Below are 246,825 nucleotides of genomic sequence, written 5' to 3' on the forward strand. Positions count from 1 at the left end.
CGGTGCTCTCACTGCAGGTGAATTTTCCCAGAAGCCCTCAGGCCTCAAGCCCTTTGTCCTGGTCTCCATCCTCTGCCCTTGCATAGCCAAAGGGAAACCAGACATTCTCAACATAAAAATTTTCCACATCCTTCAGGGCAATCTTTTGATGCCAGAAATAGTCAGCAGGCTTTGGGAATCAGCCCAGGCCACTAAAAATAGCTCCCATGGCCCCCTGGAAGGCTTGCACCATCTTGGCCCCGGGTGGCCTGCCACCCAGCCAGCTGTCTGACCCAGCCAGCACCTTAAATGACCATGAGCTCTGCTAGTCCTGCCGACCAAGGGCAGCGGACACAGAAAAGCCTGGCTCCGCCTCAGCTTCCTCAGGCCAGCTGTCAGGTCAGGACCACTCTGGCCTGCCACCCAGAGATGATCGTTCCTCTACCCCATGGCATGTCCTTCCCCTCCACCCCGACAAGACGGCACATTGCCCGAGTTGACACCTGGACAGTCACACAAAGGCCTCCGCAGTGCTTACACAAGCAAGGACACAGGCCCCCTCCCTGACCACCTACCCCATGCGCAGTTCAGCACCTGCAAAGCAGTGACACGCTCGCACACACCAAGTATCTCTTTTCTAGTTTCTAGTATCTATTTCCAACTACTCAGTTGTCTCTGCCTTCTTAATTAAAGCACTGTTTCCAAATCTTTAATACCTTTGCCTCGATTCCTCTGCAACCCCTCCACCTTGCAAATGCTAAGAAATTCACTTTTTGCTATTGGTACCCAGGGTTAAAAAAAAGAAGAAGAATTAAAAAAAGGATGAATATGCATTTTCAAGCTAGTCAATATCTATGATTCCCAAGATCTCATATCTGTCCCCTACCTCCCTCCCTTCACATCAGTGAAGTCCAAGACCGACAGAGAGAGGGTGGCTGGGGGCACTTTTGGGGGCTCCAGGTCCCCACCGAGTCTCCCAGCCTGAGGCTCACAGTCCTGGTGTGAGGCGGGAGAGGGGCAGAAAGGCGCTCTGCCTGGAGAGGGGCCGGGCCTGGGGGCGGTACTCCTGGGGCACCGCCGCGTGCTGGAGCAGACACAGCCTGTGCTCCCTGTGTTGTTGTTCAGTCGCTGTGTCGTGTCCGACTCTGTGACCTCATGGACTGCAGCACACCAGGCTTCCCTGTCCTTCATTATCTCCCTGGCTTGCTCAAACTCATGTCCATTGAGTCTGTGATACCATCTAACCATCTCGTCCTCTGCCATCACCTTCTCCTCCTGCCTTCAGTCTTTCCTGGCATCAGGGTCCTTCCCAGTGAGTCAGCTCTTCACATCAGGTGGCCAAAGTATTGGAGCTTCAGCTTCAGCAACAGTCCTTCCAATGAACATTCAGGATTGATTTCCTTTAGGATGGACTGATTTGCTCTCCTTGCTGTCCAAGAGACTCTCAAGAATTTTCTCCAACACCACGATTCAAAAGCATCAATTCTTCAGCACTCAGCCTTCTTTATGGTCCAACTCTCACACCCATACATGACTATTGGAAAAACCGTGACTTTGGCTAGATGAACCTTTGTCGGCAAAGTGACGTCTCCGTGCTCCCTGTTGTTTGTCGTTGTTCAGTCGCCCAGTCGTGTCTGACTCTTCACGACCCCATGGACCGCAGCACGCCAGGCCTCCACAGCACCTCAGCAGACCAGACTGAGTCCATGGAAGACACAGAAATAGTTGGGCTTTCACTCTGGGTGCTGTCTCTGCTGTTGCCCAAACCCCACCCTGGCCTGTCTGCCTTCTTTCTGGGAGGAAAGCAGAAGCAGAAGAAGGAATGTGTTCCGGAAGCAGCCCTCCATAGAGTGGAGGCCACATCCTCGTCCTGTGGAAAAGCAGAGGAAAGAGAGCGGCCTGCCAGGATTGACAAGTCCCAAGTGAATGCCGAGGAAGGAAGCTGAATTCCACTCAGGCATCCCCACCCCGTTCCTGCTCTGGCCAGGCCAGGTCCTTGCCCCTTACTCAGCCTCAGCTGCCACTGACAGGGGTTTCAGACAACCTGTGGTCCTTCCCACTCGTGCATTCATTCACTTCCCCAAGTATTTCTTGAGCACCTACTATATTCCAGACCTGGTCTAGGGCTGGGAATGCAACTGTGAAAGAGCTTGATAAGGGCCCTGTCCAGCGAATGACGAGGGCTTACAGTGCAGACAGAGGAGCAGAAATATACACTGTCAGTCTAGACAAGAAGCTAGGCCTGGGCCTGCCTGGTGCATCTCGCCGCCTGATATGAGTTGCCAGGAGTGGTCTGTAGTCAGGTAGCAAGGTGCGGGGGTGTGGAAGTGGAGGGAGGGGCCTCTGGCGTGAAGGTATTCAGGCAGGACCTCTCTGAGAAAGGGAGAAACCAGCCTTACAAAGGGGAGTGTGCAGTGGTGTGTGTGAATGTGTGAGTGTTCGTGAATGCATGTGAGTGTGAGTATGTGAGTATGTGAGAGCATATGTATTTGAGTGTGGATATGTGTGCGTGTTTGAGTCTGTGTGGGTGTGTGACTGCAGGTGAGTGTGTGTGGGTGTGTGAGTGTGGGTGTGAGTGTGTGTTGGGTGTGCAGGTTTGAGTTCCAGGTAGAGGGAAGGGTACAAATGTTCTGCAGTGGGAAAACACAATCTGTTTATTGAAGTAAATGAAAGAGAATAGAGGAGATTCAGAAAGAAAGTGGAGGTGGTGTGGGGAAGAGGGGCTCTGCCAGTAGCAATACGTATGGGGCACTCGTCATGTGCCAGACACCATGTTACATAGGAACTCGCTGAGCCCCACAACTTGAGGAAGTATTCCTATTATTAATCCGTTATACAGATGAAGAAACTGAGGCACCAAAAAGGTAAATAACTTCCCCAAGATGACAGAGTTTGAACACTGGCTTCAGGGACCTCTCTTTTAACTGTTCTGCCAGGGACCAGGCTAACTGAGTCCATGGAAGCCAGGGAAAGATCTGGGCTTTTATTCTGGGTATGATTGGAAGTCACTGCAAGGTTCTAAGCAGAAGTGTGACTTCAGGCGTTAGTCACAGTCAGGGTCAGGTGCAAGAAAAGTCCCAGGGAAGGCAGTGGCACCTTCCAGTACTCTTGCCTGGAAAATCCCATGGATGGAAGAGCCTGGTAGGCTGCAGTCCATGGGGTCGCTAAGAGTCAGACACGACTGAGTGACTTCCCTTTCACTTTTCACTTTCATGCATTGAGAAGGAAATGGCAACCCACTCCAGTGTTCTTGCCTGGAGAATCCCAGGGACGGGGGAGCCTGGTGGGCTGCCGTCTATGGGGTCACACAGAGTCGGACACGACTGAAGCAACTTAGCAGCAGCAGCAAGAAAAGTCCAGTATAACAGTGGTTTGAACAACAGGAATATAGAATAGAGTTTTCTCACACACAAAAACTCTCACCAGATTCCAGAGAAAGAGAAGACAAGCCACAGGCTGGGAGATAAAAGGCTGTTATCCAAAATACACATACAAACATCTTAAAACTCAATGGTAAGAAAACAACCTGATTTTTTTTTTCTTTTTTTTTATTGTGCTGCCTGACATGTGGGATCTTAGTTCCCTGACCAGGGTTAGAACCTGGGCCCCCTTATAGTGGAGATGCAGAATCCTATCCACTGAACCACCAGGGAACTCCCACAACCCAATTTTTTTTTTTTTAATGAGCAAAAGATATGAACAGACAGCTTACCAAAGAAGATATAAGTATGGCAAATAAGCATATGGAAAGATACCCAACATATGTCACTGCTAAGTCACTTCAGTCGTGTCCGACTCTGTGCGACCCCATAGATGGTAGCCCACCAGGGTCCCCCGTCCCTGGGATTCTCCAGGCAAGAACACTGGAGTGGGTTGCCACTTCCGTCTCCAATGCAGGAAAGTGAGAAGTGAAAGTGAAATCGCTCAGTTGTATCCGACTCTTAGCGACCCCATGGACTTCAGCCCACCAGGCTCCTCCGTCCATGGGATTTTCCAGGCAAGAATACTGGAGTGGGGTGCCATTGCCTTCTCCAACATATGTCACTAGGGAATCACAAGTTAAAACAAGATATCAAAATAAGATACAAGGATATATTGTACAACACAGGGAATATAGTTGATATTTTTAAATAACCAAAAATGGAGTCTAACCTCTAAAAATTGTGATTCACTGTATTGTACACCTGTAACTTATGTAATACTGTACAAGAACCATAGTTAATTAAAAACAAAAACAAAAATACCACTACACACCCATTAAAATGGCCAAAATCCAAAACACGAACAATACCAAATGCTGGCAAGGATGTGAAGCAACAGGAACTCTCATTCATTGCTGGTGGGACGGCAATGGGTGCAGCCACTTTGGAAGACAATTCGTCAGTTTCTTAGAAAACTAAACATGCTCTTTCAACACAATCCAGCAGTCATTCTCCATGTTACGCACCTAAAGAAGCTGAATGCTTATGTCCATGAAACCCAGAGCAGCTTTATTCATGATTATTTATAATAGTTATTTATGAATTATATCTATAATTATGTATTCATAATTGCCAAAACTTGGAAGCAACCAAGATGTCCTTGAGTAGGTGAAAGGATAAATAAATGGTCATACACCAGACAATGGAATATGATTCAGCTATTAAACCATGAAAAGACATGCAGAAAACTTAAATGTGTATTAGTAAGTGAAAGAAGTCAGTTTGAAAGAGCTGCATACTGTATAATCATAAATGACATTGTTGTTGTTATTGTTGTTCAGTCGATGAGTTGTGTCTGACTCTAAGACTCCGTGGACTGTAACACACCAGACTCCGCTGTCCTCCGTCGTCTCCTGGTGCTGTGTGCTAAGTTGCTTCGGTCGTGTTGGACTCTTTGCAGCCCTATGGACCATAGCCTGCGAGGCTCCTCTGTTCAAGGGATTCTCCAGGCGAGAATACTGGAGTGGGTTGCCATTTTCTTCTTCAGTGGACCACGTTTTGTCAGAACCCTTCACTATGATCCGTCCGTCTTGGGTGGCCCTGCAGGGCATGGCTCTTTGAGTTATGCAAGCCCCTTCACCATAGCCAGGTTGTAATCCATGAAGGGGGAGTGACATTCTGGAAGAGATTAAACCTCAGAGACAGTAAAAGGATTGGTGGTTTCCGAGGGTTCCAGGTAGGGGAAGGACTGAATAGGTAAAGCACAGGATTTTTTTTTTTTTTTTTTTTGCTGTTGCATGTAGCATGAGGGGGTCTTAGTTCCCTGACGGGATCAAACGAGTGCCCCCTGCCGTGGAAGCATGGAGCCTTAACCACTGGACCGACAGGGAAGTCCTGATCACAGGATTTTTAAGGGAGTGAAACTACTCTGTAAGATACTGCGATGGTGGATACGTCATTATATATTTATCCAAACCTGTAGAATGTACAAGGCCAAGAGTGATCCCGAATGTGAACTGTGGATATTGGGTAACGATGTATCATCATTGTAACAACATCCTACTCTGGGGCTGTATGTTGACAGGCAGGAAGTCTGGGGCCTGTATGCGAAGAAGGTACATGGGAACTCTCTGTGCTTCCCACTCAATTTTCTGTGAATTTAAAACTGCTCTAAAAAATAAAATCTAATAAAAAATTTTTAATTACTGATACAGACAACAAAATGGACTATGCTAAAAGAAAAAAAAGCATGCTGATTGAAAAAATGCAGACACAACAGAAAGAATACTGTGTGATTCCATTTAGAGGAAACCCTAAGATTACAATTTTAATTTATCGTGACAAAAGATATACCCTTAGATGGCTGGGGTAGGGATTGATTGGGCAGAGGCATGGGGGAGTTTTTGATGATGGATATGCTCTAGATGTTGGATGTGTTAGTGGGTATTCTGTATACATTTGTTAAAATTAAAATATATATAAAATTATATAGATTTGTCAAAAATCACTACACCATAAGATTTATTTTAAGATTAAAATAAAATATGGTGTAGTGATTTTTGACAAATATATATAATTTGTCAAATCTATATAATTTATTGAGGTAAAATTTATCTCAATGAAATTAGAAAAAAGGAAGGAAAAAAAAAAATCCCACTAGGGCTAGTGATTTTGCTCTGCTCAATGAGATTCTTTCTTACTTGCAAACTAACAAGTGAGCCAACCAAAGTTTTACAGATGCTTACAGAAGACACAGGACTCCTGGGTCAGAGACAAGGGAGTTTATTTCTCACAGCACAGTGGGCAGCATGAGGTTCTTGTTTGCGTTGGGTCCTCTTGCCGCCCAAGTTCCATGGGACCAGTGCAGTAATCCCAGATGGATGCTATGGGTTTGTATCAGAGCTGAGACACACTGACTTTAGGAAAATCATTATCTTCTAGGAGGCTGCTAAAAAATCTAGCCAGCATTTGTTCTTTATCCTGTTCAGAACAAATCTGTTCTCTGTTCCAAAAGAAGACACTATCTTCGTTCCCTCAGGCTATTTGCCATTTAAAAATTCTCAAAAAGATGTGACTCTGTATAAACCATGTCACAGAAGGTATAAAAATTCCATGGAGAATTATCTCCTGACAGTCCTCAGAGACCCAGACTCCTATCTTGCTGCTCTGCAAGATATTCATGCTCTGCACGAATCATTCCCATTATGCTTCATGGTTTTAACTGGCTGCCTCAGCTCCAGTCATCACATCAGTATTCCAGACAAGAAGAAAGAAAAGGGGAAGAAAAGCAGTCTTTAAGGACAATCTTTAAGGATACTCTCTGGAAGTTGCACACACATTAGGCCTGACTTATTAAAATAGACGCACCTGGCTACAGGAGAGACGGCAAATGTAAGACGTGTACCTGGGTAAAAATCTATTACTAAAGAAAAAAGCAAGAACAGATACTAGTGGCCATTAGCCATCTCTGCCCTCATCAGTTTAATCATGGTCTGCTAATTTACTGAAAATGCTGAGAATACAAGGATACATCAACCCACTTCCCGGGAGCCCTGGGAGTGTGAAAGCCTCATCAGTACTTCCCACCTTCCCCAGTCTTTGAGTGACGGCACCCAGACTGAGGGCAGGACTCACCCCTGTCTTGCTTGGTGCAGTGGAAAGGCCCTGCCAAAGTTGGGCCTTGGGCCTCACGCTGAATTCAGCCCAACTTGTGACTCTCAGTGAATCCTCTGCCTTTTCAGGCCCCTCTACTTTTTACTACCCTTTGTGAGATGGGGAAACAGTGGAAACAGTGTCAGACTTTATTTTTTGGGGCTCCAAAATCACTACAGATGGTGACTGCAGCCATGAAATTAAAAGACACTTACTCCTTGGAAGGAAAGTTATGACCAACCTAGATAGCATACTGAAAAGCAGAGACATTACTTTGCCAACAAAGGTTCGTCTAGTCAAGGCTATGGTTTTTCCTGTGGTCATGTATGGATGTGAGAGTTGGACTGTGAAGAAGGCTGAGCGCCGAAGAATTGATGCTTTTGAACTGTGGTGTTGGAGAAGACTCTTGAGAGTTCCTTGGACTGCAAGGAGATCCAACCAGTCCATTCTGAAGGAGATCAGCCCTGGGATTTCTTTGGAAGGAATGATGCTAAAGCTGAAACTCCAGTACTTTGGCCACCTCATGTGAAGAGTTGACTCATTGGAAAAGACTCTGATGCTGGGAGGGATTGGGGGCAGGAGGAGAAGGGGACGACAGAGGATGAGATGGCTGGATGGCATCACTGACTCGATGGTTGTGAGTCTGAGTGAACTCTGGGAGTTGGTGATGGACAGGGAGGCCTGGTGTGCTGCGATTCATGGGGTTGCAAAGAGTCGGACATGACTGAGCGACTGATCTGATCTGATCTATGACATGGCACTAATCATAAACCCTGATGAAGAGGCTAGATGGGAGCACTGAATCAATCACATATGGAAAGCAATAGTCACAGGAGGTGCTCAATAAATGAGAGTTCCCTTATCTTTCTTTTCTGACCCTGAGCTATCATGGCTATATTGGACACGAGCTCTGGCCAGCGGAGAAGGCAGTGGCACCCCACTCCAGTACTCTTGCCTGGACAATCCCATGGACGGAGCCTGGTAGACACGACTGAGCAACTTCACTTTCACTTTTCACTTTCATGCTTTGGAGAAGGAAATGGCAACCCCCTCCAGTGTCCTTGCCTGGAGAATCCCAGGGGCGGGGGAGCCTGAGGGGCTGCCGTCTATGCGGTCGCAGAGTCGGACACGACTGAAGTGACTTGGCGGCGGCAGCAGCAGCAGCTGCAGCTCCGGCCAGAGATATCAGAGATAAAGTTGTCCCCAGGATGAGCAATGGCCTGAGTGGAACCCAGGTCTTGACTCTTCAAGGCTGCAGGGCCCTTGACACCAGAGAAGCAGCTCATAGTACAATAACTGGGCTTGAATGCTGTGTCCTGTCACATTCAAATCAATGTGAATGGGAACCCAAAGGGCTGACTCTGGGCCATGGGGGCAAGGCAGTCATAATCATATTGTCTCATCTTCATGAAATACTGTACTTGCCGCAGTTTTTAGGTCCCTGATGAGAAGAGCCTAACGAATTCATTCAATTAAAATATGGAGAGGAAGCACGGGGCCAGGCTCCCAGCTAATGCCTTTCAGTCTTTCTTCCCTGAGGGCCATGCCCTTGGCCTCACTTAGGGCCCCACAGTGCCCACAATTTGAGATGCCCACTGTGTGGGGCACAGGGCTCTGCTCCATTTTGTGTAAGAACAGAACAGGTGCAGGGACTCTCGTGATGCTCCTGGGAATTCACTTCTAGAACAAGCAGTTTCGGCCTGCGACAAGTCCTAGGGCCCTTCTTCCTCCTATAAAATCTATTAAACAACAATAAATTGGCTTCAGACCACTGCTTATACCCCCGAGGACAGGCTTCGTTTCTGTGCCATGTCCCTAGACTTCTAGGGCTCAAGGGTCATCCCCTGCAGAAAGCCTTTTCTTCTTCTTCTGCCCTCCACCCTTTCCTCCCTGCATCTCCCCACTTTCTTGTCCTTTCCACACCTCACCACCAGCTCTCAGACCGTTACACTAAAATCCTGGGTCAGCCCATCAGTCTCTGCCACTTGCTGTTTGAGAACCCAAGGTCAGGGACCGTGTCCTCTCCATTCCTGTGCGTCCAGTGTCCAGTGGAGGCCCTGGTACCAGTCAGAACTCTAGCTTTCATGCCTGGATTGTGGGCTAAGGTACTTATCTCGACCAGGACCATCTGCCCTAGACTCTCCAGTGTCATCACAATAAATACCAAACCCTAGTCTGACTGGCACTGACATCCACCCGCCTGTCACTGCATGCGGCTCTAGCAGGAGGCTGGCAATATCCTAGAATGAGGTCCCTCAAGATCCCCCAATATCCCTTCATTTCCCCAACCACTCCTTTCCCCAACTATAAGCCCAGCCTCATGTTGGGACACAGAAATGAGAAAGGCATGATCCTGCCCTCGGTGGCTCATAATCTGGCGAGAGTCAGATGTCCTCTCCCCCACCTCCCCTCCTCCCCTCCGCTCCCTGCCTTCCCTCCTTCCATACGCACTTAATGAGCAACAGACAGACAGCCGAACAGACTGAGGCGTGCCGGGAAGGTGCTGCTGAGAGCTCTGTGGGGGAGAATCCCCAATAGTCACTTGAGACCTTGACAAGGGACATTTCCAGAAGACTCAGTATGGAGATCTAATCCTCTTATTAGATGAGAAGCTGTGAGTCATAAGCACCCCAAGCAGTGCTACAGACTTCCCCATGAATCACCCACTGCCCCATCTCCGCATTAGAGGCACCCACCGCGGGGAATTCTCCTTTGGATGGGAGGGAGGAAATGTGGGGGAAAGTGTGGGAGGTTGGGGCTCAGAATGGAGACCCTGAGCAGCTCTCCCCATTGCTGTCCTGCCAGAGTCTCAGCCCTGATCCCGAGAACGAAGCCCCAGGGTGAGCCAGGACCCTCACGTTATTTCCTGATTACCAAATGCTTTTATAGGCTTTATATCAGTTGCACACCAATGTTGTGTTACTGGAAATTCTCCAAGGGAAATTGCCTCATGTGGAAGGGAAAGAAGTCGGTTGAGCAGAAAAGAACCACTTCCCCCTAGCTTGAGCCCAAGACCCACCCAGAAAGGAGAGGGATTGTCTGGAGCCGTCCAAGTTCTCTCATTTATTCACCACGTGTATTGACTGAGTGCCCACTACATGCCAGGCTCTGTTGTAAGGGCAGAAGACCCCACAGTGAACGAGACAGACAAGATCCTTGCTCTCAAGGCCTTCCATTCCAGCAGGGAGAGAGACCATACACAAAGAAGTCAGTGTTAGGTGGTAATAAGTGCTACATGGGGAAACAAAACAGAAAAAGGTACATGGGGTGGCCGTGGGGCAGGGTGGTTGCTAAGTTTAAATGGAGTGGAGGTCAGGAAATGGCCCATTAAAGAGGTGAGCTGAAGGAAGTGAGGGAGCCAGCCTTGGAGGGATCTCAAGGGAGGTCTGTTTGGTGGAAGGAAGAGAATGAGTCCCTGAAGCAAGAGTGAACTTTGCGTGTGCGAGGAAGATCAACGAGGCCACCTTGTCTTGAAGAAATAATTGAAAGGGAAGAGGAGCAGAAGATGTGGTCAGAGATGTATCAGCCAGACAAGTCATGTCAAGTCTTGTAGCCTTTGTAAAGACTTGCCCTTTATTATGAAGGAGATGGGTGCTGTGGAGGGGTTTTAAAAGTCTAACTCCTTTCCTGGACAGACCACATCCCTCTATTGCTGAGGACTAGGAAAGCTGAACAAAATATTTTTAAGCATTTCAGATTGAAGACATCCAAGCACTAAAAGGGCAGTGAGGAATTGTGGGATCAAGAGGCAAACCCTGAGGGACGAGAATAGGATTTGGGTGTCTCCTTTCCCCAAAGGGTTATCTGCCAGTTCTGAAGTGGAAGGCTGAAAGACTAACAATGTGAGCAGAGATTTTAAAAGACTCATGAGTATAATGGGACAAATATTAAAGTTGAGGGCATACCAGGAAGGAATCTGGTCCACTCCTAGGCTTTCTTATATATTACCCCAAAAAGTAATATGGGCTCAGGGGGCTTGGAACTTCCCCAAACTTTTAGTTGAAACTACTAAGAAAGTGTTCATCACTCAGTCGTGTCTCACTCTTTGAGACCCCACGAACTGTAGCCCACCAGGCTCCATGGTCCATGGAATTCTCCAGGCAAGAACATTGGAGTGGGTTGTCATGCCCTTCTCCAGGGGATCTTCCTGACCCAGGGATTGAACCTGGGTCTCCTGCATTGCAGGCAGATGCTTTACCATTTGAGCCACCAGGGAAGCCCTGGAACTACTAAAGAATACAGCTTTAGAAGAAGATTTCAGTCCTCACAGGGTCTAAAGTCCAGCTTCAGGTCCTCTCAAGCCGTCTCTGTCTCTGGTTGGGTTAAGGTTTTCTCAGATTCCTAGGCCTCCAAGCCACCTACAACAAAGTAAATCCTCTTGAAAAGAAAGTAACACTGCCTTAAATAATCTCTAAAATTTTTCATACACAGAGCCTGACAATCAAAAATAACCAGGCATATGCGGGAATAAAACGCGATTTTACAAATACAGAAGAAACAGTAGGCAACACAAGAGAACCCATAGAGTTATTAGTCACAGATGTTAAAATAGCTGTTTACATGTGAAAGTACCAAAGTGGAGGGTAACAGAATCTTCCAAGACTAATGAAAGACATCAAGCCACAGATTTGAAAAAAACTATACATCATAAGCAAGGTAAATAGGAAGAAAACTATAGAGACATTGTAACAAGAACTGCTTGTAAACAGAGAGAGAGAGAAAGCTGAAGCAACCAGAGGAAAAAAGACCAGTTACCCTCAGAGGGACAACACTAAGTTAGTAAGCTGACTTCCTAAAAGACAACAAAACTCAGAAGATGATGGAATATGCCTTCAAAATGGTTAAAGAAGTAAGACTGAAAATTAGAGTTCTTTGCCCCATGAAAACATTTTTCAATAATGAAAGTGAATTTTTAAAAATGTGTAGGGAAGCAAAAACTGAATTTGTCGTCAAAGATGTGTCCTATGTATAGGCAAGCCTAGAAGGATAGCTTCAGCCTCTGGTGGCAGGCAGAGAGGGGCAGCGCAGAAAAGGGGAGAACAGCCGTGGGGCCACTGTGACAATGCAGGCAACTTGTGAGGGCACCTGGACCAGAGGGCTGGTTTTTGGAATTGATGAGAAGCGGGTCTATTTTGAAAATTGTTTTGGTTTAAAAATGGACCTGTTTCTTAATTTACTGATGAATCAAACACATGCTATGAGAAAATGAGAGGAGTCAAGGGTGTCTCCAAAGTTTCTGACCTGAGTTAATGGAAGAATGAAGTTGCCAGTAACCAAGATGGGAAGGGCACAGATGGCGCTGGTTTGGGGGTAATTCAAAGGTTTGTTTTTGGAATTGCCAAATTTGGAAGTCTCCTTAACAAAGAAATGGATATGTCAAGGAGGTTGTTGGAGTCTGCAGTTAGGAGAGAGGCCCCGGGCTAAATATTAAAATTTGTTTCCTTTTTAAATTTTTTCCTGACGATGGAGGTGGGGGTGGTAGTGTTGATAATAATTATGGTTAAAATGGCTAGCACTTATTGTTTATTGTGTGTTGAGTACCGTGCAAAATATTTTATATATATTATTTCATTTAATATTAACAACTACCATGTAAAGCAAATACTTCCATGACTCCTTTAGAGAGATGAAAGTGGAGTGGAGAAGTAATCCAAGGTCATACAGCTATTAGTTGTTGTTCAGGCATATGAAACTAAGTCTCAGAATTTGGGGGATACCAAACTACTGAGCACTTTCTAGAGGATGGTCACTCACTCCATCATTCAGAAAACATGTATAAGTACCCGCTTCTCCCTAACCCTTAGAGTAAGTCCTGGGGCCCAGACATGGGGCCAGACAACTCACTTCTCCCTGTTTTCCTTCACCAGGAGACTCTAGGGAAGGGTTGTTGTTGTTCAGTTGCTAAGTCATGTCCGATTCTTTACAACCCCATAGACCGTAGCCCTCCAGGCTCCTCTGTCCATGGGATTCTTCAGAATCCCACTGGAGTGCGCTGCCGTTTCCCTGGGGAAGGGTGCTTCCGGGCAAGTGACAGAATGGGGCCAGAATGGGAACTAGCTGTGTCACCAGAGGACAGTGAGTCTCTCCTAAGCCTCTCTGATGAACCCAGATGTGACCACCTTTCATTTAATCCTTAAAAAGCCTTTGAAGGTCAGAGGTTGTTGGCCCATATTACAGATGGGGAAACTGAGGCTTAAAGAGTTTGGTAACTTACCCACAGTAAGTAAGTCACAAAACTAACAAGTGGCAGAAGCAGGTCTTGAACTCAGGTCTAGCTGACTCCAAGTCAAATGCTTTATCTACCGTCCACAAAAATCCCTCTCAAACCTCAGGTCTTTACTGCCCTCCTGGCTTGGAATCCTCTTCCCAGCTTACCTCTCAAATAGGTTATATCACTCAGGTCTTAGGTTCACCAGTCACCCCATCAGAGAGGCCTCCCTGATCAGCAAAATCTAAAGGACCCCCTCTCTTAATATGTCACCTTCAGAGCCTTCATCCTTCTTATGTCCTAATTATTTATACACCCCAACACCACCATTGTTAGCTACGTGAGAGCAGGAACTTTACCTAGCACTAAAGCATCCCTGGGCTTGTAGAGAGTCGATAAATATTTGTTCAATGAATGAATAAAAAAATGAATGAACGAACAAAGGAACGAATGGACTACTGCTTAACCTAAAAAGCCACAAAAAGAAGGTGATTCTACCCTATTTCCCTTGGCGGGCACAGCTGTGCGCACGGTGGAGCTAGCCACACCCTTTGTTTGGAAGATGAAGACACCTCCTGAGCCCATAAAGGGGAGCAGAGGCTTGGGTGGACCCCGAGGCTCTTCTCCAACAAGTTCGCCCTGCAGAGCCCCAGGAAAGTCCCCAGAAGTGGGCAGCCCTCCCACCTGCTCCTCAGAACGCAACCTGCGGAGAAAAACAGCCCCGGGTGACCTGGATCCACCCGGCGAGGTGTGGGAAACCTGAGCCGGGGCTGGCGCTGGGCGGGGCCACCCCACACGGCTTCGGCTTTGTTTGCCTCTGTGTATGGCAACCAGAAACCACCGAGCCAGCAGTTCTCAGAGGCCACCTCTCGCCCTCCCCGCCCCCCTTTATTTTAATCTCCTAAACTGATTTGTCAGCAGCAGGAAGTGACAAGACAGCTTTCCTCACAAAAGGGAAACTCCTCCGTGTTTCCATGGGGACGGAGGCTACTGTGTGATCACAGATTTATATAATCTTAAAGGTGTACACACTATGATGTCATCTGCCAGGAGCCAGGGGAGGGAGGGAAACCGAGGCCAGAGGCTGCAAGTCTAAAGCAAATTAGCTGCGATTTGCAAAATTCCAAAGAAAGGCGAGGATATGGTGGAAGCATCTGGGGTTGGTAGTCTCCTAATGGAATAATGGATGCCTGGAAACCACAGGAAAGCATAAAGTATGCACTGATGCATATTCTACGTCCTAGAATTAGAGGGCTGGGAGGAAGCTTACCCATTAGATCCAGTGCAAACTGGTCATTTTCTGGGTGGGAAAACTGGGCCCCAAGAACCGCTAGTGGTCATCAGGAGAGGGGAAAGGAATCTGACGTTTTCCCAGGGCCCACAACCTGCCAGGCACTTCTGCATTCAAGAGCCTATCTCTCCCTCCCAGGTGAAGTCCAATAGGTTTTATCTTCATTTTACAGATGAGGAAACTGAGGCCCAAAGGGATAAATGGTTTTTCCACCTCAATATCATGGGGGTAAAACCATGGTGACGCCTGGTTGGCTATAAAACTCATCTTTTCCTCACTCCCATGAGCTGTCTTTTGGACTGAACTGGAGCTTCCTTCCCTAGTCTTTTTACACACCCACGTTTCCATTTCTGCAAGGCCATTTATTTGCTCTATGACCTTGAGCTACAATCAGAGGGCTGTCCCTTCACCTCTCTGAGCCTCTGTTTCCGCCTCTGTAAAATGGATTTTGCTTTAAAGGTTAAATTCAATCCTATGGAAAGCAGTACAGTGGCTAGCACAGGACACCAGTTCTAAAACTGACAGCTGTTATTACATTTATCAGTATTAAATGAGATGTCCCTATGTCAGTCTCCCAGCTGAGCAACATTTTAATAGCTTAAGCATCTTTCTTCTCATCTTAAGTAATTTTTATCTTGACTTCCCTGGTGGCTCAGACGGTAAAACATCTGCCTACAATGCGGGAGACCTGGGTTCAATCCCTGGGTTGGGAAGATCTCCTGGAGAAGGAAATGGCAACATACTCCAGTATTCTTGCCTGGAAAATCCCATGGACAGAGGCCTGGAAGGGTACAGTCCATGGTCACAAAGAGTCGGACATGAACTGAACAACTTCGCTTCACTTCACTTCACTTCATGCTTCCTAAGAAAAGCAGTCTCAGGCCCAAAGTGACATTTTCTGGAGGGCCTGAAGACCAGGAATTGAACACACAAAGAGGAGGGGTTATTATAATGCTGGCTGTCCTGGCTGGAGGGAGGTTAAGTAGCTTGCACTGGGGTAAGTGAGTGAATTGTTTTCACTGGCGGCTCCCTTAGGCAGCCACTGTATTTTTCCACTGTGTGGATCACACTGGAGATTAATTCTGGTTCAGCCGATGCCTGCCAAGCAGAAAGTGATGGCCCAAGCCCACAGTGATGCCAGCCGTGGCATCTGCCGTGGACTTGAAGTCCCTGGTACGTTTCCACAAAGGGAGATATTTGCAACAGTAAATGTCTAGGGTTTGATAAAACAAAACAAAACAAAACAAAACTGGATATGGTTTGTTTTGAAAGGCGTGAACACACTTGTAATCGGAAGCCCAGTCAAGGAAATGAACTTGCCGGCCCAGGGTAAGTTCTCAGAACAGGGAACACAGGAATCTTTCAGCCCCTGGGAGTCAAGTGGTGCACGGTGAACCAGTGGAGAAAGGTCAAGGCCTTGAACAATGGGGCTGGACCAAGACCATTCCCTGGGAACCCCTGGAAAACTAACGTAAGCTGTTTGCTTTCTGGCTTCCTACAGCACTTTATCCAGAAACAAAGGAATGCAGAGGCTAAGGGGCCAGCAATCCAGAAGCTTCCCTGTTGTTTAATTCAACATTAAAGACTGGGCTACCGGTTGGTAGTCAATTACACCTTCTCTGTTTGGGGCTGCTTGGCAAGATAGTGAAAATCCAGAATATTGCCCTAGAGCAAGCCAGATTTAATTGTCTATCTTCTTCAACAAAATCATGAAATCAGGGCAGCAAGTGACCTGAAGGAGGCTGCCACCAAAAATGCTGGGTACAGGTGCGGAGATGCCCAGGGAATGGACTCCAGAAGAATAAGGGTCAGGCTGGGGTGGGAGCTCCAGGTGACTTGTCTGCATTGTATTGGCTTACTGTGCTCAGTATTCCTTTCACAACTAAAGGTCTTTTCAAAAGAAAAAGAGCGCGTGAGAAGCAAGTGATAAAATAAAAAGGCCATAAAATTAGGAAACAGACATAGGGCCCAGTGCCCCCACTTGTGTTACTTAGCTACGCTGGGTCTCTATCCTTTGCACATCTTTTCTGAGGTAAGCACAGCCCACCTTGCACACAGTAGAAACACACTCGTGGCAAATGTACTGGGAAACTATCTTTATCTCTTTAGTAGAGATCAGAGGAGGGAAGGAGGCTTTTTAAGATTAACCTGGGGGAAGGTATTAAATGAAAAAAGCAACCAAGCAAATGGCCACTTATTCCTAGCTTTCGCTCTGGGTACACTTGGGTTCCCTTGTGTGACATGTTGGGAAAAACATAGGCAGACACTTGAATTCATTACCAAGAGCTTAGTTCTAGAGTTGATCACATTGTCTACCACCCTGGCAAATCAGCCATCTCATGGGACTGAGGGGCCACCAAGGAGTATGGGATCAGATGTCAAAACACATTCTGAAGGACCTTGTTTTCCCCTGTTTCAGTTACGGGAAAGGAATCAGAGGGGCTGACCAAGAAAAGCATCGAGATTTCAATAGAAATGCCATAATTTATTCTGTTGTATAAAAAAGTCATCCTTATGTAACAAAATGTCTTCTTAGAAGAAGATATATATTATTTCAGGTCATAAATAATTAGCAAACATACAACTGTTGGCAACTTAAAAACAAAACAAAATCAACACTGGTGCTTTCCAGTGCTGAAAACAAACCTGCTTAGGATATATTTACAGGACATTACAGTACTCAAACACAAAAATTGAGGTATTTGGTTCTTCTAGGAGTAGACACTGACATTTGTGAAGGTGAACCGCCTACACAAAAATAAATAAAACAAAGTATATTCTCATATGTGTACGTGTTGTCGGGAATGGTAATACTGGTAGGTATGTCAAGCATGAAAAGTGTCTTCAGGAAACAGGGACAAGAACAAAGAAATCGGCTCTCACACTTGAGTCCTCTCTCTTCTGCCCCTTTCTGTCCAAGGGACTTGATGTACCCACTGTATGTTGGTCCCGGAATGTGCTGAGTTCAGCAAACATCTTGGCATGAAGTCATCATTACAACTGCTCAGGAACCCAGTGGAACTTGGGTGAAATTAAATAAATAAGGACCAGCCCTCACGAGCCCCCTTCCCTGGAGTTATTGCATGTCCATTTTCCAGGAGCCTGGAATCCCGGTGGGTTGTGAAGATCGCCTCCCGTGGCTTTTCAGCAGCTGGGAGAGGTCGTGATAGGGCTCTGAAGGTAGCTCAATGCACTGTTTGTGGGGTGGACGGGAATGGAGACCGGGAAGTTGAAGACGGTGGTGGTGGAGGTGCTGCAGTCAAGCACAGCCATGGCGGGGCTCCCCGCCTCTGCCGAGCAGTGGGGGGCCAGGACCTGCGACTCAAACTGCAGCAGCTGGCCCATGAAGCTGAAGTTGGGGGAGATGATGCTTCTCCTCTGCTTCACAAACTCAAAGGCCTCATCCAGCTTGACTCGATTAGTCCTCATGAGGTAAGCGAGGCAGATGGTGGCCGATCGGGAAATGCCCGCCTGGCAGTGCACAAACACCCTTCCACCAGCATTCTTGATGGAGTCTGGAGAACAGGGCAGCTGGTTATTTGACAGCCCAGGAGAGTGACTCCAACCAACCCCAGGTGTCTAAGAAATATCACGTGTCCTGTCCAGTACAGTCAATATCACCTCATGTCATCACAGACATACTGTCCGTGAAGGCAATGTGGGCACAGTGGATTTAAACATCCGGGGATTTAAACCCAGGCAAAGCATCGCCACTAAGCAGATTGATATTGGACAGATCAATTCAACCTGAGATTCAGTTTGCTAATTTATAAAGTGGGACATTGAACCCGTACTTTGCAGGGATGCTGCCCATGCCAGACTGATTTTAATGTCTAGAGGAAAGCTTAAAACTATGTCGCTCAAGTTCTTGCCATGGAGTTTAGTCTCAGTCACTAAAACAGAAGGAGTGTGGCAAAGTCCCAAGCATCTGCTCCACTTACCTATGAAGTCAATTGCCTCATTGAACCAGGAGCTGATGTCCGCCTTGTGGTTGTCCTCCACGGGGATGCTCTTGTACTGGTAGTGACCCTCGAAATGGTTGGGACAGTTCGCAGAGACGTTGATCAAGGCAGTGATGCCCAAGGCATCCAGCATGTCCTTGCGGGAAGCATGATAGGCACTGCCCAGGTACAGAAAGGGCAGGATCTCTACTGGGCCACCCTGAAATCCAGAAACATCCAACGCTTGTCAAGCTTTGTTCAACGTCAATGGTGGTGCCCACATCCACAAAATCTCCCTGCTGGACAAGTTAGTTTCAATATTGGGTGAACCTCACAGCACTGTTGTTAAAAGAGTGTAAATAAATAGGGGTCTAAACCCATTTGCCTAGGCAGGGCCAACAAGCTAATTTCTGTATTGCCCACAACTAGAGGCTCCGCTCCATCATACCATTTAACCATGGGATAAATGAAATCTCCCTGTGTCCCCTGTTATAAATAAAGCTGCACGTCACTTTCTATATTTTCACTAGCGCAGCTCTGCCACCTTTGCCAGCTGTTCCTTCTCCCTTCCGGCACAGCCCCCTACTAACCTGATCGTAGAGCGGGGTGCTGCAGGAACTGCACCCCGATTCAGCGCTGTCAGGGACACTAGTACTCAGGGGAAGGCTGAGCCCCATGGGGGTCGACTGTTTGCTGCACAGCTCCGGGTAGGAAGCAGAAAAAGCTTCATATCCTCCTGGGAACACAAAGAGACACATTTTTTTCCATTAGTACCGCCGAGACAGGGTGCCTTCAGACAACTTCCCCATCCACCAGGGCTGGAAGTTTAGCCCGGAGAGCCCCAGGCGAGTCTTTGTTCCTAGAGCTAAACAAAGCCAACAAGTTCCCACAAAGCGACTCAGGCGTCCAAGCGCTCCAGGTGGAGCAGCCCCCCCGGAGCTGAGAACCAGGCGGCGGAGGGCGTGCGGCCCGCCCCTGAACGTCCCCGAAGGCGTACCTTTGAGCAAAAAGATTTGCGCGCTGCGCGCCTCGCGGCAGAGCGCCCCGGCGGCCAGGGCCAGGGTGCCGTCGCGCTTGGCGCAGTCCAGCGCGGCGCTGCGCTCGTCCAGCAGCACCACGGCGTGGTAGGCGCCGGCCAGCAGGCGGCCGCGCAGCTCGGCGTTAGGCACGATGTGCTCCAGACCCATGGCGCCCTTGGCCCGCCGACGCACGATGGTGCTGAAGCGCACGTTGACCGAGCCGGCGATGTGGCCGGCGTTGAAAGCGAAGAAGGAGCGACAGTCCAACAGCAAGCACTGCGCCGCGCGCTCCCTCAGCAGCGTCCGGAGGCCTCCGGCGTCCAGAGAGACCACTTCCATGACCATGGCCGGCCCCAGCGCCCCCAGCGTGCAAGTCGTCCTGTGTTCTTTGTCCCGGGAAGCGAACAGCAGGGCGATGGCTTTCGAGGAAAAGCCCGACCCCGGTTTTCTTTACGCCAAACCCAAACTGCCTTTGGACCGAGCGAGGGGTCGTTGTGTGGGACTCTCGACCGCCTCGGCTTCCTTGTTGCTCTCCCTACGGCTCTTCCACCCGCGGTTCACCCAGAGCCCCGAAGTCTTTCGCAGCGAGCCCGACCCGGCGGAGAGCGTTTATATCGTGGCTCCGCGTAAGCAGGCGGGGCGGCGCGGGGCGGGGCGCGCGCGCGCGGGTGCGCGCTCGCTGTGGGGGAGGGGATTGTTTGTTTGAATGACGGTCACGTGACTGGTATGGTGACGTCACCCGCCTTGCCCGGTTTGGCGCCGGAGCAGCCAAAGGCGAAGACGTCAGCGGCCTCCGAGTGGGGTCCGCTGGCTAAGCTCTGGCTCGGGCTCCGGCCCCCGCCCGGCCGTCCGGCCGTCCGACTTGCGCCTGGCGCGTCCCTAGGGAGCTGGTCCGCGCCACTCTCCGGGCCCAGCGGGGAAGGGAGAGGGTTGGGCTCTGCCAGCCGAGGGCTGACTCCCGTATGCGAGTGCCTGGGAGACCCCGGCCGCGTGCCACGGGCCCCCGCCTCCCCTCCCCTCCTCCCACTCCACCGCGCTGCTTCCCGGCGCCGGCTCCTCCGTCCTCCGCCGACCGGAGCCGAAAGGGGTTTCCTTTGTTACTGGATACACATGCGCCCCTTTCTCTCATTTCCTCGTACCCAGCAGGCGAGGAAACACGGGGTTCCGAGGAGAAGCGATTTATACCTGCCCAGTATCGCATTGCCGGGGGTGAGGGGACCGAGAGGAGACTGAAATGAGGGTCGGAGAAAAATTGAGTTTGTCCACCCAAGAACAACCGGGGTAGGTTGGGATGGAAGTGTTCAGGGAAATACATTCGTGTTCCCCAGGCTTTCCAGTTACTTTAAAATGTACATTTAACAAGTAAAATGCCGTCCAACCAAACCCCAGGCAGGAAAATGTCAATCCTAGTCATGCGGTCCTTACGTGGTTGTGAGCCTAGGAAGGCGGGTCAGGGGTCTGAAATAAGGGTGGGGGTCGCAAGGTGCGGTTGTGGATTGCCGGCGTTCGGCTTTTAGTGAGGCGAGCCCCACTGCGGATCGACAGCGCCGCCCCCCTCCCCAGGGGCCGCCAGACACGTTTCTGGTCACGTTTACCTAAGACTGAGCGGCTTCATCTCTTTGTGGTGGTTTTTTCAGACTCTGCGACCTCATGGACTGGAGCCCACTAGGCTCCTCTCTCCATAGGATTTCCCAGGCAAGAATACTGGAGTGGGTTACCATTCCCTTCTCCTGGGGATTTTCTTTTAGTCCCTAAATATGTACTGTTTGAGCGCCTACTAAGCGCTGGGCTGGGGACTGCAACTGGGAACAGGAGCCTGGTCCAGCCCCGGGGCCCTGGTTCTTGCCATCAACGTGAGCGGGTCTTGAAATACAATCCTACAGCGATTTAAGAGGATTTTCAGGACCTGGACAAAGGTTTGGGGAGACCCCATGCGGTCAGCCTCATCCTGGGCCCTAGTGAAGCGCTCCAACCTCCCCACCCCCTGTAGCACCGAAGTGCTAGGTACACAAACATAAATATTGCGCCATCAGACTGGGGTGCTGAGTCAGGAACGTTCTGTGGTTTCTTCCCCTCTCCTCTAGGAGAGCGGGGGATTTCACTGCCGCCCAGTGCCGTTGATCTGCTGGTTTATCAGCAGAGGCAACTTCTGCATTTGCCTCGCTTAGTTTCTGTGTTCTCACATGCTCAGACTTTCTGCCTAAATTCTAAAAAAGTAAAAGGCTAAGTGCCTTTTAAAAAGAGCATTTTTGGCCTTCAGGTGAACACTGTGAGGACATCAAAGAGGTCCTTAGATAATGGCGACGCCCACCCTGTATCTTTAAAAAAAAAAGAGAGAGAGAGAAAGTATTTGTTTATACTACTTATTCAGCTGAGGAACTCAACATATTTTACGCATTGAATCATGAAATGTTACAGCTGCTGACTTTTCACAGCATACCAACTTGATCTACCCCAAGTTTTGTGTGTGTGTTTTACCAAGAGCAGTTTTTAATACCTACGCATTTTCAAAAAGCAAACTTTTTTAATACAAATATTAGAGCGGTGAGTGGCAGTATGGCCCTACAGTTAGGTGTCTGCTGAGCTCTGCAAGGTTTTCCTCTCTAGCCTGTCTAGAAAGAGCAGAGCTTGGACCCCATGCTGTCATTTTGCTCCTGGGTGATCCTAGTTGAATCTCTTCCCCTAATGAGGCTCTAAGCTGACATCTGAACAATTGTCTTACAACTGCCTACTTTGTGAATGATTTGAGGCCCAAGTTAGAGATGATAGATATAAGGAGCCCAGGCCCTACCCGTGCCTTCTTGCTATGATTCACTAGATCTTTTGGCTTTCCCCTTCCCAGAAGAGCACTTCTTATATAATCATGCCATTTTGTGTTTCAGCATTTGGCACCAGAGCCTGGTGAGAAGGTCACCACAGGATGCCAGTAGGCGTGGCTGGTACAGAGGTCCCTCCTTGAAACCAATCAACACACAATGGCTCAGGTTAGGGAGTCTGGTGGTAAAGATGCAGCCACCTAAGCCCTCAGTCCGGGAAGGATGTAGAGGTGCTACTTCTGGGTGGAGATGGAGCCAAAGAGAGGCCCAATATAATCTGGTCTGTGGTGCCTGCAGAGGCAGAAGGGACTGGAATTGTGGTCCTGGGAGGCAGAGGAACATGAAAGAGCATCAAGGGATTTTGACTCAGGAGAGAGAACCTGGTCTTTCTCACCTGGGCTCTTGCTGATTTTAGATGTGCTCAGGAATAAACCTGGAGGCAGTGTAGAATAAACCTGGAGGCACCGTTAATGTGTAGCTTAACAGTGAAAAGTGACTTTTCCTCTCGTGCCCCGACTCCCTCCTTCCTGTGATAAAGGTAAGGACACAGGGGCTGTGAGGAGACTGTGTAGCCCGATTGATTTTACACTACAATCCCTGTCCAAATCCTGCGCTCAGAGTTGACTTTGGACCTGTTCTGAGGTCACTGGAGGAGAAAAAGTGGTGCTCCCACAGATGCTAGTCAGAAAGTAGCCCCAGCTCACTGTCTGCTCTGTGACCTTGGCAGGCAGGTGGCTTAACGTTTCTGAGCCTCTGTTTCCCCGTTTGTAAACTGGGAGCGCTACCCAGTCCAAGATGGCAGACTAGTGTCTCAAAGTAACCATCTTCTAGCTCAGCTGGTTAAGAATCCGCCTACAATGCAGGAGACCCTGGGTTGATTCCTGGGTTGGGAAGATCCCCTAGAGAAGGGATAGGCTACCCACTCCAGTATTGGGCTTCCCTAGTGGCTCAGACAGTAGAGAATTCACTTGCAATGCAGAAGACATGGGTTCAATCCCTGGGTTGGGAAGATCCCCTAGAGGAGGGAATGGCAACCCACTCCAGTATTTTTGCCTGGAGAATTCCCGAGGACAGAGAGGAGCCTGGTGGGCTACAGTCCATGGAGTCACAGAGTCAACTGAGCAACTAAGCCCAGCAGGGCCCAGCACAGGGGGGTTGGGATGCCCGTTATTTTATAGGACAGAGACGGGGAGGAGTTGAGGAAGTAAAGACTATTATCCTACAAATATCTCCTGGAATGGCCAACCTCAGGGAGGGTGTTAATCTCTTCAAGCAGAGGGGCAGAGTTCCCTGAGGCAGGTCATTATATATGATTATAGTAACAAAAACAATGAAAAACAAAGGTTAAAGTCAAAGAAACAGATCCATCATGGAGTCAGAATTGGCTCTTAGGAGTACTATCCATCTGGGGCCTGCTGTGGGTCCCATCTGGAGGGGGTGCTCTTAAGAGAGGGTGCTGGCTCCCACCATTCATGTTTTCTTCTGGGATCCTTGTACGATCCCCCTTGTGCTGTGTGGCAGACAGCTCTTGGCTTTGCTTAGTACCCTTCATAACTCGCTCTATCCCGGGAAATCTCACCACTGGGCGCCACCCCTTCATCTGGCCCTGCCCCCACACTGCTTTCTAGGCAAACCCCTGGATGCGTTTTTCATCCTTTCCCACCCCCACTCCTTTGCTCACACTGCCCACCTTCCCATGCCAGGATGCTCCCCTTAGGGCTCCAGATTCCAGAGCACCATCCCCAGGAAGCCTTCTTTGGTTTCTCTGACTTATGCTCTAGGGCTTCCCTCGTAGCTCAGTTTGTAAAGAATCTGCCTGCAATGCAGGAGACACGAGTTTGATTCCTGGGCCCTGAGTCTGGAAGATTCCCTGGAGATGGAAATGGGAACCCACTCCAGTTTTCTTGCCTGGAGAATCCCATGAACAGAGGAGCCTGGCAGGCTACACAGTCCATGGGGTCTCAAGACTTAGGGACTAAACCAGTAGCGCCATCACTTCTGCCCTAGGTCCTGGAAGACTCTGTCCACAACTTTCTAATTATGTAAACATCTCTTAGATCCTTATCTTACCCTGAGTTGCTTAAGGGCGGGGAGTGTGTTTTTCTGACCTTTGATCTCCCCACCCTACTATCATAGTTACAGTGCCTGGCACGTAGTAGGTCCACAATTTGTAGCATGGTGGAAGAATTTCCTATGAGATGCTGAAAAGAAGAATTTCCTATGAGATGTTGAAAAGTGTAAGAGAGAAAGGGACAGGAATGGCCATTCATGAAGCCTCACCCCGAGCCACCTGCATTACAGATATCGTCTCATGAAGCAGTCAATGATCCCATGAGGCGATTATTATCCTCATCTTACTGACAAGGAAACAGCTTAGAGAGGAGAATGTGCCCAAGATGACACAGCTGGTAATCATCAGATGCAGATCCTAGTCCTGTCTGATGGTGATATGGAGGAGGACCCAGGCATCCTGTGGTAGAAAACCCGGTCTGTAAGGCCTCCCGGCCTGTTGCAAGTGCATCCCCACAGCTCTGGCTGAAGCCTCTGACTCTCAGCTTGCCTGAAGCTCTGCCTCTGGCACCAGCCCTGGAGGGAGCCTAAGCCTCCTAGAACTCCAGACTCCAGCCCTGGTGTCCCTGTTGCCTCTCTGAAGTCACTCAGTGCTTGGAATTTGGGGCAGCCACAGGCACAGCTGATGGCTCAGATGGTAAAGAATCTGCCTGCAGTGCAGGAGACTGGAGTTCAATCCCTGGGCCAGGAAGATCCCCTGGAGAAGGGAATGGAGAAGGGAATACCCATTGCAGTGTTGTTGACTGGAGAATCCTCCGGATAGAGGAGCCTGGTGGGCTACAATCCGTGCAGTCGGAAAGAGTCGGATACAACTGAACTAGTGAGCACACACGTAGGCACAGACACTCAGCAGCCGGGCTGGCAAGGGTGACTTCACCCTCCACACCCAGGCAGTTAGGACGGAACCAGCTTCTATTGCACAATCCTTAAAAACAGATCACCACGGTCAGGACCAGGAAGGCCCATGGGAGTGCATCATCTCAGTCAGCCCCCTCATTTGGGAGACAAGGACCCAGAGACATTAGGCAACCTATCCAAAGTCACACAGTGTCCAGAACATACCACATCTAGTCAGCACTGTGTGAACTCTGTGTACAAAACCTTAAGTGTTTGTCTCTGGAGGGTGGGGTTACTTTCATTTTCTTCTGTAAAGCTTTGTATGATTTGAATTTTCTAACGCAAATGCGAAACTTTTGTAATTGGGGGGAAAGCTAAAAGTATTAAAAGGCAGCCATATCTAGGATAAGCCCTGTTTACCATATTGCAGGTAACTTGTTAAAAGCAAGGTACAGAGTTCGACTTTCAGGTAACTTGTTAAAAGCAAGGTACAGAGTTCGACTACCTGGGTTTAGAATCCCAGCTTGACCACTCACCAAGTCGTCCTCAGACAAGTTACTTTACGTCTCTGAGACTCAGTTGCCTGACGTATAAAATGAAGACAATAATAGCATCTATCTTGTAGGGCTGATGCAAAGATCATATGAAACAGGGCAGCAAACTGCAGCCCATGAGCCAAATCTAGCCCATTCCCTTTTTGTACACTTCACAAGCTAAGAATGGTTTTTATATTTTAAATGGTTGGGAGGAAAATCAAAAGAAGAGGAATGTTTTGTGACACACGAAAGTTGTATGAAATTCATATTTCATCGTCCACAAATAACGTTTTATTAAAACTCAGCTATCCTCTGTGGCTGCTTTCATTACAGTGGGGGGTGAGTAACCGTGACACTGCCTGGCTCACAAAGCCTAAAATATTTGCTTCTGTCCCTTTACAGGAAAAGTTTGCCAACTCCTGATATGAGATCATGGATGAAAAGCACTTTAGAGCAATGCCTGGCTCAGGATATTTAGTGAATTTTGTTATTATTAATATATGGATATCTACGAAATCTTCTTTCCATAGGATGTGTTCAAAAGCAACAATTGCTTTTATATTTCATTGAGCCTAAAACACACTTTTCATATTTTAACATTCCTCAAAGTGGAATATAGACTCACGGTCAGAGGCAAAGGATAGTTGATTGACATAGTTAATAGCCAGCATTTCCCTCTTTTTGGTTTTTCCATATTTATGTATTTGGCTGCGCCTGGTCTTAGCTGTGGCACTGGGATCTCATCACAGAGAGTGGGCTTCTCTAGTTGCAGCATGCAGGCTTCTCTTTAGTCGTGGCTCGTGGACTCAGCAGTTGCAGTACGTGGGCTTACTTGCCCCTCAGCACGTGGGATCTTAGTTCCCCCACCAGGGATTGAACTCCTGCATTGGAAGGTGAATTCTTAACCACTGGAGCATCAGGGAAATCCCCAGCATTTCTCTTTCTTAATGGTATATGCATTAAAGAGGGGAGGGATCTCAGAATTGCTGACCTCTTAGTTCAGTAGAATACAGTTAAGTTAAAAGGTTTCAGATGGACAGGAATTAAAGCACTACAGTCATTTCATCAATAAACATTCTGTCAGGGGGACAGATTTGTCAATTAGACAAGTGCAGCTCAGGTGCTAAGAGTCAGGATAGAGATAAGAAAGACCAGAAAAGGGGCCCTCCCCAAGCTAGGAGAGGAATGTGAGGGAAAGATGCCCAGGGGAGGGGCTGTCTCCCTGGAAACAAAGACTGTTGCAGAATAGAAATGTCTGGATGAAATACTTCTGCGAGATGGGTCTCAGTGATCTACTGCTCAGACCCTGAGAGTCGAGTCTCAGTTTTCTGCCGTATAAAACGGGGGCAGTAAGAGTCCCAAGAGGCCAACTCTCAGTTTTGATATGGGACCAGATGAAGCCCCGCAGCCTGTGTGAACAGACCCCATGGCCAACCATCTCTGTGTCTACCACTAGCTTGGGAGCAGGGACAAGACTTCTTGTCTTTCTCGGTCCCCAGCACAAACCCCAAAGCAGGTTTGTTGGATAAACACATGCAGATGAACCCAGGAGCCCAGGAGAGGGACTAGGAAGTAGCAGGGCTCCGTGACTCAGACAGGCCCAGCCCTAACCCAGGGCGCCGCTTGCTGACATGGTCCCAAGCCCCGCCCCAGCCACCAGGGGAACTGACGCTGCAGTGAGAAGTGACAGATCTCTGTTGTTAATTTTTTTTAGACAGTATGAATTGAGACGTAATTTTCTTTTTATGATTAGAAAACATTAATTAGTGTTGAAGGGAGCAAATGAGGTCATAGTTTGTCTCTTCCAAACTCTCCCCTGAAGGAAGGAGAAGTTACCAGTGGTGTGTTCAGAATCCTAGTTGAAGACTCAGAAATTGTGCCCACCAATTTTGCCTTCATGTCTAAGTTATTTGGGGGCAATTTTTACTAATAATTGCTAATCTCTACTGAGCACTTGGGCTTCCCTGGTGGCTCAGATGGTAAATAATCCACCTACAACGTGGGAGACCTGGGTTTGATCCCTGGCTCAGGAAAATCCCCCGAAGAAGGGCATGGCAACCCACTCCAGTATTCTTGCCTGGAGAATTCCATGGACAGAGGAGCCTGGAGGGCTACGGTCCATGGAGTTGTAGAGTGGGACATGACGGAGCAATTAAGCCCTGAGTGCTTGCTATGAGCCTAGCCTTTTGCCAAGTGTTTTATATACATTTCCTCTTAGATCATGACACTAGCTCTGTGAGGCAGGTACCATTAACCACCTCCACAATAAGAGAGGAGGGTACTGAGGCTCAGAGAAGTTAACTAACTTGTCCAAAGGCAGCAAGTAAGAGCCACTGCCTGGGGCCTGTCACTCCCTCTCTCTAAGTCCTTTGTCCTTATCTCTCCACAGCACATGGTGCGTGTATCATGAGGGTAGAGTGTTGCATCATTTCGCGGTCATTTCGTGGGATAATGACTTTTAGGGGGCTGCTTCTAGATTCCTAAGGAAGGGGGAAAGGAAATCGACCTCAAACTGGGGCTTTCTGCCTGGCCCTCCCTGACTCACTGAGCCACATTGCACAAATGATTCATTCGCTGGCCTGGATCTCAGTGGGTTTGGCCACGCATTGAGAGTGAAGTCACACCTCCAGCTTTCCAACGCTTTCATTGGTTCACTCACCCAACTTCAGGCAGGCAAGAAACAGACCTGGCTGGCCTCACTTGGGGTCAGGAAAGCACACAAATGCTTCTCAATGTCTTGAGACCATGGCTGGGCATCTCACTTCTAGCCTAAGATTTCCTCTGGGGGGCTTAAAGTTAGTTCCTAGGGCTGTTGAAACAAAGTACCACAAGCTGAGTGGCTTAAAACAACAGAAACTGATTGTCTAACAGCTCTGGAAGCCAGAAGTCCAAGACCAAGGTGTTGGCGAGGCTAGTGCCCTCTGAGAGCTGTAAGGGAGCATCTGTCCCAGGGCTCTCTCTCAGCTTCTGGTGCCTGGCGGGCAGTCTTAGATATTCCCTGGCTTGTAGAGTCATCACTCCAATCTCTGCCTCCATCTTCATCAGTCATGCTGGATTAGGTTCCACCCTAATGATCTCATTTTAACTTGATTACCTTAGTGAAGGCCTTGTTTCCAAATAAGGTCACATTCTGAAGTGGGGGTTGGGACTTAGGCGTATCTTTTGGGCAGAACATAATTCAACCCAAAACAGAGCCCCAGAGATAGCTGCCTAAGAATAACATGTTCAGTATGGCCCAGGTAAATATTAATATATCCATTTAACATGATCTTCATGAAAATACTGAAGATGGGATGGTTTTTTGTTTTCCCTGGAGTTGATACTGAAGTTGATATGAAATAATAATCAAGAATAGACAGAAAAACTGAAAAAGAAAAGCAGTGTTGTGGGGATAAGTCCTACCAGATATTAAAACATATCATAAAGCCCCAGCAATTAAAATGGTGTAGTTAGGAACATGAATAGCCAGGCAGAGCAATGAAACAGAATAGGAAGTCCAGAAATTTGCCCAAGTACATACTGAAATTTGATGTATGATGAAAGTTGCATCTCAAATCATTGGGACATGATGGACTTTTAAATAAGTGATCTTGAGACAATTGGACAGTCATTTTGAAAAAAGATAAAAAGAGCTATACCTCACACCACACATTTGAATACATATCCAATGGACCAGAGACTCAGATTTTTTTAAGTGAACCCATAAAACTTGTAGAAGAAAACATGAGGGGATTCCTATATAACAATGGAGTGAGAAAAGCCTTTCAGTTTAGGACTCAAAATTCGGAAACAGTAAAAGAAAAACTTGATAAATTCAACTACATAAATTTTTAAAAAGCTTTTTATGGCAAAAATAAAACTTCATAAGCAACATTTTAAAAAAAAAAAAAGACAAGTGGTAGACAAAGGCTAATTTCACTGGTATTTAAGGAGTATTTAAAAATAGAGATTAAAAAAAAACAAAAGTATGATTTTATAATGGACAAAAACCACAAGGAGATAGTTCCAGGAAAAGAGCTGCAAAAGGACCCAGAACATGTAAGAAGATGTGTATTCATAATCATAATAAGAGACAAGAAAATTCTAACGAAGGTGAGAGACTCGCATCCTTCAGGTTGGCAAAAATCCAAAAATTTGAAGGTACCCTCTGCTGAGAAGAGAAATTTGAATATGAATTAGGTGTTAAAAGATACTATAGAAATGTTCACTTTGGTGGTTGCTTAGGAAAATGTCTAGACCTTAAAAGATGCATGCTGAAGTGTTTGGCAGTAAAAGGTCATGATGTTAGCAACTTGCTTGAAATGTTCAGAAGAAAATACACACACCAGTAAATGAATTAAATGGCGCAACACAATTATTGAGTCTATGTAGGGTGTAAGGGTGTCCATGACTGCTATTCTTTCACCGTTTCTGTATGCCTGAAATTTTTCATAATAAAACGTGAGTTCCAGTCACATGGCCTCGAGGTGAACTGGTGAAGTGGAAGCTATCAGCAAAAACAGCTAGCTCAGGTGAGACAGTAATAATTGATACTGTGAGCACCGGGCACTATTTCATCAGCCAACTCATTAATCATTACTGTCCCCGTTTACAAACAAGGAAACTGAGGCATCCGCAATCTGCCAAATCCACAGAGATTTGAACTCTGGAAGCTCTGCTGATTGATTTTAATCTGAGCCAGTCCCTGAGAACTGCTAATAGGCTTTGAAAAAACAGCCTTAAATCCAAATGTTATTAAATTGGACTAAGTTCTTTACTCAAGTAAAAGGGTTCATTCAAAGGGTTAGCAGAGATCTTGCTGATGCATCTCAGAAACACTAGCCATTTATAAGGTTTACTGTCCTGTTCTCTAATTTAGACTCAATCATTTCAGACTCACTGAGGAGAGAAAAGAATTGTAATAAGGCAGTTGTGCATTCAGTCTAATGATTCACCTAGCAACCTGTCAATGCAAATTTAGGGTATTCTTTAAATCAAGGTATATTAACAAAAGATAACTTACAATTGAAGTGAAATGTAATCACTTTCAAAGTGCGTTTAATGATGTAGAGTGCTTTCATCAATTAAAAAGTTTCATAATTTAAAGAAAACTAGTGCAACCCCACCCCAGCACCTGGCTTTGAATCCCAGCTCTGCCAGTAGCCTCAGAGGATGATGCTGGGGCAAGTCACACACCCTCCCTTGACCCCAGTTTCCTCATCTCTAAAGTGGAGATGACTAGCACCCTTCTCTAAAGCTCTCCGGAGGGTTAAGTGATCTGGATGTGCTGTCTGGAGGGATATGCGTGGTTTGAGACCCCCTGCATCATGCTCCCGGAGATGGCAATGGCACGCCACTCCAGTACTCTTGCCTGGAAAATCCCATGGATGGAAGAGCCTGGTGGGCTGCAGTCCATGAGTCTACGAGTCGGACGCGACTGAGCGACTTCACTTTCACTTTTCACTTTCATACATTGCAGAAGGAAATGGCAACCCACTCCAGTGTTCTTGCCTGGAGAATCCCAGGGACGGCAGAGCCTGGTGGGCTGCCGTCTCTGGGGTCACACAGAGTCGGACACGACTGAATCGACTTAGCAGCAGCAGCAGCAGCACCGTCATGCTGCTCTGCAGCCACCCTGAGAAACTGCACCAACAGCTTGGTCCGTGATGGCTCCACCTCCCGCAAGGCTAACTCGCTCCTTTTTATGGAGTGTCCAGTCTGTGCCAAGCCTGTGCGGCGCACTGGGGACCAGGAGATGAACGACACATGGTCTCAGCCTGGAGAGAGAGGAACACATGAGTCATCTTGCCACTCAGGTGCACATGGACAGGCAGAGGATGACACCAGCACAGCTGGGGCCCCAGAGGGGAGCCTGGGGCATGGACAGTACTGTTTAAAGGACAGTATCTCCTTGGGCTGCACAGCAATGGGAATGTAGTTAATGCCACTGACCTCTGCACTTAACCAATGGTTGAGATGATAACTTTTATGTGTATTTCACTAAAAAAGTATGTATATTGTATATGAATATGTAATCCATATTTTAATGGTCAATACCTTCTTGGGGAGTCCCCAGGCCCAGAAGAGGTGTTCTTACACTGGTTGTGCAGATGAAGAAATGGAGGCCCAGAGTGGGGGAGCAACCACCCCCCCCCAAGAATAAGGCGGCTTCCTCAGGTCTATCTGATGGAGATGGAAACCCACCCAAGGCTTGACTCTCTAGCCTCAAGTCGACTCTGCTGCAAAGACAGAGCAGAATAGGACCGCTTGACGTCCAGCTGGGGGCTTTTTCTGCCATAGCCCCCACCCACAAACGCCTAGACTGGGCCCTGGAATCACCCCCACCTAGCCCCTGTCCTAGTTCTGGGACAAGCTCCAGACAAGGGAGAGGGTGTAAAGAGATCCTATTCCTTAATCCCGCGTAGAGAGGGAATGTGTTTTCCTGGTCGCCAGGGGCAGAGGATGGTCTCCAAAGGGTCAGCGGCTGGAGGAGTCACTGAGCTCCCATCTCTAGTCTCCCCATCTCCTGAGTGCCCGCATTTTCTGTTCTGGTGAAATCAAGCTTCAGGTAGAACCCTTGTCTAAGTGAGGCCTTGTCTGAGTGTGGCTGGGGTGTTCAGGCAGGCATGGATATATATGAGCCTCCCTGGGTACCCCCACCCACTGCCTCCTTAATATCTGTGTAGAGATCCTTCCCCTCCCAGCCACGAAGGGTGGGGCAGGAATGTGAGAGCCCCAGAGGCACGCTTTCTATACCTTCCTTCATCCCCCAGTGGCTGAGACCAACTCAGGCCCTCCTTCCAGGCACATTATTCCTTCTTGGAACTCTCAGGACCATCTTGAGAGGGGAGAGGGATAAAGTCTGAAACGGTCAGTGCTGTAGAGAAATATTGATACAAAGGAAGAAAAGGGTTAGAAGTAGGAGTGGGTTGGGGGAGGGGCTCAGTGTAAGTAGGGTGTTCCAAGAAGGCCTTGGCAAGAAGTTGACATTTGAGTTAAGACTTAAGGGGGTGAGGGAGTGAGCCATGGAGCATCTAGGGGAAGAACCATTCAGGCAGACACCCCCAAACAGAAACAAGCCTCGCAAGAACAGGAAACAGGCCAGAGGCATCCAGACTGGAAAGGAAGAAGGACACTGGCTTCATTCTCAGATGACGTAATCCCATACGGAGAAAATCCTATGGAATCTGAAAGAAAAGTTTGACACTATGAGAACTAGTAAACAAGTACAAGGTCACAGGATACAGGATCAGTACATAGAAGTCAATTTTATTTCCACGTAGCAAACAATGAGCAAGCCAAAAATGAAATTAAGAGTATAATTCCAGGGAATTCCCTGGCAGTTCAGTGGTTGGGACTCTGCACTTCCACTGCAGGGGGAACAGGTTCAATCCCTAGTCAGGGAACTAGGATCCTGCAGGCTACGTGTGACACACCACCACCACCATCCCCGCCCCATTTCCTAATAGTGTCAACTAGAATAAAATATTTAGGAATTAATTTAACAAAAGAAATACGAGACATACACTATTACAATATTTCACTGAGGGAAATTAAACTGTAAGTAATTGGAGAGACATTCCATGTTCTTAGATTGGAAGACAATGTTGGTCTTCCAAGTTGATATATAGATTCAACATTGCTCTCTCAGTCACTTCAGTTGTGTTCGATCTTTGCGAGCCTATGGACTGTAGCCTGCAAGACTCCTCTGTCCATGGGATTCTCCAGGCAAGAACACTGGAGGGGGTTGCCGTTTCCTCCTCCAGGGGATCTTCCCCAACCAGGGATTGAACACAGGTCTCCTACATCGCAGGTAGATTCTTTACCGCTGAGCCACTGGGGAAGCCCTTAGATTCAACATAATCACTATCAAAATTCCAGCAGGCATTTTTTCCCCAGAAATTTGCAAACTGATCCTAAAATTTATATGGTAATGAAAAATACCTAGAATAGCCAAAACATTCCTGAAAGAGAAGAACAAATTTGTAGGATCTTCACTTCCTGATTTCAAGACTCACTATAAAGTTACTGTCAAGATGTTGTGGTACTGGCATATGGGTCAATGGAACAGAATCGAGAGTTCAGAAATAAATCCTTACATTTGTGGTTGATTGATTTTTGACAACAATGCCAAGGCAGTTCATTGGAAGAAAGGATAGTCTGCTTAACAAATAGTGATGGAATAACCGGCTCTCTGTCCACTTGCAAAAGGAAGAACTTACCCTTACCTCACACCACATACAAAAATTAACTCAAAATGGATCATTAACTTAAATGTAAGAACTAAAACTATACAACTTTTAAAAGGACACGCGGAGGGGAAAATCTTATAAACTTCGTGTCAGGCAAAGCTTTCTTAGCTTGGTTTATAAAATAAAAAAAAAATCAATAAGCTGAAATTCATCAAGGTTCAAAATTTTTGTGCTTAAGAGCCACCACTAAGAAAATGAAAAGGTAAACAGTAAGCTAGGGCAAAATATTTGCAAAACCGAATCTCTTAAAGGACTCATGATCTGGTTTCTACAAAGAACTTCTGTGGCTCAACGATATGTCACACAACCCAATCAAAAGATAAGCAAGATGAACAGATATTTCTCCAAAGAAGACATACCCATAGGTGATAAGCACTTGAACAGATGCTCATTAGTCATTAAGGAAGCACAAATGTCAAATGAGATCTATATCATACCCACTAGAATGACTGTGATCAAAATGACATATAATAACAAATGCTGGCTAAGATGTGGAGAAACGGAACATTCATACCATGCAGGTAGAAACATAAAACGGGGCAACATCTTTGGAAAATAGTTTGATGGCTCCTCAAAAAGGTAAACATAAACCTCCCACGTGACCCAGCAATTCCACTCCTAGGTCTCCACCTTAGAGAAACAAAAACATATGCCCACACAAAGAGGTGTGAGTCAGTGTTCATAGAAGTGTTATTCATAATAGCCCCAAACTGGAAACAACCTAAATGTCCATCAACCGATAAATGAAATGAATAGGCCAAATGTGGCCGATCCACACACCAGAACCGTCAGCAATAAAAAGGGACAGACAGATGACAGACACTGCCACACAGATAAACCTCAGAGATGTTATGATGAACGAACGAAGCCAGACATAAGGGACTAAACAGTGTATGACTCTGCTTTAATAAGATGTCCAGAAAAGGCAAATCGGCAGAGACAGGGAGCAGATTAGCAGTTGTGTAGGGCGGGGTGGGAACAGGGACTACCTGTAAATGGGCATGGAAAAGGCTTCTGACTGGGGACTATCCAAATGTTCTAAAAGTGATTTATGGTGATGGTTGTACCAGTGGGTGAAACTACCCCCAAAAGCACTGAATTGTACTCTTAAGTGTCACGATATTTAAAGTATACCTCAATAAAGCAGTTTTTTTAAAAAGGCTGTGTTCAAGGTTCGGGTTGAGGTTGACTTTACACCTGGCCCAGGCATCCTTCCTGGGCTGCGGTAGGCTGGGACAGCGATCACCCTGTGGCCATGGAGTGCCGTGGGTCATAGCTCCATAGCACAGCCCCAGTGGAGCGTGACTACTGGTTTACACATCGGGCTCTTCACTTCCGTATAAGCTTCTTGAGAACAAATATTTAGTGTTTATTCTCAGAATCCTAGTAATCCTGGGGAGGGAGCTGGGGAAGAAGGAAGCAGAGTGGCCAGACCCTGCAGGGCTTCACAGCAGGACCTTGGAGGCTGTGGGCAGAGCAGTGACCAGGAGGGTGTGTGTCAACAGGGTAATAAGGACTCACTTCAGCTGGGAGTGTGAGGATGAGATGAGCTCACAGTGCAGTCATAGCACAGTGACACAGAGTACACACCAAACTCACTAGTTGGTGTCACGATCACCGTCTCATCCCCAGTACCGCTGGCCCAGGGAGATGAAGCACAGCTCATGGAGGTCACGACCGTCTGTCTCATGACCTGCAGGAAGCCAGGTTCAGCAAACACCCGTCCCTCAGGGGAAGCCCCGGGGCTGGTGGTCAGCTCCCAGAGGGCGCGGTGCCATGCAGTGAAGACAGGCGGAGTACAGAGTAACCGTGACCGTGTCACCCACCACCACCTCGGCTCCTCACCTGGAGATGGGCAAATAGCAGCAACACCTCCTACAGAAGTCATTGAGGGTAAGGCCCAGCCAGTGAAGTTGAAGTCCAGGGCCTGGAGTCAGCATCTCGCAAACAGCGCCACCTATTCAGAGGCCTTTATTTGGCAGATATTTACTGACACACCGCAGACCATGCCAGCCAGGACACAGGGTGAATGAGACATACTTCCCCAGACCACACACACACACACACACACACAGATGTACACAGACACACACAGAAGCACAAACACACACAGACACATGGACATACACATACGTACATGGAGACACACATACATAGAGACACAAATACACAGATATATACACACAGATGCGCATGTGAACACACACAGACCCAGATACACATACCATTCACTTCAGTTCAGTCGCTCAGTCGTGTCTGACTCTTTGCCCGTGGACTGCAGCACACCAGCTTTCCCTGTCCATCACCAACTCCCGGAGCTTGCTCAAACTCATGTCCATTGAGTCGGTGATGCCATCCAACCATCTCATCCTCTGTTGTTCCCTTCTCCTCCTGCCTTCAATCTTTCCCAGCATCAGGGTCTTTTTAAATTAGTCAGTTCTTCGCATCAGGTGGCCAAAGTATTGGAGTTTCAGCTTCAGCATCAGTCCTTCCAATGAATATTCAGGACTGAGTTCCTTTAGGATGGACTGGTTGGATCTCCTTGCAGTCCAAGGGACTCTCAAAAGTCTTCTCCAACACCACAGTTCAAAAGCATCAGTTACTAACATATACCATTCAGTTCAGTTCAGTTCAGTTCAGTCACTCAGTCGTGTCCGACTCTTTGCGACCCCATGAATTGCAGCACGCCAGGCCTCCCTGTCCATCACCAACTCCTGGAGTTCACTCAGACTCACGTCCATCGAGTCAGTGATGCCATCCAGCCATCTCATCCTCTGTCGTCCCCTTCTCCTCCTGCCCCCAATCCCTCCCAGCATCAGGGTCTTTTCCAATGAGTCAACTCTTCTCATGAGGTGGCCAAAGGACTGGAGTTTCAGCTTTAGCATCATTCCTCCCAAAGAAATCCCAGGGCTGATCTCCTTCAGAATGGACTGGTTGGATCTCCTTGCAGTCCAAGGGACTCTCAAGAGTCTTCTCCAACACCACAGTTCAAAAGCATCAATTCTTTGGTGCTCAGCTTTCTTCACAGTCCAACTCTCACATCCATATATGACCACTGGAAAAACCATAGCCTTGATTAGACGGACCTTTGTTGGCAAAGTATGTCTCTGCCTTTGAATATGCTATCTAGGTTGGTCATAACTTTCCTTCCAAGGAGTAAGCGTCTTTTAATTTCATGGCTGCAGTCACCATCTGCAGTGATTTTGGAGCCCAAAAAAATAAAGTCTGACGCTGTTTCCACTGTTTCCCCATCTATTTCTCATGAAATGATGGGATCAGATGCCATGATCTTCGTTTTCTGAATGTTGAGCTTTAAGCCAACTTTTTCACTCTCCACTTTCACTTTCATCAAGAGGCTTTTTAGTTCCTCTTCACTTTCTGCCATAAGGGTGGTACCATTAATAAGTTCCAATTGTCAAAGCATCAAATTCCAGAATAGGGGTAGTGTTTATAAAATGCCTTCTGTGGAAATGAACACAGTAGGTGTCCCATGGGGCTTACTTGGTCAAGGATAAGCTGGGTGGCTCTTCCAGGTCCTAACTGACAGGTTTCTTTGATGAAGAGGCAGGAGAACCTTCAACCCACTTGGTCCTAGCCCTGGCAAAGTAACCATCCCAAAGAGAAAGAGAGACTACGACACTGGGGATATTTCTCTGACTTTATAAAATAAAAAAAATTTTTTTTCATTTTCCCAGACAGAACTCAGCACTGTCAGCTCTAAAAAGCAGAGAGTCCTGGAACTGCCCTGACAGTCCAGGTTAAGAATCCTCACTTCCAGTGCCGGGGGGCAGAGGTTCGATCCCTGGTCAAGGAACTAAGATCCCATAAATTGACTGGCTTGGCCTTAAATAAATAAATAAAATAAAATCAGAGAGTCCTGGTCACATTAGCTCCCACCCCACATACTGCGAGGCAGGTTGGTTCCTGTTCCCGGGTGCTGGCGGGGAGCCCAGAGCAGCGTTCTCAGTCCTGGCCACACACTGGAGTCCCTGGGTTCAAAGTCCTGATACCTGGGTCCTATCCCCAGTGCTTCTAATGTAACTCACTTAGAGTGGGGCCTCAGCACTGAGACTTTCCATATCTGCCCAGGGGCTCTGAAGTCCAGCCAGGGCTGAAAACTACAGCCCTAAAGGATTATCTCTGAGGTCCAGCATCTGTTGCTGAGGGAAAAAGCAGATAGTAGTTTACTGCATGTTCATTCAGTGTGATATATTCATTCAATATACTCAGTGTATATTTATTCAATGTAAGTGTTAGTTAGATGCTCAGTCATGTCCGACTCTGCAATTCCATGGACTGTAGCCGGCCAGGCTCTTCTGCCCATGGAATTCTCCAGGCAAGAATACTGGAATGAGCAGGGGATCTTCCCGATCCAGAGATCGAACCCAGGTCTCCTGCATTGCAGGCAGATTCTCTACCCTGAATCTCCAGGGAAGCCCCATATGTATACAGATTGTATGTAGATGTATATAGAGTGGCTTCCCTGCTTTTATTTTTTCAAAGTTAGTGTGTATGTGTGTGGGGTGGGGGATGGGGGCGCTACAATCAATCCCTCAGGACAGAGCTGGTGGGGCTCCAGCCAAACCGACACAACAAACCGACACCGTCCTTCTGGATGGGGAGGTAGGGCACTTTCAATTTTCAGAGTGTGTGCTTCTCAAGCAGTGACATTTTTCACTCCAAGCACGTGTCATTTTTAAAATTATTAATAAAGACAAAGCCACCATGCCTTGAGCTTCTCTCACTTCCCTTTTCTTTACCTATTCAGGGGACAGGAAACACCCATAAATAGCTGGTGAGAAGGAAAGGTCAAGGTGAGGATTGAGTCAGTGAGCCAAAGCCAGCTGGGCTGAGTTGTCTGGCTCAGCCCTCCAAAACCCCTTCCAAAGTGCCCGGGTCCCTTCCAAGGCCAGCAGGTTGGACACCGCAAAGGGTCAGGGCATCCCAGGAGCAGGGAGTTCCCGGAGCAGACCCCGAGAGCCAGGAAGGGGCCTGGGTTCCAGCTCTCGAGCCAGCTGGCCCTTGGAGACCGGGCTCGGGGCTCCACTGGGTCACGGTCCTGGGGCCAAGTCATCCTGGTGACCTCCCTCTGACACAGTCACCTGGCCCTGCCTCTGGTCATTTCAGAGGAAACTCCAGACAGGGCTGCAGAGAGCCCAGAAGGGCCGTATTATCTAATGAGACCTCCACACAGCCCGGGGCCAGAGCTCCAAGGGCTCCAGCAGGAGCCCCCCAGCTGCTGCTAGGGCACTGAGGCCAGGCTCAGGGTATCCGGGTGCTGGTCCTAAGCCACACAACTCCCTGGTTTCAGGACCCACAGCACCTTGTGGCCCACAAAGCCTGGCTGAGGTCCGTTCCCCACTCACACTGTCCCAGGGACTCTGCCTGGTGGTCTCTCCACTGCTAGACAGAGAATAGGGCCCTGGTAATGCGATCCCCTGGAGACCTAGAGCACTGAGAAACCCCAGGCCCAGCCCCAGGAAAGCCAAGGCCCTATCACCTGTTGCCCGGCCTACAAGAACAGGAAATGACATCACTGAGTCACCTGCTCCAGGCCAGCTGCTTAGAGAAAGGAAAGCGTCACCTGCCTTCCGGGTGACAGTGCTATCATTTCCCCATTTACAGTCAAGAAAACTGGGGCTGTCATTTGGGTACATGACCTGTGTCCCCACAAACGGGGTGAAGCCAGACTGAGCTCAAGACCACTATCCTGAAGGGCAGGCCCTACAGCGCTCTCAGCGCCTGGATGCAGCAGGGGCAGAGGGCTTCCCTCCAGCCCTGGCCGCCTCCCCCCAGTCCTCAGCCTCAGGCATCCACCAGGAAGGCCCGGAGAAGGCGCTGGATGCGGGCAGATTGCAGCTGGCCTCAGCCTTGCAGAGCATGTGTGTGGGCTGAGCCAGACTGGACCGGAGGAAGGGCCCCTGGAGAGCCAGCCTCCGGGCCAGGAGCCAGGCGGACCTCTGGCTCTCAGGCCAGGACAAGGGCGTCCCTTCCCGCCTCCCTCTTTCTTAGAAGTCCTCTCAGTGCTGCGCTTCCTGAAGTTTCTGCTGTGATGCCAGCAGCCTGCCTAAGCCCTCATCCCCTGGGCCTCCTTTCCAGAACCCAGAGGGGAGGGGACACAAGAGGCTGGTACCATGGGTTCAGGGGAAGAGAACATGCATCCAGGACCCTCCAGGGTTCTGTCTCAGCTTCACCTATTGGTTGGTGTAAAGCCACAGACTTGGCCCCTCAGAGCCTTGGTTTCTTCAGCTGTCAGTGGAGTTGGTGACAGCAGCTTTGCAATGCATGCTTGCAGACTGAATGATGACAGGCTTTGACAGGGAATCGAGCACCTTCCTTGAGCCACTTATTGTCGTAACTGCTGGGCATGGATGAGCATTTCCTAATGAATTCTTCCCAACAGCCAGATGGAGTAGAAATTGATATGTTCCCCATTTTATAGCCATGGCACAGAGATGCAGGGAGAGAAGGCAGTGGTCACAAGTGGAGTAGTGTCATTGGCAACAACATGGATGGGCCTAGAGGTTGTCATCCTAAGTGAAGTCAGACAGAGAAAGACAAATATCATGATATCGCTTATATGTAGAATCTAAAAAAACGTCACAAATGAACTTACAAAATAACAGGACTCACAGACTTTGAAGATAAACATGTGGTTAAAAGGGAAAGGTTGGGGGGTGCATAAACTAGGAGTTTGTGATTAACATATACACCCTACTGTATATAAGATAGATAACCAAGGCCCTCCTATACAGCACAGGGAACTCTCCTCAATAGTCTGTAATAACCTATGCGGGAAAGAACTTGAAAAAGAATAGATACATGTACATGTACAACTGAGTCACTTTGCTGTACATCTGAAACTAACACAACATTGTAAATCGACTATATTCCAATATAAAATAAAAATTAAATTAAAAAAATTTTTAAAGGCTTGTGGTAGAGCTGGGAGGAGTTGAGCTGAGGGGACAGAGCTTTTTTTGCCTCCAACGAGTAATAACACTACCTCACAGACTTCTCGTGGACTGTGATCCACGCAGGGACAGACCTGGCCCATCACTGTACACCTGTCCCAGCACCCAGGAGGGCACGTATCACAGAGTAGGCACTCTGGATACAAGAAGGTTCTGGAGGGACAGTGCTGATGTTTGGAGAGGAGGTAACCTGGGCTGTGGAATGAAACACCCCCGTTTGCCAGCCCTGTCACTCCCAGCTCTGTGACTTCACATACCGCTCAGAGCCTCAGTCTCTGCACTGCAAAATGCAGTGATAATCACGATAATACCATGAAAGGGTCACTGTGAAGATTAGAGGCACACAGCAAGGCCCGTTTCATGAGGCTGAAGGGCTGCATGGGAGTTGACCGTGAGATCACAGAGGTGAAAACCCGGTGAAACAGTGTGAAGGGTGACACAGGTGTGAGTCATGGCACATCTGGGCTGCGTGCGGGCCACAGGCTCCGGGCCACAGGGCCTAGGCTTGAGTCCCCTCCACCATGGACCAGCAGGGGGGCCCTTGAACCAGTGTCCTCCCTCTCTGTGCCTCAGCTTGCTGGGTAAAAGAGTACTCGTCCCACGGAAGATCCGTGAGATGTACACACTCGGCCCAGGGCCCAGCCGACAGTCAGCATCACCAAGTCATGGCCATCATTATTGTCTAGAATAGTTGTCTCTGAGCCACACACTTGCACATGCACCCCACTCCTGGATTGCTTCTAGAAGCAGGGCTGTCACCTTGAGTCAACTGGGACAGAACTTTCTGGAAAGTCATCAGCATTTCCCTGCGCTACCGTTGATGCCCTCCAGTTCTTTCTGGCTGACTCCAGCCACCCTAAAGCCCTCCATTCCTTCCCTGGCCATGACACAGCAAATCCTAGGGAGAGACCAAGGCTCGTGAGTGTCTTCATTCCAAATGGCCCCAGCCTGTGGGGTTAAGTGGGATCTTCCAAGAGCTCTGATTGGGGAAAGTGAGCTTGCGGTAACCTCAGGCTGGGTGTTCCTCCTGCATGGGTCTCCTCATCCTCTGTGGTAAAATAAGAGATGATCTAAGATAAGATTGTAATCGCCCTCTGGTGTTGCTTTGACGGCTGATATGCTATTTTTTGTCTTCTCTGTTAATAGCATCACCATTGCCACAATAGCTAGCACTGATTGAACAGCTGGCATATGCCAGGAACTAAACGCAGTGATGGAGATAACAGCAACTATCAGGTATTGAATGCTGACATCCACCAGCTGTGGCCAGTCTACTGATTATCTCATTTAATCCCCACAGCAACCTGACCATCCCTACCAAAAGGATGAGCAAGTAGGTTCCATGCAGTAAGATGGCCTCATTCACCTGGGATCTGAATCCAAGAGCCAGGCTCCTGATCAGTCGGTCATGTCCAAGTCCCTACAGACCTAAGAGGTGAGAATTATTATCTGTCTCACTGATTTAAGAAAACCAAAAACCTGTGGCCCAGAAGGGAAGTGAGTCAGCCCACGTCACACTGTGTGAAATGATGGCCTCTGAGGATATCCTGCTTCTATCTTCTTTTACTCTGATCGACTCAGCTGAGGCTTTAAAGAAACACGCTTGGACTTTGTGACTCTCACTCCCAACTCAGAATTCCTGTCCTGTTACTCTGGGCCTGTAGCTGAGCTTCAGATAACCAAGGGCTCAGCCTCAGGCAGGTCTGACCTCCAGATAAGCGGAGCCCTAGGGTGGAACAAAGACAGGAGTCACAGGAGAAGCTCACATCACACCCACTTCCTGGTTCCTCATTGAAACTGGGGAGTGGGGGAAGGGGGGCATTTATTCTACCAGGGCACACGCACCATGTTTCACGCTCATCATCTTCTTTTCGGTCCATGACAACTTTGTCAGCTCCACGCGGCAATCCTCATTTTGTGGGAAATGGAGCTCATGTGATTTACCGAAGCAGGGACCCAGTGACCAGTGTCCTCGGCAAACTATCATCTAGGATACTTGAAAATTCCAGCAGGTCGTAGCGGGTGGGTTGTTTTTCACTTTGAGGGAGAGAGTCTGGAGGTGGAGGCTGCGGGCCCTGCCTCCAGCCAGGCAGGAACGAGGTTGTGAGGCACAGCAAGGTTGCACCTACAAGCTCCTTCCCGAGATGTGATCCCTTCCAGGGGCTGCCCTGGAACCAATGGCAGCTTAGTTCCTCTTGTCAGTCCTCCCTCTTTATACTCCTCTTATCCCCTCCAAAAGTCAAGAAAAGAGGAATTGGCTGTTTGATTTCTGAAGGCCCAGGCTAAGTGAAAATAGGAGCAGTCCTGAGGGGTGTGTGTGTGACTCACCCCTCGACCGAAGGACCAGGCTGACCAGAGCAGAGGGGCCCTTGTTAGGACCTGGGCTTTTGTTCCCTGTGGGCCCGAATGAATCACAGCTCCCACCAAGCCACACTGGCCAGTCCCAAACTTTCCCACGCAGAATCGCAAATGAGTCCCAAGCATCACAAATGAGTCAGGGGGGCCCCATCAAGCGCAAAAAGGCTATGCTCTTCCTTACTCTTCACCTTCAACTTGGCCCCTGAAAGAAGCCAGACTGGACTTGGCGCTCTTTGGGGGCAAAGTGGAAACTGCAACCAGAAAAAGGTCGGCCACAAGGCCACTATGGAGACCAGCCTCAAGGTGGTGACCCACCTCTCTGAGGTGGCTGTTTGGACACCACGCAAGCTTGCTCACTTGTTCACTGACTCGGGCGGGTCAGGAGCATTGATGGGGTGGCCAGCAGCCTCCAGGCTTTCTGCAGACTCCTGCTCCTGCAGACCCTGCCGAACGTGACGCTCCTGCGAGGATGCGGAAACCAAGACACTGGCCAGGGTCGCCCAGCCAGGAATTGGTTCCAGAGCCGTCTGACTCTGGTGCCTTGCTTCTTCTGATCCTGTGTCTACAGAAACCCAGTCTCCATCAGTGGGCAAAGAATGCCCCCTTTATAGGTCACCAGATGAGTTGGGCCAGGAGAGTCTAGAAAGCCCGAGACTTTTCTCCACCCAGCAGCCTGGGTTATTTCGGAGGAGGAGCCTGCCCCAAAGAGCAGCAAAACCCCAGGCCTGTCCCCCGGGGTCTCAGCATTCCAGAGGCCAGATGTGCGGGCCTGAGGCGATTCACCAGGTCGTGGCCCGCTCCAGGCTGCGCTCCGCTGGCTTGTGACCTGCGTTCCTCCACGTTCCTCTCCTCCCTTTCCTCAGCATGAAGGAGACGGAGCTGCTGGCAGAGTCTCCTCAGCATCTGGCGGAACATTCTGGCCCACTGCTGAGCGCCTCTCACTCCCTAGCCGTCCCCGGGGATGGCTGGTGACTCATGTTTCCATTTTCAACACAGGGCCAGGGACCAGATTTTTCCATGACCACCAGGGTGGGCCATACGGCGTTGGAACCAAGGACAGGAGCTGTGACATCAGACAGGCCTGAGTTCAAATCCTCCTGGTGCTGGTGTGTGATTTCAGGCAACTGACTTACCAACCTTCTGAGCCTGCTTCCCCGTTCATAAACGGTGATTGCAGCAAATGACTCTAATATCTTTATTGAAAAAATCTCTTCCCTTTTGCTTGCAATTCTAAAAAATGAACCCTTCCCTTCTATCAGTTTTCTTTTTTATATACTTGCCATTCATAAGCCAAGGAGAGAGGAAATCGATATTCTTAAAATGGAACAGTAATATTTATCTACCATTTACTATGTGCGAGGAATCTATTATAACGTGCTATCACCAACCCCATTTGATAGATGAGGCAACTAAGGCCCAGGGAGATAAAGTAACTTGCTTAAGCTCACACAGCCAGTAAGTGGCAAAGCTGAGATGCACACCCAGGCTGTCAGGCTGCAGAGTCTTGGCTCTTAATCATTATGCTGAGAAAAGTAAAGATGAAGCACATCAAGCGAGTGGCATGGTGCTGGGCACATAGTGGATTCTGAATGCTTGCTGGCACTATTATTACCACTATTGCTTTTGCTTTGCCATCAACATGTCTGAGTCTCATTTTTTTTTGTTTTTTTGGCCATGCCAAGTGGCATGTGGGATCCTAGTTCCCTGACCAAGGGTAGAACCTGTGCCCCCTTTGTTGGAAGCACAGAGTTTTAACCACTGGACTTCCAGGGAAGTCCTTGAGTCTCATTCTTGACCATGAAAAGAAGTGAGCGAGAGCTCCTTGCCCTTCCAGCTAAATCTAAGAAGCTCAAAGACAGTCATTGGCTCACCCAAATGTGTAGGTCCCTGAGTAGGCCAAGTCAGCATTCCTGCTGGGTGGCCTCGAGCAACTGACTTCATGTCTCTGGGCCCCAGTGTCCTTATCTGTCGAGTGGAGATGCTCTGTTCTAACTCATCTTGGGTTGGGAACAGGTGAGACAGTGCTAGGAGTGCACTGCGTGCCCTGCTGAATATTGGCAGGCCATCGACAGGCCCTCCAGCCCAGCCCCTGCTGAATATTGGCAGGCCGTCAGCAGGCCCTCCAGCCCAGCAGCCCATGGTAGCCACTGGGCTCCGTTGCTTCCCAGGAAGAATGCTCCTGTTAAAAGACGAGGCTTGCAATTTGGCCCCCAAACCTCCAAATCAAATGACCAATGAAATGCTGGTAACAGAAGACTCACCGAGTCCAAGTATCCCTGGGAGGTTATAACTGAAAGACATGATAATCAGGAAAAGATGAACAAAAGAAAGCAGGGCTGACAATGTTGATAACAGAGCATGATTTGAAGAAAAAAGCATTCAGTTGGATAGTAAGGGGAGCCTTAACTCTCTTTGCCGCCACGTGCTATCCTCAACTGGCTTTTTTAATTGATTTTTTTGGTTGCACCAGGTCTTGGTCGTGGCACACAGGATTTTTGATCTTCATTGCCTCATGTGGGATCTAGTTCCCCGACCAGGGATCAAGCCTGGACCCGCTGCATTGGGAATGCAGAGTCTTAGCCACGGGACCACCAGGGAAGCCCCGTGGCTTCTTATTTTTAATGTCCTTCCCAGACCTTTCAACCTCATCCAGGTCTTCATTATTGCTTCCTGGTCCAAAACCTGTCTTCATATTACTTGCAGCATGGAGCCAGTCTCCTCCAGGTCTCCACACTGCTGCTCACATCCACTTCTTGGAGGCTGTTGTCTTGTTGAGATCTTTCCTGCCTGGTTCCTCTTGGACCAGACAGAGCCACTGCCCATCTGTCCCCCTGTTTCCAAGGCCCCACCATTGCCTGATCTCAAGATAGTAGGGAGTTTGCATTGCAGAGGAGTGGAGGGGGAGTGGGCATCCAGAAGACCTCCACCTGGTGAGTTGCTCACAGAGCCAACTTCAGCACTTGTCTATGAGTGAGCATGGGGCCTGGCTGAGTAGACATCCATTAAAGATGGGTGGAGTGAGCTTAAATCGAACCCTTAGTCTGTTAAATGTTAGTTCAACCCGAAAAAGTGATGAGGAGGAGGTCTTGTCTGGCAGCATGGGTCCTGAGCTACAGAGAGAATTTTTTAAACTTCTGATTGAAATTTTTCAACTGGAAAATATGTCCACTGGACTCTTCCAAGCCCATGCCTTTCTCTTACTTCCTTCGGTCAATATGTATTGATTGTTTTGGCTACCAGGCTATTGATGTTGTAAGCATGCAAAGATTGTGTAAAGCTTGGAGCAGCTAACTCTATAGAAGGGACAGGAAGTCTCCTAGCCATTGGTCAACATCTATGGAACATCAGCTATTTATTGCAGATATTTATTGCATACAATGCAATAGGGAACAAGGGCTTCACAGAGCTTACCGTCTGGGGAGCAGGGAGATGGTGGCGACAGGCATCGCAGTAAGAGGCAGGCACCCACACACAAAGAGTTACATTTCAAGACACTCCCTCTACAGTCGTGCTGGGCTTAGCATCTTGGCTTCGTCACTAATTTCATGTGACCTGGAGCAGGAGGCTTAGTAAGCTCCCTGAGGTTCAATTTCACTACATTTAGATGGAAATGATAATTACTTTCTTTCTAGAGTCACCATGAGAATGATAAGAAACAGTTCAAATAGCCGGCATATCATTTTTATTTTTAGGACAAGGATGATAGGGCAATATAATAAAGGCCAGATGAATGGTTCAGAAAGAGAGGGAGGGCAATATCTCTTCCTGGAGAGGGATGGTATAGATGAAGAGGGTTTTCATGAGAAGGGGGTGTTGGTGCTGAGTCTTAAAGGAGGGGTTGGATTTCTATACAAGGAAGTGGCCAGGAATGAATCAGTTCAAAAGAAGAAAAATGAATGATTCAGAAGGTCATTAAAATAAAACAACTAAAGAATCTAAACCAAATGACTAGGTTCCTTAAAAATAGGACATTGCATTGCCAAGTTAAGAGAGTGTTAGTCAGGCAGGGGAGGAGGTTACTGGGAAATTTCACCCAGTTCAGCATTATTGAGAAGTTGCGGGTTCTTGGAGCCCTTACAGAGTGTTGCACAATCTTGTGGGGTCAGGGGTACCCAAACTGTGGGCCAGAGATTGAGAGGGAAGTGTTTAGGACAGGACTGATGTTAGAAAAAAAAAGAAGCTACTTGTGAAGAGGAGCTGTCTCAACTCACAGACACTGAGAGCAGACTTGTGGTTGCCAGGGGACTGCAAGGAGATCCAACCAGTCCACCCTAAAGTAGATCAGTCCTGGGTGTTCACTGGAAGGACTGATGCTGAAGCTGAAACTCCAATACTTTGACCACCTGATACGAAGAACTGACTCCTTGGAAAAGACCCTGATGCTGGGAAAGATTGAAGGCGGGAGGAGAAGGGGATGACAGAGGATGAGACAGTTGGATGGCATCACCGACTCGATGGACATGAGTTTGAGTAAACTCTGGGAGTTGGTGATGGACAGGGAGGCCTGGCGTGCTGCAGTCCATGGGGTCACAAAGAGTCGGACACGACGGAGCGACTGAACTGAACTGAACTGAACTGAAGTGTTAGGGGAGACGGAGGGATGGACTGGGAGTTGGGGATTGGCAGATGCAAACTATCGCATATAGAATGGATGGACAACAAAGTCCTACCGTATAGCACAGAGAATGCTCATTAATGTCCTGGGATAAACCAGAATGGAAAAGAATATGAAAAAGAATGTATATGTGTGTATACCTGAGTCACTTTGCTGCAGCAGAAATTAACACAACATTGTAAATCAACTGTACTTCAATTTTTTTTTAATAAAGAACTGTCTCAAGGGAAAGCGGTTAAATGTATTGGAGGAGTCTGGGTGGGTCCACAGGCCAGCAAATGTCTGTTCTGGGAAATTCAGGCAAGGACGATGCATACTCAGGAGTCTGGGTCTGACCCACAGGACAGACGTATCCCATTCCTTCTCCGCCAGAGTCCTGCAGGCCCTTCTCACTTTCCCCCACCCTCTCATACTTGAGGACCACCCAAACTTCTCCATCCAGCTGGTGGAACTAGGCAGGCAGATGGGCTCAAATCCCAGCTCTGCCACTTGCCAGCTGTGTGACCTTAGGCAGATCACTTCACCCCTCTGTGCCCTCGTTTTTTTGTCTATACAAAGGAGATTGTAATACTCACTTCACTGGATTACAGTGGAGAGTTAATGAAACACATCCCTGGCACCTTTAGGTGCTCAGAAAATGCTAGTTCAGTACTTTCTCCCATTCTCTTCCTTCTTCTGACTTCCTCTTTCCCTATCTATTCTGATGATTTCTTGCTAAAGGTAACCAAGCAGTCTACAGCAAAATAATTCAACACTTCCTATCTGGTACCCTGAAACAAGATCATAGTATCATTTATGTCATTCAACTTACATTTATAAATACCTAGGAAATGGCAACCCACTCCAGTATTCTTGCCTGGAGAATCCCAGGGATGGGGGAGCCTGGAGGGCTGCAGTCCATGGGGTTGCTAAGAGTCGGACACGACTGAAGCAACTTAACAGCAGCAGCAGCATCATGTAATAAGCATTGTACTTGGAATAAAGACAAAGTGATGAGGGGCATACAAAGGACAGAGATGATGAGCCAAGGAATTGAAAAAGGAGGGACCAACATTTCCAGTGCCCCAGTTGGATGCGGAGGTGGACACGGAGGATAAGGAGGCGAACGTGGCAGCCCGTAGCATCTGGGGAGCCACACCTCAGGGGGAGAGAGACACACACACCCAGATGATGACTGTGGCGACCCACGGGAGGCTGGGACTTTATTGTCTCGGGCAAGCTAAGAAAGCTTCCAGCAGGAAGAGACAGAGAGTGCTGGGTGCTGAAGAGTGAGTATTCACCAGGCAGATAAAATGAGGAAGTGCCTTTCAAACCGAGGAACAGCCTGTGCCAAGGCCCAGATGCATCAAAGGACAGAATGTTTGGAGAACAGTTGGGTGTCTCTTTAGAGGAAATGAAATAAAATCTTTTTATTTAGTGTAGGACTTGGCACAGAGTAAGTGCTCCATTAAAGTTGGCCATTAGTATTGACAAATGGTCCACGAACTTGACCTTCAGAGGTTAGCTAAGACTCCAACAGAGAGCCCAATCATCTTCCAGGGTGAAGGCAGGCTCGGGGTCAGAGGAGGGAGGGAAGTAAGCTTCCGAGAGGGGCCGTGGTGAGGGACACTTCCTGCTTCAGGGGGCCTGCGCTCATTGCTTCCCCACACAGAACCTCCAGATCAGCCTGCTGACCGAGAAGGCAGACCACGCTGGGTCCCAGTCATCGGCTTGTCCCGATGAGCCAGGCCCTGGGGATTCCTCGGCCCCTGGGAGCAGTTAGAAAAGTACCCTGCGAGTCATGTGCCCCAGGCAATCACTGCGTTGTCAGAGCTGCGCAGAGCAGCTGGGGAAATGGCAGATTGCAGCACCGAGAGCGGTGGGAACGAGCGCGGGGGCCCAGAGCTGGCCCTGTTGCCGGAAGGCGGTTAGGTAACCCGCCTTTGACATCTGTGTGCTGAGTGCCCACTGTGTGCAAGGTGCTCTGGGAACACTGCAGAGGCAGACGTCCTATCCCCACTTCAGGGGGCTGCCGTTCTGGAGGAAAAATACACTCTAACCATGCCCTCCCGTGTTTGTTGAGGGTTTACTATTCATATATGCCAAGCCCAGTACCCCACATCGCGCCAGCAGGATCTCATCTCAACTCTTTAACTGCTTCACAAGACAAATCTTGCCTCGTGATTGTTATCCCATTTTACAGATGACATTCTCCCGCTTTAGAAACCTACCCACAGGACTTCTCTGGCAGTCCAGTGGTTAAGACTCTGCGCTTCCAATGCAGGCGACACTGGCTTGATCCATGGTCAGGGAAAATAAGATCCCACTTGCCAGTTAGGGGTGGCCAGTACTAATACTAATACTAAAACCTACCCACAGGGACCTTCTGCAGACCTGCCCATCATCGCCTTTCAAAAGAGGGTGAGGTAAGGCGAAGTGCAAACAATGACACGGAGCCTTGCTCTCAGCTCACAGTGACCTAGCGGGGCAGGAATGAGGGGTCTGGCATCTTCTGATAAGAGTCCGGCCCCGCCTGCCCAAACCACTCTCCTGAACTCTCCTGAAGAGCTTTCGAATGCTTTTGGAGCCATGTAATGATGCCTTTTCCCAGCATTCCTTAATCATCATTACTCCGTGCTCAGGCATTTGATTGCTCATCTGTTTCTCAATCCTTTCATGAGTGGAGACTTTCTTTCGTGATTGGATCAGGGCTAGAGCAGCCTTCAACCCAATGGTGCCAGAGGTGAGTCCCCCCCTGCTCACCCTCCCATCCCCTGTAATTGCCACTTCACTCTGCCTTTCACCCTCTCTCCCGGTACCCATGTACGACCCCTTCGGTGTGCCAGGCACTTGGGTCGGGAGCCCCTAGGGAGGCAGAGGAAGATGCAGGCCTCTGGGAGAAGGGTGACAGATAGGAACCAGAGAGGGGAGCTCAGGAGATTGCAGGAGCCCAGGGGTCCTATCACCTGGCCAGGGGAGAAAATACCCCCTGCAGGAGTGAGCATTTACAGCTGTGCCTGGAGGCCAGTAAAAGCTATCCAGGGTAGGGTAGAGATGCAGGACATCCAGCTCTGGGGGGCTGGATGCCAACCAGGGTGTACCATGGCATCTGGAGGATAAGTCCACGTAGCAAAAGGCCAGTGAAGACACGAGTGGTCGGAAGGCAAATTCATGAAGGGTCTTCAGAGCTGGGTTAAAGAAAGTGCTTCTTCCCTCTTCAGCAAGCAAGGATGCAGCACACCCACCGAAATCAACTTCCATATTGGATTCAATTCAACCAATATTTAGTGAGCATCTCTGATTAACCAGGTTTCTCAGGTGGTACTAGTGGTAAAGAACCTGCCTGCCAATGTAGGTTAATGTAAGAGATGTGGGTTTGATCCCTGGGTCAGAAAGGTCCCCATGGAGGAGGATCACACAGAGTCAGACATGACTGCAGCAACTTAGCTCGCACACACGCCACGACTGGCCTTGTTCTGGGAATGCGTGTGCGCCGGGTGGTTTCAGTCGTGTCTGATACTTTGCGACCTACGGACAGTAGCCCGCCAGGCTCTTCTGCCCATGGGATTCTCCAGGCAAGAATACTGGAGTGGGTTGCCATGCCCTCCTCCAGGGGATCTTCCCCACCCAGAGGTTGAACCTGCGTCTCTTATGTCTCCGGCATTGGGAGATAGGTTCTTTACCACTAACGCCACCTGGGAATAATAGAGACTAAAAAGCAGCACGTAATAGTGATTAAAATAATAGAGATTAAAAACGCACTCATGGAGCTGGCATTCTAGTGGGAGGAAGAGGGGGAGACAGCCAGTAAAGAAATAAGCAAAAGGCATGACGTGTCATCTAGGGGTGGAAATAAAGCAGGGAAGGAGAGTGGAGGGCGCCTGGGGCAGACAGTGAGGACTTCAGTGTGAACGCGACGCTGGGGCACAGACCCCAGGAAGGTGAAGAAGGAGCTGCTGATGTTGGGGGCGAGCTGTCCCAAGCTCAGTACAGCACAAGTGCTCAGGCCAAGAGGTGCAGGCCGATCTGAAGAGCAGGGGCCGGTCAGGGAAGCTGAGTGAGACAGGAGGGAGGGTGAGAATGTGAAAGGGCCTTCTTCACCTGTGAGCCCAGAGAGATGGGGGCTCTGGAAGCTTGGCTACGGTGAGAAGCCAATAAAGGCATCTGAGAAAATAGAATGGGTGAATGGCAGGCCCGCCAGCAGCAGAAGCTGGTGGAGGATATGATATCTCTTCCAGACAAGCTCTGGAAGACATGAGACCTCTCTAACCTTAGAGAATGTTGCTCCTAAAACTGACAGCCTTTGTATAAGACGATCATGGGCTGGCATAGCTGTCCACGAGATGGTACTGAATTTTTAAAAAGTAGTTTGCAGCAGAATATAATCCACTTTGTGTGGGAAAAGTAAGTAAATGATAAATAGACGATAAATTGATAGGTAGAGATAGATACAGTGAAAGGAGAGGAGGAAATGGCCAGAGAGAAAGAGGAAGAAAGGGAGGAAATTGCACAGACTTGTTACCCAGTGGGAACCAACCCTGCAGCTGCCCTGCTCTTGAACTGAGGCTAGACTCAGCATAGCCTGACTACCTCCCTCCACAAACCCAATCCTGAACTGTTACCAAGGGTGTACATTTTGCTTTTGATTTTCTTTACTTTCTTTTTTTGGCCACACTGCACAGCATATGGGATCTTAGTTCCCTGGCCAGGGATCGAACCTGCGCCCCTTGCACTGGGAGTGCGGAGTCTTAGCCACTGGACCGCCAGGGAAGTCCCTGTTTTTTCACTTTCTTTATCATGAAATATATGAATAAAGAATATGCACAGTCTGGCCCACTGTATTGCCAGAAATGGAAGTTTCAATAATAGATTTTACTTCTGGTTTCCCATAGAGATAGAGAAGGGGGTTACAGGATGTAGGGCTTGTGGAGGCTTCTGGAAACTCCATATAAGTACCCTGCTCTTTTCCCAAAGCCCCTCTCTCCACCTCACCCCCAACTTTCCACTCAGCCTCCTTCTCCAAGCACCTTGGCTTCCTTTCCCTTCTTCTTGCTCTTCCTGGCATTTCCTGCTTGGCAAGACCAAAGCTCAGCACCCTGAGCGCTTGACACCGCAAACAGTAGGCTGCTGGTCAGGCTGGGACCTGCTGCCCTTTGGCGTCCCGGGGTCCCACTTGAAACTGTTTAGAGTGGTCTCTTCTGTAGAGGCTTGGCATGCCATTTTCCACTCTTCTGAACAATTAAGTTCTTCTCTGAAAGTGAAAGTGTTGGCTGCTCAGTCATGTCCGACTCTTTGTGACCCCAAGGACTGTAGCCTGCCAGGCTCTTCTGTCCGTGGGATTCTCCAGGCAAGAACACTGGAGCGGGTTGCCATTTCCTCCTCCAGGAGATCTTCCTGACTCAGGGATCAAACCCGGGTCTCCTGCTTTGCAGGCGAATTCTTTACTGTCTGGGCCACCAGGGAAGCCCTTCTCTACACTAATTTTATGTTTTTAAAAAAATAATTATACTGCCATCTAGACCTGCCCTTATCATTACAGAGTTCAGATAAAGAGAGCAGAAAGAGGCTTCTGACCATTGCTTGCCCCTGCCCCTTCCCTTCCCATCCCAGATCCAGCCTCTGGGCAGTCGTGGGAGGACAGCCTAGCTCACATTTGCTCGGCTCACTCCCCACACTCGAAAGCAGATCCTTGGTCACTCCTCTGCACTAGGCCTACCCTTGTCAGGTAGGACCAGACACAGGCCTCTGCAGGCTCTGGAAGTGGACCTGGGAACGTTCAGGCTGGAATTGCACAGATCTGGCTGCCCAGACACGCAGGAAGTCTTAATACCGCATCCACCCAATGGCAGGATTACGACCGTCTTCCTCTGACATTCTTTGGTATTGCTGGAACCTTTACATCTAGCAAAACATGTATGATCTCTGTGGCCCCCAGAGTACTTGGCCACATTTTGGGGAATCTATTTGACTGCAGGATGGCACAGTGGAGGGCTGGGGCACCAGGCAGATCTGTAGGGTATTCTGGGTTTTTTCACTTTCTTGCTGAGAGACCTTGAGCAGGTTCTCTCAGCTGTCTGAGCTTCAGTTCCTACTCTGTAAAAAGGTAAGAGGAATGACCGCTTTTCAGAGTCACTGAAAGGATTGAGTGGCCAGGCAAATGAGTGGCACGTGTTAAAAATGTAACTATTACTATTTTTTAAATGCCATTTGATGCCAGGAATATTTTGACGATCTTCCTAGGGTGGTTTCAAAAAGCTTATTTCCTGGTCATAATCACTTCCTCCATCACCCCCTACGTCATTCTCAGTCCTTACTTCACTCACTGTCCCCGCCCTGCCTCTCCCACGAGCCACATCACCGCTCCCTGCCCCAGGCTTAGCCGACTCCCCACCCCACCACCAACTCCAGGGTTCAGCTTGAGAAAAAAAAGTGCCGAGAGGGCACACTTTCTCTTTTTCTTCAGGATGATCTTTTGACCTTTTCCCTCTCCTTGACCCATTTCAGACCCTTTTACTCACTTCTGCAGAAACGCTGTGAGTGAGCAAAAATCAACCCTCCCAGGGTTATTTGCAGGTTATACTGGATAAGCTGAGGCTTTGCCACTCACTCAGGGAAAAAAGCTGTCTGGGAGCCAGAGACTTGGATTCAAATTTTTGTGTCTGTGCTGCCTAATTGCGGGGTCTCTGATGAGGTCATTTTTACCTCTCTGAGCCTCAGTGCTCTCACGTACAAAATGGAAGAAGGATTCCTACCCAGCAGTTTTGTAGCACAGATCACTGACATCTGTCAGGTACGGAGAAATAGGAGTTTGGTCAGCATTAGCAGTTAGGTGGAGGTCAGATCATGTAGGGCCTTGAAAAGTAACTAATGGACTTGGGCTTCATCCTGAGGGCACTGGGGGAGCGATGATGACTCTCAGCATGTGGTGGTCATACTCGGTGCTGGAGCTGTGGCGGGGGACGTCTTGCTCAGTGTGACAAGACGGGGAGAGGCAAGAGGTAGCGGAGCAGCTGTGAGACCCGAACTCAGGCAGTGGCTGGAGAATGAAGAGGAGGAACAGATTCGAGAGCTGGCCTGGAATTGGCATTCCCTTGGGAGGAGGTGTCCTCTTTCTCCACTCCTGTCAACTAGAGGGTCTGAGAGCCTCCTTGCAGCACTGGTCTCCTGGATTTAACCCTGGACGGGGGGACAAGAGGAGCAGAAGGAGGGAGATCCTGAGAGGGGGGCAAGGTGAAGTCAGGGGACACCTGACTTTTTTCTTCCCCAATTTTTCAAACACTGATTTTTAGCTAGAACAGTCAAAACCTGGCAAAAAATGAAGGAAAACAAATATTTTACTGAGAAATAATCATATCTAATTTTCACTGAACTCTTACTGTATGCCAGGTTCTACCACAGTCATTTTACTCCATACGCTCACCTGGCGGCTCAGACCGTGAAGCGTCTCCCTACAATGTGGGAGACCCGAATTCAATCCCAGGGTTGGGAAGATCTCCTGGAAAAGGAAATGGCAACCCACTCCAGTACTCTTGCCTGGAAAATCCCACGGACGGAGGAGCCTGGTAGGCCACAGTCTATGGGATCGCAAAGAGTTGGACATGACTGAGCGACTTCACTTTCTTTCTTTCTCATATAATCATCATGATTAGCCCATGGAGCAGGTATCATCTGTGATCTCACTCTTAGAGATGAGGAACACAGGAACAGAGAGGTTGAGGATGTTGTCTAAGGTGAGAGAGGACAAGGACCGTGATTCAAGGTCGTCAGACCTCACACCTCCCAAGTGTATAGAGGACAGTAAACCATCTATTGAGACCAGAGCAAAAATAAAAGCAGAAGTCTGGCATGTTCGGTAACAGTGGGGTAGTCACTCTTCCCTACGAATAGTCAGCAACCCTTAGAAAAAATTGTGCAATATGATATAAGTGGGAAAAGCACATTATATGCAGTGTGACTACAAGTACATTTTATAAGTCCATGAACACAAAATACTATTCACAAAAGCAATAAAAAATATAAGGTACCTAGGATAAGCTGTGAAAGCCTTTTAAAGAAAGTTATAAAATTTCATCGGAGAAGGCAATGGCACCCCACTCCAGTACTCATGCCTGGAAAATCCCATGGACAGAGGGGCCTGGTGGGCTGCAGTCCATGGGGTCGCTAGGAGTCAGACACAACTGAGCGACTTCACTTTATTTTTTCACTTTCATGCATTGGAGAAGGAAATGGCAACCCACTCCAGTGTTCTTGCCAAGAGAATCCCAGGGATGGGGGAGCCTGGTGGGCTGCCATCTATGGGGTCGCACAGATTCGGACACGACTGAAGCGACGCAGCAGCAGCAGCAGCAGCATAAAATTTCATTAAATGACCTTAAAGAAAACCTAAATGGAGACACATGCTATGTTGGTGGATAGGAAGGCAGTTTTCCTCAAAATATCCTAACACTATTTCAGGCAAAAACCCAGCTCAGTTTTTCGTATAACTTGGCATGCTGTACCTTCAAAATATACAGAAGAGCAAAGGGCCCAGAGAGGCTAAGACAATCCCAAGCAGATTTCTGGGCAGGGACTTAGCCTCCCAGATATCAAATTAGTAAAGCAACCACAAGTTCAACTGCGTGAAGTTGGTACAGTGATTGGCAAAAGATTAATGGGACAAAATGAGGGGCCCCTAAAAGGGATCCACACATATTAGAAAGCCTGATTTTGTTAATTATTGCTTTTTAATTTTATTTATTTACTTTTTAGAAAATTTGGATGGCAGATGCCCTAAAGCCCAGAGAGGAAATAAACATTGATTCCACAGATAAATCTGGGAAATTTGGCTATCCAGATGGGGAAAACAATACCCTTAGCACATAAAAGATCAACTCCAGGTGGCCCAAGGCCTTAAATGTGAAAGAAAAACCTTAAAATTCTTAAAAGAATTATTCAGCCATGAAAAATAAGGAAATCCTGCCATTTGTGACATGGATGACCTTTGGGGGCATTATGCTAAGGGAAGTAAGCCAGACAGAGGAGGACAAATGCTATGTGATATCATGTATGTGTGGTATCTGGCGGCAGAGCTGGGGGGGTGGATGGGGCAATGTTGGTCAAAGGATATGAACTTCCAGTTACAGATGAATAAATGCTGAGGATCTAATGTACAACATGGTAACTGTGTTTACGATACTGTATTTTGTCCTTGAAATGTGCTGAGAGTAGATCCTAAATATTCTCATCACACACACACACAGATAGTAACTATGTGAGATGACGGATACATTAACTAACCTTATTGTGGTGATCATTTCACAATATGTGATACATACAGTAAATCATCATGTTGTAGACCTTAAACTTACACAATGTTACTTGTCAGTTATGTCTCAATATAGCTGGGGGCAAAAGACTTAGAAGAAAATATAGAATATCTTTATGATCTCAGGTAGAGACAGATTCTGAATCAACAAAAGACAGAAAGTACAATCATAAAGAAAAAGATTTGAAAGAAAAACATTTAGCTAAATTAAAATAATTTCCTTTCCATCAAAAGACATCAAAAGAGATGAGATGACAAGCCATAAATTTGGAAAAGACATTTGTACTGTATACTCAATAAATATTTAGTATCTAAAAGAGATAAAGTCTTCCAATTCGTAAAACTAAGGCAAACAATTTAATAGGAAAATGGACAAAAGACTTAGATATTTTACATAAGAGGAAATAAATATGACCAAGAAACCCATGGCAAGATACTTAATATTGTTATTACTCATGAAAATGTAAAATAAAACCACATTGAAATATTATTTCACACCCACCAAACTGGCAAAAATGGTAAGTTTCACAATAGTGTGATGAAACGAGAACAATCATCTGTTCTCGATGATGAATATATTGACCCTGCCACAATGGAAAATAATACACATACATATATCTTCAGTTCAGTTCAGTTCAGTTCAGTCACTCAGTTGTGTCTGACTCTTTGCGACCCCATGAATCACAGCATGCCAGGCCTCCCTGTCCATCACCAACTCCCGGAGTTCATCCAGACTCAGTCCATCGAGTCGGTGATGCCATCCAGCCATCTCATCCTCTGTCGTCCCCTTCTCCTCCTGCCCCCAATCCCTCCCAGCATCAGGGTCTTTTCCAATGAGTCAACTCTTCGCATGAGGTGGCCAAAGGATTGGAGTTTCAGCTTCAGCATCAGTCCTTCCAATGAACACCCAGGACTGATCTCCTTTAGGATGGACTGGTTGGATCTCCTTGTAGTCCAAGGGACTCTCAAGAGTCTTCTCCAATACCACATTTCAAAAGCATCAGTTCTTCGGCACTCAGCTTTCTTCACAGTCCAACTCTCACATCCATACATGACCACAGGAAAAACCATAGCCTTGACTAGACAGACCTTTGTTGGCAAAGTAATGTCTCTGCTTTTGAATATGCTACTGAGATTGGTCATAACTTTCCTTCCAAGGAGTACGCATCTTTTAATTTCATGGCTGCAATCACCATCTGCAGTGGTTTTGGAGACCAAAAAAATAAAGTCTGACACTGTTTCCCCATCTATTTCCCATGAAGTGATGGGACCGGATGCCACGATCTTCATTTTCTGAATGTTGAGCTTTAAGCCAGGTTTTTCACTCTCCTCTTTCGCTTTCCTCAAGAGGCTTTTTAGTTCCTCTTCACTTTCTGCCATAAGGGTGGTGTCATCTGCATATCTGAGATTATTGATATTTCTCCCGCCAATCTTGATTCCAGCTTGTGCTTCTTCCAGCCCAGAGTTTCTCATGATGTACTCTGCATAGAAGTTAAATAAACAGGGTGCCAATATACAGCCTTGACGTACTCCTTTTCCTATTTGGAACCAGTCTGTTGTTCCATGTGCAGTTCTAACTGTTGCTTCCTGCCCTGCATATAGTTTACTATCCAATAATTCAATTATCAACTGTATAACTAGAAAAACTCTTGCAAATATGTACCAGGGTATATGTACTAGCGTGGTCATGGCTGTTTTGTTTGTCAAAAATTCTGAAATCACTTTATATGCACATTAGAATGGCTATTACTAAAAGAAGAAAAGAAAGAAAGAACGAGTGTTGATAAGCATGTGGAGAAACTGTCATCCTTATGAGCTGCTGGTAGGAATGTACCACGGTGCAGCCACTGTGGGGAACAGTGTAGCATTTCCTCAAAAATGAAAAGTAGAATTAACACATGATCCAGCAATTCCACATCTGGATATACACCCAAAAGAACTGAAAGCAGGGCCTCCAACAGATATTTGTACACCTGTGTTCATAAACGCATTGTTCTCAGGATCCAAAGGTCAAAACAACCCAAGTGTCCATCAACAAATGAATGGATAAACAAAATGTGGTATATACACACAATGGAATATTATTCAGCCTTAAAAAAAAAGGAAGTTCCGACACCTGGTCCAATGTGAGTGAATCTTTAGGACATTATTCTAAGTGAAATAAGCCTGACACAAAAAGACAAAGACTTTATGATTGTACTTACATGAGATATTTAGAGCAGTAAAACCTGATAGAGAGGGAAAGTAAAATGGTGGCTGTGAGACGTGGAGAGCAGAGAATGGAGAGTTACCGTTTAACTGTTACAGATTTCACCTTGGGAAGATGAAAAAAGTTCTTCAGATGGATGGTAGTGATGTTTGCATAACCATGTGAATCGCTTAATGCCATTGAACTATACACTTAAAAGTGGTTAAAAATGGTAAATTTTATGTTAATATATATTTTATCACAACAAAATATATCTTTAATCATTCCATTTAATAAAATGTTTAAAAGAAAAAAAATCCTGGAAGCTATCCACATGTCCAGCCGCAGGAGAATGGATAAATAAACGGGACTGCGACATACACGTGCAATGCGCCACCACGAAGGGCTGCGAATGAGTAGTTCACACTTGCCCACATCAGTGCGGCTGAATCTCGCAAAGATCATAAATGAAAGAAGCAAGCTGGAAAACAACGCACTTCAATTATATCAAGGCAAAAAGCTTTACACTGTATGTTTACACAGCACAAATACAGTAAAACTAAAGACGAGCAAAGGACTGACACAAAATTCAAAATGGCGGCTCCCTCTGAGTGGGCTGGGAGACGGGGGCACGTGGGGGCTTGCTTTAAGCTATTGGTGAAGTTCTATTTCTTAAAACGGGTGATGGATACATGAGTCTTCACTCTGTAATTCTTTAAGTTATACATCTGCATTATATATACTTTGGGTGTATCTATATTACATACATTTTTTAAAACCTGACTGAACAACAGCAAATTACATAGAAAAAAAAAGATGGAAAGAACTCTCAATGTGATGGTATCTCAGGACTGGTACTCTTTTACTTTCTCTTTTTCTCTATTTTTAAAATATTCTTTCACCCTTTCATACTGAAAAGAGCACTAGACCATACTAAGGAAAAAAAAAATGAAGAGAGCTTTTACCTCGGATTTTCTCAGAGAAAAGGGAAATGAGAGAAAAATGGGTGAAAGCTTTGGGCTTTCCCTAATTTTAGTAGTAACAGATGACTTTGGGATTTTGAGGCAAAGAGATAATGAATTTTAACTGTTATCTTGAGGAGGGGAACCATTCCTCCCAAAGCGAACTCCCCCGTCCCTCTTCTCAGGAAACCCCTGCCAGTTTCAAGAGTGGGCAGAGGTTTCAAGAGTGGGCAGAGGGCTCTGATGCCCTTTGGAAACAAGGGACATCACTAAGGAGATGAAGCCTTGGTGGGATTGATTTCAGATCCCCTGAAATCAGGGCATGGATCCCTTTTCAAGAGCATGAAAGACCAGATGAAAGAGAAGAATAAGAGTAACATCACAGAGCTAAGAGAAACATTTGAGCTAGGAGATGGCTTGAGAAAATATGGTCCCATACAGTCGCCACACAATTGTATAGTATGATTGCGTTTGGGCAAATTTACTTCAAGAGATTATGGGTTTCTCTTCCCAGCACTATTATCTTGTGTATCTCCTCTCACATCAGTGAAATCTCAACACGAAGATTCTGTTCACTTAGGATGTGTGAAGATTCTGAAGATTGCCTCAAGATTCTGTTCACTCTCTTGAGGCATTCGTGTACTCCACAAACACTGTTTGGGACCTGGAGGTGCAGGTGAGTGAGACAGTGACCCTCACTTCAAGGACCTAACCCCTGTCAATGAAAAAGTTAATATTCAGTCTAAGAAAGGAACTGAATATTTTATTGGAGCCAATTATAATCTGGGAGATAGTCTTTCAGAACGCTCTAAGGACTGCTCTGCCCATTAGAGGTCAAAACACGGTAATATAAATTTTTGAGACAAAGGTTATATGTCAATGACTCATTACTGATGGTTTACACAATCCAAATCTACGCATACAAAGAGTATTGCGTCATGGATCATCTTGGTCCCAAGCTGAGCCTGAAAAGGACTGTTATCTCCAAAGGACGTCTAGTTAACACAGCTGTACAATACTTACTAACAGGGAGGGAATGGGCCCAAACAGGCAAAGAAAAATTTTATGTTTACATTTTTCTTACCTTGCCATAAAATATGAATTTTATGTCATCACCCTTAAGAAGAGGAAGGCAAATATAGTGGCAATTAAATAGGAGGGGAAATGCTTTGATAACAATAAGTACAAGACATTGAGGGCACACAGGAGAAACAGCTAGCTTAGCCTATGGGCGACAGGAGAGGCGCCCAGGAGGGGATGACCCCTGTACCAAGGTGCACAGGACGAGTTACAGTGAACCAGGCACAGAGGGGCTAAGATGGGGAGCTGGTCTGCCACACGCAGAGCAGACTGCATGGGCAGGGATGAGGAGGAGAGAAACAACGGGCCTGAAGAGAACCCTAAGTACCTTGTTTTTTCTGGAATGTGATACTGTGATTTATAATAAGAAATATATATTTGGTCATTGTCCAGTTTCTGGTGCAGGGCTTCTAAAACCCTAGGAATTTCCTCAGTGATTAAAGTTGTCTTTTAATTTTTTTTAATAAGAATTTTAAAAAATTAATTTTAATTAATTTTTGATTTTTTTAAAGTCTTTGTTGAATTTGTTACAATACTGCTTCTGTTTTAGGCTTTGGTTTTTTTGTTGTGAGGCACTAGCTCCTGATCTGGGATCGAAGCCTGCATTGGAAGGGGAGGTCTTAACCGGTGGACAGCCAGTGAAAAGAAACTGCAAGTGAAAATCGCTCAGTCGTGTCTGATTCTTTGGGACCCCATGGAATATACAATGCAATGGAATTCTCCAGGCTAGCATACTGGAGTGGGAAGCCTATCCCTTCTCCAAGGGATCCTCCCAATCCAGGAACCAAAGCGGGGTCTTCTACATTGCAGGTGGATTCTTTACCAACTGAGCTATCAGGAAAGCTGGACAGCCAGGGAAGCCCCTAAAGTTGTCTTTAGATATTCATAGCAAATTCCTTTCAACCATACCTGGGTTTGTGTTAATGAGGTGGCTTAGAAAGCCTCTAAGATGAAAGCTGTTTGATAGGGGACCCAACTATGTAATTAGAGGGGTGTAACTTAGCTGTCTCCCTGAGCTCCAGGAAGGCGAGAGGGGCTGGAGATTGAGTTCAATTACAAATGGCCAATGATTTAATCCATAGTGCTTATGTAATTAATGAAGCCTCTGTAAGAACTCAAAACGATGAGGTTCAGAGAGTTTCCAGGTTGGTGAACATGTGGAGGTGCTGGCAGAGTGGTTCCTTGGAGAAGGCATGGAAGCCCCTTCCACATACCTCGTCCCAAGTACTTCATCTGACTCTCATCTGTATCCTTTATAATATCCTTTATAATAAACTGGTAAACCGAGAGCCACTCTAGTAAGTTAATTGAACCCAAGAGGGGCTCATGGGAACCTCCCCTTGCTGACCACTCAGAAGCACAGGTGACAACCTGGACTTGAGAATGGAATTGAAGTGGGCAGTGGGCACTTAGCCTGTGGGATTAAATGCTATCTCCAGGTAGACAGTGTCAGAATGGAGCGAACTGCTTGGAGGTGTCAGAAAACACACGCTGGATGGAGAACTGATGACAAGGTGGGGCCTGGCCACAGGGAGCTGGAGAAATGACAAGAAGCCCTCTGTCCAAAAGATCTATTCTTACCCAGTCGAGGGACTTAGACCCAATCCTTTGCGAACTGGGGGGCCATGTAGGTATTTTAACAGGGAATGGAGGTAGTTGATTTGTCTTTTGCATTATGATTAATCTGCCATTAAAATAGATGATATCATAAACCAGGAAACTTAGAGCATAAACCACAAGCAGATTGGGTAAAGGGCAGGTACAATCCAAACGCAGACAAATCCACGTCTGAATCCTGCTCCCCTTCTCACTCGCTGGGGTGAGTCACCTGGCTCTCTGAGCCGTGCTTGATCTTCTGGAATGGGGCTGACGTGAAACACCACCCATGGAAGCCCTGAGCATAGATCTGTATCCGCCTGAAAAGAAACTTCCCAGGTATATTATCAATCCAAAAGTGAAGTGGCAGAAGAATATGTATGAAACAAACACAAGCCAAAATGCAGAGAAAAATGTTAGCAAGATTCACACCAAACTGAAAATAGCGATTCCTTCTAGAGAGGTAGAAGAAAACCAAGACTGGAGTTAGAGATCAAAGGAAGATTTAGCCTTATCTGTAGTTTTCTTTTTTTTTTACATGAAAAATGTATTCCTATACTACTTGTGTATTTAAAAATTAATTTTAAAATAACCTAAAAAAAGTCCTTGACAGTGAGAAGATGTTTGGTCAGCGTTCCCTCCTGCTTGCTCTCACAGTGAGATTTGGGGCCTTTCCAGCCCCATTTCCCAATTCCTACCCTAGGTGAAGGCCAGAAGGCCTGTCATAGTCACTCAACAAATATTTGTAGAAGATCTCTCTGATAAGGTGGTGGGTCTCTTGCAAGTGGGTTAAAGGTCTCCCTTGGTGAACCTGAGACCCCACAGTCTCCCCGAGAGACCACCTGAGGGACTCAATTCCATCCTCAGTGTCCCCACCCTGCCCAGGATACTGCCCTCCCTGTGGCCTTCTGATAGACCCTCGGCTCCATGGGACGCTCCACTCTGCCTCCTCTCTCCTGGCCTCAGAGCTCCTGGCTGGCAAAGTAGAGAGATGCTGGCTTCCATTGCCTTCCCAAAAAAGGCTGGGGTCACCCCTGGCCACCAAAAGGCCCAGTCCACTGAAGAAAACCTTCAGAAGTGAGTGCCCTTGCTGGGGGCTGGGAGGACAAGAGAGACTTCATTTTCCACTGTGAACCCCCTTTCCTGTTTGAATATCTTTTTAAATAGTTACTTTTTAAATTAAATTATCACTGTTTCTTTAAATAATTAATTTGAGAAAACAAAAACATCTCACAAAAACCAATCCTGTTTTGAAAACCCTGACTGAGGCCAGATTAGAGTCTTTGATCAATATAGACTTGAATGGAGTCAGGGCAGAAAAAGCAGTGGTCTTTTGATGACTCTAAGTGTGAATGATGAGTGGGGTGACTCTTCTGGAGTGGAAGCTAGAGTTAATGTCTCCTTCATCCAAAATACCTAAACACTGGGCTTCCCTGGTGATCCACTGGTGAAGACTATATGCTTCCATAACAGGGGTCTGGGTTCAATCCCTGGTTGGGGAACTAAGATCCCAGATACCATGGAGCACAGCCGAAAAAAAAAAAAAAAAAAACAACAACAACCCACTGACTAGAGCTCAGTGAGGATTTCTTTCATTTATACTTATGTATTTATTTTATTTTATTTTTTAGGATTTCTTGAATTTAACTCACATAGGAAACCACGTCTCGGGTCTGCTAAAAATGTACTTGCTCTGGAAAGAAGGAGAAAAATGAGAGGATAGAATGAATTCACAGAGCAAGGAGAGGGCTTGGTTGTCCTTCAGATCTCTTCACTTCACCGATACAGCCATGAGACTGGAGGGGCGGATGGGATTTGGTATCCAGCTAAACCCAGATCCAAGGCAGGGGGAGTTCACATATGACCACTGGATAAACACTCACCTCCTCAACTATCCCATGAAGTGAGCATTCTCTCCATTTTGCAGAGCAGGAAACGGAGATCATGGTGGGAAATTAGACAGCCCCAAGGTGACTCCAGGGACAATGGAGCCTGGTGGGCTGCCGTCTATGGGGTCGCACAGAATCAGACATGACTGAAGCGACTTAGCAGCAGCAGCAGCAGCAGCAAGGTGACTCAGACAGGTATCAACTGAACTAGGCTTGGGATTCTGACCTCTGACTTCAAAGCTTTCCCTTCCATCTTTGACCTCACCTCTCATCATGCAGCTCTTGGGGTTCCAGTGAGCCTGATTTTCATCTGATTTTTCTCCATTTGCAGGCACCTTGGAATACATGAACCTTGCCAGAGGCACATTATTATTGGGCTTCCCTATATTTACCACTATTTTGGGGGTGCTATACACTCCTGTGTGAGGGGAATTTCGGCCTTGTGCTCTAGCAAATTATCAGCTTGAGTGATGAGTGAACAACTGGAGATCCACGATTTACAGATGAAGAGGCTGAAGCTCAGAGAACTGAAGGGATTTACTTCAGTTACATGGGAGTTGCACCCAGAGCCTTCCAGGGTTTCCTTTTCTGTTTCCTCCTCAGAGTCAAGGTTGGCTTAACACCCAGCCCGCCACCAGCCCACCATGAGGAAACACAGCTCCGCCCTCAGCCAGGAGAACAGCCCCATCTGCTCCCTGGGTGTCCCACACACCATGACACATACTCATGCCCGGGCCACACAAAGGCCTCCCCAAGGTCCCCAGGTTCAGCCAAGGGGCAGGGATGGAGGGAGGAGCCATGGGGGATGAAGCCGCTGGGAAGCCCCAAACCACACCACCGACTGCGGAGGAAAGGGTCCAGGTGACCTCCAGGCCAGAAAGAGATGAGGAAGATGCCCAGGTGATGCCGAGTCACCAAGCCAGCAGAGCTGACTGCTGCTGGCAGAAAGGAGCACCGAGTTGAGTGGGACCTCAGCCTGGTGAGCTTCTCAGGTCTTGAAAAACATGGGTGAAATGCCACAGCAGAGGCAGCCAGATATGCCCTGTCTAAAACTTGGCAGATGGCTGATGGGGGGCGTGCTTGCGTTCTCCTTTGATTTTCACGAGAAGGGGTTTCCCTCAACAATTGTGGGGTCCCCTCACCTACTGTGTGGGGAGATGGGTGAATTCTGATTGGCAAGTTGTCACCTGAGGTCTGTGACTATACTGTCCAGCTCTTTGGGAAGGAGGCTGCGCACAGGGAACCGCGTTCTGCTCTGCCTTATCCCAGATCACCCCAGGGAGGCCTGACCTTTTCCTGCCCTTCCTGTGCCTGCCTGGGTCTGTATGCCACATTCAGAGATTCACTGTCAGGAAGCCCCCATGCAGATAGCAGTCCCATTTGTTCCAAGCACAGCTGGGAAAGAGAGGACATATACTGGGCTCCCACAAAGCCTTAAATCAAAATATTGTGACGCAACCCCGCTTTATATACTTCAGGGCCCCTAACTGTCTGTAGAAGAAAGTTCACGCTTTGAACACATCTCTCAAAGCCCTTCACAACTCAGTCCCCACCCACTTACTCTCCAGCTTGACGTAACCCACGGCCACAGCCTTGCCGCCTGCTCTCCCAGCACCATGCTTTTGTGTCCTTCCCAGGATGTATCCAGCCCCCAAGATGACCCCCACCTCCTGGTATTACACCCTTGTGAGATTCCCTCCCTTTGAGTGGAGGCTGGACTTACGAATAAAAGAAGGTGGAAATGACAGCATGCACTTTGGAGAGACTTCATAGAAGGTTGACTCTCTCACTTGGCAGGGAGAAGCCATGTCATGACCAGTGTTAAGGACAGGTCCACGTGGGGAGGGCTAAACTCTCCTCCAACAGCCCCGTGGATGAGCCTGGATCCACCCGCTCCAGTCGTCTTGAGACTGCAGCCTTGGCCAACAGCTTGACTGCAGCTTCATCATGGATCCTGAGCTAGAACCACCCGGGTAGCTGCTCCTGGATTCCTGACCATCAGAAACTGCAAGGCAATAAATTGATGTTTAAGTTTGGGATAATTTGTTACACAGAAATAGATAACTCACTCAATCTGCTTTTCTTCCTAAAATCTACTTATTCTTCAAGGTCTCCGCTCAGATTCTTCTTCTTCCTCGAAGCTTCTCCTAACTCCCCGTAGAAGATACCGGACAATTTTTCCTCCCAACATCCTCTCCTTCTTTGGCAATGCCGCCCTGACTTTCTTTCTTTTTAAAGGCCTTGCTCTGGGATCTTAGTTCCCCGACAAAGGATTAAATCTCAGCAGTGAAAGTACTGAGTCCTAACCACTGGACCACCAGGGAATTCCCACCCCTGACCTTTCTTTAGGAAACCACACTTCTTCCATCTGAATCTGTGTGTGTTGAATAAGGCTGATTCCACTCCAGGCTCGAGGGTGGGCATTCAGTCTAGGCTTGGCCTATCCCTGCTCCTGAGCCCACTATTCTGGTCTGCCACCAACGAGAACCCCTGAGGGTCAGCCCAGGAGCCTTTGCCTGAGGCAGCAGGAAAGAGCTTGCCTTCAGCTGCTGGAGTTGCAGAGCTGGAAAAACAGCCTGGAGCTCCAGGCAAGCATTTTGCCAGCACAAAAGGAAAGCCTCTCTGGAGACAAAGTCAGAATTTAAAAGATAAGCCTATGGGACTTCCCTGGTGGTCCAGTGGTTAAGACCCTGCACATCCAAGGCAGATCCCACATGTCTTACGGCACAAAAAAAAAAAAAAAATTTTAAAAGGTGGGCCTAGGGATGGGGAGAGAGATTCCTAATGCAATTATTGAAGTGCCTGAAACCAAATCTACGTCTGGACTTATCTTTCTTCTTTCTTTCTTTTTTTTTCTCTTTGTTTCTCTCTCTCTGGCCCGAGGCAGGATATGTTAATTTGAGATGATCTCAGCCACCTTGAACTGAAAGTGTTGAGACCAATTTATGTCCATGCGTAGAATTAGGAACGCTGTACCAGCCTCCTAGAACCTCTGGTGCTGCCCCTAACACAGCACTTAGCATGAAACTGTACCTGCACAGGAGTTGGGGCCCCTGAGCTCGAGTCTTTATCATAGCAGCACACTTCTGCTTACCTACTCCTTGCTTCCTAAACACAGGGACGTGTCGTGCTTCTTTCTGCAGCCAGAGGACCTGTCGAGAGAGGTGTCCACTGAATAACTTAAAATGGATGAGTGAATGAATGACAGTCTTTTAGCTGGCCAGGAGACTTTCCAGAGCAAGAAAGGAGAATTTGTTCAGAAGCCTGTTATGAGGCCCAAGTTACCCTCAACACCTCTTCAAGCTGACAAAGGACTATTATTTCTTAAGCTCTTCATCCAGGCCACAGTTGAACCAGCCACACCCCTAGAACACAAACCAGGCTCCTATTACAGAAAAACAAATCTGACTTGGGCATTTCCCTGCCTCAAACAACTTTCCGTGATGTGTTTGGCAAGAGGGGGTAGAGACCAGTGAGCATTTGGAGCCAGGGAACTTTCTACATTATAGAATGTTCATGTGTTTATCAATTGATTCATTCAGCAAGCATTTAATTAACACCTGCTATATGCCTGGCCCTGTACATGTTACTTCATTTTTACAGCAAGCTTTTAGGGCCATGTATTTGTTACCTGTTGCTGCCTAACAAATTGTCCCAAACTTAGTCGCTTAGAACAACAAACTTCTCATTTCATGGGATCCAGATGCAGCTCAGCCGAATGCCTCTGGGTCAAGGTCTTCTGGGAGGTTGCAGTCAAGTTGTGGGTCAGGGCTGCGGTCATCTCAAGGCTCAACTGAGGCTGAGGGATCTGCTCCAAGTTCAATCACATGGTTGCTGTCAGGTGCCAGAAGATTCACTAGTGAGCTCTCTCACAGGACCTCTCCACAGGGCTGCTGGCTTGCCCAGAATGGTTGATCTGAGAAACAGTGTTCAAGGCAGAAGCCACAATTTTCTGTATCTTAGTCTTAGGAGCGACATGCCACTGTTTCTGCCATATTCTGTTCATTCAAAGTGAATCACAAGTCCAGCCTACATTGTAAGGACGGAGATTATGAAAGCGTTTGGATACAAGGAGGTGGGTTTATTGGGATGGTGATTTTAGAGGTTACCTGCCACAGGAAAGGTATTTTTATCCTTCACTGCATACTCAGACAACCAGCTAGTTAAACTGTGTGTCCATGTCTCTCAGCTAGAGAGTCATCTGATTGCAGTGCTTTACCATTTCACTAAGCCTGTTGGGGATGAGGCAGAAGAAGGCAGGGAGAAGGTGCTGGTAGAACAAGGATGTGGGGATGGAGTCTTTATTGACTGTCTACACTGTGTAACTGAATACCCACGAGTTAGTGGCTTACACTAAACATTTATTATCTCACAAAGTTTCTAAGACTCAGGAGGAATCCAGGAGCGACTTAGATGAGTGGCTCTGGATGAGGGCTTCTCCCTTGGCTGTAGTTAAGCTGTGGGCTGGAGCTGCAGCTCTTAAGACTTAGAGGCTAAGGATCCACTTCTAGGATGACTCGCTCACATGGCTGTTGGCAGGAGGCCTCAGTTCTTTGCCATCCAATCCCTCTCTAACCGTGCTTGAGTATCTTTATGACCTAGAAGCTGGTTTTCTCCAGAACAAGTGATTCAGGAAAGCCTAAGGAGAAGCCTCAATGCCCTTACTACCCAGCCTACAGAGTCATATGAGGTGATTTCTGCAATGCCCTGTTGGTTACCCAGCTTGGCACGTCACATTGTGGGAGGTGATTACACAAGGGCATGGGAATATCAGCCACTTGAGGCTGGCTACGATAGGGTCCTGAAAGATTAGCAATCCTAAAACTCAGTTTGTAGTAAGTTACTCCCTTGGTCAAGAGATGCAGGGTTTTCTCATTTACTGTAACACAACGTCTGATTTCCTTTGTCCCGTCTTACACTGTCTTCTGAGCACACAGGCCATCTGGAACTGGCTTACAGACCTCAAGAGTCCCCACAGAGATCTTTGTTGATGTGTCCCTTCCCCCTATTCTCTCTGGGAATTCTTACAGAAGGCCTGCCTCTCTGGGAAACTGCCATTCAGCCTTCAATACACAGTTATGGTCCCCTACCACCTGCCGAACCATGTGCAGGCTCTGGTTGGTTGCTAGGATACAGTGATGCGCAAACAGACATCCACCCTCCACGGAGAACTTCCAGTCAACATAGGGAGGTAGACACTAGCCAATTAATAATAATCTCATCACAAACTGTGACAATTTCTCCCCCTAAAAACCTATGGGTGCCATGTGACCATATAATGGGGGTCCTGGCCTATTCTGCATGTGGTAGTTAAACCAAGTCAAGAAATTAACCAGGCTGGGCAGGTGTACTAGTATTAGGTTCAGGTGTTAGTGTCTGAAAATACAAAATAACAGTAACTTAAACCAGACATGTGTGTTTCTCTTTGGCTTAGAAGTTTGGGGAGATGTTCGAGGACAGGTACTGTGTCATTCAACGGCAGGGGCCCAGGCTCCCTCTATCTTGTTGCTCTGCTCTACATGACCTTCACTGAATGGAGCAGGATGGTGGCATCCACACTCTGGGTAGCCAGAGGGAGAGAGGGACACAGTGGGTAACGTCCACCGAGAATCCCTGAAGCAGCTACATCTCTTTACATCTCAGTGGCCAGAACTTAGTCACATGGCCACGCCTAGCTGCAAGGGAAGCTAGGAAATGTAACTTTCATTCTGAGCACCCATATGCCCAGCCAAAAATTGGGAGTTCCATCTTCACGCAAAAATAGCAACCATAGTCAAACCTCTCTTACATTTACTCTGTCCCAGGCACTCTCCTAAATCCTTGACATTCATTGACACATTTTATCCTTACAACACGTCTATGCGGGAGGTAGTATTATTGTCCTAATTTTACAGATGAGGAAACTGAGGTACAGAAGTAAGATAAATTAGTAAGTAGACAGACTAGAATGTGACACCACGCAGTTTGGCTGGAGCATGGACTCTGTTACCACAGCTAAGAGTTATGAAGAAAGGGAGAATCTACTGGGAGGCATGCATAGTCTCTGTTCAATACAGCAGGGTGCAACACAGAGAGATGAACGTGCTCAAGGCAAAAGAAACAGCAAATGCAGAAGTCCCCTAACCCCCCAAAACGTGGTCCTTTATCACAGTGTCTCTAGGAATTAAATGTGCCAATGAATCTTTTGGAGACCGTGTGAAATGCACACTTAATTCAATAGGTCTGGGCTAGGGCTGAGAATGTGCCCCATGGCGCCTTTGCAGTTGGCTGGTGGACCAGCACCAGGCTGTGGACCAGACTTTGAGGGGGAGGACTCATTGTCAAATGTTCACCATTGTGTGACTCCCCTCCTATAGAGGGCCAGGCAAACAGTCTTTTGGGCTCAGTGGCTACTCAAGGCCCCTTTTATGTTTCTACTGCTCCTAGGACTCAAGTTCCAGCTGAGATTTCCTTCTCTCTCCCAAGGGTGCCAGGCCCCTTGCTGGCTGAATGAATGAATGAAAGAAAAGGGAAGAAGAGGCAACACTGTATAGGGTCCAGAGGAAGAGTGTGGTTCACAGCCCACACCCTACACCAGACAGGAACTGGCACCATGCATTCTGAATCCTCCCAAAGGAACAGGTACCACCATTTCCCTCTATTTATAGACAAGACATGGCCTGCTGGCCCTGCTTTTTGAACATGAGCCCCACCACCCCCTTCCTCCCTTGGGATTTTTTAGGCTTCTGTGTTAGCAAAGCCTTGGAGGTGGGGCCAGTCATAGAAGGGGAAGTTCAAAATGAGTTTCCTCCACCTGGGTCTTGTATTACAACTACCAGCTCCTCTCATTCAGCAATCCTGAAAGGAGATGCTGATTACCTGTGAATTTCACAGAAGGAAACTGAGGCTCAGAGAGGTCCACCCTGGGCCAAGTCACACAACAGGTCTTGGTCTGCCATCCACAATAGACTGGGCTCAGAGCCAGGCTCAGTGAATACCACTGAAATGAACCATGTACTGAAGATGCAAGCAGAGAAGTAGAGCTAGCAGGCCAAACACAACAGCTTCAGGTGACAAGCCTTTACTAGGTGCCAGGCATCACACTACGCACTTTCCCAACTTTCTCATTGGATCCCCAGGAAAAACCTCCTCTGGTAAGCATCATCAGCTTCTTCCTGCAGATGTGGAAAGGGGTGTGGGCTCAGAGAAGCCCAGCGTGTTTCCCAGAGAGGCTCAGCAGGGATGTGGTTGGGTCCACTTTACAAATCTAGGCCTGCCTGACCTCCACCTTTCTGTCACGGTATTAGGCCCTTTACTCAGAGTTAGATGCTGTGCATAGCCCAAATCTGTACCATGCCATTTAATTTGCACAACTCAAGAAAGTGAAAGTCGCTCAGTCGTGTCCAACTCTTTGGGACCCCGTGGACTGTACAGTCCATGGAATTCTCCAGGTCAGAATACTGGAGTGGGTAGCCTTTCCCTTCTCCAGGGGATCTTCCCAATCCAGGGAATCAAACCCAGGTCTCCCGCATTGCAGGCGGATTCGTTACTAGCTGAGCCACCAGGAAAGCCCAAGAATACTGGAGTGGGTAGCCTATCCCTTCTCCAGCGGATCTTCCCGACCCAGGAATGGAACCGGGGTCTCCTGCATTACAGGCGGATTCTTTACCAACAGAGCTATCAGGGAGGCCTCAACTCAGGAAAACTGGTTTGCAAATGCAAAATAACGGAGGCAGTGGGATTTGCTCAAGGCCACAGAGAACTGATGGAAAACAGTGGGGGGCGAGAGCTGGGAAGGCATGAATAACTGTATCTTTGGGTGCTCCCTCCCTCTCCAAGCCTCGAGCCCCACCGCGCGCCCCGCTAAGGCCCGCCCCTCCGTCCCGGCACCCAGCCCCCTACCCCAGCCCCCGGGCCCCTTTAACGGTGCGGCGGAAGGGGCGGCCGGGGGCGGGGGCGGTGCCCAATGCGCTGAGCGGAGCGTCACTTCCCGGCGGCTGGAGGCAGCGGCGAGTGTCGGAGGCGGGGGGCGGCCGGCGGGGGCGGGGCGGCCGGAGGCGGCGTTGGCAGCGGGCTGGGACCCACGCGGCGCCGCGGCCCACCTGGCCTGCAGCGCTCCCATCCCTGGCGGCGGCGGCGACGGCACGATGCCCTTTGACTTCAGGAGGTGAGTGTGGCAACACCCGCGCGGGGCGTGCTCGGGCACGCTGCGGATCCCTCCCGCCTGAAACGCAAAAGCAGTCCCCCACCCTGTGCATGCCTCCGCCGGCCCTCGGGGACTCCAGGCGGGCCCCCTGCCGCACACAAAGCCAGCCGGAGGCTCGGAGGGCCTCCTCGTGCAGCGGGAAGCGAGGCCACCCACCTCTCGGGCCGCTCCACCCCTTCCCTCTCGGGGTCCCCCTCCCCAGGCTGCCCTGACACCTCGCAAAGTCGCATCCCTTTCCCCCCATACTGGGAAACAGGTTTCTTCCCTCCCCTAGATGGGCGCGAGAGAGCTAAGAAGCCATCTCCTTCCTCCCCTCTACAGAGCCTCTCCTGAACCCCACCCCAGTGACAGGTGCGGCCAGGGCACCTTGGATGAGCCCCCAGGGGTCCACAGGGCTCTGCAGCCCCCTCCCACCAGGCAGCTGCTGGAGGGTTTCAGGTTTCCGTAGGCTCAGCCTCTCCCCACTGGCTCCAGCTGGAGGCCTGTCCCTCCGCTGGTCCTACTCCTGTGCTCTGGGTCTGGGGGCTCCTTGGGGGAGACGAGGAGACCATATCAGGGACCTGTGGGCAGGGCTTTGCAGAGAGGGCCCAGCCGGGTCTGGCCTCGGCTTTCTGCAATCACCACAGTGAGCCCTTTGTGGGGTCTGGCCACCACCTGGTCCACGTTGTGCTAGGCTAGGCCTTCTGGAAGCCTGACTGACAAGGGTCTCCACCAGACTTTCCCTTGAGGTATGGAGCCCCAGGGGCTGCCCTGGCCTGAGGCAACATTGCTGGATGTGTATACCAGGGAAAAAATAGCAGTGGGTTAGAATTTAGTGCGAGCTGAACTAGAATCCTGTCTCTCTCCCCTCCCCTGAGCAGGTTGGTATATTCTAGAAGTTGGGGCGAAGGCTCTGGGTACAGACCTCCCCTGAGCTGCTCAGCTGGATGACTTGGGCAAGTGTCTGAGCCCTGTCAGTATCTCTGTCACCACCTGCAGATTGGGGCTAAAAATAAAGTCCCACCTGGTAGGGCTGAGAGCCTGAGAGGCGCTTAATTCAGAGCCTGGTGGGGTGTGGAGTTCAGAAGTGGGATATTGGTGGACAAGCCGCCTCTCCATGAGGCCATTTCCTCACCCACAGACTAGGGCTTCTGGTCCCTCCCTGCAGGTGTGAACGAAGCCAGGGTAAAGTGCCAGCCTTCCTGCCAGAAAAGCCTGGCAGTGCCCCCCAGGCGTGTGGGCGTATTGGGGTGTCAGCCTGACGAGCACAGTGGCCTGGGAACTCTTGCACTGGCGGGCGGGCACTGTGGGCACTGTCTGCCCCTTCCACGCAGCCCTGGGGCTGCGAACAGGGTAGTTTTCACACAAGGAAAGGCTCCTCTGGTGGAATTCAGGGGCAGACCTCATACCAACAGTTAACATTCAGGTCACGAGAGAGCTGTAGTTGGCCCTTCGATCCCTGGTTCCATAAAGCCTCCCCTTACCCAGGCTGATAATTCCTGCCCTTGCCTCTGTCTTCTGTGTGGTTCAGTAGGTTCTGGTGATTTTGACCTTATTGAAGAAGTCACTACTTTGGGGCATACAATTCATTCACTCTGCACCTAACCTCACATTTTAAGGGAAGGAAGTTGAGGGCTGAGGGTCTTGCCCTAGATTGAAGGGTGGGCCAGGGTCCCAGGTTGCACAGAATTCCTGACTTGGTGCCCCTTGAGTTGGAGATTGGGCGTGTCCAGGTGCCATGGGAGCCCCAGCTTAATGAGGTGTTTTAATCAATTTCCTTGAAAGCTTGTGCTACTCCAGAACAGTGAGAATGTATTCAACACTTTCCACTCGCACCTTGGAGGATGAGCCTAGTAACCTACATTTCTAAGATGTGCTCCTTTCAGGGCTCAGATTCAAAGGAAGGGTCCTCCGTCCCATGCACTTCAGTGTTCACTGATCAGACATTTACTGAGTGTCTGCTCTGTGCTCAGCCCTCCGCCCGATGCCCCACTGCAGAGCTTGGCGACACGTGACTTGTTTGCCCAGGGCCGGGCGGTAATGGAGCTGGGATTCAAACTGGGGACTGCTGGCTCCAAAGCCTTGGAGCTTGGTCTGTTAGCCGTGGGTGAAAAGGGAAGACTTGGAGGGTCCCCAGCCCTGTCAGATCTCTTAAAAACCATGGGGGAGAGAGAAGGACATGGCAACCCACTCGCCGTATTCTTGCCTCGGAAATCACATGGTCGGGGAGCCTGGTCATCTACAGTCTGTGTGGTCGCAAAAGAATCACTAAACAGTAACTACAGAGGATTCGCTCCACCAGCAATATGGGCTGCCCCAGCAACCCCAGAGACGACCTGAAGTTTTACACGTGTCTTTTTGTAGTCTCTTCTACGTGTACTCGTAGGTGACGTTTGAAAAGTTGTCTTGCCACTTGCCACTTGACTCATCTCTTGTTCTGTAGTTTGTATAAACCTATTGAGAGTATAAAATCCAGCCACTGAATTGTGGTCACAACTGTATGGAAGTTTAAGAACGTATATCAGTTTTGTTATAGGTATATAGTGGTGCAATTTATGCTCAACTTATGTTGAGTGAAATGTACATACTGCAGTTAAATAACCTTTCATACAAAAGAAAAAAAGACCACGGGAGATGGAGAGGGACATAGTCTGGTTGAATTCCCCCTCTCCCAGTTCGAGGCCAGGGAGAAAACCAGGCTTCCTGCTCATTTTGCTCTCCTTAATACAGAATAAAATGAAGAAGGGGGAGAAAGGAATCTCCTGCCCTTTCTTATTAGCACTCCTTGCTTTCTTAGCGCCTGTGGGACCTCACCTCCTGTGTGCTTTCCTGTCTGTGAAATGGGGATGAAAACAGTACCCATTGTTGAGAAGATTAACTGAGCCACTGTGTGCAAAGCATTTAGATGCAGAGTAAGCACCCAGGAAATTTTGATCACTCTTTTCGTTATTGGTATTACTTCATCAAAGCACCTGTTGCCTAACACTATGTAATTCACTTCATTGTTTTGTGCTTATTTTCTTTCTGCCTCCCATGAAAACATGAGCTGCCTCAGGCAAAGACTTTTATCTGTTTCCTTCATTGTTGTAACTCCAGTGCCTAGAAAAAATTGCCAGGGCCACCCTTGCCCTGAGGACGTGTCTCTCAGAGTCTGTCAGGGAAGCCAATTATAATTTGATAATGCCATTTCTTCCTTTACTGGGTACCTTTTCAGATCTGGGTCGTTCATTTCCCCCCTTTCTTCCTTGAACATGTGCTTTTCTAAGTTGTACTCAGGGGTAGGGGAGTAGGCAGACCACAGAGGAGGGCCCCCGGCTTTCAAAGGTGACTTGTGTTTGCCTTGCTCCCAGGGCTTTGTTTCGTTAGTCGCTGGACCTTGAAGTGGTGGAACTGGCCTGGTGACCCAGTTCCGTGGGTGTTGGCCCTGCCGGGACCCAGTTCCGGCTTGCAGGGGCCAGAACACCTGCTGTCTCTGCCTTGGCCCGAGGTGGGGGCAGGGGTGCAGTTCCCGTTGCCCAGGCCCAGAGGAGCCTAAGCAGGACGCTCAGGCATGCAGAGGTGGCCAGCTCCCCCACAGCGGCAGCCCCTGAGTTGAAACCCGAAGACGTGGGGTATGATGCTCCCCTGTCACTGACCATCGAGCCCTGGAAGAGTTAACTTAACCTTCTCTGAGCCTCAGTGTCTTCATTTTCAGGAGATGGCAACCTTTGTTGCCTTCCCCGGTAGGGTCGATGCAGGGGCAAATGTGCTGTCTCTGTAGGGTATGGTCAGCTACATAGTTTGTGGGGCCCAGTGCAAAATGAAAATGCAGAACCCCTTGTTGGAAAAGGTTGTCGGGACAGTGACAGCAGAATGTTAAGCCAGGTCTGAACGCAGCCCTCCGAGCGTGGGGCCCTGTGTGACCACACGGTTCTCAAGCCGGTGATGCCAGCTCTGCTGTTGGCATCTTGGTTCAGCCTCCATCGCCTCTCAGTCTCGCCTTCCGAGTGGTCGGGCATCTCCAAGAGGCCGTAGATCTCCTCAGAGCCCCAGGGGAACTTTCTGAAGTTGACATGATTTTTTTTCACATTCGGGTTTCAGCCCGTTGAGTGGGGCCTGTGGCTCTGATCAAGGACAATTTCCTTAGCTCCCCGTGTAGCCTTGCCCCAGGAGGTCCCTGCAGCCCCCTCACTCCCTACACCAGTGTCAGCACTCTGAGGGCTCTGAGCACACAGTCAGCACTCGGCAGATAGCAGCTTACCTGAGTGCCTGCATTTCTGCCCTGCTTCGTCCCAGAAAGAACTTGGGTAAGCTGATGGAAACACATACTTTACAACAAGTGTAAAAAAATATAAATAGATTTAAAAATGAGGGCAAAAGGGAAATAAAGATCAGACCAGAGGAACATTTTAGGTGAAAATCAAGCCAGTATTTTGTGTTTATTGAGCACTTACTAGTGCCTGACTCTTGTAAGAATCCTTCCTGTGCTCATTTAATCCCTCAGTAACCCTGCAAGGCAGACACTGTTGTTATCCCAGTTTACAGACGAGCCAGTTGAGGTGCAGCGGAGGTAAGGGACATGATGGATCATGTCCTGGGGGTTGGAATGCTGCTCTCTGCCCCAGAGCCCCGCTTGTATCCTGTGGGCTCATCTCTAAAGCTTTCCCCTCCTACTCACCAAGTTCAGAGAGAACCGAATCCCCCTCTGGTTGGACTCATTGGTTTTCTCATCTCTGACCCTTTCCCAGAAGTGCTCATTAAGAAAGTCACCAACCCTTGTTTTTTTAAACTAGCCTCATGTGGTCTGACACCTGATTCTAAAATTGTCTTTAAAGACCCCCCGACCCCCTACTATGATCTCACGGTAATTTAGAGCAGTGGTCCCCACCCTTTTCAGCACTGGAGACTGGTTTCATGGAAGACTGTTTTTCCTCGGACGGGCAGGGAGGTGGGGAAGAATGGTTTCAAGATGATTCAAGCGCATTACGTTTGGGGTTCACGCTCCTATGGGAATCTAATACTGCCTCTGATCTGACGGGAGTTGGAGCTCAGGAGGTAAGGCGAGTGATGGGGAGCTGCTGTAAATACAGATGAAGCTCGCCCGCTGCTCACCTTCTGCTGTGTGGGCCCGTTTCCTAACAGGCCACGGACCAGTGTTGGTCTGTGGCCCAGGGGTTGAGGATCCTTGACTTAGAGCCTCTCACTCTGGAGGGTCTAGGTTTTCCTGCTCCAGCCCCTGGGGCTCTAGAGTGTAGGGCATACGTTTATGTGCTCATCCAGACATGGAAGGAGATGGAAAATCTCTCCTCCCGAGGCAGTTTGGATTCCTGACCTCGATACTGTAGTATCTTTAGCCAGCTGTGGATTCATTAAGTTCTGTTTCCCATCTGGTAATCTGTTCATTTTTTAATTTTGGAACTGCTCCTGGGCGGTAGTGGAGAGGCAAGCAGGATGTGAGAAGGGTGTTTGGGTTGAAACTTACCCATACACACTCCCCTTGTATCAGTAACCCTCAGCTCTGGCGGAATGTTAAGACTCACTGGAGGAGTTTTAAAAATCCCCAAACTCAGGTGGCTCTCCAGACGCAGTACTCAGGACCTAAGGGTGGGAGGCTGAGGCATCAGTATTTTATAAAGGCCCCTGTGTGATCCCAGTGCACAGCTCAGACTGAGGAGATTCCTCTGTATCAGGAGAACCATCTTTAGTAGGCTGAGAGCACAGGGAAGGCCAGATGCTGGAGTGGGTCCCTGCAGGGGAGGTTGGGGGGCGGAGTCTGGTCCCACTGGTCAGCCCTGCTCATTCCCCCTTCTGGGTTGGTTCTTCACTAGTAAAGCCCATTCCCTCCCCTGGGTTGGTTCTTCACTAGTAAAGCTGTCAATATGGTAGGTCAGTGGTGGTGAGGGTTGGGGCGTTACCTTACCATTGATATCCTTACTTTTCACACTGTGGTCCCACACTAACAACTTCAGCATCACCTGGGAGCTTGCTTGCTGGAAAGGCAGCGTCACAGGGCCCACCCTGAATCTGCATCTGTAGTCTACCAGGGTTCCCAGGGGCTTTGGATGTACGTAAGGTTGACTAGCTCAGCATCTCCTGGTCTGTGCTGCTCCATAATGGGTTCCCTCCTGGGAGATCCGTAGCATGCGCATAGCTTACTAAAGACTGAGAAGTCCTGCACAAAAGGAACCCGAGTCACTTGATTCAGTCCAGCTTTTGCCATATGTACTCTGTAAGCCACCATGTGGTTCATAGGGCGGCCACTACCATTTCTCAAAATATTGTTTGGGAAACACAGCTCTAATTGATCCTTTAAGGAAGTGGTAATTAGCCTAATTGTTGTCAACTTTAACATTCAGGTCTGTTAACTTAATTACATTGGTCTGTGCAGGAAAAATAGGGCTTCCCTGGTGGCTCAGTGGGAAAGAAGAATCCACCTGCCAACGCAGGAGACCCAGGTTCTATCCCTGGGTTGGGAGGATCTCCTGGAGAAGGAAATGGCAACCCCCTCCAGTATTCTTGCCTGGGAAATCCCATGGACAGAGGAGCCTGGCAGGCTGCAGTCCATGGGGTCTAAAAAGAGTCAGACACGACTTAGCGATTAAACAACAACAGCGTGCGGGAAAAGTACCAGCCAGGGAGAAAAGCCTGCCAACGCTTCTATGAGTTCATTTTTAAGAGAGGCAGGGGGGACTCAGGGTTCCCTGTGCTACCAAGAGCTAGGGGAATATGGAAGGTGCTTTACAAATCTCTCCACTCTCTGGACATTATTCCTATTTTACATCCAGGGAAACTGACCCCCGGAGATGCTGGGTCACACAGATGGTACTTCAAAGGGGCCCCAGGGGACCAGCTCAGCTCAGACACCTGAAAGCATAATCCTTTCCTTGAACGCTGCCTCTTGGAACCTTCCGGGCAGCACAGCTGGATAGGAAGCAAGATCCGTTCGAAATGGACTGAGTGTTCTGTTTATCCAGAAGGTGGAAACCCTATTTGAGATGAGTGGCCTGGCTGTTACCAAACTTTAGTCGCAGGTCCCTGAACATCGGGTGTTGGCAATACTTTTCTCTTGAATTTTGGTCTGCGGCTTGCATTTCTCAGGGGGAAAGGGGGCAGTCCGCATCTTATCAGAGGTGCCTGACAGTTCCTGACAGTTCCTCAGCTGCCGATGTGTGTGCTCTGTGCTGGGCCTGTTATTGAACTGGAAAATCACACTGGTCACACGAGATAGATACGATTATAGTCACTTATTTTTCTGTGGTTTATCTTTTTAATTAACATGCAGTAAAAGTGGCCTTTTTTGGGTGTACTCTTCTGTGGACTTCATGTCATGTGACCGCCCCACAATCTGGATATAGAACAGTTTCATCCCCCCAAGAAACTCTAATTCTATCACTTTATTAATTAAATTTTTAAAAATTGTGGTCAGAACACTTTAAAATGAGATCTGCCCTATTAACAGCTTTTTAAGTGCCCCATCCAGTATTGTTAATGACGGGCGCAGTGTGGTAGAGCAGATCTCTGGAACTTATTATTTGTCTTGCGTAACTGAAACTTTATACCTGTTGAATAGCAAATTCCCATTTCCTTCTCCTCCTCCAGCCCTTGGCAACCACTGTTCTACTCTCTGCTGTAGGTTTAACTATTTTAGATGCTTCCTATAAGCAGACATAGTAATTTGGTCTTCTGTGACTATGACTAACCACTTCGCTGGTGGCTCAGACAGTAAAGAATCTGCCTGCAATGCGGGAGACCTGGGTTCGATCCTCGGGTTGGGAAGATCTCTTGGAGGAGGGCATGGCAACCCACTCCAGTATTCTTGCCTGGAGAATCCCATGGATAGAACAGCCTGGCAGGCTACAGTCCATGGGGTTGCAAAGAATTGGACACAACTGAGCAACTAACACAGTTTCTGTGACTGGCTTATTTTACCTAACGCAGCGTTCACTACGTTCATCCATGTTGTCACACATGGCAGAGTTTTTCCTTTTAAAGTCTGAGTAACACCGCATTGCGGTATACACCACATTCTCCTTATCCACTCATCTGGCCATGGACACGCGGGTTATTTCCACATTTCGGCTGTTATGAATAATGCTGCGGTGGGCTGTATATACCTCTTTAAGACCCTGATTTCAGTTATTTTGGATAAATACCCTGATTACTGGTTTGGTATTTCTATTTTTAATTTTTTGAGGACCCTTCTTACTGTTTTCCGTAGTGGCTTCTCTGATTGACATTTCCACCAACAATATACAAGAATTCCAGTTTCTCCACATTGTCCCCAACACTGGTTATCTTTTATTTATTTGGGGGATGGCCATCCTGACAAAGTGTGAGGTGGTATCTCACTGTGGTTTTGATTTGCGCTTCCCTAATTGTTAGTGAAGTTAAAAAGCAGAGACATTACTTTGCCAACAAAGGTCGGTCTAGTCAAGGCTATGGTTTTTCCAGTGGTCATGTATGGATGTGAGAGTTGGACTGTGAAGAAAGCTGAGTGCCAAAGAATTGATGCTTTTGAACTGTGGTGTTGGAGAAGACTCCTGAGAGTCCCTTGGACTGCAAGGAGATCCAACTAGTCCATTCTAAAGGAGATCAGTCCTGGGTGTTCTTTGGAAGGAATGATGCTAAAGCTGAAACTCCAGTACTTTAGCCACCTCATGTGAAGAGTTGACTCATTGGAAAAGACTGATGCTGGGAGGGATTTGGGGGCAGGAGGAGAAGGGATTTGGGGGCAGAGGATGAGATGGCTGGATGGCATCACCGACTCGATGGACATGAGTTTGGGTGAACTCTGGGAGTTGGTGATGAACAGGGAGGCCTGGCGTGCTGCAATTCATGGGGTCGCAAAGAGTCGGACACGACTGAGCGAGTGAATTGAACTGAAACTGAATTGTTAGTGATGTTGAGGATCTTTCCGTATACCTGTTGGCCATTTGTGTGTCTTACGTGGAGAAGTGTCTATTCAGGTCCTCTGCCCAGTTTTAATTAGGTTGTTTGGTTGTGGGGTTGTTGTGTGTTTTGTGTGTGTGTAATTTGCTGTGGAGTTGAAGGAATTTCTTATGTATTTTGGATATTAACCACTTTTCAGATACATAGTTCACAAGTATTTTCTCCCAGTGAAAAAGGTGCCCTTTCACTCTGCTGATTGTTTCCTTTATTAATGTAGTTTGGAAACAGGAAGCCTAGGTTCAGAGCTGGGAAGTGACCCGGGTGCACAGCTGAGGAAGTGTGGGACTAGGACTTGAACTTGGGGTCTGAGTCAAGAGCCAGGTGCTTTGCCATGCGCTCCCTGCCTTGCTGGCACCCAGACAGTGTTGATTTTTATGACTCCCCAGCAGGTTTGCACCGTCCTTTTCTCTCTTGCTTTCACACCAGGAGCCACTATGACAGCAGAATTGAACTAAAATACCCCTTCCCCACTTTGGAAGGACCTGGTGACGCTTGCCTTGTTTGGGTGTTTTGCTGGCCCGAGCGCACCTGTATGACGTGGAGCAGGTGTCTTCAGGGGCAAGGGCTAGGTTGTGGGCCCCCTTAGGAGTGGCTTTCTTCCCTGCGAGTCCCTCCAGGGCTGCCTTCGGAGTGCCTCCCTTGGGAACAGACCCTCACGCTCAGCCCATTTGGCAGATTGCCCTGGATACAAAGCCTTTCCCCGTGTGCACTGGGCTCCAGACCCTGAACAAGACGCCTGACTCTGAGCCTCCCTTTTCCTCATGTGCGTGTTGGGGTGCTCACACTTTCCCGGCAGGACTTCTGTGAGGATGGGATAAACCGTGTGGATTGCGGGACAAGTATGCTTAGAAAACAGGGTTTGTTTCTCTCATCCTGGCCTTGTCTGGCCGCTCTGTGCTGTGCCCCACGCTCGGCCCTGGTGGATCTGCTCAGAGGGGCACCTGATGGGCAGACATGGTAAGGCCAGGACTCCTGGGGTGTGCAGGGCAGAAATGTGCCCTGGTGAGGACACCTGGGGTGATTCAGCCGGGAGGTGGGCTCCCTTCTCTAAGTGGCACCCACATGGTGACTCCGGACACCGAGGCAGTAACCTCTAGCGGGAGACAAAGCGGTCACAGGGTCACACACGCAGATGCCCCAGGATCCCAGAAGGTACCTTGGGGTGGGGGGTGCAGTTGGAAGCAGGGGCTGGAGCCCGTCAGAGACACGGGGTGGGAGGGCAGCTGGGTGCAGGGGCTGGAGTCTGTCAGAGAGTGACGCTCTGTTGGGAAGGGGCAGCTCCCTGTGGCTTGTTGCCCTGCAGATCACCCTGTTTTTCAGGAAATGATGAAAATCTCATAAATTGCGTGAAAATGATTAGTAACTGCTTTCAATTTTATTTTTGTTGAACGTTATGCTGGGCCAAACCAAAGCCTTCTGAGGGCTGACGACGGCCTGTGGCTGGTGGCGGGTGGGCTGTGTGCCACACGTACCAGGGAGCCAACACATGCTCGCCCGGTGGACAGGACTTGGGGTGGAGCCCTGGACTCAGGAGGGGGTCTGGTGGGTCTGGACTTGGAGCCGGAAGCAGAGGAGTAAGGGGCCCCCAGATTTGGGCAGAGGCATCTCAGGGCACGATTCCTGGCCTGGGGCTTTCCTCCTGTGGATGGTGCTGGGGGTGCACGGCCAGCTCTGCCACCAGACCTGCCTTTCCTCCTCAGCAGTCTGGGGCTGGCCAAACGTCAGTCGGAGTGGCACTCCCTTCTCCAAATCCCTGAATACCTTCAGCCCCCAGGGTGTCTCTCTCAGGTACCTTCCAGCGCTGTGCTGTGCCCACAGGGCCCACGATGGTCCCTGCTTATCCAGTGCCAGGCTGGAGGCCTTTCTTGGTTCAGGTCACCCTCAGGTCAGGTGGGAACCCAGGGTCATTCCCACTTGCCTGATGAGCATGCTGGGCAGAGGAGATGAGGCTTGGCCAAAGTCGCACAGACCACGGGCAAGTGGAGCACTCGTCTGTGATGCCAGAGCTGGTTTTCTTACCCAACTTGTAAGCCCCAGAGGGGAGTGTTATCACCTTGGTGTGGGGGCTGCTCCGTGGGTGCTCCCGATGCCAGCTGCTGTCTGCTCGGTTGTGTTTGCAGTTTGCTGCCATGGAAGCTGTGTTGGGGGAGTGGAGGCCGGGCCTCAGAGGCCGTTGCCAGTATTCAAATGTGTACACCTAGGCAGGGGACCAGCTGCAACCCGGGTGGGGCTGCCCAGCCCGCCCTGGCTCTGGTGGCCTCTGGAGCCCCAGTCAGCAGGCCAGCCCTGGGCTGCGGTGGTGGAGACATTGTCTGTTGAACATATTTTTTGGGTGCCTGCTGTGTGCCAGACACTGTGCTCAAAGCTGGGGATACAGCGCTGAGCCAGCCAGACAACTCCTGCCCCCCAGCCTCATTGGACATATGTTTTGTCGGGCTTCTCTGGGGGCCCAGACAGTAAAGAATCTGTCTGCAGTGCAGGAGACCTGGGTCCGATCCCTGGGTTGGGAAGGTCCCCTGGAGATCGGAGTGTCGCTTCTCTCTCTTTTTTTAATTAAAGACACTTTTAAATTTTAGAATAGTTTAGAGTGACAGGAGGGTTGTATAGGTGGTACAGAGCCCCGCCAGTGTTCCCCGTGGTTCACACATCTGTCCCAAGTAGGAAACTGACACGGGTGTATTATTATTAAACTCCAGACTTTATTTGGATTTTGCCTCTTTTCCGCTAATATCCTTTTTTTTGGGGGGGGGGTGTGGGTGGAGACAGGCTTTTTATTTCAAAAAGATAATCAATTTTCAGTATCCAAATAGTTATACTATTGGTTTTCCTTTCTCCCAACTGACTCCCCAAGAGACCACACCGAAGGAGAAGGCACACACGTAGCAGACCTTTCTGGAGCCTCACCAGAAAGGGGAGACTGGGCAGGAAAGAAACGTTTTAAAAGATCGTACATTGCCAGCCCACAGACCATAGCTTTCACAGCCAGGTGGGGTAACCAGTGCACCCCAACCTGAAGGAAGCAAAGTTTCAACACAAGATAAAACTTAAAAACACCTGTTTCACTAGTGCCCATTTATTGCTCCAGGACGTAATGCATTCAGTGATCACGTCTCCCCCAGCGCTGCCTGGGGACAGTTCCCTTGGTCTTTCTTGTTCTTCGTGACCTTGGCAGGCTTGAAGAACCCTGTCCAGGTGTCCTGCAGAATGTACGCCACCCTGGGTTTGTCTGACGTTTTCTCAGGGTTAGGCTGGGTGGAGGGTGGAGTGCCTTTCTTAGCACATCCTGTCAGGGTTACCTGATACCTGCGTGGCGTCACATTAGCATTGACCTTCAGCCGGATCCGACGGTGTTTGCCAGGCTGCCCCCGTGACACTCCTTATTGATCAGCAGTCTTTCCCCCCTTCACTCTCAAGTGGCCCTCCTGCGGGGAAGCAGAGCACCAGGTTCTGGGATCCTCGAGGAGTTTCACATGCTGTCAGCAGAGCCTCTTCCCGCTCCGCTGGTGCAGGACGTGCTGAAGCAGACACCTGTGTCACTTCTGAGTGGGTCGGAGGTGTCTCACCATGCCCGCTTCAGTTCTTTCCGTTACACCTCATACCCTTTGAAAGAAGAGCCGGTAGCGAGGCCTGGAGGAGCCGTAAGAGGAACTTTGAAAGGACTAGGCGTGTTTCGTCCAGCTCAGGGAGGCGCTTGAAAGACTCGTCGCTCGTCCTCAGTCTTTCAGGCCCCTCCGTAGACAGAGTGGTGGACCTGGCCCCAGCCAAGCCCTGTGGCTCCAGGAGGTTGGCTTAGATGAGGCACATCTCCCCACTCATCTCTGCGGGCTGAACTCTCACCCACCCTCCTGGGCGGCCTCGAGCACCACGTCCTCCGAGAGACCCCCTGTTCTTTGGGGGGTGACGCGCCATGCTCGCTGCAGCCCTCCCTGACTGCGCCATCCTGTGTCCGTCCATCTCAGGGCCAGCCGCCTCCCTTCTCCTTTCCCGCCTGCTTGCGGGGCTCCAGGCCATGGCAGTGCCACTCATGCCATCTCCTGCAGGACCCTGCCCGGGGACTGACACATAGTCAGGGCGTGGCAGTCCCTGGGGGATGTGCTTAGCAGGGGCTACGAGGCATTGTGACTCTGACAGCCCTGGATTCAGGTCTCAGCTTCATGGCTTCCCAAACGTGTGACTTTGGGCAAGAAGCCCTCTGGGTCTCCATTACCTCATTGAGACATAATAAGCCCGCTACTCGGTAGTGCCTGGCTCCTCGTCCTGACATGAGGACTAACTGAGCTCATCTCAGTGAAACCCTCGGGACTGTGCCTGGCATCTGTTAGCTGCTCAGTGATGTCAGGCTGGTATAGAAGATTCCAGGTTGGCAGGAAACTGGACTAGAGATGCCCCCTTTGTATTAGCCTCAGTCAGGTAATTCTCATAAGCAGACTGAAAACCTCAGTGATTTAATGCACCAGACGTTCATCTCTCTTGAGAAGTCCCGAGGCGGCAGGGCCTCTGCCCCACGCGGCGCCCAGAGCCTCAGGTGTCTACCATCCTGTGGGTCTTTCTCAAGAGTGTGCTGGATGCCCTCTGCAGCCTGGCAGTGGGGAGAGAGGGAGGCAGTGGGGGCCTCACGGCAGGTCTGGGTGTGGCTGTCACTTCTGCCTTGACCTGGGGCCCTGGTCTCACCCAGCTCCAGAAGGGGTCAGGAGATCCGATTGGGCTGTGGGTCCCAAAAGAAGGGAAAAAGGACGGTCCTTGACACATATGTCACTAGCAGAGGTAGGAACTCAGTCAGCATTTTCAATCTCCCACCATCCTGGGACCATTTCCCTACTGTGGGGGTGTGTTCCTAAACAGCATATGTTATATATTCAGTAACTTTTATTGACGGAGAAGGCAATGGCACCCCACTCCGGTACTTTTGCCTGGAAAATCCCATGGACGGAGGAGCCTGGTAGGCTGCAGTCTATGGGGTCGTGAGGAGTCGGACACGACTGAGCAACTTCACTTTCACTTTTCACTTTCATGCATTGAAGAAGGAAATGGCAACCCACTCCAGTGTTCTTGCCTGGAGAATCCCAGGGATGGGGGAGCCTGGTGGGCTGCCGTCTCTGGGGTCACACAGAGTCGGACATGACTGAAGTGACTTAGCAGCAGCAGCAGCAGCAGCAGCAACTTTTATTGAAAGTACTCAGCTTCCCAGGTGGTGCTAATGTAAAGAACCCCCCTGACAAATCAGGAGACATAAAAGATGTGGGTTCAGTCCGTGGGTTGGGAAGATCCCCTGGAGGAGGGTATGGCAACCCACTCCAGTATTCTTGCCTGGAGAATCTCATGGACAGAGAAACTGATGGGCTGTGGTCCTTAGGGTCGCAAAGAATTGGATATGACTGAAGCGACTTAGCATGTCAACACTGGGTTTTTTCCTGTAACACGTTTACTTATTAAAGGTAACTTTATAACATCTTTGAAAATGGACAAAGGTATCTCCTACGGCAAGCAGATACAAATAAATAATTGCAAGTTTATTCCTTTCTATCCAGCTGGTGCCTGCTACAGTGGCTGGGTCTGTTTAAAAGGGGATGTTAGCAAGTGCTAGAGAAACAAGCAGGTGACGGCCAGATAGCTCTGCTTCAAGATGTTCTCTTTGATGTTCTCAGTGCCCTCAAGGGAGTTGGACAGGGCCTGGCCTTCTCACTGTGAAGTCGGATGCCATTTAACCACCAGGGCCCTGCCTGGCCTGAAATCACCATGGGTCACTCGGGCGGCTTAGGTGCCCCACTTTGGGAAATGCTGGCTTGGGGGACAGAAAGCCCACAATTTGTGCACAGGCAGATCCAAAACTTGGTGCAGAGAGAGGTGGATGAAATCACCCTTTCACCTCATAACACTCATCCCCTTATAGTTTTCACTGAGACTCAAGCTATTAACTAATGGTGTCACTTAACCAGTGGGGAAACTGAGGCCCGGAGCAGAGCATGACCCCTGGCTCCCACAGGACTCACGGCCGCCTTCTATCCCTGGTTGCTGACTTTGGTCAGAGAAGGCTTCTTGCCATAGGTGTGACCATGCTGGGCAGGGGTTACGTGTCTTCCTGATGCTCTCCCGCCTCCCTGCCCTGCTTACCATTGCCTGCCTGGGACACGTGACTGTGTGTGCACAGGTATGCCTATCTCCCAGGCCTGCTTCAGGGAGTCGGGAAATCAGGAGATGCCCCTCGGCGTGCTTGGGAACTTGTCACACGCTCACTGGCACAGGAAGTGACACGAGATTTGTGTGGGGACTGCAACAGTGGGTGCTGTCCTTGGGGACTGCCTCCCTGCCTGCTCTTGAGGGGAGGGCTCCCTGTGTGCCCTGCCACGTCTTACTGAAGTTGTTTTACGCTCTTGACTTGGGGATGCTCCCCGAGTGGTTTGTTCTTGGGGTAGAGGAGCTCAGCTTCCTCTCCTGCTCCTAACTCCCCTCTCCTTTGTCCCACCCACTCCCTTGTTAGGCCAGCGCCAAGCCCACCCATTGAAAACAGGCTGGATCTCCCAGCAACGTGGCCAAAAGTATTGTTACTCTCTCTCTCTGAGGAGATCGAAGCCCAGGGAAGCAGGGTTCATTCATTCATCCATTCATGCACTCACTCAAAGGTTGATTGAGGAGGATTCCAGGGACAATAAGACTGACATCGTCTTTACCAGCATGGCATTTCCAAGGTAGTGGGAAGGGTAAGCAGAGTGACGGTGAACAAATAATTGCACAGATTATGGTGAGTACTGAGTACTGTGGTGAGGACTGAGAGGGAAGGATGATGGTGAGTACTGAGTACCGTGGTGGGGACTGAGAGGGAAGGATGATGGTGAGTACTGAGTACCGTGGTGGGGACTGAGAAGGAAGGATTATGGTGAGTACTGAGTACTGTGGCAGGGACTGAGAAAGAAGGATTATGGTGAGTACTGAGTACTGTGGCAGGGACTGAGAAGGAAGGATTATGGTGAGTACTGAGTACTGTGCCAGGGACTGAGAGGGAAGGAAAAGGAGGCAGGGTGAGAACGAGCTTGTGCAGGAGGAGCTCCCTGGATTAGCTTGGCCACCCAGTGCCCTTCCTCCAGAAGATCTCTCTCCAATTTGTGTTGACCCCTGTCCCTTCCCTGGCTGTGTCTTTGATCACACCTGGACGTGTCCATCAGCTCACCTAGCAAAACTGCAGTGATCTGTGTGCCATTTGTCACCTGACATATGTCTGTCTTAGTGGAGTCTAAGTTCCGGAGGGCAGGGACCAAACCTCTCTGTCATCCCTGGATCCTGGTACTGAGTCTGGGGTCTGCACACAGCAGGTGCTCAGGATGGTTGTTATATGAAAGAAGGTCTAGGTAAGCTGGAATCAGATCCTTAATCTGTGGGAGGTGGGGCCCTGCTCTACGAACTTCACATCTCCCACAGCTCAGAACCCAAAACAGATGAAACTCCCCAAGACCTGGCAGAGGGGTCCAGGTCCCCTGGAATTGGGGGCGGTCGTTGCCATATCTCTGTGTTTGGAAAAATGTTTTCAGTTTTCTTATAAGAGTCTGAGCGCATCGGAAAGGATTTATTTCTCTAGCAGTGGTAATGGGAAATGTTCTACTGTTACCATTACCATAGTGGGTAATGGTAACGGGAAATGAAGGTGTCCTGAGGAATTGGGAAACCCCTCATTACTCAGGGCCGCCCATACTGGGAGTGGGTGGCCAGCTGCCCGTCCTAACTGGAGGCTCCCAGGGTCCCCTCATCCCCGCTAGCTCCACTTGCTTGAAATGACCCGTGAGCCTCTGGAAGCTGAGGTGGGGAAGCTGGGAGGGAGCAGACACCTGACATTCCACAGTCACCCTAGCCAGGGGCCTCAGCCTAATTGTTTCCCATTTTGAGAAAACAGAGGCTCAGAGAGGTTGAGGGCCTGGCCCAGAGCCACACAGTTAGCCAAGTAACAGCCAGTCCCTAATGTCAAGACTTTCCAGCCCCCAGAAAACGAGACTTTCTGTTAGATCACCTGATTGTGGGCATCCTAAATGCCCCTTTTCAGTTTCAGGCCAGTAATTCTGTCCTCTCTAGATCTGGCTGTTTCTCTTACTCACCAGGGTGCTGTCCGGGCCCCACTCTCAAGTCCAGCCCATATAGGTCTGGGGGTCTGCATCTTTCAGAGTTTCCTCAGTGATTCTCAAGGTAAGCTGGGGAACCTGAGGAAGGGTCCCTGTTATTATTCAAGTGTACTTCTGAGACTGAGTACCACAAGTCTTAACTAACTTAATAATGATCATCACAGGAGCGTCACGTGGGGCTTCAGAGTTTAGAAAGCCTTTAGAAGATGCGTGGGGCCTGGGGATGATCGTTTTTCTCTGCAGATGTGGAAACAGAGGTTCAGAGGGGCTATGGGAATACAGCTTTTCTGCACTTGGATCCTGTACCTTTTCTACTTTTCGTAGGAGGTGTTTGCGTCCTGGTGAGTGTTAGGTCCTCAGCTCCTGCATAACGACACATGGGTTTTGACCCCTCTTTGTTCCCAGTGCAGAGAACCAGTCCTGACCCGTCCTCTGCAGGCAGATGTTTCTGGAAGGAGGACAGAGAGAGGCTACAGTTGCTGGACGGTTGGAAGGGATGGTGATAGAGGTAAACATTTACTGAGCACTTCCTGGGCATCCGGCACAGTGCTACGTGCTGTGAGTCTATCACTGTATTCAGTTCTCACAACAAACCAAAAGTGGGGGCTTTTATTTCCCCATTTTACAGAGAAGACTTATGGGTGTTCAGGTTCCAGGAGGCTGATTAGACTCTAAACACCGGAGCTGGGGAAGGCCGGGAGATGGGTGGAGCCAAACCCTTCCTTTTGGAGTGGAGGGCCCTGCCCCAAGCCCCGCAAGCCAGGTGGCCAGGCTGGTTCCCCTCTCAGGCCTGCCCACTTTCCCCAACTTGGCTTCGGGTGGCTGAGCTTCGAAACTAGGGCATTCTCAAAGCCAGGTGGTTTGTCAGAGCTGAGTTAACCCTGAGTCAAAGGAGGAATGAGAGGGCTCACTCACCTCCTCCCTGCCCCACCCCACCCGCCCCTTCCTGGGTCAGGCCCCTCACTGTGGGGCTGCACAGACGTCACCCCGCTTGGACTTCCGCCTGCCCCACACGCCCTGGAGCATGGAGAGTCAGCTGCCCAGGACTCAGCTTGTTCTTGAACCACTGTTGAGAGGTGCTAGACAGACGTAGGGCAGCTGGGCTTTGAAGACTGGTGCACCTGGGTCCCGATCCTGATGCTTCTGCCACTCGCTGTGTGTCCTTGGGCAGCTCACTTCACCTCTCTGAGTCTGCTCTCTGGGGATGTGCACCCTGACCTCACAGGATCACCAGTCTGAGTTGAGAGCGCCTCCCACAGCTACTGGCTCATTGTGGGGCCTAATTCACTGACAGGACCCTCTTCTCCCTTTCCCCATTTATGAAACTTCTGTCACACTTGATCCTAAAGCAGAGATTGTAAACTGGCAGCATTGGGCATCAAATTCTGCCCAATCACAGACATGATTATTTGGTTCTCCCATCTAAAACCATCTAAAAAAATTTTTAAGGTAGATGCCAGCATTTCAGATAAGGAGATTTCACATAAACATCTGGATTTCCAGTGCCTGTAGAAGAATGGGGCTCCAGGCTTCACTGGCCAAAAGTGAACTGCCAAAGAATCAGAATCGGGTATATTGTCATCGTTTGGGACGTGGCAGTGTTGTATTTCTCGTGGCTCCACTTTGAGCCCCATGCTTAAAGGTTCTGTTAGGGCCACTCTCCAGGGAGGGAGTAGACTCAGAAATGGTGTAATCGTCCACGACACTGTTGCAGTCTGGCATGGGCCACGTGTCGTGGCTGAGCCGGCAGGGCTTGGCTCCTGTTGGCCAGTGTCTCTAACCCAGCCCACCTCCTCACAGGGTCTTTCTGTAGGCCTCCTGCCCACCGTGGACACAGGGAACCCCGTCAGGGAGGTCTCCCTTTGGAAGGAGCCAGTGGAGACCAGGGCTGGGAGCTTGGTCTCCGAGTCTCCCACCTGGCTGCCAGTGGCTTGCTCTGCCTAGGTCCCCAGGGCCTAGGATAGTGACGGGCACACTGAAAAAGGTGTATTGAACTGCGGTCTCTCTGGCAGTGAGCCACAGCCCCGCTCCTTGCAGAGCTGGTTTGCCAGCACCTTACCCACGTCATCAGCAGGGTTGGTGACGGTACCTTTGTCCTGGGGGGCAGTGGAACTACAGTGAGGTAACTCGGTAAACCGCTCAGCATGGCAGCACCCACTGTGTAAAGTGCCCAGCACATGTGGCTGTGACGATTATTTAGTTGGCACAGATATTTCTGTGCTTGAACCTTGATACAGGCCACCACTTGGCACTCTGCCCCTGCAGGTAGTGGGGTTACAACTTTGGGATCTGCCTAAGCATGCTGGTGGTAATAGCCCGGAGGAGAGGGGGCACACGGGCTCGACCAGGGGTGCAGGTCCCCAGGGAGGACCAGCTGTTTGTCGGCCGGTGTCACTTCCTGGCGTGGAGACGTGGGGCGCAGACGTGGTGTCCGCCCTCCCACAGGCTGAACTGGTTCGCCGCATGCTCTTGTTGCCTGAAGGTGTTGCATGGAAGACACGATGAGTAGGAATGTGCCCTGGGCCCAGCAGGCCCCATGACGTGTGAGCGGCTCCTGGGTCTGCTCCTGCCCCAGCTGGAAGCAGCTACAGCAGTCCAGCTGCAGCCCCCACAGCAGTGTGTGCTGGTCTTTAGAGACCCTTTCTAGCCCCCAGGGCTCCAGAAGTGGAAGGGCTGGTCAGGTGGCCCAGAGCGCCTTCTGCAGGGGGACCTTGTGCTCAGTACCTTGTGGCTGTCTCCAGCTCACATGCCCTGATCATCCGCCGTGGCTCTGTGGGGAAGGGGCCACCCCTTTCACAGATGGGAAAGTTGAGGTCCAGGGAGTTACAGTCTGCACAGTCAGCTGGGGCAGTTGCTGGTTCAAATGCAAATTTCCACCGAGAGAGTGTGGTATGGGGAAGCAGGGCCCCAGCCTCTGTATTTTTAAGAAACCTCTTTGGGACATTGTAATAATCAGGAGAGGAGGGGAAACCCCAGCACACTCAGGGCTTGAGCTCTGGCCCTGCTGTTTGCTCAGTCAGCCAAATCATTGACTTCTGCAGGCTTCCTCAGTGTCCCCCGCTGTGTGAGGTGAGGAGAGTAAGGGGTACTTACCGCACAGGGTGGTTGTGAGAATCCCATAAGCGGTCTGTCTAAGCCTGTTTGGCAGTTAGTCATGTAACATTCTTAGGATTCAGGGAGTATTCATTTGTTGCTATTATTCCAAATGCGATTTCTTGCAAAAGCGATTTAAGAAAGAAAAAAGATAACCTGTGCGTTACTTACAGCCGTGTCTTCTCTTCTCCCTTAAGTAGGAATCTCAGGACGCTGGGGTCAGGGTGGCTCCGCCCCACTTTATTTAGTTCTGTATTTGGTGCCGAAACCCAGGAATGTCTGCCGCACCGTAGAGATGAAGCTGCTGAGGGACAGGCTGGATTTGGGCCTCCCGTGGGGGCGGGGTGGGCGTGGCCGGCGGCCGCCCTGGGTGACCACAGCAGCGGGCTGGGATGGTCCCCCGCACCACACCCCGACCCCCGGCCCGGGTGGTGTTTCTCAGAATCCCGGGAAACACCTCCGGGCAGAGATGGTGATGCTGATTTCCAGGAGGGCCCTGGGCGTGGGAGAGGAAGCACAGCCACACCTGCTCTGGGTCCAGGGAACACGACCTCCTGCGTTCCCCCTCACTTCTCCACTGGTGGCTTGACTGAGCCATAAGTTCCCCCAAAGCATGTCTGCGGAGATGGTCTCCGTCCAGCCAGCACCCTGCCTGCGTATTTGGCCGTTTGTTCATGTAACAGTTACCTGTTGAGCACCTGCTGTGTGCCATGTTCTGTGCCTGGCTCTAGGGTGCAGAGCTGAACACCATAGACATGGTGCCCACTCTCAGGGAGCTTCCATTCCCACAAGGAAGATGGACAATTAAACCATCAAGAGTTATCTGAGCAAAAATGTCCAGGGGTCTTTGGGGACCTTCTCATCTAACTTGGTGCAGGGCTCTGGGCAGCCTCCCCTTCATGCCACCTTGAGGCCTTGTGGAGAGCAGAGCTGGGTAGATGCCCGGGTGAGGGGTCCAGGCCCGTCCAGAGGTAGGGGCAGGAGTGAACCCTCAGCCTGCGGTGAACTGACCGGAGAATGCATCGTGGGCGTGATGAGGAGCGTGCCCTTGACCCTCAGCACAGCCAGGTAGGTTTGAGTGGGCAGCTGGCATCTGTTTGTGCCGTGGGCAGCCTGTAAGTCTCTGCTGCGGACTCGGGCCTGGGTGCAGCCGGCGGGGGCCAGGCCAGCAGCCGCTGGCTCTTGTGGTGTCCAACCTTCCTGCCAAGAGGCCTCTTTGATTCACATTTTCCACAAGGACTGGATGTTTTGGAAATGTTGACCTGCAACTAATCAAATGTCACTTATTAAATTGCAAGTCATATCCTTTTCAATTTACAGAAAGGACAGTGGATTGATGACTTAGTTCATGGCCTGCGGGCAGGAACTGGATAGCACTTGAGACCAGAGAACAAATAGGTGCCTGATCCGTGAACCCCCAGCCCCTGTCCCCAGGTTCCCCAGGCGGTGGCAGTGTCTTCTCTGTGAGAAACTGGGTTGAGAATGAGGCTGGGGTAGCAGCCAGGCTGGAGAAGTTGTGGCAAGGCTGGAATGCCAGGTCCAGGTGGGTGAACTTGAGCATCACTTTCAAGGAGCCGAGAATCCCCTTAGAAAGGTGAGGTCAGTTCATATGGGCTGGAGAGGAGTCAGTGCCACACCGGCAACAGCATGTGACTAGGAGAGAACATGAAAGGCAGGATGTGCACAGGCAGGGAATGGGTGGGTGGGGGCTTCCTGCAGGAGGGACCCTCGAGAGAAGAGTCAGGTCAGCATCAGGCTGGGGGCAACACTCCCCATGCAGAGCCATGGGGCTCCGCGGCTTGATGAGACTGGAAGCAGGGACAGCAGTGTGGGAAAGGGTAAGGGATGCAGCGGGGCGGGAGGTGGGCCTGGAGTGTGGACCACCCAGAGGAACCTGACGTGGGGCTTGTGTCTGCTGCATCGGGCACTGGGGAGCCATGGCAGGTTCTTGAGCAGGGATGGTTCTTAGGAAGGAGAAAGGGACCGAGTGAATGTAAAAGCTGCTTGGGGCATGGGCAGAGGGGAGCTGAGAGCCATCGGCTTGTGTTAGGATGTTTCCCAAAACAGTGCGGGACCGTTCTTCCTGATGGAAGAATGCTCCTTCTTCACACCCTCAAGGAGACTGAAAACAGATTGTGGAGGCTTACCTGAGACCGAAGCCCTACATACAAAAGTGCCTCACATTGAAGACATGTGGGCCACTGTGGGAACTAGAGCCAAGGGTTGGAGCCTCTGAAAACCCCAGAGCAGGAAATTCACAGATGGAGAATCAGAAAGCATTTGGAACACAGCATTGGGGTCCCAAGGCCACTCGTGGGCTTGAGGAACATATTGATGTACGTTGAATTTCACTAGAATAATACACTAAAGAGAATATCTGCAGTGCGCTAAGCATCTCAAATTAGGAATAACGGGAACTTGTAACTTCAGTTTCCTCATCTGTAAAATGGTCCTAAGGATAGTGCCTGCTTCCAAGGGCTGTTCTGAGGATTAAATGGATTGATGCAGATGAGACGCTTGGCATTGAACTTGGCTGGGGTAGGTTCTTCAGTTGATGGCCTGGAGAGTCCAGTTCATCCCCTCTTACCATCCTTTCCTGCTAAAAACCATGCGCATGTCTGTTCCAGCAGTTTCAGGGAGATACTAAGAAATTTGTTTCATTTTCTTGCAGGGATGCTTGGTGTAAGAGACTTCCCCCCTTGAGTCTAGAACTGGACTAGTGTCTGGACTCTTCCTTGTGTGCGGCAATGAATAGTCACAGCCCTGACTCCACCTCCTCCCAGCTGTGGGATCCCGGGCACGTCCTCCATCCCCGTGGGTCTCAGTTTCCTCATCTGTAACAATAGGCTAGTAACCCTCACTACGGCCCAGCGCCAGGCACCGTGTGAGGCAGGATGAAATAATGTGTGAATTGTCAGCAAGCACGCCATCATGGCCACCTGGCCCCCAACCCCCTCCTCTTGGGGTCCCCTCAACCCCAGGACCCCAGGCAGCCCTCATGAGTTCCCACCTCATGTTGCTTTCTTGTCCCTTTATAGCTCCATTTGGGGGTAATAAAATCTGGGGCTCTCCATCTGCTCTTTGCTTTCCTTCCCATTTCATTTTTCTTTTTTTTTTAACTCTACCCAGCCCAGAGAGAGCAGAAAACTCAAGCCTCTCCTCTGTCTGGGCGCCGGAAGTCCAACCTCCCTCCCCATTTCATTTTTCATACCCTGGGCTGTTTGTTCAGTCAGTCATTCGTCCATTCACTCACTCATTATGTACACGTACGGATGCTGGTGGTTGTGCTAGGCACTGGGGGTGGGGAGCAATGGTGAACGGGAGGGATATAGCTGCTCCTGTCATGGAGCCTCCATTTTCAGCAATTACATCAAGCATCCAATTAAATTTGTACTAATCAGCTGCTGTGAGACAGGAGGAACACAGGGGCTCTTCTGAGGTCAGGGGAAACCTCACAGCAGTGATGCTTGAGTGGCTTTCTGAAAGATGCTTCGGGATCACTCGGGGAGGCCCGGGTGGAGGGGTCAGCATGGGCCCGGGCCCTGCAGGGAGGGAACATTGTCCAGGTGCAGGTGGCCGCGGGGCAGAGCCCCGCAGACCCCGGATGGGAGGGCTCAGCCGGGCCAGGCCGCTAGGGCCTCACAGGGCACAGCTGGGGGGGTGACCTTTATCCTAGAGAAGTCTTTGCCCTTTGAAGCTTTCTAAGCAGGTCTTTGTGAACGGCTCACGTCAGAGCCTCCTTCAGTGTCCAGGTGAGGGTGGTGACGCGCTACGGCCTTTCATCACACGCTAGAGGAGCCACTCACGACTTGCCCTTGGTGCGACCAGAGTCCTTGTGTTGATACAGAAGAAAGTCACAGAGGGCAGGACTGTGTATCCCGGAAGCATGGGGTGGGGCCCAGGAGCCTTTGCCGAATCACCGCCTGTCACAGTGGTGATGCTGGTGGTGTCAAGGCAGCTCAGAGGAACCCAGGGAAAACCTAGTGTGTGCCCAGCAGGTCCAAGTTCATACTCTCAGCTGACCTTCTGAGTGCCCTGTGGACCAGGGGAGGAGTGCCCTGTTGTCCAAAGAAAGCAAAGAAGGTTGGGCGCTGGTGAGGGATCTGCCCAGGATCCCGAGGCTCCTACGTGCCAGGTTTGGGGCAAGGTCCGTACTTCCTGCCTGTAGGTAACACCTGGGAGAGCACGTCTGTTTCCGAAGCACTTTGGACGGCAGCACCGGTCAGGAGGTCCTGGCGGCAGGAGAACCTCCCTGAGATTGTGACTTCTTGAGTCTCACATCGCCTGCTCATGCCACCTAGCCCAGGCCCTGTTCATCACTTCCCTCAGGCCCGGGGACAGCGGGTGACCTTATTAGGGACGGCTCTGCTCCCATGCATATCCCCTCTCTGTGTCTCCCCCCGCCCCACCCCACCCCCCCCGACCTCCAGTTTATCTTTCAGGCCTTGGGTTGAGGCAGGGCTGTTCCCTGTAAATACCAGTGCCCTTACATGCGCATTTTTCCTCTATGATTTTTCCTGTTTTGATGAAACACTGCTCTTGGCTGTGCAGGTTCCCAAGAGGGAACTGGGGCCCTGACCCGGCCAGCCAGTCATTCAGGAACTTTGCTCCCAGGCCCAGCCCCACACCCAGCCCGCATTCCGCCGGGGCCAGAACCTTAACCTCCCTGCACTGTGTGAATGGGCCGTCCCTCCCCACTCCCAGTCCCCGGATTCCCATGGCCACCTCCTTATCGCCTTTCCCAGCTGACTGAAAAAGGCTGCATTCCAGCCCCCAATTAGCCTTGCCCTCTCTGCCTTTCTTCCCGACTGAGGGGTGGGCAAGTGTACTAGGGTTCATGGTCGAGCCCCCTGCATCCATCAGGGCCTGACTCACATACAGGCCACCTGTGGGGAAAGGGTCAGGTGGTGCCTTAGCCCGGTCACTCACTCGTGTGTTCAGCAGATGCACTAATTGTTCACTCGTGTGTTCAGCAGACACACTAATTGTCTACCGTGTGCCAGGCGTTGTTCTAGACCCTGGGCACAGAACGCGTGGAAATAAACGAGTGTCGCAGAGGTGACGGTGCCACCTGCCCGCATGGTGAGGCCCAGCAGCTCTCCTTGGCTCCACTTTGCAGGTGCGCACGGAGGTGTGGAGCACTGGGGCAGGTTTCCAGGGGCTCCTGGCCGCCTCTCTGCCACCTCTGGGGGGAGTCATGTTAAAAGCCCCTTGGGTGGGGCCCCTGGAGCCTGATACAGCCCTGACACCTCTTCTGACCAAGTGCGGGCGAGACTCCAGCCCTCATGCCCTGCCTCGGTCAGGTGTCCTTGGGCAGGACAGCCTGCCCAGCTGGACATGGTGGCCTCGCCAAGACCACAGCACAGCCAGTAGGTGGTGGTTCCTGGACGTGGGAGCCTGATTCCTCTTACCCCAAAGCCAGTCCTTTGGGGTTCTTTACTGTTTGTTGGCTGTTCCCGCGGTGTTTCTGCCTTTCAGCAGTGCTGTGCCTCAGGCCTTGTCTTCCTCCCCCAGCTCTGCCAGAGGTGCTGTTCACAGTGTTTGTCCTGAGTAATTACAAGTTTTCAATCTTACCTTTGACGCACATTTACCCACCCCATTCTCCTACATGTTTGTTCATTACTTATTCATTCTTTCAACAAACAGCGTTTATTCAGGACCAGGCCCCTGCATGCCAGGGAGGGGAGAGACAGGTGAAGCGGACGTCCCTGTCCTCAGAGTGAGGACGAGGACAGGGTCCCCCTGCTGTGTGCGGCAGTGGGGCTGGTACTCTGAACGGGGGGCAGGCCGACCTACCTGGCCCTTCATGCTGGTGACGGGCAGAGCTAACCCTGAACAGCGGTCTCAGGGCACCTGCATGGCCTTCTTGCATCTCTTAACTGATTTCATCACGACTGTTGCTGTGAAGTGGTACAGGGTCTGTTATTATGAACGCTGTACGTTTCAGGAGCTAGGCCTTCCCTGGTGGTCTAGTGGTTAAGAGTCCGTGCTCTCAGTGCAGAGGGTATGGGTTCTATCCTTGGTCAGGGTGCTAAGATCCTGCATGCTGCATAGCAAGGTCATAAAACCATAATAATAACAAATAAAATGAAACCCACCTGATTCTTAAAATACATCGGGAGCTAGCTAACTTACCCAGGGACACCTGGCTAGTGGCAGAGGCGGGATTGAACCCAGGCTTCCTGGCTCCCCAGTCTGGGCCCTAACTGTGCCAAGCTGCATGACTGTGAACTTGTTACAGAAAGAAATGGGAACAAGAGTGTGCAAATTGCAGAACTGCAAAAGAAGCAGACTGCCCCGAGGCTCGTGTGGCAGAATCGAGACCAGCTTGGGTGGGAGCTGGTACCTCGTGTGCGTCCAGGGCTCAGGTCCTTCCAGACCGAGAGACCCAGAGTGATCTTGAGTGAGCACGGAGCCAGGGTGTCGGCCGCACCCGTGTGTCTCACTGAGCACAAAAACATACTCCAGAGCCAGACCCTGAGTTCCACAGTGTTTGGAGCCCTGCCTGAGGGCCTGGGCCGGTCCTGTGTGGAGGAGGAAGGGCCTGGCCGGGGCAGACGGAGGCCGGGCCAGCCTCAGCCGGAACCTGGCGCTGTCACTGACCGCTGGGGTCACTCTGGGTAAGATGGGGTCCGCCCTTCTGGGCGCTCAGTGTGCCGCTGCACAGCCACTGCTGAGGACAGTAGAGGCCTTCCCCCGCCTGCCGGGGCCTGCGAGACCCGCCCTCCCCTGTCACCGCCGAGCTCATCCTACACCATCCCTGCTCCCCATGCCCCAGCCGTGCGGGCACTGATGCTGGGTGAGCAGCTCGACCACGCTTCCCCCTTATCCTGCCACTTGGAGGCCCTTCCTGGTCTCGGCATGGCCGACTCGTCCTCTCCCTGCAGGTCTCTCCTCAGAGGTCCCGCCCTGACCACTCAGCCTTGCGGTGTCCCCATGATCCTCCCCACGTCACCGTGTGTGCTCCTGTGTACACTTAGCACACTTCAAAACAGCCATGTCTCTGTTTTGTCCATCCCGTCCACGAGAACACCAGTTCCTCAGTTCATGGGCCTTGCCTGTCTTGTTCACTCTCCTTTCTCAAACACCATCAGTGGTACCTGGCACTTGTGGACACTAAATGTTTGTTAGCTAGACGAATGAGCCTCAGTTTCCTCATCTGTAAAATGGGAAGGTGCTTGCAGCTCTGATAAAGGTGGTGTAAAGATTAGAGTGTGTTTAGGTTAAGGTGCCTCATGCAGACCTCGCGCTTAGAGTAGGCACTCAGGATTGGTAAACGAAGCATGTGCTACGACCCAGAAGTGAATGAATGTCCATCCTAGTTTAGACTCCATGGATGCTGCATAGCTAGGTTTTTTTGACAATACCAGGCCAACCTGGTGCTCACCAGCTCTGAAAATCGAGGTGATGGGTGAGGCAGAAGCAGGTGAAGGAAGGAAAGAGCGACCATGGAAAGGAAGAAGGCCTGGGTTGTGGACTGTTTTCCAGTGGAAACGTAGAAAGAGATGATTTCTCTCAAGGCCAGCTTTACCTCCTGGAAAGTTTGTAAATTTCTGCCAAGATATATATAATATATATATATTTTAAGACCACAAGAAAAGAGGGAAGGCACAGGTAATTTCAATTAGTAAATCTGGAAATGACAGAATTTAAAAGTCACCATTAAAACCCCACAGTAATAATTGTTTCAGTTAAAGTCTGCTAATGGATGCTAAAATTAGTGGGTGAAAGTTTAAGTAGAGACAAAATACTTTTATAGTCTCAGAGTATCTCCCCCCAGATATTTAGTAATTACAAAGTAGGAAGTAGTAATGGCCGGGAGAATCCTGCAGACCTCATCTTAGCCGAGTGATCGAGGCTGACAACGGCCGGGAGAATCTTGCAGACCTCATCTTAGCCAAGTGATCGAGGCTGACAGTGGCCGAGAGAATCCTGCAGACCTCATCTTAGCCGAGTGATCGAGGCTGACAACGGAAGGGAGAATCCTGCAGACCTCATCTTAGCCGAGTGATCGAGGCTGGCAGCAGCCGGGAGAATCCTGCAGACCTCATCTTAGCCGAGTGATCGAGGCTGGCAGCACAAGTGATGAGACATACAGCCTCACGTGCCCAGTGTGGAGCTCTCAGGAGGGGACAGCCCTGTGGGATTCGTCCCCGAGATGCACAGCCTGGCTTGGATCACCGGAAGACGTCAGGCAGTCCTGGTTTGACAGGGATTCTACAGAGTAAGTGGCAAACCCTCTTCAAAAGCGTCACAGTCGTGACAGACAAGGAGGGACTGGAGACTAGGGAGGATCCTGGATTGGGTCCTCGACAGAAAAACAAGGACATTAGGGGAAAAACTGGTAAAATCCCAGGTAAGTATCTTTTCCTTAATGGCATTGTACCAGGGTTCATCTCCTGGTTTCAAGAACTCTTCTGTGGTTTTCTCTGGTTCTGTACGATGTACCACGAGGGGACACTGCTGAGGACCGTGTGGGAACTTTCCCTACTGTCTGTGTGCTTCTGTTAAGACTCAGATCTCAAAAAGTTTAGAAGGGTGACTCTAGTTAAAGGGGGAGAGTAAGAAGTATGGCAGGACAAATCTAATGGAGACTTTGTTACATGCTCAGGTGCTCAGTCGTGGTTTGTCTCTTTGCAACCCCAAGGACTGTAGCCCGCCAGGCTCCTCTGTCCATGGGATTTTTCAGGCTACAGTGCTGGAGTCGGTTGCCATTTCCCACTCCAGGGAATCTTCCCCACCCAGGAATCAAACTTGTGTCTCTCCCATCTCCTGCACTGGCAGGCAGGTTCTTTACCTCTGTGCCACCCGGGAAGCCCAGAGACTTCGTTATTGCCGTGCAAAATGAGTGTGTATTTGCAGAAAGGCCTGGTGATGGTGACCTGAGTTCTAAGGCACAGAGGTAGAAACCATTCTATTGAAAAAATCCTGGGTCCATGAAGAGTTCTCCACAGCTGGTTGGCTGGCTGGCCTTGACTTTGCTCTTCCTTAAGGCTCTCTGATTCTTCTCTCCTGAGCTCTGTCACCCCTTACTCAGCAGAGGGTGTGTCCTTTAGTGACGCCCATTGATGTCAGGCTGTAGAAAGCCACGGTAGGACTCCACAGATTTCAGAAGTTTATAGCAGTTTTATTAAATTTATACCATTCCCGGGCCATTTTGACACCTTTTGCCACATCTACCTCCACCCATACTGTTATAAACTTTCCATTTTATTTATGTGGACTTACTTTAAAGATTTAAACAGATGAGTTAAAAACAAAAGGTAAGACCAACATCATCTGCTGTGAATGCGAAGTATCCATAAAATTCAAAGACGTGAATTTCAAAGAAAATTCGGCTGTTGCTGGTGGAAAGTTCAAAGCCTGAAGCCTGCTCTTGAATTTATTAAAAAGTGAGATTATGCGGTGTTAAAAAGATCCACGGACCCAAAGTGAGACTCTCTCCTAGTCTCATTCAGGAGATTGGTGGAGAAGCGGAGTGCGGGGAGCTCCCTCACCGGGTGATTTAATGCCCTGTCTCGGTTCCACCTAAAACCATCTCACGCGGGACTACAGACACTCCCCTGGAGCCACCTCGCTCTTCCTGAAGGGCAGACACCCGGCCGAGCTGGCCACACCGTCAGGGTGTGCAGCCATGAGACCTCTTTCTTCCAGCCCCAGGGATTCAGGTCTGAGCATGAGTGCTCACGTCTGAAGCCACCTGCTCTGACCAGCTGTCCCTCATCTGCCCTCAGTGTCAGAGCATGTTGGCTTTAAAAAAAAAAGCAAACATCTGACTTTCTTGGAGATACTAGAATTATTCTCATATTACATTATTGTTCCTATTTGATTCCAAGAACCAAGCTTTGTCACGTTGAGGTGGTACCTGCTGTGTCACAGAGCTGTGTGGAGTTCAGTGGAACAGGGCTCTTAATCACTTTTGACATCTACCCTATGTAAGAAATACAGTTTATAAGGACTTCCCTGGCATTCCAGTGGTTAAGACTGACGAGGGGACGAGGGTTCAATCCCTGGTTGGAGAACTGAGATCCCACATGTTGCAAGGCATTGCCAAGAAAAAGAAAGGCATTCTGTATCGCAGCCCAGTGGACAACATGAGTGATTCCTTTATACAGGCAGTGCAGAAAGATGCCTTTTACTTTATTTTGTGTGCATGCTCAGTCACTTCAGTCCTGTCCAATTCTGCGATGGTATGGACTGTAGCCCTCCAGGCTCAAGGCTCCAGCCCTCCAATTTTTAAATATTGTAGCATTTTTTAAAAATTGTATTTGTTTATTTGGCTGCACCAGATCCTTATTAGTTTGGGCATGTGGGGTCTAGTTCCCTGGCCAGGAATCGAACCCAGGCCCCCTGCATTGGGAGTGTGGAGTCTTAGCCACTGGGCCACCAGAGAAGTCCCATGTAATATTTTTTAAAATGCTGGTCATAGCCCACTAAGTTGATTTCTCAGCTCCCTGTAAGAGTTGCTCAGTCGTGTCTGACTTTGCAACCCCATGGATTGCAGGCCAGAATACTGGAGTGGGTAGCTGTTCCCTTCTCCAGGGGATCTTCCCAGCCCAGGGATTGAAGCCAGGTCTCCCACATTGCAGGCAGATTCTTCACCAGCTGAGCCACAAGGGAAGCCTAAGAATACTGGAGTGGGTAGCCTGTCCCTTCTCCAGCGTATCTTCCCAGCCCAGGAGTTGAACTGGGGTCTCCTGCATTGCAGGCGGATTCTTTACCAACTGAACTATCAGGAAAGCCCGAAAAAGTGAAAATGAAAGTTGCTCAGTTGTGTCCGACTCTTTGCGACCCCATGGACTGCAGGCCAGAATACTGGAGTGGGTAGCCTTTCCTTTCTCCCTGGGATCTTCCCAACCCAGGGATCAAACCCAGGTCTCCTACATTGCAGGTGGATTCTTTATCAGCTGAGCCACCAGGGAAGCCCCTCAATTCCCTAGTCAGTCTCAACTTGGAGTTGGTAAAACATTGCTCTGGAGGGCGAAAGCATGACCCATAGTAATAGGCCCCATTTTTTTTGAGTGCCTGGTATGTGCCCAGAACAGTGCTGAGCACTATCTCATTTAATCCTGACCGCGTTTGCTCATCAGATCACTGAGTCTCAGAGAGGTGCGTCACTCAGCCCAGCTCACACAGCGAGTAAGGGCAGAATCAGGATTCCCACCTGGTTGCCCACGTCCTTTGGGCTTGGGAACACTTCCCCTGTGTATCTGCCTTTTGTACCTTTTTCAGATGGTCCGCAGAGGAGGTATGGGTGGATGTGTAAATGACGGAATCAAACATCAAGTTGGTATGGAAAGAAACTCAAAAAGAATCTCTTTAATTTTTACGCTAAGCCCATGTGGGGGTTCAATGGCCAATTATTTGATGTTCTTTCTTCTTAACTTTTAACTTCTTAGCTTTTTGATTACTTTTTAAATTGAAGTATAGCTCACCGTAAAGCATATAGCTCAATGGCTTTTTATGTACATATGCCCACCCCCAGATCCAGACGTAAAACATTGCCCGCTCCTGAGAGGGCTCTGTCACGTCCCATCCTGGTCAAGACCCCAACCAAAAGGGGACCCTTCTCCTGGCTTCCCTCGCCATGGGTTAGTTTTGTCCATCCTTCAAGGTCACAGAAATAGAACCCTGTGGTGTGTGGGTGCCGGCCTTCTTTCTTTCAGTCTGTGGGGTTCATGCGTGTTGTGTGCGTCAGTCATTCACTTTTGTGTTGTAGCATCTGATTTCTTTTTTGGTACCTGTAAGCTTTTTTTAGAACTTTTCATACACTATATTGGGCACATCAAATAGCATAGAGACTCTACCTATCTCCCATTTCCATCTTTGACGCACCCTCTCCACCCCACCGCTATCCCAGGATAACTACTCTCCCAGATGTGGTATTGATCCTTCCTGCATGGCTTGGCAAAGCTTTACTGTTTGTGTATGAAGATTCTTAATGGGTCTTTCATTTACGCGTGTGCGCATGTGCGCACATACTTTTTTTCTTTTTTGCATTGCTGAGCCCAGATAAAAAATATTTTAAAAATGTTCCAAGTCCTTCTGGAATTCAGAACCTCAGCTCTGTGCTATTGAGGTCAAGAGAGCCTGGGCACGGTCCAGAAGGAAAGGCCAGGCAGGGAGAGGTAAGCAGAGGGCAGAGTGGGGATGGGAGCCTGGGGCAGGAGAAGAGGGGGGTGGGCACTCCCCGCCGTGTGAAGCAGCTGCAACCTTGGGGCCTGGGACCCTCCCTTCTGTCTCATTCTGGACCCATAGGGACCTCACTGTGCCCCTCTTTCTTTTTCAAAAAAATGTTTGGCCAGACCCCACGGCACGTGGGACCTAGCTCCCCCACCGTGACTGAACCCATGTCCCCTTCATTGGAAGGTGGAGTTGTCCGCAGGGAAGTCCCACTGTGCTCTTCTTTCTGACCTGATTTCCTGGGTCCAGCGGTCCCATCTCTGCTGAGACCGCCCTCCCAGGGATTTGGTGAGGAGAGAATGAGATTCTCCTTTGGGAAGAAGAAAAGGCTTGTGGTCTTCTCTACCTTGTGCCCTGATGCCTGGTAGTAATAGGTGCAATGGTGAGCACTCACTCATGGGGCTAGGCGCTGTGCTAAATTAGCACTTTCCATGTGTTAACATGTGGACCGCCTCAGAGCCACGCAGGGAGGGGGGCATTGCTTGACAAACTGGGAAACTGAGGCACGAGGGGGTGGGGCAAATTCCCAAGGCCACTCCCAGCAAGTGGAGAATGTGGACTCACAGAGAAAGGCCAGCCCCTCTGGGACTGTGCACCCCGCAGCCTCGGCTCTTCTACGATGGGGAGGCCTTTTCCTGGTACTCATCTCCTCTGTGACTACACATTTGTTACAGACCTCTGCTTGACTCTGGCTTCAGGCAGGCAGGGGCTCCCTTTGTTTGGTTCACGCTGGGTCTTGAGGTCCTAGCTCAGCCTCCAGCACAGAGTAGATGCTGCTGACAGCTGCAGAATGGATGCTGAGTGAATGAATGAATGGGAAGCCGTGCAGGAACAGAGCTGGGGAACTGTGAGGTGGATTCTGCACATGCCAGTCTTGCCTCTGGGCTTTGGGGAATCTGAGAGCCAGGGGTCTGGGTGCAGCTCCACAGTGCCCGAGCAGCACCACCTTGACCTTCCTCATTTGGAACATGGGGCTGGTGACAGTCCCTCCCTCCCAGGGTCACCGACACCGCACGGTTAGGTGTGCGGCATCACAGGCCATTCTGGGTGCATGTCGGGCAGCTGGGTCTCCCAGGCAGGTGGGTCCTGGGTAGACAAAAGATCAGGGTGATTTCGTGGGAGAGGAGTCCTGGCGCAGGCCCTGCAGTCGCATGGAACTTGCATGCACATGTGAGCTGTTTGATGGGTGCTGTCCTGTAACTGACCCTGTGTCCCCCGTCCTGCCCCTCAGAAAGTACAGGAACACTGCCTGGCTTTGGCCACTGCCTCTGAATTTCAGCCCTCTGCTGTCATTCGCTACCAAGAAGACAGCCAGCCAGCGAGGCTGCATAGGACTTACCACCCCCATTCCTGGCTGACGTCTGCTCCGTCCTGGCTGGGCAGGACAGCAGTTGCCTCTCCCCACAGGCACCCTGCTTTGAAGTCGCTCCTTCTGGTCCTAGTACTAACCAGCAGGCTTGCATCTCCATCCTCTAATACACCACTCTTTGCCTTGTCTGCGTCAGGAGCTCAGCCAGGCTGTTAACAGAAAATGCGGGATCTCTCCCTCATAGCATTGAACTCACCTTTTGTGATTGCCTATTGGGTGCTAAGGGCTCTTTCTGCATTCCAGTTAGTGGTCCCATTTGTTTCTCAACATCACACTAGAGTCAGGGTGTAATCCACAGGAGTTCAGAGAGGTCCGGCTAGTTGCTTAAACAGAGTCAGCATTAGAATGCCAGCTGGTGTGAGACAGAAGCCAGGGTTGTCTCTACTCGCCTTCGAGCAACCCGTGCCCCCCCACCCCGCCATGCTGCTCTGCAGAGAGAAGGCAAGAGTAAGCCCACGAGGGGCAGTGACAGCCGCACCATCGTGGTGGTTTCATCAGTGATGAAAATTGCAGCTGACGTCTGTCATCTGCCTTGTGCTTGCTCCCTGCTGTGAACTGTCTTCAGTGCCTTACATGTCCTTCCGCTTACAGTCCTTACTCCCATGAGGTCGTCAGTAATTTTATTCCCATTTTGCAGATGAAAAACACTGAAAGCTCAGGGGAAATTTTGTCCAAAGGCACACAGCTAATGAATGAGGCAGTAGAGCCCCTGGCTTTGCGGACCCACACCTCAGGGGTTGAAAAACCAGGAATGCTGTGGTTTACCCAGACACTGGATTATTATTCAGCACTAGAAAGAAATGATCCACCAAGCCATGAAAGGACATAGATGCTGCTGCTGCTGCTGCTGCTAAGTCGCTTCAGTCGTGTCTGACTCTGTGCGACCCCACAGATGGCAGCCCACCAGGCTCCCCCATCCCTGGGATTCTCCAGGCAAGAACAACGGAGTGGGTTGCCATTTCCTTCTCCAGTGCATGAAAGTGAAAAGTGAAAGTGAAGTCGCTCAGTCGTGTCTGACTCTTAGCAACCTCATGGACTGCAGCCTACCATCCATTCATGGGATTTTCCAGGCAAGAGTACTGGAGTGGGGTGCCATTGCCTTCTCCGGGACATAGATGGGGGAAACTTAAATGCATATTGCTCAGCGAAAGAAGCCAATCTGAAAAGGTTATATACCTATGTAATCCAACTGTATGACATTCCGGAAAAGGCAAGAGTGTAGAAAAAAGAAAAAGGCAACAGTGGTTGCCTGAGGTGGTGGGGAGAGGGAGGGATTCTGTTATTCAGGCAAAGTAAGAGGATTTGTATAGTAAGCAGAACTTCTCTGCATGATACTGTGATGGTGCATGTATGTCATTTTCCATTTGTCAAAATCCATAGAGTGTTCAATGCCAAGAGTGAACCCTAATGCAGACTGTGGACTCTGGGTGATAATGGCGTGTCAATGCAGGTACCTGCATTGTAACCAATGCCCCACTCTGTGGGAGAGGTTGATAATGGGAGAGGCTCTATAGGTGTGGAAGCAGGGGACATGTGGACAAAATCTCTGTGCCTGCTGCTCCATTTTCCTGCGAACCTAAACCTGCTCTAAGCAGTGGTCTAGTTTTTAAAAAAGTAAACAGATACACAATGCACATGATGTTTGAGCCACTGCCAGCCTGACCTCCAGGCCGTGTTCTTCCAACCGCCCTCAGCAGTGATGTGAGTGGGGTGGGTTGTAGAGTGTGGGGGCGTCCCTGGGTTACCTGTGAGATGGCAGGCATGCCAAGGGACTGTGCCTGGGGATGGACTGATCCTCCCGCTTGGGGAGGAGGAAGGAGGAGGTGAGGGAGGTGATAACCACATTCTTTGGTCTTCATTCCCTGGGACAGTGTGTGCTCAGGGAGGCTGGCCTTGCCCCTGCCAGGGCATTGCAAAACTCAAGTTCAGTTGAATCAGTGTCCTTTGGAAAAGTACATTCTGCTCAGGAGCCAAGTAAAACTGAAGGTCTTGCAGCCAGCACACTGGAGTCGAGCGCTGTGACTCACGCTGAGTGGGAGGGAGGCGGGCCGAACTCAAGGCAGGCCTCGGCTCCCAGGTGGGCCCAGGCTCGCTCTGGTGCCAGGCCTCTCTGCCAGCTCAAGGCCCTCAGCTGGGGCAGTGTGCGTGCTCTGGGGAGCATCGTCATGTGGCTTCGTCAGGGCTCAGACCCCCTTGCTGGTTAGAAAGGGTCCCGACAGAGCTATGGAGAAAATGAATCACTGTTAAAATCAGATTTTCTTATTAGCTTGCATTATTGACTTAGAGATGACTCCTCTCTAAGGTAAGCCTTTGGTAGATGTAGGGGCACCCTGGTGTCATGGGAAGAGCCCCAGATAGGATTCGCAGGTAGTTCTCATTTGTGACATTAGGGAATTCAGTGTTGCTTCCTGAACCTGCGTTTTTCTAACGTTAAAATGGTCTGAACTAAATCACTTTGTTGAATACCCAGGAAGCTTGTCACCAGTGCCCCCAGTTCCTCGGCCTTGGCAGACATTGTGAATCCATCCCAGCACACACGCACCACATCCAGTCCCAGCTGTTGCATCTGGGCAGCCACTAGAATCGATGCCTGAGAAGCCCTGGTTTGGCCACGCAGGGACTCGTGGTCTCAGTGTCCTAGCTCTAAGCGTCCAACTCCTGCTGCCCTCTCGCTATCTTTTCAGTCCTGCTGTGTATTCTGTAACAAAAATACTTCAAGATTGAAGGCCAAGTTCACCAACAGTCCCCGGGCTGAATCTGAGCCATAGGAATGTTTTCTTTGATGTGCATATTATTTTATTTAAAAAACAAAAAGCAAATTAAAAAACCCCTGGAAATCCCAGTTGCCATCATTTTTATTGTATTTATTTTTATTTTGGAGTTAGCTAGGTCTTCACTGCTGCACGGCTTTTTCCTGGTTGCAGAGGGCAGGATCTGCCCTGTAGTTGCGGTACAGAGGCTTCCCACTGCCGTGGCTTCTCTGTGGACATGGGCTCTGGAGCGCGTGAGCGTCAGTACTGGGCACATGGGCTTAGTTGTGCCACAGCATATGGAGGCTTCCTGGACCAGGAAGAGAACCTGTGCCTCCTGCACTGGCCGGTGGATTCTCTACCACTGATCCCCACCATCATGTTCAAATTGGTAATTTCATGTAAGACCCCAGATTTCTTTCTGGTTTCCTCTGATCTGGCTGCCCTTCTTCTGGCCACAGGCCGAGCTAGGAGGCTTTCTCCCCTCTTTAGGTGGGCTGTGGATCCTCTGGTTGCCACAGGCTCCACCGGCCCACCTCTCTCATCCAGTACCTGTCCAGCCTTGGTGGGCGTTTTCCACTGGGGAACATATAATGCCTCGTTGCCCCTCCTTGGGCGCTGTGAGCAACTCGGGGATCAGTGTCTGGGCCCATTTGGGATGCTTGCTGTTTCCTGGATCATTTTCAAAGGGAAGAGTGTTCTCTCTCCGTGAATAATCACCCCCTGGTGAAGTGGTTTTAAATTTTTATTTTCCCATGTGGGCTTTTCTGAAAACGAGGGCTCAGCTAAGCTGTGTGCTGGTGAGGGAAGTGCAGGTGGAGGCAGATGGGGGAAATGGGGAGTAGGGAGGAGGCCCCCTGCCCGCCCACTGCCAGTCACGCACCCCACTGCCTCCCGTAGGTCTCCTCTGTGATGTCTCATTGCTGGGGGCTGGTTAGGAAGCCACGAGGTTCTCTGAGGAGAGTCGCCTGCACATTTCAGGTGAGCTCTTGGCCCAGAAAGACCACCAGGCTTATGTGACTCGGTGGATCTCTTATTGCTTAAAAATTATGCTCCCCACTCACGTGCCGGTACTGAGGCCCCCACAGTGTGTAAGACCAGCTCCTGCCCTTGAAGAGTTCGTATCTGTGAAAATAAGACGACACCAGTGTATTTTTTTAATGGATATGATGCTGCACTATAAAGGACAGATAGAGGGAAAACAAGTGATAATAAAGTAACACAGGTTTGGTTTCTTACTGTTTTTGTATTCCCTAGTTGTATTTTTTAGATTCCGCACGTTGAATGACAGTAGGCACTGTCTCCTTCTCTAGCTGACTTATTTCCGTTAGTGTGGTACCTCAGGTCCATCCCTGTTGTCGCAAATGGCAAACCTTCATACTTTGTCATGACTGAGTTGTAGTCCTTTGTATGTATATATCCCGTAAAGAATCCGCCTGGAACGCGGGAGACCTGGGTTCGATCCCTGGGTTGGGAAGATCCCCTGGAGAAGGGAACTGCTACCCACTCCAGTATTCTGGCCTGGAGAATTCCATGGACAAAGGAGCCTGGCAGGCTACGGTCCACGGGGTCACAAAGAGTCGGACATGGCTGAGCTTCTTTCACTTCACTTCACTGTGTGTGTGTGTGTATATCTATATATCCTTGGATAAATGGATATATACATATATAAGTGTGTGTATATATATATCCTTTATCCATTCACCTGTGGGTGGAAGACACCAACAATAGTAATGAGACAGAGTTAGCTGTGTTGTTCATTCATGATTGCACACACATGATGTGCCACACATGTATGACACACACCTGTATATTGTGTGCCAAATGATGAGAGAGCAGCTCAGGGGCTGTGGCCAGCCTGATGCTGATTGGAGATGGCTTCTCAGAGGAAAGGGTGTGTGAGCTCAGTTTTAAAGAACTACCTGGGGCCTCTGACTTCATCTTCCATTCCAGCTGTATCTGCCTCCTTGCCATTTGGGAAACCTGCCAGATATGTTCCCTGCCTCAGGGACTTTGCACTTACCATCCCTTCAGCCTGGAGCTCTCACCCCTGGACAGCCAGATGGCTGCTGTCCCACTTGAATGAGATATCTGTGTGCATGTCACCTTGTCAGATGAGCCTTCTCTTACACCCACCTAAAGCAGCACCCACACGACATTCTGTCTCCCTAGCATGGCTTATTTTTCTGCATGGCACTGGCATATATGAGTTCGTTATTGTTTGTGTCCCCTGGGATGTGAGCTAAGTGAAGGCAGAGAGCTTTATGTCTTGACCGCTGTTGTACTCCTAACACCAAGAACAGTGCTCTGTCCACAGTGGGCACTCGGCAATGGAGCGGAGTTGAGCTGGCAGAGAGAGAGGGGTGCTGCAGATGAGAGCACAGTCTGTAGAAGGGACAGAGCTGGGCAGCAGGAGCCTTTCTGAAACCAAGAGTGGGGTCATGGGGTGAGGGGCCAATAATAGAGAGGCAGGGGTGGCGAGCCCACAACAAGTCTTGTGAAGACCCTGACTGCCATTATCTTCCTGCTTATAACCTGTTTATTATGGAATAACTGACAAGTACCAGGATATGCCCAAGGGACCCTAAGCAAGCTCTCCCCCAGGCAAACGGGAATACTTTGATCTCTTTCCTGCGTCTTTTTGCCTGGGACTGTCTGAACATCCCACCTTTTCACTTGTGAGCCAGACCTCTTTCCCTAAAGCACACAGCCACTCCCAAGCTTGGCGCCGTAACTTCATGTTTGGACAGACGGAGACACAGACCTCGGCCTTGCCACTTGCTGAGTGCGTGACCTCGGGCATCCAGAGCCGTGACCCTTGGCCAGAGCTGTCACTCTGTCTGGGGCTTCTCTCTCCTCGCTGCCCTGGCCTCGTGTCCGCTCGTCTTCTTGCACTCAGGGACCCAGCCCAAAACTCAGCCTCTCGACCCAGTCTTTTCTGAGCCTCAGTTCCTTTTCCTGTGAAAGTGGGGACGAACCTCATTTTGAGACATTGAATGGTTTTGAGGCTGCGTTGGGGAGATGTGAGCTAAGAGACTGGCTCATGGGAAGTGCTCAGTGCATGCTCTTTCCCCTCCCATGACACCAGCTTTTTCTGTGATACTTCCTTGCCTGCGAATCTCTTCAAAGCTTAATCCTGTCCTAGGCTTCTACCCCAGGACCAGCCAGAACTCAGCCTTCACTTCCCCAGTAGCTGAACTGTTGTCCAAAAGGAGGTCTCATGGCTGAGTGATTCTGAATCCCCCGAGCAGGTGGAGGTCAAAGGGCATTTGGGGTCCCTTGAAGGGGGCCCCTTCCACAGGTGTCTTCAATGTTTTCTTCCTTTTAAATCTCTGTAGAAGGCCGTGCCCTGGCGGGGAGCCATGGCCATGAGAATCTAATCCCCGAATAGCTCCTGCTGCTCAGCATTTAAAGGCCGTCTGTATTTTTATCCGATGATGGGTCACTTCTAAAAAACTCCGCTCAGGTCCTGCCCCTCTAAGAATACATTTCCATTTATAGCGTCTGCGCTCAGGATGTTGTCGTGTCCTGGTGTGGAGCCGCCGGCTGCGTCCTGTTTCCAGTGATCTGGAAACACGTTGGGGGCCGTAGCTGTTTCCCCCAGCCCTGGCCCTCGTTCCATGGCCTGGACGCATGGGAAGCTGACTCCCAGCCAAGCCCTGGCTGCCTGACGGCCTCGGGCCCGACATCAGGCCTTTCCTGTTGCTGGGGGAGGTGGGCTCCTCGGGCTGTTGCTGGGCGGGGGAGGTCAGGGGGGTGAGGGACCCCTGTCCTGCTGTGCTCTGCTGGGGCCTCAGTGGCACCTCCCTGCAGTCTGTAGCTCCTCGGCACCCTTCCTCCTTCCCTCACTCACCAAGTGCCCCCAGCCTGCTGTCGGCGCCAGGCTGTGCACAGATGGCCAAGGCCCCCAGCAGCTAGTATGGAGCTATGGGGAGGCCGCAGAGGGTCAGTGTGCAGCCTCCAACCCTGACCCTGCTTCCTGCTGGCTGTGTGAGCTTCAGCCAGTGGCTAAGCCTCTCTGAGTGTCAGTTTCTACATTGGTTGATGGTACCTTGTGGGTGAAGGGGAGGGGTTCAGTGGGATAAAGTAGGTCAAGGGTCTCAAGTAGTGCTTGGCCCACAGGGTAGGACCGGGAAATGCCAGTCCCTTTGCCTGTCCCTCTGTTGACCCGTGGTAATTCAGATGGGTACAAGCAGAATGTCTTAGGAAATACATTTGAAGTTGGAAATAAACATACGACTTAGACGTTAGCAGTCCTTGCACACCAAATGTCTCTTAAACTGCAGTTTTTTTGGCCATGCGACTCCTTGCCCTCCCCACCCCTGTGCTGGTTTAGTCCATTCTGCAGCAGAGCCCTGGAATCTGCACATTTAACCAGCCTCCTAGCAGGTTCTGAGGCAGTTCCATGGACCAGACTGAGAAACACTGCCTCCTTCATCCATTGCAAAGCACTTCTGTAGACCTGCCGTGTGCTGGGTGCTTCTCTGGGCCCTGGGCATATAGTGGCAGGCAGGCTCCTGTTAGTGATGGAGTGGAGCAGTGAGCAGATACGCATAACACAAGGTGGTGATTGCAAGTGTGGTGAAGAAACAGGCAGCAGAGTAAGGAGTGTGCAGAGTGCTGTGTTTTATTTGGTCGCCGGGACAGGTCTTTGAGGAGGTGACATTTGAATATAGACCTAGAAGAAGTGAAGGTGCAAGACAGGAAAAGATCTGAGGGAAAAACATCCCAGATACAAGAACGCAAGGGCAAAGGGTCTGAGATGAAAGCCCACTTGCCTGACTGTTCAAGGAACACAACACCACTGTGTTAGGATTTAGAGCTAATGCTGCTAAACATAAATTATAAGACCGGTGCCCCCTCCTTGCTGTGTGTGAGTGTTATCCTCCCCCGATGAGCCTGGGTCCAGGAGACAGGTAAGGGCATTGCCTAGCACAGTGAGGCCTCCGTCTTTTTGCTGATAGACCATCTAAAATACTCTGAGAATTCCTGGATGGTCGTCTTCCTCGTCAGTTGACTTGACTTTATTGCTCATCGTGGTGGCCCAGAACAGCACAGCTTACCACTTCTCAGACGTTTGGGAACCCGGAATACACAGGCTGTGTTCTTTTCTGATTCTTTGGAAAGAATCAGGGATCCTTATGTATGACACAAGATGTTAGACGTCTTGAAACGCATCCTTCGCGTGTTTCATTGTGAATGTCTGCAGATGTGCGTGTTTGGGCTCCATGACCCCTAAGGGAAGTTCCTCCTACCTGTTTTCAGATCGTAAGAGCAGGTTTTGTGTGAGGAGCTGCTGATTTCTGTTCTGTTTTGTTCCACGTCGAGTGTAAGAGGCAGGTGTGATGCCTCTGGGAACGGGGAAGCTCCTTGGGCGTTACCATGTGAGCGCCACAAGGATGGGGCCACTTCTGTCTTGTTGACTTTCTCCTGTCTCTCTTGAGGTTGGCACAGTAGATTAAGTCATAAGTTGAGGGTGGGAATTAAAAGAGAGGGGGCCTGAACACAGATGCTGGGGGTATACCTGGATATCGGGCAGGAGAAGGAAAAGGAACAGACAGAGAAGATGCTGAAGTGAGGATGCCATGGTGCTTCAGGCTGCCAAGAGAAGGCCGTGATCGGAGAGGGCAAGGGCAGTCAGCTGGATTGGTGCAGAGGCAGCACTGAGCGGAGCCAGTGGCATCTGGCCCGTCGTGACTCTTGGGTGATCTTAGCTACGGCAGGAAGAGAGAGTGGGTGCGGGGGCAGGCTGCTACAGGATAAGGATCAGATGGAAGGTGAAATGTGAGGTTATTCTAGGCGAGCCATTGAGAATGTACGGCATCGCACTGAGAGAGAGGTACAGAATAATGGGTTTTCTTTTTTTTTTTTAAATACTAAGATCGGTCATTGGGTTCAGGTGATGGTAGCTGATCTGTCTGTTATGAAATTTAGGTAATAAATCCCTAAATCCAACATCTCATCAGAGGATGCACAGTGATGGTTTTTCCAATTCTATTAGTTCTTCCACATTATTCTTTGAATTTATTCTATAAAATAGGACTTTGTCCTCATCAGCTATTTGGTTTCCTAGAAATACATTGTGTATACCAAACAAAAAAAAACCCAGAATACATGCTTTGCCATTATTTACCAATTTTCAGAATAATGACTTGTGTCTTCAAAGGTATCTAAAGAGGCTTTTTGTTTGTTTGTTTTTTGAAGTATTTTTATGAACTCATAGATTGCTTACTGTATTTGATGTGTTTCAGTCATGGCTATCATGAAAAAATTTTTTCTATTAATAGTTTTACTGAGGTATAATTGACATACAATAAACTTCACTTACGTAAAGTGTACAGTTTGAGCAAATTGATATATGCATACACCTGTGAGATGGACTCATACCACAATTGGTTTCATTGAGAACCATCCATATTGTTGCTTGTGTCAATGTTATTGCTTTTTGCTGCTGATAATATCCCATTGTGTGGATGTGCCATCTATCCATTTGCCTGTTGATAGATATTTGGGTTGTTTCCAGTTTGTGACTATTACAAATTAAGCTTCTATGAATATTCATATACATGTCTTTGGGAATATACTTCCGTTTCTCTTGGGTAAATGCCTGGAATTTACCCAGGCATTTAGGAGTGGGATGGCTGGATCATATGGTAAGTATATATTTAACATTTTCAGAAACTGCCAAACTCTACTCCCTAATGGTTGTACTGTGCATTTCACCGGCAGTGTCAGAGAGTTCCAGTTGCTCCGTGTCCTCACCAACACTTGGTGTGACCAGTCTTTACAGTTTCAGCCATTCTGATAGGTATAGGCTGGTGTCTCTGTGGTTTTAATTGATATTTCCCCGGTAACTCTGATACTAGCATCGTTTCGTTTGGTTATTCACCATCAGTGAATCTCTGGTGAAATGCCTCTTTAAATGTTCAAATTTTTGCCCATAGTTTTAATGGGTTGTTTGTTTTCTTATTCCTGCGTTTTGAGTTCTTTATTTTGAATATAAATCCTTTCACAGATATGTGATTCACACATATTTTTCCTATGAGCTTATCTTTTCATTCTTTTAACAATGCCTTTTGAAGCGTGGAGGTTTTTCATCTTGATGAGGCCTTATTTACATTTTTTTTCTTTTATAGATCATGCTTTTGGCGTCTTATCTAAAGTCTTCGCCTAACCTAAGAGTGCTAAGATTTTCTCCCATGTTTTCTTTGTAACGTTTATAGTAAGTCTTGAAGTCAGAGTCAACTTTGTTCTTTTTCATCATTGTTTTGCCTCTTGTAAGTCCGGTGATTTCTGTATGAATCTTAGAATCAATTTGCCAAATTCTACAAAAATGCCTGCTGGGATTTTGTTCTTGGAATTGAGTTGATTCCATATCAATTTGGGCAGAAATGCCGTCTTAACAATATTGAGTCTTCTGACCCTTTAACACAGTATATTACGCTATTTATTTACATCTTTAATTTTCTCAACAGTATTTCATTGTGTTCATTCAGTATGTGGGTCTTGCACTTCTTTTGTCATATTTATCCCAAATATTTAATATATTTTATGCATCTCCTAAGAATAATAGAAGCAACCATTTTTTGTTAGCTTTTGGTTACAGCTTCTGTTGTTTCTTTTTAAAGATAATAAGCAAGGATGTCAGTTTATTTTTATCACCAGCCTCCACTTTATGGATGGTTTGTAGTTTATGAACTGGTCCCACTGGACGGACATTTGAACGGTCTCCAGTTGTTTGCTGTGACAGACGGTGTAATGGTGAACCTGTGCCTATGTAATTTTATATTTTCACCTGGAATTTACTGAATGCCATTAATGGGCCGAGCCCTGCATGACCCACAGGAGATTCAAGAACAAATCTGACTGTCCCAGCTCAGCAGGAGCAGAAGACCCTGCAGCCACCTTGGAGCTGTGTCAAGAATGCTTATGCCCTCAGAGCCCAGGAAGATGGGTTGGGGGGATGTTGGCGCCTTGAGAGGTGCCTTCTGGAAGCTCAGCTGTCAGATTTATCCCTCTTTCTCTTTGGCTAGGGCCTGGTGGTCAGAGAGGATATTCTGAGACAGGAGACATCGCAGGTGGAGGCAGTTGGCGCTAGGACGCCACCCTGCAGATAGGTAACCTCCACGTGGGCACTGAGATTGAGGGAGAGAGCCACAGTGGGCGGGCTGTGGATCTGTGTGTGTTTTAGTACTGCATACACAGAGCATCATCACCCAGCCATCCCGCACACACAGGCCTCTACCCCTCCTGTTCCCAGCCTGTTGCAGCCAGGCATGGGTTGCAGTGGACAGAGCAGAGGTCTTGGAGCCAGGCTGCAGCAGTTTGAATCCTGGCCCGGAATCTGGGGCCAGGAGAACGGGGAGAATGCTGGTGTCCACTGACCAGGGCTGTACAAAGGACGTGAGCTAATGCAGGCACAAGCCAAGGCCAGGTGCACAGCGAACGTCACAACGGGGACGGTGGCAGCGTCGGTGTGACGGCTCTTGCTATTGTTATTCCCCGCTAAGCTCCTCCAGTGGGGCTGGAGAGGCAGACTTTTTCCCCTTCATTTTGCCAGAGGGAGGTGTGGTGTGTGAGCTCAGAGTGGTATATAGTTTGAATGTCAAGGACAGGATCTGCGGACTGGCAGTCAGAGTGGTGAGAATGATTCTAGATGTCATTAGAACCAATGCTCGCACAGTTCTCTCCCACCATGCTCAGCTCTGCTGTGTCCACGTACCTCTGTATGCCCTTCAGCACACACATGGGGCACGCACATGCCAGTGGTTCTCAGTAAGGTGGAGGAGATGACTAAGTGAACCAATAAGCAGTTTTCACCCAGCTCCCTGAGCCTCACTGAGGGCTCTGATGAGCTGGTGGGCAAGGGTGAGCAGCCAAAGAACCCACTAAAAGCCTTGCTGCCTATTTTTGGGACTAGTGACCCACCACTTCCAATGACTTGCTCCTAAGTGGCATCTAATTTCATTAGGCCATGGAAACAGTGACATCACGAGCGCCTGCCTGGTGACCGCCCACACATGGCGAACCACAGGGCACTCTGAGATTCGTCTTCAGGAACAGGGGAGAAGTCAGGTCCCAAGCAGCAAAAGTTAAAATAGCAAGAGCTGAGGCATTCTGCTATGAAAAGAAATTACAGAAGAAATCCATTAGTCAGAGATTTCCAGTGGCTGTTTCCTTGCTTGGGAGCAGGAGAAGACTGATGCCTGTTTATTCTGGGTGAGGTTATACAGCCGTCCCTCACTCTGTAGGCTGGAGGTGGCCTGCACAGTGAATTTCCTGTTAAGTAAACCCTGTATCCTCATCGACTTCTAGTTCTGATGTTGATGTGTGTTTTATTCCAAAGAATTTGTTTGATCCTAAAGTGTAATGAAGTTGGAGGCGTGGGTCCAACAACTTTTGTTTTTGTCTTTTTGATTCACTTCATTGTTGTTCAGTTGCTAAGTCGTGTCCAACTCTTTGTAACCCCATGGGCTGTGGCATGCCAGGCTCCTCCGTCCCCCACTGTCTCCTGGAGTTTGCTTAAATTCATGTCCATTGAGTCGGTGATGCTGTCTAACCATCTCATCCTCTGTCGTCCCCTTCTCCTCCTGCCCGCAATCTTTCCCAGCACCAGGGTCCTTTCCAGTGAGTTGGCTCTTTGCCTCAGGTGGCCAAAGGATTGGAGCTTCAGCTTCAGCAACAGTCCTTCCAGTGAATCAGGATTGATTTCCTTTAGGATGGACTGGTTTGATCTTCTTGGCATCCACAGGATTCTTAAGAGTCTTCTCCACTTACTCTTACTGCACGTTTATAAGAAGTCACAAATCTAGGTGGACTTTATTTTTTCCCTGTGGTTTCCTTTGTCCAGTTCTCTCCAAGTGTGCTTTCCCAGACACAGGGTAAAAAAGGACAGGGAAAGACTACTTAGTCCAGATTCCTGGTCTCCATGGAGGTGATCAAGGCCATGGCCATGACACCCAGCCGGAGCAGAGGCAACCGGAGGCGTCTCTGTGGAGAGAACCCAGGCCCAGTGGGAAATGAGCTTCCCACTGCCTGTTGCTCTGCCTACAAAAGGGTTTCTCAGCTTCAGCACCATGGACACTGGGGGACTGTATCCTTTGTTGTGGGCTTCCCAGGTGTGCTAGGGGTAAATAACCCACCTGCCATTGCAGGAGACATAAGAGACATAGGTTTGATCCCTGGGTCGAGAAGATCCCCTGGAGGAGGGCATGGCAACCCACTCCAGTATTCTTGCCTGGAGAATCTCATGCAGAGGAGCCTGGTGGGCTCCAGTCCATGGGGTCGCAAAGAGTCAGACACGACTGAAGCGACTTAGCGCTTAGGCATGCACATCCTTTGCTGTAGGGGGCCCCCTGTGCGTTGTAGGGCTGTAGGATGCATTAGCAATCCTGAGTTCTCCCCGCTGGGTACCACCCACTCCCCAGGGTGACAACCAAAAATATCTCCAGACATTGCTAAATGTCCCCTGGGGGGCCAAAAGTGCACCCAAAATTGACTGGTTGAAAGTCACTAGCATATGACATTTCAAGAGCATGAGATAACAAGGATTTCACAAGCTTTTTATTAGCTTCTTTTTGTTTTAAATACTCTTGAGTTTAATTATACTTTAAATTGGGCAAGTCACTCCTTTTTGGAACTTCTGCTTTCTCTCCTGTAAAATGAATGGGTTGGACACAATGATCTCAGCACACCCTCTAGACCCCACAGCGGAGTGTGATGAAGCCATAGGGTTCCTGTGTTCGGGTCCTGTCCCAGCAGGTGACAGATCTAGTCTACCTGGCTCCAGGCACTGCTCCCATTCTCCTGGCACCTAAGCTTACTCGTTCTTAAGTCCAGTTGATTATTTTCTTGCTTTCATTTAAGCCCATTTTGCCTGATTTGTAAGTGAAATTTTCCAAATACAGTCCAAGGAACCCCTGAGGATGTATCCCCACCATCCATTTCATCTTAATCTTATTTGGAGGGCCAGCCAGTGTACCTTATCTTTGTGTAGACTCATCCATTGACTCATTCATTCAGGTTATTCCCCAAGGGCCTGCATTGGGCAGAGCTGAGCAGCAAGAGGCCCTGGTTTTTTCCTGGAGTTGGGGGAGAGTGGGGAAAGAGCATTTTTTTTTGTTGTTTTTTTTGATAAACATCAAGAATCCATCCTTGGGCTTTCTCCATTTAAGATTAAGCAATTCTAGTTCTTTAATCTTTCTTCCTAAGAAATATTTTCTACCCAAATGGTCCTAGTTATCCCCACATCATTGAGAAAAGCAGCAACAATGTAAATTAGGCCTGGATTCAGATCCGTGGCGTGACACTTTATAGACGTGAGAGCTTGGCCAAATCAGCGGCCTGTGACTCTCATCTGTAAAATGGGCTAACAATCCCCAGCTCACAAGTGGGCTGAGGGAGTTAGATGAGAACATGCCAGTCCAGGGCCCAGCACGAGCCCAGCCCACACGAGGTGGGCACTAAGCATCTCTTCCCCTCTGCCCCTTTTTCTTTACTCTTTACTCTACATTCTCTTAACAGTGGGTGGCCACAGCTAATCACATCACCGCATTGCCCCAGAGGGGGACTGACTAGTGTGAGCCAGAGAGGACAGCTCACTTCCTGATCTGTCACATGCCTGGGTTCTCACCAGCCTCCCAGTGGCCCATTTTCTTAGTGGCATTCACTGCTGACTCACTTGGCTTGTGGTCAGCTCTGAACCCAGGGTCTTTTTCAGCTCTCTCTTTACCCTGCCACCACTCCCCAGCCTGGGATTTGTGGCGTGGGAATGGAATCATTATCAAAGAACATTCTGTTTAGTTGGCCCTTCTCAGGGAGCCAGTAGCATTGCTAGACCGACAGTTTCACCAGGGCAGGGGCCACATCGACTTTGACCACTTTCATTTTCTACCAACTAGAGCGCTGCTGTTCTAGATCTAGTGACATTCACTCAGTTTGTGTCTGACTCTGCAACTCCATGGACTATACAGTCCATGGAATTCTCCAGGCCAGAATACTGGAGTGGGTAGCTGTTCTCTTTTCCAGGGGATCTTCCCAACCCAGGGATTGAACCCAGGTCTCTCGCATTGCAGCTGGATTCTTTACCAGCTGAGGTACCAGCGAAGTCCAAGAATACTGGAGTGGGTAGCCTATCCCTTCTCCAGTGGATCTTCCCGACCCAGGAATCAAATCGGGGTCTCCTGCATTGCAGGCAGATTCTTTACCAGCTGAGCTACCCAGGAAGCCCTAGGTACTTAGTTGAACAAATGAATGTATTTTGAACTGTTCCCTGTCTTCCAGGAGATTGCCACCTGCTGTGGGACAGCATCTTTAGAAAAGCAAATAAATGAAAACTTGAGAGTTTAAGTTGACCAATAAATGAGCTGTAAACTGAGTCCCACAAGCACAGGCAGTGGAAGGACAGTGGCCTATGAACCTAGACTTGGGTTTGAATTCCAGCTCTGCTAATCATTAACTTAACTTGCTGCCTTTAATTAAGCAAGTTGCTTTTGGCTGAGCCTCGGTTTTCTTCCTGAAAAAATGAGATATCAGTATCTTAGAGTTATTGAGGATTAAATACAAGTATACGTGGGAACCCGCCAGCATGAGAAGCCCGTGATCTCGGTTTGTGTCATTCACTGTCTCTGAAGCGCCTCCGCCCTTTGACTGCCACTGCCTCCTGTAGTTTGATCCAAGTCTCACCCCTCCTCTTAGACCTTTGCTCACTCAGCCTTTGTCTCCCCTCCCTCCCCCAACAAAGGTGGACTCTACCTGACACCCGGCACACTTGTCCAACCTTTGTTTAAGCCAGCATGACCAACCATACATGAAGAAAGCAGACTGAGTGGGAGTTTTACATGGAATCTCCCCCTTAAGCTTTAAATGTCTTTTTCATTAAATTTTTTTTAACTTTTCATTTTGAAATAATTGCAGACTTGCAAAAATAATACCAGGACTTCCCATATGCCCTTTACCCAAGCTTCGTTAAATGTTAACATCTTATATAACCAAACCATTTTCGAAACCAGGAAAGCACACTCCACCATCCTGTTAACTAATCTACAGTTCCTATTCAAGTGCCATCAGTTGTCCCGCTGACGTCCTTTTTCTGACCCAGGACATTCCGTGGGATTTAGCTGTCATGTCTCTTTAGTCTCCGCCTCTGACGGCTCCTCAGTCTTCACTTGCCTCCACGTCCTTGATACTTTAGACAGATGCTGCTGACCAGTCGTTTTGCATCGTGACCCTGAGTTTGGATTTGTCTTCTTGTAATTCATCTGAGTTGTGCATTTTGAGCAAGTTCCCCACGGGTGGAATGGGGTGCCCTCCCCAGTACGTCATATCAGGAGGCACATGACGTGTCTCCTTGCTGATGACACTCATTTTGGTCACTTGATTAAGATGATGGTCTGTTGAGTTTCTCCTCTTGTCAGGTTACTCTTTTCCCCTTGATGATTAATAGAGATTTTGTGGGGGAGGTACTTAGAAGGTATGTAAGTATCTTGTTCCTCATCAGACTTTTGATTTACTTATTTCTTTACATCTATGTAGATTTGGGGCTCAGAGCATTTTACTACTAACATTGCCCCTTCTTTGGCCAGTGGGAGCCCCTTTAAGCTGGCTTCTTTTTTTTTTTTTTAATTTATTTATTTTAATTGGAGGCTAATTACTTTACAATATTGTAGTGGTTTTTGCCTAAGCTGGCTTCTTGTCCTTTTATTGCATCTCATCATTCTTTCTTGCTTTCTGACATAAGAAGATACTCCCAAGTTCATCTTGCATTTTCCCTATCCAAATCAGCCATTTCTCCAAGGAGCTGATTCCTTTTGGTAAAGAGTGATATTTAGAAACCAAGATTTGAGAGCTTGATGTGCTCATTGCTATCTGGCTGTCACTTGTCACTGCTCCTGTACCCTCTCTACAGAATGAGCTAGGAAAAAATATATATGTGGTGTGTATTTACACATGAATATCTCTCTGTGTATGCTGAAAACCATGAATTCACAGCAATACCTTCATTTCTACTGTGACACCGCAAGGTTTATTCTACGTTTTTATCCAGATGTTATGTCCCTTCTCCAACAGTGAGGCGCCTGGCCCCCGTTGTCCTTACTGTATGTATAAACTTGATCAGCTCCCCCACATGTAACGATCTCCCATCTCTCTGTCTCACCCCTCTCTGGTTCTGACAGTCTGCTCTAGACAACCTCCACCTCCTCACTCTGAGTGGCCTCCGACTTCCCATAAAACTCCCAGTTTTTTTTTTTTTTTTAGTTCTACCAGTTTATTGCAACCAACCCATCTCCCTCCACCCTCATGCTCAGTCATGTAGCCCCATGGACTGCAGCCCAGCAGGCTCCTCTGTCCGTGGACTTTTCCAGGCAAGAATACTGGAGTGGGTTGCCATTTCCTTCTCCAAAACTTCCAGTTTTGAAATGGTGCCTCATATATTATTTAAACCATGAGGCCTGTTTCTGACTGTGCCCTGGCATTAACTGAACCAGGAAGCTGGCTTCTAGGGCCCTCCTGCCTCTCCAGCACACTAGAGCCTGTCCTCTCCTCAGCCTCTGCTCTCGCTGTGATCACTGCCTGGACCGGCACCTGCCCTTTTCTCCCATCCTCCTGCTGTGTTCACACGTCACTTCTTGCAGGAAGCTTCAAGGTCGCCCTGGGTGCCCTCTGTGGGCTCCTCCACCCTGTGATGAAGCACCACTGTGTTCTCCTTCTGTGTCCTCCTTTGTCTCTGCTGCTTAACTGTAGGTGCGCAGAGCCAAGGGCCCGTTCTATCTCCATGTCCCTAGTAGGTGAAGGAGGGGTAGTGCACAGTAGGTATTCGTACGTGTGTGTCAAAGAAGCATTCATAGTCATAGCAAATACTCATAGAGCACTTTTAGATTCCAGGCATGCTCTAAATGCTTCATATTATGCACCAAGTCATTTGGTCCTAATCCCTATGCTGTGAGATGGTTACTATTGTCCCCATTTTGCAGACAAGGAAACTGAGGCACAGAGAGGTTCTGTGAGGCACCCAAGGTCACACAGTCCTAGGGTCACCTTCGAGCGCAGGCAGGCTCACTCCCCAGTACATGCTGTCTCCCCTCTAACCTGCCTCCCAAAGTAAAAGGGGCAGCATTTTCAGAATGAGGGAGGTGATAGTTGAGTCACGTGAGGCTCCCCTCCCTCCTGACCATAGCAGCCCCACTTTTGTGCCCTCTGGGGCCTAAGCACCAGTGACTGGTGGCTGAGCAGGTAGGAGAGAAAGTGATACATTTCAGCTCTGCAGCCCACAGGAGTTTTTTCTCCCTCTAGGTCTTGGGAAACCAAGCACCTTTCACGTGTAATTAGAGTGAGTGCCCAGGAGTCAAGGATGCGGCCTTAAGCAAGATTTCTAAGTCATTGCAGTGGGATTGGCAGGGCACTAAGCTTGTTTCCCAATCACCCGAGAGAAACCACCCGAGCCCATCAGCCCTGGGGGATGGAGCAGCCAGCCTCTGCGCGCAGAAGCGGGGAAACTAAGTGCCCGAAGTGTGTTCCCTGGGAGTGCTGCATGTCAGCACCTCCGCAGACGTTTCTTTTCCTTATTCCTCTCGGTAGCTGAGCAGGGTCTCATGGTAGCAGCCCCATTTTTACAGAAAAGGAAACTGAGGCTAAGAGAGCTGACATCATTTGCTTGACGTCACACAGCAAGGAAGAAGACCAGGCAAGATTTGAAACCAGGACACCTCTGATTCTAGGGCCTGAACTCTTAAAAACAACTGGCCATGTCTGCCTGACTCTAGAGTCCCCAGTTTCACCACCCCCCAGCTCCTGTCTGCTCTGGTGGGATCCCTATGAAAGAAAGGCATGTGCTTTGCCTCTGGGCAGAAACCCACAGTTGCGGGAGCCAGCGCTGTCACGAGCTGATGTCGGCCCGGACAGGATTTTCTGTTAACCTCCTGCCTTTGAGTTCAGGAGACTCCACCACAAGGACCCCACAGGAGCCCGGAAAGAGGGGAGTGGGAACAGGAGAAGGTGGAGGCAGGAAGGGGAAGAGGGGGCGGGGAGCTGACGCCAGGCGAGAAGGCAGCGTCAGAGAACTCAGGAAAGACTGCATTCCCCTGTTCCCTTGGCGTCAGCACTGGAGCTCAGTTCACTCCCCCGACGCTTGCTGAGGACGTGCTGTGCCCCAGGCCCAGGCGAGAGGCTGGGGGTGCAGCTGGGATGACACCTAAGGAGTCCCAGCCCTGGTGGAGGACACACTCTGATGGGGGCAAGACCAGCCAGGAGCCATAGGCATCTGAGGGGTCCCGGGCGTCTGCCTTGGACTGATAAGTTGTGACTAGGCAGGTGTGGGGCCCCGGGGGGTCCTTCAGGCCTCTTGGAGGAGCTGGCTCTGGGAAGGATGGCCGCTGCTGACCTGGGGGGACCCCCAGCCAGCACTGTTCCCCCCACTGCCTGGCATCTGTGCCCTGCGCCCACCTCACCCCGTCCCCTCTGCTCTCCGCAGGTTTGACATCTACAGGAAGGTGCCCAAGGACCTCACACAGCCAACGTACACTGGCGCCATCAGTGAGTAGCCCCCTGCGTGCCCTCACGCTACCCTCCATACCTGTGCCCATTCACCCCCTGCAGAAACGCTGGGCCAGGGTGGGAGACGGGCAGACAGGCAGAGGGAAGAAAGGACGGGCATCCTGCCGGGCCCTGTGTCTAGTCAGTCCTTCAGCCCAGCCGTGTCCTTGCTGTAACCCCACAGAGCATAGCATCACCTGTTTCTGGAAGGAGACACCAGAAATCATCAAGGGTAGCTGCCCCTGGGAGGGGAAATGGGGCCTGGGGGTTGGAGGACGACTTTTCTCTCCACACCTTTCAGACTGTGTGAGTTTTTGGTGTAAGGATGTTTCTATCCCTTTAAAAAAGTAACCATCTCTCACAGATTTGGGTTTCTGACTGCCAGTCTTCACTAAAAGGATCCAGGCTCCCGGGAGAAATGGCTGAGAGCAGGGCTGGGGCAAGAAGTGTACAAAATAAACCTGGACTCCTTGTGCAGAAAAACAAAAAAAGTGCACAGAGGGAAAAAAAGGGTGGGGGCATGTCACCAGGCCCCAGGAGCCAACCCGAAAGAGGGCAAAGCCCAAGCTGCGGCAGTTTGAGTAACACAGTAAATAATGGTATGGACTTCCCTGCTGATCCAGGGGTTAAGAATCTGCCTGCCAATGCAGGGGATATGGGCTCGATGCCTGGTCTGGGATAATTCCGCACGCTACGGAGCAACCAAGCCCATGCACCTCAACTACGGAGCCCGCGAGCCAAAGCTAAAGAGAAGGCACCGCATTGAGAAGCCTTTGCACTGCAACTAGAGAATAGCCACCACTCCCTGCAACAAGAGCAAGCCTGCGTGCAACAGTGAAGACCCAGCATAGCCATAAATAAGTGAAACAAAAATAATAGCACTATTGGCTTATTGCCAAAGAATTAAGAAAAAGGTCCGTGAGTCTGGAGTGATCTAAATAAATGGGGGAGAAAGGATGGATCTTCCTTATAGAGGAATTCTAAATGATATATATTAATATACCCACTTCCAGGAGGTACAAATCAACTCTCCTCTCCTGGAGTGTGGGCTAGTGACTCGCTATTAAAGAGGACAGAATGGAAAGGAAACAGTGACTATGGTGGAGACATCCAGAGGTGGCCCCGTGACTGAGTGACGAAGGTTAGCATCAGCCAGTGAGAGAGAGGTCACGTGGATGTCATCCATCCGGCCCCCACCGTGGGGTGTGATGGGAGGAGCACCTCACCTCCGTGGGATCTTCCCCCCAAAGCACAGCCCGGTGCAGTCATGGGAAAGCAGCAGACCCCCCCGCCAACCCAGCCTGGGGACCCTCTTCAGGACACCTGGCCAGCACCCTTCAAAAGTGGCAAGGTCTTGAAAACCAAGAAGAGACTTGAGGAACCGTCACAGATTTGAGACTAAGGACACAATGACGAATGGCAAAATGGGATCCCAGGCCAGGTCCTGGAACAGAAAATGGGCACCAGAGGGGAAATTAGCGATCTAATAAATCTGTAGCTTAGTCAGCAGTTGTAGTGTTAATTTCTTCAATTTGACCAATATACCAGCGTTATATAAGGTGTTAACAAAGGGGAAGCTGAGTGAAGAGTGTATGAGAACTGTCTGTGCTATTTTTGTGTTCTATTACTATTCCGCGATAAAGTTTATTTTAAATAAAAACAAACCAAAAGCAGCTTGCAAGCAGGAATGCTCTACCCACATTTTCCCAATGAGAAAATGGACTCAGAGAAGCGAAGCGACTTGTCTGAAGTTTCACAGCTTGCAAGAGGTGGGCCTCCCTGTACCCACCCTCGCCTCTCCAGCACTTCATGTGGGAGAGGGACCCTCCCCGTGGCCAGCCCCCTGAGCGGGGCCCTGGAGCAGGGCAGTCGGACAAGAGGCCACTGCTGCCTCCCAGAGCAGGCTGCTGTCAGGTCGGGGATGACGCTGGGGACTCCCTGCAGCCCAGCCAGCCCTGCCAAGCTCTCCCTCCTCCAGCTTCAGTCATCCAAGCTCCAGGTGCCTTCTGGAGCCTGGACCTCCACATGCCTGGAGAAGAGGACAGAGCAGCCTGGCAGCAGGCTTCAGGTCTGGCAGAGCTGGGTTCATTCTCTTGTTTAGCAGCTGGGTGACCTTCGGAAAGTCGGTGCACCTCTCTGAGCCTCAGTTTTCTGATCTGGGGATTAAATGTGATCACACCTGTCAAGCATAGGATACATGCCAAACCCTCCAAGCTTGGACCACACGCCTCTTCTCATTACTGTCCTCCTGGAGCCCACGGCCCATGAGGATCAGCGACTGCAGGAGCTGTGGCACTTCGTGCCTTGATCCCCAAGGAAAAGGTATTTGGGGGACATGAAGAAAGGGGCTTGTTCATCTGTCCATTCAATGAATTTGTGAACCTTGGTCACAAAATTCCAATGAGGTTTCCTGTCTTCTTCCTACAACCATCCAAGAGCCCAGACCATTTCTTTGCAGGCTCTGCAGTCCTCTCCCTTGTCAAATATGTTTAACAATCAGGTCTGTGTCCTAGAATTAAAAAAAAAAACATATTCAGGCTTTGCAATACCTGTGTCATCATTTTACCTCCTCTCTCCAGGCGGAGCGTGCCAGGCACACCATCGCTCCCTGCCCTTTTCCAGCTGATGTCTTGCACACCTTTCAGACCAGCATGTAGATGGCCACCACGTGCCTCTTTCCAGCTGTGTTGTGTTCCATCGTCCAGCCACCCCACAGTTTATGTAACCAGCCTCCTGAGGCTGGGCGTTCTGATCCCAGCTTATTGCTATTACAGACAGCCTTGTCCATATGTTTTTGTATCCTTGTATGGTTATTTCTGTAAGGTAACCTTCCTAGAAGAGGAATTACTGGGTCATAGGACATGTGCATTGTAAAATGTAGAAGGTACTGCCAAATGACCCTCCGGGGACATGGTCTGCTTTGCAGGCTTGAGCACAGTGTGCAAGAGGGCAAGTTCCCTTGCACAAAAGGAAAGGCGTAAGCATGGGAAGCCAGCCCTTACCGACCATTTAGTGAACAAATATTTATCCACCAGGTCTGAGGCCAGGCCCCGTGCCAAGTCCTGGGACCACGTTGATGAATGGGCTTCGGTCATTGTCCTTGAAGAGCACATGGCTGAGCAGGAGGGCAGGCACAGAAACATGCCATTTCCTGACGTCACCCTTAGTGCTATTAATAACCGAAGGAAGCAGCAAGGGTGTTGGAGACTCAGAGGTCGAGGTTTGAATTTTGCCTCCTGCACTGAGGCGGCCGTGTGGCCTTGGACAAACCCCCCGACTTGCCAGCGTCTGGGGTCTTGGGTCCAGGGCCCCCTTTGCTGGTTCCACTGGCCTCCCAGGAGCGAACGTGGGGTCACATTCCTACTGTCCCGTGCCCAAGTCAATTTCAGAAGAAGTCTGGAGTCAGCGTGCCTGAGCATCTTGCCCAAACATGGACTGAAAAATGCTTCAGTATCAGAAGGCTTTTTTGGTGGAAATGTTTCCTACCTGTCTTCACGTTTCTCATTCATTCACTCACTTGACTCAGATGTTTATTTCCTGCCTTCTCTGAGCCAGGTGCTCTGCTAAGCCCTGAGGCCCCAGTGGTGCTGAGCTGTTGTCTGGCCCCCAGTCTGGAAACAGTGTAGGAACAGTGGACCCGCAGCCTGGGCTGCTGGACGCTGCGACTCCGCTGAACAAACGCTGCGCTCACCCCACTGCTGGGTCCATGCCTGGGCCATCTGCAGGCTTGGGGCAAGGAAGGCAGCTAGAAAATTTGGATTCCTCTCAGTTGGCATTGACCTTCAAAATCACCTCCTAAGTCTGTACCTGTTCATTCTTATAGCAACCAATTGTCTTCTGGGACTTGAAGGTGGGATGGGAGAGGTGAAAATGACTGAAATGTGAGTCAGAAAAGGTGTGAGATGCAGGTAAAGGGTGCTTTGCCCAGCTGGCTGTTTTTTTGTTTTTGTTTTTAATCAGGAGGCATCATAGCTGCAGTGGCTTATTTGCAGGTAAGAAGGGGAAGGCTGTGAGTCTGGGAAATTTGGATTGCCAGCCAGTCTTCTGCAGTGGATTTGTTCAGCAGCTGGAGAAGACATTTGACATTAATTTCTATGCCATGAGAACAAACCACATGGCCACTCTGTATAAACTGATGTGACTCCTGCCTGGACATAGGTTGCTGCATGAGCAAAGCATGTGGACACTGTTCTCTTTGCTTAGAGGAAAAACTCCTATGCTTGTGGCAGGACACAAGACTGTAGGGGCAGTACCTCTGGGCAGGGGGCTCTGGGTCGGGAGTGAGAAGGAGACTTGCATGGTATGCCTTTTTATACAGATTGATGATTTTTCTTATCATTTAGAGTAAAACCCTTAAACTCTGCTCATACAGCTTTTCTCACAGTTTGGAAGAATGGGGGAGTCCCTCCAGCATGCCCCCTATCTGGGTGTGGGTTTGGAGGTTTGGTGGGGACTCTGGGGTGTCCCTGTGCCATCCTTCTCTTGGGCTCTGAGATCTCAGGGTCCTTTTCTTAGGGCATTGGCTGCAGAACGGTCAGGTTTCAGTCCCCCGCCCAGTGTGTTCTGGGGTCAGACCCTTCCCTTCTATGAGCTTTCATTTCTGCACCCTCCACGAGGGCTTGTGCCCTCTGCCACACGGCAGCGTGACGTGATCTGTATCTATGAACGTTCCCACAACAGGGCATGTGTTAGGTGCCCCTCAGACACTTGTTCTCCGCCTTCTTCCCTCCGAACACATCTTTGCCTGTTCGTTTTACCATGAACAGGTGATGCAGTAATAACACTGCTGCTGCTGCTGAACACCTGGCTTCAGCATCCGTCAGGATGGCCTAGTCCCCCCGGTGCTGGCTGTCGAGAATGCAGCTGAATGTAGGTGGGACTGACTGAGAACTTTTTTCTTCGTGGGAAACTGAGGGTCAACCCATTTGCTGCTTCCTGAAAGCAGCGAACCCACCAGGGTCTCCCTGATGACAATCCTAAAATGAGCTAATGCTTGCACCGTTATTACCTGTCAGGCACCGTTTCAAGCCCAGAGTCTGTGTTGTGGAAACTCTCAAGCAGTCCCGTAAGGCAGGTGTTACTATTGGTGCCATTTTGCAGATGAAGAAACAAGCAGAGAGAGGTTAATTAGCTTACCCAGAGACACACAGCATGTGAGTTAGCAGGGACACGCCTCTATGATATACCCGGATGAGGCACGCTGAGCCCGTGTTCTGTATTTTGGGGCCTGGCTTCCTGTCTTCCACAAAGCCTATTATCATCTTCTACGTACCCAGTCCCAGGCCAGACGCTGGGGTTGTGGAGTTTTTGCCTTCCGGGTTATCCAGCTAGTGAAAGGCAGGGCTGCAGATAATCAATAACACGTGGAAGGTGTTCATATGGAGGCTGGTAGCACAGAAGAAAGAGGGACCGGTTCCACCTCTAAGGCCTGGAGGAGCTTCCCACCAGAAGGGGCATTTGAGTTGGGCCTCAACCTGGGAGGATGAGTAGGGGTTCACCAGGCAGAGGTGGTGACGAAGGAGGAGGCGTGAAGACGGGGAGGTGCCTTCCAGACAGAGGATGCTCGCATTTAGGGACCAGCACATGGCCCGGGGTGGCTGGATAGTTAGATGTTGCGGGTGCTGTTGGGAGATGGGGCTGGAGAAGAATTGAGGGCCAGCCCCAGGGTGCTTGTTATGCCCTGCCCCAAGAAATGACTCCAGGGTCACAAATCCCAGCCTCGCCAGGGGCCAGGCGGGCAAGACAAATATGAGTGACGTGGGATAACCCTGGAGCTCCGTTCCACTCTCTGTGTTTAGACTTGTAGGACCGTCAGTCCCTCCCACGGAGAGCCTTCTCTGGAAGCGCGGTTCTGGGTGTCCTCGGTTCTCACCTCTGATGGGGACTCGGGCACGTTGATGAGTCCACAGCACGTTGATGAGTCCACAGAGAGAGCCTTCTCTGGAAGCGCGGTTCTGGGTGTCCTCGGTTCTCACCTCTGATGGGGACTCGGGCACGTTGATGAGTCCACAGCACATTAATGAGTCCACAGAGAGAGCCTTCTCTGGAAGCGCGGTTCTGGGGGTCCTCGGTTCTCACCTCAGATGGGGACTCGGGCACGTTGATGAGTCCACAGCACGTTGATGAGTCCACAGAGAGAGCCTTCTCTGGAAGCGCGGTTCTGGGTGTCCTCGGTTCTCACCTCTGATGGGGACTCGGGCACGTTGATGAGTCCACAGCACGTTGATGAGTCCACAGAGAGAGCCTTCTCTGGAAGCGCGGTTCTGGGTGTCCTCGTTTCTCACCTCACATGGGGACTCGGGCACGTTGATGAGTGCACAGCAGGCGGGGAGAGATGGCAGTGAACACCCTGCCTCAGCCTTGGAATCTGGGTGGCAGGAGGGAATGCTGAGGCCTGAGGCAAACTGGTGAGCTCAGGCCACCCCCTCGTGGAAGCAGGGCTCGATTGTTCTGGAGCAGCCAGAAATCTGGGCTGTAATGTGGCATCTGCACATTGGTCGATGTCGATTCCAGGGTTTTCTCTTGTTTTGTGTTCATTTTGGCTGTGCTGGGTCTTCATTGGGGTGCACAGGCTTTCTCCTGTTACAGTGTGTGGGCTTGGTTTCCCCACATCATGTGGGGTCTTATGTCCTGGCCCAGCTATCGAACCTGTGCCCCTGCGTTGGAGGGTGGACTCTTCACCACTGAACCACCGGGGAAGTCCCTCCAAGTGCTAACATATATACCCACTGAGCGAGACAGAACACATCTGTGGGCCATTGAGGCAGATGTCATTTTGTGACTGATGTCTGTGTTAAAATGTTCTTGTGGGGAGAAGCTGGGCTGGCCCCTCCGAGGACTGGCACTGGTCCTTGGCCTGTAGGAAACCAGGCTGCACAGCAGGAAGGAAGCGGCGGGTGAGGAAGGAGGCGTCATCCGCCGCCCCCCACCTCTCACATGACTGCCTGGCCCGTCTCTCCACTCCCACCCATCCCCCTCCATGGAAAAATTGTCTTCCGTGAAATCAGTCACTGGCGCCGGAAGGGTCCCGGGCCGCTGCCCTGAAGGATCTGACCAAACCTGGGGCTCTGTCCACATGGGCAGGTCAGGTCAGCCGGAGGTGGTCTCCCTTTGTGGGAGTGGGGCTGCTTCACGTGCAGGCCAAGAGGCGGAAGGGGCTTTGGGGGGGTCCGTCTGAGGGCGGGGGCCGGCCTCCTCCTGTCAGTGCCCACCACCCCTTAACTGGGCGTCTGTGTCGTTTCTTTCAGTCTCTGTCTGCTGCTGCCTCTTCATCCTCTTCCTCTTCCTCTCGGAGCTCACTGGATTCATAACGACAGAAATGTAAGTTATATCCCCCCCGGGGTGGGCCATTCCAGAGGTTCCGGGGACCCCAGACAAGAAGAGGGAGGGGCTTGACAGAGGAGAGAAACCTCCGAACCTTCCGCCTCCCAGTTTCAAAGCCTGTGGCATCACTTCCTCCTCTGTTTCCTAAAGGGTTTTAAAGCTAGAGCGAAAACTAATGTCGCTTTGTTGAAGCCGAAGAGAAAATTTTGGTTGCCTTCTGGGGTCCGGATGGCGCCTCCTGGGTCCGCAGAGGAGCAGAAATCATTTGCTCATGTTTGCCGTCTCTGTGTTTGGCCAGTGGGCTTTTTTCCCTCTGAGTCATCACAGGGTCATTTGATGTTAAAGCTGGAAGAATTCAGAGGAAAAAAAGAGGGCAGCTTTCTACCCAAGTGGAGGCGAGGTTCTGACATCAGAGGGCAGCCCCTCCACCGCGTCCCCTCCCCTGTCCTGAGCCCACACTGGGTGCGGAGTCCGCGTGGGCTTCCTGGCAGTGATTGACGCGTTGTGAATGCATCCCGGATTCCTAGAATCATCTGTTGTCTAGATAACCCAGTAAATCCTCTGGGGCCTGTGTAACATCGAATGCCACTGGAATTATTCAGTCACGGCCTCATCAGATGCCCCTCCAAGATGAATTAGACCCAGAAGCTTCCTGCCTTTACCTCTGTCTTCCAGACCTCTTCATTTCCATGTTTACAACCCTGAAAGTCATCACGGGGCTGGGCTGTGGCCACCCACTCCCCTGTCCAACACTGGAATTCTCTTTTTCACTCATGGAATTTCTTGGTTTCCTGTGCCTCTCCGTCAGCCACAAGACAATAGGAAACGGGAAGCGTAGCTGTGCAGCCATCCCGCCTTTCATCTTCAGACGGCCCTGGGACACAGTTGTCCCCTCTTTACAGAGGAGGAAACTGAGGCTCTGAGAGGCGGGGGGCCCTGCCCACGGTCCTGCCTCTCCCCCACCCAGCCGCCACAATTCGCTTCTGAAAATAACTTTCTGTCCTCCTCTGACGTGGGAGACTTTGTCTTCCTTGTTCCTTTGATCCTGTTTGTAGCCCTGATGATACCAAAGCCCACATGGAGCAGTAGAAAGAACACTGGACAAGGCCTTGGGAGATCCAGGGTCAGGCCTCTGCTCAGTTACTACCTGCTCTGTGACCTTGGACAAGGTGCCACCCCTCTCTGGGTCCCAGTGTTGCTGGCCAAACAAGGGAGGGTACACCAGAATCAAGGCACCCTTCCAGGTCTGAGGAGGCTCGTCTGCTTCCTAAGACACAACCCCTTGACCAGGCAAGGGTCAGACAGAGGACTTTGTTCCCCCCAGAATGGATTCTCTCCTAGTCAAGTACGCACATTTGGGCCACTGGATATTTCACGGGTCATCGCATCGTGATTTGGAGGTAGAAGCAGGGAGAGCAGCCAGAAATTGAGACCTGCTGGCGTTACTAAGGACCTACTGTGTGCCAGGCACCTGGTGGTCTCTCCCAGGCACACCCCACTCCCTGGGAGGGGGGCTGCTGTGCAGACTACTCATGTTCTAGATGAGGTGAGAAGGGGTCCCCACGTGGCAGCTATGAGGAGGGAGCCCTGACCACGTCCCAGGTGCCAGGTGTAAGGCTTTACGTATTCCAGGCAGGGACGCTGGCAAGTGCAAAGGCCCCGAGGCAGGAGCTACCCAGTGTATGTATAGAGAGCTGGGGTGGATAGAGCAAAGTGAGCACACAGGGAGAGCAGAACGTGGAGCCAGTGGCCGCTGTGCACTGCCATAGGTTCGTGCGGATCACCCTTGGTCCTGACCCCGGAAGTCGGGTCAGATCTGCCTGACTCACTCCTGTGCTGCACGCTCAAGAGGAGCCAAAGATGCAGGCACTGACACAGACGGTCAGCAGGCAAAAAAAATGGAATGTGTCAGGCAGTGGTAGGGCTTTGAAGAAAAGCAGGATGGGAGATAAGGAAGGTATGTGGTGTTTTGTGAGATTTTAACAAGATTATTTACCTACAAGGACCTTAACATAGAGCCTTATATACTTTAATATCACTAGATCCATATCACTTCAGACCTTTATTCATTTCATATTTCTTCCCTGTGTAACAGAAAAAAGCAGTGTGTGTAACAAGTGCTCTTGTGAGTGTTCATTTCTTTGTCCTTTCCTGAGTTAAGAAGGGGCCTCCCTCGCCTTTTGCCGAAGTCCTGAGGGGCAGTTCCTTCAGCTGATCCTCGGCTTCACCCATAGTGAGGCAGGGCGCCGAGGGACCACCCAGCAGATGCGTTTGGACGTCAGAGCCGGTGACCGCGGCAGGAGGAGCCTGCGGCCGTGTGCAAGCCAGCCAGCTCGCCCGCTTACCAGGGCGGGGCCCACGCCTTCCCCAGGAGCACGGTGTGTCCCCGCCGCTCTGGCCCGTTCCCCTTTCCAGGACGTCCTCTTCTTGGCTCCTGGGGGCATTCTGGACACTCTGGCCCCACCACCTGCCTGGAGAGGAAGAAACTTGAGGGGTGAGGGGCAGAATCCAAACACAGGGGCCATTCACTCGGTGCTTGCCTTGTGTCCGGCTCTGGGCTGATGAGCACTTCCCCGTGGGGAGAGAGGGAGGGCAGGGGGGTGAGAGGAGAGGCCTGTGGGGCCAGAGGCTCCGTCCACGATGATGCAGTGACCTTGATGCCTCCTTTCTCTCTGCGGCCTTGTGACCAAGGAGCAGGAGCTGCCCAGAGGGCGTCCTTAAGGGCGAGGACTCCACAGAACATTCCAGAGGAGTAGGAGTTGTGCCTCGGGGTCCTTCCTCTCTCAGAAGCTTCTCTGATCACCCCTGGCTCCCAGGAAGCGCTGCTGGTCCAGGAAGGACTGTGGGTCACAGTTGCTTTCCTTTTCGGGATGGCTGGCCCTCCCTGGCAGTCTGGTGACCACCGTGGATCGGCCTCCCCACTCCCCACCCTGAAATTGTAACCCGAGGAGATGAGGTCACTGCTGGTGGATCAACATCGCTCCAGCACTGGCCTGTGGTTCTCAGTGACATAATAGGCTATTCTGACCCAGGCGGGTGAGAGGGAGACCTGTTTGTCTGCGTGGTTGGACTTTGACCCGGCCGTTAATTATCCATGGGAAAGTGGCCCTGCAGGGTGCGCAGAGGCTCCGTGTTCGCAGGGGAATGGCACCCCATCCTCAGAGGACATTGCCACAGTACATTTCGGTCTTTGACTGCCCAGGCTCTGGCTCTTCTCCGTTATTAACTTGATGAAGATTTATAATTAGAAATATGATCACTGGATCTCTCCACTGATCATTTACAGCTTAATACAACACATTGTACTTTCCAGTTTTGATTTATAGTGGGTGACCATGTGCTGGTCACCTACGTCAGCACTTTACAATGCTCGTCTCTTAATGGTCCCAGAACCCCTGGTGCCAGGTACTGCTGTTGGCATCAGCCTGACTTTATAGCTGGGGAAACTGAGGCACCAGGAGGCTAAAACCACAGCGAGGTTGGTTAGTGAGCTGTCTGAGCAAGAATCAGGCCTAAGCCTGTCTGAGGGCAAAGCCTAGACTTGGTACCAGGCCCCCCTATCCTGCCCTTTCCTGTTCAGAGCATTTTGGAGCCCCAGGGACACGGGAACTCCTGTTTTCTGCTAGGAATAGTTCCCTGAGAGACTTGGATGCACCATTCTAGGGGGAGGGGGCTGCACAGGCAGGAGGCCCTTGCCCACCAAGTTGGAGCTTGGGCATTCCCCTGAATTAATTGGGCATTATCCTCACACGCAGGCCCAGAGTGGGGTGGCCAGTAGCTTAGCCAGGAGGAGGGGCTGGACGGCTCCCTAGGAGCCCAGGTTACCCACTCTGATGTCTGGATTGGGAGCCCAAGCTGGGTAGAGAGCCATGGTGACCACGTGGAGGAGCAGCGGGAAGCCTGAAGGCTTCTGAGCAGACTGATGGGATCAGGTTCGTGCCTCGGAAAGATCACCTCTTGCAAAGATGGGTGTGGGATGAGGTGACCCTGGAGGCCAAGGCCTGGTGAGGGGAGGCTGGATGATGACCCAGGACAGAGGGGCTGAGGGTCCCAGGGCAGTGGCTGTGGGGAAAGGGGCGAGGGGCAGGACTAGGTGGCTGGAAAAAGATGCTTTCTGGACATCCGCCTAGTAGGTCATAGATGGACTCACTTGCCCCTGGAACTGTCAGGATTTCAAACTTGCCTGCATAACCTCATCCCTCTCTTACCACTCCCACCTCAGGCCCTTACCACGAGCCTCACTGCTGTGTAAGTTTCCATTAAATCAAATGATTAAGCATGGAGGTCAGCGACTTTGGGCAGGAATCCGAAGTATTCAAGTACTCTTCTAAAAGCAAATAAAATTGCTTTCCGTAGATGTCATCGGACTCACGCCTCAGCCTAGAATTTCAAGGCCCCCTGTTACATTCCACCTACCCTCCCCTGCCCATACCTCCCCAATCCCTCTCTTCCTCTCTCCCTACGTGGCCGCTGCTCACTGACCCCCATGCTGTCTGGCGTCCTCCACCTGGAATGTGCCTCACCCCAACAGAGGTCGTGAGCATGCACTTTATGTTACCAGTTCAGGGAGCCCTTGTCTGGGGTGGGGGCTGGGGGTGGGGAGCAGATGCTGCAGCCCACCAAGGGGTGCAGGGTAGAGATGACAAAGGGAGGGGCACAAAGGGAGTGGACCCCTTACACCTCCATGCCCGGTAGGTGCTTGGGCCAGGGGTGGGGTGAGGTGGGCTGGGCATCTGGAGTTCATCAGGAAGATGGTGGCCCCTGCATCACAGGCCTCCTGGGAGCCACCTGCCTCTCGGTATTTCACTGATCCTGTCCCATCCAGTGGAATGCGGTGGAAAGAGCATGGCTCTGGGCACCAGTGGCTCCAGCTTCAGATTCTGCCTGTCTGGTTTCCCAGCTGTGTGATCTTGGCCAGTCTTTTATCTGCCTCTGAGCCCAGTTTCATCCTTGTGAAAACAGAACAGTAACTAAACGGTGGTGTGCCGTGAGTATTAAACGAGCTAATATGTGTGAAAGGCCCCAGCATAGTGTCTGGCACCAGCTGGGTGCCCAGAACTGGGACGTCTCCTTGGATTAGCAAGACCAGCTTTTGTGCGGGCCTTACAGTATACCAGGACTTCCCAGGTGTGTCAGTGGTAAAGAATCCACCCGCCAGGGTAGGAGATGTGGGTTAGATCCCTGGGTCGGGAAGATCCGCTCGGGTAGGACATGGCAACCCACTCTAGTATTCTTGTCTGGAAAATTTCATGGGCCGAGGGGCCTGGCGGGTTACAGTCCATGGGGTCTGAGAGTCGGACCCCACTGAGCGACTGAGCACCACAGAATGTACCAGGGACTGCCAAGCGTCTTGCACACACGTTTATTCCTCACAGCAAGGCTGTGAAGTAGACTCTGCCGCTGTTCCTGGGACTTTAAAAGAACTCAGTAAACGTTATAGTAATAACAGTAAGCGTAGCGGACAGTCAGTCACTGGGCGTGTATGATTTTCTGAGGTTGTGTCCCCGTCCTCCGTCTGGAAAAACAGCGGGTGAAGAAGGGAAAGCCCCCTGTAGGAGGTCAGCCAGCCCGTGGGTGGCAGAGTTAGGACCCTGGGAGCCTGGAGGTCTGTTGCGCAGTGTCGCTCTCTTGCCCCAGCAGGGCCTGTGCTTTGTGCTAGCCCCCAAGACACAGAGGAGTGACGCACACCCCTGGCCCAGGGCAGCCGGCAGCTTTGTACCGATCCTCACACACGCCTGTGAAGTCGCTGGAACCACCAGCCCCCTTTTTCTCCTTTTCTCCCTCCCCTTTCCTTTCCTCTCTCCTCCTTTTTCTTCAGGTATGTGTGTAACATACAGTGGGCCGATTTCTAGCCTCGGTTGGCCTGTCAGAGTCAGTCCAGCTGGTAGCGGTTAGCTCAGCTTGGCAGGCACCTGTGAGTGGTGCTGGGGGTGGGCCCGCGGCACTGGAAGGCATGGCAGGAGCCCAGGGTCCCTGGAACATTTTCCCGGGACGTGGAAGGTAGCTGTGTTGACCTCATTGGGCGGGCGGACAGGTGATTGAACCGTGTTTATCTGCAGCCCCGGGCCCTTCCGAAAGGTGCCTGGGAGCAGCCAGCCCCAGCCTTATGTAACCAGGCTGGCCCCAGCTCTCAGCCCAGTGAGTTTCCCGGTCCCTCCCCAGTCCTTTGGCCGGTTTGTCCAGGGTCGGTACTTCAGCCCGGGAGAGGCCTTCCAGAGCCTCGGGGGTGAGCTCACCTTGGCGCCACACCTGGGCTGCACCTCACTCTGCACTGAGGTCACCTCCGGAGGATTGCCAGGGGGTGACATCATCCCACAGGCCCTCAGTGACGTGCAGGGGCCCCGCCTCCCAGGTAGGAGCGGGGAGTAGCTTCAAGAAAGAGTCTTACGCAGCTGGGAAGGGAAGCAGGGGGCTCTGCCTCTGTGACATTCTTTTAATCACCCAGCGACCTTATTACTCAGCAACCCTGTGGGGCTGCGAATTATAGAAATGGGGCACTGAGGGCTTGAGAAGGAGCATTTGGCTCGTAAGCTCCTGTGGTCCTGATCGCTCCCCTGCCACTGGCTCACTTGTTGCTGCTGATCACTTATGCGGGCCAAGCCCAGCCCCGTGCCCTCTCTCACACCCGGTGGCTTCAGAGGGCCAGGGCCCCCTTCAGTTTCACCCTTGACCCTGGATGCTGAGGGTGGGAGGGAGGGGAGGCAGTGTGAGCCCTGGAGAGCCTGGCAGAAGGCAGGCCTGAGTTGGGGCTCCACCTTGACCGACTCACTGGGGAAGGGGCTCACCTTCTCTGAGCCTCAGTTTCCTGGTTCTGGAATGGAGATCAAGGACCCCCTGGTGGTCCAGTGGTTAGGACTCCACACTTCCACTTCAAGGGGCACGGGTCAGGAAACTAAGATCCCACATGCTGCGTGACATGGCCAAAAAAGAGAATGAAATGGAGATCAGAATATTTCCCAGGAGCAGATGGGATCACGTGAATGTGTATAGACCTGTTTGGGCCTTTCCTGGCTTAATGGGCTGCAGGCCCAGCCATCTGAAGGCTAAGCCAGGCCTGTTGCTCTCTCATCTCTGAGCACATCCTTGTGACTCCCAAGGAAACAGGCCCCAGGTATCTTTCCAAGCCTACCTTTTCTTGTTAATTGAACATCAGCAACATTGCACCAGGAGCTAGGGACACAAAGACAGGGTCTTAGTAAAAATGAAGTACCTTTGTCCCAGCCTGACTCATTCTTTCCCAAAGAAGTGATCATTCACAAGGCTTTAGAGTCCAGCTGTTTGGAGCCAACAGTCCTTTATGTTACAGCCTGTGGACAGGACCCACAGGACCTGACTTTATGTTTAAAATAACCACAGCCTGGCTGCCTCACGCACTGTCCATTAGGCTGGTCTCTGGATTTGGTGCTCTCTCCCTGTGGGGAGTGACCTGGGAATCAGAGGTGGGCTTCAGCCACAGCCGCCTGGTGTCCACTCAGGAGGTCATCGAGGATGTCTCCAATTCACCTTGAGCTCGGCACAGCCGTATGGAACTTGGTGTTTTTCCTTCCCCAGTAGTCCTGGGCTCTCTCTTTCAGGGGCTCCCAGCCTAACACGTGGTTCCAGAAAGAAACGCAGCCATCTGCTAACACGCCTCCGTCCACCCATCCCCACGCCCCGTCCATTGGCAAGTCCTGGCTGCTCTGCACCCTGTACGCTGCATCTCTCCCTCCTATCCATCTTCCTGGACACCGGGTCCAGGCTGCCACCTCTGACCACAACAGCAGCCTCCCAGGTCTCCCTGGTGTACAGGGACCCCTTGGGCCATCCTTGAATCTGCCCGAGGGATCCTGTGCCAGCCAGACCACACTGCTGTGCTTGGGATCCAGTGTGAAGGCCTCCTGTAGCCTCGTGCCCGCCTAACCTGGCCTCTGCCCCTTCTCTGACTGCATCACACCCATTTCCCTTTGCTTTGCAGCCATGGCGACCTTCATGCATTTCCCCAAACGACCCTTGCCCTCCCTGCTTCCAGGTTTCTGCACAGGTTGTCCCAACGACTCTCCCTCCCTCTTTGCCAGGACAGCCTCTTCATCCTTCAGACCTCATCTCTCATCTCCTCAGACACCTTCCCAACTCACTCTCCCCAGGGGTCCATCACCCTGTGAGTCCCTCCTGCAGCACCCCAAAGCTTTCCATCAAAGCAGTCATCATAGTTGGGGTGACGTGTTTATTTAGGAGGCAAACAGTGTCTCAGCTCACTGAAGGCAGTTGTTGGTTATTCAGTTACTAAGTCGTGTCTGACTCTTTGCGACCCCACAGACTGCAGCATGCCAGTCTGTCCTTCACTGTCTCCTGAAATTTGCTCAAACTAATGTCCATTGAGTTGGTAATGCCATCCAACTATGCCATCCAGCCATCTCATCCTCTGTCACCCCCTTCTCCTCCTGCTCTCGATCTTTCCCAACATCCAGGGTCCTTTGGATCAGGTGGCCAAAGTATTGGAGCTTTAGCATCAGTTCTTCCAATGAATATTCAGGGTTGATTTCCTTTAGGATTGACTGGTTTGATCTCCTTGCTGTCCGAGGGACTCCCAAGAGTCTTCTCCAGCACCACAGTTTGAGAGCATCAGTTCTTTGGCACTCAGCCTTCTTTATGGTCCAACATGACTACTGGAAAAATCATAGCTTTGACTATGTGGGCTTTTGTTGGCAAATTGGCTTTTTAATACGCTGTCTAGGTTGTCATAGCTTTTCTTCCAGGGAGCAAATGTCATAAATGAAGGAAGGGACCTTGTCTATCCAATTCCTCACTCTCTCAGTACATGTTCAAAAAGTATCGGTTGAAGGATTTTCCTTAAGGGTTCAGTGGCTAAGACTTCATGCTTCCAATGCAGGGCACCCAGGTTCAACCCCTGGTCAGGGCACTAGATCCCACATCCCGCAACTAAGATTTCTCATGCCACAGATAAAGATCCCACATGCTGCAGCAAAGATCAGATATCCCAAGTGCTGCACCTAGGGCCTGGCACAGCCAAATCAACAAGTAAATACTTGTTAATAAAAGAACAGCTGGTGATCAAATAGGTCAGCGCACACTGAACACTTAGCATCTTGCCAGCAGGTCCCAATGTGGTGCTGTTGTCCCCGACAGCAAGGTGGCCTAGCTGTCCATGGAGCTACCTGCCCCACACTGCCTCCCCGCCCCACCCAGAGATTCAGGTCCCTGTCCCCGAAAGCAGCAAGTATGTTACCTTACAAAGGTAAAAGGAACTTTACAGATGTGATTATGTCAAGGGTCTGGAGATGGGAGATGATCTTGGGTTATCGGGTGGATGGAATCACGAGAGTCCTCACAAGAGGGACAGAGGAGATCAGAGAGAAGAGCACCCCTGTGGCTGGCATGGAAGGTAGAGGAAGGAGCCAGGAGCCGAGGCCTCTGGAAGCTGGAAACTGGTTCTCCCTGGAAGGAGTACAGCCCCACAGACCCATCTCAGACTTCTGACCTCCAAAAGTAGAAGAGAATAAATGTGTGTTGTTTTAACCCATTAGGTTTGTGATAGTTTGTAACAGCAGACACAGGAGAGGGATCTATGTGCTAGTCATGTCTTGGACGTGATGCCTGGCCCAGGGCCTTGTGAGAGCTGGGGAGAGGATGGGCACCCAGAGACTGCCCCACTTGAGGGAGTCAGGGGAGCTCGAGGAGGAGGGAGTCTGGACCTGTGTGCCTGTCGGTGTCAGGCCCTGATCCCTAATATGGTCTGATTTCGCATTTAAGTTTTCAGGACACCCCATGAACAGTGGGTGGGGTACCCCCGTTTAATCGATGGGTTCATAGAGGTGAAGTTATCTACCTGAGTTCCATAAAGAAGTGGCAGGATCACAAGTGGAAAATGAGTCGTCTGACTCTGAAAACCATGCTGTTTCCACCATCCTGTCCAGTCCCCCTCCCCTCCTTCTGAGTGGTGAGGCCCGAATTTGGAGAATGCCATGGAGATGGGTTGTAATTCCCAAGGTGGTTCTCTCGGCAAATAATCCACCTGCAGTGCAGGAGACTGCCTGCAGCACAGGAGACCCGGGTTTGGTCCCTGGGTCAGGAAAATCCCCTGGAGAAGGAAATGGCAATCCACTCCACTATTCTTGTCTGGAAAACCCCATGGACAGAGGAGCCTGGTGGGCTCTGATCCATGGGGTCACAAGAGTTGGACACGACTTTGCAACTAAGCCACAACCACATATGGAGATGGGAGCCCGGCTCCCCTGTGCCCGGGCAGGCCCAGGCTTCCCCCAGCTGGGAGTCCAGGTTATCAGAGCCATGGTTACCAAGTGAAGTGTCCCTGGCTGTCCCCTGCAGCCAGGATGGGTCCCCCCGTCTCATCAAGGCTCCCGTACTTGTCTCCCGCAGCGTGAACGAGCTGTACGTCGATGACCCGGACAAGGACAGCGGGGGCAAGATTGACGTCAGCCTGAACATCAGTCTCCCCAATTTGCACTGCGAATGTGAGTATTCCCAGCACCCTTCTGCTCCTCAAGACGCCACCTGTAGACAGTGCCGTGTGTGCAGAAGTGGTGAGATAAGTCAGGACATTAGGTGGATGGCAAGCTGCGAATAAGGAGCAGCAGGAATCTCTCCCTGCCTACTTTTCGTGGGGAGGATGTCGTGCACGGGGAATTAAAAAACTATATCTAAGAAACTGCCAACACTTTACCTCTAGAGAGTAGCCAGGTTGAGGTAGGGGTAGGGTGTTTCTGAGGTCAGGTTCCCAAGAAGCAAAACCTAGATGTTTCGTAAGTGATTGAGTGAGAGAGGGCTCCCAGGAGGAGCCTGTAAGGGCATGAGGGAGGCGAGACGACAGGCAGAGGTGTGTGTTCAGCGGACGTCTGATGGCAGCCTGGTCCCACGGGGAGCTGTGGTGTGTGAATGACGTCGTGGTTTGTCCCTCCTGGCAGCAAGGGGGCTGGCCTGTTGTTATCCATGGTCTTGGCTGATGGCTACAGAGTAGTGTGCGGGGAGGGCCGGAGGCCACGTAACCTCCCAGGCAATCCCAGGCATGGAGACCTCCAGCTACCCAGGAGGAGTCACCTGGAACAGGGTGAGCGCAGAGTTATTAGCCATGGGAAAATCCCCTTTTACTGTGCACTCCTTTATGTGTCTGTGGTGGGTGGGGGGCACTTTTCTGGCTTTTGTTTGTTTCTTTAGTATATGTGCTGCCAAAGTGAGCACTTTAAAAAAAAATTTGTTTCAAAACCAAGAGAATGAATTACCTGTATAAAACAAAGCTCTTTGGGATTCTGGTTTAGGGATCAGATTCTAGCTCCTTTGCTTACTGAAACCGTGTGGCCCTGGCTAAGATGACCCCTCCCGGCCTCATTTCGTCAACTGTAAAACAGGCAGAGTGCTATCTCTTTTAAAAAATCTATATTATGTATTTATGGCTGTGCTGGATCTTCACTGCAGCGCTCGGGCTCCGTCTGCTTGTGGCCAGCGGGGCTTCTTTCTCGCTGCGGTGCACAGGCTTCTTACTGCAGTGGCTTCTCCCGTTTTAGAGCACAGGCTCTAGGCGCACAGGCTCAGTAGTTGAGGCGCCCGGGCTCTGAGGCTCTAGGCGCACAGGCTCAGGAGTTGAGGCGCCCAGGCTCTGAAGCTCAGGCTCAGTAGTTGAGGCGCCCGGGCTCTGAAGCTCAGGCTCAGGAGTTGAGGCGCACGGGCTCTGAAGCTCAGGCTCAGGAGTTGAGGCGCCCGGGCTTTAACTGTCCCTCGGCGCATGGGATCCTCCCAGACCAGGGGCTGAACCCGCGTCCCCTGCATTGGCAGGCAGATTCTTTACCACTCGCCCCCAGGGAAGCCCAGCGTGGTGCTGTCTCCGGCTTGTTGTTGGAGGCTCTGAGGAACTGGTTCCTAGATCTGTTCATGAGCAGGCTGGGTTCCCAGCTGCCCCTCTGCCCAGCCTGGCGCTGACCCTGTGCAGACCCTCCTTCTCCTCCCACTCCCTCCCTTCCTCCTGAAGGGCAGACCGTTGGGTGGGTCTGAGATAGGGAGAGATTCAACCCTGTTATTGCTTTTGGTGAGAATTACATCACAGTGTTGAATCCACAGTGGGCCCCGAGCCAGGGAACCTGTTGAAATGGGTTGGTTTTATTTTTATTTTTTCTCTTTCTCTTAGAAAAATACTTGGTCTGGCAGCTTCTCATTCGGGAGTTGGCCACATCTCTGGAACAAGGAAATTCTTAGGCCGAGGACTGGGACCAGCAGGGCAGGGGTGGGAGGAGAGGTGGTTCTAGGCTGGGTTCCAGCCCAGGAGGGGCTGAGTGACCTCAAGCTGCTGGTTGAGCTGACCCACGGGGCCCTCCCCACCCCGCCAGAGCCCCACACTCAGACTTTCCTTTAAGGAACGTCAGATTTGTGTTATAGAAAAAAAAATGCACGCTCATCATTGTACCTTTGGAAAATCTGGAGCAGCAGAGAGAGAAGAAATCGCCCATAATTCCACTCCCGATGACAACATCAGTTGACATTTGACGCCGCTCCATCCTGCTGGCCTTCCGTCCCTGAGCTTCTAAACATGGCTGAGATCATGCTGCCTGTGCAATCTCATATCCTGCTTTCAGAAATAATATTTTTCTGTTACACAACTAATAACAGGGATACTTTTTTTAAAAAAGGTAATGAGTTCAAAATACAGAAGTAACATTAAAAAAAAGTAAAAGAAGTAAGTTCATCCCACAAGCCAGCCACCTGGAGGAATCCTCTGTCAGCAGCTGGGACCCCTCCTCCCACCCCTGTGTGTCTGTCTGTCTGTCTGCAGACATAGGTCATGTTTGGTGGTGGTGGTTTTTTTTTTTTTTTAACATAATTGGGACCAGACTACAGGGGACCTTTCTGAGATTTCTTGTTTTTTCCGTTTGTATCTTGGGGCTCTTCTTATATTACTCATGATATTGGTAAAATAATAAGCACAGCTGCTGTTGATTCAGCCCTTACTCGGGGCCAGGCCATGTCCCGAATCCCTTGGTTGTGTGAGTGCACTAAGATGAGGTGTTCTCGCAGAGAGGCCAGAGTCTGGATCCAGACTCTGTGGGTTTCTAAGTGCCATTGTTTGTTAGCTGTGAGATCTCAGGCGAGTTACTTAACCTCTCTGTGCCTCAGTGTCCCCCAGTGTAGGGTGGGTCTGATGATAATATCTTCCCCACAGGGGTGTTCAGAGGGTGTCTTTTCATGGAAAAGGCACTTGGAAGAGGGTCTAGCCCATAGTCAGTTCTGTTTTAACTAGGATAGAGCAAGCAACAGAAGCACAGAGAGGTTAGCTAACTTGCTCAAGGTGCCGTGGCCAGTAGGGGCAGAGCCAGGAACCCCTGACAGGACAGGACACCCCCAGAGCTCAGGCTGCCTCTCCCCACATATGGATCGAGCTTTTCCCTCGCACCCTCTGCACAGTGTCCTAGAGGGGGCTGTGCCATTGACCAGTCCCCCGTTGGTGGGCAGTTGGGTTGCTTCCCATCGTCATGATTTCCAACCAGGTTGGCCGGAGCCTTGCAACACGTCTCAATGCCTGTGTGTCTGGGGAATGAGCTCCCTGGGGGTGGAACTGCTGAATCAAACGGAGACCTGCTTGTGTTTCCTTTAATCTGAACATTACGACATCAGCATTTCCCACATACTACAGACCCGGGAGCATCATTTTTAATAGTGCATCACACTCCCTTCTATGGATGAGCCCTCTTGTCCTTCCGTCCCCCACTGAGGAATGCAGGGTTCTTCCCATTTTTCCTTTTTATAGTCGTCAGCTCACTGAAAATTGCTTCCAGCAGCTCTTTCTCTGTATCACAACCTGCTTTCTTAGCTTTCCTCTCAAGGCGATCTCTGCATCTCCATAGTTTACACGGATCCTGCACTTGCTACTTAGACCATCTCAGGGAATACAGTTGGCCTGAGCCTGCCCATTTTGCAGATTGGGAAGCTGAGTCATAGTAGGTGATGGAGAGTCACATTGGAGCCAGGACCAGGACTCCAGGCCCCAGATCTCCCCTTTAACCTGGGAACTCAGAAAAGTGCCCATTCTCCTAGAGGGCAGGAACAGGCACTGGGTAAAGGAAGGTGTGAGTTGTGAATGAATGACTGCCTGACCCTGAATGATGCCCAGGGAACGCAGAGACTGTCTGAGACTTAGTAAGTGCTGACGTCCATTAGGTACTTGCCACCTACTGAGCACTAGGCCCCATTGTAAGCATTTTTAACACATACTAATTATCTGATCCTTGTGATTCTCCAAGGAAGCCTTAATTATTATCCCTCCCTCCCCCACTCCCCATTCACAGGGAAGGAAACCAAGACATGAGAGGTGAAGTGCCTTAGCCAAGGTTGCAAGCTGGGAAAAGGCCAGACCAGGATTAAGACACCTTCTAAGCCTGGCCCTCCGCCGCCCCCCTGCAGCCTCGAAGCTAGCAGAGTCCTCAGCCCTGCACCCCCTGACTCTCTCGCTTGCGGTGGTCGTGGCGGGGGACAGGAACGCTGTGTGCCGCCTCTCTCTGGCTCCAGCCATCCCTGTCTCCTCCTCTCTGTGGCTCTAGACTGTGAGCTCCTGGATGGCTGGGGGCCCTGCCTGGCCATCTAGTGGATGCATGAGGGGTCCCTGTTTCTCTGGGTGTTCATGACTCTTTTCTCCTTGCCCCCTGCAGTGGTCGGGCTTGACATCCAGGATGAGATGGGCAGGCATGAAGTGGGGCACATCGACAACTCGATGAAGATCCCACTGAACAACGGGGTGGGTTGCCGCTTCGAGGGGCAGTTCAGCATCAACAAGGTAGGAGACCCTGCCTGGTCCCCTCTCGCCTGTTCCCCATCCCACCATCCCCTTCCTCCCTGGAAACTGGATGGTGGAGCTGTGCACCCACTCGCCCTCCCTCCCCAGGCCCCTGGCAAGCTCAGGACCAGCATCAAGGTACCTGGCAGTTCTTGCTGAGAATCTTGAGTGGGGGTTTCAGGCTCCCTGAGGTTTGGAACCCCACCTGGCTGGTTGAGGAAGGAGCTACTCTTCTCCCCAGCGTGGAAGGAGTGGGTGGTGAGAAGACGGTGGGATTGGCAGCCCTGAACCCGAGTGTGCCTCCTTGTCCTACCCTCTCTTGGCCAAGCAAAGGTCTCCAGGTCACTCGAGCTATCTTAACCTCAGTTTTTAAATCTTTGGGCTGAGGGTGTGATGATAATCATATGACCCCATTCACTCCACAAAGTCTTTGTGATGATTAAATGAGCTGTTACACATTCATTCATTCAAAACACTTTCATGGAGCACCTGCTGTGTTCCAGGGTGGGCTGTCGGCTCTGGGCAGTGCCTGGACTAGGTGGGCAGTGTTCCTGCACTGGTGGGGCTTCCGTTCTAGTGGAGGAGGGCAGACAGTGTGCAAACTAAAAAGCATTTCAGTGGGTGGTAAGTGCTGTGATGAGGGGTAAAGCAGGGGAGGCATGAGAGTGGATGGGTTTGAAAATACCTAGTCAGCTCCAAAGGGTCATTCAGGTATCGATGTTGTTCTGTCACTAAAACCGGGAGCTTCAGGTCCTAAGTTAAAGTTGTCAGCATGGTGCATTTGGGAAAGCCGGGGAACCCTGGAGGCGGCCAGCATTCTCCTGGGCTTTTTGTGTGTTATTGCAGTGGAGCAACAGCTGTGAGGTGGCAGCTTTTTACACACGAGGAAACAGACCCAGAGAGGTTAACTGTCTCAGCCAAGGTTGCACAGCTGTCTCCATGTCCCCCAGCTCTCCTTCCCAGTCCCAGACAGACTGAGCCACTGGCTTTTTTTTCCATGGTGCTGTGTCTTCATAGTGGCACATGGACTTCTCTAGTTGTGTAGGCTCTCTAGTTGCACGGGCCTGCAGAGGCTCCAGAGTGCAGTGGCTCAGCAGTTACACTGCATTGGCTTAGTTGCCCCGAAGCACGTGGGATCTCAGTTTCCCGACCAGGGATCAAAGCCAAGTCCCCGGCCTTGGAAAGTGGGTTCTTAACCACTGGACCACCAGGGAAGTCGTTGAGCCCCTGGTTTCTGCCTGCCCTCCTGCAGCCTCTGCTCAGATGCCCTTCTTCCTGCCATCTCAATTAGAGGTTGCAAACTCACTGACCACACCCAGCCCCAAAACAAGTTACATTTGCCCTGTAACAGCGTTCGGATCCATCAGAGCCAATATCAAAGACTGGGCGTCCAGATCTCTGGCTTTTATTTTTTTAATAAAGTTTTTATTATTAAAAAATTTCAAATATAGAAAAGGAGAAGGAAACTATAACCCCCATACACACATTCCCATCACCCTGCTTTGAGAACTGTCAACATCTGGACAATCTTGTTTTGTCCATGCCTCCTCCACTCTCCAACTCACTCACTCTAGATTATTTAATATAGACATTCATTATATCATTATATCTGTAAATAATTCAGTATTTATATAAATACTTCAGTGTGACTAAAACCAAGTATTCTTTTTAGCATAGTCCCAATGCCATCATTACGCCTAAAAAATAATCTCTTATTATCATCAAACATCCACTTGGTGTCCAAATTCCTCCAATTTTCTAAAAAAATGTATTTTTCTGTTATATGTTCAAAACAATAATGACAAGGTTCACATATTGCCTTGTGTTTGGTTTGGTTAATGTTTCTTAAATCTTTCTGATCTGTACTCTGTATATATGTATGTCTTTACATTTACCTTTTTTCCAGCTTTATTGAGGTATAATTAACAAAGTTAAATTGTATATATTTAAGTGTACGGCATGATGTTTTCATTTAGTCCAGTTGTTTTTAAACATGGCTGCTCATTAGAAATGCTTCTGGAGCTTTGGAGAAGAATAGCAATACCTGGGCATTTGTGTTTTTAAAAAAATGTCAAAGTAATCCTGTTATGCATCTGGATTTTAAAAAGTAGACTCAGATTTTTCTATTAAATGGTAGTTTTAATCATAAAGAATTCTCTTATTTTCTGTTGACCAATCATGATACAAATGGTATTAAGTGAATGATAGTTACATAATCACAATAGTAAAAGATGTTTATCGGTTTTCACAATCAATACCAATACAAAAAACAAAAGATAATTATGATTGCAAGACATAATGGGATCATGATTAACCTAACAATATAAAATCATTACATACAGCTGGGAGGTTAAGTAGAGTGAAGTGGCAAGTGGCGGTGCATACGTGAACACGTTCTCATCCACTCAGCCAGTCTGTGATTTTGGTTGGTACACTAAATCCATTTACAGTTAAGATAATTATCGATACGTATGATTCTATTATCATTTTCTTAATTGTTTTGGGTTTATTTTGTGTAGGTCTTTTTCTTCTCTTGTGTTTCCTGCCTAGAGGAGTTCCTTTAGTATTTGTTGTAAAGCTATTTTTTGGGTGCTGAATTCTCTTAACTTTTGCTTGTCTGAAAAGTTTTTGATTTCTCATCAAATCTGAACAAGAGTCTTGTTGGGTAGAGTGTTCGTGGTTGTAGGTTCTTCCCTTTCTTCACTTTAAATATACCATGCTCTTCCCTTCTGGCTTGTTGGGTTTCTGTTGAGAAATCAACTGATAACCTGATGGGAGTTCCCTTGTATGTTATTTGTCGTTTTTCACTTGTTGCTTTTAATATTTTGTCTTTGTCTCTAGTTTTCATCATTTTTGATTACTGTGTGTCTCTGTGTGTTCCTCCTTCGGTGTATCCTGCCCGAAACTCTCTGCTTCCTGGACTTGGTTTGCTATTTGCTTTCCCATATTAGGGAAGTTTTCAGCTGTTATTTCTTCATATATTTTCTCAGGTCCTTTCTCTGTTTCTTCTCCTTCCAGGATTCCTATAACGCAAATGTTGGTGCATTTAATGTTGTTCCAGAGGTCTCCTTGGCTGTCCTCATTTTTTTTTTTTTTTTTCCATTCTTTTTTATATATTCTGTTCTGGGGCAGTGGTTTCCACCTTTCTGTTCTCCAGGTCACTTATCCGTTTTTGTGCCTCAGTTATTCTGCTATCGATTCCTTCCAGTATATTGTTAATCTCTGTTTGTTTGTTTGTTCTTTAGTTCTTCTAGGTCTTTGATAAACATTTCTTGCATCTTCTTAATCTTTGCCTCTATTCTTTTTTCAAGATCCTGGATTATCTTCACTATCATTATTCTGAATTCTTTTTCTGGAAGGTTGCATATCTTTACTTCATTTGGTTGTTTTTCTGGGGCTTTATTTTATCCCTTCATTTGGTACAAAACCCTTTGCTTTTTCATCCTGGTTTACTTTCTGTCATGTGGTTTTGTTTCTAGCCTCTGCGGGATTGTGGTTCTTGCTTCTTCTGTCTGCCCTCTGTTAGATGAGGCTAACAGGCTTGTAGAAGCTTTTTGATGGGAGGAACTGGTGGTGAGAAAAACTAGGTCTTGTTCTGGTGGGCAGGGCCATGCTCAGTAAAACTTTAATTCAGTTGTCTGCTGATGGGTGGGTTGCTCTCCCTTCCTGGTGGTTGGCCTGAGGCACAGGCTCTATGGTAGGGTTAATGGCAACCTCCAAGAGGATCTACGCCAAGCGACCCCTTCCAGGACTGCTGCTGCCTGTGCCCTTGTCCCCTCGGCGAGCCATTGCCAACACACACCTCCACAGGAGACCCTCCAAAATTAGGGGGTGGGTCTGGTTCAGTCTCCTGTGAGGTCACTGCTCCTTTACCCCGAGTCTTGGTGCACAGAAGATTTTGTCTGCTCTCTAAGACTGGAGTCTGTTTTCCCCAGTCCTGTGGAAATCCTGTAATCAAATCCCACTGGCCTTCAGAGTTAAACTCCCTGGGGATTCCCATTCCCTTTGCAGATTCCCAGATTGGGAACCCTGACATGAGACTCAGAACCTTCACAACAGTGTAAGAACCTCTTTGGTATTATTGTTCTCCAGATTCTGAGTCTCCTACCCATTTGATTTTATTGTGATTGTACCCCTCCTCCCATCTTGTTGTGGCTGCTTCTTTGTCTTTGGACATGGGGTACCTATTTTTGGTGGGGTCTAGCACCCTCCTGTCAATGGTTGTTCAGATTTCTGGCTTTTAAAAGTCGCACTGAGCCTGAGTCTCATTGGAAACAACCACCTGGAGCTAAAGCCCCGCTTAGTGTGCCCCCTAGTGTGCCCCCCTTCATGTGCCTCCCTTCATGTGCCCCCCCTTGGTGTGCCCTGCTTAGTGTGTGCCCCCTTAGCGTGCCCCCCTTAGCGTGCCCCCCTTCGTGTGCCCCCCTTCGTGTGCCCTCCTTTGTGTGCCCTCCTTGGTGTGCCCTCCTTCCTGCAGTCCCGGCTGGATGACTGGGAGGCTCAGCTCAGATGCTGGGGATAATTGGACCTGTCTCTCTCTCCATGTGGTCTCTCCATGTGGATTTCTTGCATCACAGCTCAGGTCTCTTTAAATGCTAAAGCACAGACTATCACTTCTGCCACATTTTGTGGGTTAATGGGAGTTAGCTGCCAGCCCAGGTTCTGCAGTGGAAATACGGAAGGACTGGGAGAAATACTCAAGGGTGTGCGTGCTGGGAGGTGTGGCTCAGGGCTCCCTTTGTTGATCAGCTACCACACAGGGTCTTGGCTGTGCCCTGTGACTTGGATCTATGGTGCGTGTGTCGGGGCCCATTTGAAGGTTTTAAGCAGGAAAGCAGTGTAGTTGATTTATGCTTTAGAATTGCACTATCCAGTACAGTAGCCTACAGCTCCATTTAAATTAACTATTGTTAAATTGAGTAAAATTCAGTCCCCTGGTCTCCCTTGCCACATTGCAAGCGCTCCATAGCCACACGTGGCTAGTGGCTACCATATTAGTGCAGATATGAAACATTTCCATCATCAGGGAATGTTCTCCTGGACAGCAGACCTTTAGAAAGGTCACCTGGGCATCTACACGGAGGTAGACAGGACGGGGCCAAGAGCAGAGGTCACAGGCGATGCTTGTGGCAGTGGTATTGGAGAGAAGGGTCCAGACCAGGGAGGTGGCATCAACAAGACTTACTGATCAATTGGTTGTGGGTGGTGAGGGCGAGAATGGAATCAAAGAAACCTCCTGGGCTTTTGTCTCGACAGCCAGGCGATCCCGTTTTCTATGTATGGAAGCATGGAAAAGCATGGATTCTGTGGGAGTGGGGGCTGGGACTCAGACCGTCAATTCTGGACACACGTCCTTTAGGATTCTCACTGGAGATGTTAAATTGGAAGTGGAGGGGGTGCTTCTGGAGCTCGTTGGAGAGCTCTGGGCTGGAGATATAAATGTGGGAGTCATCTGTAAACAGATGATGGCTGTTGTAGGTCTATGTCAGCGCCCCTCAAAGTGGGGTCCCCAAGTTACAACAGCATGGATGGACCCAGATAGTTATCATACCAAGGGAGGTAAGTCAGAAAGAGAAAGACAGGTACTGTATGATATCGCTTATATGCAGAATCTAAAATATGACCCAAACTTATCTAAAAACAGAAGCAGACTCACAGACAGAACAGACTTGTGCTTGCCAAGGGGGAGGGAGGGGTGGACTGGGAGTTTAGGGTTAGCAGTGAAAACTATTGCAGATAGAATGGATAAACAGCAAGGTCCTACTGGATAGCACAGGGAACTATATTCAGTATCCTGTGATTAAACCATAAGGGAAGAGGATATGAAAAAGAATGTATGTATGTATAATTGAGTCACTTTGCGATGCAGCAGAAATTAATACAACATTGTTAATCAACTATATGTCAACAAATAAATAAAGTGGGTCCCCCAGCAAGAGCAGAGCAACCCGGAACCTGTCAGGAATGCAGATTCTCAGGCCCCACATCAGACCTACTGAATCTGTGTTGTAACAAGCCCTCCAGGGAGTCCTGATGCCATTCATGTTTGAGAATCATTGATCTAAGCTAGATCACCTAGGGAGAGGTGTAGAGTGTTCTAAACCTGGGGTCCACAGGCGTCCCAGGAATGCAGATCAAATTTGAGGAGTCTGTGAACCTGGATCGAAGAAAAAAAATGACATGTTTACTTTTATAAGTGCTAAACTCCGATTCAGCACTCTCTTCTATGCTGAACGTAGGCAATAAGCCATAGTAGCATTAGCAGCACCCATGACCTAGTCACCAATAGAAATTACTATGCATATATCACATTAAAATTGTCACAGATCATTTTGAGATGCTGTTTACACTCATCACAGTTTTGAAATTACAGTCATTAGTTGGCCTGCGACCAGGTCTTGTTGTTTGCTGCATTAATAAAGAGGCATGTGCAAATGTTTGATCTATTTTTGTTACTGTTTAAAATATTATTTCTTTACTCTATGATTCTATATGTTTTATGCATTTGAAACACTTGAAGCAATTAAAATGTATATGTTGGCAGACTGACGAAGGGTTCATGGCACCAAAAATATAAAGATGCAGTTTGAGGACCGACTTCTGGTGCCCACCAGCGTTTAGAAGTGGGCAGGAAAGGCAGAAGGAGCGGCCAGATAGGCAGGAGGAAACCAGGGCTGAGTGGGCCCTGAAGTCTGAAAGAGAACATCAGCAAAGAGGGGGGCTGGTACTCCAGGGACAGGGTGGACACTGACCCATGTGCTGCAGGGAGAGCCCCCCGTGAGAGAGGACAGGACCACTGACCCACATGCTGCAGGGAAAGTCCCCACACGAGAGAGAACAGGACCACTGACCCATGTGCTGCAGGGAGAGCCCCTGCGCGAGAGAGAACAGGACCACTGACCCACGTGCTGCAGGGAGAGCCCCTGCGCGAGAGAGAACAGGACCACTGACCCATGTGCTGCAGGGAGAGCCCCCGCACGAGAGAGAACAGGACCACTGACCACGTGCTGCAGGGAGAGCCCCCGCACGAGAGAGAACAGGACCACTGACCCACGTGCTGCAGGGAGAGCCCCCTGCGCGAGAGAGAACACGACCACTGCACAGTAGGGTTCTTGGGATGCTGGCTGCAGTGGAGGACAGGCCTCGGAGATGAGGGAAGGCCAGTGTGCGCACAGCGCAGGGAGGTGGGTGCATGAGTGGCGTGCCAGGCCTTTGTTCCGCCTCCAGCGCCCTCTCTCTGGCCCCCTCTCTGCCTGGAGAGCTGCCGCTCCCTCACAGGTCTTGACACGGGTCCCTCGGGGCACCCTCCCTCCCCTTCCTCCACCATCATGGTCTGTATGTTGCTCCAGTCCTTTTCCCATTCTAACTCCTTTGGACCATTGCTTCCCCTTCCGCCCGCTCATTTGTTCACGCATCCTACTCTCCAGTGCCTGCTGTGTGCCTGGCTCCACGTTCGGCACTGGGATGTGGTGCCAAGAGAAGTGAGTGAGGCCCCTGCTCTTGGTGGCACTTACGGTCTGTTACGGGGTGACAGGTAAACCCTCAAGCCAGTGTATAATTTAATGAAGCAGCTGGGGAGAGAATGGAGTGAGTGTTACAGTGGAGGAGACCCACTGAGACAGAGAAGGCCTATCTGTGGGGTGGAAAGATGGTTGGAGATGAACGAACAGCCCACACACACCTCCTTCTTGTGGGGTCTCCCTGGCGGGGGGTGTGATCACGTGGGCTAAGCAGATATGGACACCCCAGACGGTGAGAAGGAGGCACCCGTGAGAGACAGGAGGACCACCTGGGAAACAGCCCAGCGCCACACCCTCCCTGGCATGGCAGCCATGCCAAGGCTACAGGCGGCTCCCCGCAGCAGGCTCTGATGGGTCTCCTGCTGGGTCTGGCTGAACGAGAACTTGCTCTTTGGGGTCAGACAAAGAGCTTGAGAATCCTAGCAACGATGTTCACTGGTTAAAAGCCTAAGCAATTTTAGCCTCTCTGAGCCTCAATTTCCTCATCTATAAGATGGGGATAGTGATACTGCCCTCACAACTTGTGAGATGTGAACAAATTAAAATCTGTAAAGTGCGTGTCGCAGTGGGGACAGGACAAGTCTCGGTACCCTTCCCCAGCTGGCCTTATCTCCTGTCAGTGGGGTATCTATGATCTCACCAGCTGGCACTTGCCAGCACTCCGGTGCAAGTGTGCTCACGAAGTGTGCAGGGATGATGTCCAAGAAGCGGGCTTTCTCTGGTCAAGGAGGGCTGGGATTCTAGAACAGGGTCACACCAGCCCTCACCTCCTGGTGGCCGCTTATTGGGTTCTCACCTGGCCCTTCCCCACTGTTAGCTTATTTAGTTCTTGCAGCAGGGCGTCGGAAACAGGCGCAGGGTATTACGTGACCTGCTAAAGGGCCAGGAGCCAGGATCTGGAGCCAGGCCACCCGACAGCCAGGGAGCTCCCTGCTGTGTCCCTGCACCCCTGCTCGCCGTGGCTTCCAGCCGGCATCTCGGTCACAACTCAGGCCAGCCTCCTGTGCAGGGTTAAGGGTTATTGCCTCCCTGGAGCACCCCGTCAGGGGGTGCTTTGATAGGAAAGGCAGCTGCGATGACGGTGAGGTCTGCAGCCCCCCACCCCCCCTATCTCCCAGCAACAGGTTCACACTTGCCCTGTGACCCCCTTATCCATTCATCAGGAGGTCAGCCTGATCCCAGAGTGCGCGTGTTTTAAGCAGCCCCCAGCTGCGTGGACTCCTTGCTTAATCACCCAGTCCCCCAGGAGGAGGACAGGATGGCCAACCCAGCTCCGTCTATATGATTTTGAATGCCCATCAGAGACACTGACGTCGGTTCCTAAGTCACAGCTCTAAAAGTGTCGTCTCTGCTTTCTTCAGCCCAGCGTGTGTTGGCATGAGTCAGCCACCTGTGATGGATTCCGTGCCGAGGGGGAGTGGGTCACTGAGTCACAGCCTCGCGGGGCAGCCGCGGGTGGCAGATGCGCGGAGCCAGCCTCCTTGACTCACTTGACTCTGGCCGCGTGAGGCCCAGGCTCCAAGCCCAGTTCCAAACCCTGCCCACGGCCTTGTCCACAGGGGGCCCCGTGTCACTGCCTAGAAAAACTCAGAAGGATGCACACCGGATGCTGTCAGCTTCTTACTTCTGGGGGCAGCAGGCAGTGGGACTTTAGTTCTAATTTCATCACGTGACATTTTCCATAGTGAAAAATATATTTCCTGGTGGCTCAGACAGTAAAGAATCTGCCTGCAATGCAGGAGACCCAGGTTCGATCCCTGGGTTGGGGAGCTCCCCTGGAGAAGGAAATGCCTATGCACTCTAGTATTCTTGCCTGTAGAATTCCATGAACAGAGGAGCACGGCAGGCTACCATCCATAGAGTCGCAGAGAGTTGGACACGACTGAGCGACTTTCACTTTCACATGTAAATATTGTTCATTTAACTAACAATGAAGGTTAACTTACTTTTAGAATGCAGTAGGATCTCCACCCTGCACAAGTACATTTTTTCCCTCTTCCAGAAGGGTTGTTCTCTCTCTCGGCTCGAATGTGTTTGTGCCATGATGCCAACCCAGTAACACCTGCCGTCAGATTTGTATTCCTCATCTCATTTAACCCTCCCACAACCCTTTGTGGTTATTATTCCCATTTTCCTGATGGGGAAACCGAGGCACAGAGTGGTGGGTACTGACCTTGCCCAGGGGCCTCCAGCTAGGAAGTGAGGCCAGACCAGAACCTGTGTGTGGCCCTCGGCTGCTGCCCGACCATTGGGCCCCTGAAGTGGGCAGCGCTGTCCCGCCAGGGAGATCTTGCCGAGCTGTTGTTCCTGTCGCCCCCCAGCCAGGCCCAGCAGGTTGCCCCCTCCTCCGAGCAGCCCAGGGCACACTTGACTGTGACTCACTGAGGCCAGGCTGTTGGCCTGGTACCTCTCCCGTCAGTCCAAAGCTCAGGTCCCAGTGAAGACAGGAATATTGCTGCAGGAAGCCCACAGCTTTATGCTGGAAACAGGCATGCTTATCAAATAAGCAGACTTTGATGGACTGGTGGGCTGGTGGATGCTAAGCCATAAGCCATATTCCTTCCTCCAGTACAGCTTTTTAAGGTTTTCTTGAGCTGGAATGAACTAAAGCCTAAGTTTTTCAGTGTGGCGTTCGGGGCCTTTGCTAAGCAGTCCCCACCCCACCCCACCCCTGCCCTGTGTCTCTTTGTCTCCTGCCATAGCCACAGCCCCAGGTCTCTGCGGGTTCATTCATACCTGACTCTTCTTGTTCCTCACACGTGCCACCGACCCAGCAGCTTCTGACCTCCATACCTGTTCACGCCAGTCCCGCCCAAATGCCCTTCTCCCTTGTTCCTGACTCATCTTCAGAGCCTTAGCACAGGGTCTTCTTTTCCCTGAGAACACCCCCAGATGAGTTGGGGGCCGTCCATCATCACTCCCACAGTCTTTGCTTCCCTCTGGACCAGTGTGGTCAGGCAGCTGCATTTTCTGTCCTGAGTCTGTGTCATAGCAGGCCAAGGGCTCATCCAGGGCCAGGCTCTCATCTGGGTCATCTCCCCAAGCCTGGCACCTCCTGAAGGACTGGTACCTCCTGAAGGGCTTGCCTCCACATGGCATCAGCCCAGGGCTGCTGAGGTCAGTCGCCCCAGTTTTGACGTGTGACAATAGCAAGTTTCTTCACTGCTCTGAGCCTCGGTTTCCTTTTCTGTAAAACAGAAATTGTTCAGTCACTCAGTTGTGTCCGACTCTTTGTGACCCCAGGGACTGCAGCATGCCAGGCTTCCCTGTCCTTCACCATCTCCCAAAGTTTGCTCAAACTCATGTCCATTGAGTCGGCGATACCATCCAACCATTTCATCCTCTGTTGTCCCCTTCTCCTCCTGCCCTCAATGTCTCCCTGCATCAGGGTTTTTTCTAATGAGTTGGTTCATTGCATCAGGTGGCCAAAGTATTGGAGCTTCAGCTTCAGCATCAGTCCTTCCAGTGAATATTCAGGAGTTACCGGGTGCCAAAGCCAAAAGTGCGATTTTAAGGATTAATGTCATTTATTCATTCTTCCATTCATTCAGTACATGTTTATTAAGCACCTGCTCTGGGTCAGGGTCTGGGGAATACAGCATCAAGTCAGGCACGGACCCTACCAGTGGAGGGTTTCTGTTCTCGTGGGGGGACACAGATGAGAACAAGTTAGGGCAAGGTGGCACGTGATGCTGAGTGCTTTAGCAGCATCAGGGGCTTGGGGGATGGTGGAGGGGGGTTCCCGGAGCAGAGGCCAGAGGGCGAGCCATGTGGAAGAGGGTTCCAGCAGGGGGCGCAGCACAAAGGCCCAAGATGGTACCACACTGTTCCCGGGGCAGCAGGGAGGCCGGCGTGGCCAGAGGGAGGAAGCAGAGCAGGACGCGAGGATGTGGCTTCACCTCGAGAACAGAAGCCTTGGAGGGTCCTGAGCAGAGGCTTGCCGGGACCAAACCCAGGTTCAAAAGGTCCCCACTGGGCACCTTTGGGGAAGGGCCCGGGGGAGTAAAGGGTGGCAGCTGGGAACCCAGCAGGGACGCTGCCGCCACATCCAGTCCAGGAAGGTGGTGGAGGCTGGAGGGGTCAGATGCTGGGCATCTCGGGGGTGGAGCTGGCAGCATTTCCTGATGGGTGGGACGTCTGTTTGAGAGGAAGACAGGGCCAGGACGACACCACGGGCAGTGGTCTGAGCAGCGGTGGGGAGGGAGGCCCCAGGAGGCTCCGTGGCGGCCTCTCTGGTACCGCTCGCTTGAGCAGATGGTCATCCTGCAGTACCGCTCACAGGCTGTGCTCTGCAGGGTCTCAGCACCAGAGGGGAAAGGGGGCCCTGTGGTCTCAGCTTCAATGGCCCCAGTCTGCGGTGATGCGGTAGACGGGCTAGTGATGGTGTTTGGGGTGTGAGGACGCTTCCTGAGTCTGCACGGCTACCCGCCATGCAGGGAACAGCCAGGGATTGATGATGGGCGGCTGCCTCTCTGAGCCTCGGTCCTTCACCAGGCGCCCAGCTGGGCCCTTCACATGACTCCTCCACCCACAGCCTGGCAGCCCCCTCCAGTGGGTACTGTTAACACCCCCTTTCCACAGACGAGGAGTCTGAGGCTAAGAGAGAGCCATGTCCCACGGCTGGGAAATGGCCAAGCTCAGCCCAGGTGAGGCCCGGCACCCTGCCCGCTGGGGCTGCCCCTGAGCTCTCCATCTCTCCCCCAGGTCCCGGGCAACTTCCACGTGTCCACACACAGTGCCACAGCCCAGCCGCAGAACCCGGACATGACCCACGTCATCCACAAGCTCTCCTTTGGGGATACGCTGCAGGTGAGCGGGCCACAGCTGGTGTGGGTGCAGGAGGGCATCACCGCCTCTTCCGTCCTGCTCGGGCACTGAGAGAGGCCCTCCAGAGGGATCACGCCCTTCAGGCCTCTGCTCCACCAAATGCCCCCCACCTTCCTTCTGAGCGTGGCTGCCCTGTCCCCCACACTGCTCTCAGAGCCTCAGCTTGAGACTGGGGCCTGGGGAGGGGACCGACTTTCACGAGCAAGTCCTCAGTGCGGGCGCTCTCTCTGCGCCAGGCTGGCCTCGGGAGGGAGCAGGGGGCACCGCATCTGACAGCGGGAGCCGGGCCCGGAGGAGCCACTTGTCCGGGTCCCCCCAGCGGGTGTCGGCCTCGAGTCCGGGGCCCTGTCCGCCGTGGTGTCGGTGCCCATGTCCATTCAGGAGGTGTGAAGGAAGTGTCCTGAGAGTCCTTGTGATTTTGATGGGAAGGGCCACATCCGGCCGGCCCAGCCTGACAGTTTCCTCCCCGGGATGGCGGACGCTGACTGCCTGGTCTCTGTTGGCCACAGGCAGCTCTGCTGCCGGCTCTCCTCTGCCCCCGGCACCGCAGTGCTGACGGGGAGGGCTGCTCTGCCCTGCGGGGCAAGGGGGCATCGAGGCTCAGAACTGGACGTAACTGCTCCAGCCGCAGTGCTGATCTAGCTACCCTGGCTCCTTCCCCCAAGTCTGGCTTGATGGGAATCCCGTTTTGTGGGTGAGGTCGCTGCATTGGTCCCCTCCAGGCACGGTGATGTGTGCACGGGGCCCAGGTCAGCACACGAGCGCATGCACACACACCATTCATGCCCATGTGCACACACGTCTGCTCACATGAGCAGACATACTCATCAGACACACACTGAAAGGTGTGCCCTGACATACATGTGCTCGTACGTACACCCTGAGCGCACACACTGAACACACACCACATAGGCACACACTTGGGTCTTACACAACACACACACTGGGGTGTACAAGCGTTCTTGTAGGCAACCCCCAAACCAGAGCAGTCATCCCTGGACACACACATATACTCACCATTCAGAGGTACACACACACACATACACACACCACCCAGAGATATACACACACCACCCAGCGATACACACACCCCCTACCAGAGATACACACACACATATACACCACCCAGAGACACACACACCCACACCCCTGGACTGGAACGTCTTACACACGGATCCACAAGTACACGCATGCCCCCACTGCCTGCCTCACACGTTCGTGCACACATGCTGAGGCTTACTGAATCTTGTGTGTGCTGAGCACCTTCCTTCATAAGCATGGTCCTCTTTTACCTTCTCAGCAGCCCCAGAGACACTAGATGTTGTCCCAGAGAGGGCACAGCCTGGTGCAGAGCGCAGCTCTCCCCGGGGGCCACACCGCGGGCCGCCTCCCATGCACTGTCTCACTTCTTCCCCTCCACGTTGCTCCTGCTTCTGTCTTGACACCTTTGCCCCACCACGTGATTGAGCACTGCCTTCTCAGGCTCTTTGGAAGCCCCAGAGGTTTTCCTCTTGGAGGTGAGGCTTTGGAACAGTGCGGGCGAGGTCTCTCTGGGCCAGACTCGCTGTCCACACACTCTGCAAAGCACAGCCTGTCCTAGGACTGTGGACCCTGCCTGAAGGTGAATTCACACAGGCTTCACACCCACAGCCTCCCATCTTTCTGTTCAAGGGACTGCTCTGCGATGGTTCCCCCGCCTGCCTTTCAGGGTTCAGATCCTGGCTTCACCACTTACAAGTTGTGTGACCATGGACAAATTATTTATTCTTGCTAACCCTCAGTGATCTCATCTGTAAAATGGGAACAGTAATGGTACCTTCCTCATAGAATTGTAGTGAAGATAAAATAAATTCATGCAGGTGAAGCTCTTGAACAGCTGCCTGGCTCAGAGTGAAATGAGCAGTGGCCTCATTCTGCACCAGGCCCTGCAGGGTGAGATGCCGCCAGCGCGCAGGGACTCCCACAGCCGTGGGGGAGATAGACGTGGGGTGCTCACCATCCAGCGGGACAGGAGCTGACCAACTGCAGGCAGGCAGAGGGCCCGGGTCCCTCCATCTGTGGGCGCTAGGCAGCATCCCAGCTGCCTGTGCGACCCACCAGGTCAGCAGACCCTTGGCACGGCAGGGGAGCTGGGCACTGTGAGCCCTGGTGTGCACAGGGAGACTGAGATCGGAGTCATGGCCCAGGGTCACGCAGCTCCCTGGAGGCGCCCCCAGAGTCCAAACCCCATCTTGGCAACAGACCACACTCCCTCGTGGGCGCTGTTGACCCCTCAGCCTGCACCGCAGCCTGCACTTTCTCACTGGGGACCAGTGTTCAGATGAAGCCCGGTTGAACCATCACAAAAACCCCCTCAAGGATGCCGGGTGGCATTTATTTTTCCTGAAGAGGAAACAGGGTCAGAGAGGTTCAGTAACCTGCCCAGGGGTGCACAGCTTGAAAACTAGGTGTGTCTGGCCCCAGGCCTTCCTTGACTGTGCCTCAGAGAGTTATGGATTCATCAGACCCCCTCAAAATCTCTGCTCTGCTCCAAGCTTTGCCTGAGGCCCTGGGGTAACAGCAGTGGATTCTTGCCCTCAAGTGAAGAAGAGACTAAGTGTAAATAAATGCAATTACAAGAGAGAAGAGGGGCATAGGATTCTGGGCAGTGATATGGAGATGAGGGCAGGGTACTCCCCAGCTTGGAAAGTCGGGGTGGGCTTCCCTGAGGAGGTGACATCCAAGGTGACATCTAAGCCAAGGATGAAGGGTGAGAAGGACTTGGCCAAGCTCAGGACAGGGAAGTCTCATGGGCAGGGGCATCTTGCACCCTGCTCTATGGCACGTCCAGTCAGTCATTTTCATATAAAAGACCCTCAAGATCACTTTCAGAAAAAAAAAAAAAAAAGTGGACCAGCAAGAAGTATCCATGACATCAGAACGGTGTTCTGTGCATGAGATGCCAGAGGCTCATCAGAGTCAGCGCAGAGGGCTCAAAGTGTCACCTGGCGTGGGGAGCGGGGAGCTGGGTTTCAGGTAGAGAGAAACCCACATTAGATTTAGGAAGGTGGGGTCTGACGCTGGCAGGGGGCTGTCATAGGAAGAGCACCCACCTGCCTTGTGGAAGGTGAGGCGAGGCTGCAGGTGGGGAGATGAGGAAAGGGCTGCAGCCAAGCCCAGGGGACAGGAGGAGAGAGAAGAGGGACGGGGGACAGGAGGAGAGAGGGGAGGGACGAGGAGGGGCAGGGCTGGTCTTGCATTGCCGTCTGCTGCTGCAGGACACAAGGGCAGTAATAGCCTTCTACTTGCTTCTTATGATGGAAATAGGATTTTTTTTTTTTAATGTAAAATACTTAGCTGAGGATTTATCTACCTATTCATCATCCATCATCCATTCAACAAATATTTATTGAGCCCCTACTATGTGCTGGGTGTTCCACACATTGGTGAGGATGAGCCTGGTCCCTGCCTGTATGGAGTGTTGAATAGTCTAGAGAGGAGGACAGAAATTAATCAAATAATCATACAAACAAATGTCAGGTACGACCCCGACATGCGATGATGTGAGGGAACATTCTAGCACTCTGGCCTCCACAGCCACTGTCCTGGGGTTAGAAACCATGTCATTAGCTGGTCTCCGGGCACAAGGGACAAGCCTTCCCGTGGCCTTGTTGAGAGTGTGCAGCTCTGTTAAGTGCTTGATGGACGTCAGTGGCCTGAGGCTGGGATCAAGGGGCGGGTCACCCACTGTCCCTGAGTGGCCCTTACTGTAGGAGCCTGTCCCCTCCGCCCTCTATGACCTCTTCCCTTCTCAGCCCTCATCCCATTCCTCTCTAGGGCCAAGCGAGCTCTGGTTCTCAGTCTCCAGGCCTACGTGTCTGCATGCGCTGCCTGCCTAGTAACTTCCCACTTTCCTACAAATCCTGCTGTCACTCCCCCCAGGAAGCCCTCCAGGAGGCCTACCCCGCCCACCCGTTAAGCATGCCCAGGAGGACAGAGTCCATGTACTGGGCACGCTTTGCCCTGCTTTCAGTTTTCCTGGAGGCTGACCTGGTTTCCCACTGGCCTCAGAGGAGAGTAGGAGGTGGCCTTCAGCCCCTGCCTGGGGGGACACAGCCAGGCCGGCCACCAGGAGGAGGCGTGTCTTCACAGCTCATGTGTGTTTCCCACCGCAGACAGGGTGGGCGCCTGCAGCCCTGGGCCCTCTCTGAAGGGGAGGTGGGGTCTCAGGAGGAGTGTGCTGACACCCACCTCTGCCCGTGCCTGAGTTTCCCATCTGCCTCCATGCTTGAGCCCTGGCTTGAGGTCAGACAGACCTGAGCTGGACTCAGCCCCCTCTCAGCCGCAGGACACTGGACAGGGTTCAGTGCTTCTCCAAACCTTGGTTTGCTCCTGTAATGAGCCTGTGGTCCATCCTTAAAGGCATTAAATGAGACGACCCTCAGGACCCAGGCCTGAGTGTCTCGCAGCGAGGGCTCGGAAGCAAGCTTGTGCCTCCTCTGTGCCTTGTGCCCCAGGACTTTCCGAGACAGACCGTGCTGGGTGCTCCTTTTACACGCAGGCAAGGTCTCTAGACCAGCTGGCACCTGGCCTCTCCCCGTCCCCAGGCCCGAGCCTAGAGGTGCGGCATCCTCACTGTGCTTCTCCGCAGGTCCACAATGTCCACGGCGCTTTCAACGCTCTCGGGGGAGCAGACAGACTCACCTCCAACCGTACGTACTGCGCTCTCGCCCCGGGAACAGCTTTCTGCCCAAGCTCCCCAGGGCAGCGGGGAAGGAAGGGGGACGGGAGGGAGCGTTGACCAAGCCCTCGGTGCGAGCCACGCCGCTCAGGCTTCATTCCCCCGGTTGGCCTGTGAGGACGCGGAATTACCCCATCTGACTGAGAAGGGAGGAGGGTGACTTGTCGGGGCTGACGGGGGAGGGCAGGGGAGGACCTGGCAGCCGAGACACACCGTCAGCGCTCTGTGAATACCTGGCCGCCATTGTTATTGTTGCCATTTCATAAGTTATTGTTGTCCCATAATTGTTGTCGGTTGAGATGATCGCCCGAGATCCCCCAGGGAGTGCTGACACAGCCAGAGTTCGTCCTGGCTCCAGGTGGCACCGTGGGAACGCGGCTTTGGGGCGCTCAGCCTGGCCTCCTGGGCAGCCGCCCACCCCACCCCTCCTCCCGCTCCAGCCCCTCCCGGAGCCCCCTCCCTCCCAGGTTCCCCGGCACCTTGGCACAGATTAAAGAGTGTGCCACGTCTTTGCACACCAACAGACGAGCACACACACACACACCTACACACGTGTGTGCACACCCATGGGGCCTTGCCCAGAACGGGCCTGGGAGGCCTATCTGCTTATGTGGGTCTACCCACTGGGTCCTGTGAGACAGATTACCGGGACTGTTCTCATCTCCTCCCCTGAGTGCAGCTTTTCACCCGTATGTCTTTAATTATTTCTTGAGGTACATTTATAGGCAGACCTCGGAGATACTGTGAGTTTGGTTCCCAGTTAACCCAGTGAACTGAAGATCGCAATAGAGCAGGTCACATGAATTTTTTGGTTTACCAGTGCATAGAAAAGTTACATTTAAAAAAAAAAAAGAAAAGTTACATTTACAGTACACTGCAGTCTGTTAAGTGTGCAGTGGCATCATGTCTTCAAAAATAATGTAAATACCTTAGTTTAAAAATATTGCCAACAAGTGTATCACCTGATAACACAGGGTTGCCACAAACCTTCAGATGTGTTAAAAAAAAAAAAAAAAAGCACTATCTTTGAAGCACAATAAAGCGGAGCAATAAAATGAGGTGTGCCTGTACTCGCTGCCAAACCAAGCATGGAACTGGGATAATCCAAGCAAAAGAGAACTTCCCTCCATGACCCGCCCCAACAAATCAGGCTTCTCATTTCTCCGTGTCACTGGGCCTCCTTGTCCATGAGCAGAAGTCATTTTTCCCCAGCATAGAGCACAGTTTACTTTCTGATGTTTGGGCCTGGCATTGTAACCACAGTTAGTTTGCAGGTTTCCCACTGGTCATGGACACGGCCATCTAGCAGCTCCACCACGGTCTATCTTGGTGGACCGTCTTTTCATGGAAAACGTCTATTGTTTCTACCACAGTAATGCCTCTGATATTTACGGGATTTGCTTTACGTCGGGATATTGCTTCCCGACTGGGTCCATGCCCACTCGTGCCACCTCCAGCAGCGTGTCAGTATATACCTGTACTTTCTGGTTTTCATGCAGATGTCTGGTTATAATGGAGGGCGATGATTCTTCATATGGTGGGGTCGTCATTGTGGTTCTGCGTGGGGGCAGCCTGCAAGGGGCCTGTCCACCCCCACTTGCAGTTAGCCTGGACCCCTCAGCCACCCGATACTGGAGGAAGATCAGGCTAGGAAGGGTATGTGAGCCGTGGAGGGTGTGGGCAGGAAGCCTTTCCTCCTCCTGGGCTGCTGATGAAAGCAGGGGAGGAACCACTGGGGTCCGCCAGGCTCTCATTTCCTCATTTCCCAAGCCCGGTCCCCAGCCACCCACCACGTGTCACTCTGCTCCCACGTCCCCATGGGGGCTGCTTGTTATCGTTCGGGTCTCAGCTCGAATGCCACCGCCTCAGAGAGAGCCTCTCTGACCACCTGTGTACAGGAGCCACCACGCCTGGCAGCACACGGCTCTCTGTCCCGAGAACAGACCACTGTGTGGAAGATGCTGGAGAGGGACTCCGTTGATGATCTAGCAGTGATGATGATGGCATTGTGGTGGCTTTCTTTGAAAGTGTCTCTGTCTTTTAGAGTGGCTGATGTGAGTTTTAGTTTTAGAGGAACTGATGTGAGGTCTGGGATTTGCTTACAAATAAAATGGGGGAAGAGGATAGAGATGACGCAGAATTGGACATGTGCTGTTCATGGCTGAAGCTGGAAGACGGGCGGGTACCTGGAGGTTCCTCCTATGCTTCCTTGTGATTTATGGTTGGATTTTTACAAAGATGTTTAGGGGGAGGAGGGGGCCAACAGGGCACAGGGTGTGCCTGGATCAGGTTGGAGCTGGCAGTCCCGAGGAGGGTCCTCTGACCAGGAGCCCATGCAGGTGTGATCAGGTGCAGTGTCTCCAGTGGACATTTGGCAAATTATACCAAAGACATTAAAACTGGTCACTTCCATTGAGTCATCAGTTCTACTCAAAGGAGAGTAAGCTAAGGAAACGAGAGTATGCAAGGATTTAGGAAAATAATAGTCATTAGATCATTGTTTATAAGAGTGAAAATGAGCCACAACATTGGTGCCTGGCCCCAGGGGCCTGGTCGAGCACATCGTAGGTGGTCTTTCCTGGGAGATGCGTGCAGCCGTGACAGTGATGTGTCAGAACCTTATTGGTGTTCAGGCAGCATGAGGTCCTTGAGCTCCTTCTACGTGGCCGGTGCTGCTCGAGGGGATATGGCGATGGATAAAACCAAGGCGGTAGACCTTATGCTGTGTCCCAGACTTGTCACAATGTCAGTGGTGTTCATTTCTCAGAAGAAGGTTCTGTATGATTTGATTTTATATTTACATTTGCTGCTGCTGCTGCTAAGTCACTTCAGTCGTGTCCGACTCTGTGCGACCCCATAGATGGCAGCCCACCAGGCTTCCCCGTCCCTGGGATTCTCCAGGCAAGAACACTGGAGTGGGTTGCCATTTCCTTCTCCAGTGCATGAAAGTGAAAAGTGAAAGTGAAGTCGCTCTGTCGTGTCCGACTCATATTTAAACATAAATATATGTATAAACAGAAGTCTGGCAGTTTGTACGTGAGAGTACGAATATGATTTTCTGGGCAGGCTGGCTTTGTGGGTGATTTTAATTTTTTTTCTTTACAATCATCTGTGTTTTGTACAGACTGAACAGCTGTAATTTTCATGGGGCATTTTTACTCTCATCCCTTCAGATGTTTTTCAGGGGCGATGGGGATTTGGAGCACGGTGTTTCAGGTGTGGTGCTGGGGCTCCTGGTTTAAAATGCAAAGCCTGTGCCCCACCCCAGCCTCAGTGCGCAGAACCTTCAGGGGTGAGGCCCAGGTGTCTGCCTTTTAAATTCCGGGCGGCTCTAGTGCTCCAGACAATCTCAGTGCCAGCAGGATTGAGCAGAGGGATGTTGGGGTCTTCCTAGGCTTAGCCTAAGACTACAGAGCTTTTCCCAGAGTTTTAGGGGAGTCAGGTATCAAGACAGTTCAAGAAGCACTGCCGTTTCCTTACTAAGATGTCATATTGGCAGGAAGAGGCTGTGAACACCATCCACATCCTCTACCCATTTACAGAAGATGAGCCCGAGGACTCTGGACTGACTTAGCCAGGAGACCAGGATTAGAGCCCACAAACCTAAATCTCTGTATTTGTTTCAGCTGCATGGGCCCTGACCGGAGATTCTAGAAGGCAGCAGTAGAGGGATCTTTGAGCTTCTCCTCACATCCCAGAAGGCCCAAGGGAATGTCATTTTTCCCGGATGGTATTTAGCGGCTTTGGGCCAGCATTCTCTCAGCCTAGTGTTTGATTCCGGTTACATCATGCTTATCAGAAGCTGATTCATCTCTTCTCCCATTCATGGGTCTGACCAGTCAGCTTTCCATCATTCATTCATTCAGTAGGCATTTGCCAGTGTCCACTTCGTACCAGGCCCTGCGCAGGATTCTAGGGACACTGAGATGAGGAAGGCTCAGTCCCTGCCCTCCACGGCCTTGCTCAACCAGCAGGGATGGCGTAAGAGTCTCCGTGGAACAGGACACAGGGCCAGATGGAGGAAGAACTCATCTCTCATTAATTGAAAATGGGGAAAGAAATGAATCAGTAATCTATAAATGTGGTTCTTCTGGTGGCTTTTTCTTTTTTAAAATCTTGAACCCATTTCGTTTCAAAAGTAACAAGTATTCAAACCAGACAAGAACGTGCACGGTGAAGTGTGATTTTTATCAAATCCTGCCTCCCCTGCCCCAAGGGTAAAACTGCTCGTAGTTTCTTAGGTATCTTCTCAGGAAATTCTTCTATGTATTCATGCATGTAGAGGAGTGAGTCCTCCTGTTCTTTTTGCTTAGCCATCCTCCCTTGGAGTCTTTTCACTTAACGGTAACCCCCCGGAGAGTGGCCTTTCCCAGCAACCCCCTCCTCAGCAGATGCCCTTTGGGGGACATTTGGACTGTTCTAGAATCTAGTCTCTGTGTCCAGTGCAGGAGTGCAGATCCTGACAGATGGAGCCTTGCAATCCCTGGTGCCCAAAGGGAGAACGAACGGGGGTTGTTTGGTGAAATCCTGCAGTCCCCTCTGACCCCTTCTCCTGCCCCCACCCCATCTCAGTACAGTTCCAAGCAGGTTTAGGATTGAAATGATGTGAAAAGACCTGCTGGCCGGGCATTGCCCTTCGCCCTGCCTCATGCTGCTCTTTCCCACAGCCCTCGCCTCCCACGACTACATCCTGAAGATCGTGCCCACGGTTTACGAAGACAAGAGCGGCAAGCAGCAGTACTCCTACCAGTACACCGTGGCCAACAAGGTAGCGCGGCAGCTGCGTGCACTTGCGCCCTCTGCTGGCCGAAAGCAGCGGTCCGGCGTGATTCCCTCTGATTCCTTTCAAGGGGCCTTTCCTGAAGGGGTCATTTGCCCTGGGTAAAGAAGGGAGGCAAGTCTCAGAGTCAAGGGGAGGAAATCTAACTGGGAGATAGGGTGTGATCTGGTTGAGAAAGGGTAGGCAGGTAGCCTTTCCCAAAGATCTAGGGTTTGCAAACATCACAGCCATGTATCTGAGTCTGGTCCTTCAGACATGGGACCCTGATTGGTTAGCACACAACAGATACTCTGGCTTGTGGGGCACAAGCTCTGTATCCAAAATCGTGAGGCTCTTGAATTACACTAGATGGCTGTTGGTTAACTGGTATGTCCCAGGACCCCAACACTCAATGTCGTGGGGAAGTGGGCGGGCCTTGGTGAGAAGCAAAGATTAGTCAGAGCCCTCAGAACAGGGTGACTGACAGTGGTTTCAAGCCAAGACAGCCTTAGCTTCCCCGGAGGTGACCCTACCATGGGACATGCATGCTTGAAGCCCATTGGTTGAAGTATCCCCAAAAGACCCCTTTACACTAGGTCCCTCCCTCTTTTTTTTTTTTTTCCTGTTCAAGGACCACCCAAACCCCTTAAAGTGATATATTGTTTGGTGCTAATAATAGTAATAGTAAGAGTGAAAGTGAAAGTATTAGTCACTCAGTCCTCTCAGACTCTTTGAGACCCCATGGACTGTAACCCGCCAGGCTTCTCTGTCCATGGGATTCTCCAGGCAAGAATACTGGAGTGGGTAGCCATTCCCCTCTCCAGAGGATCTTCCTGACCCAGGGATTGAACCTGGATCTCCCACAGTGCACGTGGAGTTTTTGCTGTCTGAGCCACCAGGGAAGCCCCAGGAGTAAGAGTAGTAGCTGTCATTTATGGGGAATCACCATGGGCTGGACATCATGCTCAGCTCTCTACTCCACCGTTTTTTTTCAGTCATCACAACAGGTCTGATGTTGGGCCTCTTATTGCCCCCATTTTGCAGATTTGGCCACTGAGGCACTGAGAGGTGGTCCTGGAGCTATAAAGTGGATGAATGGGGATTAGAACCAGCTTCTCCAGCTCCAGAACCTGGTCTCTCGACCACATCACCTACTCAGTCTGAACGGGGGGCCCTCTGAGACTGCCAGGCTGGGAGCCTCTCTTTCCCAGGGGGCTTGGGGTCCCTCTGCTTGGCTCCACCTGCACTGATGTGCTGGGGTAACTCTCTGGGGCGGAGGCATCCTGTTTCTTGGCGGGCATCTCACTGGAACCCTCAAGTGCTGACAGCATCTAACAGATGGGGAAGGCGGATGCAATCTGAGCAGAAAGCGTGTGGGCTATGGAGCAAACTTCCGGCTCAAACCCAGCTCAGCCGCTCACTCGGGCTGTGACCTGGGACAAATCACACAACTACCCCGTGCCTCAGTTTACTCATGTGTAAAATGGGGATGGTCCCCACCTCAAAAGATCACTGTCACATGAGGCAGTGCTTTTAAAACCACTGAGCCCACAAAAAAGGCTTTGGCAAGTGGTACCTACCGCTGCTCTGTTTTATTATTTTCCTCTGTCCCTCAGCTCTGGGCCATGACCCAGACAGTCACCCTGCCCCATCAGCTCTCCCAGGAGAAAGCTGATCTTGTTTTGCCCAAGGCTTCTTCCCCTGAGGCTTTGGCAAGGGCCCAGCGGCCAGGACTGTGTGTTCAGCTCTCTGCAACCTCAGCCCCATTCTGCCCTGTGAGCGAGAGGGGCTGCACCCACGGGGACTGGTGGCAGTCCAACAGAGAGGGCCGGTTTCAAGGTTGTCCCTGAGAAGCTTGGCCCTTAGCGTTTGGGGTTGAGGCTTTAGTTTGGTTTCCAGTTGCTGTGGACGAACGAGTCCCCCCGAGGTTTTTAGCATCCTGAAGTGGATGCACTGTTAATTCAGCCCCTTGGTATCCTTGGAGTCCCAGCCAGGGGCTTCTCCAGGAGTCTGGTGGTGGGGCTTTGCCCTTTGGCTTTCCAGTTCATTGTGTTCCTTCTTTGAAGAAGCCCCTTCCCCACATCTCTCTCACACACACAGTGCTCAGGAGGCCATGTGTGACTTAGCCTGTCCCCTCCTCGCCAGGCCTTCCCACATCCCTGAGACACGGCCATTCACTGACGGGCCGCTCAGCGCGCCATGTTCCTCAGTCACGGCACTTGCAGCGCTGCAGTGTGGCAGGAGTTTGTACATCTGCCTCCTTCTCCAGACTGTGGGCCTCTGGGGAGGGGGCAAGGTGTTCTCACCTGAGGTCCCCAGCACCCAGCGCGGGGCCAGCACACAGGAGGGATGCTTGGTGAACAGCCACTGGATAAGCCAGTAGATTCTGCATGGCCCAGGAGCTGCAGGGGGAAATAGACCTTTACTCAGACTGAGCCCACGTTGCAGTGGTCCTTCAACAGCTCTGCTCTCAGGCGCCTCTATTTTGATTCTGGTGCTGCTTCCAAGGTCATGCCATCCATTTCTAAGCAGTCAAAGGGGTCCCAAATGCCCCCAGTGAGTGGTGGCCCTCCGGACGCTGATGGCAGAGCTTTGGAAGAAAGGGTGTGGGAGGAGGGGTCCACGAAGCCTGGCTTTGCGTGGAGGAGTAGGCTGCTGGGGACCCTGTGCAGTTACCGCCCTGAGACACGGTTGGAGTCTGAGTCTCGTACCCCACCCTTTTCTCTCCTTCCGCCACAGGAGTACGTCGCCTACAGCCACACGGGCCGCATCATCCCCGCCATCTGGTTCCGCTACGACCTGAGCCCCATCACGGTCAAGTACACGGAGAGACGGCAGCCTCTGTACCGGTTCATCACCACGGTGAGTGGGCAGGTGCCGCCTCCGAGAAGCAGGACGCAGACCGCAGGGCGGGGTGCTCAGCCTGTCCACACAAGAGTGTTTAGAAGTGTCCTCAGAGGTGCATCAATATCAATGGCATTTCATCAAGAAAATCTTTTCCAGAGGGGAATGCCACTCATTCATTTCCATCCCTTAAGCAATTCCATCTTTAGCTGTTCCTGTTCCTGATTTTCTCCATTGTTTTTCACTGTGGTGGGAATTATTCCTTAGCAGAGCTTATCCTTTCTGTGTAAGTTTTACAGTGAGGATTTCACTCATTCTTTTCAATGCTAGCTGCTGATAATGTCAGATTTTTTTTTCTTTCTTTCCTTCCGCCTATTCTCTTTTTTATTTTTTGTCATTGTCTCCACTAAGTCCAGTTTTCTGTGGGGCAGTTTCAAGCTGATGTCAGCTTTCCTTGGTACTGACTATTTCTGTCAACTGTTCTATCCTGACTTCGCATTCAAAGTGTCCTTGGGGTCAGAACAGCAGGGTCACAGTGTCCTGCCCCGGCCAGGAGGCCTTGAGAAGTTTAGTAAGCCAGAGGTGGTGGAGGTGGATGAGATGGTGTGGTGTTCCCTCCTTCTTAGATTGGAAACTGCCTTTCTGCCTCTTTGTACTTTTAATAATGAGAGAATTTTAAAAGAAGAGAGTTAGCTGTCCAGTCTTGGCTCTTTAATTTCCTGCTCTGACGTGGTCTGTGTTAGGACCCTGTTATTGATCCAGAAGAGACAGGACCCCACAATATGCTGGCTTGAAGGATACATGGGCTTCAGGTATGGTTAGATCCAGGTACAGATGTCTGGAAAAGCCCTCTCATCGTCCTGCTCTCCTCAGTACTGGTTTCATTTTCAAATAGAATTTACCGGTAGAAAGTGCCTCTTTCTCAGTAATTCTACCCCAAGTACTGGATGGAATAGCATTTTCATTGGCCTGGCTCAGGTCCCATGCCATCCTTGTGGCCTGGAAAATGAATGGTGTGCTCCAGTGGGCCAGCCCCACCCAGACTGCAAGGACAAAGGCTGCGATGGAGTGGGGCTCCCCAGAGAAAAGTCAGAGGCCAGTCACTAGAAGAAGGAGGATGGGATGCGCGGAGGCCAAAGGCCGGATGGCCGCTACAGGCGCTCCGTCTCATCCTCTATGAGATAGGAATAACAGTCCCCACTCTTCCTGCCTCCCACGGCCTTGTGGGACTCAGAGCAGATCAGGAAAGGGCTGCTCTGCAGTTACAGAAAACCATGTGGATACAAAGGATGTTAAAAGTTTGGTGCTCATATGAGCCTCAAAATAGCCTTTTGCTGTTCTCTGACTCCATAAAAATTTGAAACTTCTCATTAGCCAAGGGTACTTAACATAAAGCTAAAATACCAGACACAGATTGGAAGAAGATATTTGCCCCACATTCAAGAAAGATGTGGGGCTTCCTGAGTAGCTCAGCTGGTAGAAAATCTGCCTGCGATCCAGGAGACCCCAGATCCATTCCTGGGTCAGGAAGTTCCCCTGGAGAAGGGATAGGCTATCCACTCCAGTATTCTTGGGCTTCTTTGGTGGCTCAGATGGTAAAAAATCTGCCTGCAATGGGGGAGACCTGGGTTCAGTCCTTGAGTTGGGAAGACCCCTGGAGGAGGGCATGGCAACCCACCCCAGTATTCTTGCCTGGAGAATTCCCATGGACAGAGGAGCCTGGTGGATTACAGTCCATGGGGTCACAAAGAGTTGGACACGACTGAGCAGCTAAGCACAGCCCAAGAAAGAGGTATGCTTCAGAATTTATATATCAAAAAGTTCCTAAAGGGAATTCCCTGGTGGTCCAATGGTTAGGACTCAGTACGCTCACAGCTGTGGGCCCAGGTTCAATCCCTGACTGGGGAACAAGGATCCTGCAAACCACATGGTGTGGCCAAAAGAGATAAAATTCCTACAAGTCAATAAGACAAAGTCAAGTGATCAAAAAGAAAATAGGTAAGGACTTGACTGCTGACAGAAGAGACCACACTGAAAATGGAAAGATGCCAAGGTTCACTAGAAACCAGAGGAATGAGATTCAAAACAGCAAGACCCAATCGTATGCTATCAAACTGGTAGAAGGATGGGCCTGCCCCATAAGGACTGGGAGGACACGAAGCAGGAGGACCCACATATGTTCTCTGATGTGAATGGGCTCAGCCACTTGGATGGAGATGCACTAACCCTTTGGCTCCAAATTAGGGAATTTGAGCAGGTGATTCTACCCAAGGCCCCACAGGGTAGCAGCCCAAGTAGGTCGTGGCGCTGAGTCTTAGCCAGTACTCCTACTGCAGGCCCAGAATAGGACAGAAGCGAAGACGCAAGTCGGCACCCCTGTGTGGACGTGGTGTGCATCTCAGAGGCCCTGGGGTCTGCAGCCTCGACACTGGTGGAGAGATGACCGTGCCCACACCTCGCCATGGGGTCAGGAGGCTCTCCTGGCCTGCTTTCTGTTTGCTCCTGCATTCCTGACAGCTGAGGCTCTGAGTGTTGAAATTTCTTGCCAAGTGGCTGAGAAGTGAAGTGACTTCATTTATTTGCTAAATAATATTTGCTAGACTTTACCCTGTGCTGGGCAGCAGGAACAGTGAACTAGACACAGTCTCTGACCTTAGCTTGCTTCTTGGCAGGCCAGGGAGATGGCTGAGCCCGCAGAGCTGCAGTCCGGATCAGCCAGGACTCTGATGTGGACCAGGCACCCCAGTGACAAAGACTCTTCTCTGTTGGGAAAGTTCAGAGAAGGACACCTCAGGATGGGTCTTGCAGGGTGAGGAGGCGTTTTCTAGGCTGGTGAGCAAAGCCGAGAGAGTCTCAGCAAAGGGAGTAGTGTGTGCTGAGGCGTATAGCACAGCGTGTCTTGTGGAGGCCTTGTAGCTTCTTTTGATGGGGAAGGACTTCTGAGAGCTGGAGGTCCCCCAGACCCCCAAGGCACAGGCCTGACCTGCATCGCCTGGAGGCCTTCTTCTCTTCCCTTTGGCCACCAGTCGCTCATCCACCCCTGCCCTGCCCACCTCCACCTGAATGGGGACCATTCTGCAGGGTACCTCCTGACATCATTAGCCTGCTGAGTTTTCTGAGGGCCCCATGCTGCCATCTTGGTTGCCATGGCAACTGTGGGGGTCAGTCCAGTGCGAGCCCGCCGGCTGTCCCTGGCAGATGGCGTCATTGTGGAGCTTCAAAGACCCCTGTCACTGGGCGGCAGATGTGGGATGACGCTCACACGCAGACACACATGTACAGAGACCTCCAGGAGCCCTCGCTGGGCAGGGTGGGGCCAAGAGGGAAGTGGAGGCACCTGCTGTGACTTTTCTTTCTCTCTTTATAAAATCAGACACTTGTGTGCAAAGCCCCCGAACCCCCAAAGGGGGCCTCTGCAAATAGCGCCTCAGAGGGGCTGTTGAAGAGGGGACTTAAGCCAGGATGTCGTCATGTGGCGGCTGTGTGGAGGCAGCTGTGGGTGGGCTGGAATGAGGGGTGGGTGCAGTCCGGGGCGGCAGAGTGGGTGTGGAGCGGAGAGGCAGGTGGGACCTCCCCGAAGCATTCTAAGTAACAAAGCCCTGGCTTATTCAGGGCTGCCCCTCCAGGCTCTTATGGTCTACAAGACCTGTTCATTCTCAGCCTGAGCAGAGGAGGCATCCTCCTTCCGGAATTCTCCACCAGGCTGCCCAAGGGTCCTCTCTCTGGATACCCGGAGAACCTTGTTCAGACCGCTACCTTGTGTTGTTCCAGAAAATTCCACCACTGAGGGAATAAACAGATGGTGTTTAACAACATGCAAGCGATCCCCTTTAGAGTGCCCCCTCCCACATGCACACATTTGTTCCCTACCTCGCCACTTGCCAAAGGCCCTTTTTGGAGATGGCCTTCAAGTGGGCAGTGGTGACAGATTAGATGGCTTTGGAGGTGTCACATTGCTTTCCTTGTGTGTTTTATGCTACTTGGGGGGAGCAACCAGAAGTCACCAAGTATATACCAAACTGGGTCAGTATGGTCGTGAGTTTTTGTCCACCGGAAAGTAGCAGCTGTGATGACACGTCCCCGTTGGCCAGCAGGGATGGCTGAGTTAGGTAGCATCCTTGACCTCGCGATGCTCCTTGCCAGTGAAATAATCCCCCAGTCTTTTGATTGCACTTCATAGCTGCCAGGCCTGAGTGTGAGGAGTTCCAGGTCTAATTCACCTCTTTGTTACCCACATCTAGCACGGGACTTGGCCTGGATATAGGTGCTCAGAAATATACAAGGGACAGCTGCTTAAAGGAGTGATCATAGAGCTGCACTTATAGCAGCTACTGGGTACCAGGTAATTTTACAGTCATCTCCTTTAATCCTACTAGGAGCCCTCCAAGATAGATGGTATCATTCCTGTTTTATTTGGAAATTAGCTGAGGCCCTGAGAGGTAAAGAAACTCTTCTAAGATCACACAGCCAGGATATGGCAAGGCCAGGACTTTGCCCTCCAAACATGCCTCTGCCATACCCTTCCCCACCAGCTTGGGAGCCTGCAGTTTCCAAAACAAAGACTCTCAAGGATGTCCCAGCTACAGAACCCCCAGAAGCCACGGAGCCCTTAATAAGACACCAGGATCATCTGATACAGTGACTTCTATCTTGGGACTCAAGAAGAAATATTGTAGCAGGAAACAAGCCAATATCATGAGCACGTGTGGGAAAGTCACAGTCACGCCTGTGTAGACGCAAGCAAGCAGGCAAGCTGTCCGTCTGAGGCTGGTCAGCTGCTGATGTGCAGGTCTTCCTGCCTTTATCCAATTACTTCTCACTCATCTGTTGGGCACCTGCAAGGATTTTTCCATTGACAAAAGGCAGCAGGTGCATGGGGTGGGGGGCACATGGGATGGTAAAAGAACAGAAGCTGAGAGGAGAGAAAACTGAGGAGGTTTTCCATCTGAGACTGTGTGCTGGGGAAGGCCAGCTTGGCGGCTGCACTGCTGCAGCAGCCGTCTCAGAGCCTCGCTTCTCTCCCGCTCGGGTGTTCCTTGGTGCGTCTCTCTCCCCCGGAGGGTGGGCTCCATCACCATTCCTCCAGAGTGGGGCTAGCACAGCGAGTTATGAGGCGGTGTGAAACAGCGAGCCAACACGGGGAGGGCACACGCCTTGGCCCACAAGAGAGTTTCCGTTACCTGAGGAGCAGAGCAGAACCCCAAATTAGCTAGGTTATTCAGGTCTGGAAATGGGTTAAAAAACAAAAACAAAACCTTCAGTTCGGGTCCTTCCGGGCATTTGAGCCAAGTTCGTTCTTCCAGAAGGTTGTGCACCAGGCCCTAATTGCTCCAGCTGGGTCTGGAACAGAAGCGCCTGGCACTTATTTTCTAGGGCAGGTTCTGACACAAGGAAGGAGTATTAGAATGGCATGGGCTACGTTGTATAAACCACACTTATTTTTACAGCCCCACAGCTTCTTCATGAACTTCCCTGACAGAGACTTCTTACCTCAGGATATCTGATATGTAAGACTTAACAGAGCTGAGAAAACAAAATAGAAAGAAACCATCCATTAAAAAAAAAAGAAAGCCATCTGTACGTGCAGATGAGGACTGAGGGGAGCCTTCAGGTCAGGGAGAAGCAGGTGGGAGAACTGAAGAAAAGCAGGCCCCCTGTAGCCTCCCAGACCTGGGTGTTCCTCCCGCTTGCCCACTGGGTATAGCTGTGTGACTGTGGGCAAGTCATTCCGTCTCGGAGCCTCTGTTTCCTCACTATGAAAAGGCACTCAGCCCGTTTGCCCCACCACTTGCCACGATGGGGTGGGAAAGCAGAGGAAAAGTGCAGTCTCGGCGCTGGCACATAGTAGGTGCTGAACAGAGGGGGCAGTGACGGGGAGGGTTTGGGGTTCTTGTGTTTTTGGCTTTAGCACATGACGTGTGGGATCTTAGTTCCCTGACCCGGGCTTGAATCCACACCCCCTGCTTTGGAAGCCCCGAGTCTTAACCACTGGACTGCCAGGGAAGTCTCCAGGGTGCTGGGTATTTTGCAGCTGCAGCCACTGTAAAAATGGCAAGGAAAGGGCTCCACTCTCTCCCCCCAGCCCCCTGGAATAAGGGGCGCAAGTGGGAGGTTCGGCAGGCATGACCCCATGGCTGGAGATCACCACACCCTCTCCTCCCCGCCTCTACTCCCACCTCTCCCAGCTCCAGTCATCAGCTTCCCTTCCGCGACAGCCCCCACCTCTCTCAGCCACAGCCTCGGTGTTCTCATCTGAGGCTCCAGCCTGACTGCCGCCGCCAGCATTTGATGGGACTCTGATTCATTATTTATTTCCTCAGACTGTGCCTTTTCCCCGAGCCCTGCAAGCTGGGCTGCCTGTAGGAGCAAAATGAACGAACGGTTCCCAGGCACTTCCAGTGGTACATCAGGCAGCTGGACAGAGCCTCCTAGTGGACCCCGTTCACAGATGAGAGAAACTGAGGCTCTGGGAGTCCACTGGCTTTCCCAGCCAGGGTTGCAGAGCTGGGAGCTGCCCCCAGGAATGCTGACTCCGGAGCCTGGTGGAACAACAGAGGGATTCAGGCCACCAGCCAGTGTGGTTGGAACGTGTCCTCTTCATATTATAAGGCATCAAGAGCCATGAATAAAATGTCAAGGGAACACACACGCTCCTTCTTCTTAAGGTAGACGAGCTGACTTCATTCTCCCCACAGTGGAAGGGCGGGCAGCTGGGGGAGCCACAGGGAGGAAGCGTCAGCCTGAGAACAGAGGGGCATTATGGATGGCTTCTGATGGAAGCAAAGGAGCGTGCATCTCCCAGACTCACTGGGGCCTCCGTACTGAACTGTCCTCGTCTCCATTTCTGGAGTGGGCCTGCTGACCGGAGCGGGCCTGCTGACCAGAGCGGGCTTGCGTGTGCCTGCTGGGGTGGCCACTCCCAGTTCAGCAGCCCCACTCTCCCCTTCCCTACCCCCACCCCCGAGGTTGTTCCCCTGCCTAAAGGTGGGAGATGCAGGAGGCCAAGGGAACAGGCAGTCAAGGGGGGGTGTGTGACACAGGCAAGCGCATAGCAGTCCTGACATGGGAAGGGATGGGGATCAGCCTTCCTGTTTGTAAAAATTAGGAAACTGAGGCTCAGGGAGCAGTAGGAGCGGCCTCCAACATCCTGAGTCTGTTCCCCCACCCACCAGCCCCTGGCCCACACCGGGAAGAGCAAGTTTTCTTTGCCCCCTGCCTGGGCCATGGAGTCCTCCTCCTCCTCTCCTTGGGACATTGATTTATTCATTCGTTCTCTCACTCCTCCTCTGCTCTTTCTCTCTCACTCCCTCCTTGATTCAGTGAACATGTCCTGAGCCTATGTAGCTCCAGCTCTTCTGCTGACTTCTCTCCCTGGGGCGTTCAGGACAGCGAGCTTTAAGCCGTAGAGTTGGGGTAGGGCGTGGGGAGTTAAGGGGCGCTCCTTGCCTGGCCCAGGCCTGGAAACAGCCTCTGTGGTCTGCGGTGCTTTGCCTCCAGGCGTGTTCTTTGTGACATATGCTTCTTGCAAACCTGTTTGCATCTGTAGAATGGACCTTCAGAGGGCTTGGGACCTGAGCAACTATAAAGAACCTGCCTGCAGTACCTGGGACATCCTCACCGCCCTGTCCTTCCATAAATTGCCTTGTCCTTTGCTTAAAGAGTCAGGTAGAGAATGGAAATTTAGCCCCAAAGACCTGCTCTGGGGAATAAGTGATATTTTATATGTTGTTCTTCTTAGACTGGGTCGCACAGTCGGACACGACTGACGTGACTTAGCAGCAGCAGCAGCAGGCTTAGAAAAATCTCAGATCTTAGCAACAAGGTCGGAGCCTTCCAGTCAATTGGAAGGTGAGATGAGGTCCCATTTACTGAGCACCTACTAAGTGCTAGGCATTCCAGAGGCATTGCCTACAATACAATCATTGGCAAAGTAGGAGTGCTTTGCCCATTTTGCAGATCAAAAAACTGGGGCCTGGGAAGGCGTTCTCGTGCCGAGTTAAAAGGTGACAGCCACGAGACAACTCGGCTTCCAAAGGCCAAGCTCTTCCCGCTGCCACAGCCAGGAAGGCTGCTGCGGGCTCCTCAGTCCTTATCTCCCCACCTTGGCCGTGTACCGTGAGGAGGCTCACGCCTCCCAGACTCCGCACTCAGAGGCCCGGCTCTCCCAGCTCTGCAGAGCAGCAGGCAGGGGAATGAGTGTCGTGGACATGATTCGCTTCGTTTTCCTTCGTGTTCATCTTGGGCCCTGTCCCCGCTCCTTGGTTAGGGAGATGCCAAGTCACCATGCTCCCTTCCATGAGGCCTTTATCTCAGGAGCTGGATCCGCCTGCTAACACGTGTGGTTGGTCATTCCCCTCAACCATCAGCCAGGTCTGGTGAAGCCGTCATCTTACCACCAGCAAGGGAGGGCCCAAGTTTGAAGGCAGACAAACCATCTGGTGCAGCCTCATGGCCACATTTGCATTTCAGACATAGAGACCTCCTGGGGATGAGGGTCACGGCCACGCCTGACCACCCTCTAGGACGAGTGCAGACGTGGCAGGCTCCTGGTGCTGGGGCTTTCTGTGGCCACCATCTGTTGAAGTCCAGGGAGCCCTTCAGCCTGGGAGCACCCCAAGACCCTCTCCTCATGACCCCTGCCTCACCTCACCCCCTGTGGATGTGCGGAGGTGGGGCGCTCCAGCAGACCAGAGGCAGAATGAGGAAAGCGGGGGGCGGTGGCCACGTCAGGCAGCGGCTAGATCCTCTCAGCCCCTGAGGACCGTCCCCCTGAAGACGCCAGAGGTCCCCCTCAGTTGACTGGTGGCCAGCGCCTGAGTGCACGCAGGGTAATGGGGCACAGGGCTGCAGCAGCAGTGGATGCCCACAGAGCCTGCCGCGCTCCCAGGCCTCAGTTTCCCCCAGCTCTGCGTTTGCTCCCGTGCCTCGGTGCACGTGTTGTCTCTGCTCTGGGCCAGCCCCGTGAAAGCAGCTCAGTCTGGGTGCCAGGTGTGTGTGAATCATCACACACACAGGCTCCAGAGTGTGCAGATGAATATAGATATGTGTGTGTGGTTATTTTTTATTTTTTTATTATTTGCTCCATTGCACTTAAGTCACATTTTCCTATCCTCTGATCCAAGCTCTAAAAGCTTTTTGTGGTATAAAATTGCCCATCATCTGATCCACTCTACCGAAATAACCCAGCTTCCCTGCCGTCATCTTCCTTGAAAAGGGGCCCTGCGTCATGCTCTGAGGCGGGCGGGGAGAGGCCTTGCCCGCTGAAAACACTTCATAATAATCCCCCCAGCACCCCCATCCTCCTCTCTCCCTGGGGGGCTGCTCCGGTTTCTGGGGCTGTTATTACTGGAATGCCAGCTGCTTACTTACAGCTCATCCATACAGACCCGCTCTGTCTGTCTGGGCCTCACAGGCCTCCGCTTAGCTCATCTGGTGGAAATATAATTTCAAAAATAAATGCTGGTGCGATGCACACTTGCCTCTTGCCTCCACTGTGTCTCCTGGCCTCGTCCACGTGGCACCGAGGACCCAGGAAGGCGCTGCTGTCTCCCAGAATCCTCCAGTGCTCAGCGCCAGGGGCCTGCAGGGCAGCCCAGCATGGCTTCTCCTGAGCCCCGTGGTCATTTCCCTGCTTAAATGTGGCATGGGGGGAGAAGTGAGAGCTCAGGAGGCAGAGACTCGGCTCTGGCATACCGTTGCTATGTGACCTTGGACAAACTCTTTCCCTCTCTGGACCCAATGGGTACATGAGAGAAGAGGTGCCTCCCTCCAGGGCATACGGCGTGGTGGGTAACACTGGTTTTTATGAATGATTTAAGTATGTCTTTAGGGAAAAAGTACATTTAAAGTTTCCTTACAAATCTTTTAGGCACTTTGGTTTCTTTGATAGCCCCAGAAAGCACTCATAGGTAAGCCGGAACATTTTGAGGAGAATGTAGCATTATGTTGATGCGTCACAAGTAGGAGTCCTGTCAAATTCAAAGCAAAGTGAGTAATTCTGTGAGGTGGGCTGTTCATACCTGGGAAGCAGCCAAGGGCCATGTTTTGAACTCCAGTTTGGTTCAGATGGTAAAGAATCTGCCTGCCATGCAGGAGACCGGGGTTCAAGCCCTAGGTCGGGGAGATCCCCTGGAGGAGGGCATGGCAACCCACTCCAGTATTCTTGCCGGGAGAATCCCACGGACAGAGGAGCCTGGAGGACTACAGTCCGTGGGGTCACAAAAGGAGTTGTACACAACCGAGCGACTAATACTTGTGACTTTCACTTTTCAGCCACTAAATGCTGTGTCATTGGGCGAGTGACTGAGTGGCCCTGCGCCTCAGTCTCCGCGGCTGCACTGTGGTTGTAAGAGTAGTCCTTCCCTCTAGAGCTGGCTGGGGGTTCAGCGAGGTGGGCACATCAGCATTCCAGGCCTGGCACAGAAGTGTGTGTGAGTGCTGTCTGCTTTGCTGTAGTTCTTACCTTACTATGTAAATTGAGGAAGTACAGACATACAGGTGACATTCATAACCAGCCCCTTATGACAGCAGTTTTTTTTTTTTTTAATTATTTATTTGGCTGTTCTGGGTTTTAGTTGCTGCGTGTGGCATCTAGTTCCCTGACCAGGGATTGAACCCCCACATTGCAAGGAAGGCAGATTCTTAACCACTGGGCCACCAGGGAAGTCCAATAATTATTTTTATTATTGTTTTTACTTGAGCCCTGGATGTGTTCCACATCCCACTGGTTACCACGGGGTGGACATAACGGGTCAGAGCGTCAGTACTTGCTGAGCTCTTCATTTTGTGATTTAGGGAGGTCTGGCCATTGCTCCCTTCCCCACTGACCTCTGACCATTCCCCCCACTTTCAGATCTGTGCCATCATTGGTGGGACCTTCACTGTGGCCGGCATTCTGGACTCGTGTATCTTTACAGCCTCGGAGGCCTGGAAGAAGATCCAGCTGGGCAAGATGCATTGATGACCTGCCCGGCCCCACGGCCAAGGACCTGGGAGACCACCAGCCCTGCCCTGCACCCCGTCTCCTCCTGCCCTCTGTCTGGCCCAAAACCTGGCTGTGTCCCAAAGTGGGGGTGAGGGGAGGGAGGGGGTGGCTCCTGGGTTCGACGCTACCTCTTTTCCCCAAGTTTAATTTTAGATAAATTACACTGCCTGAAGTTGGGGCACCCGTTTCTTTCCCTGAGGAGCCCCAAGACCAGAGACAAGGCCAGGACAGCTTGGGGACACACTCCTGGGAGAGGTGCAGTCCCTTCCCTGTTGGGGGGAAGCCCAGACCCATGCCGATCAGCTCGCAGCCAGGCTTTGACAATCTCGCAGCCCTCATGATTTGGTCCCACTGGCCACTTGGGTTCTCTCCTGGGCAGGCAGCCTGCAGACCTGGGCTCCAGGTTCTGGACACGGCTGCCCAAGGGCACCTCCCACCTGGCTCCTTCAACAAAGTACGGTACTTCCCAGGCAGGGCCCTGAAATGTGGCGCTGTAGATGGAGCCCTTGCCTCTGCTCCATCCCTTCCTGCCTGACCTAGAGCCCAGGCCTCAAGGCCCTCTCTCCCATGCCTTTCCTTTCCTACCCAGAAGCAGAAGCCCAGTGGCAGGGCAGCAGCCTGCATAGACTCAAGTCTGCCCACTGGTCACTGGGCGCTTGGCGACTTCCCCTTCCTCTCTTCATCTCGTTCCTCTGCACCCCCTGCCAACGTGCCTCAGCCCCCATGCTGTGTGGCCCCAGCATGGCTTGGTGGAGGGGCAGGCTGTGACTGGGAAGTCATCCTTTGAGGACTAGACATGGTTTGTACATCGATGTCCAGATGGGAAGCATCATTTTCTGCGACCCTAAAGTAATCATGTCTTGGCCTTTCCCAGACGGCTGCCAGCCATCTCAAAGCCTTAGGTGGGAGAAGCCAAGTGGACCAGCCCGTCTCCCATCTTAGCACGTCCACCTTGGGCTCCCAAGGGTGCACAGTGCTTGGACCTCTCTGAACCCAGCTGTGGCCCGCCTGCCCCACCGAGCTCCCCATTAGCTGGCCACACAGCAACTCAGTCCTGGTTCCTGGGGTGGCTCCACTGTTTCCTCATTGGCTCCTGGGTGGGCCCCCACCCCACTGCTCCCCCTTCTGCTTCCCCTTTAGTCCTGGAAGGGAGGGGCCATGGTCCAGGCACGAATCCCACCCAGGGAATTTTAGGTATGCCCCTCTGTCCCAGTGAGAGAGCTGCCCACTGTTTTCCATTTATATCAAGATTGTTTGCATACTTTTGTAATTAAGGGGAGTGTCCAGTAGAAGGCATTTTTAAATTATCTCTATGGATGGTTCAAGTCTCTGCCTTTTGTGATTTTTGGCTCTAGATTCCAATTAGAGAAGCTTCCCTTTGCATTTGAGTTGATGGAAGTAAGTGTAAACTGTATTTGGTTATTTCTGGTATCTGTGGCCACTCAGATGGATTTTTTTTTTTTTTGCATTCACTTCCCCCATTACAAAAGGAGTCCCTTGGGTGTGTGAATATGTGTGCCTGTGCAGAGTGGGCAGGGCAGGGTGGGGAAGTGTGTGGCATGCACGTGAATTGAAATCCCACGTTGATGCATTAAAAAAAAAAAATCCTTGAGGACATAGGGGATGTCAGTTTCCTATGGAAGAGACACCTCTGACTCATAAGGAAAATCTCAAGGGAAAAAAAATGTTTTAGTTCTTTCCCCACTCATTGGGTTCAAATAGATTAAAAGGCTGATTTTCAGAAACATTGCTGTGTGTTACTTTTGACTTGCTTATGGTTGGGTAGCCCGGAGCCTGGGATCGTAGTCAGAATGGAATTTCATTCTAGAGGAGAGAAGCTGGGAAATATGGGGAATATCTGTGAGCATGATCAGAAAGTCAGGAACCCTTGGATTCAATCTTCCTTTATTGAATCCCTACAGAATGTTCCGCAATCGGCTACTTTCTTTCCTCTTCTTTTTTTGAAAAATTTATTTTATTGAGGTATTTGAGCTTGATTTACTACGCTGTGTTAACCTGATCTACTTACTTTCCAGTTGCATAGCCTCAGTTCAGGTCCTTAACCTCAAGGCACTGTTGCAGAAATTAAATCTATAGTTTGTGCAAATAAATTATACTGGATCAGAACGAGCTCATGTATGCAGGGAGTGGTACATGGTAAATTTTCAAAAACAGTACTTGTTCCACGTAGGTATTCCCAGATCAAGTAAGGGAGACCCCTCACCAGCTGTAAAAAAGGGACTTGCATGGGCATTTGCCCTTCCGCTGCCCAGTGCTTCAAAGCCTTCTCTGCACGGACATGGATGAACATATCAGAGATGAGTGTGAGAGCACACCAGTCTGCAAGAGACTCTTCACTGACCCTCTCTATTCTCTCTTTAACACTCTGTGTGACATTTGAGTTATTGTGACACTCAAAGCTAGTGACCAGGAGTATATGCCCACCGGTAGTCAGAGGTATGGGCTTCCCAGATGGCACTAGTGGTAAAGAATCGGCCGCCAGTGCAGGGGTCTCAAGAGATGCAGGTTCGATCCCTGGTTCAAGAAGATGCCCTGGAGTAGGAAATGGCAACTCACTGTAGTATTCTTGCCTGAAAAATTCCACAGACAGAGGAGCCTGGCGGGCTATAGTCCATGGCTGCAAAGAGTCAGACACGACCAAGTGTACACACAGACAGAGATGTGTTCCCAAACCTGTTTGTGCCAGTTGGGCTTTGTGCTGTAGTGATGTGACTTAGTTAACCAGTGAAATACAATCAAAAAATGAAAGGATCGAGGAAAACTAAGTTGAATACTTTGGAGAGATCTGGCAAAGGTGAGTTGCCACCCCCTCCTCAAAATGCCTCTGAACTCAGGGAATACCCTGGCAGTCAAGTGGTTAGGACTCCATGCTCCTACTTCAGGGGTCGTGCAACTACCCTCTCCCCCAGAAAAGACCCCACCAAATTCAATGTGAAGAAGATGACTGAAAAGGGTTGGGGGAGGACAGTCCTTGAGGATTCTGCATCCACATTGAAAATCTGTAAATTCGTATTCCACGGTAAAGAAAATGAAACCTGGAACCCTGGGATTGGTTTTTGTAAGGACGTAGTTTACAAAAGGAGGATAAAGGAGAAATCCAACAGAGGAAATGCAAAGCTCAGTGAAAAGCTTTGCTTAGAGTCAAAAGATGGGCCCAATGTTTTGTGTTATTTTTAGCTTTTTATTTTATATTGGGGCTTTCCTGGTGGCTCAGATGGTAAAGAATCTGCCTGCAATGCAGGAGACCTGGGTTCGATCCCTGGGTCGGGAAGATCCCCTGGAGAAGGGAATGGCAACCCACTCCAGTATTCTTGCCTGGGAAGTCCCAAGGACAAAGGAGCCTCTTGGGCTACAGTCCATGGGGTTGTGAAGAGTCGGACACGACTGAGCAACTAACACACGGCCAGTTAACAATCTTGTGACAGTTTTAGCACAGCAGAGCGACTCTGCCATATGTATACATGTATCCATTATCCCCCAAACTTCCCTCCTGTCCAGGCCTCAATGTTGAGCAGGGTTCCCTGTGCTACACAGTAATTCCTTGTTGGTTGTCCATTTTAAATATAGCAGTGTGTACATGTCATCCCAAACACCCTAACTATCCCCTGCTGCTGCCAAGTTGCTTCAGTCGTGTCCGACTCTGTGCGACCGCATAGACAGCAGCCCACCAGGCTCCCCTGTCCCTGGGATTCTCCAGGCAAGAACACTGGAGTGGGTTGCCATTTCCTTCTCCGATGCACGAAAGTGAAAAGTGAAAGGAAGTTGCTCAGTCGTGTCCGACCCTTAGTGACCCCATGGACTGCAGCCCACCAGGCTCCTCCGCCATGGGATTTTCCAGGCAAGAGGACTGGAGTGGGTCACCAGGGCCTTCTCCGAACTATCCCCTAGTAACCATAAATTCATTCTCTAAATCTGTGAGTCTGTTTCTGTTTTGTAAATAAGTTCATTTGTATCATTTCTTTTTAGATTCTGCATATAAGGGATATCATATGATATTTCTTGTTCTCTGACTTCACTCAGCATGACAGTCTGTGGTCCATCCATGGACATGTTGCTGCAAATGTCATTATTGCATTTGAGTAATATTCCATTGTATATATGTACCGCATCTTTTCCCACTCCTCTGTCAATGGACACTTAGGTTGCTACTGTGTCTTGGCTGCCGATGTGTTTTACATTGATGAAAAAAAACCTTTAAGGTAATGTGTGTGTGTGTGTGTGTGTGTGTGTGTGTGTGTGTGTGTTTAAGCTGCTTGGCATGCTGGATCTTAGTTCCACAACCAGGGATCAAACCCATTGCCCTCTGCAGTGGAAGCATGGAGTCTTCACCACGGGACTGCCAGGGAAGTGCCTGGTGTCGTTTTTATGATTTCTGAACCAGTTCTTTCTGTTACCTAACCAAGTGCAGACTATAGTGTATTCATGGGAGAGGATTTCTCAATCAGGGCTTATGATACAAACCCAGAGTGGGCTAGGTGATGGGTTGGGGGCTGTGCTGGTTCCGGCAGAAGTGGATTCTCCTGGGGAGGTGTTGCAGCTGCAGCAGAGGCGAAGTCGCAGAGGTGCTTCAGTGAGGAGCTCAGGAGAGCTCACGTGCTGAGTTCATGCTGCTTGCCGGCGGGGTGGTGCTGGGAAGCTTGGGGAGAAGTAGGCTGAAGCCGTGGGGCTTAGAAGTGGCAGCTGTGTAGTTAGGTTCTATAGCTAAACGTCACAAGCTTGTTTTTGGTTCTTGCCCAAAACAAATGGCAGGCCACTGGCAAGCCTGATCCCTTCTTAGGAAGCTGGTCCCTTAGCCGCTCCAGCAGATAGAAGCCAATGTGAGGGGCCTGTGTGGAGAACTTTCACCCAAGACGCTCCCCTGCCCTGCCCCTCCCAGCAGTTGTCCTCCGTCAGTTTTGTGTGATGAGGTCATGCACTGTATTCCGACCAAAATGAGTAATTTTTATCTCAACTCTTATAGTAATAGCTACCAATGGTTCAGGCCTTGTCTTTCTTAATCCTCACAGCAGTCCTACAAGGCGGCAGCTGCCTCCTTTTTAAAGGAGGACACTGAACTTAGTAACTCATCTGGGGCACACAGCTAGCACGTGGTGAAGCTGGCATTCAGACCCAGGCTCGCACGCCACCAGGGTTATGGAGGATTGTGCGGGTCTGCCTTTCTACCCATAATCCCTGTCGAAAGAGTAAACTGACTCCTCCCCCTAAAGGGGCTGGGAATTGAAAGTGGGAGGGTACTTTTGGTTTTCTATTTTCTCCCTTTTAAACAGCCTGCAAAGGAAAGCTCAATTGAACACTGGGGGACTTGATTTTTTTTTTTTTTAATAGTTTGTATTAGAGCTGAGGTTTTTTTTGTTTATTTGGCAGCGGTGGATCTCAGCTGTAGCACACTAGATCTTCGATCCTTTAGGTGCATCATGCGGGATCTAGTTCTCTGATCAAAGGTGGAACCCAGGCCTCCTGCATTGGGAGCATGGAGTCTTAGCTACTGGATCACCAGGGAAATCCCGTAGGGGGATCTTCTTCAGCAAAAATTTTAAACCCTTACAACATGATTTTAATTACACAGATAATACATGCTCATAGCCCCACTGGAGGAAAAGCAGAGAAGAGCAAAAAGGGAAAAAAGTAAAATTAAAGTCACCCATTATACCTGAAACTAACACAACATTGTAAATAAACTATAACCCAATACATTTTTTAAAGATCAAGAGTGAATGAAAGTAGGATTAAAAATAAAGTCACCCATAATCCCACTCACTAATCAGGGATCATCATTTTTAATACTTTTGTGATATTCTTCCATAAACAAAATGGAATCATGCTGTTAACATTATTTTGTAGTTTGCGTTTTTCCTCATGTAATAGACACCTTCCTGTGTTACTAACAGTAGATATTCTCATTATCTTATTGGCTGCAAGATAGCAATAATGATTAGGTATCTGATAGTGAATCATGCTCCCATCTCATTCAGAACCTGTTTTCTCACCTGTAAAAGGGACACTTTAAAGGATTGTTTACTAAATTAAATAAGGTAATGTTTATAAAGCACAATGTCTGACAGTAAATGCTCAACCTAATACAAGCTGTAATAATTCACTCATTTAAGAAATAATAGTTTCTTGGAATTTCCTGGCAGACCAGTGGTTAAGACTCCACACTTTAACTGCTGAAGGCTTGGGTTTGATCCCTTGTCAGGGAACTACAATCCCATGAGCCACATAAAGTGGCAAAAAAAAAAAAAAAGCAAATTATTTCTACCATGTGTTAAGTGGTTACTTTGTGCCAGACATTGTGCTAAAGATTCACGGAATCCTGACACCAGACTCAGGAGGTGGGGACTGTTGTTATTCCCATTTGACAGATGAGGAAAGTGAGTGACCAAGAGGCTAAATATGTCACCCAAAGCTCCCAGGCCAGTAAGTGGTGGAGATCCAAACCCAGGCAGTCAGAATCCAGGGCTCTCACACGTCCCCACCACATTACTCTCTGCCTCGGAGGCATAAAAATGTTCCCCTGGCATTCCCTCTGAGCCAGGCACTATGCTAGATCCTAGGGCTTTATGCCAGTCTCTGTGCGCGTTTCCAAGGTAGGCATGTGGCAGGGTAGTAACCTTCTATCTATTAAATCTATTAAATCCTGTTAGAACGGCAGAACCTCTGTCTTCTGTCATTTTATCTAGTGATGTCCCTTAATTCTTTTGAGCCATAGGAGGCAGAGGCTTCCCAGGTGGCGCATATGGCCAATGCAAGAGACATAAATGAGATGCCAGTTCGATCCCTGGGTGGGGAAGATCCCCTGGAGGAGGAAATGGCAACCCACTTCAGTATTCTTGCCTGGGAAATCCCTTGGACGGGGAAGCCTGGTGGGCTACAGTCCATGGGGTTGAAAAGAATCAGACATGACTAAAGCAGAGGGCAGAGGGTGGGAATGAAGAAATGGCTGTCCTCTCCAGTTGATGGTGACTATATCTTGATAATCTTGGGTTGTAAGGATCTACCCTCACATGGTTGCCCCTTACCAGTGAGGCCCTGCTCTCCTTGGGAGCAGGGACCAGATTTCACTCCTTCCCATATCTCTTTGCTCTAGCCCTAAACTTGTGCCACGACGTAGGTACCGCATACATGGCAAATAAATTAATGAGCAAATGGATGCATGTGTGGGTAAATGAATGAATGTGATAGGGAAACAATGAATGAGCCAAGAAGGGGCCACTGAGCAAGTGAATGAATGAATGTATGAATGAACAACTTATTGGGTGCTTGGGTCTGATGAACGCTGTAAGGGCTGCTCTGAAAACTCTATGACCATCTATGTGCACTCAGTCATAATGGCATTTGCTCCCTTGCCCATTGGAAGTGACTTCCTTTTTACCCCCAGCTTTATTGAGATATAATTGAACTATAACATTCTGAATTTAAGACGTACTGTGTGTTAACTTGATATACCTACATATTGCATCATGATTACCACAGCATCAGTTAACACCTCCAACACCACACATAATGGTGTGTGTGTGTGTTTGTGTGTGTGTGTGTGTCTGTCTGTCTGTCTACCTGGAGTGGAAGGAGGAGCTCTGGCACGACCAGGCAGGGTGAGGTGGGGACAAGGTGGGCAAGGGTGGGCGGGCCCAGGGTGAGTCGGGCAGGGCAATGGCTCCAAACCCGCAGGGTCGCTAGTCGGAAGAATCCCAGCTGTGCTACCAAGTTTTTAAAGACTCACAGAATTTAAAAAGGGAGAGTGAGCACAGCTTCAGTTGGCACGAGCACACTGCACGTGTTAGATCAAACACAGAAAGCTTACAGTTTGCGTCTTTGGGAGTTAATGGCCAAAGTGTGATTCTGGTGTGGCCTGCCCTTAGGGCCATTGTGGAGCAAGGCCCACAAAGAGGCCTCTGCTCTCTAGGACTAATCTCTCTGCCTGCATGCTCAGTCATATCTGACTCTTCGCGACCCCATGGACTGTAGCCCACCAGGCTCCTCTGTCCACTGGATTCTCCAGGCAAAATACTGGAATGGGTTGCCATTTCCTCCTCCAGGGGAATCTTCCTGACCCAGGGATCAAACCACATTGGCAGGCAGATTATTTTACCACTGAGCTACCTGAGAAGCCCTTAGGAATAATAAAGTGAAGTGAAGTCGCTCAGTCGTGTCTGACTCTTTGCGACCCCATGGACTGTAGCCTACCAGGCTCCCCCGTCCATGGAATTTTCCAGGCAAGAGTACTGGAGTGGGCTGCCATTAATAGCTGGTTGTAATTGAGTGCTATGTGCCAGATACTGTTCTAAACACACAAAACCGGATTAAGACACTTAGTCTTCATTAACAATTCAACGAGTCATCTACTTTAGATCACCCATTTCACAGATAACAGGCTCAGAAACATGGAGGCATCTCCCCAAGGCTCAGCAACTTGAAGAGCCACTTGAGTTCATGTGTCATTCTACAACCCCAGCTTTTCTAAAAGACTGGGGGGAAGTTTTGCAAAAGACAAATGGTTGGTTTGTAATGTCCCTCAAACATTGGTGCACCTCAAAGTCTTTGGTGTGCTTGCTCTAAATTCAGAGCCCCTGACCCCAACCTAATACTGTCTGATTTTGTAGGGCTGTAGTGGAACATGAAAATTTGCATTTGAACAGACTTCTCAGTGATTGTGAAGAAGCAAGTCAGCCAATTGCATTTAAAGCACCACGATGTATAATCACCCCGATCATTTGCCTAAACAACCTCTGAGGAGGGTAACAGGGGCAAAGAGTTTTGAGTAGGAAAGAGACTATTAATAATGTACCTTTAAAAAGAACAGGTGGCTTCCATGGTTGCTAAGACTATACAAAATCTGCCCGCAATGCGGAAGACCCAGGTTCAATCCCTGGGTCGGGAAGATCCCCTGGAGAAAGGCGTGGCAACTTATTCCTGTATTCTTGCCTAGAGAATCCCCACGGACAGAGGAGCCCGGTGAGCTACAGTCCATGGGGTCACAAAGATTAAGACACGACTGAGCGACCAACACACACATAAAGAGAACATCAACAAGGCTTTATTGCAAGCCCTACAAATCTGCCCTTTCTCCCCGGCGGCACCAAGTCACCGGGGTTCCGGGCGTGATCCCCGGAGCCGCCTAAGCCATCCAGGGTCCCTGGAAACGAGCCACTGCGATCCCACCCCAAGCCTCAGGGGGCGCTATTCAGTTTCGTTCTGAAGGGAATGGAGCATTGTTTTCTTTCTGCGCTTGCGCAGCAAGGAAGCCTCACTTCCGTCCCTACGCGCGCATCCTCTGAACTCGGCGGTCGCTCGGTAAGTGAGTGGAGCCGGTGAATTCTCCGGCCAGGAAGCCCTCCGCTCCACTGGACTCAATCCTGCCTGCCCGGGGGTCTGCCCGCCTCCCCAGAGATCTCTCTGCGTGACCCCCAACCGTGCATTCTTTTGCAGTCTGAGCGCTCGTCCCTCAGCCTCAAGGCCCTAGTGCCGCCCCCTGCCCACCCCCGTTTAGTTCAGCATGCGCCCTCCACGCTTGTCTTAACACCCAGACCCTTCATATCCTTCGTTTTCCTCCCTCAGTCTCCTTCCGAGGCCACCTCCCTAGAACCCCTGGGCGGGGATGGAGAGAAGTGTCCCGGATGGAGAGAAAGCCCTGGTACCCCACCCAGCGTCCCTTCGCTCCTTCCCTTGTCTCTATTTGCAGACGAACACGATGAAGTTCAACCCCTTCGTGACCTCGGACCGCAGCAAAAACCGCAAACGTCATTTCAATGCCCCCTCCCACGTGCGCAGGAAAATCATGTCGTCTCCACTCTCCAAGGAGCTGCGACAGAAGTACAACGTCCGCTCCATGCCCATCCGCAAGGACGACGAGGTCCAGGTAATTGTCTCCCGGGCTCTAGTTACCCACGTGCGTGGCGCTCGGGCGCTGCCTTTGCCGGAGAGTGTCGACAGTGCTTGGACGTGGAGGAGTCAAGAGACTCACACGCCCTCAGGACCGGGGCAGATGATGTGACCCTGCAGGTGACGGGAGTTGGGGCACAGAGTCACCAGAGAGCGCCTGCCAGCTTAATGTAGAGCATTCCAACTCAATTCTTTAATAATAAAAATTTAAGAAGTTTTGCTTTGCTTTGCCAGCCAAGCAAAACAATGCTTTGTTTTTTAGTCCAGAGGTTGCTAGTTCCCAGACACTGCTTGGGGGAAGTGCGTTGGATCTTTGCAGGGGAAGGTGTTGGAATAAGAGTAAGATTTTGGCATCATTGGGTTTAGTGGAAGCTGAACGTTTGATGGTGCTGGATTTGGCAGGGAGAATGGGGAAGCAAATCAGAGGCGTGAAATTTTGAGAAAGTATAAGTTGTCTGTTCTCTGACTGGAGCTTAGAATGTTTAGTAGGGAAGGGAAGTGAAGGTGAGTAAGATAGAGCAGAGCTATATTCACAACTTGAAGGAATATATATTGAGCATTTACCAGACCAGGCACCGTTCCCTAGAACTCTAGTGGTGAACATCATCCACAGGGTCCCTGTTGCAGTAGGGCTCGCATTTGAGAGCGGATTTCCGGCCTCCGCACTGGTGACTTCTTGGGCTGGGTAATGCTTTTTGTGGTGAGCTCTCCTGTGCACTGTGGGGTGTTTAGCAGCATCCCTGGCTTCTCCCCACTAGATGCCAGTAGCGCCTTCTCACAGTTAGGATAAGCAGAGCTATCAGTATTTCCAGGTATTGTCCCTGGGGAGCAAAATTCACCCCTGACAACCTCCCCCAATTGAGAACCATTATTTTAGAGAATGAAGTAAGGAATTTGGTGTATCTGTAAGGGACGGGGACTTGGAAGGTTTGAGGAGGAAAAGGTTGGAAGCAGGAGAGAAGTTAGGTTGAGAATGTGACAGGAATAGAGTGGAAAAAATAATTTGGAAGTATGGTCCAGCCTCTTGTCTTCTGGACCCTTCCCATCAGACATGCTCTGGAACCAGGGATTGCAAGTGCCTGTAGGTGCCAGTCAGGGACGCGCAGGAACGCCTGTAGGTGCCAGTCAGGGATGCGCAGGAACGCCTGTAGGTGCCAGTCAGGGACGCGCAGGAACGCCTGTAGGTGCCAGTCAGGGACGTGCAGAAACGCCTGTAGGTACCATTTAGGGGTATGCAGGCTCTTCAGTTGTCAGATTCTCCAGTTTTGTGAGACCTGGAAAACCTGGATTCTTTGTTTTATAGAAACTGCTTTTGGCTGAGACCACCAAAAACCTCTTTATGACTAAATTCAACGGTCCCTCTTCGTCTGACTGTCCTTGACTTTTTCAGCAGCGTTTGGCATGGGTGGCATCACCTTACTCTTGAAATTGTCTCCCTTTTGGCTTCTGTGACACTTCAAGCTCACAGTTTACTTCCGGCTTCTCAGCCCTATTGCTGGCTAGTTCTCCTCTGTGTGACCCCTGAATACTAGAGTTCTCAGGGCCTGCACCTGCTCTTCCATTGGCTGGCCTCCACTGTCTACCTAGGTGGTAATCCTTACACCTAGAATTTGAAATATCTGCTCTAGGCTAACACCTTCCTACTTTATATCCTGGTTCAAACCACTTTTCTGACCACGGGCCTAAGATCTAACTGCCTGCTGAACGTCTTTATTTGGATATCTCACAGACATCTCAAGCTTCTTATGCATGAGATCCTGACATTCCCACTGCCTCTAAAATCTGATTCTCCTCCCATCTTTCACACCTCAATAAGTGATGCTTCTATCTCCCCACCTGTATATACCATAAACCTTTAAGTTATTCTTAACTTTCCCTAACCCCTCTCTTCTGTCACTATGTCCTGTTGATTTTACGTTCAAAGTAAGTCTTAAATCTGACACTTCTTTATGTATTTCCATTTTAGTTCAAAGCATCTTCAGCTTCCACTGTTACCCTAGTCCATTCTCTACAGACAAATTCTTTGCAAATCAGAGCCTACTTAAAACCTATCAATGGTGCTTGATGTGCTAACTGTAACATCTAAATCATTGATAAGGCTCCAGTGATCCAGTCCAGGCCTAATTCTCCAACCTCATCTCATTTTACAAGCCCCCCACTTGCACTGTACATCAAACACATCTTTTCAGGTCCTTAGAATGCTCAGAGTCTTTGTCCAGAATGCTCCCTCTGCCTGGAGTGTTCTTCTCCCCTTTACCTAACTCCTCATTTTGCAGGTCTTACCATCTCAGTATCTTCCCATGTGCCCTGTTCATGGATCATATATCTGTATGTTTACCTGTTAGCTGCTTTACTACTCATCAGACCAAGCTCCCTGAGGCCAGAGAACTTCTCTGACCTCAGTGCAAAGCCTGGCACACAGCAGGGGCACAATCTGGATGGAATTGGAACGTGAGATAAAGAAAAGGGGGCATGAACTGTTTCCTTTTTAGATATGAAGACAGTGAAACTCAGGTAAAATAATAAAGAGTAATATAGAAAATGAGTGTCCAGGCCAGGAATACAGGTCTCTTAACTCCAGAGGTCATTTGGGGTAAGCACGTCTCCAGCCAGGAAAGTAAAATAGTCCAATTAGGTTTGTTAAAACTGCCTTTTCTCTCTTGGTATCTTCTAAGTCTCACCTGCCTCTTTCTCTGAGTAGTTGGGTCTTCCTCCTACTTTACAGAGGGAATTAAAACTGTTATCCAGGAACTTCCAGAGCTCCTGGCTCCACACCCTCTGGCTTAATACCTGCATTTCCACCCCTCCTGTCTTCCTTCTCTCCTGTTATAAATCCTGTTTCTATCTGAAGCGTTCCCTCTGCCACTGAATGTGACACCCACCACTCTCTTCTCCCCTCTTCAGATCCTTCTATCCATTATCTCCTTACTCTACAGCTTCCTGTACCTTTTCCTCCATACTTGTTCATTTAAACACATTAATGTTTCCCGTTCTTAAATAATAAAAAATTATCCCTTAACTTCACATCCCCATAGAGCACATGTCCTCTTTCCAATCCTCTTCAGATCCAGGCTTCTTGGGCCAGGCTTTTTTCATCTTCGTCTTTCCACCTCTGGTGAATTCACAGCCTTACCATAAACGACTTTCGTCCCTCTGCTCCACCAAAAGCACTGTAGCCACGACCACCAGTGACCAGCTTGTTGTCATCTGTTACTTAATCCTTTCTCTTCTTGACCATTCCACAGCATCTGACCTTCTCGTCGCTCCTGTAACACAATACTCCCTGGTTTCCCTTTTATTTATTTATTTATGGTTGTGCTGGGTCTTCATTGCTAAGTGGGCTTTTCTCTAGCTGTGGCAAGCGGAACTGCTCTCTGGTTTCATAGGTGGGCCTCACTGTGGTGACTTCTCTTGTTGCAGAGTGCAGGCTCCAGGAGCACGGGCTTCAGTGGTGGTGGCCTACAGGCGCAGTAGTCGCTGCAGACAGGCTTAATGGCTCCGTGGCATGTGGGATCTTCCCACATCAGGGGTTGAACCTGTGTCTCTCAAGTTGCCAGGCGGATTCTTCACCCCTGAGCCACCAGGGAAACTCCCTGGTTTCCCATTCTTTCAGGCCACTTCAGTCTCTTGTACACCCTTCCAAAATGTTGGCTTTTCTTAGATTTCTACATTCTGCGCTTGTGTCATACCAGCAGTTCCCTGAGTAAACTCAGGCTTTGAGTTGCCATGTCTGGATGACTCTCACGTCTTTGTCGCCGGCCCAGTTGGCCTTCCCCGTGTATGGAATCACCCCGTTGCATGCCTCTGGGAAAGGCAGGCCCGTACATCCAGGTGCCCAGCTGGACTCTGGATGTCCTCCTCGCCATGCCCCTCCCTCTCAGTCCATTGACCTAGTCTTTTCCCGTCTGCTTCCTCACTGGGTGTCGTGTTTAATCTACTTGTTATCACAGGTGTGTTGACTCCTTTTTAACATCTGTCTGTAGTCTTGATGAGAGTATTGAGACTCCGTTTCTTTACATGTGGCATTTTCTCTGCTCATGTGGCTGCTGTGTAATAGGCTCGTGCCTTTAGGAAAACCATAATCTAGTTGATTTTTAGACTAGAATTACAGTATGAACAGATGTTTAATGTGTGAAAATAGCCCACAGTGTTTTAATTTGACATTTTAATTTTTTTCTGATGATAAAATGTTTGTATTAACTGTAGAAATCTTGAAATGTGGACTAATATAAATTAAGAATTCTACTTCCTGTCTAATGGCAACCATTAGATATATAACATTAGATAACATTGGATAGATAACATTAGATAACATTGGGATATATTTTCATCTTGTGTATCCCGTATGTATGAAGCATATACACACAAGATTCAGACTGTACTGTTTTTAGCTTTGTATTCTTTTTTCTTTAAAGGTCATATCTTGAAAATTTCCCTAGGTCATAAATTGTTTTTTGAAAACATGGGCTTTACATGGTTACGTGAGAATGTCAATATAATTTCTTTCTTTCTTTTTAAATTGAAGTGTAGTTGATTTACAGTGTTGCGTTAGTTTTATTCTCAGGACTAGTTGTGTGATGACTGACCTACTTCAAGGAATGTTTTGTTCAGGTAAGAGAAGGAAAAAATCCAGGTGAAGAACCTCCACCTGACTTAGAATAACACAGAGCAGATTTATACCAGGGGAGGGAAAAAGGCTGAATTTGACTGCCAAGATTAATCTGTTTTTTGTGCAGAAAGTTTCATTGTTAGCCATTATGTTGCTGATCATTAGTTTCCTTACTGTGATATTCAGGCATTAGCAATGGGGAGAATTCAGTTTTGTATTTTCTCTTAGGTGGTTCGAGGACACTACAAAGGTCAGCAAATTGGCAAGGTAGTCCAGGTGTATAGGAAGAAGTACGTCATCTACATTGAACGGGTGCAGCGTGAGAAGGCTAACGGCACGACTGTCCACGTGGGCATTCACCCCAGCAAGGTATGGCCCGGGCCACACAGTGGCAGCGGCTGCGTGTCCCAGCATTCCTGCTGAAGTTGTTGGGCATCAGTATTGCCCACACAGGCAGATGTGATAAGGACTTCAGAGGGAGGTCAGGCAGGCTTGGTTGGTTCACTGGCTAGTGGCAGCATCAAGGATCCAGATTCTTCTCTTGTGTGCTCTGTCATCATGGTGACAGCCCGTCTGCAAGCTGGTAGCAAGAGTGTTGCAGGCATGACTTCCCCACGAGGGAGTGTGCAGAGGGACTAGAGAGAACACCTCTTCCTTCAGCCCTCACTCCCAGCTAGTGAAATTAACTGTTCCTCTCTTAAACTCCCAGCTTATACGCTGTAGAGTCTCTCCTCCAGAGTTTCAGATCCTTTAAGGGCAGAATGGTTGTGTCTCACTCATCTGTGTGATCTCTATATCGCCCAGTAGCTGGTGGGAATGCAGTATTTTTAAAAACAATGTATTTTGCCAGCCAGGGGATGACAGACAAACCATCCATGTTGGTAGTATAATCTTCAATCTTTGTATCACTAAACTACATAAATGGTCCCTAGACCCACAGGAGTTAGGGATTGGAGATTGGGTAGCAGAAGAAGGAACCCAAGCTGCTATCATTGAGGGACAATCTGCTGTATGAGATAATTATGCTTTTAAGTCCTTTCCCCTTAAAAAAGAAATCAAGATCTATTTGTTTTCTCATCCTAACAGGTGGTCATCACCAGGCTAAAACTGGACAAAGATCGGAAAAAAATTCTTGAACGCAAAGCCAAATCTCGACAGGTTGGGAAAGAGAAAGGAAAATATAAGGAGGAACTTATTGAGAAAATGCAGGAATGAATATACCCTGTTGCACAACCATGGTTTATCTGTAGGTTTTTTACCTGGCATGTAGGCCTTTAAAACTTTTCAAGATGTCTCTCTCTTGAGTATTTTATTTCCTTCCTGTTTTGTTATTATTGTTTATGTGGTTCTGTAAATCCACTTTGTTTTGATTAATAATTTTATGAATAAAAGTTGGAAATGTTTTCTTGTTCCAAATGGTATTTATTGCTTTATAGGTAAAATCCATCTTAATTCTCAGTTCCCCATTGGGAGTCTTTCATAATCTACAGAGAGCAGCACAGTAGTAGCTGTGAGATTAAGACAGCCCTGCTGCTGCTTAGACCCTCATGCTGACAGGGTGGACAGGACAGGGCTCTGGTTCCTGATGCAGAGGTCTGCCCTGCTCGACGGAAGTCACCCTGTGCCTGGCAGGCACAAGGCCCCACCGAGAGCAGTGCCGCTCAGCACTCCCTCTCTGGCCTGCCGCACTGCCCTCTGGCCAGCTTCCTCTCCTCCACACCCTAACCGACCCAGGGACGTGGAGCTCCCTGACCCGGCTGCCCGGCCCAAGTCTTGACATTGCTAGTGCTATCTGGTGTGACTGAAATGCCCTCTCCTAAAGATGGTTCAGGAAACTGATGCCCTACAGGCAAGACTTGACTTGGTTCACAGGTTTTTGTGTTTTTTTTGGTCCTATTGTTTTCATAACTTTAAAAATTAATTTCCAACATATGAAATGTAACGAGAACACAGAGAAATCCAGACGTTTTGCTTCATCTGGCTGCGTGAGGCCCTCAGCTGCGCAGCATCAGTGTGTGGAGACAGGGGACTCTTCCTGTCCTCAGTGGACTCCAATCTAACTTCTCATCATTCCTTAAGATTAGCTTCAGAGCCACATCTAAAATCCTCCCTTGCCCCTGTGGTAAACAATCTATTGATTAATACATCAAACTCAGCCTTTTATGGCTCTCAGAGGAACTCAAAAGCCTCTTGATGAAAGCGAAAGTGGAGAGTGAAAAAGTTGGCTTAAAGCTCAACATTCAGAAGATGAAGATCATGGCATCCGGTCCCACCACTTCATGGGAAATAGATGGGGAAACAGTGGAAACAGTGTCAGACTTTATTTTTTTGGGCTCCAAAATCACTGCAGATGGTGACTGCAGCCATGAAATTAAAAGATGCTTACTCCTTGGAAGGAAAGTTATGACCAACCTAGATAGCATATTCAAAAGCAGAGACATTACTTTGCCAACAAAGGTTCGTCTAGTCAAGGCTATGGTTTTTCCTGTGGTCATGTATGGATGTGAGAGTTGGACTGTGAAGAAGGCTGAGCGCTGAAGAATTGATGCTTTTGAACTGTGGTGTTGGAGAAGACTCTTGAGAGTCCCTTGGACTGCAAGGAGATCCAATCAGTCCATTCTGAAGGAGATCAGCCCTGGGATTTCTTTGGAAGGAATGACGCTAAAGCTGAAACTCCAGTACTTGGGCCACCTCATGTGAAGAGTTGACTCATTGGAAAAGACTCTGATAACTGGGAGGGATTGGGGGCAGGAGGAGAAGGGGACGACAGAGGCTGAGATGGCTGGATGGCATCACTGACTCGATGGACGTGAGTCTGAGTGAACTCTGGGAGCTGGTGATGGACAGGGAGGCCTGGCGTGCTGCGATTCATGGGGTCGCAGAGTCGGACACGACTGAGCGACTGATCTGATCTGATCTGAGTAACACAGGGTTTATCTGACACTGATGTTTCTTAATACATGTTGACTGATTGCATTATTTTCCATTTTGACTGCTGAAGAAAATGAGTTTAGTTTAAGTGCCCAAATCCCAGAGAGCATAAGAGAGCTAGGATTTGAACCCAGACCTCGGTGCATCAAAGGACATTCAGCTCCCGCATCAGCCCCCTCTGGTATTCCTCCCTCTACTCTTAGCAACCCTTTATTAGAGTCTGATAAGAGCCTAGACGTCTGGAACAGAAGAACTTGTGTTTGCAGCAATAGTGCTGTAGTGGGGAGAGCACTGTCACCAGCCATCAAGTGCCAGTCGCGGCTCTGCCACTGGGTGGTCAGAGGCCTTCAAGCAAGCTGCTCATCTCAGCTTCCATTTTCTCGGTAGAAGACGTCAGTCGCTCAGTTGTGTCCGACTCTGTGACCCCATGGACTGTCGCCTGCCAGGTTCCTCTGTCCGTGGGATTCTCCAGGCCAGAATACAGTGGGTAGCCATTCCCTTCTCCAGGGGATCCTCCCCACCCAGGGGTCAAATCCAGGTCTCCTGCACTGCAGGCAGATTCTTTACTGTCAGAGCCAAAAGAAAGTAATACTTGCATTGCCTTCCTGTCTCACGGAAAATGCAGAAATAAAATGCCAGGATCAAATGGGCTATTACTGAGCACACTTCGAAAGTATGAGTGTATAAATTCTAATATTGCTATTATTATTCAGTATTTCCAGTTCTAACATTCACCTTGCACTCAAGTAATGATTTTTCACAGAAGATGGATAAGATCACAAACCACAGAACTCAATATGCATGTTCTGACTGCAGCGTTGATTTAACAGTGAGCAGAATGGTACCAGCTCTGGAGTCAGATGAATCTTGAATCAAGTCCTGTTCTGGTCGTTGGTCAGCCCTTTTTATGAGCCTCTGTTTCCCTATTTTATGTAAGAAGCTAGAAACACTGATCTTCAAGACTGAAAATTAAAGTAGCAGTCCACCAGACCCTCCTGATTTTAGGAGTCAATGTGGGTGCTTGCTAACAGTCTCTACCTCCTTGCCTGGAGATTCTGTGATGCAGTAGGTCTGAAGAGAGAGGTCTATTCAGACCTCTTCACATGGCCCTTGTATGATACTTATGACTAGGTAAATTTGGGAAATTGTGGATCAGGATGTCTACAAATCACAGCACATAAAGTATAGTAGGTGCCCAAAACATGGCAACTGTATCAGCGCACTGAGCTGTGTGTCTAGCAGGTGTAATGAACAGGTCAACCAGTGAGGGCTGGAGTTTGTTTCTTTTTGTCTTCACTCTTGATAACACATGTTTTAGGCCCCCAAATCTGAATAAAAGATTTCAAACTAGGTTAAATTTATAGTAAGATAGTATCTTCTGATTCCTGGTCTCGGCCCTAGGCTCCAACCGTTACTCTCACCATTACACTTAAATGATGATTATTTCCTAGGAATCAGATCTGGTTTCTTTTCAGCAACATGATCAAGTGATAGGTAAGTTTTGAGAACTGTCATCTCCCCCAAATCACACCAGACTTCTTATCATCAGTCACGTGAATAATAGTGCATGATCAAGAGCAGAAATTCGGCATCAACTGAGAGCTAACCCCAGCTCTGTCATCTTCTAGCTGTGTGACCCTGGGCAAATGGCCTAACCTCTCTGGGCCTGTATGGTTATAAAATGGAGATGAAATGAGTACCTACCAAATAGAGTTGTCAAGACTTACTACTTGAGATACCGTGTGTAGAGCATAGAGAACTCAGCAAGTGATAGCTACTGTCTTTCTGAGGAGATTGCAGTGGCTTTGTCTGCAGGAATACAGGGAAAAGTTTTTCTCCAGGGAGTTTGGATAAATGCTGGTTCTTGACCAAAGCGGGAGGGTTTAAAGGCAGCAGTATTGTGCTTGGGCTGCTGCAGGAAATTGGGGCTGTAGAATGCCAGCTGGATGGGCCTGCTTATCAAGGTTCAGGCTGGGGAGGGAGGTTTAGCATGTTTCCTGGAATGAGTTTGAATTAAGTAGTTTCCTACTGACCTTTTCATCAAATTTGTAGATGTCCACTTACGTGAGTGAGTCCCCCTGTGTTATTTTGGAAAGACTCCAAACTTTCACACTTCAGATAACTCCTTCTGAGTGTCTGCTTTCACAGTGCACTGGGGTTTGAGATGTTCAGCTACAGGGCTTTCCACGTGAGCTGGGTAAGCAAGGAAGTAATCAGATCTGGGAACCAGGCAGGACTTTAGTCCTCTGTACTCTGCTGATGCTATAGACTACAGAGTTGAGCAGTTCCAATCTGGTAATGGCTTGGGTCTTTGTTCATTGTTCTTTTTAATTAGTTTTTTTCTTTTAAAGAAAAAAACTGAACAGAGCAGAGCGGCAGGCTACAGTCCATAGGGTTGCAAAGAGTTGGACACAACTGAAGCGATTAGTATGCACACATGCATATATAGTACAACATAAAAAAGTACAAAAGGTATACAGTGAAAAGTAGGTTTCCTTGTCATATTGACTCTTAAGTCACTCAGTTCTCCCCAGAAGCAGTCACTGTTTCCAGTCTTTGGTATCCTTCTAGAAATATTCTATACATACATGATTGGGTTTTTACTAAAGTCCGGTCCATGAATAAGTCTTCATGAGAATGGCAGGTCATCCAAATGTAAATAGCTATATGAGGTTGATTTATTTCCTGAACACCATAATTACAATACAAATACACATCAATATAAGTAAAATATTACTTGTCCATCAGAAATAACTAAATCAACCACATCCTAGCCTATCCCTAATATGAGGGCAGCTAATTCTGCAACAGGTTTTCAAAGGTCTCATCTTATGTGTTAGATGTCTCTATCTTTTAAAGTAGTATATAATTTAAGGGGTTTTTTCTTTTGATGATTTACTATTTGAGATAGAAGAGGGAGCATGGTTTACTAGGAAGAACACGAGCTACAAAGACTTACATACTGATTCCAGTTTTATCTCTTAAAACAGCTAGTCTTTGAGCAAGTTACAAATCTGAGCCTCTCTTTTTTAATATGTAGAATGAATTTAATAACACCTACTTAGGTGTTGTGAGCACTGAGACAGGTAATTCAGAGCACCTTGTTTAATGACTGATGAGTGGCCATCAAAAAATGGTAGCTGCCATAATCGGTGGCGTCAGCCCACAGTACACTTTCCCTATATATGAGCAGAGCAAACAGCAGTGAATTATGCTGGAGTTTCCGCTTCTCCACTAACTTCTAACCTTCTCAATCAACTTGGAAAGGAGCTTTCCGACTGTGGCTTTGTAACCCCGTGTTCCTGTTTAGGAGCTCCTTGGGGTTTGCACTGTAATGTTTCAGTCCACTCCTGTTTACTCTATCCTACTGAAGTTGCCTCTGAGACTTTTCCTCTAATTTAAAAATTACTGAGCAACTTCCCTGTGGTCCAGTGGTGGAGAATCCCTGCCAATGCAGAGGACACGGGTTCAATTCGTGGTCCAGGAAGATTCCACAAGCTGTAGAGCAACTAAGCCCAAGCACCAGAGCTACTGAATGAAGCCCATGCGCCTTAAAGCCCATGCTCCGTGTAAGAGAAGCCACTGCTATGAGAAGCCTGCACACCGCTACTGGAAAGCAGCTCCCACTTACTTCAACTAGAGAAAGCCCACTCGCAACAACAAAGACCCAGATCAGTCAAAAATAAAATAAATGAAAGTTACTGAGGACCCAAAGACCTTTATTATGTGGATTACATCTATCAAAATAACTCACCATGTTAGACATTAACATTGTAAGATTTTAATTCATTAAAAAAATAAACCCAAAACATGTTAATGTTTTTATAGAAAATAACTCCCTTTTCCAAAACAAAACCAAAAAATGTAGCCAAAAGAGTGACATTGTGCACAGTTCCTTTATGTCTGGTTTCAGTTCAGTCGCTCAGTTGTGTCCGACACTGCGACCCCATGAATCACATCACGCCAGGCCTCCCTGTCCATCACCAACTCCCGGAGTTCACTCAGACTCACGTCCATCGAGTTGGTGATGCCATCCAGCCATCTCATCCTCTGTCGTCCCCTTCTCCTCCTGCCCCCAATCCCTCCCAGCATCAGAGTCTTTTCCAATGAGTCAACTCTTTGCATGAGGTGCCAAAGTACTGGAGTTTCAGCTTTAGCATCATTCCTTCCAAAGAAATCCCAGGGCTGATCTCCTTTAGGATGGACTGGTTGGATCTCCTTGCAGTCCAAGGGACTCTCAAGAGTCTTCTCCAACACCACACTTCAAAAGCATCAATTCTTCAGCGCTCAGCCTTCTTCACAGTCCAACTCTCACATCCATACATGACCAGAGGAAAAACCATAGCCTTGACTAGACGGACCTTTGTTGGCAAAGTAATATCTCTGCTTTTGAATATGCTATCTAGGTTGGTCATAACTTTCCTTCCAAGGAGTAAGCATCTTTTAATTTCATGGCTGCAGTCACCATCTGCAGTGATTTTGGAGCCCAAAAAAATAAAGTCTGACACTGTTTCCACTGTTTCCCCATCTATTTCCCATGAAGTGATGGGACCGGATGCCATGATCTTCGTTTTCTGAATGTTGAGCTTTAAGCCAACTTTTTTACTCTCCACTTTCGCTTTCATCAAGAGGCTTTTTAGTTCCTCTTCACTTTGTGCCATAAGGGTGGTGTCATCTGCATATCTGAGGTTATTGATATTTCTCCTGGCAATCTTGATTCCAGCTTGTGCTTCTTCCAGTCCAGCGTTTCTCATGATATACTCTGCATAGAAGTTAAATAAGCAGGGTGACAATATACAGCCTTGATGTACTCCTTTTCCTATTTGGAGCCAGTCTGTTGTTCCATGTCCAATTCTAACTGTTGCTTCCTGACCTGCATACAGATTTTCATGTCTGGCTTAGTAGAAAACAAATGGATTCTTATAATGCTTCTGCAATCAACCTGTTGCAATGATGTTCTTGGTGAAGCGAAGGAAGAAAATTCAGTGTCAAATTCAGCGTCACATCGATTGGTGGTTAGAAAAGAGAGGACCTGGCCGACCCACTGGGAGAGTCTCTAGGACTCTCCAGCAGTCCTGGGACCATGCTGCCCAAAGTCTCATTTTTTTCTTACAGGAGACCTGAAACCAGAGAATATTTCTTCATCACACAATCCTAGCTCTTGGCCTTCTCCACAGCTTTCACTTGGAATGTGTGATAAAATGTTTTTGACAGACTGACTGATAGAGGGTGCTATTGGCCAATACTAGCCCACATATTTAATACCCAGATTAAAGTGTTTTCTCTTTCACAACGGCTGAAACAGATTTCAGCCCAGTGTCTGAACAGAACCAGTGTCTGAACAGCTATATGCCTGTGCTCCTGACATCTGCTTCTCAGAGAGGCTGCCAGGAAGGCAAGGCAAAAGGTAGACTTACCAAGATCAACTTAAAACACCTGCATTAATTTAAGAAAGGGGGAAATTTTTTACAATAGCCAAAAAAGTGGAAGGAACTCAACTATCCGATCATGGATGAATGGAAAAACAAAATGTGGTGTGTACATACAGTGGAATATTATTCAGCCTTAAGAAGGATGGAAATTCTGATATGTGCTACCACACGGATGAATCTCAAGGACATTATGCTCAGTGACACATAAGCCAGTCACAAAAAGACGAATGTTCTATGATTTTACTTACATCAGGTATCTTGAGTAGTCAAGCTTATAGAAACAATTAAGTAGAATGATGGTTGCCAGGAACTAGGGGAGGGAAGAATGGGGACTTGTTTAGTGGTTATAAAATAGTTCTGGAGATCTGGTGCACAACTGTGTTTTAAGATACTTAACACTACCGGACCGTACACTTAACAGTGGTTAAGAAGGTATGTTTCATGTTATGTATATTTGTATGCCACAATTAGAAATAAGCTTTTAAAAAAAGAAATGGAAAGAAAGACCAAGCTTTTTTCTCTAATTTAGATCTGGCTGATGTCACTCTTTCTTAACTATTCATTGCAGCTGTACAAACGTTTATTGAGCACATTCTAGGCATAAAATGCTTCTAAGGAAGACAGATCAGGTAAACAGCACCCATTCTCAAGGAGTTTGCCTTCTACTAAAGGGTTGGTTGATTTATACATACAAACAAGTACAAGGCCACAAGACATGTATTAACAGAATGAAACAGGTCTTGTGAAGGTGGTGCCGGGAATGGAACTTAAGAACAACAGAATTTCTGCTGCGACTGAGTTGTTGGGAAGGGGCAGGATGAGCACACAAGAGACCAACTGGTTTCCTACCTTGTCCTTCAGGTAAAGGTTTGAAATCATGTTTGAAGAGATGTCAAAGATCTTTGGTCCAACTTCCCATTTAATCCAAAAATTCATTCTAGTTGAATGAGGAAAGAAATCAGGAGGTAATTCAAGGGAGGGAAATGTGACTGTCACAGCGAAATCATGGTCCAGGGTAAAGCACACTGGGTTGGTTTATAGATTCGCTTTCCATCTTGCTTTTGCCTGAAAGCTCTATCAACTTCTCTGAGAATTACGTTCTTCCTTTGTTACAAGGCTGTCACATACACTGAACATGTGTGCAAATCCTTGGCAAGCATCAGAAATTCCTTGTTAACTTCTTCTTACTACCCTAGCTAATCCCTACCCCTCTTTCAAGGCTCAGCTCAAGACTGGCTTGGGGTGGAAAAGTCATGCATTGTGGTCCAACCTACCTTCACACTGCATTCAGTGGCCTGCTCAATGTCCATCTTTTCACCAGCCTGTGAACTCCCTGTGGGTAGGTGTGTCTGATTCCTGTAACCCTCCGAACCTGGCACAGTCCACGTCATTCAGTAGGGCAGTAGTTAAGAGCACTGGCCTTGAAAATCACACCAACAAAGGTTGAATCTTGGTTTTGCTACTTAGTAGCTATGTGACCCTGAGCAAGATCCTTAACCTCCTTTCTGGGCCTCAGTTTCTTCACCTGCAAAGTGGGGATAATAATTAAACGGCGTCATAGGCTGTCGTGAGGTGTTCAAAACGAAACTCAAGCACTTAAAGCTCATGACCCAGTGGCTACCACACAGAATTCTGAACAGAAACTTACGATGAAGTTCTCTAAATATGCTTCTTGCATAAGAAGATAAGGCTGTAAATAACTACATTTTTCTTATAAGGGCCACCTTCTTATCTGAAAACTTTGCTGAGCCCCTGATGACACACATCTCTAGCTCTGGGGCTCTACAGTGTCTTACACAGCAGGAGCCCGGCGGGTTCCCAGCGGAGGGCGGGGCGGAGTCCCGCGCGCGGTCACGTGGAGACGCAGGGGGCGGGCCTTTGCGCGCGCAGGTCCCGCGGCCGGAGTTGACACTTCCGGGTGGGACCCGAGTGCGGCGGCGGGTCCGGGGCAGGCGCTTCCCGCAGCAACCATGGCGTATACCGGCCTCACCGTCCCTCTCATCGTGATGAGCGTGTTCTGGGGCATCGTCGGCTTCCTGGTGCCCTGGTTCATCCCTAAGGGTCCCAACCGGGGGTAAGTGCGCCAGGCCTGCCTGGGGAGGGAAGCGCGGTGAGAACCCGCTGGGCCGGGCGGGGAAAGGGGCGACGGCGCCGGTCGGAGACCTTGCCCGGGTGATCCCGCCCTGCAGTCAGGCCTCGGCCCCCGATCCCCCGGCCGCCCCCCGACTTCCTTGTCGCGGCAGCCGCAGTGTCTCCTAGCCCGAACTGAGGAGGGTGGCCTCCGGCGGATCCTCCTTAGGAAGAAGCTTTAGGGAAATTTTTTCTCCGCACGTCCGTGTGTGGGGACGTTGCCGTCGAAAATGGATGTATCCCTCCTCGAGGAGAAGTTGGGGCTCGTCACCAGACGGCTGTCGCCTTAGCCCCGCTGTCTACCCAAATGAGGCTTCGTTTGCCTACACTTTAAAGGGACGGATCAAATAAATAAAACAGAAATTGACCTCTCTGCCTCACAGGCTGTCGCAGTTGCACAGCACACCCTTGTGCCGCAGCGTGAACCCAGGCCTTGCATCTAGTGGGAGCCAGGAGCTAGTTGGGGCCTGATCTGGAGCGAGGTTAATTACCGAAGATCAGGAGGTATTGTTAAGAAACCCCTGCGTCATACCTTTCGAAGGGCGCTCCCGCACTTGTGTATGAGTGTAACAAGCTCTTAAAATGATTCGTTAAGAAAGACTCCCCGCGCCCCCCGCTCCCCCGACTTCTTGGTTAAATAGAGCTTTATCTGTTTTGTAAGTAAACTTTATTATGGTATGAAATAGTCTTATCTTCAAAGGAGCTTTGGAAACCCTCTTTCTGGTTCCTCTTTGCCTTTTAGTCATTTTTTCTCAGCGGCAAGATCATGTGGGGTGAAGCTTATTATGAATCACAGATTTTGGGGAACACCATCTCTTGTTTTAGTCTTTGAAACTAATTGGTGACTTCACAGTGCTCTGCATGCATAGTAGGCATTCAGTAAAGGGTTGTTGAGTGATCTGTTGCCTTTATTAAAGGAAAGAAAATGCTCTTAATAGTTTGTGACCTGAACCTCTTTTACTGTCTGGAATAAACTTGTGTTAGACCCGTTCCTTTCATCTAGCTTACAAGTAAATCATAATTTGTTTAAAAAGTAAACATTGTAGGTGAATTTATCATCTGGTTGCATTAGGTCCACCCATTCTGCTCCTCTCTACTCCCCGCCTTGGATGGCATCAGTTATGTAGGGTCATCTTTACAGCCTGTAATAGATGAGAATTCTCAGGTTAGTAAAACAATGTGTGTTAACCAAATTTAATTCCTTGGGCTTGTTTCTCCTGCTAGATTTAGAGAACAACAAAGTGCTCTTTTGTTGTGTTTCTGTCTTCAGCTCTTTCGTTGCCCACTGTCTTTCCAGCCTCCATGCTCAGAAAGCGTTTATTAATGTGCTGGTAGCGTTGACCATTTCTTTCTTGAAGTTCCCCATTTGGGGCCCGCTGTGCCCAGCCTTGGGTCTTGATGCCATTGCTCTAACCCAGAGTAATGAAATGCCTCCTGTGGTCCATGGGTTACTCAGTTTGTAGTCTTAGGGTTACGATTCACGTTCGACCTGCTAGTAATATGTTAGATTTGATTCATAGCCTCCACCCCAGCCCTTGTTATTTCCTGCTCTTGGCAGGATCGAACAGGTCTTAAAACACAAGGTGTCTCCTAGGAGTTACTGTATTATAGTTTGAGAAACACTGCTCCCAGTTGGATGATCCCTATGACCTTGGATAATTTAACTTTTCCATGTTCCTGTTTCCTCACTGTAAAATGGAAATATTAGTAATAAATTATTACCGGTTCTGTTTTACCTCCTGAAAAGACACGTTAACGGAAGAGCTGAATTGCTTCAAGGACTCTGGTGAATTTTTAATGCAGGAGAGCATTTCTGATTTGAGAATTGAAAACATCTTCATTAAGGAGATAAGGTGATGTGTAAGAAGGAGAGAAAGGAGTTTTTGCTGTTAAATTTTCTTCTCTGAGATCCCTGCATGTCAAAATGCAGAACTTGGGTGATTAGGATTTCAGGACCTCGTGAAACTGGGGGAAAATGGGGGCAAAAGGGAAAAAGGTCTTCTGAATCTGTGTGTAACCTAAAGCAAGCCCCTTACTGTCATCTTTTCTGCACCGGAAAAAGGGCGGAATACAATGAAGTCTGTACCTGGAATGCTGGTTCCTGACCGATCCTATTCTTTATGATTTCCCACTCTCCTCTTGGAATCCAGAGATTCTCTAAAAACTTGTGGAGGAGGGGGAGGGGGTGGTGACAGAGCGCGGGGATTAGTGTGCCAAGGGTTCACAGCTCCAGTTTTTTCAGACATAACATTGTTAAACATACAGAAAGAGAGAGTAGTGTAAGTGTTACGTAACACCACCTAGATTCAATAATGTTAGCATTCATATCTGCTTTGTATTTGCTTTGTCTCTGAATCCAGGTGTGCATACATACATACATAATTTTGCTGAACCATTTGAGCACACATTGCAGTCATTGTGACACTTTACCCCTAAACACTTTAGCAGACCATAACTCAGAAAAAAAGCACACCAGGAACTGATATTTTCGTGCTTTTTGGCCATGTCACACCTCTGAGCTTGCGAGATCTTAGTTCCCCAGCACATTGGGCACTCGGAGTCCTAATCACTGGACCAGCAGGGAATTCCCACGAGGGACCTTTGCTCTCCAGTGTCAAATGAATAGTGCAAAGGGGCCTCAGCTGTTCCCATTCTCTGAGATGGCCTTTTGGGGAAGAGGAAGATGGAGGGAGGGGTTCTGGATTGGGGCAGGGGAATGGAAGGAGATGAACAAGAGCTCGGGATGGAGGATAAACAAACATGCATTTGGGGACACTAGGGCGCCCACGTTCAGGAGCGAAATGCTGTTTGAAAGTAGAGGGGTGAGGAGGAGGAATGGAGCGAACTGATGACAGGTGAGAAGCTGGACTTGATTTTATAGATCTCCAAACATTTTTATTATGAAACTATCAAAATTTGGTAGTGCAACCCTTAAAGCCTATTTATCTATGTATTATATTATAAGCTTCATGTGTGAGGTACATATTTTGCTGAAGAATGTGCCTTCAGGATACATCCAGAGTCTGACCAGTTCTCACGACCCATACTGCTACCAGGCTGGTCCACAGTGCAACTCTCCTCTAACTGGATTTTCTGCTTTTCACCTTGCTTCCTCTTCCCAAGTCTGTTTTCACCCTGCAGAGAGATCCTATTACAGTTTGGATCAGATTTTGTCAGTGTTGTTAGTTGTTTGGTTGGATCTTACTCTTTGCGACCCCATGGACTGTAGCCCACCAGGCTCCTTTGTCCATGGAATTCTCTAGGCAAAAATACTGCAGTGGGTTGCCATTCCCTTCTCCAGGGGATCTTTCCAATCCAGGGATCAAACCCGGGTCTCCTGCATTGCAGGCAGATTCTGTACCATCTGAGCCACCAGGGAAGCCCCATTTTGTCAGTCCTCTCCTCAAATCCCTCCAAAATAGCTTCCCTTTTCCTTTCAGAGGCTGTAAGATACCTCTGACCTCACTTCCTGCCAGGCTCTCCTTGCTGTGCTCAGCCACCCAGGCCTCTGTCCTCTTTGAACCTGATACCCTCTCACCAGGAGCCTTTTCTTTGCTAAACTTCATCCCTTTTGTTTTCTCCTCTCTCTCCAGAGCCTGGTACATGCAGGACACTGAGTCTGTTGAATGAGTGAATGGACAAGCCAATGTATTAACCACAGGGGGGAAAAATATATATGTGTGTGTCTATATGTATGTATACACACACACACAGGGGGAAAATATATATGTGTGTGTCTATATGTATGTATACACACACACACGGGGGGGGAAATATATATGTGTGTGTCTATATGTATGTATACACACACACACACGGGAGAAAAATATATATGTGTGTGTCTATATGTATGTATACACACACACGGGAGAAAAATATATATGTGTGTGTCTATATGTATGTATACACACACACACAGGGGGGGAAAATATATATGTGTGTGTCTATATGTATGTATACACACACACACACGGGAGAAAAATATATATGTGTGTGTCTATATGTATGTATACACACACACACACGGGAGAAAAATATATATGTGTGTGTCTATATGTATGTATACACACACACACAGGGGGAAAATATATATGTGTGTGTCTATATGTATGTATACACACACACACACGGGAGAAAAATATATATGTGTGTGTCTATATGTATGTATACACACACACACAGGGGGGAAAATATATATGTGTGTGTCTATATGTATGTATACACACACACACGCATGCACACACACACACATGCACAGAATTTCTAAAGGATAAGTTAAACTCATCACATGTAGGAGTTGTGATATTTGCTCCCTTCCTTCTAGGAGATAGTCTTGTGTATTGTGTGGGGTGTGGAGATGCCATAATTGGAAATCGTTCTTACAGATGATGGGCGTGCCTTAAAGGTGTTAAGGACTTCCTTGGTGTTCCAGTGGCTAACACTCCATGTTCCCAATGCAGGCTACCCAGGTTCAATCCCTGGTCAGGGAACTAGATTCCACATACCGCAATTAAGACCGAGAACAGCCAAAAAACAAAGAACTAATCCTTGTCGGTTGGTGACTGCAGGTGCAGGGGCGGTATGAGCAAGGAGATGACAAATCTGAGGGATGGAAGTGGTGGAACTTTTCGGGAGTAGGAGATTTCAAAGGGGAGCCTTTAGAAAGAGAAAGTGAAAAGAATATCACAAGTTGGGTTTTTTAAAATGTCAGAGTTCAGCTGCTCAAAGATCCAGGTTTAACTGTTTTTCGGAAAGAAATGGACATGGGGAGAGATCAAGGCTAAAAAGCATAGTATCATTTCATTGCAGAGAATACTATCAGGTAGGGCGGTTACTTGGGGATCAAAGCTAATTATTGCTGCAGCCTTGTGTGTTCAGTTTTAGATGGGTTTGGAATAGACCTGTAAACTGTGGCATCAGTACCATTCAGTTCAGCTCAGTTCAGTCGCTCAGTCGTGTCCGACTCTTGCCACCCCATGAATCACAGCACACCAGGCCTCCCTGTCCATCACCAACTCCCGGAGTTCACTCAGATTCACGTCCATCGAGTCGGTGATGCCATCCAGCCATCTCATCCTCTGTCGTCCCCTTCTCCTCCTGCCCCCAATGCCTCCCAGCATCAGAGTCTTTTCCAATGAGTCAACTCTTCGCATGAGGTGGCCAAAGTACTGGAGTTTCAGCTTTAGCATCACTCCTTCCAAAGAACCCCCAGGACTGATCTCCTTTAGAATGGACTGGTTGGATCTCCTTGCAGTCCAAGGGACTCTCAAGAGTCTTCTCCAACACCACAGTTCAAAAGCATCAGTTCTTTGGCACTCAGCCTTCTTCACAGTCCAACTCTCACATCCATACATGACCAGAGGAAAAACCATAGCCTTGACTAGACGGACCTTTGTTGGCAAAGTAATGTCTCTGCTTTTGAATATGCTATCTAGGTTGGTCATAACTTTCCTTCCAAGGAGTAAGCATCTTTTAATTTCATGGCTGCAGTCACCATCTGCAGCGATTTTGGAGCCCAGAAAAATAAAGTCTGACACTGTTTCCACTGTTTCCCCATCTTTTTCCCATGAAGTGATGGGACCGGATGCCATGATCTTCGTTTTCTGAATGTTGAGCTTTGAGCCAACTTTTTCACTCTCCACTTTCGCTTTCATCAAGAGGCTTTTTAGTTCCTCTTCACTTTGTGCCATAAGGGTGGTGTCATCTGCGTATCTGGGGTTATTGATATTTCTCCCGGCAATCTTGATTCCAGCTTGCGCTTCTTCCAGCCCAGCGTTTCTCATGATGTACTCTGCATATAAGTTAAATAAGCAGGGTGGCAATATACAGCCTTGACATACTCCTTTTCCTATTTGGAGCCAGTCTGTTGTTCCGTGTCCAGTTCTAACCATTGCTTCCTGACCTGCATATAGGTTTTTCAAGAGGCCAGTCAGGTGGTCTGGTACTCCCATCTCTTTCAGAATTTCCCACAGTTTATTGTGATCCACACAGTCAAAGGCTTTGGCACAGTCAGTAAAGCAGAAATAGATGTTTTTCTGGAACTCTCTTGCTTTTTCCATGATCCAGCGGATGTTGGCAATTTGACCTCTGGTTCTTCTGCCTTTTCTAAAACCAGCTTGAACATCTGGAAGTTCACTATTGCTGAAGCCTGGCTTGGAGAATTTTGAGCATTACTTTACTAGCGTGTGAGATGAGTGCAATTGTGCTGTAGTTTGAGCATTCTTTCGCATTGCCTTTCCTTGGGATTGGAATGAAAACTGACCTTTTCCAGTCCTATGGCCACTGCTGAGTTTTCCAAATTTGCTGGCATATTGAGTGCAGCACTTTCACAGCATCATCTTTCAGGATTTGAAATAGCTCAACTGGAATTCCATCACCTCCTCTAGCTTTGTTTGTAGTGATGCTTTCTAAGGCCCACTTAACTTCACATTCCAGGATGTCTGGCTCTAGGTGAGTGATCACACCATTGTGAGTATCTTGGTCGTGAAGATCTTTTTTGTGTAGTTCTTCTGTGTATTCTTGCCACCTCTTCTTAATATCTTCTGCTTCTGTTAGGTCCATACCACTTCTGTCGTTTATCGAGCCCATCTTTGCATGAAATGTTCCCTTGGTATCTCTAATTTTCTTGAAGAGATCTCTAGTCTTTCCCATTCTGTTGTTTTCCTCTATTTCTTTGCATTGATTGCTGAGGAAGGCTTTCTTATCTCTTCTTGCTATTCTTTGGAACTCTCATTCAAATGCTTATATCTTTCCTTTTCTCCTTTGATTTTCGCTTCTTTTCACATTCCCTTATATACAAATGTTAATGACTTACGTAGAATTCTGCCGATTGCGCGCAGGGCACACTGATGTCTACTGGTGTTTTAGCAGATCAGAGCCATTTTCCTAGAGTGCAGTCCTTGCCAGCTTGATCACTTGGGAAGGGAGCTTAAACCCCTACAACTTTTGCAGAGTTATCTAATGATTGCACTGTTTTTTTTCCCCCAGAGTTATCATCACTATGTTGGTGACCTGTTCAGTTTGCTGCTATCTCTTGTAAGTAGTTTATTTCTAAAATAATAATCTGTTATTTCTGGTATTTATCATATGTGTGATTAAAAGTTAAGTAAGTGGTTATCAAGTTAAGTTTCATTGTTATCAAGTTAAGTTTGGTTAAGTTAAGGTTATCAAGAAACTTAACCAAGTTAAATTTCATGGTTATCATGAAACTTTATACTTTTGTTTAATTGGGGTTTGTTCTTGGTGTAACATCCAGAAATAGTAACTTAAGATTGGAAAGAAGATATTTTCCTATGTTCAGTATGTTACCTAAGAATTGTGCGGATGCCCAGTTCTGGCAATACAGGTGTAATTTATTTGGCACTTATTTCAATCATGTAATTAGCTGGAAATTGTCTTCATACGGCTTTAGATTTTACTTCCGTGAAGTATCTGAGCCTATTCTTTTCACTTAAATATCGTGTTATGAAGCCAGTAAAGCCATTCTTTACTATGACTTTTGTTTATCTCATGAATAGACATTAAACTGGAATTGTAATCCAGAGAAAGGGTAATCTTTTAAAGTAATTAACTATGCACTGTATCAAAGTATGATAATAATTGGCTTCTGATTTGAATAGATGGTATCAACTGTTGAGTGAAAGCTTTAGGATATATGAAGTCATTTCTCAACATATATTTTTGAAATACTGTTAGAAATGGCAAAACAGCATTTGAAGTATTCTGTTGTTGTTTTTTTAAATTTTATTTGTGTATTTATTTATTTATTCTTTCGGCCACACTGAGTAGCCTGTGGGATCTTAGTTCCCCAACCAGGGATTGAACCCATGCTCCCTGTGTTGGGAGCTTGGAGTCTTAACCACTGAACTGCCAAGGATGTCCCTCTTTTTTAAAACTGAGATATATTTCACATACCATAAAATTTATCCTTTTAGGGATTGATTGGTTTAAAACCAGCAGTTCTTTTTCATGAAAGAGAGCTTGCTGGTTTCCTGAGACTTCCTTGTATGGAAACGTGTTGGTGATGGCCGGCTGCTGTTTAGTGCTCACATATGGTGGGAGCAGCTCTTCTGATCCTATGACGAAAAGCTGTGGTTCTCTGTGGCTCTGAATCTGAATTTCTTATATCCTGGGGCTTTTGCATTGAGGTTTTTCAAAGAGGTTTGTGGGTAGGAGCCAATGCTAGTTATTGGCATACATCAAAATCTGCCCCTGTCAAAGAGTTAAATTACCATGAATTTTGGCTGTCTGGCCATTAGATTACTTGCTTAAGTGCAGCTTGCGGTGTTTAAAGCTGAATCATATAGCATGATGGAAGTGTGGCTGAGGGTGATGTTTAACTGCCTTGACACGCAGGCTTAGATAATGAGACTTTGTGCGGTTGCCTTGTTTTAGTCTTTTCTTTTTAGAAAGGTGAAGAGGCTTTTTTGGGTCTTCCCCGAAAGACCTGAAGTGTGAAACATTTCACACTTCCCCAGAATGGAAGTCTGACAGGTAGTGAATAGAGGACGTTCTTATTCTAGCTGTGTTTAGCTCTAAAGAGTAAATGAGAAGTACTTGCATCAACAATTCCTCATCTAAGTAGGGGTGATTGAGTACCAGCCTGTCCTACCTAATCAAATGCCCTCTAGAAATTCCAGCAAGGGAGCTCTTTATCAATCCAGGAGCCAAGGAGTGGTCCTGTGATTGAAAAAGCTTTTTTTTCATTCCTTTGATCTCTGCTGCATGAGCAGTAAGGTTGGTGGTAGGATCTTAAAAGAGAGAGAAAATTATTGTACAGAGGAATGACTTGAGATTAAACAAAAATGAGGCAAAAGTGTTCTGTGACTTTCTGGTCCTCCACGATCTTTGAAATCTGGTTAATTTCCTGGATATTCTCTTTAAAACAGGCAGGAGACCTTTCCAATTAGTCTCATGCCTCATGTCTTCATTTTCAAGTATAAAATACAATAACTGGACTTGGTTGGAAATTATGTTACTTTGAGTCTTGGTGACTTAGTTGAGAACTGGTTGAGCCTTGCCTCTTGCTGTCTAGGTTTTCCTTTGTCCCAGTGTGCTGGCGGCGGCTTTGTTGCCAGTGGGTCAGTACTGTCATCAGTGTGTTAATAAAGGTAGTTAGTACACAGTGTCGCAACATTGAATGCTTCCAGAGGCCATTTTATGGGGAAATGAGCTGGGTGGTATAGACTTCATGCAATTTCTTTTTAAGGTTCTCTTTTTTTCTTTTTAAATTTTATTTATTTTTGGCTGTGCTCGGTCTTGTTGCTGTGAGGGCTTTTCTCCAGTTGTGGTGAGCAGTCTCCTCTCAGGCTGCAGTCAGTGGGCTTCTCGTTTCGATGGTTTGTCTGATTGGGGAGCACAGGCTGTAGGTGCAGGGGCTTCGGTAGCCGTGGCGGCAGGCTCAGTACTTGGGGCTCCGGGGCTCTGGAGCACTGGCGTGGTAGCTGTGGCCCACGGGCTTAGTCGCTCTGCGGCGTGTGAAACCTTCCCAGAGCAGGGAGTGACTCTGTCTCTCCTGCGTGAGCAGGCGGTTCTTCACCAGTGAGCCACCAGGGAAGCCTGTATGCAACTGTGTTTTTCTTGTTTCTTTGAAATTTGATCATTTATCCTATTTACAAAATATCTGCCTGAAACCTGCAGACGGAATTCAAATTCCAAATAGTTTACACACCTTATTCTACACAGGGGTGTGATTCTGTAATACATTTAATTTGAAATTCAAAGGGACCTTTACTGTTTGGCACTATACATATAGTTTCTTGAACATACCTCGTTTATAGTAAGACATGCCCAAAGAAACTAGATTTCCTAAACAAAGCTATGTTTTGAAATAGTCATAGGCTTTTGAATTGCCTTCTGTTTGTGGCATTCGTCCCTCTTTCCAGTTTGTTCTAGTCCAAGGTTAGATTCCATGGGGTGTACCTTGTTTGAGTTCTGAATAAATCAGGATCTCTGCCAGAACAGCCAGCTTGTGTTACTAGTTCAGCAGAGGAAAGCCTGAATGCTCTAAATATGGTTCCCTCTCTGAGGCGCAAGATCACTTTTGTTTCTTAAGCAGACAGGCCTTTTAGTTACTACTCTATACCTTCTCTTGGTCTTAGATTAGTTGTTAATTTGAGTTATGTTGTAGCTTACCCTAAGTCACAGAACTCACATCTTCAGAGTAAATTAGAAATTTAGTATTATATTGTGAAGGTGCAAGCGCTTGACTAATTGTAAATCTTACCTGCAGAGTGACAGAGAAAAAGAAATGTTGACCAGGAGACCAGAAGACCTTAATTCTGCTACGTTGAGTAATGTTTGACCTGATTATGTTGTAGTACGGTTTGCTGAATTTTTGAATACGATGATGCTGTGTGTGAAAATTTGCAATGAAGAATAAGAAAAATGTATTATTATCAGTGATTTTTAAAAATTATTTTTTTAAATAACTGTATTTGTGTATTTATTTTTGACGGTGCTGGGTCTTCATGACTGTCCTAGGGCTCTGGTTGCAGCGGGCGGGGCTGCTCTTCTTTGAGGCTAGAGGGCTTCTCACTGCGGAGGCTTCTCTTGTTGCGGAGCACAGGCTCTAGGGCGCTATAATCATGGGTTTTTCTATTTCTCTTTAAAAGAAAGATCCTTGTTTGTTTCATATGTTTTACAGCTCTGTTATTAGAAGGATGCATATATATGATTGTCATATGTCTTCTGATGAATTAACATTTCTAACATTATCAGACATCTTTATCCTTGGTAATACTCGTTAACTCAATTTTTACTCCGTCTTATTTGTATCAGTAATTGTACCGCTTTTCCTGTGTTCATTATATCTGTGTCTTTATATTTAGAACGTGCCCTTTTGAAGACGGTATACTGCTTGGGTTTACTATTTCTTCTATTTTGACTGTCTTTGCCTTTTGGCAAAGGGATATTCCTTACACAATTAATGTAAGTAATGTATCGATTATAGCTAGGTTTGGGTTCACTGTTCATTGTTTTCTGTTTGGCTCAACTCATTTGTGCTCCTCTGTCCTTTTATGCATTCCTTTAAGTTAAGGGAATATTTTGAGTATTCTGTTTTAATTCCTCCAGGGCATTTAGCTATTCTTTTGTATTTTTCTCCCCCTCCCCTTTATTTTATGTATTTATTTTTATTTTTAAAAATTTTTCTGTGCTGGATCTTCACTGCAAGTAGACTGTCTCTAGCTGTGGGCTTTGTGGGGGCTTCTCTTGCTGTGGCGCTCAGGGTTAGCAGTTGTGGCATGGAGGCTCTCTGGGCAGGCTCTCTAGTTACTGGATGTGGGATCTTAGTTGCTGGACCAGGGATCAAGCCCATGTCCCTTGCTTTGGAAGGTGGATCTTTAACCACTGGGCGTCCAGGGAAGCCCCCATTCTCGTTTTTGAAGGGTTTTTCCTTTCTGCCAGTTTTAAAGGTGCTCTTCCATTACCATCTGTCCTCCATTGTTTCTGCTGAGAACTCAGCTGTAATTTGAATAATTGTTCCTTATGCATTCTTTGTGCTCTGAATGTTATCAAGATTTTCTCTTTATTTTTGCTTTTCAGTATAAATTCTGCTATGATGTGCATAGGTGTGGTTTTGTTTGAATTTATTCTGGTTGAGTTTGCTGAGCTATTGGATCTTAACTGTTTTCCACCAAATTTGAGAAAATTTCAGTCTATATTCTTTTTTTTTTTGCTCTATTCATTCTCCTTCCGAGACTACAATTCCACATATGGTAGACTTTGGTTTTCTTTTCAGTGTTTTTTCCTGTTTCTCCAGATTGGATAAGTTCTGTTGATTTTTCATCAGGTTCACTATTTCTCCTATCGTCTCCAACCTATGGTAAACCCATCCAAATATTCTTCAGTTCATATAGTACACTTTTTTGTTCTAGAATTTTTATTTGGTTCTTTATTGATGTTTTAATTTAGTTGCTGAGATTCTCAATCTGTTCATTCTTTATAGCCAATTTGTCTTCTAAGTCTTTAAACATATTTATAATGCTGTTTTGTTTTGTGTTTATTCTAGAACAATAAACGCCTTTATTACATGAGCTAGCATAGGAAGGAGGAGGATTTATTTGCCTTTCTGTGCCTTGATTTCCCTCACATAGAACTCTAGCTCCTTGCCCTCTAGCACGCAGCCATTTGTAGGCCAGATTTGGGCTTCCCTCATCTGCAATGCAGGAGACCCTGGTTCGATTCCTGAGTCAGGAAGATCTGTTGGAGAAGAGATAGGCTACCCACTCCAATAATCTTGGGTGGGTAAATCCCGGGTGGCTCAGCTGGTAAAGAATCCACCTGCAATTGGGAGACCTGGGTTTGATCCCTGGGCCAGGAAGATCCCCCTGGAGAAGGGAAAGGCTACCCACTCCAATATTCTGGCCTGGAGAATTCCATGAACTGTATAGTCCATGGGGTCCCAAAGAGTTGGACATGACTGAACGACTTTCACTTTCACTTTCTGCTTAAGAGACATTACCTTTTGGAGGGGTGCACCTCATATGCATTTGGCATGGGGAAGTTTCCTGACTAGGGATCGAACCTGTGCCCCCTGCTGTGGAAGCACAGAGTCTTAACCACTGGACTGCCAGGGAAGTCAGAGAAGCATTACCTTTTAACTGCAGCTTCTATATAATTTTGGACTCAGCTTCTGTCGATTCCTTTGTCCTTGACTGTTGATTATATTTCTTGGCTTCTTTTGCCTGTGTATTTTTTACTAAATGCTAGATATTGAATCTAGCTAGATATTTACTAAAGCTAGATACAGATCACTGGGAAAGACCCAATGCTGGGAAAGATTGAGGGCAAAAGGAGAATGGGGCAGCCGAGGATGAGATGGTTAGATAGCATCACGGACATGAATCTGAGCAAACTCTGGGAGATTGTGAAGGACAGGGGAGCCTGGTTGCAGAGAGTCAGACATGACTTAACGACTGAGCAACAACAAGATATTGTAGAATTCTGGATTCTACTTAAATTATTAATTGATCACCTTAAACCTGTGGAAGGTTGGTTTTACCCTTTGTTGGGGTAGATCTATTTCAGTTTTGCCCTTAGAGTGAGTTCTCCATTAAGATGTGGCCCTTCTGGGGTTTCAGTGGAAAGTTTGAGGTGTTTCAAGCCCCTCTAACTTCAGACTCCAAGTTCTCTTTCTCTGTCACACACAGCAGCAGCAGTTTCTGCTCTGTCTTTTCGGCCCTCGGGGTGTTTTCCACCAGCACTTGGCATTTGCATGCTTGCTTCCGGGATGAGCCAAGGAGTTAAGGGGAATTTAAACATGTTTTGGGACCCTTGTGACATCTTTTTTGAGGTTTCCCCTCTTAATTTCCAACTGCTCTGGCAGCTCTGAACTTACCTTTTGATACCTCAAGTCAAGAAGACTGCAGTGTTTTGCTTGAGCGTCACATAGACTGGACAGTGTCCTCTGGGGAAATGCTGTATAAAAGTTCCTTGTTTCTTTCAAGGATTGAATCTCTTCAGATTCTACCTGCTTTGGACACTCTCTAGTACCATCAATTAGTTATTTTTTTGTATTTTGTTCAGAGTTTATAATTACTGTCTATAGAATGAGTCTGATACCAGCTGCTGCTGCTAAGTCGCTTCAGTCGTGTCCGACTCTGTGTGACCCCATAGACGGCAGCCCACCAGGCTCCCCCGTCCCTGGGATTCTCCAGGCAAGAACACTGGAGTGGGTTGCCATTTCCTTCTCCAGTGCATGCGAATGAAAAGTGAAAGTGAAGTTGCTCAGTCGTTTCCGACTCTTAGTGACCCCATGGACTGTAGCCACCAGGCTCCTCCATCCATGGGATTTTCTAGGCAAGAGCACTGGAGTGGGGTGCCATTGCCTTCTCCGCTGATATAAGCTACTTATTACCAAAACCAGAACATTACCTATTGACTTTTTTTCCTGTTCAAGTATTACAGTTTTTCATTTCTGTAGAAGTTCTTTTTGCTGTTATTATAGTTTTGTTTTCCTTTCCTGTCTTCCCCTTTCTTTCGCCTCTTCCTTTCTTTTCCCTGCATATACTTTAAGTGTATCTTATTTCTTAAAAAATAGTAGGCAGTTTATTTATAGTCTGTATCTGATAATTCCATTATCTGAAGTCCTCGCAGGTTTATATCTGCTTTTGCTGTCTCTCACTCATGGTGCCTTGTTTCCATATGCGTTTAGTTATATTTGACTGTCATGTGTTCATTTTCCCTATAGATGTTTGTTTGCTTTTTGGCTGCGCCTTGTGGCTTGCAGGATCTTAGTTCCCTTACCAGAGGTTGAACCTGGGCCCTGGGCAGTGAAAAAAGCACGGAGTCTAACCACCAGACCACCAGGGAATCTCCTGTTTTCTCTAGTTTTATTTGTATGACTTCTTTGAGGCCTGGTATGAAGGTGGGCTCCTCCAGAAAGGATTTACATTGCTTCTACCAGGTGCCTAAGGCCATCAGCAGAGTGTCATTAAATTAAAAAAATTCTCAGTATATTCTTCTTTAAAACCATGGGCTTCTCTGGTGGCTCAGCAGTAAAGAATCCCCCTGCCAGTGCAGGAGATGCAGGTTTGATTCCTGGGTCAGGAAGATTCCCCTGGAGAAGGAAATGGCAAACTGCTCCAGTATTCTTATCTGGAGAATCCCGTAGACAGAGGAGCCTAGTGAGCTACAGTCCAGGGGTTCACAAAAGAGTTGGACACAACTTAGTGACTAAACAAACAAAAAAACAGCAAAGTATGAATTTGAGCTGGCAGACTTTCATGAAGACTAATTCTCTGGGCAGTGTTTTTCTCCCTCCTGCTTGGTATTGGTCTCTGAGACAGTGTATTTTCCTAGCGTTCCACTCAGGGGTGTTCTTTGATTTATTTATCCTTGCCTTCAGACAGAGAGAACGCTTTGGGGTCTTAGCTTTTTAGGGGGTATGCATGAAACTTTTGTTAGACCCTCTACCTTGAATGGGCCCTGAGCTTTGTCTACCATTTTTCATGTCCTGTGAGGTCTGAAAACAGAAGCACAAGTTAATCTGGGTTAGTATATGCTCTCAGAGTATGGAAAGCAACCTGTAGTCACTTTATTTCCCTCTGAGGAGTACTTGCCTTCGCTTAGTTTTTTTGGTCTGAGACTTGCTTACATTTCTCTCGTGGATGTGTGTGAAGTATTAGGATGTCTTGACTTGTTGATAGTGGAAAGGAAATCTAGGTATCTGGCCCAGCATATTATTATTATGTACTTTATGAGAAAATCTGTTTATCTTATTCTGACCGTATAATCTTTTTATTTATAATTTGGCAGATAAGAGAATTTGAACTGAAAGGCCTAGTATAGAAAGTATGGAAGTAAAAAGGAAAGATAATTCAAATTCAGAGCTGTCAAAAATAGGGCATATTCCTATTTTGCCCTGTAGTAGTGAAAGGGCCGTAGCAGAGATAGTTGGCTTCAGACTAATGGAAACTAAGTTTGTAGCTTCTCTGGATCTTGGGGTCCTCTTCTAGACTCCCATGACTGTGGAAGAATAGCGTTCTGTTTCCTTGGCTGGGTTTCAGTTTGGGGCTGCCCTCAGCTCATGGATGCCATCCACATTCCTTGCCCTTCCATTGTCAAAGCTATCAAGAGAGAATCTTCCTTTCTGCCCGGTCCTTCTCATCCTCTAGCAGCCTGGGTTCAGTAGGAGGTAGAAACCATACAGTAGATTAAACACAGGAAGTTTACTGTAACTGTGCACAGTGGCAGAAGAGCAGCCATAAGAGAGAAGGGAACTCTGCCTGGCACCTGAGGGCTCAGGGGAGACAAGGACGGGCACAGACAACTGGGAGAGGGTCCAGACCTTGTTGGAGAAGGCATAGTTCAGCCCACCAGAGAGCGGAGAAATTCATTGGTTTGGCCAGGCTGGAGTTGGCCTGGAGTTGCTGGGCAAACACTTGGCCACACTCCGGAGCACAGGCAGGAGAGTGGGCATGGGAGATCAGTGACCTGGGTGTGTGTTGGGAATCCTTGCGACCCTATGAGCAGAAGGACCTTGAAGCATGTAGTCCAAGCAGGGGCTCTGGTTTCCATGTTGAGAGGGCTGCAGAAAGGTTATTTCCAGGCCTCGCCTCTACCTCGAAGAATGACCGTGCCCTGGGCTAGAGCCTTGCAGGTTCCACCAGGTGGCCTCACACCCACTCCCCCAGCTTCTGGCCCTTGCCTGCCGTGCCCCTCCAGCGCCGTCTGCTGAGGAAGCTTGACATCATGCTCACTTTAAAGGAGAAAAAGGAACTCATTTGTTTACTACAGAGCTCTTATTACAGGGTGCATTACAAGATGACTTGCAATAAATTAATAAATGGTATATGCACTCCATATGTCCTTGGTCAGGAAGACTCCTGTCTCTTTTAGGAGCTCACCTGATTAGGTCAAGCCCACTCAGTAATTTCTCTTCCTTTTCTCTTTTTTTAATCGAAATACGGGCTTCCCAGGTGGCTCAACGGTGAAGAATCCCCCTGCCAGTGCAGGAGATGCAGGTTCGATCTCTGGGTCAGGAAGATCCCCTGGAGCAGGAAATGGCAACCCAGTCAAGTATTCTTGCCTGGAAGATCCCCTGGCAGACTATAGTTCATGAGGTCACAAAGAGTCAGACACAGCTGAGCACACATACAGTTGATTACTAGTGTTTTAGGTGTATGGCAAAGTGACTCAGTTATACCTGCACGTACATATATTCTTTTTCAGATTATTTTGCATTGTAAGTTACTACAAGATGTTGACTATAGTTTCCTGTGCTATGTATTAATAGTAGTTCCTTGCTGATTATCTATTTTACATATAATAGTGTGTATCTGTTAAGCTCTTAATTTATCCCTCTCCTCCTTTCCCCTTTGGTAACCATACGTTTGTTTTCTGTTTATGAGTTTATTTCTGTTTTGCAAATCAGTTCCTGCGTATAAACTTTTAGATTCCTGTGTATCATACTAAGTAAGTCTGACTGACTTAGTATGATAACTTCCAGGTCCCTCCACGTTGCTGCACATGGCATCATTTCATTCTTTTTTATGGCCGAATAATATTTGTGTGTGTGTATACCACATCTTCTTTATCCATTTATCTGTTGATGGAAATTGCCCTTTCTTAAAGCGAGCTATATATATATTTTTTTTTGAGGTATAGTGGATGTATAATATTATGTTTCAGGTGTACAGCATGGTGATTCATAATGTTTAAAGGTTACGTTTCATTTATAGTTATTATCAAATGTTGGCCGTATTCCCTGTGTTGAGAGTACATCCCTGTAGCTAATTTTGTACATAATGGTTTGTATGTCTTAATTCCCTACCTTTGTAATGCCCCTCCCCTCCCCTCTCCCCATTGGTAACCACTGTTCTGTTCTCTGTATCTGTGAGTCTGTTTCTGTTTTATATTCGCTAGTTCGTTTTATTTTTTAAATTCCACCTGTAAGTGATGCCCAGTATTTGTCTCTCCCTGTCAAGGCAGCTGTATCTTACAGCATAATCTAATCATGGCGGTGTTCTCCCATCATATCCGCCACCCCCTGTTTATACAGGTGTATATGCAAGGGGATGGGAATTTGGGGGCACTGTCTTAGACTTCTGCCTCATGCAGGCTGGGTGGGGGGTGGGAGAGGAGGTGGAGATGAGCATGACTCAGTGCTGCCTGAGAAACTCCTCAGTAGAGTAAAATAGGTTGTATTTCATTCTGTGGCTTGAATACAGTTTTAGCTGTCTCACAGAGAAAGAGAAGAAATGACTAGTATTTATTGAACATCTATTTGTCAGCTACTACAAGAGCACTTTAGTTTATTATTCCTTTGGTTCTTAACATCTTAGGGCAGGGATTATTATCTTCGTTTTACACAGAGGAAAACTGAGGCTCGGGGTTGAAGGTCAGGTACCTAGAGTCACTCCACTTATTTTTATTAATATTTATTTATTTGGCCACACCAGGTCTTAGTTGCAACATACAGGATCTTTATTTGTGGCCCGCGAACTCTTAGTTGCAGGCGTGTGGCATCTAGTTCCCTGACCATCCACTAATTTTTGATGTAGTTAAAATTGAATCTAACCCTATCTAATACTGAATTCCATGCTTTCTAATAGTATCTAATAACATCACTGCCCTTGAAAGAATTTGCGTCACTGGACTGGAATGAGGGTGTTTGACAGAAGTCATCTCAGTAGAGACAGGGCAAGTCACGTCTCTGCTGCCTCTTAAGGGGCCCTTGCTGCAGGGAACGCGGAAGGGAAGCCCTAGCCCGGCTCCCCTTTTCCGACAGGGAAGCCGAGCCGCTGTCTGCTTGACCTGAGCGTCACCGGGAAATAGCCATGCCTCTGTTCCCTGTTCTCTTATCTGAATGTGGAACAGAAGAACAAAGCAGGATTTTGAGCGAGCTCGGTATAGCCTTTTCTGTGGGGAGGAGGTATTTTGTGCTTGAAGAATTCTAATGACCAAGAGTTGAGCTCATGATCAGTGGCCAGGAATGTTTGTAGATGAATACCCTATTCCTCTCTCTTCCAAAAGCAGGCTCCCACCACTCTTGGTTTGTCTCTCATAAGCTCCTGAACCCCGGGGTGGGGGTGGGGGCGGGGCCCCTCGACCGAGATTCCTTTTGGCACCCTTCGGGCCGACATTGGAGCGTGGCATTGATAAAGAATTGTGGGATAAAAGAGGAACTCTAAGCTGCCCGATGTGTTTCGTCTGTAATGCCCCATGGAGGCAACCCAGTATCATGGGACTCAAGTCCTGAGTTCCCTTTCCAGCTCTTTCCCTGTTCGCCACGGGAGTATTAAGCTCCCTAGGACATAGTTTCTTTATTGTTAAAATGAGGGAGGTGAACTTGACCTCTGGTCCATTCCAGCGCCACTGTTGTCTGAAAGATGTTACTGCTGTCGCTTCCCCGGTAGTTTGAATAAGCTCAGAAGGTTAGTTATTAGGCTGGACTTCAGGTTGTGGAGACATGTGGTACAGTTTGGGCAAATATGAAGAGTACATTTAGTTCTCTTTTCTTGGACACATGAAGTAATAGATTCATTGGAATATGAGCTCTTTCTCCACCCACTTCCATCAATTCAGAGTGGGGTTTTTTTTGTTGTTTTTTTTTTTTTTAAATCCTTCGAGTTCTCCACTGTGTTTATCAGCTTGAAAGAAAAATCTGAAGTCAGGCAGTAACCAGAAGGGCAGGCACAGAACTCAGCTGGTTACAAGGGAGAAAAATTCCACCACGAAATTTCAAATGAACTGACCTGGGCTGTTTCCCAAGGAATTTTCTTGAACTTTGGTTTGTTGTGGTGGTGATTGTTTTAAGTAAGCTGTTTTGCTTGACTTGAAACATTAAAAATAGTCTGTAAAATTAAATTCAAAAAAGTTTCTGAATACTGATCTGAGCAAGCAGAGGGGACTTCATTCTTGCTTCTGGATATTTCTTTTTCACCTCAGGTACCAAAGGCTCAGTGGTGGACCTCACCAATAGATAGCAGATGGATTCTTTGTTTCCTTAACTCCCAGACAGTTTAGATTTAGCTAAACTGATGCCTTCTGAACTGCTGTCAGGTAAAGTATTTCAGAAGGTAACTTTTGTAGTAGGAACATTCATCCCGACCTGATGATGAGTTCAGGAGCTGCTGCCACTTAATTAGTATCAACCACAGGCGAATGTCTCATCTCTCTCTTCTCAGTTTCCTTAACCATGTTGTGGGAAAATTAAAGGTCATTTGTGAAGTAGAACATGATTTTTTTCTTTAAAGCTATCTGGCTGTTTATAACATTCAGTCAGAATCAAGAGGCATTGCTGTCCTTCATCGTACAAAGTGCTGGGAGATGGTTGTTTTTATTAAGTATTATACATTTTTGGTAAAGAGAAGAGACAGAGGCGAGGCTCTAACATGTTTTTATTTAGCATTTCTAAGCATTGGCCAGTATTTCAGTCTGAAAGGACGGACACTGTTTGTACTGTCTGCTTCCATTGCCTGCTGGGATCGGGAAAGCCCTGGGTCTGTGTGGAATTTTCCATGACTGTCAGCTCCGCGTCGTTCGTGCTCTCTGTGGCCACAGCTCTCCAGTGTGTCTGCCTTTGTGCCCTCCTCTCTCTTTTTCTCAGAGAGATGGTAAACCTCAGATACAAGGCCGCATGTTTTGTTTGTGTCAAATACTGGAGTTCTAGGGACAGGTGAGAGAATCTCCTCTGAATTAACTTTTTGTTTATAAAGTGAGTCAGCTTGAGGTAGCTCTCTTGGCCCAGTGTCCTCAGGTGTCACATTTCCTGTCACAGAACCGCTTTCTGTTGGGGTGGGGTTGGGAGGGCTGGTACCTTCTTTCTTTCTGTAGGTAAAGCTGCTAGAGCTGGTGTGTGTAGACTCTTCAGCAGTCTGATGGTCAGGGATCAGCATCAGCTTATTGATCCTTTGATTGGGAGAGTTCTAAAAATTACAGCAAATGGAAGAAAAGAGATCTAACCAGACTGTGGCCTGGTTGCGTTTGGCTACTTCCTCTCTTCTAGGGGAATTTAAAGTCCTAAAATAGCAGAAAGAGACTACTGTAGCAGGTTATCTACTTTCCTTAGAAAGCAATTCCTAGGATCCCATGCAGACAGGACAATGATGTCAGATTAGGATGCTGAAATCCATCCTCTAGGATCTGTAGCAGATAAGAGTCTGGGCTTGGGTACCAGACACCCTCCCCGTAAATGAGAGCAATTTATTTCTAATTTAAATAAAAACTCATGTATTTTGAAAAGGAATTAAAGGCACTGTGTGTTCTGCTTCATTCTGGGCTCCCCTGTAGCAGTACCTTCCTGGAAAGGCCTTCCTGCGCACCCCATCACAGGAGTACTGCCTCCATCATTCTCTACTCCTTCGCCTCACCATATTTCCTTCCTGATGCTGTATTCTGTAAGCTTTGCGAGGGCGGTGCCATTTCATTTTCTTCTTGTGTGTGCTGAGGCCACCTTAAATACTTATTTAATGAAGTAAACCATGGAATGGTTTGAATGGCCAGACGTTAGCCTGCTCTCTTTCTGTTGAGTCGTATGAGTTCTTTATATATTTTCAGTATTAGCCCCTTATCAGATGTATGATTTACTCTTTCTTTTTGTTCTTTGCTTTGGTCTGAGTTCAGTGATTTTCACATTTCACTGGGTATGTGGGTTCCTGTATCAGATAGAAGAGCACTTATTCAGAACTTTGTGAATGGTAGAAGAAAACTTTAAAGTCGGTTTGGGGCTATGTGTTGTTTTTCACTTCTAACCCTGAAGTAAGGACGTAACACCATCATACGTCCTCCGTAATCGAGTCTGATACAGGGGAATACCTTATTACTTCAGATTTGAAGTAAGCAAGGGCAGTTAGAAGCCCATTTGGTTCAGCTCCACTGGGGCCCCACAGATATGTAACACATTTTAGTGGTGATGATAATGAGAAAAGGGGTGCTCAAGTGGCACATTGGAATTGGGAGATGGTGGGCTGAGGTTTAACCCTGGCTGTACCAGTAAAAATGGGTGTGTTGTACTTCCCTGACAGTCCAGTGGTTAAGAATTGCCTGCCAATGCAGGGGACACAGGTTCGATCCCTGGTTTGGGCAGATCCCACATGCCACGGGGCCGCTAAGCCCGTGAGCTGCAACCACTGAAGCCCTTGTGCCTGCGAGCACAAGTCGAGAAGCCACTGCGATGAGAGGCCTGTGCGCCACAACTGGAGAGCAATCTCCACTCACAGCAGCGAAGATCCAGGGCAGTCAGTAAATAAATAGATAAAAGATTTTTAAAGTATGGGTGTGTCATATTGGTTGTGGGTCTTAGCATTTGGAGAATGGATAAAGTAAACTGATTTTTCCTGAACCCAGAAGTTATGATTTTGACAAACTGAGATTAGGCAAAAACACTCTTGAATGACAGTGTCATATGAATTCAGGAGATCTTGAATACTTGGAAAGGGAATTAAGAATATGAGTGAAAAGATCAGAGGCATGCTATGATGAAGCTTCATTGGTGTGTCAATAATGTATCAAAATGAAGACAGGATTTGGTCTGTGAAGCCTTTTTTTTTTTTAATAAGGTATTCTCCCATTAAACATGATGTGTTTTATGAACTTTAAATGTATTGAAAATATGGTCTGAACAGAATAGATTTAAATTCTACCAAAGCACTCTCCTCGTCCTAACTTATAATGGTCCTATTCCAGCATGACTTCACCACTTTTTGTTGTGCTTCCTTCCCCGTTATTTTTTAGTTGGCTGATTGCAATTCTGGCCCAACTCAACCCTCTCTTTGGACCACAGTTGAAAAATGAAACCATCTGGTACCTCAAGTATCATTGGCCTTGAGGAAGAAGACCTGCTCACTGGTACTCAGTCATTGAGGTGACTATGCCCTTGACCTTTTCCCATCAGTGTTGTCAGTCGGTCAGCTAGAGTCTGCCTGGACTTTTCCTTCTTTTAACACTTGGCAAGGGCAGGCTGCTCAGAAAGCAAACACAACTGAATAGCAGAAATAGAACTTAGGCCATTCACTCTACCAAAGGATTTATCCACAAGATTTTTAAAAATTGTATTCTTACCCAGAATATTTTTGAATTACTTTTGCATGTGGTCTTTCGGGCACAGATCAAGAACATGACTATTTATACTTGGTATTTCGAGATTCAGCAACTTGAAGTGGCAGACAGATTTTAGATGAAGGGTATCTGTGAATGCTTTGGCAGAGAGAGACAGATAAGTTTTGAAAATTGGTCTTAAAATTGCAGGTTTCCTGAGCATCAGAGAAGTGAGGAGTGGTGTAGTGGAAAGATTTATTCACTGGCCAAGAGTCAGAAAACTTCTCATGTCATTTGTTCCTCTATCTCCATTTTGTTAAATGGAGGTTAGTGCTAAATGCTTCCCTAGATTCAGGTTCAGCTTTTTTGGCAAGCATACTTAAATGGTTCTGTGAACTTCATATTGCCTTATATCAGGAGGCACACAGTGCTTGGCTCTCTGGTCTTTGCCAAGGTGCTGGATTCTGATCCCTCCAGGTGAAGAGGTCTCTGTCAACCTTTATCCAGTGATTTTTATCCATTGATGATCTTAGCCTGCATTGCAGTAGAAATTGCAAAATGGAAATTTTTTACTTCTTTTATTACTTACATATTTGATTAGGTGAAAGATTTCTGTGGAAACAAACTTTTCTTCATCGACTAGGGTTATTTAGTAACCTTGACATATAGATCAGATAAGAAAAGCAGGATATATATTTAATTTTTCCTTTTAATTTTCAGAGTAAGATATTGGTGCCCAAGTTACTTCCAGGGAGTCCAATGGGGTTTTCTATTCTTTGCTTTTCAGTTGTAATCAGTACACATTTATCACCCTGTTTAGGTTCAGCTCTGTCTTGGGCCCCACGGGCACCTGTCTGGACCAGCGTCCGTGTCCTCGCGCTGTTAGTCTTTGGTAGTTCTGCTTCTGGCAACATCAAGGTGTCCCAGACCTCTCTTCTGTGTTTCTTCACCTGGAATCAGCTTTCCCTCCAGTTGCTTTCTAAATTTCTGACTGAAAGGATCCCTGGTTCATGAGTCAGTCCTCAAGCTTAGTTGACCCTTTTCTCCCCCTAGTGGAAGTAGTATTTTAAAACCATCTGATTGCTGGGTGCATTCATTTCTGGTAGGGTGGGTTGTTACTTCTAAGTCTTTACCATGGACAAAGCCAGAAAGTACACATTTTTATTAAAAAAAAAATCACAAGTTTATGTCGGTATTTCTAATTCACGTGTAACAGTACAGGGTTTTTATTTGACTTCTTTGGTTTTATACTTGAATTTCATTCACTTATGCTGAAAATCTTGGTTCCTGAAGACTAGCTTACTGACTTTGATTATCCAGATGTTATAGGATATATAGGATTATCCTGTGTTTTATAGGACATATTAAACTATATATTATAGGGTAATCAAAGTGGTAATTAAGTAATATAAAGTATTTTAAAAATAACACCAATATATCTACTAATTATAAGGTTATCAAATGCAGTGTAGAATTTCTTTGCTGCTTTGTTTGAAAAACAAAGTACTATTTTCTGAGGTTACTTGAAATAATTAGTTCATCTGGTGGTTATCATTTTGATATACAATTAGATTTAAATGATTTATTTTGTGTTCGGTTTATAGTAATTTTTTCTTTTTTCTTTGCTACTTTTTTGGGAATATGTAGAACATTTCCAGAGTCAAAATTATAAATAAGATACATTCATAGAAGTCTCTATCCTTGCAGTATTTCATTGTGCAGAGATAGCACATACATATGTATATGTCGGCATGCATGTCCATCCTCCCTTGACATACACAGGTGTTACAGGGGAGATGTCATATTACATTTGCTATTCTGTACCTTGCTGTCTTCACTGAAAAATATATCCCAGAGATTGCTCCTCCTATCCATGTATAGAGATCTTCCTCCATTCTTTGTATAGCCATTAATACCCCTTTGGATTATTTCCAGTCTTTTTGTTATTATTGATGATAAAGCCACAGTGCCATCCTGCATGTATTTTGTATTTTTGTGTTTTTACCAGTAATCTTTGGATTAGAGTCCTTGAAAATAGAATCTCTGAGTTAAAGGTATAAATTCTTCCTCTAGATCTTACTACATTCCCTTCTGTTGGGACTGTACTATTTTTACATTCCCACCAACAGTGTGTGAGAGTGCCCATTTCCTCATAGCTTGAATTTTTGGCATTCTGATAGGTAGGCAACTTTTTTTTTCTTAAAGTTTTGTCTGCCCAAAGGGGTTTTAATTCCCTTTTAATTAGATTTTCTTTTAATCTGATTCGTATGTGAGAGTGTGTGTGTGTGTAACTGCCTTTTTTGTTTTTTCCATCAAGTTGTATTTTCTGTCCTTCCTCTTAGCTATACTGACTATGAGGATATTGATTGGGTTTAAAGCTGAGAACCTCAGGCCTCAGAGTGGGATCTCGTTCTAGTGGAGACAGTCACTTACCTTCCTTTGAGCCTCATTTCCACCTTTTACCATAAGTAAATTGGGCCCTTCTACCCTGAATCATACTGTGTGGGGGGATCTGTTTCATTTGCCCATTCTTTTCATTTTCACATGTTTGTAACCCGGTGGATGAATTCCTAACACTTATACTCTGGTTCACAGCACAGACTAAGACCGCTTGAAACCCTTAGGTTACAGTTTGTTCCTTTGAAAGCAGAATGCCAGGAAACAGAGCTCGCCAGGCAGCCGTGGCCATGAGCGTCAGGTCGTGCTGATCCCACGTCTAAGGGAGTGATTGTGATAGCACCACAGCTCTAGGCATTTGGAATTATCACATCAGGAGATCTGATCTCTGCCTAACATTGGAGCAAACAAAACCCTTAAGATAGAACCTCACTTTTCTCTGGTAAAATTCAAAGAATGAGCTAAATAAAACCCTTTTAGAAACTTTGAAGACATCTGGGATGATAAAAGAGTGCAGAAACCAGATTTAGACTTGTCCTCACCTGGTAAGGAAAAGTATTCAGTTCTGCACGTGACTCTTTAAGAGGCCAGATTTGGACAGTAGGAGGTGTAAGCCAGGCATGGTATTCAGCGAGAAAAATGAGGAACAGTTATGGAAGCTATGGAATACTTTTATACAGATGAAATTGTGTTGATCTCAGACAGGACACTTACAGCTAGCCAGTCCTTTGTTACTTTAAACACTTTAATTGCCGTAGTTTGCTTTGATATGTTGATAGACTGAGCTATACCACATTATGTTTATTGGCTGGAAATTTTACCCAGTACTTCGAAGAACAATCCTCAGTCCATCTCTGCCCCCTGCCAGTCGAGGCTCTGCCTCTAGAGCCTCGATCCATGAGATACTTATGGGAACTATCACATCAAGTTTGCTATTTTTCCAATGTCCTATTTTCCTACAAAACTGTGGTGTTGGAGAAGACGTTTGAGAGTCCCTTGGACAGCAAGGAGATCAAACCAGTCCACCCTAAAGGAAATCAACCCTGAGTACTCACTGGAAGAACTGATGATGAAGCTGAAGCTCCAATACTTTGGCCACCTGATGTGAAAAGCCGACTCGACTCACTGGAAAAGATCCTGATGCTGAGAAAGACTAAAGGCAGGATGTGAAGAGGGCAACAGAGGATGAGATGGTTGGATGGCATCACCGACTCAATGGACATAAGTTTGAGCAAGCTCTGGGAAATGGTGAGGGACAGGGAAGCCTGACGTGTCCATGGGGTCACAGAGTCAGGCATGACTTATGACTGAACAGCATTTTCCTGCAGCTTTGGGGATGTGATACTTGTGTAGAGTCTACTCAGAGTGGCTTCAGACCACTGTTCTATAAGTTAGTTAGTTAACTACATCATGGTAATATATTTAGATGAGTCTATATAGTTTACCACAGTCCTAAAAGGGCAGGCATTCTATTTTATTACAAAGTCTGGACCAGAGAGGAACAGAGTATTGGTTATTAGGCCTCTGCCCTGAGGGAGCTGCTTTCTTATACATTCCAAAAATATTTGCGTGTCACGAGATGGATAGCACTGTGATCCACCATGAGTGGGGATTTCAGAAGAATCTGTGGGCTCTAAAGGGGTTTGCGATCTATTGAGAGGTTGGAATTAAGCCATACTTGTGAGAAGTTTAAATAGTTCAAGGTGCTTTATGGTTAAGCCTGTCATAGTCTTCCCTGTCACTTAGGGTCAGAACCCATTCGATGGCTTCTTTCTCCTTTCTCTCCGTTGAATCCATTTGAGCCTGTTTTACCACTTGTCTGCCTGTCTATTCATTGTTTCTCTTTCTGGGACCCTAATTTCTGAACTGATCCCTGCAACTCTGAATTACTGCAGTGGCTGCCTCTGTACTCGGGGTATCTACTAACCACTACCTTGTTTATCTTCCTGATACAGCACTTCCTGGAACACATCACTGCTTGCCCCAGAAACTCAGTAGTTCTGTATGAGCTACCGTAGGGCTTTTTTGTAGATCATGAGGTCTCTGATTCTAATGGGTACATGCTGTTTGGAATGCTGTATGTTACGTGTTGTAAGCACAACTTGTCAGGGTCACGAAGGTCCCATGCACCACAGAAGATAAGAATGACTGATCTGCAGATTCTGTCTCATTTTCTCACTCAGCGGTTGAGGCCTGCCACATCTGCCCTCAAACCACCTTCGCAGCCTCTCTTTTCACAACTTTCCTCAGTGACCTGCTGGTTCTAGCCACACTGTTTTTGTTTTCTCAAGCTAATTAGCTTTCCTTAGCTTTTCTTGCCTCTTACTATGCCCTTCACTAATTCAGAAGGCAAGTTAGTAAACACACGACTCGGTGAGCATTGTCCTGGTGTCTGGTCCCCACTCACCCGTTCTCTTCGTTCTTTCTGATGTTTTCTCTTTGAATGTCCAGCTTGCAGATCCTTGCACTTTGTTTCCTGGCCACAATGGCTTCACGGTGATCTCTTCTGTCCTAAGTGTATTTGGCTCTGGAGGTTTTGCCATCCATTCAGTGCATTGCCTTGAATTGTGAAGCACTCATGCCTTTAGTTTGATTAAATACCTCTTGTAGTCAATCTCCTACAATAAATATATACATTACACATTATAGTAAAGAAGGAATTATTTTGTGAATTTATCTGAAATGAAAAATTAAGGATAAAAATGATATCTATTCTTTGCTTAAAAAAATATATCCACTCATTCTTCTCTGAGCAAATTTCTTGGTTCTAGCCTTAATATTTTTCTGTTGTTTTCATTCTCAATCTTAGCTGAAAGTAGCCTTGTGATTCCTTTATTTTACAAAATGAGAACATGGACCCTTTGGTCGAGTTCCCCAAAATGGCTATTTCATATCAGAGAGACGATTAGAATATATGCTTCTTTAATTCACTCCAAAATCAGACCACAAGTCTGTGCCACTGGACATAATGCTCACTCACATTGATCTTAAACTGGTATCACTGAGCTTGAGGGAAAATCATCCCCTCTCTCTACGTGGTTTTTCAGAAGTGAAGACTCGTTTTCCTCTTTTGTGGTTGTTCATTTGCCCAGAAGGGTCTAAACAATGAGGAAGTTTCACAGTATGCTCTTCATAGAAATTAACACACACGTACAATCTGATTTCACTACTTCAAATATTCTCAAGAAAAATTAATAATCTGCCTGAAACTCAGATCTATGAAGAGGGCTGTTCCGCTGGCTTAAGTAGGAGAAGAGAAAATGATATCAGTTCAGAGGAAAGTTTTTCTGAAGGGCTTCCCTCATGACTCAGCGGTAAATCCACCTGCCCAGTGCAGGAGATGTCGGTTCGATCCCTGGATCAGCAAGATCCCCTGGAGGAGGAAATGGCAACCCACTCCAGTATTCTTGTCTGGGAAGTCACATGGACAAAGGAGCCTGGCTACTACAGTTCATGGGTTTGCAGAGTTGGACACTACTGGGTGGCCGAGCACGCACCCAAGGTTTTATGAAGCCGAGGAAGAAACTGGTAGCTCTGGCCATTACCCTACCTGGCCTGCTCTGGTGTTTTCCTTAATACATGGTAAAAAAAAAAAAAGCCCTCTAATGACATCTTCAGTTAACTGTCTCCAGTGTCCTGCCCTGGCAGGCCCCCAGCAGTCTAGTGCTTCCCACCATCCAGGAAAACTGGCCCACCCGGTTTGCTCCAGGAGGACTTAGCAGCAGTCTCCTGTCTGCTTCCAGGCACCTTGGCCCCGGGGCCTTGGGAAACCTATCATTTAATCACCCTGCACTGTGGATTCTCTTGGATGTGCCACTGGTTTGGAAAATCTCAAGAGTCCATCTGGTCTACCTATGGGTTTTTCAGCCTTCAATCTTTGTCAGATTTGCCTGCCACAACCACACCTCATCTGAATTTTAACTAGCCCTTCACTCCACCTGCACCTAAATCTCTTGTTTTAGGTTTATCTAAATAAACAGCTTGTTTTCCCACTAACTCAGTGCTTGTGTGGAAATTACCTCTTAAAGACACTATTTGTTTAATTTTCTTTTCCTTTTTTTTTAATTTCAAAAGTAAGCATATGTGACTTTATAAAACATCAAATCAGCTTTACATGAAGGAGTTCATGAGACCACTGTGTGAAGATACCTATTTTAAATGCTTGCTAGCTCTGCAAAGGTGGTGTTGCAGCTTTAAACTTGTAGAAAAGTTCTCCTTTGTCACCTACACTTGGGGTGGCAAGAATGGTGAGCCATCTCGAGTACCAAGCAGCCTGCTGTTGAGGAGTTCGACATAGGGAAAGCCTGCCCGCCTGTGGGAGCCTGGCTTCCTTGTTGGAGGAAAAGTGCATATACAGGTTCTTGAAGGCCAAGTGAACTTGTCAGACCCCAGTGCGATTGGTTTCAGTCCCCTCCACTCTTCCTGCTTTCCGTAACACTGTCAACCAGGACTTGGGCTCCTCGGTTTAGCGTTGTCCTTGGTAGCTGGACTTCTTGTCACAGTCCTGCCGGAACCTTGCGTTTTAACTAAGCCCACTTTCATTCAGACATTTATGGAGCACCTGTATATAGGGTTGGCCAAAAAGTTTGTTTGGATTTTTCCACACCATCTTACAGAAAAACACGAACAGACCTTTTGGCCAATACAATATTTGAAATGATTAGCCTGGTTGACTTTCTTGGTGTTACCCTTTTGCTCTCCTGAGGATGGTGGAAAGGCCCAGTTACTGGAACGGTTTTGTTTTGCAGGTCACGGAGAGAACTCCTCTAGATGTAAAATCACCTCAGTACCCAGACCACCTCCTTGACGTGCCCACTGTGGCCACCAGCTGCCTTAAACGTTCACCCACATTTGAGTGCCTTTTTCTACAGTGCTGTGTTTTTTTCCTGTCACCTTTTTTACACTTTGAATGATGTGCCTCTTTGAGCTAAACTGTGCTGCCTCTGTAAAATCTTTATGTACTCTTCCGAGATGGAAAGTGCTGGTCTTCTGAGAAATACTGTTACTCTCTCCTTGGAACCGATGGATTGGAAGATGGCTCCTGCCTGCTCACAACATGAGAATCAGCGGAGTGTTTAAAAAACTGTTTCATGACAATAAGTCTCCAGTGGGGCAGTCAGTAGGAGAACACGTTTTCCAGGGAAAATCTGACCCACAGAATTATACCAAAGTATTTTCGGGTTGAATTTCTTATTTCTGCCATCTGTTGGAATAAATTATTTTTCTGCTTTCTGTGGAAACCTGGTTTTTGTGTTTGTTAAATAAGCTCATTTCTATCTCTAGATAAGGCCTTTCTGAAAAGTGATTTTGTACTTCCAATTTAGCTTGGATGGATCAACCTGGTTGTGTAGTTTGAGATGACTGAGGAATCTGGTAAGTACATTTCTAACCATCCAATAAACATCTCAGTGCTTGCTGTAGCCACTGGAGGAGTCAAAGAAGTGGATATTGGGTCCCTGCAAATTCAAGAGCTGGAAGGCTACTGGGAGGTAAGGTTGGTCTACATAGAACTAGAGATCAAGGCCGCATTTCACCACTGTCCGTAAACACGTAGTCGAGATACTGAGCAGGTAGAGGGGCAGTACCAGCCACAGGGACAAACCAGAACCAGCAGCTCCTTGTACCATTCCCTGTCGGAAATGGGACGGAACAGTCACGTGGTTAAGGAGGGACGGGGACAGCGTTGTGTATTTTAGCAGTGGGCATCTCAATACTTCAGTAACTTGGGGACTATATTAGATTTAAGAAATTAAAAATGAAAATGGATCTAAATTTTCACCGACTCATGGCTCTTTGACAGCCAGCCAAGAATGGATTTCCTGTTTTGCAGTTTGTACTTTTCTTTTCCTCCAAAACTATCTGAACTCATTGCTTTGCTATTCTTATGACCAAAGAGAGTTTCAAGTTGATGTGACCCTCCTGCTTTCATTTCTTTCTTTTCCTTCTTTTCTTTCATTTTGAACAGTTTTCCCTAAGAGGCAACTCCATCCTTTACATTTGCAGCAAACAGGCTTCTTTAGGTAATTTCATGGCATCCAGAAAACACTGAAGATTTGATGTCGAAGGACCATAGTAATACCTGCTACCCCGTCATTTTATTATAAATAAGGAATCTCAGCCCAGAAAAGGAGGGTTGCCTGCCCGGTTTAAGGGAGCCGGTCAGCGGCAGACAAAGGAGGAGATGCGTGTTTTCTCATTTCCACTCTAGAGCACTGTTTCCTTGCTCCCGGCCTCTCTCATTGCTCCACTGGCCAGGAGCCGACTCTGGGGCTTGGGTGGGAGGGAAGAATTCTGCCTTTGTGGATGACCAAGCTGTCTCCCATCAGAGCAACTTATTTGACCCTTCATTGTTATTTGTCATCTAAGAAAGCAATGCTGGTGGTTACTGTGGGTACATAAAAGGATGCCACAGTCTTGGAGCCCTGATCATGGTTGGGGGCGTGTGACCTGCGAGCAGCTGTGTAACCATTCTTTTGAGTCAGGCCCTACTGCCCAGCATTACTGGTGGTCAGTCTGAAACCTTTCGAGCTCCCACCCCAGCCTGCTTCTCAGCAGACCACCATGAGTTTGAAGCTGAGCCTCCCGTTGTCCCCGGCGTGATGCTTTCGTTGAGTGGTGCCTTTGCCGTCCTGACTTCGGCACGGCGTGAGCTGTAGGAGCCTCCACGGGTCCAGCACAGCAGCCCTGGGCTGTAGCGTCCGTGCAGCTCTTGGGGGGGTCTTCTCATTCACAATCATGGTTGGACACGTTTCCGATTTAATGGCATAATTGAAGGCAGAGGTCATGACCCTGGCTGATCAAGGTCCCTGAGTTCTGCCTTGTTCTGTCACTTTGTATAAATCCATTTTTGTACTTCTGGAGGTTAGACATTAATGGGGCTAGCTGGATTACATTGCTCTTTGCGTTCGGGCTTGCTTGCCATTTGGTGTGATTCAATTCCTACCGAGAGAGGTAAGGAAGATTCGTGTGTTGCTTGCACTCACAGCAGGGATGTGAGCACTGAAGGGACTGCAGTGTGCCAGGGAGGTTTGGAAAATCCTGCTCAGAAAGCTCTCAGGGAAGGTAAAGGCCCTAATAAGGCAGCAGCTCAGGCCTGAACCTAGAGGATTTTCTCCAAACCAAAACCCTACTGAAGCCTCAGCATAAAGCCTATGATGAAGAAAGGAACTCACTTCCTAGCCAAATTGGGGATCAGAGACACCTCCTTCCCACACCCTACCCCATCTCAAATCTACCCCCACCTCCCACTGAAAGACAGATTTTAAGCCCTTAACAGCCAGGTTCTGTGACTCTGTCACCACCGAGATGCATTACTGTCATTGAAAGGAAGGAATGATGAGACCCACTCGGATTTCATGGGCAAAATTCAGTAGGTTGTCTGGGTCCAACTAGTCACTTAACCTTTGAGTCTATTTCGTCATGTATGAAATTCTCAAGAATATTAACTGCAGTTAAGGTATAAACTCAGATACATGTTTTCTCTTCATCTCCTCCCTAATAATTGAACCATTTTGTTACAGCAACTCAGGCAGAATCTGAGATGAACACCTGCGAACACTTTTTCCCTTGAGAGTGCCCTTGATCCAGTGCCTGCCAGGGCCCAGGTTGGAAGGAGCACCATCCAGCCCTTTGAGAGGATACTGAAGTGTTTCTTTCCTCCAAAGTCTGGCCCGGTGAACATGGTGGGCCTGGGATGATCATTAGACTAGGAGAGGGCCTAGCTTTGCAATTACTCCATCGCTTTCTAGTAATGTGGCTTTGGGAAAATCATTTAATATCCAAGCCTCAGTTTTTTTAATCTATAAAATGGTGATAATACCTGCCCTTTTCTGCTATATGAGGTTGTTACCATATGAGGTATTGGTGGTACAGATCATTTGTAAATTATGATAATACACAAAGGATATTTTTTGAAGAAATGATGAAATCCCTAGGACCCACTGATTATATTTTTCTATGAAGATAGGCCCCAGTGGGGCAGCTGACTTTCTTTTTTTAACATATGGTTTCCCTTTTGTTTGGGCTTCCCTTGTGGCTCAGCTGGTAAAGAATCTGCCTGCAATACGCGAGACCTGGGTTCGATCCCTGGGTTGGGAAGATCCCCTGGAGAAGGGAAGGGCTACCCACTCCAGGATTCTGGCCTGGAGAATTCCATGGACTATACAGTCCATGGGGTCACAAAGAATTGGACACGACTGAGTGACTTTCGCTTTCCCTTTTGTTTAGTCATTTGTACTTGGGTTACATAAAAATAAAAGGCACACACCAGGCTCCAAGCCTGATCTCTGAGCAGGGCGATGGATTTCTTCGAAATAATCATAGCGTAAGTGTCTAGACCACATCCTTCCTGCCTTTCCAGGCTCTACCAGGTCGTATACCAGAACGGGAGAATTTCTGGCATGCTTATGTAGATGTCATCTGAGGGTCCTTGGTTTCTTTTAACACTGTTTTTGTTGTCCTTAAACATGTAATGATGTCTATACCCTTATCACTGACCCAACAATTTTTTATTATATATTCCTTGGGTATTGCTGTAATATTTGAATAAACCTGGTTGTTTATTTCTTCTGGCCAGTTTTTTTGTTTTGTTTTGTTTTTCTGTTTTGTTTGTTTGGGTTTTCTTTTTCGTTTTAAGAGTGGTAGATATTCTGACATGTGGATGCAAAATTATTTTAAGCTGTTGCTCAGACTCAAAGATTTGGCCCTGGATTTTGTCTTTCAAAAATTTGAAATCAACTGCAGAGAGGGCAATGGCACCCCACTCCAGTACTCTTGCCTGGAAAATCCCATGGATGGAGGAGCCTGGAAGGCTGCAGTCCATGGGGTTGCTCAGAGTCGGACATGACTGAGCAACTTCACTTTCACTTTTCACTTTCCTGCATTGGAGAAGGAAATGGCAACCCACTCCAGTGTTCTTGCCTGGAGAATCTCAGGGATGGGGGAGCCTGGTGGGCTGCTGCCTATGGGGTCACACAGAGTCGGACATGACTGAAGTGACTCAGCAGCAGCAGCTTCTTTTAAAATTATATTTAAATTATATTTTAAAATATATGTCTGGCATTTTAGAATAGTTTTGTCCCCATTCCTCTATGTTAGAGTTCTCTTCTGTTTGAAGAACAGATGTATTTAAAATGGCGATGGACTCTTAAGCAAAAATTATGTATTGCTTTTTCCCCTGTTCCTTCATTTCAGTTTTCTCTCTTAAGAATTGAATGTATGAAATTAATTGTAGAAATAATTTTTCTAAGGAAAAAAAACAATGTAAAGTGCTATTGTGAAGAACACTTATCATACCAGAATTGATCGAAAGCAACCTTAATGCTCAGCAAAAGAAGATGCTCACATAAGTCATGCTGCATCCAATAAAGGAATATCCTGGTGCATTTAATAGTCTTTTCTCCAAAATACATACCTAGAAAAGAAATTGAAAAGACAAATAACAAACTATTAACATTGCCTCTGGATGGTAATTGCAAATGATTTTAATTTGCTTTTTCCTTTTCAGCATTTTCTCCAGTGAAGCTGTAATATTTGAATAAAAAGAAAAAATAAGTTTCTTTAATAACGAAAGATAATAGGATATTACGTTAAGGGTCGGGGGCAGGGGAAGCCCACAGGATTTCAAACTTATGTGCATAGCAAGAAACCTGATAAGAAATAGACCAAATTGTTTCTTGTGATTATTTCTTTTACAGCTTTGTGTACTTCCAGATTTTCCACAAAGAGCATGTATTTTATAATTGGAAGAAAATGGTGTTTTGTGGGGGAACGTTGTCAGAATAGCGTTAGTACTTCTTCAAACATTATATAACACACGCGCCTGCTCACACGCACAAACACACACATACATTTTTTTCTTTAGAGTAATTCAGGGTGAAGGGACATGAACTCAGCTAGGTTTATTAAAACACTAAAGCTCTTCTGAACCAGTGAAATCCGCGCGTTCACACAGCACTTCTGGTTACGTGTCTGCACCGAGCAGGACGGAGTGCGGAGCACTCAGCCGAGGAGACGCCAGCCTCCCTTTGTGTAGGTGCTCACAGTGACAGCGTGGGAGATGAACGGGGAGCATTGATTTTGATTCTGCCCACATAGAAAAGGGGAAGCCTGGGGTATGAATGCTCTGGGGTCCCACACGGGTTAGAAAAAGCCCCACTGTTCCTCCACTCCCAACCACTCCAAGCAAGCCTTTCATTCAGACTGTGGTGCTGTTTCTGTCCAAACCCCCTCCTTGTGAAATGTATTGGCTCTTTCTTCCCCAACTCCCACTACTTCCCAGCCAGCTCCCAAACAGGAGTATTCGGCTGAGGATGCTCAGCACCGAAGACGGCTACCCACCTGAATCCAACCAGGCTTCTATTTAAATTGCCGTCAGGATTTTGAAACGGTTTCCATGGTTTTTCCCCACTGTCCAAAGTGTGGTGCTGTTGTGGGTGCCATCCGGAGCAGATGTTTTGTAGAAGCGCTGTGTCTGGGGAAATATGAGTTAAGAAGCTAAGTGTGGCTTTGCAAACCACGTAAGGTTTTTGGCAATGTTCAGCAGGCATTTTCAGCTTCTGGTCTTTATTCTGCTCTTAGCTGCTCAAGACAGTGGTAAACAGAAGAAACTCAGTCCCTGACCTCCTAGAACTTAAGAGTTTAGCACTGGACCTCAGTAGAGGTACAGGACCTTAGCAAGTACAGATTGCTGCTTAAGTCGACTAGAAATGCTCAGTGAGTGGTGGAGGAAGGCTTTTTAAAGGAAGTGACCTTTAAGGAGAAACCCAAAGGATGAGTAAGAGCTAGGCAAGCAGGAGTGAGTGAAGTCTTCTAGGCTGACGAGTGATGAAGTTGTTGCCAGAGTCTAGGAGAGGAGAGGTGTCCTGGATTTGTGGAAACGAGTGAAAGGACTTCAGAGAAGTAGCTGTACTGGGGCCATATTTATTAGCACAAGCACATGGCTGATGGATGTTGGGGGGCGGCAGAATCAGAGATCACACTCTGGTTTCTGCTGGGTGGACCATGGAAACTTTCACTGAGATTCGGGGCCATGATGAGTTCAGTCACAGACAGTGAGAGTTTGCAGGTGCCTGAGGTATCCATATGGAGATACCTAGTGGGCACTTTCTACATGGGCCTGGAGGTGGAGAAGGGGACCAGGCTCAAGGTGGGAGCATGAGGCACCAGCATGGAGAGACCTGAAGGTGTGGGTGTGGGTGCCGAGAAGAGTGTGTAGAGTGTAGGCTGGAGACCTGAGAAGCACCCCCTCTTTAGAGGTGGGGAGAGGAGTAAGTGGGACATAGTATTCCTTCTTTACAGTTGGAGAAATTGAGGTCAACAAAGGTTGTATGATTTAAGCGGTTCCGCCCAGAAGTCCCATCAAAGGTCCTCTCATTCCAAAGTTCTTGCCCTTTGAGAGGGTGTGGTTACAGTGCCTCCAACTTCCCCTTCCTCATTTACCCACACCCAAGCCTCTTCCCATCTCTGAGATCTGGGACCCTTCAGCAACTGCTTCCCCACCCCCCACCCCCATGTGTTCCATCATTGTTATCAGTCCTATTGCTGCCGATAATAGCTAGCATTTATGTAGCGGTTGCATAAACAAGAGGTTGTTCTAAATGCTTCACATATGTTAATGCATTCAATACCCACAATAACCCAGCTAGATAAATACTCCGATTATCCCTATTTTACGGATGAAAACATTGAGGCACAAGGCCACAAGCTACTACTTAGAGGTAATGGGATTCAGTCCCAGAGGCACCTGATGGCAGGGTCTCGCCTGCCACTGAGTCTCCATGGCATTTTGTCCCAGGGTAAATTTCCTTACATGACCTCCTTGAGGTCTTTCAGTTTTAGCTTCTTCACCATGGTTTGTTTCTACAGCACCCGTGGTGAAGGAACAGCCTTCACCCACACCTGAGTGTCCAAGGGAGGGGGCACACAGCCTGCTGTTTGCTGACATTTCTGAAAAGCAGGGGCAGAAGTGGGATTTTTCAGGCATGACATCTCATTTGCACGAGAGTGCTGGTCTGGGCACAGCATCGCCCCTTCTCTCGCCTTCCTCTGCCTGGAACACCTAGCACCTGTTAATCTCAGTGTGCTCACCCCGGAGTCAGCCCCTGGGGGTGCTCTCCTCCCTAAAGTATGGCCACTCTCGGTGTCCACAGCAACTGTGGCTGGTTCCTGTCATCACAGCTGTTAGAATTTACGGGTCTTTTCCCCCAGGCTGCAAAGGCTTTGCTGGGCAGGATCTCTGGCATTCAAGTATTTGATGTCTACAAGCTTGCTCAGTAAGAGTCCTATGGGCAGCCAGCTTTCAAATGCGTTTTTTTGTAAGTTCCATTCTTGAGATACTGCATTTGCTTAAAGCAAAGGTACAGCTGTCTGACCTAGAGCTCTGAGGTCTTGGTGAGCCAGCTGGGTGGGTGTGGGACCTGTGCAGTCATGCCATGCCATGCGGAGAAGGGTCCAGCACTTGGTTTACTGTTGTGCTCTTGTCGTCATGAAATTCTTAATTTTTGAGCAAGGGGTCACTACATTCTCATTTTGCACTTGGACCTGCAAATTATGCAGGTCTATTGGTTGGAGTAGCGTCCCTCTGACCTCAAGGGGTCCTAATCAGAGTGTTACACAAATAGCTGCACATTCCCTGAAATCACCAGCAAAATTAGATTTGTGTATACTTGGGTGAGTTTTTCTGGGGAGCAAGTCTGTGGCTTTCATCAGAGCCCCAGAAAAGTTCAGAACCATTGTTACTAATAATAACAACTAACCTTCACTTAGGTTTGTTGGGTGCCAGACCCTAAGGACTTTATCGTGTTGCCTTACACCTCACCCGAGTGTGACTGGGTTGGGGTAAGGCAGAGAGCAGTATAGTACATTTCCCTCTTTTCTAATACTTACTCCCTACTTCTCTGTTCCCCAACCAGAGGAGAGAAGAAAACCACTGACCTGGTCCTCTCTTCTCCTGTGGAGTTGGCAGGAGCCTGAATCTTTTTATTACTTCCTTTGCTAGGAGGAAAGAGGAACTGCCCCAGACTTTGTCCTGATCCCCATTTGGTTTCATCTGCTACTCCCAAGTTCCCCAAAGGCGACTTCTGCTTTTCTCAGACTGGGAAGAGGTGATTGGGCAACATGGGCAGGA

General features: G+C 48.9%; 4 protein-coding genes and 3 long non-coding RNA genes across 9 annotated transcripts; 4 read left to right on the top strand and 3 right to left on the bottom strand.

Annotated features, from left to right (window-relative positions):
• Positions 1 to 17,015: 17,015 nt before the first annotated feature.
• Positions 17,016 to 20,108, bottom strand: DUSP1 (dual specificity phosphatase 1). Its single transcript, XM_070357425.1, has 4 exons — positions 19,490 to 20,108; positions 19,083 to 19,228; positions 18,493 to 18,712; positions 17,016 to 18,066 (listed from the first exon to the last, which is right to left on the bottom strand). The coding sequence occupies exons 1-4, from the start codon at positions 19,854 to 19,856 to the stop codon at positions 17,696 to 17,698; spliced, it is 1,104 nt and encodes a 367-aa protein (XP_070213526.1). The 5' UTR covers positions 19,857 to 20,108; the 3' UTR covers positions 17,016 to 17,695.
• Positions 20,109 to 27,456: 7,348 nt separating this feature from the next.
• LOC138984174 (uncharacterized) lies at positions 27,457 to 36,783 on the bottom strand. Of its 3 annotated transcripts, none has more exons than XR_011461429.1 (3): positions 36,227 to 36,783; positions 32,506 to 35,958; positions 27,457 to 31,526 (listed from the first exon to the last, which is right to left on the bottom strand). It is a non-coding gene; the product is annotated as an uncharacterized lncRNA (long non-coding RNA). The 3 variants fall into 3 exon arrangements; XR_011461430.1 differs by having other exon boundaries at positions 32,506 to 35,694; positions 35,847 to 36,783; XR_011461431.1 differs by having other exon boundaries at positions 32,506 to 32,936; positions 35,523 to 36,783.
• A 13,824-nt stretch (positions 36,784 to 50,607) lies between these two features.
• On the top strand, positions 50,608 to 63,420 carry LOC138984224 (uncharacterized). The gene is made up of 3 exons (XR_011461491.1): positions 50,608 to 50,670; positions 60,896 to 61,057; positions 62,012 to 63,420. It is a non-coding gene; the product is annotated as an uncharacterized lncRNA (long non-coding RNA).
• Positions 63,421 to 72,709: 9,289 nt separating this feature from the next.
• On the top strand, positions 72,710 to 185,565 carry ERGIC1 (endoplasmic reticulum-golgi intermediate compartment 1). The gene is made up of 10 exons (XM_070357427.1): positions 72,710 to 73,092; positions 126,007 to 126,068; positions 133,316 to 133,388; positions 143,769 to 143,863; positions 148,040 to 148,164; positions 160,389 to 160,493; positions 165,142 to 165,202; positions 169,899 to 169,999; positions 172,730 to 172,852; positions 183,687 to 185,565. The coding sequence occupies exons 1-10, from the start codon at positions 72,725 to 72,727 to the stop codon at positions 183,792 to 183,794; spliced, it is 1,221 nt and encodes a 406-aa protein (XP_070213528.1). The 5' UTR covers positions 72,710 to 72,724; the 3' UTR covers positions 183,795 to 185,565.
• A 7,436-nt stretch (positions 185,566 to 193,001) lies between these two features.
• RPL26L1 (ribosomal protein L26 like 1) lies at positions 193,002 to 199,730 on the top strand. Its single transcript, XM_005899773.3, has 4 exons — positions 193,002 to 193,130; positions 193,519 to 193,695; positions 198,556 to 198,696; positions 199,414 to 199,730. The coding sequence occupies exons 1-4, from the start codon at positions 193,041 to 193,043 to the stop codon at positions 199,540 to 199,542; spliced, it is 537 nt and encodes a 178-aa protein (XP_005899835.2). The 5' UTR covers positions 193,002 to 193,040; the 3' UTR covers positions 199,543 to 199,730.
• A 6,023-nt stretch (positions 199,731 to 205,753) lies between these two features.
• Positions 205,754 to 208,473, bottom strand: LOC138984175 (uncharacterized). The gene is made up of 5 exons (XR_011461432.1): positions 208,339 to 208,473; positions 207,965 to 208,215; positions 207,540 to 207,627; positions 206,939 to 207,000; positions 205,754 to 206,378 (listed from the first exon to the last, which is right to left on the bottom strand). It is a non-coding gene; the product is annotated as an uncharacterized lncRNA (long non-coding RNA).
• Positions 208,474 to 208,572: 99 nt separating this feature from the next.
• On the top strand, positions 208,573 to 238,939 carry ATP6V0E1 (ATPase H+ transporting V0 subunit e1). Its single transcript, XM_005899774.3, has 4 exons — positions 208,573 to 208,764; positions 215,808 to 215,855; positions 231,000 to 231,129; positions 238,448 to 238,939. The coding sequence occupies exons 1-3, from the start codon at positions 208,661 to 208,663 to the stop codon at positions 231,091 to 231,093; spliced, it is 246 nt and encodes an 81-aa protein (XP_005899836.1). The 5' UTR covers positions 208,573 to 208,660; the 3' UTR covers positions 231,094 to 231,129; positions 238,448 to 238,939.
• Positions 238,940 to 246,825: the final 7,886 nt, after the last annotated feature.

This window comes from Bos mutus, chromosome 20 (genome assembly GCF_027580195.1).
Source record: "Bos mutus isolate GX-2022 chromosome 20, NWIPB_WYAK_1.1, whole genome shotgun sequence".
Taxonomy (NCBI): domain Eukaryota; kingdom Metazoa; phylum Chordata; class Mammalia; order Artiodactyla; family Bovidae; genus Bos; species Bos mutus.

Coding starts and splice junctions, on each gene's coding strand:
- DUSP1 (XM_070357425.1), bottom strand. CDS start 19,856: ATGGTCATGGAAGTGGTCTCTCTGGACGCCGGAGGCCTCCGGACGCTG. Junction 19,229..19,489: donor GCAAATCTTTTTGCTCAAAG/GTACGCCTTCGG, acceptor TTGTGTTCCCAG/GAGGATATGAAGCTTTTTCT. Junction 18,067..18,492: donor TGAGGCAATTGACTTCATAG/GTAAGTGGAGCA, acceptor CCTGTTCTCCAG/ACTCCATCAAGAATGCTGGT.
- ERGIC1 (XM_070357427.1), top strand. CDS start 72,725: ATGAATAACTGTATCTTTGGGTGCTCCCTCCCTCTCCAAGCCTCGAGC. Junction 126,069..133,315: donor AACGTACACTGGCGCCATCA/GTGAGTAGCCCC, acceptor CGTTTCTTTCAG/TCTCTGTCTGCTGCTGCCTC. Junction 160,494..165,141: donor CCTTTGGGGATACGCTGCAG/GTGAGCGGGCCA, acceptor GCTTCTCCGCAG/GTCCACAATGTCCACGGCGC.
- RPL26L1 (XM_005899773.3), top strand. CDS start 193,041: ATGGAGCATTGTTTTCTTTCTGCGCTTGCGCAGCAAGGAAGCCTCACT. Junction 193,131..193,518: donor CTGAACTCGGCGGTCGCTCG/GTAAGTGAGTGG, acceptor CTCTATTTGCAG/ACGAACACGATGAAGTTCAA. Junction 193,696..198,555: donor GCAAGGACGACGAGGTCCAG/GTAATTGTCTCC, acceptor ATTTTCTCTTAG/GTGGTTCGAGGACACTACAA.
- ATP6V0E1 (XM_005899774.3), top strand. CDS start 208,661: ATGGCGTATACCGGCCTCACCGTCCCTCTCATCGTGATGAGCGTGTTC. Junction 208,765..215,807: donor CCTAAGGGTCCCAACCGGGG/GTAAGTGCGCCA, acceptor TTTTTCCCCCAG/AGTTATCATCACTATGTTGG. Junction 215,856..230,999: donor TCAGTTTGCTGCTATCTCTT/GTAAGTAGTTTA, acceptor GTTATTTTTTAG/TTGGCTGATTGCAATTCTGG.